A 283608-nucleotide genomic window follows, 5' to 3' on the forward strand; every position below is an offset into this window, starting at 1 on the left:
TAAATATACTTTTTAAAAAAGATTTTATGTTATTTTATTTTTATTAAAAAAAATTTTTATTATATTATGTTAGTCACCATACAGTACATCCCTGGTTTCTGATGTAAAGTTCCATGATTCATTAGTTGCGTATAACACCCAGTGCACCATGCAATACGTGCCCTCCTTACTACCCATCACCAGCCTATCCCATTCCCCCACCCCCCACCCCTCTGAAGCCCTCAGTTTGTTTCTCATAGTCCACAGTCTCTCATGCTTCATTCCCCCTTCTGTTTACCCCCCTTTCTTTATCCCTTTCTTCTCCTACCGATCTTCCTAGTTCTTATGTTCCATAGATGAGAGAAATCATATGATAGTTGTCTTTCTCCACTTGACTTATTTCACTTAGCATTATCTCCTCCAGTGCCGTCCCTGTTGCAGCAAATGTTGAGAACTCGTTCTTTCTGATAGCTGAGTAATATTCCATTGCATATATGGACCACATCTTCTTAATCCAGTCATCTGTTGAAGGGCATCTCAGTTCCTTCCACGATTTGGCTATTGTGGACAATGCTGCTATGAACATTGGGGTGCATATGGCCCTTCTCTTCACTACGTCTGTATCTTTGGGGTAAATACTCAGTAGTGCAATGGCTGGGTCATAGGGTAGCTCAATTTTTAACTTTTTAAGGGACCTCCACACTGTTTTCCAGAGTGGCTGTACCAACTTGCATTCCCACCAACAATGTAGGAGGGATCCCCTTTCTCCACATCCTCTCCAGCAATTGTTGTTTCTTGCCTTGTCAATTTTCTCCATTCTAACTGGCGTAAGGTGGTATCTTAGCGTGGTTTTGATTTTAATTTCCCTGATGGCTAATGATCTTGAACATTTTTTCTTGTGTCTGTTAGCCATTTGTATGTCATCATTGGAAAAGTGTCTGTTCATATCTTCTGCCCATTTTATGATATGTTTATTTGTTTCTCGCATATTGAGTTTGAGAAGTTCTTTGTAGATCCTGGATACCAGTCTTTTATCTGTAGCATCATTTGCAAATATCTTCTTCCATTCCGTGGGCTGCCTCTTAGTATTTTTGACTGTTTCCTTGGCTGTGCAGAAGCTTTTTATCCTGATGAAGTCCCACAAGTTCATTTTATCTTTTGTTTCTCTTGCCTTTGGAGATGTGTCATGAGAAAGGTTGCTTTGGCCGATGTCGTAGAGGTTGCTGCCTATGTTCTCCTCTAGGATTTTGATGGATTCCTATCTCACATCGAGGTCTTTCGTCCATTTGGAGTTTATCTTTGTGTATGGTGTGAGAGAGTGGTCAAGTTTCATTCTTTTGCATGTAGCTGTCCAATTTTCCCAGCACCATTTAAGGAAGAGACTGTCTTTTTTCCACCAGATGTTTTTTCCTGCTCTGTCAAAGATTAGTTGCCCAAAGAGCGGAGGGTCCATTTCTTGGTTCTCTATTCTGTTCCATTGGTCTGTGTGTGTGTTTTTGTGCCAGTACCATGCTGTCTTTGTGATCACAGCTTTGTAGTACAGCTCGAAATCCGGCATTGTGATGCCCCCAGCTTTGTTTTTCCTTTTCAACAGTTCCTTGGTGATTCGGGGCCTTTTCTGGTTCCATACACATTTAAGGACTATTTGTTCCAGTTCTTTGAAAAATGTCATCGGTATTTTGATCGGGATAGCATTGAAAGTGTAGATTGCTCTGGGTAGCATGGACATTTAATTCTTCCGATCCATGAGCATGGAATATTTTTCCATCTTTTTGTGTCTTCCTCAATGTCTTTCAAGAGTGATTTATAGTTTCTAGAATATAGGTCCTTTACATCTCTGGTTAAGTTAATTCCAAGGTAATGTATGGTTTTGGGTGCTATTGTAAATGGGATGGATTCCCTAATTTCTCTTTCTTCAGTCTCATTATTCGTGTATAGAGATGCAACGGATTTCTGAGCATTGATTTTGTATCCCGCCACATTACTGAATTGCTCTATAACTTCTAATAGTTTGGGAGTGGATTCTTTTGGGTTTTCCATATAGAGTATCATGTCATCTGCGAAGAGAGACATTTGACTTCTTCGCCGATTTGGATACCTTTTACCCCTGTTTTGTTGTCTGATTGCTGTTGCAAGGACTTCTAGTACTATGTTGAATAATAGTGGTGAGAGTGGGCATCCTTGTCGTGTTCCTGACCTTAAAGGAAAGGCTTCCAGCTTTTCCCCATTGAGAATGATATTTGCTGTAGGCTTTTCATAGATGGTTTTTATGAGATTGAGGAATGTACCCTCTATCCCTACACTCTGAAGGGTTTTGATCAGGAAAGGATGCTGTATTTTGTCAAATGCTTTTTCTCCATCTATTGAGAGAATCATATGATTTTTGAATTTTTCTTTCTGGATAAAATCTAAGACACCGATTGATTTGCGAATGTTGAACCACGCTTGCATGCCAGGGATGAATACCACTTGGTCATGATGGATAATCCTTTTAATGTACTGTTGGATTCTATTAGCCAGGATCTTGTTGAGGATTTTGGCGTCCATATTCATTAGGGAAATCGGTCTGTAATTCTCCTTTTTGAGGGGGTCTTTGCCTGGTTTGGGGATCAAGGTAATATTGGCCTCATAGAATGAGTTTGGTAGCTTTCCTTCTGTTTCTATTTTTTGAAATAGCTTTAGGAGAATAGGTATTATTTCTTCTTTGAATGTTTGGTAGAATTCCCCAGGAAAACTGTCTGGGCCTGGAGTTTTGTTTTTTGGAAGGTTGTTTATCACTGACTCAATCTCTTCATAATTAATTGGCCTGTTTAAAAAATCAATTTCTTCCTGTTTCAGTCTTGGTAGTTTATAGGTTTCCAGGAAGGCCTTCATCTCTTCCAGATTGCTTAATTTATTGGCATATAGCTGTTGATAAAAGTTTCTAATAATCCTTCCAATTTCATTGGTGTTGGTCGTGACCTCTCCTTTTTCATTCATAATTTTATTAATTTGGGTCCTTTCTCTATTCTTTTGGATAAGTCTTGCCAGTGGTTTGTCAATTTTATTGATTCTCTCAAAGAACCAGCTTCTAGTCCTGTCGATCTGCTCTACTGTACTTCTGGTTTCTAATTCATTGATTTCTGCTCTAATCTTGGTCAACTGCTTCCTCGTGCGTGGATTAGGCCTGTCCCTCTGTTGCTGTTCCAGCTTCTTGACGTGAGAATATAAAAACTGCATTTTAGATTTTTCTATTCTTTTGAGTGAGGCTTGGATGGCTATGTATTTCCCCCTTAGGACTGCCTTTGCAGTATCCCATAGGTTTTGGACCGTTGTGTTTTCATTCTCATTGGTCTCCATAAATTGTTTAAATTGATTTTTGATTTCCTGGTTTATCGAGTCATTCCTGAGCAGGATGGTTCTTAGTCTCTAAGTGTTTGAGTTTCTTCCAAATTTTTCCTTGTGGTTGAGTTCCAATTTCAGAGCGTTGTGGTCTGAGAATATGCAGGGGATAATTTCAGTCTTTTGGTATCAGTTGAGACCTGTTTTGTGTCCCAGAACATGGTCTATTCTTGAGAATGTTCCATGGGCATTAGAATAGAATGAGTATTCTTTGGTTCTGGGGTGTAGTGTTCTATATATATATCTATGAGGTCCAACTCGTCAAGTATGGCATTCAAAGCTCTTGTTTCTATGCTGGTTTTCTGCTCCGGTGCTCTGTCTATTGCTGATAGAGGAGTGTTGAGGTCCCCTACGATTAACATATTTTTATCTATATGTCTCTTTATTCTGGTTAAGAGTTGGCTTGTGTATCTTGCTGCTCCCCTGTTGGGGGCATATATATTTATAATTGTCATATCCACTTGTTGGATACATCCTTTAAGAATAATATAGTGCCCTTCTGTGTCTCTAACTATAGTCTTTAGTTTAAAATCCAATCTGTCTGATATGAGAATTGCTACCCCAGCTTTCTTTTGAGGTCCATTGGCATGAAAGATGGTATTCCATCCCTTTACTTTCAGTCTGAATGTATCTTTAGGTTCAAAATGAGTCTCTTGTAGACAGCAAATGGATGGGTCATGTCTTTTTATCCAATCTGCAACCCTGTGGCATGTTATGGGAGCATTTAGGCCATTTACATTGAGACTGAATATTGAGAGATAATGATTTTAATGATGCCATGTTGCCAGTACAGTCTTTGTTTCTATCAATTGTGACTTTCTGTTCTGTATCACTCTTGGGGCCTTTATACCTTTATAGAACCCCCCTTAATATCTCCTGTAGGGCTGGTTTCGTGGTTACGAAATTAGTCAATGACTGGCGATTCTGGAAGGTCTTTATTTCTCCATCAATTCTGAATGACAGCCTTGCTGGATAAAGGATCCTTGGCTGCATGTTTTTCTCTGAAAGAGCTTTAAAAATGCCCCCCCACCCCTTTCTCTCATTCCAGGTCTGTGTAGACAGGTCTGACGTAATTCTGATACCTTTGCCTTGGTACGTGAGAAATTTCTTTGCCCTGGCTGCTTTTAATACTGTATCCTTGGATCTAATATTTGCGAATTGCACTATGACGTGACGTGGCGTAGGTTTGTCGTTGTTGAGCTTGGGAGGGGTCCTCTCTGCCTCCTGGACACGAATGTTTGTTTCCCTTCCTAGATTAGGGAAGTTTTCAGCTACAATTTGTTCAAATACCTCTTTTAGACCTCTGTTTTTCTCCACCCCCTCAGGGATGCCGATGATTCTGACATCGGAATGTTTCATTGAGTCAGTAATCTCCCGTAACCTACATTCTTGAGCGTGGATTTTTTTAAGTCCAGATTTTATTTTAGCTTTTTCTTCTACTACCCCATCCTCTAATTCGCTGATACGTTCTTCTGCCTCATTCACCATGGCCGCCAGAGCCTCTAGTTTTGACTGCATTTGGCTCATAGAATTTTTAATTTCTGCCAGATTCGCTCTCATTTCCGCCCTTAGAGATTCTATATTCTCACTAACATTTTTGTTAATACTTTTTTCAAGTCTACACATCATCTTGACCATTGTTACTCTGAATTCCATTTCTGATAATTTGGTTACATCCATATCCATTAGTTCTGTGGCAGAGGCCACAGACTCATTGTCTTTTCTTTGCTGGGGGGATTTCTCCTTCTCGTCGTTCTGATGAGGAGAGGTTGCGGGGTTGTCCAGAGCCCAAATTATTGACTGGGACCCAGGCCATGCGCCCCTGTTTTATAGGGATCTTAGGGATGTGGGCTTCTTGATTTTTCAGTCTGCCTTCTGGGGGAGGGGCCTGCCGCGCCATTACTCAGGCAACCCTGTTTGGGTAGAGTCTCCGTGTCCCCTGTGAGGGGAGATGGGGATGGGCACCCTGTGAGCCAGTCTTTCCAGGCTTTTGTTCTCTGGCGGTTTGCTGTGTCTCTTCTGAGAGTCAGAGCAGCAGTGGCCGAATCTCAGCCTCTGTCTCAGAACAGAGCGATCGCGGACCGTTCTCCACTGATGTTCTGGCCACTTTAACCCTGTTTCTGTTGGTGCTCAACCCTGTAGCATCCCGGGATGTGTGCCCCACACCCGGCATCCCAGCCCTCACTTCCAGGGCCGGCGCATCTCTGTCCTTTGTGTTTCTAACACTGCCAGAAGCCAGCCGCCAGACGCCCCTGCGCTCCCGGAGCTCCCAGTCTCAGTCTGGTTCCAGTGAGCGCACCGGAGCTCCGTTTCAGTCTGGTGGCGCGCGTTCCCCGGCTCATGGTCTCAGTCTGCTCTCTCACGGGTGCCATCCGCGAGTCCACCCACTCCCCTGTGCAGGTGGCTACCGCTTCCCGGTGCCTGAACGCAGCAGCTCCCTCCCCCTTCCATTTATCTTCCAATATCTGTGCGTGGTTTCACAGCTCCCCACTTAGTACCTCAATACTTGTCGCTGGAGATGTTCATTTGTAGAGATCCAGATGTATCTTCCTGCGTCTCAGGCTGATTCCATCGATGTTCAGGCTCTATTTTATTTTTTTTAAAAGATTTTATTTATTTATTTGCCAGAGAGCACAAGTAAGGGGAGCAGCAGGCAGAGGGAGAAGCAGACTCCCCGCCGATCAAGGAACCCGATGCCGGACTCGATCCCAGGACCCTAAGATCATGACCTGAGCTGAAGGCAGATGCTTAACCAACTGAGCCACCCAGGTATCCTAAGACTCTTATTTTCGAGCAATTTTAGATTGACTGCAAAACTAAGTGGAAGGTACAGAGATTCCCCGTATACCTCCTACCCACAGCCCCACACACAGCCTTCTCCATTAGCAGCATCTATTGCCATCGAGGAACCTGCACTGACACATCATAGTCACACGGAGTCCCGAGTCTTCATTAGGGTTCACTTGTGCTGCTGTACGCTCTGAGGGTTTGGGCAGATGGAGAATGACATGCGCCCATCATTATACTGTCCTACAGAATCGTTTCACTGCCCTTAAAATCCCCCGTGCTCTGTCTACCCATCCCTCCCGCACCCCCACCTCCTAGCAACCACTGATCTTTATAATGTCTCCATAGTTTTGCCTTTTCCAGGACATCACATGGAATCAGACGGTATAAATATACTTTTAAAATTGTACTCATCCTACACTTAGGAACCAATTGCTAGTTAGCTGATGATGTTCATGTGTGGAGAGAGAGATGGACGTGTAGCCATAACAACAATGATCTTACACACACACACACACACACACACATTTTTATTTATGTGCATGATCTCACTTAATTCTCACAATTCCGTGAGAGAGATCATTATGATCTCTATTTCACTGATGTGACAATGGAGGTGAAGAGAGGTTTTCCAGTCGCAGGTGGTCGAACTTGGACTTGTCTGTCTGGAACCGTGCGGGTATGCGAAGCAAGATGACAAGGGTGCGTGAAGGAGGACGAGGTGGGACTAGATGGGTAAGTAGACATAGCTGAACATATGTGGGGACCGATGTGCAAACCTTTCCCCCATAATCAAGACCTCTTGTCTGTAACTCAGGTCTCAGGATGTGGTTGTGTTTAAACCTGAGCTCAGAACAGAGTTCTGTCTCAGTAAATGTACTTCGCTGCTCAGCAGTAGGTCAGAACCCACTGCCTCCTCCTGTCACTCACCTCGTCACCTGGATACCAGGAAAACCAGTTCCTACTCCGTAAATCAGTCCTAGCACTTGACATGCATAGCGGATAATGAGAGGTATATAACTTTGTATTTTGCATAACTCTTCCCATGTCTCCTTTTCAAAATAAAACTGCTCTTCCTAGATCAATAAAGACCTCCTACTTGTCCAATCCAATGGCCACATCTCACCACTGTCTTGACCACTCTCTCCCTGAATCTTCTCCAAGGCTCCCTTGATATATGCTGTTCTGCTGTCTGGACACCCTCCTTCTCAATTCCTTCCAGGCTGTTCTTTGGCCACTCCATAGCAGACACTACCAGTTGGCCACCTGACAGCATTCTCCCCTTATGTTCTAGTCTTCTCCTAGACACGGATGGGATCCTGACTTTGTTCAGGCATCCTCCCTTCTCTGAGTGGCAGTGTCTTTGCCAGGAGTTGAGTCCAGTCCTCTGAGATGAGTTCTGATTAGTCTGAGCCACTGATTCTCCCAGGACGAGTGCAGTATCAGCCTCACCTGGGAACTCATCCAAAATTCATCCAAAATTCAAATCCTCAGACTTCACTCCAGACCTACTGAATTGGAAGCTGGGGATGGGGCCCAGCAATGTGCATTTGAACAAGCCCTTTCCTTACAAGGACACCAGTCATACTGGATTAGGGCCCACCTTACCCCGATATGACTTTATCTTAATTTGATTACATCTGCAGAGACTCTATTTGGAAATTGGTTTACATTCTGGGGTCCTAGGAGTTAGGATTTCTTTTTTTTTTTTTAAGATGTTATTTATTTGACAGAGAGAGAAAGAGAGAGAGCCCAAGCAGGGGAAGTAGCAGGCAGAAGGAAAGGGAGAAGCAGGCTCTCCGCTGAGCAGGGAGCCCAATGTGGGACTCCATCCCAAGACCCTGGGATCGTGACCTGAGCCTAAGGCAGTCGTTTAACCAACTGAGCCACCCAGGTGCCCCAGAAGTTAGGATTTCAATGTATCTTTGGGGGGCCACGATTCAATTTATAATAATCTTTTTAAAAATTATTTTATTTTAGGGACACCTGGGTAGCACAGTCAGTTAAGCATCTGCCTTCAGCTCAGGTCATGATCCCAGAGTCCTGGGACTGAACCTCAAGTCAGGCTCCCTGCTCAGTGGGGAGTCTGCTTCTCCCTCTAACCCCCCCCCCCCCGCCGGCTCGTGCGTTCTCTCTCTCTCACTCTCTCTCTCAAATAAATAAAATCTTCAAAAACTATTTTACTTTAATGCATCTATATAAAAATGCTAAAAGCTGAGAAAATCTTATAAGAATAACAGAATTGGAAGATTTACATTGGAAGATTTATATTTACCGGTTATCAAGACTTTATACATCATTACAGTAATCAAGACAGACTGAAATAGGGGCAGGCATGAATATATCAACCAAACAGAAGGTCCAGAAATAAACTCAAGCGTATGAAGATACTTGGTTTATGGAAGAGATGACAGCCTCCACAGCGATGGAAAAAGGATAGGCTTTCGACATGTTGGGTGTCTATATTTCACATCTATCACACATATCCATTCTAGGTGATTGTAGGTCTAAAATTGAAAGGTAAAACAATAAGGCTTTTAAAGGAAAACAGAGCATCTTTACGAACCTGTAGTAGTAATGACTTTTTAAACTGGACACGGGAAGCATGAACTGTTGTGATAGTCTGTGACACTGGTGGCCCTCAGTGAACCACACCTGACTGTAGTCACACCTCTGTGCAGTCCCCTCCCCCAGCATAAGGGGCTGGGTTTGTGACTTTATGTGATCAACAGAATGTGGCAGGAATGATGGGGTGCCAGTTCCCAGCTGCAGGAAGAGCTGTCATCCAGAACTCAGCTAAGGATTCAGGAGTCCAGAGGGGACACTTCCACTTTCCTCTGGGATCCCTCATGGTAATGGCAACATTCCCCCCTACCTCACACCCCTACTGACTTAGGAACCTCTAGGAGCCCAGGCCTCCTGGGTCATCCATCATCAGCACACCACCCCCAAACCTCTGGTCATTATCCTCTATGCCGACCCATTTCCCAGAACCCCCAAACCCTTTCATCTCTGTCCTGGGGCTTCCAATACATAGCCAGCTCACTCCCTTGTATCTCCACGTCTGTCTTCTGAGGACACAACCTCCCGTACAGTCCTCTCATGCTGCTCTGGGGTAAGGCCCCCAAACTGCAGGTGTAGTAAGTTCTCAGTGACGCTGATGCTGCTGGCCGGGGAATCACACCTTGAAAACCACTGCCATTGTCCTTATTGAATCACCTCCCCATGCATATCCTCAGCCCTCTGCTCAGCTCCCTCGCTGCTACGCACCTGGCGAAGCCGCCCCTGGCTGAGCCCAACCACCCACATTCTCTGCTTCCCCAGCTGAGGAGCTGAACAATCTTGGAGAAAATCAAACTGAGCTGACGGGGTTTACTATAAATCTGAGGTCTCAAAATACAATGGGCACTCGAGACGCCCCTCTGGCAAACCTACATTTCTCTTTTTGATTTCTCACTCTCCAAAGAATTATTTTATTATTTCCTCTTGTTTTGCAAACCTCCCACGCATCTTCCACTCCACTCCTTGTTGAGACCTCATTCTTTCATTCATTGGGAAAATAGAAGCCATCAGAAAGAGACCCTTTCATCTCAAGAACACCAAGGCCGCAGATGAACTACACCTGTTCCCAAGTTCTCACAGGTTAGAGCGGAGGGAGGGGGGATGCTTTCAAAGGCCACCCCCTCTCTTGTGTTCTGAGTCCTGCCCTCATCACCTTCTCAAGGACTTTGCTTCTGAAATTACCTTTCCTTTGCTCAGCATCACCAAGCAACCATGTCTCCTGGAACGTTCTCAGGAATGAACAGATCCCTGAACAGTGTCTCCTACCATTAAGAAAACACAAAAAGAAACTTTCCTTGAAACCGCTCCAAAGAGAAACCTTTTAGTTTTCATATTTCCTTTTCCTCCTTCCTTACCTTCAATTTTTCTTTCTTTCTTTCTTTCTTTCTTTCTTTCTTTCTTTCTTTCTTTCTTTCTTTCTTCCTTTCTTTTCTTTCTTTTCTTTCTTTCTTTTCTTTCTTTCTTTCTTCTTTTTAAAGATGTGTTTAGTTATGAGAGAGAGAGCATGAAGGGGGTGTGTGGGGAGGGGCCGAGAGGGAGGGAGAGAGAGAGAATCTCAAGCAGAGTCTATGCTAAGTGCAGAGGCAGACCTGGGGCTCAATCCCATGACCCTGAGATCATGACCTGAGCTGAAATTAAGAGTCAGATGCTTAACCGACTCAGCCACTCAGGTGCCCCTCTTCAATTCTTTCTTTAACTTAGTCTGGCTTCAACAGCCATCACTCCCATGAGCCTGCCCTTGTCAAATTTACCAGAAGTCGAATACAAATGGCCAATAAGCACGTGAAATAGTCATCTGGGAAACGCAAATTGAAACCACAATGAGATACCATTTCATACTCCTTAGCATGGCTGAAATTAAAAAGATAGGAATTAGCAGTGACATTGAGGGTGTGGTGAAACTGGGACCCTCAGATATGGCTGCTGAGAACATAAAAGAGTGTGACGACTTTGGAAAACAGTTTGGCAGCTTCTCGAAACGTGAAACAGAGTTGTCATATGACCCAGCCGTTTCACTCTAGGCGTGGGCCTGAGAGAAATGAAAATGTATGTCCAAAGAACAACTTGCATACAGATGTTCATAGCAACATTGTTTGTAAGAGCTAAAAAGTGGAAACAACTCAAGTCTCCATCAACTGATGCATGATAATGAAAAGGCAGCATATCCAGACGATGGAATATTACTCAGTCACAAAAAGGAATGACGTAGTTGCAACATAGATGGAACTGAGAGACATGATACTCAGCCATAGCAGCCAGATGGAAAAGGCCGCAGACTGCATGATTCTATTTATAGGAAATGTCCAGAATAGGCACATTTATAGGGAAAGAAGGTACATGAGCAGCTGCTGGAGCCGGGATTGGATAGGGGCGGGAAGGAGAAAGAGGAGTGACTGCTGGGAGGTATGAGGTTTCTTTTCAGAGCAATGAAAACATTTTAAAATTAAATCCTGCTGATGGCTGCCCGATTCTGTGACTATACTAAAAATTGCTGTACCGTACACTTTACGTAAGCAAATTTTGTGGCCTGTGAATTGTATCATAATAAAGCTGGGGATTTTTAAGTCATTAAAAACAAAGTATTAGCAGCCCATACACTGCCATTTCCCCATCCCACACTTCGTGGCTCTTCAGCCTCACTGGATGGTTTACAATCCTCCCTCCCTCCCCACCTTGCCGTCTATGACTTCCTACCCCTCCTTCTCCCACCTCCCCGGCCACACCTTCTCAGCAGCTTGGCTGGGTCCTCCCCTTCTACCCAGGGCTCGCTGCAGGAACTTCTTATCTGATACTTTATTATTCTGGGGGTTCAGCCAATCCTAGCCCGAGACTTTAAATACTATCTTCTATGCCAATGCCTCCACATAAATCAGGACCTCTCTCCATCACTCCCGGATTTCCCTGTCTAACTGCTTCTTCGGAATCTCCCATTAGTGATCCCAAGTTATGTCAGACTTACTCTGTTGAAGTCTGAGCTTTCTATTCTCAATCACTGCAGCCCACCCCCAACCCTATTTCTTCCCTAGGTTTCCTGTCCCAGTAAATGGCTCACACAATTGTCCAAGCCAACCTTGATTTATATATTTTCCTCCTACCCTATACCTGACCATTCACCATGTCCTACCTTCTACTTGCAGAATGCATCCGTAACCCACTCACTCTTTTTCATGTTTTCACCACTAAGCCAAGCCAAAACCACCTTCCGTCCGTAACAGCCTCCTAACAGTTCTCTCTGTTTTTACTTATCATATTACTTTCCCAGTAACGATGCCTCCTTGATGTCCCATGACACGCTAAGCCCTCATCTGTCTCACGGCCTTTGAACGTGCTGTCCCTCTGCCTGAAAGTCTCTTCCCTCAACTTCCCATATACATGGCCCATTTTCTACCTGTCTCTCTCAGCTCATATCACCTCAGAGAAGCCTTCCCTTCAGACCCATCTACCTTCTTCCTTCATCTCAATTACTCTCTAACACATCATGCTGCCTTTTGCTTCATTGCACTTACCATAATCTGTGATTATCCTCTGTATTTTACTTTCACTGGCTAATAAATGTGATAAATATTTATTGTGTCTCCTCTGTACCAGGCACTGTGCTAGATGCTAGTGATAAAATCATAACCCAAAGGACAAGGTCCCTGGTCCAAGGGAGTGTATAATGTAGTGGGAAGATACAGATATTAATCAAATAAGCATACAAATAAAAATATAATGCCAAACTCTAATAAGTTCTTGAATGAACAGCTGTTAGAGAACAAATACCTAATAGGTACTGTCTGCTTCTCATGTTCTAGGTCCAGAACTAAGTGGTGGCTGAGCTGAGGTTCAACTCTGGTGAGTCTGACTTGAGAGCCAGCGTCCTGCAGCGCCACACGACCCTGGTTCCTCCTGCTCTGGCCCTTCTTCGTTTTCCTCTTGCCTTTATAACTCTCGGTTTCCAGTCTCCACGATCATATCACTCCCTACATCCTGGAGCTTCCCCAGTTTCTGTTCTCAGCCTTCTCTCCCCCAGGTGTCCCAGCTGGGCTGGAGCTGAATTTTATACATTACTTGCAAAGAGGCAAATTTTGGAGAGCAATCTGGCACTGCTTCCTTAAGTGACAACCTGGCAATTCTGCTCCTAAAATCCCAAAGCAATTCTCAGAGCGGTCCTTGAGGCTCCCTGCACAAGGAGAATCACTGTGGGGGTTCCCGTGACGGGGTGAGGCTGGGGGGCCTGGGCACCCGCCACAGGGTGACGTGGTGGTAACACACCATGGAGTACTATGCATCCATTAGAAGCAACGGAATCGATGTCAACACGAACAATGTTTAGTGGGCAAAGGTAAGAAACAGAAAGAAAGCTGTAATGAATATCATCTACAGAAACTAAAGATGTGTGCACATAAGACAAAAATACACATTTTTAGGCATATAGAAAAACAAAAGGGGCGCCTGGCTGGCTCAACCAGTGGGGCACGTGACTCTTGATCTCGGGTTTGTGAGCTCAAGCCCCATGTCAGGTGTAGAGGTTACTCTAAAAAATAAAATCTTAAAAAGAACCATACACACAGATTAGACAATATAGAGTGGTTGCTTGGAGGGACACAGGAAGGGACATAGAGTACAGGCAGGGTGACCGTATGTCCCGGTTTGCCCTCAGCAGTCCTGGTTTACACCTGAGGTCCCAGCATCGTAATTATTCACATGCGTCTTTCTCTTCTTGAAAGTGTTTTTGCGTGTATGATAAAGCATACGCTCGCTCTACATGTGGAAATAAGAGGAGTACGTAATAAGAGGGAGACTTCGCACAGATCTTGCAGAGGTGACACAAAAGGAGGACTGTGGTTCCCTCACTCAGCACTGCGCCTGAGATCCAAACAAGATGAAACAGAGTAAACAACCACCACAAAACTCAGCAAACAAAAACACAAAATCCAGCCCCCCCAATTTTACACTACTCCACAGTACTCACATCTTCATGAAGCTGTTCACACGTCCTGATACACGTGGCCTGAGGGTCATTCGTGTTTGGGACTCCAGGTATCTACATTTGGGTTCCAGGCACATAAAGCCACGTCAGGTACACCGGGAGGGGCAGAGTGGGAGACTGGGGGCAGCTGGCAGAGGTCCGATTATAAGGACTTCCGGACCTGGGGAGAGACTCCACTGCACCTGCTATGAGAAGCTCCATCTGTCAAAGGCGCCCGGTCGTCAGGGAGGTCAGGGAGCCAGGTGCTGGCCTGGGTAGGGCAGGGCAGCTGGCCTGGAGGAGCCCTGGGCATTCAGTTGATGGCAGCTGCGCACCCCGGAAACAAGGGCTCTGAGGGTGAGCTGGGGGATCTCCTGTAAGCCGCTGTGTGGTCTATGACAGCCTCATAGTCCGAGGGGAGGGAAGGCGCTCCTCTGACCTCCCAGCAGGGGACTTGGGCACGTGCACTACCCGTCGCTTCTGCACACCTGGGCAGAGCTTCCCCCCGGCTGTTGATGGCAATGAGAGGCAGCACGGTGGATCTCTGGCTTGGCAGAATCTCCTTTCTGCAAAGATGGCGTCCGTGAATAATGACTCAGATTGATTCACAAATGTTCGTAAGATTTTTAAAATGCTAGCTCATTTTATGCATCAGCTTGACTGGGCCATAGCGATGCCCAGATATGTGATCACACATTGTTCTGAGTGTGTCTGTAAGGATGTTTCTGGATGAGATTAACATTTGAATTGTAGACTGAGTAAAGCAGATTGCTTCCCTAGTGTGGGTGGGCCTCACCCAATCAGTCGAAGGTTTGCCAAGCACAAAATGCTGACTCTTTTGCTAGTAAGAGGGAACACTTCCTGCCTGATGATTTAAGCTGGGACATCATTTTTGTTTTTGTTTTTTTCTGGCTTTTGGACTCAAACCGGAACATCAGCTCTTCCTGGGTCTTGAGCCTGTTGGCTTTCCACCTAGACCTATACCTTGGTTCTCCTGGGTTTCCAGGTTGGCAACTGCAGATCTTGGGAATTCTCTGTCTCCAGAATCCCACACGCCAATTCCTTGTAATAAATCTCTATAGAGAGAGGGTTCTCTGGAGAACCCTGATTAATGCCCTTGGATTACTGCGGCAGTGGCCTCTGGAGTGGTCCCCTTGCCTTACCAAGCCACCTTGACCTTGCACACTGCTTCCAGGGAGACTTTTCCAAAACATAATCTGCATATTCCTTTTACATGTGCAGCTTTCTTCAATGATTTCCCGTGGCTTTCAGGATCAAATTAAAACTCTCTGACATCTACACAAAACTCTTCATGAGTAGCCCCTTCCCCTCCTCTCCATATCCTCCTCTTACCTCCTTGCCCACACGCAGAGCCTCCAGCTGTCCCGCAAGATGGCCTTGCCACCTCTTTCCCGGGTCTTTGCACGAGCTGTCCCTCCTGTCCACTGAGCCTACGCAGGACAGGCCCCACCATGTTCCAAGGACTTGACAACCTGACTCAGAACCCGCTGGGGGTCTGACCCTTATTCCCGTTCCACACACGGAGTTCAGGAACGCACGTGACCAGGCCGTGCTGTGGGCTCTGAATCAGGTCTTGATTGTGCCTTAATGTACTGTGTACACACAGTAGCGAACATACTCCGAGACAGCGGCCACACACCTGGCCCAGGTGAGGGAGTCTCTGGCAGGAAGGCTGTGAGGTCCTGTGCACGTTGCTCTCGGCTTGTGTCTAGATGTGGGTATGTGTCTATGTGTGTAAATGGAAGCTGACTTACCAGAAACTAAGCTTCAGGATCCTTCATCTGTACAGGGTCCTAAAAAAATAAACGTTTGCTATATGTATTAGCTTTTTGAAATGTACGATTCGGGGCGCCTGGGTGGTGCAGTCGTTAAGCGTCTGCCTTCGGCTCAGGGCGTGATCCCGGTGCTCTGGGATCGAGCCCCACATCAGGCTCCTCTGCTATGAGCCTGCTTCTTCCACTCCCACTCCCCCTGCTTGTGTTCCCTCTCTCGCTGTCTCTCTCTGTCAAATAAATAAATAAAATCTTAAAAAAAAAGAAAGAAAAAAAGAAATGTACGATTCACCACAATTTCTTTTTTCATTCTAAATATTTGCTTTGTACCTGTGTATTCATAATTTTATTATTTTTCTTAGGGCCTTTTCACATTGTTTATGCTTCATGCCCACAAAACCCAGGGATATGTTCTTACCTAAAAGGAGATAGGCTCCCAGAAAAAAATTTTTTTTAAGATTTTATTTATTTGAGATACAGCAAGAGTGTGAGAGAGAGCACAAGCAGGAGAAGGAACAGGCAGAGGAAGAAGCAGGCTCTCCACTGAGCAGGGAGCCTGACATGGGGCTTGATCCCAGGACTCCGGGATCATGAACCGAGCCAAAGGCAGACGGTCAACCGAGACGCCCAGGCCCCCCAGGCTTCCAGAAAATCTAACATGACCCTTATTTATTCAGAAATCCTCACCTGCAACTCGGGGCACTTTGCTGGGAGAGGTTGGTGGTGCCTGTGTCCTGACTTCCTTCCTAGTCAGCAAAGAAGGAAACCCTGGTCTTTCTCTGAGTCCAAACCCAACATGGACGTACCATTGTCATCTCCTTCTTTTGCCTGGCTTACTCCTTCTCATCCTTTAGAATTCAGCTCAGGGGTTGCCGTCTCTGGGAAGCCTTCCTTGCTGCCCCAGTCCACGATGGGTGCCCACCCGTAATAGACTTCCCGTAACTGTCGGCTGAATGAATGAAGCCGACCCCTCAAATGAGTCTCCCTGCTCCCGGAAAAATTGCATTCTTTTTGGTTGGTTTCAGTGGGTTCCTAAGTTCCATCCGAAGCAACACTTCTTCTCCCCTCGTTCCTGGGCTGTCACTTTCACAGGATCCCAGATCTCCCACTTCTGATCCCTTCAGACAAAAGTGGTTCCTTTTAAAATTTTCTTTCTTGGCCTACCATCCTTTCTATTTCCTGATCTTTATGTGCCGTTCACTGTAATAAGAGCTTTCGTGTACTATCATCAGCATTTCTGTAACGGGGGCTGCGTTAGCGTTCTAGCGTCGCCATGACAAAGTATCCCAGGCTTGGGGCCCAGACAACCGAGATTTCTTTCCTCACGGTCCTGGAGGCTAGGGTCCAAGATCCAGGTGGGGAGACAGACCATGTCTCTCCTGTCTGTTCATTTATAGGAACACCAATCCCATTCACAGAGGCTCCATCCCCATGACCTAATCATCTCCTAGAGGCCCCACCTCTGATACCACCACATTGGGAAGTAGGTTTCCACATAAGAATCGGGGTGGGGGAGGGGACACAAGCGTTCAGTCTAAAGCACTTGCCCATGTCACTCAGGTAGCAGGCTGGGGAGCCAGGTCTTCTGACTCCAAATCCTGGGGCTTTCTGCTACATCCCACAGTCCCCTGGGCACAGCCCTGTTCCCTACTCCTAAGAGCTCTCTCTCCCCACTGTCATCTTCCCGCCATTTCATCGCCTGCAAAATAACTTATCTCTACATTCCATGTGAACTCTGGTGATCACAATCACCAGATAATTGGAGGGTATGGGGTTGGGAGTTTTTAAAACAGCATAGGCAGCTTCGGTGGTAGGTGGGGGCTGGCGGTGGGCTGCCTTATAAAAGAGACATGTTTTGAAACCAAACCACCTAGGTATAAACCCTGGCTCACTCATTCTCTAGCTCTATGGTCTTAGCTAAGTTGTTCAGCCCCTGAGTACCTCAGTTTTCCCATCTGTGAAATGAGAATGATAACAGCACCTGTCATTGTTCATTGAGCTGATTAAATGAATCAGTATGTGAACAGTGGCCAGCACTCAGTATGCCCTGAATGACTGACAGCAATAATTAGCATTACTCTCAATTTCTAGGGATGGGATTTGTTCAGCTCCATTTTCTCACTGCTCATTTGGGTTAAAATTCTTTGATGCAGGAGTAGTCTGTGATTCCTGTTGGGGGCTTCATAGGTGGGACAGAACAGGCAAAGATGGATGGGTGTCTAAATAATCTCAAGGGCAATGAAGCCTGTCCTCACCTTTGGACCATGAAGTTCAAGGAGACACAGGATCCTTGGGGTTTCGGGCTGACAGTGCCCTGGAGAGATCTCTGCGGCTGTTCCTCTCTGGCCCTTTTGTATATCCTCTGCTACTACGAGGCCCTGAAGAGCTGGGTGACAGCGTGTGGCTGCCAAGAAGCTTTATGGTGCTTCATGCTAGCTCTGACTTCTATTTCAGGACCCACAAAGGTCAAAGTCAGTCCCTGCCTGCAGGAATGGCAAGGTGCATGCCAGGAGCAGCTGGGTTCCCCAGCCTCCTGGGTCCCACTAACCGGAAGGCATGAACCTTGAACCCATCAAGCACAGAGGTTGACAGAAACTCCAGTGCTGAGCCCCGAGGGGCCGCTCTGTACAGAATCCCCAGCGAGTCCAAAACACAGAGAAATACACCTTCTCACCGCTCCTCCTGGAGCCTGCCTGCCTTTCCGTTCTCCCATTCCCTCCACCAATGAAGTAGCCTGGTGAACAATTAAATACAGTAGCAATTTAAAACTGCCCTGCGGTCTGGGTCCCCACCAGCTGGACCTCTCCCCGCCTGCCCAGACTGCTGTTTCTTTTGGCAGGGCTGAGCTCCTCGCCCCGCCCCGATGCTGGCACTGAACACTTGCCCATAAAACACCCTGTAAAAGGCGCTCTAGGGGCCAGTGAGCGAGATTTGTGCCTGGGGCCTCCCTCCTCAGACCTTTTCTTCTTGCACTGAGCCCAGAGTACACGGTGCTTGCTTTTGCTCTACCCCTTTCCCCGAGGCCTTGTACGTGGACAGGGGAGCCCAGCCCATCTTCACGACTTCCAGGTGGAGAGACCTCCGGCCGCAGAGAAGGCTCCCACTCAGGCACTCTGCGCGGGGACGCCCGCTGAGGTGCACGGGGGGAGAACCCTAGAGTTGGGAGGCGGCCGTGGGGCTCCATCGTAGCCCTGGCCGTGGAAGCCGGGGCCCCGGCAGTCTAGTCCCCGGCGTGGCCGCTGCGTCGTGGGAGCGTGCTGAGACGGCCCACCCCCAGGCTACTGCGTCAGGACGTCAGGACGTCAGGACGTCAGGACGCAGGCGGGAGCCGGAAACCTGCGTTCTCGCAAGCCCTCGGGGGATTCCGCTGCAGGCGCCGCCAGTGACCTAACGCTTCTACGGGCTACAAAGAAGGAGAGCAGCAGAGGAAACGCAGGGATTGGGAGAGCCAGCGAAGACATGGCGGCGGTAAGTGTGAACCGCCCCATCCTTCGGTGGCGTTGGTGCTAATGGTCACCTGCTCGTGAGAACACTCGAGGTCGTGGAGTCATAGCCGGGGAGAAAGGCCTGTCATCCACGGCCCGTGTCACTGCCTGCAAACACACTGTGCCGAACCCATCCTGCAGCCTCCCCTCTTGTCTGCCCTGGGGGGAAGCACCCTTGCTCCTCGCTCCCTCATCAAGGGTTTATCAGGCACTTAGTACGTGCAATATATATATATATATATATATATATATATATATATATATATATATATATATATATATATTACGGTTGGGTAACTTGGGAAGAAAAGTGTGTTCTGGCGCCAGAGACAACCCATTTCTCCGACAGGAAGCTTCTCTGGCTGCATAATGTCTGTGGGGTATGAGTGTGGTCTTGTGGGGTTGTCTTCACATGTGTGTCGGAGAGAGGAAGAGAGAAGCAGGTGCACACCGGCGGGGCTGCAGACCCTGCATCTAGAAGACTAGGACAAGTCTGCTTATTTTAGACTTCAGTCCCAGGCATTAGGAAACAACCACATCTCCCAAACAATGGGAATCCAGAGTCCTAGAATCCCCTGGCAGGCTTGGGCCTGAAGTCCCATCCTATCCATCCTTCTGTCTCTGGGCAGGACTGTCCCCAAATAATCCTAAGTAAGAGTTACCTGCCCATTGTCTTTGCTATTGTTCTCCATACCTTCTGAGTTTGAGTGGTTCACATTACTAGAAACTGTCCTAGAAGTAGCCACTGTTCACGGTCTGTTTCCTCCCAGGCACGGCGCTGTCCACACTGGCACACATTACTGGTTTTTCACCATAGCACTAGAGATGTTCATCTTCGGTTTTACTAGTGAGAAAAGCAGAGGCTGAATGAGGTCACACGACTTGGCCACGGGCACAGGGAAGGAGCAGATGGAGAGTTTGAACCCAGTTCTCTCTAACTCCAGTGATCTTGCCGCAATATCACCCAGCTATTAAAGTGTCCCCTGTATCTACCACTCATTCAGCTAACATGTATTTTTGAGCACCTACTATGTGTCAAGCACTGTGCTGGGCACAATAGCCAAAGGGAGTTCCTTCTGTTTCCATATAAACCAGCTCTTTCTTGTCTCTGTTATTGGGGAAAAGAAGCAAGTTGGTCAGTGTGTGATTATTTGGGGCACTGAGTCAACTATGTGCACATGAAAAATCTGAAAAAAAGTTGCTTCAGTTCCTTAATTCCCTCTGATTTGTTACTCTCTTTCATCTCTCCGCCAGGTTGGGAGAAAGGTCAGAGATATTCATGAGCAGATGGGGGAACCAGGGAAGGCCTTCAGGGTCCTTTGGTGCTGGGGGCAGGTGACAGCTTTGCCCTGCTAGCTGCTGCTAATCCAAGTTTTATATTCCCTTTCCTCCGGCAATGCCCCCTAAGGGCTGCCATTGGCCTTCAAAACACTCTAAGGTTTTCCCAACCACTTGGGGTAAAAATAAGGAAGTCACTAGGACACAAAATGGCAGATTTGTCCTCCTCAGTACAATAAAGAACTATAATAAATGGGCCTGTGAAGGAAGACTTCGAATGTGTCATTGTTGTGGAAGCAGGCTGGCTTGCCGTGGGGCTGCTTTATGGATATTTGGAGTTGGCCTGAGAAGGGGGCACTGTGAGCCCCAGTTGGGTTGCTGTTTTACACACCTGCTTTCTGCTGGGGCTGGCTTCCCTCTATGCTAGATGAGCCCAGGAGGGGAGAAGTTATTGAAACTTCTGGTGCAGTCTACCAACCCTAGGCTGCCTGGCTCCCAAATTAAAGGACAAGGTTGCTCAGGACTCCAGTTATGACTGATACTCTGTATCAGAAATAAACATCCCCTAACCTTCTAGATTATAAATTCAAAGGGAGCTGGCTTGAGATACTGGCCGGCATGACTATGCCGAAGGGGGAAGCGTTTAAGGACAAAGGCATTATCAGAGGCATTATTAGAGTTCCCTCTCTCTGGAGGACAAAGCTCAGAATCCAACATTGGAAGCAGCCCTTAGTATTAGGCCCCTTGAAAACGTCTTGTTGGTATAAGTCGTAGATTCTGGACACCCTGGGAAGCTTGGAAAAAACCAAGGACTGTGGTCAGTTGTATGTGGACACTGGTTGTAATGACTTTGGTCTGTGCCTGGGGCACTTGAATCCATTCATTTATTCAGTAGCCTCTTAGGAGGCCCCTAATTCATGTTCCTAAGGTAGTCCAGGCCTCGGGCCCTGATGGGACACGCCTAAACTTTTTCCAGGAAGAGGACTTGGGCACCTCTGTCTAATCCCGTTCTCCCTCTGGCTCTGTGTGCTTGCGCTTGTCCCTATCCATTTCTCTAGGAAACTGGTGAGATTTGACTCAAGTCTGTAGTTTAGTTAATAGCCCTGTGCCAATGTGGATGTCTGGGTTTTGATAACTGTGCCCTGGTTGTGGAAAATGGTAACCATAGGGGAAGCTGGGTGAGCTGTTTGTGGAGATTCTCTGTACTATTTTTTCAGCTTTTCTGTGAGTCTAAAATTAGTTCAAAATAAGAAGTTAGAAGAAAGGAAGGCTCCCTAGGAGTTTCATTGACTCTCTGGCTGCTTTTCACCTCTTAGTCTCTATCATTCTGTGTCTTTCTATAATCCTTTAACACCTCCTGGCCCCCTCCATCCCCTGTCTGTCCCCCTCTCTCAGACTCTGTCCTTCATTTCCCCTTGCACAGGACCCTGCTCTCCTCAAGGGTTTTCCTCCCCCCACCAGCCACTACATTCTGTTGATTAAACTTCCTGAATACCCATTCGCAATTCCCTCCTCTCCAGTGCACTCCCAAAGCTCCTGGGTCATCACCCATGCCATACGATCAGCCTATGACTCCAAGGGCCCCCTGGCTGGGCTCCAGGGCTGCAGCTCCCACCAGGTCTGGCCCCTGTTTAACACCATCGCCATACCTGCATTGCCGGGGAAAAGCCCTGCTGAGCTCCCTCTAACTCTGGTCCCGATTTTCCCAGTGGGCACCCCTCACCAGTGGCACAACTATTTCAACAGAGTCCCAAAGCCAAGTCTGACAGGCCTGCTGCACAGAACAGGGAGGACAGTCCTTTCTCCCCAAGGCAGCAAAGGTGGGTTTTTATATGTGAAGTTGAGGTTCCTGGGCTGGGTGTGGCGGTGGGAGGAGGGGCAGGCAGAGGGAGAAGAGAGAGGTTTTCATTCTAGTATTGGCAGAGGAGCCTAGAAAAAAGGGGGGTGGGGAGGAGTCTCAAGACTTCTAACGGTGTCCGTGGGCTTGGTTGCTGCTGTGCCAAGACTTCAAGAGCCGCTAGGGCAGCTGGGTGGATGGGAGAATGGACGGGTCCAAGCAGAGACTGCGGCCCTATCCCGCCGCACCTGTCCCTTGTCCAGTCCGGCCTCCAGCTTTTAGCAATGCCGCCCTAGCCGGTCATTAGAACGAGCTCAATCAGACCCCGAGCAAAGTATCAGTTGCATATCCCCCAGTTTTCTAACCACCTACCCCCTCCTCAGTATTTTATGTTTCAGTAATACCGAAATATCACAGTGTTGTAGTTACTGGGGCAAGGGAGCCAGAGCATTTATAGTCTGTATGCATCAATCACTGGTTAAGGGCTACCCCCATGGGGAATGGGAGTCGGGTGATACATTCTCAGGCACTTCCAGCAAAGGAGGTTCCAGCAGCTTGAAGGCCGTTCTCCTAAAAAGAGACACAGGTGCTAGCTGCTGGGAGTGAACACACACTGGGGATCCCTGCCCACAAAAATGGCAAAAGGGATCTGAGAGGATATTGGCAGAGCAGGACAGCATCTGCTATAAAAAGCGGGTTGGGGGATTTTAGGTGGGGGGCCACGGGGAAGGCCTCATCGAGAAGATGGCATTTGAATAAAAACCTGCAGGAAGTGCAAACAAGCCAGGCAGGTCTCCCTCCTGTCCACGCGAGCGCCTGGCACATGGCAGATGCTCTGCGTCGTCTGTTGAGTAGATGGCGGATGGATGACACCCTGTGTCCGTCCTCACCTGCGTGGGAAGGACCTGGCCCCCGGACCGCACCCCCAGTGCCAGGTGTCCCCGTGGACACCTGCGGGGGGGGGAACTCCGGCATCCAGCAGGCCCCCCTGGGGGCATCTTCCAGCCTCGCCTGCTGGCCACCCCGAGCCAGAGGGTATCGGCACCCCAAGTCCCACAGCATCCTTGTGAAGAAGACCCTCCGAGAGCCGGAGACATGCAAACTTGCAGGGTGCGTGTGGGCTGCCTCGGGAGCCACAAATGAGCCTGTGCAGATGGCGCGGAGATAAACGGCGCCATCTTTCTCCCGTCGCGGGGCGGCCGTAAGTTTCCCGAGACATTTATTAGGCGGCAGCTCCCTTCTGCGGGATGGCGCGTGGCTGGCGCCGGGTGGCTGGAGCAAGGTGGGGCGCCGAGCCCCGGGTCGGCCGCCCAGACCCCAAGTCGGCCGCGCTCCTCGCCTCCGGTTCACGCACCTGACAGTTGATAGGTGAGTCTGAGGCTCGAATGGCTGCGTCTCTCCAGCAGCCTGTGTTCTTTCTAAGGATTCCCTGCTGTGGCTATCCAAGAGAACTACATCAAATAATTATCTTCCCTTTTATTTATTCTCCTTTTTTCACTTGCTCTGCATCACTATAAAATATGCGATGGTCTTCGCAGAGTAGAAAGGCTTCTCCCTGATGGTAAAGTATGTTTATGTACAGTCTGAAATCCACACCCGCTAGCTCTTCGTCTCAGCACTTGCTGGATCTGACAGGGCCCTTGGCTGGCTGTGGGGTCCCACCACTTTCTGGTGGGAAAGGAGAGATGGCATCCTTGTGGCCACGGGCTCAGCCCACGGGCCCCCATGGCACAGAGAAGCCAGCTCAAGAGCCCATGCCCAGCTGTACCTCGACACCCCCCTGACCTTGACCTCTCTGCTCAGGATTCCCAGTGAGCCCCCTTTGCCACAAGGAGTCTTGATCCAACTTGGTTAAACTTTCCCCACTTCTCAGAATCTAGAAAATGTGAGGGATCACTAGGAGTCCACAGCCCTGCATGTGTGGGTCCCACAGCTAGGATCAGGGCCCGCATGCTTGTCCCCAGGCCTTCCATGGGCACATGGCTCCTCCTGCTAGACCAGAAGCTTCATGCGGGCAGGCACAGTGTCTCTCTCCTTCCTTGATTTTCCCAAAGCCTTCAGCACAGAGCTCAGTGATCAACTCACCAGGAATAGTAAGTACTTCTCACTTTGCGCCCCCTTCCAGGAAGCATGCTCCGATTAGGTCCTTCATTCCATGCCCTTGTGCTCATGTTAACTTGCATGTCTAATACGGGGCTTTACAGTCCTTCTAAGAATCTAAGTAGATGACCGCCTCTTGCAGCATCCTATGTTCTCAAACCTCCTCAGGGGTCCCTCCATCCCTCTCATATCTGATAGACAAACAGGAATCCTGGGTTTTCTATTGCTCTTCTTTTATCTTCCCAGTGCCTAGGTTGCATAACTGGAAGGAAGAAAAGCAGACTGTTCTAGAAAGAGCACACGCTTAGGGGCGCCTGGATGGCTCAGTCCATTAAGTGTCCAACTCTTGATTTTGGCTCAGGTTACAATCTCAGGGTCCTGAGATAAGCCCCACATCTGGATCTGCACTCAGCGTGGGTGGGGGTGCGGTCTGCTTGAAATTCTCTCTCCTTCCGCCCCTGCCCCCTCCCTCTCCCCCCTCATGGATGCACACACTCCCCCCCCTTCTCTCTCTCAAATAAATAAATAAATAAATAAATAAATCTTAACGAAAAAGGAAAAAAGAGAGAGAGAGAGAGAGAGCTCATACTTAGAATCAAGATACCCGGGTTCTGATCATTCCTAACACACTGCCCATCTGAGACTCACAGACCCTTCTGGCTTCCAGTTTCCTCATCTATAAAATACTTTCAAGGCTACAAAAGCCAAAGATCTAAAGGCCATTTGGCTCATCCTTCTGCCTCCAGATGTGTATCTGTCTAATCTGGAAAGGCTGCCAGAGGTGGAAATTCAATGACCTTGTCTGTGCCCCTGACCCAGAAGTTAATCACCTGCAGTTAAAAATGCCTTCCTTTTGCCTCTTCATCTTGCTTGTCGTGTAAGCAAGAATCTCAATGTTCTCTCAACTGTTTCCTGGGGAGAGGGTAGGTGTGTCTCCTTCCACAGTCAGGAGCTGAGCAGGGAGGGTAGAATCAGGGCCAGGCCAGGGGGTGCAACTGCCCAGGGAACTCGTTCTCCATCTGGTTCCCCATCAGGACCTCCTGTGCAACTTTAAACAAACTCCAGGGACCGGGGCACGCCTTAGATCTGCTGGATCAGAGTCTCAGGGGTTTGGGCCTCTGCGTCTGTGGTTTTTAAAAGCTCCCCAGTTGATCCTGAAGCTCCATCAGTGTTAGAGAGGGCCTGTGGGGGTCCTGCAGCCATCCTCTCCCAGGGGCTGGGAAAACCCCTGGGGTCTCAGCCTCTTCTGTCACTGGGCTATGGAGACAAGACTTACAGATGAGGCATCCAACTCAGGACCACGGCCGTGTGTGAGCATCGCAGCCTGGAGACAGGCTCAGGGCAGCGGGGACAACCCCTTGCAGGGTCTCACATCTTGGTCAGAGCCTTCCTCATACCTTCCTCCGCCTCCTGATTGGTCTCCATCCTTCAGCACACTTTTGACTGCTGGATTCTCAGGCGTGAGCTTCTCCCCGTGTCTTCTTGACTTATGGGAAGATTTCTTATTTCCAACACTAACCCCCCCTCAATCTGCCCTACTCACCCTGTCTGAATGCAGGGGGGCTGAGCCCAGGGAGCAATGCTTGAGGTTTCCCATCTCCTTCAGCGTGCTCTTCTGGAAAGGACATTTCTGAGCTCTCCAAGTACGGCCTGGACGTCACCATGGGATGAGAGGTGCTCTGGGGTCTGTGTCTGCTCAGAGAGCACTACCGCACCCCCCCCCCCCCAGCATTCCCTCCTCCCGGGAGACTCTTTCCACGGTCACCCGCTCTCCTCCGTGGTGGCCAGGACCAGAGGATGAGCGAAGACACTGCAAGCTCCAAAATGAGGTGGGAAGAAGCGCCTCCCCCGGCTCCTCTCCCCCGTTGCGGTGTGCTTCTCTCGCCCAGGGAACCTTCCAGACACCACTGACGGTTCAGCAGCAGCTGTTTAGCATTTACATTTACACAGTGCAAGGTTATTTGACTGCCACGATCTGATCTTCTCTAGTTAATAACCTTGACTTATGGAATAATAGCAGCAATGGCTCCATTTCTTTGCCTGGCAGAGACGCCTGCTTGCTGGAGCTAGTGGGTGAGCACAGGCCCCTCTCTCCAAGCCCCTCTGCCTTCTTCTCCCACAGGGAAGAGGACCCTGCAGGACCAGGGAAGTCCAGTGGGCTATCCCTATGCTCAGGTTCTTCTTCCCCAACTTCCTCTCTTTGCAGAGCAAGACCCCTGGCCCTGGGTCCTTTCTGGGGCCCACCTCTTTCCTGCCTCCTGTCCCCCTTCGCAGTCCCAAGCCACAGGTAGGACGGATCTTGCTCCCTCTCCTCTCTGGGAGTCCTTCCTGGCAAGGGTTAACTGTGTGTATAAAATTGATTGCGATTTTAGTAATTCGGTATAATCACAGTCTACCAGCAGGTTGCTTTTCCAGCAGGAGGGTTTGGAATTATTTTCTGGAGTTTGCAATATAGAACTTAAATTAAGCCTCAGAAGTCAGGGGAGCTCCGCAGCATCCCTAATGTGGTGCTAAATTCTCAGCAGCACAGTCTCTGTATTAAAGCCTTTGCTGGCAATTAGGTTCATTAACTATCACAATACCTTATTTATTACTCGTAGTGCCATATGGTTTCGCAGCTAAAGAATGGCGCCCGTTCTCCTACAGACCATTTGGCATCATAAAAATGTTAACAAATAATATTATGGCTCTCGGGGGCACAAGGCCTTGCTGGGTTCTGGGCCTGAGCGGCGGGAGAGAATATGAAAACATTTTTCTTCTATGGCGAAATAAAAAATTCCTCAAGACAGAAGTATTCAAAGAATATAGCACTTGCATAACATAAATGGGAGTTTTATTTACTCTCGTAATGGTTATGTCAATATTTGCATCAGCTAGGACTTTTACTCATCTTCCTCTCCGCTCTCTTTTGGGTTGTTTTCACGTTCATCTTTGCCCTTCTTGTCTACTTCTGTGATGTGAGGCCCCGCCAGCCAGCAGCATGCAAGGCCCCGGGTGAGCTGCCTGCGGGGCGCGGTCATACGTTCACCTGAGCCCCAGGTCCATCACAGGTCTGCCCCCTGAGTGCAACCTCCTCCTCTGCTCGAATCCTGCCTCGGGCTTCGTGTACCACTTCTGTCCTCTGCTAGAGTTCTTTGTGGAAGTTGGGAAGCCAGGCCTGTGCTGGTGACACCCTGTGGTGAGCAGACACTCTGCTGCCAGGCTTTGCCCACCCTCCCGCTGTGGGGGGGGGGGAGGCTTTGAGGGGCAGGAAGGGGACCCTCAGGAGGGTGGGAGACATACATTTCAAAGGGCCAGTTGGACAAAGCACCTCCTGGCTCCTTATCCCCTGGATGTGGAAGTGCAAGCCAAATGCCTGGGGGCCACAAGCAAACATGACCTAGAGGACAAGTTCTCTGCCATTCCTGAACAATGGCTCCTAAGGGGCCAGAGGCAGATCCTTGAGCTGTGCTGCGAGCTGCAGGGGCTCCCCTCACTGCCCCGCCACGGCCTTCCTCTGAACGGGAGGGTCTGCCTGGGCAGTGTTGCTAAGCAGGTTTCAGAGAAGAATTTGTGTTCTTCCTTCTCCCAAATGACTCTAGACCCCAATGGGGACACTCCCTGGGAAGCACTATGATGTAATGATTAAAACAGTGAACACTGCAGCTAGATCCCCTAGTTTCAAATTCTAGTGTTGCCAACTACCAGCTCTGTGACCTTGTCATGGCTCAGTGTCTTCATCTGTAAAATGGGGATAATAGTATCCACCCCTGCAGGGTTGTTCCAAGGCCTAAATGAGTGCGTGTCTCTAAGATCCTCGGACAGTAGCTGGCACCAAGCATGTGGGGGGGACAGCTGTGCCTGGAGGGGTTCTCCTGGGGTCTTCTTTTTCTTTGCTCTGATGTTTCCTTGTGTCCCTTCGAGGCATTTGGGAGGGTGGACTGTTCCCAACTTCACAGCCATACCGCACTAGCCCCAAACCCTGATTCTGACCCTGAACTCAAGCCATGTGCATGGCAGCAATGCCAGGATGACCAGTGCCCTCGCTCACACGCTTCCTCTGCTGGGAGAACACATGGTCACCTGGGGCTCACCAGTGCAATGACACCCCCCACACACACACACATACCATGGCGGGCCGCAGCTGACGGAGACCACACGGAGACTGTCAGGCTGGATGAGACCTCAGAGACGACTAGACAAGGTGGTAACATGGCCACGGCCACACAGCCAGGGAAGGCAGGTGCAGGACCCCGTCATGGTTGGTAGATGAGGCTTTGGGATGAGCTGACTGCAGCATGACAGTGCCCTGAGAGCACCCCCTCATGCTCCGGGTGCTGGGTCCCAGGGGCCCCAGAAAGAAATGGGCTAATCCCAGAGAGGGCAGTGTCAAAGGAAGCCTATTCTCTTTCCTGTAAGCCTCGTCACGATTCGAGGTGTGGGCGACTCACTGCCCTGCTGGCCCAGCTGGTTCCTTGGGAATCACTCCCTTTGTTCAAAGGCAACTAGCTTGACTTCCTGCTAGTTTTCTCTTACTAAATTCCAGCAACTAGCTTGTTCCTCTTTCACTTCTCTAAGGGGTGACCCCTTAGAGGAAACTTCCAGGAGAAAGCACGCAGGGCCTGGGATCATGTAGTGACAGTGCGCAAAGACGTGTGTGTGCGTGAGCCCGCATCACAGGTACAAGCAAACACTATGTCTAAGGACACGCACAGCCCGGTGATACCTTCTCCGTGGACATGGCATCCGATCTTTCCAGGTGTCTTTGGACACGTTTCCTGATATTTGTCCACCTCACGTTCCCATTTGTAAATGGGGATGATGAAAAGACTCACCGCAGAGCATTGGCGTGATGGTGAAATAGTACGTGTAAGAAGCTTGAAGCCTCGTCCTGTAACATGCGCTGAGACAATGCTAGCTCTCACCATAACCACTAATATTGTAGATGATCGTCTACCACGGGGCAGGTTCCAGCCATCATATCTCTGTTGTGTGTGTATTTTTTCTGTCATCTCATTTAGTCTTTACAACAACCTGTGTGCTAGATAATCTCTTCCCCGTTTTACAGAGGGCCAGAAGAGCTGAGCCAGCTGCAGGAAGCATCCTTGAGCCTGTACCTTTGGCCCTAAGTGTGGCACTTGCTCTAACCTCCAGAAGTGCCTTTCCTCTGCCCCGTGAAAGGACCTGCATGGGGAGTGCAAGGCTCCAGGTCGCTGGGAACACTGCGAGGGCTGAGGCACCCCAGCAGCTCCACTGCTCCCTGAGATTGGCCCTGCCCAGCTCCCTCAGCAGGACTGGAAAGGGCAGGGTCAGGCTGTTATGATGTGGGGTCGATCTCACCAGGGCTAGACCCTCCAGCCAAGCTGATGGTGAGGAAAGGCAGAGCGATCAGGAGTAAAAGCTGTGACCATGAGGACAAGAGACAAGTAGAAGGAGAGGATCAGGAGATTGTTTTCAGGAACATTAGACAGAGACCAGGGAGAAGTGGGTAATTTTAATCCCACGCAGCTGCTGGAAATTAATTTCACTGTGCTGGTGCTGGCTCTTCTCCGTTCCAGCCCACTTCATGGATGCCTGATGGAGTGCTGGGCCTGAGGAAAAAGGGCCTGCCCAGAGTTCATGGGCAAGCTGGTGTTTCTTCAGCCTAGACAATTCTTGGGGCACCTGGCTGGCTCAGTTGGAAGAGCACGTGACTCCTGATCTTGAAGTCCTGAGTTCGAGCCCCACGTTGGGTGTAGAGATTACTTAAATGAGTAAATAAAAACTTTTTAAAAAATCTAGACTCTTCTGAAGAGAGGCTGAGGTGAGATAGCAGGAAGAACTTCCCAGGAGCAAAGAATATGACCAGTGGGGGCGGAGGAAAGAGGCTGTAAACTAGCTGCTTGGGCTTAGAAGGACAGGAGATAGTGACAGGGCCCTCTGCTTCTGGAGTCTGTGCCAAGGGTGTGAGCGCCACCCCAGCTCAGTCACCCACTTGGGCACAGCACCCCCACACCGCCACACCAGAGGGCACCCGCGCCCAGACACTGGTGCTCAGACACTCCACTCGGGCACAGAGGACAGACATCTCAGACACGGACAGCATAGCCACCTCCTCCCCCACGCCCACGTTATGGGTGGGCAGATGTCTGCTTTTGAGACCATTGGCGCTCACTCCTGGCTGCACAGGAGAATTACCCGGGGAGCTTTAAAACAACAACAACAACAAACACCGACGCCAAGGTCCCACTTTGACGTTTTGACTTAACTGGCCTGCAGTAGGGCCTGGACAGGGCTGTTTCCAAAGCTCCGGGTGATTCTGGTAGCAAAACGGGGTGAGAAGCGCGCAGGTGTGAGACAGACCTCGCTTTCTCCACGCTGGCCGGCGTCCCTTTCAGTTCCACCTTGTGACCACTAGAGGTCAGCAGGGCTTGGAGGAAGTGGCAGCGGGTGGCCGGGCCAGAGCCGCGCCTGGACGGGGGTGCGTGGCGGCCTCGGGCGCGCGGCTAGAGGTCAGGCGCGGACTTGATCCTGGGCGGAGAACCGACACCGCGAGGGGGCGGAGGCGGCCCGCTAGCAGGATCGAGGCCTGTGAGCCACACAAAGTCAACTTCACTTAAGCAGACTTAAAAAAAACTATCCGTGGTTAAAACTTCCCAATGCAAGGCCTCCCGCAGCAAGCGCCTCTCTGCACCAGGACTGTCCCTCCTGGTCACCGCCTGGCCCTGGGCGCAGGTGGCGCGCGGAAGGTGAGCTCATGGCCGTGTCCGCACACCGCGGGCCTCCATCAGGCAGAGAAGTATTTTGCCTTTCCGTAGGAGGAGTCAGCGCCTGGATTCCAAGGGTTGTTTATTTAGACTCACTGCTGTTTTTGCTGGAGAAGAGTAAAGCAGAAAGTTCCTTTACTTTGGCTAAGATGGGACACGCAGAGCAGCACGGAGCCCAAATTTGAGATGAGCAAATAGAAGTGAACCAGTGCTCAGCCTCCTTTCATCCTCTCCAGGAATGATAATGCCAAAGAGAGAGAGGCCGCTTCTCCACATTTTGGTTTCGGAGAAATGAAAGCAAGGGTAGTGTATCTTCTATTGACAATATGGGACCTGAAAAATGAAAAATGCATAGGCCGCCCTGCTCGACTCCTGGCAGCTCTTTCCCGGTCCCAGGTTCCAGCTCCTGGACCCCTTCTTGGCACATTGCACATGCGTGCTCCTAGCGTTGCGGGCAACCCAGTGTTCTGATTGCTCTTTACAAAGCCCCTTTCCCTCTAAACTGCCAGGCGGCTTGGTGGCTGAATAAGCTTCTAGCATGTAGTGGATGTGCAATACACCTTTGTCAAACCAAAATGTTTGTTGCCAATCTTGGCCTGAATCTAACTTGCATGATATTTAAAATCAACCCACAGAGGGTTTTTTTTCTAGACCTTTTCTGTTCAGCCCCCAAAGCCCTCCCATTCTTAACCTTCAAACATCTGGGGAAATTCTTTTTAAAATACAGGTTCCCAAGCCTCACACTCCTAGAGTGGTAATTGGGTAGCTTTTAGGGTAGAGATCAGGAACATGCATTTTCTACCAATGGCTCAGGTGATTCTGAAATCACTGGGGAGTAGGGGGTGGTTGAGGGGATGAGGGATGAGCCATCCTCTTGCCACTACCCCACAGCTCCTGGCTGGGCCCTTCACCCAGCCTGGGCTTCAGCATGGTCCAGGGAGATAGGCCAGGTGGTGTCTGATACTCCCCTGGGCCTGCAGGCCTCCCTTGGGCGGGTGGCAGTGCTGTGAACGCTCTCTTTGTCCCCAGCACGGAGAGGTCAGGGTTCCCTTCTCTTGCTGCACCTGGTCTGGTTCACCCACCACTGCACAGTTTCTTTCTTTGCTCCCCCTGTTCTGCTGCCCTTTCCTTGGTCTCCCTTAGCAATGCCAGCATCCACAGCAGGACAAACATGGCAGGCCCCATCCCAGTAGGGGACAATTGTGAGGGGCCCTGAAATTAGACTTGGGGGCTGAACGTGGGGCCTTTGTGGATGTGGTTTTGGGTTTCAGCCTGGCCCTTAGTGGAATGAAGGGACTTAGGGTAGCTGGAGGAGAGAGGGGTCTGAGAGCCTGGTGTGTAACCAGCAGCCTGGTCCCCTCCTGCCCACTGCTTGGAATTCCATCAAAACCCTCTTCGTAACCAGTCAAGGCACATGATTAACAGCCCATTCTCCCTTCTCACAAAGACACTGTCCAAAAGGCCACCCTGCAGGGAGTCACCTCCATGAGTCCAACTAGGTTACAGGGGGAAAAAAACTATAATAAAAATAGCTACGGGTGCCTGGGTGGCTCAGTCGGTTAAGCGTCCACCTCCAGCTCAGGTCAAGATCCTGGGGTGGTGGATTGAGTCCTGCATCAGGCTCCCTGCACAGTGGGAAGTCTGCTTCTCCCTCTCCTTCTGCCTGCCACTCCCCTTGCTTGTGCTTTCTCTCTCTCTGCCAAATAAATAAATAAAACCTTTTAAAAAAAAAATAGCTACAATTATTGCAGACATGGACTAGACACCTTATACATTATATTAAAACTCCTACCAATGTTTAAATGTAGCATGCATACGCATTTCTCTCTCCATCGGACAGATGACACAAGGCTTAAACAGTTTGCCCCAGACACAGCTAGTAAGGGGCAGAGACAGGATTTGATCCCAGATCTGGCTGGCCAGAGCTCCAAAGCCCAACCTCAAAGACTGAAGAAAAAGTAAAGCCTTGTATACCCTACTGGGTTATCCCCTGCCCGGGGCTGTGCTGTGTGGAGGCTTTGGAGGCAAAGCGCCTAGGGCAAGTGAGGGTCTGTGAAACTGTGGCCCTGGACTCTAAAACAGAAGGAAGTGACAAAATATAAATGTTTAAAGATATTTAAATGACAGCAGAACAACATTAGGATGAGTAGTTAACCCACTGCTCACAACTTAAGTTTAATGAGGGCTTATGCACCTTCTGATAAACTGGGGGTGTCTTCTAAAGACGGCCTGTGGGCCACCATCCCTGCCCCCCCACAGCCACCAGAACCTTCTCCCTACTACCCATCTATCACCTCCATCGCCAGCCCAGCCTCCTACAAGAGAACCCTGAAGGGATACAGAGGACCGGAGGTCAGACCTGCCGAGTGATCCCCTGAGAGCCAGCTGCCTCTTATTTCAGTGTTCTTGCCTGCAGAATGGGAATAATATATTTGTCCTCCCTAACTCCTGAATAGTCAGAAGGCTCAAATAAAACCATCTTTTGAAAAGCGTCAAGTCCCACGGTCTATCTAAAGAGCCTGGACCATAAAGGACAAGGATCTCTCAGAATAAAAGATATAGGCTCAAATCAAAACTTGGAACATATTGGGGCGCCTGGGTGGCTCAGTTGTTAAGCCGTCTGCCTTTGGCTCAGGGTGTGATCCCAGAGTCCTGGGATCGAGCCCTGCATCGGGCTCCCAGCCCTGCTGGGAGCCTGCTTCTTCCTCTCCCACTCCCCCTGCTTGTGTTCCCTCTCTCACTGGCTGTCTCTCTCTCTGTCAAATAAGCAACAAAATCTTAAAAAAAAAAAAAAAAACTTGGAACATATAAGTAGTTCCCAGTGTCTTGTGTTAATTCTCTTCTACCCCCGAAGGATAATTTCTAACTTACATGGCGCGTCACCTTCTGTGTCCCGTTCAGCCATGCTAACTATCTTGTAAAGGAGGCGGGAGTACCTCTCTCTATTTCTCTGTCACAGGTACAATTGAACTGAGACTCAGAGAGCTAAAGTAACTTATCCAGGGTCCCCAAATAGTAAGAGCTTAAGTCTCTAAGACCAACCTGAACACCAGCCCTCCTCACAGGCTTTTTGACCTTAGCCCATTTTTGTAACTCTCTGAGCCTAAATTTTCTCATTTGGAAACGGGGGTAATAAGAACCATCTTGGAGCGCCTGGGTGGCTCAGTCTGTTGAGCATCGGGCTTCGGTTTCAGCTCGGGTCACTATCTCATAGGTGGTGAGATCCAGCCTCCCATCGGGCTCTGTGCTCAGTGGGGAGTCGGCTTGAGATTCTCTCCCTCTGCCCCTTCCCCCGCTCTCTCTCTTAAATAAATCTTTTTTTTTTTTTTAAGAACCATATTTAAAATAGATATGTAGCAGTCAGGCCTAGAGGATTAGATGATAGAGAGGTTGAAAAATCACTCCTCACAGTTACTATATGGTGCTCAGCAAATACAGATATTTAGTATTGTATTTATTTATTATGACGATAGTCGTTATCACAGCATACGTACCTATTCTTTCTTCTCTAAGCCTCTCCCAAAGCAACACATACACACATACATTAGCTTTCTTTCCAGGAATAAAGACTTCACATCGAGCTCCTTGGGGAGACTGGGCCAAAATGTCATCCTGACTTTGGCTTGATTCTCAAGATCATGCAAAGACAGAAAAGTTAGACACAGAGGAGGAAGATGAGAGCTTAGACAAAAAGCGGGAGAGAGGAGACCCAGGCGGAAGGCTGCGCTCCGCAGAGCCTGCATTGTCAAGTTACAAACCAGTTGCACATCCGTGACCCTGGTGGTTTGGGAAGCCTGACGCCCAAGGGCAAAGTCTACAAATAGGCCCTGGGTGGGTAGGGAGGTCCCAGGATACTTGGGAACCTGATTCTGCATTTCATTATCAACAACTTGGATCCAGACTGTGACAGGACAGTACAAACACATTCGTTCAGAGGCTGGAGTCACACTCAGCCCGGCTGTGAAGTTAGGGTTTAGTACTAAAGGTAGTCCGCCCCACATATGCCCCGTCCATGAGAAAAGGTAGGGAGGGAGCCCTGGGAGGCCCTGGCTGGCTGGCTTCTTAAGTCCCAACCCTCTGCTAGCACTGACTTCCTAGATCTGGCTACCCCTCTGGCCACCAGCGATGAGCTGGTTTATGGCAGCTTTGCTCCAGCTCTGGAGCGGTCCTGAGCACGGGTGACCTCCTTGGAGTTAGATTTTGAAGGGTACAGGATTCTGGCCTGGACAGACAGGCAAAGATACATCGGGCAGAAGGCACAGTCTGTCCCAAGCCGTGGAAGCAGGACAAGTTTCATGAGGGAGAATGGTGCCAACTTGTAAAGGTCTTAAAGGCCATGCCAGGGAGTTCAGGCTGTTTTTTTTGTTTTGTTTTGTTTTTTTGTTTTGTTTTTTTAAATGTAGACCATGAGCGGAGCCACTGAAGGGTTTTTGGTTGGAAGAGTGACGGATCTGTCCTTTTGAAAAATAATTTCAGTTGCCTTTTGGAGGAGAGGTTGCCAAGAAGCGGAAGGAAGGAAAGAAGGCAGGAAGGAAACAAGCAAGCCAAGTGAGCTAAATTCTCCCCAAGGTAAGTCTACCCCGTAATTGTTTTGATGATATTTCTAGACAAAGAAGTATCCTATGACATGATAGAAAAGAACAGAAAACTTGCAGAAAGCTCTAATGAGACGGGCCAGGACTAGGCTGGGCAAGCATGGTGCCTAGGGTGCAGAATTTTCCAGGCATCACTCTTAGAGGCATGCAAATGCCCCGAGGGTGAGGCCTCCTTCAGCTTGCCCCCCACCCCCCAGTCTCACCCTAGTCTCGGCCCTGCTGACCGGCTCGTGGGGGCAGTCAGCTGTGATCTAACACAGAGGAGGCAGCAAACCTGGGCTCATTCGTACAGGGTTTAAATGCAAAGGCAAGTGGCCCAGCTGCGGGGCCTACCTGGACCCAAGTCCTGATTCTACCCTTGATGATCTCAGTCAAGTTGGTTTCCTCGTTCATAAAATGGAGGTACTGGGTACAGTGCTGTATAATTTCCAGGCATTGTCACCCATGGCTGGCACACTCTTAGAGACCTCATGCCAGAGGGGGACATTCCTTTCCGAAGCAAGAACCTGTGGAAGGACGGACTCCTCTTACCTCCTTGGTTGTTAATGATTTGGGCCTAAGTCCCTCATTCTCAGAAACATGCTCCCCTGTTTGTTTAAAAACTCTTCCTGGAGAGAGAGAGAGAGAGAGAGAGAGAGAGAGAGAGGGAAAGAGAGAGAGAGAGGGAGGGAGAAAGCAGCTTATTTCTTGCTTTGTTCTTTCAACTCTTTGAACAAATATTTATTAGGAGCCTATAGGAGGGGAGCAAGCCTCGTCCTGGTGCTGTCATACCACAATCTGCAGGAAAGAGCCCAGCCCTCTCTACCCTCAGGAAGCTTACATTAACTAAAGGGAGCTCTGGGGAGGCTCCAGGGAGGGGAGCCAGGAAATAAACGAGCAGTCTCACAAACAAAGGAAACACTTTCCGCTGGTAACAAGTGCTATGAAAACAATAAAGCAGGGCAGAGGGCCTGGGGGTAGGAGGCAGTAGTAGGGAGGATTTCTCCAGGGAAGTGCTCTTCGAGTTAAGATCTTAACATGCAAACAAGTGTATTGTATGATAGCAGGAGAGACTGGCATGTGGAGGTGGGGAGGGGGAAGAAATCAAGTGCAAAGGTCCTGAGGTGGGAAGCAGCAAACTTAATTATAGTATCTGCTTTGAGTGGGGTGTACAGAGTTTGGGTATGATTTCTAAACAAGGGAGGAACAAATATGTCTCTGGCCCTGATTCAAAGTAGCATATCTGTATTCATATCTGCATCTAATTCTCCGTCCCCCCTCTCTGTACCAAGGACACCTTATTTGGGTCACAGCTAAACACTCCTGTAACTACAGCTGCCCTGCCCCCACCCCCCACCCCTTCCTCTATGACCTAGCCATGGCTTCACCACTGATGTTTCCTTTCCTTTCTAGAACCACTGAGAGCCATCACTGACAGAAGCATCTTACCATTTCCTGCCCAGGCCAAAGCCCAGCTTGCCCTCCCCCCGCTTCACCTGCTCCTGGTGGAGGTAGGAGGCTCCCCAACACCTGGCTTCCCTCCTGGGAATCCAAGCGATGATAAAGAGGGATCTCTTCCCACGTTACGCCTTCCCGCAATCAGAAGGTGCTGGCACCTAATTTCGCTGTATCTGGTAGAGTTCACAGACTATCACAGAATTTCATAACTAGAGTTGCCTTGGCGAGAAAACAAGTATAATATTTTCATGGTATCCACAAGGACCCTGAGGCCCCAAGGAGGGGAAATAACTTGCTCAAGTTCAGAGAGTAAATTAGGGAGAGGTCTTAGGGCTCTTCTCAAAGAACAGGGCAAACACTTTAAGACAGTCAGAGACATTCCTATATAGTATTTCCATTTTTACAGAGGAGAACATTGAAGCACAGAGAGGTTAAGTGACTTTGCCCAGGGTTGCACAGGAAGGGGTTTGCAGAGGTGGCCTTGGATCCAAGTCTTCTAACTAGAATTCCAGTGTTCTTACAATTTCACCATGCGCTGTCCAGTCTGCCTAACAACAACAACAACAACAACAGTAACAACAAAAAGGAAACATTTCAGAATATTCCAAAGAGATGTGGAGGAAGAAATAAAATTACCATCCTCCATGATCACTCCTTTTTTCTTGTTACTGAAAGCACTCAACAGACAGTAAACACAATAGAAGGAAAATTCTCTTTCTGGGAAAATGGAAAATTAAGTCTTTGAAGAGAGCTTCCACACAGTGAAACATTGGTGCAGTTTATCCGAGTGCTTTCCCTTGAAAGAAAATCCCCTCGGATGACTGGGAGCTCCTGTAGAACGGAGCTTTCATAAACGGGAGAAATCCGTGTCTTGCAGTAGACTCCGCAGTCAATGTAATGTTTTTCCTGCTCTTCACCAAATTTCTCTTCCTGGTAATATTTTTGGCGTTTTAATTTTAGACATGGGTGAGGGAAGGGGAAAGAACTTTGTTTTAAAACTTAAGTCTGATGTTCATAGCACTAGAATCACATTTGATCTTTTTTTTTTTTTTAAAGATTTTATTTATTTATTCGACAGAGATAGAGACAGCCAGCGAGAGAGGGAACACAAGCAGGGGGAGTGGGAGAGGAAGAAGCAGGCTCATAGCGGAGGAGCCCGATGTGGGGCTCGATCCCATAATGCCGGGATCACGCCCTGAGCCGAAGGCAGACGCCCAACCACTGTGCCACCCAGGCGCCCCAGAATCACATTTGATCTTAACCTATTTGTTCCTTTGACACGGAGTAGAAGAGACAGCTTTACAAAGAAAAGGTTGGGCAAGGTATGGACCTCCCTTCCAATCCTGCTGACCACCTTCCTTAGAGGGAATAGGTCTCTGCCTCTGTAAGCATGGGGTACAAGCAAGGGGGTGCCCAGATGAGGGGCAGCTTGGGGAATCTGATAGACCTAAGTTTGTGTCCCAGCACTGCTCCTAATGAACTGTGGGATCATGGCCAAGTTCATTAACTTCTTTGAGATTACAGAGACCTCAAAGCTCAAGGTAAGAAATATGCCAAATTTTATATCACTATTAAATGACAGAACTGGGTTTGACAACCACGTTAGTCTGACTCCAAAGCCCAGAAGGCAGGGCACACGGCTTCTCCATCGGATTCTCAGCATTACTAACCCCCAGAGGAACGTGCTCAGGGATTGTGCCTGTGGGAATCATGACTATGAAGTACCAGGATCAGTTTCAAACCAATATGTCAGAATGGAGATACATATGTGTGCACGTGCATGTGTGTAAGTATATATATGGATACCTGTGCACATATATGTAAAGAGAGATAACACATCTCCAAATGTATATGACATGCTTCGAACTGGCCACACGGGGAAAGCTGATAGTCTTGTTACAACTCTACTGCTATTATTGTTAGCTTATGAGCCACAGGAGAATCTCAGCCTTGTGTTCTCCAGTCCCACCAGTTTTGACCTCAAATTTTATTATCCAGCTTCATCACCCCCTTGAGCTTGTTTTGAAAATCAAATCTTTCCCCTATGGGCAAGATAGGCCATGACTGAAGACTTTGCAAACATTCACACTATGTGCTTTGCAGGTAGTTTTACAAGATTTCCAAGAATGACTGAAATACATCAACAACACCCTCAGGAGGGCCCCCAGAGGGCTCTGGTCCCAAGTCCTGGCTGAATATGGCCTCTGGCTTTGGGAACATTGTACTGCCTCTCTGTTCTGCTTCCTGCCTTGTAAAATGGTGAGATCGGACTAGATGATGTTTAAAGTCCCTTTCGGTTTTGAGTTTATCAGGCACTTTGAAGCAGGCAACCCTTTTTGGTTGTCTCAGCTCTAGTATGCTTACCCAAAAGTTAACCGCCTTGCTTTGTTGTTCGTCATGCCTGACATACATGAGTGGCCTGAGTGCCTGGGGTCCTCGTTTGCAATGAATGCAGCGGGTCCTCGTTTGCAATGAATGCAGCAGCTCTTCTAGCCCATCCACTCGTCATATTAACCCACTACCTCCATTCTTCCCTTCAACCTGGAGGCCACCGGGCGTGAAAGAAAGACATTGGAATGTACCATCTCCTTACAACCAACGTGTTCAGGAACCTTTACTTCTTTCCAGGACCTGGCTTACTTCTCATGATTCCTGCCGTGTGACATGAGCACCGTGAATATCTTTCTCTAAAGTCTGTCACTACGAAGGGTGTCCCTTGGTAAAGCTTTTCCCCACCTTTTCTTCTACTGCTTCCCCAGTGGGTTAGGCTGAAAAATTACTTTTTCCTCTTTGTTTGTGGGGATTGTGAAGAAACTCAGGCCATAGGGGAGGCCTGTTCCAGACTTACAGTCTTACCCCCAAGCAAGTTGGGGAGGGGGTCTCAGTGTTCAGTCCCCAAGAAACAGACCCCCCCTCTGACTTCTAACAGCCTGGTGGTTAGATTTGAGAGTGTGGGCATTGGTGGGCCCCCCTTCTTCGGTGTGTGGTCAGAGGAAGTTTGCTTTATCTCTCTCAGTTTCTCCAGCTGTAAAATGGGAATAACAGCAGTACCCACTTCATGGAGTTATTTGTAAGAGCAAATGGCCAGTGCCCTCGAGTAAGTCCTCAATACGTGTCCACAGTGGGATTGCCCCGTAAGCAGGATCAGTGCAGGGCATGGCAAAAAGAAATTGGAGGGCATGATTGAAAATTGTAAGCCTATCAAATCAATATTCATTCTACACATACTACAGAGTTTCTCATCCTGTTGGCAGGGGCCTCTCCAAGAGACTACGAGAAGGACCAAGGAGCGTAACAAGATCAGAGGAAATGGAGAGGTCAGATTTGGGCTTCTTTGATTACTTTGTTATCTTTGATGCCAAGCAGGTTCTCTGGGGGGGGAGGGGGCGGGGGGTGCCAGTCAGCTCAAGCGCCTTCCCCCTTCTCTCCCCACTTTTATTTTGGAAAACAAGGAAACAATAACACAACGCCGCCCCCCCAACACGCACACCACCTGCACTTCCTGATTCCAACCCTGCTCATTAGATTCACCTTCTGAAGGCAGAATTCGTTCCGCTTTGTCTGCCTGCTTCAGTTGGTGCATGACTACTGGTACCCTTGGATTCTGGATTGTTATCAAAGAAGCAACATAAACACCCCAAGGCGGGTGGGGGCTCTTTTCTTACCAGAGATTTTGCAGAGACCGTAGTGCAAGCTGCCTACATTTGGGGAATGCCATCTCTGCCACTTTGTGATGAATCCACAAGGGGGAGGCTCCTTTAAGGAAAAGGAAGGAAATATGGGATGGAAGAAAGGAAGCAGGGAGAGCTATGGATCTGGGATAGAGCGAGCTGAGCACTTTCTCGGAGCCCTCTGTGACGTGTGGCCCCCAGTATAATTATGATCCACGTGAACCAGCGAGCAACTAGGAGGTGGCCACTGTCCCTACAACTTGCAGCTGGATAACTTAGCATCTGCCTAATAAATATTTGGCAAAGAGAAAAAAAATAGCAGGCAAGTGACTTCTGAGTATCAAGGCACCCAGCTTTCTGCAACTTTTCCAGTTTTCCCGTAACCTCCCATCCTATCCCCAGCCAGATGGAGCAGAAGACACCCACACTTCCCACGTGTTCCCTAGCACGAGGGGTCCCTCACCCCAGGTGGGTGCGCCGGAGCCTCCTTGCATAGCCAGAGTGAACACATGCGTGTGGACTGGGAGGAGGAGGGTGGGTGGGAGTCTGGAGTCGCCTGCCCGCCTCACCCTGGGCTTCTCTGCAGACCCCCTGGTCTTGTGAGCAGCGTCATCCTAAAGGTTCATAATAATCACAACAGGCAGCCCATCAGTGGCTCCCTGTCTGGCTGAGAGGTTTACAACTTAAACTCATGGCAGAGGGAGAAATTGGCTCAATCACTTGGAGTAATGGTACATGGAGAGCCAGTTGGGCATGACTGCTGTTTAACTCAGGGAAAACAGGCTGCCGCGCCTAACGTACGTACACACTAATAAACACGTCATGCTGCAGGGGGAAATTAACACCACCACCGCCTGCACTCCCCGCCTTGCCCTCCATTTGCCTGTTTGCCTCACCCCAACCCAAGAAACACAGGGCAAGACTGGGAGAGAAGGGCCACGGACAGATGCGCACAGCTATGGTTACGTCAATACTCACAGGTCACTGCTCCCTCTTTAAAGTGATTTAAAGTTTATCTATCACAGACTTTACCCCAGATATTTCTAAGGAGGCATTTTGGAGGTGGAGGGTGGAAAGAAAGATGACCTGACATCATCGCTAGGAATAGCTAACATTTTCAAATCTTCCTTTCGTTGTGGGCCAGACACCCCTTGGGCATCTTCCTAGCTGCTCTGGTGAGGTGGGTACCATTATTGTCCCAGTTTACAGGTGAGGACACTGCAGCTCAAGGAGTCTAAGTAATTGACCCAAGATCACCCAGGACCCAAGAGGTGGGAGGTGGTATTTGAACACAGACCCGGGAGAGTAAATCAGAGCCCACGCTCTCAGCCTTTATGCTGCACTGGGGATTTACGGGAGGGAGGAGAGCGTTGAGGATGAGCTCATTGGCCTGCCCATTGTCTCTACAGTCCCACTTTTATTCCTTAAGGTTCCAGGTAGGTCCACATTATGATGCCTTCCTATCTGCCCTTGCCCAGCAGTCGTGCTGTTTTCCACCACAAACAAGAACTTTTACCGTGTGCCAAGTGTTGCAGACGCAGAAGTAAAACCCACAACCACCCTTGTTCCCACAGAGCGCACACAATACGTTAGCAGGAGAGGCAGGTAAAGAAGAATAGGTTCATGGGGAAAAGGATGAACTGTAAACTGTCAGTATCTTTCCTGGTTTTTCCCTTGGTCCTTTCCACACAAGATGCTCCTCTCTCCAGCTGCACCTACCTTCGGGGTCAGCCTTGGGGATCCCCTTCTCCCAGGCTGGAATCCCAGCTCAGGCTCTGTGGCCTTGCTGCTACTGGCAAACAAAACAGGGTGTACTAATTAAGGTGAAGCTAGCTACTACAATAAATTCTGAAATAGCTGAAGACTAGGCCTGCCAGATTAGGGGGAAAAAAAGATATTAAGTTTGAAGTTCAGATAATTTTCTTGGTATAACTATGTTCTGTACGATATTTGGGATATATGTATACTAAGAATAATTCCTCATTTATCTGAAATTCACATGTAACTGGGGGCCCTGTTTTTTATTTGGCAACTTTATGCAAGACATGCAAGGTGTATTTCTTGTTTTTGTAAGTTCACAGTGGGTGTTCTTAGGAGGCTGGCAGTTTCCCCCTACAAGTTGTGATTCAGGGATCCAGGCTCCTTCCAGCTTGGCTCTGTCGTTTTCCTTACTCAGCTTCCCAGGTGTCTATGTCCTCATGGGGTCAGGTGGCAGGAAAGGACAGGGCATGGAGGATTTTGTGCAGGAGATTTTATGGGCCTCCTGGAAGTGGTACTTCTGCTCCCAATCCATTCGTTGGCCAGATCTCAATCACATGGCCTGGACCTACCAGCAAGGTGAGATGAGAAAGGTAAGCCAGTGTGTGCTTGGAAAGCTATGTGGAGAGCAGCTAGCTAGTCTCTGCTGACCTGTCAGTACTCGTGCCTCAGGTGTGTCTCATAGCGCGTTCTGGGTTCAGTAAGCAGCCCTCCACCTGCCGGTGGCCAGAGCTGGAGATCGGATGCTCTCCTCTTAGCCCTGGACTGGTTAGCTAACAGCTCCCCGGGACTGGGAGTAGGAGGCCATTGTGACAGTAACAAGAAATGTGATTCAAATCAATTCATTTTAAATCAGTGCAATTTAATAAATATTTACTAATGCTCCTAGACTATTGAGACAAGCTTGGTTCTAGGCCCCTGAAGGAGGCAGAAATTGAAACGGAGCCCAGTGATGCCCTCAAGGAGCCGCATACATTTAAATGCAACAGCTATCCTCAACTCTTATCTATACCCCATTGATTTTTTTCAAAGGTTGGTGAAAAACCCATAGCTACAAAGAATTCTGCCCTAGGTGCTGGGAGACAGAATGGTCCCTCCTCTCCCAAATTCCTAAAACACTTGGCGTCTATATCCACTCATTCATTCATGCGTGCATGCACGTATGCATTCATTCAATTAGTTCATTCATGGAAATTCAGCAAGCAGAGATCTGTTCTGTTTGACAGTGTACTAGGCTCTGTGGGTTGGGAGTGGGAGCACCAAGTTGAACAAGATTAGACCTCGCCTTCCGGAAACTCACAGTGGAGGGAGTGGTCAGAATGCACGTAACTCAGCTACCAGGCAGATGGTGGTAAATACTGTGATGAATAGTCCAGCAGCGCTTTGGGGCTGGGGGAGGAGGCAGAAATTAATTCTGACTGGGGGGTGGGGTGGAAAAGATTACATCAAGATCCAACAGCGACGTCCCAAAGAGACACAGGAACCTGCCCTGGTAAGGGAGGCTGAGTCAAAGCATCTGGCTCCCAACTCACAACAGCCTTGGCCCCCCGGGTGTCCCCCCCCCATCTCCCACCCACTTAGACCTCAGAGAACAAGGCCATGAGCTTCCTCAAGGAAGAACTCCAAGGTGGTCTTCCCGTTTATCTAAACAATTCATATGAATTTTGAATTCCACTCCACGGGATACCAACGTTTGTTTTGCTATAATAATTTCAGTATAATTGGCTTAAATGACCTGTCAGCGAGTAAAATCATTCCACCCTGCGGCGCATGCGCCCCTGACAAGCCACTTGTAAGCGCGGGGTACCTTCTCCAGAAACTCAGCTTCTGAGATGGGAAGTCCAAGGCGGCACGTATGCCGCTTCTTTTCTCCTTGTCAGGATGAATGAAACACGCCGCTTGCAGGACTCGGAGATGGGGCATAGTGCACAGATAACACAGGACTCACGGGTGAGGCCTGCGCTAGCTGACCGTGGGACGTTTCACACACTTCTCTCACGCCAGGGGAGAAAGAGAAAGAACAATGCAGCTCGGACAGGAGCTGTTTCTGGACCACGGTGTTTGCGGTGGCACCTCCGAGGCGCGTGACCCTCTCTCCCTGCACGCCCTGCTCGGCGTTGTGCAGAACGAGGGCACGCCTGTTGGAGAACAGCTGCCTCGGCTTGCAATCTATACCAGGAAACACCTCAAAGATTAAACAGTTGGCTATTTAATGTTAAACAGCATCAGAAAATGTGGCATACTTGCCCTCTCCTGGCCTCCCCACAATGAAATACCAAAGTGTTAAAAAAAAAAAAAAGGCCCCGTGTGATGAGGACTTGGGGGTTAATTTTCAGCATGGTGCCTGGGGATTTAGCTGTGGGACTCCCATTACTTGTAATGGGAACCCTGCTGCTTCATTTCACGCATACTGTATGGAAACCGCACCCTTCCACGGCTACACAATTTTGGTTTTGAAATTGAGGCCTCTTTCTCAGAGCAAAGCAGTTTTTCAGAAACACCTAACTACTCAGCGTGGGCCTGGGGCCTGTGTGTTTGTGTTCATGTGTATGAGAAAGAGAGAGAGGGAAAATGCCTTTCTCCTAAGTGCAGGTGCCCCTTTCAAAGCCAGCAGCATTAAAACGTGATGCCCAGTAGCTGACAACAGTGGTTGCTCCGTCTTATCCCAAAGCTTTGTCAGGAACCCCATAAAACTAGCACATGGTTGGTGACACCCAGTGAAACCCTGTGCTTCTGCCGTAATAACCTGAACCCTGCTGCCTGTCATTAAGGGACCTCTCTTATTAGACATCTTTTTTTTAAATAGCTGCCATCATCTGGTCCCAGTGTACATTAAATCCCATTATAATTATAAACACACTTCCCCATAATATCCGCTGCAGATTTCATCCACACTGCCTACCCCCTCAGGGCATCTTTGCGCTAATAACAACTCAGATTTGCTATTTGAGTTGACAACATTAAGGTCCCCACACCATTTGCAATATGCTGGGGAAGAGAGAGGAGAAAAAGGTTTCTCTTCCTCAATCATGAAGATCGTGGGGTCACAGTGACCCAAGGCCTCAGGAGCTAAAAGAGACAATAACCCTTCTTCCCTTTGAGAAGTCACTCTCTGCCCAACAGACGGGAGGATGGGTGTTCTTAGCACCTGGAGGCGAAGCCCAGGTTTGTAAATACCACTAGCCAGGACTCCACCAGGAAAACAGATGGCGATTACTAATCAGAGAAGCCGTCTTCTTCTTTGGTTTTCTGTGCTTCAACTAACAGGAGTCCACATGTCACCTGATTATTTCCCCCTTCTGTTTTTTGGAGGGGGCATCTAAAAAAGTGACATGAAAGAATTAAAATAATTAAGAAAAAAAAAAGACAAACCAGAGAGAGCCATCAGCCTACGCAGGGAGGATCAATTTGATTCTGGTGTTTTTGATGTCATTTGCATCTACCTAGAAATACCTGCAATAATGACCTTGAAGTCTAGTAAGGTCCCTCGCCTCCGGGAAAGGCCAGAGTAGGCCTGCAGTATCTTCCCTCAAGAGTCCCCAGGGGGGCAGCGATCCGAGGGTGCCTGCGACAGCCTGGTCTGTCCCCCAGTGGCAACCTGGAGTTCTCAACTGCTGAGGAGACTTCTTACGTTCTGGGGCCTCGCTGCCTGCCTCCCTCTGCAAAAAGGCTTTATTCCAGCTCATCTCAAGGGTTTAGTATGCAAAGTAGCTGCTTCTCCCCCAGAGGTAGGAGTCCTTGATTTATTGATCACGATAGGAAAGTCTACCTTTAAATTTTACGGCTGTTTTCTAGCCAAGGAGTTGGAACAAAATGAGTTGCAACATATCGTTACTACTCACTCAGGACACAGAGTACTCCAGACACCGCTGCGGCTTTCTTCCCGGGCATCTGCCGGGCCGAAGGTTTATTGTAATTCAAAACTCCCTGCTCAACTTTTGCCTGTGATTTTGAGGAAGGTGGGAAGGTGACCTAAGCCTGTTTACCTGGTGGCCCCATTCAGTGGGCACCAGGTCTGTCCTCAGCTTGCCTGGCTGCTGGTAGCTCTCCACTTCAGTGGAGTAAGAAGAGAAGGAAAATCAAAAGCCCTTGTGTTCCTTTTTCTAACTTGCTAGAGGCTGTACCGTCTAGAAGTGAAAATCATGAGCTCTGCTGTCGTCATGGTCTGATTTAAAGCCTTAGCTCTGCCGTCTTGGGAAGGCGTTTAACCTCTCAGTTTTCTCATCTGAGAAATGGGGGAAAGGATAGCACCTGCCTGAATAGGGTTGTAATAAGGATTAAATAACACAGGATAGGTAATGTTACGATTCATAGTCTGTACTCAGAATGAGTTCTTATTTCCACCATCTCCTCCCTGTAAGATCCCTTAGACCTAACATAGCCCCCTCTGCCACAAACTGCGCTCTGAAAGGCTGCTACCCGTGGAGGGAATGTGAATAAAGGAGGAGATGAGGGAGTAAGAAGATTCAACGTGGAATTCTATTCCAAGGTCAATTCATCTATTCCCCTGTCTCCAGCATGATCTGGTAAGACTGAGGTCTCTCCTATTTTTAGACCTCTCTGAACTGATGTCCCAGCTTCCCTTACCATAGCCTTCAAGTAAAAAAAAAAAAAATCACTACAAATACATGAACATCAGAGAGAGAGTTTTCTCCTGTAATTTTCCATCCTGCTTGTCTTCAGGTGCCGCCATATGAAATCTCTGAACTGGGGATTCTCATCAGCCTTCGGGGGACCCAAGGACATAGCTCTGGCTATAAATGGTGCCAGTTTTGGTGGGGGAGCTGCTGCTGCTTTATCTGGGCCCAATAAACCTTATCAAACTGCTGTGCAGCCAGCCTTCAGCGCTAAGTGGAAATGCTTGGAGCCCAATGCTGGCTCTCAGCCCACAGCCTTGCCTTGCCTTCCTCCTTTTTGTTACCTTCTCCACCTCTTAAATTCAGGCATTAATCTGTCTTTAACACTTACTAACAAGGGCTGGGCTTTTTAATGGGCAGAGTTTATGAAGCAAGGGAGATTTTCACATTGAGTGAATATGGCATGGAGTGGGTGGGGGGAGTCCAGGGCCATGGAGGGATTGTTCTTGCTCTCCCATTGTTTTCAAGGCTTCTCTCTTTCTCTGATTTGAGGATTAATAGGAGATTAGGATCAAGGGTTAACTTTGTGCTTCTCCTGCTACTGCACTTAGGAGGGGCTGGTAGGTGACTGTGGATGGCAAGGCGGCAACCTTCTGCAGGCACCATCTCCGGGCAAAGGCTCAACAAGTCCAATGATCGTTCCTTCTCTTTCCCTGGTGAGGCACTAGGAGGGTCCTTCTCCTCTTCTTACATCCCTCTCCTCTTGCTCTCCTTGCAGACCAGTGCTTTCCTAACTTCCTTTAAATGTCTTTCCTCTTGCAGATAGTGTAGACCTTAGCTAGAAAAACAGTCCATAACCGGGATTGCCTTTACTGTTATCAAAATGAATACCCAGGGACTGGGCTTCTCCAGGGATCCGTTAGGTGTTGCTGCACTCAGAGCTATCCAAGGGTAGTTGGCTCCCTCCCTTCACTTCCAAGTGTGCTTCTCTGCCCTCTTCTCTTCTCCTCTGACTCCTGCAGGGCTGAGCCCTTTCCCTGCTAGGAGACAGGAGCGTGCCTGCAGGGATGGAACTGCCTGTCCTTGGGACTATTACCCCTTAGCTGGTCGTGGGAGCCTGAGTACTTTGCACGCCGGCCTTCAGCGGCCCAGAAGCGGATTTTTTTCTCTAGCTGATGTCTGCCCCCTTCCATGACCTTATAGTTCTTGGGGCCTGACTCTAGGTCTGGGGCAGTACCGGAGACAAGCATCAGAATGTGATTGTAGGTGAGACCTGCTCAAACCTTTGACTCGCCAGCATGTCAGAGACAGAATGTGGGGACTCAGGTCTCCCTGACTGAAGCCCTGAGATGCTAAGACTGTATGACCTCCAGGGCTGACTGTCCAGAGACCCAGGGAGGGCGCTCTCCACCACCATCCACACCCCAGTGATTTAGGACATTAGTCCAGCCCCCAGGGCCGGTGCTCACAAGGGACCTTCCCACCTCTTGCCCCCTACCTTTGCTAAGCTCCAGGGAAAAGGGGGAGAAGGGGACTCTCTGCTGCCCGAGGAAGGGTAGGTTTCTTCTGGTTGCTTTCCTCCGAGGTTAGTGATCTCAACTCCACTCTCTAAAGCGGAGCAAACAGCTGAGAGGAGGAGGCTCTTTTGGGGGGCTCTGGAGCTTTTTCAAGCTTTCACTCGCCCCCTGAAGGCTTTGCGCTGAGTAGGACGCGGTTCTCAGGAACTGTCTCCAACCAGGTTCTCTGGCGGGGGGGCGGGGGGGGGGGAGCAAAGCCCAGGGATGCTTAAGACTGGGAGGGATAACGTCCTCTCTGGCCTAGATCTCGGCCTCCAGGGATCCCGACAGCTAAAATGGGGGAGGGATCTCCCTTCGACGACTGATCAGCGCGGACCCTCTGGCACCAGGCTCCCCAGGGCCTGCGAACTGCGCGCCTGGAGACTTCTCGCAATCCGGATGCCCAACGCCTGGAGGCATAGAAGGCCTGGGCTTGGGCTGAGAAAGGGACCTTCTGCAACCGATGTCGGGGTACAGGCGATGCGGCTCCGAGCCCGGAGAAAAGTGAAAGGCGAGATGACACACACAGAATCGGGGCAAACACTGGAGCCAGGACGAAACTCCGCGCCCGGGGCAGTAGGGAAGAAAAAAAACCTCGTGTCTAGAAGAAATAAAAAATCTGGGGTTGAAGGTGGGGGCTGCTCCTCGCCCTTCACCTCCATTGCCCCCACGAAGGGTTCCGAGTCCCTGGCACTGCTCTCCGCGAGCGCCTTCTTCTTCCCTCTTCGCTGGGCCGGTGAGCGGCGGCCGCCGGCGCCCCAGCAGCAGCTAGATGTCAGGCGAAGCCCGGAGCGCGACGCGCGGGGAAGGGAGGGGAGGGGAGGCGGCGGAGGGGAGGGGTGGGGCGGGGAGCGCGCGGGCTTGGCCAGTGCGGGGGGGGGGGGTGGTGGGTGGGCGGGCTGAGCCCGCGGACGGCGCGGGAGGGGGGAGGGAAGGGGGGCAGCTGTGGGCAGCGAGCCGGGCTCGGCCGCCAGCACTAAAGATGGAGAGGCGCCGGGGCCTCGCAGGGGAGGGGGCTCGGCGTTGACGTGGGACGCGGCGGAGGCGCCGCAGCCGGTGGTGATTTGCTAACCTCGCAGCAGAGAGGAGTTGAGGGCGATGAGAGCGGGTACTGCGAACTGCCGGGCGATGCCGCCGCTGCCGCCGTGATACCGAGAGCAACAGTTCCCAGCAACACCCCTCCCCGACACAGGCACACACCCCCAAGAGGCACGCACACCCACCCCCAGCGCCCGGCTTGGCAGCGGTGAGTGAGGGGCCGGGGAGGGGCGCACCGCTCAGCCGTAGGCGCGCGCCAGGGCGCCCCGGGGCTGGAGAGGTCCGAGGGGCGCGCTCCCTTCGGCCACTCGGCTGCCGGGCTTGTGCCTTATTTTATAAGGCTTGTTCCCTTCCTGCTGCGGCAGCCGTCGCCACCGCCGGTTGGGGGTCGGCTAGAAGGGGAGCCCCGGCTGTCAGCTTGGGCGCAGCTGCCTCCCCAACCCTTCCGCTCTAGGGCACGGTCGGGTGAGAGGTGGGGGGCAGAGCGGTCTGCGGAGGCTGAAGGCGCGAGCGGAGGGTCGGGGAACCAGAGGCTTTGTACCACCAGGGGCCAGCGGAGGAGCCAGGAGGCGGTGGGTGCTCATATGTATGCGGACCGGTGCGCGGGCGCGATAGGGTTGTGGTTTATTTGTGTTTATTCGCCGGCCGGCTGGGAAGCTGGAATCGGAGGATCCGAGGAGTGGATCTGCGGGCGGAGGGGAGCAGGACTCGGATTCACTTGGGTTTGCTTTCTGTTTGAAAAACGTGGTGGGCTCTTTTTTTCCTGATTGGACTTGACCCCCCACCCGTTTTTTTGGGGGGAGGGGCGGCCGTGGCGGAGCTCCGGAGGGTCTCCCGGGCTCCGGGCCCTCCTCGGCTCTCGGCGGGACCGGCCGTGGCGCCGGAGCTCGCTGTGCGCTCCGGGCCGCGCTCGGTGGGTGCCCCGGCTCTGCACCTGATGCATTCGGGATGCGTTTCCCAACCTGGCGCGCCGGCAGCTCGCTCGCACAGCCCCTCGAACGCTCCCGCACGCGCTCGAAATGCGCACCATCTCGCCGGCCCCGCGGACCCAACGGAACGCACAGACGCTCGGTGCAGCGATTTACTGCCCCGCTCGCTGGGACGCTCACAACGTGCCCGGGCCGGGCACCCTGCCCGTCGCCGCCGGGGGTCACGGCCCTGGGTCGGAGAGGGAGGGCCGGCAGCTCCCTTCTCGCCTTTCCTTCCACAACTCGCTGTCGGGCTTTTGTGCTTCCCCTTCGCCGCGGGGCGGGTCCGCCTTCTCGCGCTCTCGCCTAGGCGTCCAGCCTGCCCGGACTCTGCCTTTCGTCCGGGTCCCTTTCGCTTTCCCTCTTCTCTAACCCGGCTCCTTTTCTCTCTGCCGTCTGCCTCCCCGGGAAAAGTTGCTTCCCCAAGTTTGCTGAAGTCGCTTCCAAGTCTCCGTGGGGGTGGCTGGGACCGGGGGCGTGTGAGAGCAAGATCGATCCCCGGAGCTCCAGCGGGTTAGCGCCGGCGTTCCTCCGCGCCGCCGGGCTGGGCGCTGCAGCCGGCGCCCACCGGATCCCGGGGCGCCGAGCCGTGGGTGGGGTTCGGGTGACCTAGAGCACCCTGATTTCCCATAGGACCCAGGGCGCTTGCTTTTGGGAAGGAATTCGGGTGGCCCAGCTTCCATTCTCTCGATGGCCCCTCCTAGTTCTCCAAAGCCCCTGGGTCTAAGGAAAGCGCACGCACGGTGGCAAGGCGCGGCTGAGTGGCAGGCGGTTCCACTCTTGACGGCCTTAGTTCCACCCCGGAGTGGGCAGCAAAAGTGTCTTGCCTAGCTGTTCTGTTAACCCTTTCTGCGTGGGATCTGTGGTTCTGGAGCCAATAGGGCTCCTTTTGGGGGCGGAGGCAAGCAGTGTTTGGAGAGCCAGGGAGAGCCTGTGTTCTGCTGTGCTTCCAGTTGGTTTCACTGCAGCGTTGGCCACAGCAAGGCAGAGGCTGGGGGCCACCTGGATCTGGGTGATATCTTCCTAACACATCAAACGGATTCGGGAGCCCCAGAGCCCAGTTATTGATCCCAAACAGCGTTTGGGGAGAGGCCTTTGTCTCCCAGCCTGTTCTCTTTTCATACTAGTTTTAACACAGGGTAGATGCTGGTGCCACTCTCGCTTCTGGTGTCTCCAGGCATGTCCAGCACCAGCTGCTGCTCCTGGGCACAGGACTTCAGAGCCTGCTGCACGTGCTTGGAGTTCATGTACTTAGCGTGTGCACTGCTGGCTATAGGGGTGCATGTTTCCTATGATCACTTCCTGGGTCTTTCATAACCTACTCTCCTACATCTTATAGTTCTTCTTGCCCACTGGGCACTTGTGGGCCGGAGGTAGGTGTGGCATCTCATAGAAGTATGTGCACACGTGTTCAGTCTCCCTCTGTGGCTGCTGCGTGCACGCACACACATGCCCATGCACACACAGTCTAGATTTCGGATTGCATGTGCAGTAGCTCTGAGGCACCTAGGGGTGGAAGTAAGCCGAACTAGTGTGAGGATTATGTGTGTGTGTTCCTGTTGGTGCCTAAGTGGGGGGGGGGTGTCAGGGTGTGGGCGGGGATCAGTCCCTCGCAGCCCTGAGAAGAGGGGAAAGGCAGAAGCCTGGAAGGTACTGGCTGGTGGTAGGATGGGCCAGAGGAGGAGAGCCTTGCTCGTAGATTTCTGTGGGCCAGGACTGTAGGCTGCGAGGCCCAGGTAGGCTTGTCTGTGCTCCTCCCACAGCTGCAGTGATGGAGGATGCAGAAAAACTTTGTTTAGAAGATGAGGTTTACTGCACAGGGCGTTGAGAGTGAGATCCAGGGCTTTAGTTGACTAAAGGAAGGGGTTAAACTCTTATTTGAAGTGCGGGCCGACACTTCCTCATAACGTGTGTTGGTCTTGTTGCGTGTATGGGAGCCCCCACCCTGAGACTTCAAGGAAGCCCAGCACTCACAAGGCTTCACTGTGATTCCCGTTTCGCTCATCTAACAGACATCACAGAGCAGTGAATGAAGCACGTCCTGTGGCAGAATCTTCTCTTTACTCTCTTTCTATCTGGGCTCATAGAGGTAGAAATGCAGAGTTCTAGGGAGCCTCCCCCCCTTAAAATCACCAACACTGTCTCACTGGGAGGTTATGGGCGTGCTGTGTTTTTTGACTCCTTACTTTTAGGAACATTGATCTATCTTTTGTCCTCTCTTTTCCTGCCCCTCCCTGATCTCCTGTAGCCCTCTCAGTTGGCCCAGGACACCCACCCAGCCCCGCCACGCAGAGCCAGGAAGGAAAGAGAGCCTCATGCCTAAGCCGAGGGGAGCACCATGGATCTGACAAAGATGGGCATGATCCAGCTGCAGAACCCTAGCCACCCCACGGGGCTCCTGTGCAAGGCCAACCAGATGCGGCTGGCCGGGACGCTGTGCGATGTGGTCATCATGGTGGACAGCCAGGAGTTCCATGCCCACCGGACCGTGCTGGCGTGCACCAGCAAGATGTTTGAGATCCTCTTCCACCGCAACAGCCAGCACTATACTCTGGACTTCCTCTCGCCAAAGACCTTCCAGCAGATTCTGGAGTATGCATACACGGCCACGCTGCAAGCCAAGGCGGAGGACCTGGATGACCTGCTGTATGCAGCCGAGATCTTAGAGATAGAGTACCTGGAGGAGCAGTGCCTGAAGATCCTGGAGACCATCCAGGCCTCAGATGACAATGACACGGAGGCCACCATGGCAGATGGCGCGGCCGAGGAGGAAGAGGACCGCAAAGCTCGGTACCTCAAGAACATCTTCATCTCGAAGCATTCCAGCGAGGAGAGTGGGTATACCAGTGTGGCTGCACAGAGCCTCCCTGGACCCATGGTGGACCAGAGCCCTTCCGTCTCCACCTCATTCGGTCACTCGGCCATGAGTCCCACCAAGGCTGCGGTGGACAGTTTGATGACCATAGGACAGTCTCTCCTCCAGGGAACTCTTCAGCCTCCTGCGGGGCCTGAGGAGCCAACTCTGGCTGGAGGCGGGAGGCACGCTGGGGTGGCGGAGGTGAAGACGGAGATGATGCAGGTGGACGAGGTGCCCAGCCAAGACAGCCCCGGGGCCACTGAGTCCACCATGGCAGGCGCCGTGGGGGACAAAGTTGAGGAGAGGGGCAAAGAGGGGCCCGGGACCCCGACTCGGAGCAGCGTCATCACCAGTGCTCGGGAGCTGCATTATGGGCGTGAGGAGAGCGCGGAGCAGCTGCCGCCTGCAGCCGAGCCTGGCCAGGGCCCCCCGGGCCGACCCGAGCACCCTGCGCCCCCAGCTGAGAAACACCTGGGCATCTACTCTGTGTTGCCCAACCACAAGGCTGACGCCGTGTTGAGCATGCCATCTTCTGTGACTTCGGGCCTCCACGTTCAGCCTGCCCTGGCCGTGTCCATGGACTTCAGCACCTACGGGGGGCTGCTACCCCAGGGCTTCATCCAGAGGGAGCTGTTCAATAAGCTGGGGGAGCTGGCTGTGGGCATGAAGTCCGAGAGCCGGACCATCGGGGAGCAGTGCAGCGTGTGTGGGGTGGAGCTTCCTGACAACGAGGCCGTGGAGCAGCACAGGTAGGGCCCACTCGGGTCCCGCACCCCGCACCCTGCACCCCAGCCCTGGCCCTCTGGCTCGGACACACTGCCTTCATACCCAGCTACCCCCATGCCGTGGGGCCTGCTCTTTGTAAAGAAACCCCCACTTTTTCTTTTTTCTTTTTTTTTAAATTTTTTATTATATTATGTTAGTCACCATACAGTACATCCCCAGTTTCCAATGTAAAGTTCGATGATTCATTAGTTGTGTATAACACCCAGTGCACCATGCAATACGTGCCCTCCTTACTACCCATCACCGGTCTATCCCATTCCCCCACCCACCTCCCCTCTGAGGCCCTCAGTTTGAAACCCCCACTTTTTCTAAGTCCTGGGTGGGTCGGGGGACATACCCTTCATATGTGGCAAGAGGGCCTGGGGTCTTTCCTAAGCATTGGGGAACTCACGGGCCCAGCTTCTGACCAGGCTCTTCTCTCTTTTTTATGCTTTTGGGCTCCCATTTGGTTTTTCTGCTGTTGGGTCTGGTCGCCTTTGCCTGGAGTGACTGGGAGGGAGAAGAGGAAGTGGGATTGGGCAGAGGGTCTCCCATGGCCGGGCCGTGGCCATGTGGCCGGGTTTCAGGGACATAGGTGCCCAGGTCCCTGGGGAGTGCTGCCCGCCAAGGCAGGTGGTGTGCAGCTCCGGAGCAAGGCAGGGGCTGGTGCTGCTTCGGCCGTGGCCGTGTGCGCAGCTGCGGTTCCACCCATCATTCCTGGTGAACGTTGATCACCAGGAATGTTGCTTCCTCCCCCTCCTCGTTCTCTGCCCCTGCGAACACATTTAGAGGGAGTTGATTTACATTCAAGGGGGAAGGACGGGTATGAGAGTCTGGATTTTGCAGTCTGCAGTCTTATTCTTATCCCATCCTACTCACGTTGAATTAAATGCGACTAGGGGCCAGCACGGCTCCCCTCTGGCTTCTGTTTCTTTCTCTGTGACACGACCATTCACCGAGCTCCTACGGCAGGCGTGGTTCAATTCTTTTTTTTTTTTTTTTTAAAGATTTTATTTATTTATTCGACAGAGATAGAGACAGCCAGCGAGAGAGGGAACATAAGCAGGGGGAGTGGGAGAGGAAGAAGCAGGCCCATAGCGGAAGAGCCTGATGTGGGGCTCGATCCCAGAACGCCGGGATCACGCCCCGAGCTGAAGGCAGATGCTCAACCGCTGTGCCACCCAGGCGCCCCAGGCCTGGTTCAATTCTAAGTGCTTTACACGGAGTCATATTTTTGTTACAACAGTCCTCTGAGCGGGGGTGGGGGTGGTGGTGCTTCTTTCATGTAGGAAGATGCTAAGACCCTTTCCTGGGGTCACATAGATGGTAAGAGACCGGGTTGGATTCAAATTCAGGTCTTAGCCTCCTTGCACTTTGCCACCTCTTGGAGTCCCTTAGTGCCGAAGAGGTTCATGTCTACACAACAGAGGGTTTTGAGAATCGTTCCCCTAAGGGGCATGAATACGGACAGAATCAGTGGTGGGTTTAGCTTTTACTTGGATCTGTTGTAATGATGTGTCATTTTACCCTCTGGTCCCTGGGTCAGGTGAACGGTGTCAGCAAGGCTGCTTTCGCTGTCATCCACGATGATATTTGCTGCACACCCTCTCGCCTGCCGTTTTGCCAATCTTGGGTGTACTGTGCCCTTAGCAGCCCTCTTCCTCCACCTGCTCCTCTGTTGCTGGTTCAGGTACCGGAGAGGGGGTGTGAGTGAGAGGGTGTGGGGGCCGGAGAGGCACCTGGAGGTCGGCTGATCACCTCAAACCCGGCTGGAATCTGCTCCGGCACTGTCTGATCAGTGGCTCTGAGGCTGACTTTGTGGAAAGTGCCGCTGAGCTAAATGCAGCCGAATTTTTCCAGCGGGTGCGAAAAATAACCGCCAGCGAGGTGTGTCTTCTTGATGCTCGTGCCACTCGGAAATAGACCGAGGATGTGTTTGTTTTTGCTCAGACTTTCCTAAAGAGGAAACCCCCCTCCCCAAACTGGACCGGATAGATCTACCGTCTGCTCCGGATGTGAATTCTTTCAGATATGTGCCGTGAGAAATGGGCTATGGTGGAAAGTAATTTTATTTCTGGCTCTCCTCCGGTCCTGGTTGCTTCTGTACCTGGGTGGGCTCCAGAAGATACCACCCTCCCAGCAGGTCCAGGCTCCCATTCTGTGGGACCCTCTGTCCTCTGGGGAGAGGCGGAGGCCTGGCTGTGTTACATTCACTGGAGATGGGCCATGCAACTAGCCACATCTCTCCGTGGGAGCTTGGGATCCTCACATAATCTTTCTGAGCTTGTTTTACTCTTTTTAAAATGGAGATGGGGTGCCTGGGTGGTTCGGTGGGTTAAGCGTCCGATTCTTGATCTCGGGGTCACGAGTTCAAGCCCTGTGTGGGGCTCCACGCTGGGTATGGAGCCTACTTAAAAAATTTTTTTAAATGGAGGTGGTCTGTTGAGTGTTGTGTTGAATTGATGAAGTCACATCTAGAAATCCCTAGGGCAGTGAGCGAGTGACACATTGTAAGCATGCAGGTGATGACGGACCCTTTGGTCTCCCATTCTGTTTGGGTCTCTGCATGGCCTCCCTACACTCTGAATTCTAGAGTGTGGCGTCCACAGTGCTGCCTTACCCCCGGGGCCGTGCTGGCCGTGAGGCGGTGCGGAGAATGTCCCTGTCCCTGGGCGCTTATGACGGGGAGGTACTGGTCCAGGGATCCTCGGCTGTGGGCTGCTAACATGGCAAATGTGCTTTGGACTGAGGGTGGAAAGTAAGCTGTTGCAGCCCAAGAAACCAGAGCCTAGGGCAGCGCCGTGGGCAGAAAGCTGTGGGGACTCGAGAAATCAAGGAAGGGAGATGATGTTCGTGTGGCTGCCCCCTGGCTCCTGGTCAGATGCACTTTGTGGGAGGCTTTTGCCCTGTCCCTCAAAACTCCTAATTCCGGTTCTTCTCTGTACCTCCCCGCACATGCCAACCAGTAGCACAAACAAGAGGGCAAGACCAAACAATCAGGGGGGATGTTGGTGTCAGGATGCTGTGCAGCTGGCTGTAACGCAGCAGCGATGAATGTGAGAAAACAACAAGCTACAGGTTTCGTTTTATTTTACTTTGAAGCCACAGACTAAAGCGTTGCTGAAGGTTAAGTACCCAGTCGTTCTTGTTGCCCGGATCCTTGGGGAACAGAAGGGCATGGAGAGGGGAGAGGGGGAGAGGCTTGGGAGGCGGCATAGGTGGGAGAGTTCGGTCTGAATCCCGTCACTAGGTTGCCTCGTCCCAGGCAAGAGAGAGAGCCTGAGCTGCAGACAGAATAGAATAGCCAGGCGGTGCTCCCCGCGGTGCTCGGCAGGAAAGTACAGGCAGCATCCCCTGTAGCTGGACCCATGGAAAGACAAGACAGAGGCTCCTGGGGTAAATTAAATGGGGCTCCCTTACCTGAAGGATCCAGAAGGTCCGCAGACCCGAAAGACTAGCAGCGTTCCACAGGCAGATGCGGGAGCCCGCTCTGGGCGCCAGAGCCTTCTTCAGGTGCTCCCAGCGTGGGGGACAGTATCTGAGGGAGGGAGGGTCACAGCAGGCATCCGGAGAGTTGGACTCTCCTTCTCTAGGTTCACCCCTCCCTGTCTCTCTCTGTCTCTGCGAGACTGGAGCTTTTCTGCACGTAGGCTTATCTGGATCTGACAAGCTAGGGATGAGCTGGGGACCCGCTTCCCTGAGCCTGGTGCGCCTTCCCCTTCTCAGAGTCATACACACAGGTTGTCGAGGTGACAGCGGACGGTGTGATTGGTTCAGCTGTGAGCACAGTCCTCGTTTCTAGCCCTCAGTCTCCCCAGGCTCGCACAGCCCCGTCTGAAGACGGTTTGGAATGGAGTGCTGTGGAACCTGCGCCGAGTCTGTTCCCCCCGGGGGCCTCTGGATCTTCTCCAGCAGACCCATAGCCCGGCGACGGCGTGTATCCCGCGCACACACAGTAGGAACTCTTGCCTGGTTCTTGAAGGGATGCTCGGGAAACACAAGGAATGATCTCAGCCAGCTCTCCGGACCCACGTGTGCAGCCCTTCCCAGAGGCTCCTTGGGGCCAGCTCTAGGGTGCACGAGCCACATAGTTGAGATGGCAGATTTCTGCCTGGCTCTTGGCCTCGGTCTCTCTCAGGTGGCCGCTGCTCCCTCTCTTCAGTGGCTGACCACGTAGAAGGCCGGCAGCTGTTGACCTTGGTTTTGGCCACTTTGGGGAGCTTAGCAGTTGCCCTTACTCTTGGTCGCCTTTCATCGTTGTGCCGGCTTTAGGCTCCTCTGAGGTCAAACCCAGCTCTGCGGGGAGAGTGTGCTGTGTAGTCATGACAGCAACAGCAGTAATATTAACAGTGCCTTTGATCAGTGGTCGCGCTTTCTTCTTTGCCAAGCACTTTTCATGACTTTCTCTGTCTCTCCACCCCGCAGGCTCCCCGAAGCAGGTCCAGGTCCATCATGCCCTACCCGTAAATATGAAGTCTGAGAAGCTCTGAAAGCTAAAAGGTTTTGTGCAACTCATTTAGTGGCAAAACCTGATCTGAACTGATGGAAGGCTATATTTATCCTGCCTATTTTGAATATTCATATGTTTTGCTACAAAAATATTAATGTGTTTGATTACAGAGTGCTTCCCTAGACTCCTCCGGGACTGGCAGACACTTGTGGGCCCCCTTGTACCTTTCTAGAATCCGAACAGTTTGGATTTCTGAAGTACCCAAGGGTTTTGGATCCGGGATCGTGGACCATTTTCAGCCCCACCTTGCAGACAAGGAAAAGGAGCTTTGGAGCCAGTGAGTGACTTGCCCAAGGTCACATAGCTATAAATGGAGAGGGTCAGGAGCCCAGCTCCCCTTCTGCTGCCCAGTCTTGCGTGCGCTGTGTCAGGCCATATAAGCACATGGACATGGCCATTCTGGGGCTGATCCATCTGACCTAGTCTTTGGGTGCCAACACCATCCCTCCGTTACCACCATCAGAGGCCACAGCCATCTTCCTTGACGTCAATCCTAAAGGTCAGGTGGAGCCCGACTTCTCTGAGGAGCTATTTGTGGCTATTCTGTCATTCACAGATTTGCCCAAATCCTTTCTGAATCCATTTCTATTTCCAGGAAGTGTCCTTTTGGGGGTGATGAATGACTTACGTTTATCACCTCCTGGACTCCTGGAAATCTGGCCTTTGGAGAGCTTGTTAGTTGTGAAGTTGGGAAGATGGCAGGAGGCTCTGTGGTGTTTGCTGTGCCCAGCTGGGGTGGAGGCCAGGCCTCTAGACTCTGCTGTGTGGTTTTTAGCTCCTTGACCATTGTTGGGCTCTTTTTCCTTCAGAGCTTAATTCCTTCCTTCCTAAAACAAGGATGAGCTGTTTCTCCATTGTTGAGCTCTTTAAGAAGTTCCCTTAACCCCTTGTGCACTCACTTCCATCTTCGTGAGGTCCTTTTGGCTAATGGCATTTTGCTGTCTTGGATTGGCAGTCAGCCAGCTAAAATAGGGGTCCCTCTGGTTTGTTCCTGTCTGCTCTGACTTCATTTTTTTAATACTTACAGAGTCAGCTGGGCTCTAGACTGAACTCTGGGACATTTCGAAGATGATTTCTTTTATTTTCTTTCCAGTGGAGGGAAGTGGCCCATTCTTTCATCTCAGTGAGAAAAGTCCCATTTTAATTTGCTGTCACTATTGGATGGAGCTGCTAATTGCTGGAGGGAGAGAGGAAGGAAGAACGCTTCAGCTCAGCGACACGTTCGCCTCCTGCTTGTTCTAGGAACTCTATTTATGAATCTTTAAAATAGTGATTATCCTAAACTGTTAAAATCAAACTCCATTCACAACTCTTTCATTTCTTGCTAATTCAGGGGAAAAACATTTCCAATCACTTTAATTTTTTTTAAATTAATGACTTTAAAACAAGTCCGGCTGAGAGACATAAGAATCTTGCTAAATGAACACAGGCGTGCCTCAGTGTGCCCCTTGAAGGGTTCCTGCATTTTCCCCGTAACGGAAGGCTTTCTTAAAGGTTCTGTTTCGGTGGCTTTATGTGGAAGCCCTGACTCGATGGCAGTTATTTTGGTAGAAAGAAAAATTCACCTGGCATCCTCACTGCCCCACCTCTGATGTTTTCCATGTAGTAAATGTGCATTTCGAGCAAGTTAGACGATCTGGGCAAGAATCCTGATTTTACCACTCACCAGCTGTGTGACTGTGGTTGTGTTTCTTAACCTCTCTGTGCCCGTTTTCTCCTTGGTAAAATGGACATAATAACAGTACCTACTCACCGGGTTGTTCCAAGGATTAATTAGCAAATGTTTGTCAGGTGCAAGGAATGGTGAAACAGCAAATGCTCCGTGTGTGTTCGCTGTTGTATTTTTATGGCTCTTGTTGTGAAATGGCACACTGGTGGTGCAGGGTGAGAAACGCGTTCCTTTTGGTCCAGGGCCTGCTTTCCCCCAGAGGCCTTAGTTCATACGACAGCGTATGGGACCGATACACCCTGAGCACCTGCAATCCCCACCCCCCAACCCCCCCAGAAGCTGATCTCTTGTACCCTGGTGGCCAAGGTACTCTTTGTCCCATTGACCCGCGGCCTGATGAGTCATTCCAGTTCTCATTTAAATTTAGCTGGGCAGCGCTCCACCGTCATCAGTTCCAAATGCCGAGCAGGCTCACCCAGTGTCCAATAGCCCGTGCCTGTGGCCAGGCAAGCAAATCACTGTGGTGGACACAGAGGTGAGGAGCACAGCCCCAGCTTATGGAGGGAAGTCTGGGCTTTAGGCGGGTGGGCGTTCCAGAGCTCCTTCCCTGTCCTGTTGTCCCCCCCACCACCCAATGCGAGATGCTGCAAACGGTGGTGGATTTGCAAAAGCGTTTTCAGTGCTTGGTACATGATGGGTTCTGTGCTAAGTGCATTCAGAGTCAGACTGTCCTCACACGCTCTGGCCACCCTGTAAGGGGAATAGTAGTTGCAAATTCCCTGATGTGCAGAGTGAAGCATGAGAGGTTAACACACTTGTCCACGCTAAGACTGTGAAGGGGGGGTGCCAGGGTTCGTGCTCAGGTCTTTGGGCCCCATGTTCATTGTGTTTCCCATAATGCCCTGTTTGGACCTTCGGGCCTGGATGGAATCAGAAGGGAAGGGAGCATATAGGAAGGGCCAGTTCCGTGTTTCCTGCAGCCGGCGGCCAGGAGGCTCATCGCTTGGTTCCCTCTGGCCTCCTGGTCTCCTCCGATGGCTCGAGAGGAGGAAAGTAGGGAGGGGGCTGCTTATTTCAGAGGGTTCAAGTCTTTGGGGGTCAGGGCATCAGAAGTCCCGGGAGCACTGCATCATACCACATCATCTCTTATCAACACAGAGAGACCAGCTTCTAGCGATAGGGGCCTTTTATGCTGACTCAAAAAAGAAAAAAAAAAAAAAAAAGAGAAAAGGAGAGAGAAAAAGAAGCCCACTTACAAAAATAAAAATCCCTTGCTGTTAATTTCATGCCAGCATAATCAGAAATCCCCCTTTCTACTGTCTCCCCTTAAAAGCCCCGGTGTCCTCATTATGCTGGCTCAGTCTGGAAAAACCATGGTTGGGTTTTGCCGACGTGAGGCTTATCCCTGCAGCTGCAAGGGAGGGATCCAGTACTTTATTGTCAGGATGGAAACTTCGGCTGAAAACTCGCCCAAACCTGCTCCGTTCTAAGTTCCCAGCTCACTTTCGACTCTGTCCTCAAGCCCCGATTTCCTTCAGCAGGAACGGACTGTGTTCAGCTTTGCAGTAGGAAGAAGCCGAGTTAGCACGGAGAACTTCCTGCAACAGTGGGGGCATCACTGGCAAAGTTATTAGGAGACTCAGCCACAGAATTTATGATGAAGAGGAGAAATTGTGGGCCAGTTGGACGTGGTTTTTGGCATTCTCCCCTCTTTGGGGCCATTTTTATTTATGCCTTTTACAAATTTATTTATCTATTTAATTCATCTCTGCACCCAACATGGGGCTTGAAGTCATGACCCTGAGATCAAGAGTCACATGCTCTTCTGACTGACTGAGCCAGCCAGGAGCCCCTTTGGGCCATTTGGATTCCCCAGAAATGTTAAGTAAGGACTTGGGCACGGACACAAACCACCACCAGCAGGTGTGTCAGGAGCAAGACAGACAGACCGCCAGACCGTTGTCTTTGTAGGGGGCGAGGTGTGCAGTGCGGGGGCACAAAGACTGATGTCAGACAGACGTGGGTGCGAATGCTGGTGCTACATTGTGAATCTGTGCAAATGCCTCCACCTGTCCTGCCTCTCCTGTGAAGGGAGCTTCACCCCTTACCTCTCCACGTGGTTTAAAGAAGTTAGATGAGGTAGCAGGTAACTTAAGCCCACAGCAGGGACTCCCATGTGAGGCCGCCTCCTGGCTTCCTGCTTCTTTTGTGACCCCAGCCTGACGAGGGGGCCGCTCGCTCGCCGAGCCCCCTGCCACCCTCGCCCGGTGTCGCTCTCTAAGTGGATTAGCCGTGCGTTGTGATCTTAATGCCATTAGGCCTGTTGGCACAACCCTCCTTGCCATAGTGAGAAGCAGATGTGGCCGGCGGTAATGGCCCTCGGTGATCCGTCAGGCCTGGAGTGCTGGGGGAAACATTAGTAGTGTTAATTTGGGGGAGTCTTTTATGGTAGTTGGGAGAAATGCGGAGGGTTTGTTTGAAATGTATTTATTTAAGCCGGTGAGTGGGTTCGATGCTGTCGAGTCGGGTCTACCGTAGCTACCCCCCCTTTAAATAAGGCCCCTCCCCAGCGCCAAAGCCCCGGCCTGATTACTTCCAGAGTCGGAGAGACAACTTAGCAGGCTCTTGTTCCTTGCCGATGGACCTTATTAGTAGCACCTGGCATCATAACCCACTAATGGGAACCAGTGCTCTCCTCCTGCGTGGCCGGTGACAAGTAGCCCTGTCGGCCGGAGCTCGCCGTGCGAGGAAGTTCCTATTAGCTTTATGGTCAGGAGAACTTGTCCTGTTCAGGAAATGAATGTTGCCTCTAAAGGTCCGCGGCCCTGACCCTGGCGGCGTAACCTGTGCGGGCCGCTCAGGATGCTTGGGATTTCAGCCCCTCTCTGGTTCTTGTCATATGTAAAGAGGGAATCATTGTGGTATGTTGCAGCCTTGAACTTTTGATTTATTCAGTGAGGATGACTTAACCATTTCTGTGCCTGGATGGCGGGGTGGTGCCAGAGCTGAGCGTGTGCCTAGATGTGTGTGTATGTGTCTGTGGGTGGGGGGAGGAGAGACCCCCACGTGCCAACAGGGTCTGTCTGTCCGGGGGAAGGGTGGGTTTCAGGGATGATGATTTGCTGGGTTGCATTCCTGCAGTATCAGAAGTTTCTGGACTCCTTGGCCGCAGAATGGTAGGCAGCTGGGAACCTAGGTTTGAATTCAGCCTCGGCTCATAGAAGCTCCATGGCTCCGGCGAGATACGCAACTGCCCTCTTCCTCCTCTCTGGGAGGAAGTTCTTTTTTTTTTTTTTTTAAATTAATTAATTTATTTTTAATGTTTTTTTATTACATTATGTTAGTCACCATACAGTACATCCCTGGTTTCTATACACGAATAATGAGACTGAAGAAAGAGAAATTAGGGAATCCATCCCATTTACAATAGCACCAAAAACCATACATTACCTTGGAATTAACTTAACCAAAGACGTAAAGGATCTATATTCTAGAAACTATAAATCACTCTTGAAAGACATTGAGGAAGACACAAAAAGATGGAAAAATATTCCATGCTCATGGATCGGAAGAATTAACATAGTTAAAATGTCCATGCTACCCAGAGCAATCTACACTTTCAATGCTATCCCGATCAAAATACTGATGACATTTTTCAAGGAACTGGGAGGAAGTTCTAATGTGGATTTCACGCTGCTGCTGTGATATTATCCATAGGAGGAGGCATTTGGAATACAGAGCCCAGGGGCAGGCACGTGGCTTGGTCTGCAGCCCTCACTGAAAGGATATGTCTCTTTCTTTTCTTTGTTTTCTTTTTCTTTCTTTCTTTCTTTCTTTCTTTCTTTCTTTCTTTCTTTCTTTCTTTCTTTCTTTCTTTCTTTCTTCTTTCTCATCGTAACATTATTCTAAGAAATTCTGAAAAGAATGGCCTAGCCCTTTTTTCCGTTTAACGGATCGAGACTTTCTTCCTCATCAGAGCCTTAGAATCAAAGAAAAGCTACTACTTAGTTGTTCCTCCTCCTTCTTCTGCCTGCGAGTAATGTTTGTAAATGTGATTTTTGTGGAGAAAAGCAGCGTTTGGCCTTGTTCTGGGGGGAAGCTTTGGCCTGACTCTTTGAGAAGGATGTTTGTGAGCTGTCCGGCAAATGGATGCTTACTTCTTGCCTTTGCCACTGTTGCTGCGTGAAAGGCCCCTGGTGACAAAGGAGCAAACTACACTCAAAGGCACAACCCAAGGAGTCTGGCCTCTGAAGATGATGGGCCTGGGGTGGGGCGGGGCGGGGGGGCTTGGAGATGATGCCTCCTTTTGGAACTTTAAAACAAATCTGTCCATCTGTCTCTGGCATCACTGACAGCAGTTCAAGGAAAAATTAAAAAAAAAGTTCTTATCCAGTTGGCAGGCTGGGTGCAGAGAGAAAGGACAGGAGTGGTCAGTGCGTCGAGGCAGCTGACCTGGAGTTTTGGAGGTGAGACAGTGGCCGGATTCCTCGTGCCCACAGGAGGCAAGTTCTCCCCTCCACCCTCTCCGTGAGAAACTGTGCCCGTCTCAAATGAATCGCGGCTCCTAACCCCTCTCAGAGCAGGTGAAAGCCGCTACGAAGGCGTTCGTGGAGTAGGGATGGGAAGTGTTCAGTGCAGAAGTTGAATCGTGACAGTTGTCCCCTAAATGCTCTGCTAAATTAAGGATCTGCTAACATTTGCAAGTCTACCTCCCTACATACCCCCACCCCCGTCCCCTTGGCAGAAGGGATGAAGATGGGACCTAAAAACAATGTGAAGTGCTGCTAAATCTAGTGACTCTAAAAACATTTTTCTTCCCTTGACGTTGAGTGTGGAAACCAGGGCTGGGCTTGTAAAGCGCCACAGACCGGTTTGGGGCCCGCGTGCCTGGCCCCTTTCCTCAATTTCTAGCACAATGGTTTTTACTGCCACCTCTCCCCCTCCTTCCCCCCTTCATAATTATCCACTATTTTACGTTTTGTGTCCTGACAGCCACAAGAGTGGTTTTTGTTTTTTGAGCTGGGTAAGCTGCTAAATATTCCCCAGCAGCCAGATTCAATGGCTTGGGGGCTAGCGGGGATAGGCCAAACCTTGGCATCCCCTGTTGCAAAAGTGAAAAATATTTCTGTTTGCAGTTAATTTTAGTGCGAGCAGATCATGTTAACTGGATGTAATTGCTTGCAGATCTGGCCGAGGGTTTTGTGTGTTGAGATGAAGGGTTTGGTAAGTGCTCACTTCCTGTGTAAACTAGGCTCTTCCATTCAGTCTTTCATGCTGGCCAGCCCTGGATTCTGTCATCCTCCCGCCCCCCCCCCCCCCAGCCTGCAGCCTGGTGTGAGAAGCAGCTCGTTCTGTCCCTCTGAATGCAAGTCTTTTGTCACTTGGAGCCACTCACCTCTTGGTTCTTGATGTGAGTTTGCCCTTAAAATAATGAGAAAGGTTTGAAAGGATGCCACCTGGCCCTGCTTCTTGCCACGCAGAGCCTCATCTGCAGAGCCCAGGCGGAGGGATTGTCTCCTGGTCATGTGGATTGTTTCTTGGGACCCAGAACTCCTGGTTTTCTGTGGATTTTTTTTTCCCTCCACCCTCTGACCCCACTCCCACCTTGGTGAATACCATTCTCTCCCTTTCTGAACTGAGCTTATTCTGATGGGTCTGAAATCCTAGAAAAATGAAGTGTCTGTTGCAAGGAGGCGAAGGCCGTGGTCACAGAAAGGAGTTCTATTAGAAAGACAGGAAGCCACCAAGCAGGTCGGACCCCCCCCCCACACACCTGCCCCTCCCTGCAAGAAAGCGGGAGGAGAATCCATCCAGAGAAACTTCTCCAAGTTCCTGCGGTTTCCAGGGTTGGAACCTAGGAAAAGCCTTAAGATTCATGTTCTCCTAAATTCCGATTTTGTCCTGTGGCCAGTCCCACATTCTTAGTGCTATTTGCATAAGAGGTTGCTGTTTATCTTCCTGTATCAACTCCACTGATAACCCCTGTGGTCTGTTTAACAATATATGAGGAGTAGATTACTTGATAAATGCCAGTTTTCCCAATAGGCAAAGATAAAGTGTCGGGGTCAGGGTGAGGGGTGGTGTGTGAGGAAGGAGGGACCAGGTGGGGAGCCAAGACCCTCTTTCAGATCGGGATGGAGATGTGTGAAAGCACCTGATGGAAGACAGCTGCACGTATCACACGGTCTGTCGGCTTCCTGCCCTCACCTGCTTTCCTCCTTCATGTGGACGCGCAGAGTCTCTGAGAACATTCCATTGAGTGCGCTGCTGTTGTCTGTGTTAATGCAAGAGAGGAAAGGGTGTAGGTAGTTTTTGCTTCTGTGGTTCACAGCCTTTCCTCCCCTAACCCTTTCTCAGTTCCACACGTTGTCGGCTGGTAAGTACTTTTTGCTCGCTGACAGTGTAAGCCTGAAATCTTTAACGGGTGGATTTTTCCCACCTGCCCTGCATTTGCTTCTTCAAACCAGGTGCTTGGTTCTGGAAGAGGCTAGGTGAAAAGCAAACTTCTGACCCCATCACCTAGTCAATAAGCTGCCTGAGAATCAAACAAAAGAGTTTGGGCTGGCTGCTAAAGCTAGGAACCCAACTGATAGCTTTGTTTTGATGTCCTTGCAATGTTTGCAGATCGGGGAGGGGGTTGTTCAGAGCAGGGGGTGTCTGCTGGGACAGACATACCGGGAAGTTGAAAGGCCTAGCACAAAGTCCGAGAGGTGCTGAAGATAGTGAACCAGAGCCCAGGAATTGGGGGGCACGGGGTGGGGTTTCCTTACTCGAGGAAGAGGCTTTGCGGGAGGTGGTCGGAGGTGGTGTTTTCTCAGGACAGCGTGGAAGGATGGGAAGAGCAGAGGCTTTAGAGTGAGGTATCCTGGATGAGAATCGAGGCTCCAGAATTTACTGTGTTCCTTGACCAAGTTAATTAGGCCTTCTGAGCCCACATTTCTGTGTTCTGTAAAAAGCGAGACCAACACCTTTTAGTGGTTATGTGGATGAAATGTGTCGAGTGCGCACAGTGGAGGTGCTTCGTAAATGGGCCCTGCTGTGCTGTGAACTGAGCCCTCGAAGCCCGCTGTTTTGGCCCAGGCGAGAAACTCTGGAAGGAACCAGTGAAATGTTTTGGGCACCGTTGGATTGATGACGCTACTAACCCCGTGCTGGCAGCCTGCAGACCAAGTCATGGGTGAACCATGCCGGTGCATGATGGATTGGAAGGTCTCCATTCGGGAAGTGTGGTTGCTTTCCTGAAGAAGCCTGCATACCTAAAAAGTGATCACTTAATCCCGTGATGAGGCCCCAGACGCAAACACTTCAGAAATCTTCCTTGGGAACCCTTGCCAGGATCTGTGCCACATTCTCTTGCCTTGCCCTTTGGGAGGGTAGATTTGACTTTTGGAAATGGTCAAAATAATTGACCGATCTGGTGAATATAGTCGAGTGATGACATTGGATGACTGTGTCTGATTCCGAAGGTAGATTCTGGAAAGAACGCGCCCAGTGTGCGTGTCAGCTCAGCCTCAGGGTGAATGTTGGCCTCACTTCTTAGGTGGGAGGTGAACGTGGCCAAGGGGCTGGTGATTTAGTGATTTCCAGCCGCCGCCACTGATCGCCTCGGCCTGGAGCAGATCCTCTTATTGCTGTAGTGTTTCTGCCTTTGTGGTTAGACCTCCTGTGAGTTTGGGGTCCCAAGAGGCACTTCTCTGGTTAAGAAAATCTGCTACCATCAGGAGGTGTAGCTTGGGGTCAGAATGAATGCGTTGAGTTTTGACACTCTAAGGGAGGAGGCATGGAGGCCTGGAGGCCCGAGTTTACACCTGACCTGTTTTCTTGGGAAGGTTCCAGAAGGTTAAAGTAACTTGTGCAGTAAACCCCAGCCCAGCACCTGGCCCATCGTCAGCATGTAAAAGTCCTGTGTGCCCTGAATAACCGTGAGTGGAGGCACGTGTTTGCCCTTCCTGTCGTGAGGGCCACCGCTGGGCCCTCAGGAGAGCTCATGCTCACCTTGGGATTGTCTGTGGGACCCAGGTCTTTCGTGACCTGGCCGTGCAGAGGCCTGGGGTTTAGTCCCTCAGCCGCTCCCTCTCTCTCTGCATTATTTATAGTAAACCATATTAGAACAGAGTGTTAAAGAGGAAGGATGAGTCATCCCCATTGAAACCATTGACGACATAAATGAAAGCAAAACGCTTACTATGTGTTTTGCACAGTATTTAAGGCCAGGTTGTGCTAATTTGAACACTCCCAAACGGGATCTGTGAAAATATACATATGTGGGAAAAAATTCGGGTTTAACTGGAAGTTATTTATTGACCGACCATTTCAGTATCTGCTTTCTCCCTTTATTTACTTCAGAACCATATTCAAATCATGGCTGTCATCCTTCCTAAGGAGGGCGAATGACTGGCTGAGTCACTCGCTATGGTTTCTTCTCTCTCTTTCTGAGGGTTGAGGAACAGTGCAAAGGGGTGTCTGAGGGTCCCTGTCTTCGTCCTTCTTCTTGCCAGCTGTTGAGGAAGGTACTCTTAGCACTCCACCTGCCGTGCAGGTGTGCGTCCTTAAGGACACCAAGGATCATAGAATTATGTTAGAGCTGGAAGGGCTCATAGGATCATTTATGACAACATGCTCATTTAGGGCAGGATAAGTGGAGGTCCAGAGAGGCTCTGTGATTTGTCCAAGGCCACACAGCAAGCTAGTGGCAAAACCAGGACTGGAAGCCATGTCTTTCATGCCCTGTCTCCTCTAATCCTTCCTTTACCACAAATTTGCCTACAACTACACGGGTCTGCTCCCTGTTTCCACCAAGGAGGAGGTGAGAGTAGGATCTGACTTGAGAGCAGTTTCAAATCTTTGGATATGAGCGGTGCTGGGTGGATTTTGGCCTGGTGACTTGTCTCTTACTCATTAACCTGTTTGATGCCTAGATGAGTAAATTAATATACAATGAGTTCTTTAGATTTATAGGTGATGTACTGTGTTAGGGTTTTTTTTGTTTTTTGTTTTTTTTTTTAAGATCTTATTTGTGAGAGAGAAAGAGACCAAGCACAAGCAGGGGGAATGGCAGAGAGAGAGGGAGAAGCAGACTCTCCACTGAGCAGGAAGCCCAACTTGGGGCTCGACCCCAGGACCCTGGGATCATGACCTGAGCTGAAGGCAGATGCTTGACCGACTGAGCCACCCAGGCGCCCCTGTGTTTGGGGTTTTAAGATACAAAGATTAATAAGATACGGGACTTCCCCTTGAGGAACTTATAATTTGAGCAGAGGAATTAAAATATTTTAAATGTGTATGTGTGTGTATGATAGAAAGTGGGAAGTGGAAAGATTATATAGATAACTAGAAAAAGCACAAGGAAATTTAGAGACGAAATGCCTTCCACCAGGAAGGATTCACTTACTGTGCGCCGGGCACTAGACTCAGCCCTGGGAATTCCATGCTGAGCAACCCCTGCCCTGTGGGCTTTCCTAACGGAGGAGAGCTCTTTAGCTGGCAGTCTTGTGAAAAGCTATGAAATTGCGATTGTGATAAGTGCTTGGATTCCTGATAAAGTAACTTCCTTCGGCTGAAAGGGGGGCGATTGGACTGGAATGGTAGGTTGGGGTCTGATGGAGGTGCTGTGAATGCCAGGCCAGGGAGGAGAGAAGGCAGCAGAGCACGGAGGAGTGGAGAGAGCACGGGCAGACCAGGGTGCAGATTGTCACGATACCATGCGCACACCATGCGATCTTGGCTGCATGCCTAAAGCGCTGCGACCTGGGGTCTCCTTGTCCCTCCAGTGGGGCTGTTGTGTGGGACAGCACGTGGGGTAGCCTGAGGATTTCAGATAATGCACTGAACACATCCCGCACAGTGCCTGGAATGGGGTAGTTGCTCAATGAAGGTAGCGGTTAGTTTCGTGACTTTATTCTGGGGCAGTTGGGAGCCTGGGAAGGCCTTTGAGGAAGAGCGTGACATGGTATCGGCCACTGAGCCTGGATCCCGCTGCCCCGTCTCCTTGCCTGCCTTTCACAGCGTGCCCGGAAGGGAGCTCGGAGAGTGATCCGCATGTCCTGCGTCTCGCACCTGGCACTCCACCAAGATTTGATGAAATGACATGAAATGGACCCTTGCCACCTCTCCTCCGCCTTGGTTGGAGGGCCTGGGAGGGGGAGGTGGACTGAGGGGGGCCTTCAGCTGTCACAGTCAAAGGAAGTGACACCGTGAAGCTGGCCAGCCGGACTGTTATCCGTCTTTCTCTGACTCTCTTTTAATAGCAACCTGAATGTGTGAACTCCGACTAACCGTCCCGGACCCCTCTTGCGTCTCTGATAGCAAGCGGGGAGACGGCTATCTCCCTCGGGCCAGTCTCGGCTGTGGTTGTCGCACTACGCAATGTCTGCAAACTGACAGTGGCATGGGGGAGATAAGGACTGGCGTTGTGTAATGAGGGGCATGGTCTGTTTGCCCGAGTGGCTCCTGGCCCCTGGTTAACTGCTAACCTCAACGGAGCGGCGGGCCCTTGCTTGGAAGGGCCGTTCCAGGGCCCCTCGCTGGTTCCACGGATGCCTTTTTGTGGTTGGATAAAGGAAGCTCATGTAGGCCGCCCACAGCGCAGACATGGGCTTGGGCTACGGGTGCTTGGTGGTTTTGTTTTTCTCTTTGTCTTTCTTAAAAAAGAGAAGCTGAAAGGGGGACAGTCTTGCTTGGCACCTACCCCGTAACCCAAAACAGCATGAAACAAAACAGTTCCTAAACGTTAAGTTAAAATTCACCAGGTGGTAGAGATGCCCTCGTTCCTTGCTTGACACCCACTTGTCCCCAGAGGCCAGAGCTTAAAGAGATTGGTCTTGGGGACACTGGGTCTGGCCTGGAAGCTCCTGTCTTGGAACCTCGACCCCACACCAGCTTTTTTAATATCCCAGTCTGTGGCTGGGTGCAGGAAGCAGTGGTGGAAATACATCCTTTGTTGACCTTCTTCCTTCCATCTTCCGCAGACGCTCACTGTCCTTTCAGGATGAATAGGTAAGCCACAGCGCATGCTCCCTGCACGTTAGGGGCGACAGAACCCAGTGCCCTGGCTTCCGGTGTTGCCTTGTCCTGGTGGGGGATGGGCTGGAGGGGACTTGGAGCCCAGCCCCCATTCCGAGGCTCTCATGGGCTCTGTGCCACCTTGCCTCTCCTCGGACCTGGCAGGAGAGGGACGTCACTGTTGGCTGAGCAACTAATTCCGTTTCCAGAGATGCTTAGTGTCCGCCACTAATCCTGCTCTCTGTAGTCACAGACACTCTGCCCCATAGTCCTCCAGACACTTGTAAGGTTGTTACAGGTCTTCCCTAACTCGTCAGCGGTTTTCCCTCTACCACGATTTCAGTCCCTCCCACCATTCTCGCACTCCTCTTTCAGATACTTCCAGATTTGTAAGTTTTATATCCCTGTTTGATCACATCAGGGCAATTATACACAGTGACATAACTAAGTGGGTTTGACCAGTCTGGAGAAGAACCAGACTTTCACCTCCATTGCTCAAGGTGTTACACCTTTATTGATAGGTCTTCCGAGTGTCTCCCTTCTGCCTTTCCCTTGTGTGCTCTTGAGGTTATTTCCCTTGTTCTTGGCTGTCTACTCCCAGAGATTGCAGTGACTTTTTTTTTGTGGGGGGGCCCTGGGGACATGACAGGAATCAGGAATTGGGTGGGAGATGATGTCCCTTTGAATATTCGCTTGAACGGATGGTCATTTGCAGGCCTGCAGGTTGCTCCATGCCCCCTGCAGGGGTCCGGCTCAGGGATGGTCTGGGAAGGGACAGTGGTGATTTAAAAGATTCAGGGTGGTGGCTTATATTGATTTCAGCTTAGCTGACCCTTTAGCTAGAGGTTGCCCTTCCCTCAAAGTAACTAACTCAAAGCAACAGAGAAATGTATAGCATCTCCTTCTTTGCAATAATTATGGCTGGCAAATCCATTATTTAGAAGGATAAGAGCTCCTGGGGGGGAGGCTTTGGAGCCAATGTAGATGTCTGTGGCCAGACTTCATGATTTCCAGGTGGCAGGTGTTAAGGGTTGGGGGTGTTAAAAGGTGAGTGGTAGAAAGGAGTGATGCCGGGGTCAGGAAGGTGGCAGGGGAGCGTCACCCCAGAGCCCTGCCATGTGCAGCCATGCCAGATCAGATGTCCTTCTCCCAGGGGGCCCAAGCTAGCAATCCTGGGAGCAGGCTTCATTGCCCTGGATCTCCTACGAATGTTGCTTTCTGGGTTTAAAATGCAGTGTTTATATCAACGGCTGCTCAGACACATGTCTGATCAACGAAGGGTTAAATCCTTCATTCTCCCTGTAGTCATAAAGCTAGTTGCCCACCTGCCCTCCAGGAGCTGAGTGCCTTCCTCCTCGGTAAGCAGAGTCTGGGGGACCTACTGAAGGATCTGTGAGTGAGGACGCTTGTCCAGATCCTCAACCCCTACCATGATGTTCCTGTTCTGACGCTTTGCAGGTGTTGGCAAGTGAACAGAGTGTTTAGTGACCCCCCTCCACCTCAGGCATTCTTCAGAAGTGATATTTTGGACAAAACCTCTGATAACTTGCTTTATTTGCTGGTTGATCTTAGAATGGGGCCTGTGGCCCACAGTGAACACTACATTTTTATCCTGACCCAGGGCACGTACCTCAAACCAAAGGTTCGGGGAACCTTGATTTATCTTTATGTGATAGAGTCTCTTACTTTTTCTTCTGTTCTATATCTGTTTCATTTAAAAACGTTAACCAGGACCCACTACTAGCTTGCTATCCGTAGTTTGAAGAATGCCCCGATACGGCGTGGGAGGACTTAAGCCTTGGGTATTGAAGAAACATTGAGTAAGCACCTACTGTGTGCTAGGTGGTTTCTAAGTGCTGTGGGGTAGTACAGACCTAGTAGTCAGTCCCCTTGAGCTGACAGTGACACAGTGGTGATACATATGGCTGTGTGTGTATTGGTCTGTGTGCTCAGTTATTACGTAGGGAAGGTACTGGCTGAGCACGGGAGAGGAATGGAACGATTCTGATTGAAGCTTCAGAAGGGCTTCATGGAAGAGGTAGCATTTGGCCAGTCCTTGGAGGATCGCTAGGCTTTGGACTAGCGGAGGCGGGAGCTGTCATTTCCGGCTAGGAGGTGAGCAGAGGTGTGGCTGTGTGTGAGTGGGGTCAGGGGGCCCGCACACAGGGGAGTGTGCTGGAGTGCGGGGATGACCATGACGAGGGCTGGGTCTCGGCAGGAAAAGTAGATGGGGGCCAGGTCACGGAGTGCTTTGAATGTCACACTGGCACTTCTGGGTATTTGTAAAATTGTAGTTGGTTGAAAGTTGGAAAACTGAGATTTTAGTAGGAGACAGATGGTGGGAGGAGGCATTAGAATGCCAGGCTCTCTCTTGTCCTCCAAACTCTTGAGCATTTGGTGGTGGGGCAGTGGGGGGGGGGGGTAAAGAGATTTGCGGGCAGCCTGGATTGGGTGCTTGCTCTTTTTCTGAACTTCTTTCCCACTTTGGGGGACGACAGCTGCCCCGCACAGCCCACTGGTCAGCGACGTTGAATGGGGACATGTCAGACTTGGCATACACCTGTCCTTTTTCACATTCACGCTCTACCCTTTGCAGACATGACGGGGCGGTGCAAACTCAGCCCCGGGGCTTCCGAGGAGCCAGGCCACTGCTTGGCATGAAGCTGGAGAACACGACTTGGAATGAAAGTGCTTTTGTTGTTGGCATTTGCTACCCCCCCCCCTCCCAGCCCAGAGCACCCTGGGATGTCCTTCTCTTTCCCCTTGTCTCCCTGTCCCAGCCAGCCTTCGAGACATCTCAAGTCCAGCTCCTCTGGAAAGCGTGGTCTCCTGCAGCACTGACCGTGCACACTGTTTCCTCATGAACTCTGCCGCCTCATTACTGACCTGTTTGTGTCTCGTCTCCCCAGCTAAAGCAGCAGGGCTGTCTGGGAGGATGGCGGTGGTGGTGCATCCATCCCCTCTCCCTGTCCCGCTCCTGGGTGCTGCCCTGAGCAAGTCCTAGGTACTCCGTGACTCACGGCTAACTGGGCATTGGCTGTGTGCCGAGCACTTCGCTTGCATTGACCCGTTTCCTCACCACCACCCCCCGGGAGATGGGTACTAGGAAAAGGAGTACTTGGGTGCTTACAGATTGGTTCTCCTCAACTTTGGATTTCAGGTTCGTGTGTCCCAAGAAGCTCCTCAGCCCAGTGCAGTCCCTTCCGTCGTAATTGCAGTGACACTGTTCTTTCAAAGGTCGCTTGTGACCTCCTAGTTCTTGAAAGCATTGTACCCTTTTGGACTCCATATTGATCCCCCCTCCCCAGGATTTCCTGAAACTCTCTGGCTAGAGGCAGCGTGACCTGGCCCATGGAGGCCCGTGGGCTCCATGTTTGAATGCCAACGGTGCCTCTTCCTGAGCTGTCCTCACCTGCAAGATGCTGGTTGTTTCTTTTCCTCACTGAGGCCCCCTCAGCCTGTCAGTTGGTGCTGAACGTGACCCTCTGATCCATAATGTGGGTGTTTCCTAAGCAGACATCCCTACCATCCCTCCTCTCTCTCTCCGGTCTCTGCTCGGCAGTCTCGTGGTTTCCGTGATCACCTCTCTCAGGATGACTTCCACCTCTCCACCTCTGGTTTTTGTCTTCTTGGGTTGCACACATTCCTTTCTCACTGCCTGCTGTGTATACCAATCCCGCCAGAAACTAGAACTCGGCGCTCATCGAGCTCAGTCCAACACAGTCCCGCCCGAATCTTCTTCTGTGTCCTCATGTTCTGCTGGAAGCTCTCCGCTCTCTTCTCCAGACCTTGGTGTCCTTTCCTTTGCCTCTCCAGCCCTGTCTCCTCACTCTCACTTAACCGGATAGTTGTCTGTGTTCCAAGCAGCCTTCTAGCAGCACCCGTGACTGTGGCGTCCGAAGCAGGGCTCTGACCGTGTTGCTGTCCAGAACTTCTAGAGAATGAGCTGGAGAATTCCCAGCTTGGTGTTCAGAGCTGTCGCAGATCCTGGATTCCAGCCGCATCTTGGCCCCTCCGCCCTTCTCAGCTTATGCCTTGGGATGTGCACCCGTCAAGGGCAGGCACCGTCTTTATGGCCAAGTTACCATTTCGTCCATTATCCACACGTGGCAGTTCAGTGCGTGTTGCTTCGTTCTTTCCTTCTCTTGCTGTTTCCTTCTCCACGTATCACAGCATGGGCACTGTCCTCACACTTTCTTCGTACATTCTTCCACTTTGCTTCCAGTTGGAAAGAAAGGGTCCTCCCTCCTTTGAACTCCCCTGCCTGAAGAGGTGTAGATAAAACTTGATCTTTCATTAGCGCTGCTTCTGTTTATTTCTTCCCTAAGACACCCCAAGTTTTTGTGGGTGAGATCTGGGTCCTGTTCAGTTACACGGCCACCCACCTTCCACGCCTTCCTGCCCAGAGTCCGGTGCAGTGCCCCGCACGTCGTTAGTGTGTGTGTGCACGGCTTGTTGACTTCGTGAATTGGAGGTCGCGTGCTGGCCCACGGTGCTGCTGGGATGCAGGCGTGGGCTGAGCTCTGCATGTCTGCAGTGCGGCACTCGAGGGTTAATGGCCCGAGCATAGCTGGTGGGAAGGGGGAACAGAACGCAGGCCAAGGCTCACGTTTTATCAAAGCAGAACTATCCTTGTTTTGGAGCTTTTTTCTATTTTCTTTTTTCAGTCTTTTTTTTTTTTTTTGATCAGTGGAGAATTTGTCCTAATTGGCATCTTTATTACGGCAGGAGGAGGCCAGGCAGGCGTGAAGCACTGGGAGAGTGTGAGCACTGTGTGCAGGGAGGCGGCCAGAGGCCTCACACAATGCCTGATTGTGCAGGCGAGGGGATGAATGCACCGCGCCTGTGCTTACCCAATAGGTGACAACGAGCAGGCTAGCAGGGGCCAAGGACCAGGAGCCCCTGCAACCGGATCCTCTTTTCCCTTCCCTCGCCCTACAGTGCTGGGGTCCAGGACCCACCTAGCTGGGCCCCATCCCAGCGAGAAGCAGTCTTTGAGGGAGAGCGCTGCTGGGTGGGGAGGCACGGCCCAAGGGGTGAACATTTGCTGATTCTGCAAGGGGCTCTGTTGTGGCTGCAGAGAAGCTGCGAGGAGCGAATCCTGAGGGCAGGGCCCCCGACAAGGACGCCTCACTGGCACCTGCTCGCGGGTTAGTGCCGTTAGCACACGACTCTATTTACTTCCACGCCACCTCTTCAGTGAGATGGAGAGCCCTTGGAGGGCAGGGACTGTGTCTTTTTCTTTTCTTTATCCCAGTGCCCAACGTGGGAGGCAGCACAGGTGATGATCCATTATGTGTTCGGTGGGGGGCACTGTAGAGGGCTTGTCTGATCCCCAAGACCCAGGGAGGGGATCTGCCCTCTCCAAGCTCCTAGAAAGGGTCCCCTCTCCTACTTGGGCTTGGACAGGGTGGGAGGCACAGGCTGCTGAGTTAGCTGGCGGGAGGCGGTGAGGCTGATGATCTGTGATTGTCAGCATGCTGTGAGTTCTCTGCAGGATTTGTGAACCTGGTACAGGTATGAGCTGGGTCTGGAGATGGGAGGGGCAGGGCGTCTGGGCTGCTGCTCCTCTTTTCTCTCCTCCGGACTTCGCAGGTAAATCCCAAGGTGTTTGGAGTGTAAAGGTCCAGGGGTTTCATAGGCACCTGGATAGCAGGTGCAGGTCTAGAGCTCCACTTGGGGCCTCCCTGGGGCAGCCAGCCAGGCTCAGGGCAGGAAGTGGCTGATTCTGGGTCACTTGGCTGCTCTGGTTTGGTGCTGAGATTGCTCCTGTAATCAAGATCTTAGATCTGGAGGGATATCAGGAGGTGATCTAGTTTAGCTTAACGCTTTCAGGCAAGAGAAGTGGCGTTATTATTCTCACGCCCATTTTGTGGACAAGGAACTGAGGCTCTGGGTAACAGAATGGCTCTCAGGGTGGCTCCTTATGATCTTGTCCTCTGTTCCCTGGTGGGACATACTGTGGATGGCTGTGGGAGAGACACCAGCTCACTAGTGAGCTACATTTTCTGTGGGGTGAGGTCATCTTCATCACTCAGTTGTCTGAGGCCTGAGAGGGTCAGGAAGACCGTCCTTGCTTTCTTCCTAGATGCCTGATGCAGGGCGGTGGTGGGAAGACAGGATTGTCTCCTGAACTTGTGGGTTTCTCTGAGTTGAGGCCTTGGCCTAGTAGGCTCTTGGTGTCTTGGGAAGTAAAGTAGGGATGCCCAGCCTAGCCAGAGAGCTCCTGGTCTCCCCTCCACCATCCCCACTTCACAGAAATGCCTCGACTTTTTGGTGCTGAGAAGAGAGTGCATGTGTGGCCAAGGCCTTGTCTGGGGCTCGTCTGAGGTCTGGATAAGGACTTCTCAATCTGTGGCTTAGAGGCCCAGGCTTTTTGTCCCTCAATCCTGAAAAACTCATTTTAAAGCTTAAAAAAAAAAAAAAAAAAAAAAAGGACTTCATTCTCTGGGATGCTGTGTGGGCCAGCCCGGGGCTGCCTTGGAGAGAGTTTCTGCTTTCCCTGCCTGGCCCGGCCTGTGTGCCCTGTGGCCGCCTGCCCTTGCTCCTGGGATACTAAGATCCCTCCCCAGTTCTCAAATGGTTTCTGCGTTTTTCTGCAGCCTTTTATCTTGGTGGGGAATTTTAGCAAACTGGATATGGCCTTGTTGTTTATTTGATTTCTCCTCCAAGTTCCAGATTTCACCCTCCCCCATTGCTCCCCCACGCCGCCCGGGCGATGGTAGTGAAACCCACAGCGATGGGTGGTCATAACTGCATGCCTGCGGCTACCTGGCTGCCGAGGCTCAGGTAACGAGCTTGGAAGAGAGAACGTTTCACCGTATTCTCACGATAGCTGGTACACGTGAACCCGCAGCCTGGCGCGTGCCAGCTTCTGGAAATGTGGGTGCTCAGTGGCTGTGGGAAGTGGCTGAGCCGACCTGGGGGGTTGGCCCGCGTTCTCCGTAGCTGTGAGCTTGGTTGCCGCTTCTATACTTCTGTGTACCTTCTTATTCTTTCCCCCCACCTTCCCTTCTTTATTTTTCCAGAGCATGTGGCCACACCTAGTGGTGTGACCCAGCTGCCGTGAGCTTCTCTGTCCTCCAGGGCAGTGTCCGGCGGCTGCAGTCAAGGGCGGACGCCGGCCTCTCCTGCCCGCTCCCCTTCTCCTTGTCCAGTTGGCCAGACAAAGAGAAGAAAACCAAATGGCCTCCCCTCCCCCCTCCTAACCCCGTCAAGCCGTGGTGTTGGAGATGATTTTCCTGCAGCCGTTTCAGCCAGTGCTTGAGTGGTTACAAGTCACTGGGACTGACCAGGCCCGTCCAGCCAGCCAGGGCCGTCCTCCTTTTGTCTTCCTGCCCTGCAGTGCCCAGTGTTCACGGGGTGATGGGCCTGAGCAGAGCCTCTGGGGCTCTGTTGACCAGCAGCTCGGCTACAGTAGAGTAGGGGGAGGTCTGGGGGCCGGAGGGCCAGGTCAGACAGGCCTCTTTTATTTACAGTACTCTCTTTCACGGCCCCAGTGAAACAGGAGCCCCGAGAGGCTGCCGTGAAAGGGGACTGTGTTTGTGCATTCAGGCCTTCCAGGGCTTGCTACAAAAGGTGGGGGCGCCCAGAGCACTGAAGGGGCTTTTTGTCATTGCCGGTTTGGCTTGGGGTGGAAGAGGGGGCGAGGGAGTGGGGGCCGCTGCCGGGATTGTGAACGTGTGCGTGTTTAGACGGCTCTCAACCGCTCCTTAAAACTGGGTTTGTGTCTGGGGTTGGCGGGGGGCAGTTTGTCTTGACCCTCTTCTTTTGTTGGAGCAAATGATTCCTTTTTCCCTAATGTGTCTCCCGATGGTCCAGTGGTGCTCACGTGAACTATGGTTGGGGGTAGAGAGGACCTCCTCTCCTCCCTCCCTCTCGTCTCTCCAAAGAGCCGTTTCATGGACAATGACCAGCTTCCTTTGATCCTTAGAGCTGCCTTTCCCTGATTCCTCCTGTCCCCATGGTATCTCTCTGAGACTTAGTTTGGCCGTTTCTCAAATGGGGGCGTGAGAGCACCCACCTCACGGATGGGGTTGTTGTAAGGATTAAGTCAGATAACACGTGGGCTTGCACATAGTTCTTCCCTTTCAAACTGACCAGGCCATGGTACCTTTAAGAGTCGGAAGAGCCAAATTGGGGACCCCGTTTCATAGTGCTCCCAGTCTTCCTTTCACCTTCTCCTGGCTCTTGGGGTTCTTCATACCTGTCCCCCCTCTGGCTCTGTATGATGTGATAAAGGAAAGTGTTCCAGAAGAACAAGGAAAGGATTAAGTTTTGAGGTTGTGGAATATATGGAAACACACATAGACCACACCACACTCAAAAACTGCCCTTTAAAAGATCAGAAACCACCAGTGCCGGCCCCACGTTGGTAAATTCTGACCGGCCCGGCGGTGCGTTCTTTGTAGACCCGCTCTGACTTCCAGTGGCTGAATGCAGTTAGGTGTCCGAGTGTTTTTGCCTCCGCCTTTTAATTATATCTTTGAGATTTTATTTTCAGAACAAAAATCAGGGCCACAGATTAGCAGAGGCACAGGGTGGTTATGTTCAAGCCTATCCTCGAGAGCCCTGGGCCATCGAGAAGCCCTGGGTGTGGTCTGTGTTGTGGGGAAGTGAACAGCTCATGGGTGAGGTTGCTGTTCTCAGCTACAGAGGGGCGTCTTCTTTTCTGACTTTTGTTCTCTGTCTCCCCTCTCTTCCTTACACGTATCACCACTGCTCCCAAGGGACAACCCCTCTCTCCTCCTTGCCCCTGTTTCAGAGAGGTGGTTGGTAATAGCAGGACAAGTAGAAGGAAAAGGACACCTGGAAGGAAATGAGTGAAACCCCTAAATAAGAACAACAGGGTGTTAGTGGTGGAATATTGGCAATGGAGCATTGATGGCGGAGTGTTGATGGTGGACTGTTAGTGGGAGAGTGTTGATGTTGGGGCATTGATGCCGAAGAGTTGATGATGGAGTGTTGGTGGTGGAGCATTGGTGGTGGTGTTGTATTGGTGGTGGAGCGTTGGTGGTGGTGCGTTGTTGGTGGTGGAGTGGTGGTGGTGGAGCGTTGGTGGTGGAGCGTTGGTGGTGGTGTGTTGGTGGTGGTGTTGTGTTGGTGGTGGAGCGTTGGTGGTGGTGTGTTGGTGGTGGTGGTGTGTTGGTGGTGGAGCGGTGGTGGTGGTGTTGTGTTGGTGGTGGAGCGTTGGTGGTGGTGTGTTGGTGGTGGTGTTGTGTTGGTGGTGTTGTGTTAGTGGTATTGTGTTAGTGGTGGTGCGTTGGTGGTGGTGCGTTGGTGTTGCGTTGGTGGTGTTACGTTGTTGGTGGTGTTTTGTTGGTGGTGTTGTGTTGGTGGTGTTGTGTTAGTGGTGGAGCGTTGGTGGTGGTGCGTTGGTGGTGGTGCGTTGGTGGTGGAGCGTTGGTGGTGGTGTGTTGGTGGTGGTGCGTTGGTGGTGGAGCGTTGGTGGTGGTGCATTGGTGGTGGCGTTGTGTTGGTGGAGCGGTGGTGGTGGAGTGTTGGTGGTGGTGTGTTGGTGGTGGTGCGTTGGTGGTGGAGCGTTGGTGGTGGTGCGTTGGTGGTGGAGCGTTGGTGGTGGTGCGTTGGTGGTGGTGCGTTGGTGGTGGCGTTGTGTTGGTGGAGCGGTGGTGGTGGAGTGTTGGTGGTGGTGTGTTGTTGGTGGTGTTGGGTTGGTGGTGGAGTGTTGGTGGTGGTGCGTTGGTGGTGGTGGAGTGGTGGTGGTGGAGCGTTGGTGGTGGTGGTGTGTTGGTGGTGGAGCGTTGGTGGTGGTGCATTGGTGGTGGTGTTGTGTTGGTGGTGTTGTGTTAGTGGTGTTGTGTTGGTGGTGGAGCGTTGGTGGTGGAGCGTTGGTGGTGGTGCGTTGGTGGTGGTGTTGTGTTGGTGGTGTTGTGTTAGTGGTGTGTTAGTGGTGGAGCGTTGGTGGTGGTGCGTTGGTGGTGGTGCGTTGGTGGTGTATTGGTGGTGGAGCGTTGGTGGTGGAGCGTTGGTGGTGGAGCGTTGGTGGTGGAGCGTTGGTGGTGGAGCGTTGGTGGTGGTGCGTTGGTGGTGGAGTGGTGGTGGAGTGGTGGTGGAGCGTTGGTGGTGGAGCGTTGGTGGTGGAGCGTTGGTGGTGGTGTGTTGGTGGTGGTGCGTTGGTGGTGGAGCGTTGGTGGTGGTGTGTTGGTGGTGGTGCGTTGGTGGTGGAGCGTTGGTGGTGGTGCGTTGGTGGTGGCGTTGTGTTGGTGGAGCGGTGGTGGTGGAGTGTTGGTGGTGGTGCGTTGGTGGTGGTGCGTTGGTGGTGGAGCGTTGGTGGTGGTGTGTTGGTGGTGGAGCGTTGGTGGTGGTGCGTTGGTGGTGGTGCGTTGGTGGTGGCGTTGTGTTGGTGGAGCGGTGGTGGTGGAGTGTTGGTGGTGGTGTGTTGTTGGTGGTGTTGTGTTGGTGGTGGAGTGTTGGTGGTGGTGCGTTGGTGGTGGTGGAGTGGTGGTGGTGGAGCGTTGGTGGTGGTGGTGTGTTGGTGGTGGAGCGTTGGTGGTGGTGCATTGGTGGTGGTGTTGTGTTGGTGGTGTTGTGTTAGTGGTGTTGTGTTGGTGGTGGAGCGTTGGTGGTGGAGCGTTGGTGGTGGTGCGTTGGTGGTGGTGTTGTGTTGGTGGTGTTGTGTTAGTGGTGTTGTGTTAGTGGTGGAGCGTTGGTGGTGGTGCGTTGGTGGTGGTGTATTGGTGGTGGAGCGTTGGTGGTGGAGCGTTGGTGGTGGTGTATTGGTGGTGGAGCGTTGGTGGTGGAGCGTTGGTGGTGGAGCGTTGGTGGTGGAGCGTTGGTGGTGGTGCGTTGGTGGTGGAGTGGTGGTGGAGCGTTGGTGGTGGAGTGTTGGTGGTGGAGCGTTGGTGGTGGTGTGTTGATGTTGGGGCATTGATGGCGGAACACTAGTGATGGAGTATGGATGGTGGAATGTTGGTAATGAAGTGTCGATGGCAGGATATGCGCTGAAGTGTAGAATTAGAAAGAACCTCAGAAAATCTCTTTACCATGTACTCAGGCCATTTCTGTGTCCTGTCCTGGCAGCTGGAAGCAGCCAGAGCCTATAAAAAGGTTGGAAAGACACAGTCAAGGAAGTTTTCCTCTTTAGCCAGCACTGATTTCTCCACTGCCTGGTTTCTCTGAGGGACTCATCTATACGAAAAATGGGGAGCCTTATTTCTACCACTTAACTCATGTCCATTTTCTAGATGGTTTATTGAAAAGGCATCACACTAGCACTGTGGGACAATACGTCATATGCAAAGATTGGTTCTGGATGGTTCTTGTGTTGTCAAGAGGCACTTTTTCTTTATGTGCTTGTTTGAAATAGTGATGACATCATTGGTTCAGACTTTGAGCCCTTCTCTGGTTAAAGTCCTCAATATAGTACCTTGATAGTATTTTACTTTTGGACTTTTCACTAAAAGAAAACCAAACCTATTGGTCAACTAACAATCTGAGATGTTGTTTCATTCCCACATTGGGATATTGAAACAAGACACATGGAAAGGCTTACTGTCCTCATTAGTGAGGGCATGGCCAGCCCCATGGATTGTATGCTGTGGCTCCTGGGCCCCCAGCCTTGGGTCAGTGGGAAACGTGGCCATGCAGACACTAGGAAGGAGGTGGTGGCCTCCAGAGAGAGCCATTGCTCTCAGGAAGTTTCTTTTTTTTTTTTTTTTTTAAAGATTTTATTTATTTATTCGACAGAGATAGAGACAGCCAGTGAGAGAGGGAACACAAGCAGGGGGAGTGGGAGAGGAAGAAGCAGGCTCATAGCAGAGGAGCCTGATGTGGGGCTCGATCCCATAACGCCGGGATCATGTCCTGAGCCGAAGGCAGACGCTTAACCGCTGTGCCACCCAGGCGCCCCTCTCAGGAAGTTTCTGTGTGGGCTCAAGCATGGCTGCTAGCAGGCCGTGTGGTAGTTTTGTGTGGATTAGAAAAGGCGCCCTTTCTTGTGGGAGGATGCAGCTCCTACTGGGACCCACGACTGATGAATGGATGGGGCTGCATTTCAGACCTGCTTGCCCCTCAGTGAGATGCACAAGGCCTGTGTCCAAGGGGGCTTCAGTGGTTGGAGTGGTCCGAAAATGTAGGCTCTTTGGGTGAAGTGCTTTGAGCCATCACCTCACTGAGCGTCTGTGGGTAAGAGCAAGAGTTGCCACAAACCAAGGCCTCCTGGGATCTGTCTCACAGATCCCTCGACCAGCCTGTGTGCCCCATTAGCCCAGAGCAACCCTCACCCCCGGGCACTGCACTCACAGCTCAACTCCAGAGAAGCGGGTGGGGGCCCCTCTCTGCATGTCCCAGCATCCCTAAAGCTGCCAGAAGTATCGGGTAGGGTTTAGGACATCTTCTAGCGTGACTGTCTCTTGGGATCAAGGCCAGGGAAGGGGGGAGGGGCAGAGAAGTTGGGCGCACCTGCACGCACATGGCGCTCAGCATCACTGAGGTTGCGAGGTGAGCTGGGGAAAGCACGTGCTCTCACGCAGCCAGTTCTTCCACGGATATACAGAGCGGGGAGAAAGAGACCAGTAAACAAGGCAACATTCAGCCCTCTGCAAGAGGGTCCGATTCTTTCACCCCTTTTCTCAGAGCTCTGCTCCCCGAGGCTGGGTTGTTGAAAAGCAACTGCTAGGCGTAGGCCGGTGGGGGAGAGTACACTTCAGGTCACGTTAGCCTAAGCACACGTGGGCACTGTGTTGACAAGACTCTGATGTGCCCATGGTAAGTAGACCAGGGCCTGAGAATAATTTCCATTTAACTAATTATTATTCTTACTGCAATAGATTTGAAATCTATTTAACTTTTCAGGGTCCCATAGCCTTTTAAATGTTTCGAGTGTATTCTCTCTGATAGGTTACCTTTTCTTTCCCTGTAGGCTATAATTAGTGTCCTTTACACCAAATTGGCTTAGAATTGGATGTAGAGAAGATAAGAATCAGATTACCAGTATTTATCTTGTAAATTCCAAAAGATCTCCTGAAGACACTGTATTAAAGAAAAAAAAAGTTTAAAAGTTTATTCTATGAAAAAGTAAATTTCTCATGGTCTGAGCATTCCAGGGACATTTTAATATTAAAGCTGCAACCTTCCCTTGGAGGAACCTAAAATTGCCTTTTCCTTGTCTCTGTTTTTATCTCCAGTTGAGCTCCTGAAATATGTTGCCAGGCTTTGGATGGTGGAGGGCTGATGTGGTCTCGAGTTTTCATTAAAATTTCGAGGGTTTGGATTATCTATTATTTCTGATTTGTGGTAGGACATAAACCTCTAAATATGCCTATCGGAAAGATATACACGCAATTTTTATCTTGGCATTTTACGTTATTAAGCTTTTGGGGAGGTGGAGAACAGATCTCTGTGGGTCCTGCACGTTCGCATGTCCCCAAAATGTCAGCCTGTTGGCTTGCACGGACTTCCTGGTACAGAGAGCGCCCGGCAGGTTTAAATAAGGTCGGGTCAAAAAATATGCCTGTGTTTTTAACACTGCTGGCTCATAAAGGTGCCAGGCAGTAATGGCATGTTCAGATCGTTCATGAAGCTGTTCACTGGCATTCCCTGTACCTGACGGGCCCTTTCTTTTCAAAGGCACACTTCTGGTCCAGACTCTCATCTGCACCAGGTGAGGAAGTGAGGGTTTTCGGCTGCAGCCCCGGCTACAGGTGGGGTGGGGGTGAGGGTATAGCCCTTCACGGGTGGTTTTGTGTCCATAACACTCTCTGCGTGGCTTTCTGGTTCAGCAGCAGTGCTGACTTGTGCTCAGGCTTGTTGTCTCTCTTTTCTGTTTTGGTTCTGCTGAAGGTGTTAGATGCCAAAGCATAAATGATGGATTCCTTTTAAGAACAAAAATGTATTTCGGCGCCTGGGTGGCTCAGTTGGTTAAGTGTCTGACTCTTGGTTTTCAACTCTGGTCATGATCTCAGGGTCGTGGGATCAGGCCCCATGTTGAGCTCTGTGCTCAGTGGGAGTCTGCTTGGATAGTTTCGCCCTCTGCCCCTCCCCCCACTCATGCGCTTTCTCTCTCTCTCTCTCATATAAATAAACCTTTTTTAAAAAATTGTATTTTGTGAGGCCCTGGATGGCTCAGTTGGAAGAGCATGCAACTCCTGATCTCAGGGTCATGAGTTCAAGCCCCACGTTGGGTGTAGAGACTACTTAAAAAAGAATAATAAATGAACCTTAAAAAAAACGTATTTTGTGAGCAGTTCCACTTCTGACTATGTACCCAAGAGAATTAAAAGCAGGGGCTTAACCAGATAATTTGTACATCCATGTTCATAGAAGCAGCATTATTTAGAATAACAGAAAGGAGGAAAACAACCCAGATGCCCACCGATAAGTGAATGGATCAATAAAAATGCGGTGTAGACACACAACGGAATATTACTCAGCCTTAAAAAGGGGCGAGGTTCTGACGTGTGCTACAACATGGATGGACCTCGAGGACATCATGCCAAGTGAAATGAGGCAGACACAGAAGGAGAAGTATTGTATAATGCTACTTCTATGAAGCCAGTTCACAGGGACACAGTAACAGAGGGAATGGGGGAGTCCGTGTCTAACGGACACAAGTGTCATTTTGGGAGGATGGAGCACTTCTTGGATCGATGGTGGTGATGGTTGCCCTACGCTGTGAATGAGCTTAATGCCACTGAACTACTCACTTAGTGAGGGTTAAAAGAGCCATACCTGGCATTTGAGACGAAATTTCTTGGAAAATACTTAAATCATGATACTATTAAAAATCCTTTTGCTAAATAAAAACAACCACACAGGACCTGTGCAGGCTTGAGTATCGACTGTCAGCCTAGCAACAAAAACCATCATGGTTGTTTGACCATCATGACTGTTGTTGGCTAGATGAAGGTATTTTCAGCCCATGCGGCCTGTCGGATGGTATGATTACTTATTGAGGCCCTGTGTTTTTATTACTCATGTGATTCTAAGAGAGTCTCCTCCTTTTTGGCTCTGTGACTTTTCCCTAGTTGACCACTTCCCACAGGCGAATCTGAGGAAAATCTTCCACTCTGATTTTTTTTTCCTACCTAAATAAATTAAAAAAAAAAATGTCTGTGGCTTTACAACACAGGGAGGTTTCAGTGAGGAAGGAAATTCATTCCCAGTTTGCAGAGTTTCTGAAAGTCGTGGAAGAGGGGTTTGCATTTTCCGACTTGGTGCCCATGTGGTCAGACTTCTAGAGGCTTTGTGTCCACCGCGTGTGGTTGGCCTTGCCTCTCGTGCCTGGCCCCACATGCAGCCTGAGAAGTTGTGAGCTTCAGAGAGAGAAACTTTTCCGGCCCTTCTGCCCTTCCTCCTTGGTTTTCATTTAAATGAAAATGTAAAAACTCTTAAGGAAATTCAAAGTGAAACTCTGTGCCCAAATAAGTTAGAATCTCAAGATGAACACGTAAGTTCTGGAAATGGAAGTTTCCTCTACCCCGTGGTGGCATCACCGCCAGCAGCCTCGTTCTGTGCTTTTGAGGGTTTAGTGGCCAGCATCTGAAGGTACGGGGCTCGCCATATATATAGTACCAGGCGTGTGGGCGCGTTGGCGCTGATCTGAAAAAGCTTAACTTTGGCATTTCTAGATTTATTTTAAACCTACAACCTTTAACGCCAGACACAGAGCTGCCTTCCCACTTAATGTAACCATACATTGATTGCTTTTAATTAGTGTTGGATCTTTTTTGGTGTTTTGCAGCTTGGGGTATATAAAAAGTCTGATTTAAATATATATCCAGAAAAAAAAAAAAAGGCAAACTGGCGACATTGTCACGGGTCCTGCAGAAACCTGCACGGGAGCTTTTGGAATCTCAACCTCCCTGTACTCTTCATTTCCATCTTGGGTTGGGTAGGCTGAAAGCCAGCGAGGAGTCCAGTTGAACCCACGTCCTAGACGGAGGTGATTTTCTTGTAGTGTTTCGGCAGACACGAAACATCTGTATTCAGGGAACGCTGGCAGCAAGCCGGATTTCCATAAGTGAAAACGTAGCTGCCGAAAATCGGTAGTGCCAGGGGAATGGGTTCTGGGCTCTGGTGAGAGGGGTGGGGTTCAACAGTTTGGAAATGCTAATGTCCATTTGTGGTTTCCAGCCCAAGAATTCTGCCTCTTTGCTTGCACGGCGCCACTCCTCGCGGAAAGCTTGCACGCTGCTGTTGAATTCTACAGTAAATATTCCAGACATCCTGGGTCCTGCTCCCCTTTCCCTGCAGTAAATTACATATTAAAGTAGCCTGGTAACTGAGCACTGGTTGCTGAGAGATAAGGACTGGGAAATCAATATGTTTGCCATGTGCCTGCTTGTTTATGACACCTGCCTCTGGAACAGTTGAGCAATGTTCTGTTTGTTAAGGCTACATTTCAGAAGCTTGTATCCTCCTAAAACAACCAGGATCTTACTGGGGAGAGAGAAGTGCTACAACAGATATTGATTTTACTTTTCTAAGTATGGAATTGCACTTTAAATGGTGGTCTCACAGCCTCTGACTTTGCCCCCCGCCTTGGAAAGAGGGAGGAGGAAGAGGAGATCGGTGCCCCGAACGTGTATCATCAATCTATTTTATAACACCTGTGATGTGGTCAGTTACAAGGAGGAGTGTAGCTTATAATAAGGAAGTGTAGGCGGTGTTTAGATTTATTTCTTCTTTGGCTACCTGGCTCATACCAGTTTTGTTCTCTGGATCTTCCCTGATAGACGGCTTTTCCCACAACAGCAACAAAGGCAGCAAGAAACATAGCTCTGGCTGTTGGTAAATAAACATTTTAACCGCCAGTCTCCAAGGGGGTTTTATTTTAACTAACAGGTGATACTGTTGTCTTGAGACCCTGCCTGCTGGTGAGTCAGTGGTTCACAGAGCCGTGCAGTGTCCACTCAGGCCAGTGCAAGCATGACTGTGCTCTGTGTGTGTGTGTGTGTGTAAGTAAGTGTGTGTTGGAGGTTGAGGGGGTGTGGGGCAGTCAGCTTTGGAAACCACCCAGAGGCCGCCTGGATGCTCTTCGCTTGGCCTTCCATTTTGGAAAAGAGCATCAGGGATCAGACTTCTTTCCTTGCCCTCGGGATGCAGTGGTATGAATAATGTTCACACGCATTTGGATGTCAGGGCGTGACACGTGTATTGTGTTGGTGTCCTGGGGGCGCCAGGGGCACATGCCTTCCCAGTGCCTTTGCACCTTTCTAAGAATGACTCTGAGGTCTCCACCCTGGTTAGTGTTTGTGACTTCAAATGGACTCACACATAAACGGTTCTGCTTTGTTTTGCCCAAAAGTGAGTTGAAGGTTTAGAAAGCAACCTGAGCCCCCTGGTTGAGCACTGCAGAGGCAGCCACGGCGGAGCGGCTGCCCTGTTGCCCTGTACTGGGGAGATGATCTCTTCCTGACACTAATATATGCTGAGACCTGACTTGTGTTGGTGTGTTTTTAAACCCAGACTGTCAGGTTCTCCTTAATCAGTAGCGGCAAAATGTTGCTTTCCTTTCTGTTTTCCATGTGATGGTAAGTGGCTTATCCACTCCTCTCTCCCTGCTCCTGTTCAGCCCAAGGAGACTTAAAATTGGATCGAGGTGGCTGGAGGGAGGGCTTGGTGAGCTGAGCTGTACCAGTCCCAGCCCAGGGCAGCTGAAGCTCGTCTGCCCGGCTGGTGGAAAGGCCAGGCATTCAAGGCAAAAACTTGTTTCCCTGCCACCTCCCACACCTTATTCCTCAGTAATGCAGTTGACCTCTGAACAACGCAGAGGTGAGGGGCACCCCACCCCCTACTTCGTGCAGTTGAAAATCTACATAGAACTTTTGACTCTCCCCCCAAAACGTAACTATTAATAGGCTCCTGTTGACCAGAAGCCTTACCGAGAACATCGACAGTTGGTTAACACACGTTTCGTGTGTCGTGCGTATTAGGTACCGTGTCCCTATAATAAAGTCGGCTAGAGAAAGGAAACTATTCTTAAGGAAATCTTAAGGAAGAGAAAGTACCTGAACTATAAAAAAAAATCTGTGTACGAGTGGACCTGCACAATTGAAAGCCACGCATTCAGGGGTCAAGTGTGGAGTAGGCATGGCCGTTGACTCTTCTGGAGGAGACCAGTATGTCCGTATTTGATGTGCATTCAGTTTTTGTAGTTGTCGCCCAGCTGGGTGAGAAAGTACGTAAGCTGAGACCGGCTCAGGCAAGCATTTCATTCTCGGCAGGGGAGTACGGTCGTGGAGCCGGGTGCGAATTTGGGGACCTTGGCAAGCTGGCCTCCTTCCTCTTGAGTTTACTCAGTCGCAGGTGGAAAAGGGTGAAACTGACCTCACACACTTCCTGTTATTTTAGTTTTCTGGGAGATTTTTAATCATCAAGCAGGGCTGAGAACTGCAGTGACTCTGACCTTTCTGATACACTCTTGTGAGATATGGCGCATCTAGCTTTACGAAATGATTAACCTTTTATAAGACTGGGATAATTATAAACTTAGACCAGACAGCGGCTGTCAGATTCCTAGCTTAGAAATATTCGGCATTTCCTGCTTTCACAAAACTTAATGCTGGCTTGGAAATCCAGAAAGCCCCCTGGGTTGGTGGGAGACCTTAGGGTAGTTGTTAAGGAGGGAGGTTGTCTTGTGAGCTGGCTGGCATCTTGGGTCTAGAGGCACCCCTAGGACCAGAATATTGCAATCTGGTTTGTTTTTTGTTTTTGTTTATTTTGCACAGTTACCTCCTCCTGTAAAGGAATTTGGAATATTTGTTCACTTATGATCCATGCCTTTCTGTAGTCGCCAGCTCAGCACTGGCGGTCCTCAGGGCCGTGTGGGCATATTTTCCTAGATGGCTTGTTTATTATATCAGATTTATTTGAGGGATTCAGTGGGGACCTGAGAGCAACACAATATGTTGTGGTAGAAAGAGTCCGGAGTTCTTGAGGTGCCTGCGTGGCTCAGTTGGTTCAGTGTCTGACTCTTGGTTTTGGCTCAGGTTGTGATCTCAGGGTCGAGGGATCGAGCCTCCCATTGGGCTCCACGCTCAGCAGGGAGTCTGCTTGCGATTCTGTCCCTCCCTCTCTTTCCACCCCCTCCCAGCTTGCACGTGCAGGCACCCACACACTGTCTCTCTCAAAAAAAAAAAAAAAAAAAAAAATCCTGCATTCTGGCGCCAAGACAGACCTAGGTTGAGAGCCTGGGCACTTTTTAGATCGTGTGTCCTTAGACACATCACTTACACTTCCTGAGGTTCCTGTACAATGGGGGTGTAGGGTTATTGTGCGGGTCAAAGGAAAAAACATACACAGATCTCCTTGCTATTCTTATAGTGCCCAATGAATGCCAGTTCCCTTATTCTCCTTTTTCTTCTTGAGAGCAGAGGACCTGCTTTTATTTCTTTGTATTTTTCATGTCATTGCACACAATGGAGATGCATTCATACATATGTGACTCATTTTTGTGTCCATCGTGGTGGTGATAAAGGAGCTGGTGGCACCCCAGCTGGGGAGGGGGAAGGTAAGGTTTTTACAAGTGGTTTTGGTTTCTCTCCCTTATGAAATCAGGGGCTGCTGTAGGGAATACGAGTCCTTGACAGAGTTGTACTTCCCTTGGCCCTCAGCATCAGGGACATTTTTTCCCCCCTTTGGGTGGTCTGCGTCCAGCTCTGTTGTGGGTCTCGTCCGGCATGTTGGGGTTGGCACACATCGATGATGGCTGGGATGTCCTCCTTCACAGACATCCGAGGCATGGGCCTCAGCTGCTTTGCGCTGCAGACTTGCTCTCGGTTGCAGTTTCCCTTTCCAGGGGGAAAAAAAATCCTTAAAAAATGCTCTGGGAAAGCTTTCTTATTGTGGCTGTAAGGCCCTGGTGAGTCGTCGGTAGCCAGGTTCGGGTTCGAATCTCCCTGGGGTTTGAGGCTGCTGAACTGTTGTTCCTAACATGCTCTTGCCTTTTTATGCATGGACCGTCCTTGGGATCCTTGGTGAATTTTTCACTCTGGGGTTTTTAGGAGAAAGGTTTGTCATTCGTCATCACGCTCCTCATCCATCACGGCTGCATGAAAGTGGTTAGAGGGAAAAGGTGGAATCAGTTGTTCAAATTTTTCTTTCTTCTAGGTAAGTAAGTCTTTCCCCCCAGTCTTTCTGGAAATGAACCAATTGGAAAATGCATGGGCTGGTGTTTCTAGGATGATCTTGGCACATGTAGGAAGAGGGATGCTTTTTGCTGATAGCCCAGGGGTTGGTCCTGTACCCCTGAGGTGTGGTTTAGCCAGGGGTGAGCAGTCACTTAATTATTTATTGGGTGCCTGGAGAATTTTATGGGCAGGAGGGCCTAGGGCCATTCCAGAAAAAAAGCCAATCCTAGAGCTCTTCTAGCAGTTTCCTTCTTCGGCTTGAAGGCTTTGCTTCCTGACATTGATCATAGCCCCTAGTGCCCCCCGGGTATCAGGTGGGGACAGAAGTGTTAGTGATGTCCTTATTTGGCATGCGCCCGCGTTAACCGATCCACTCAAATGTGGCTGCCGTTCAGACCATTCTGTCTTGCTCCTCTCAGCTGCCGAACATTAAAGGACTTTATTTGCAGGCAAGCATTACAGTATCAATGGTGCTGAAACGGGAGGCACTGTCTTACAGATGTAAAACGGTGCTTGGCTGCATTGATAGTTATTCCTGCTCTGAGCCATAACACTGTGATTACGGAGGTTAAAATGTAGGGGCCGAGAGTGCCTTGAGGTCACAGAGAACATTGTCCTGCCTTTAGGTCAGGCCCTGTGTGGAAGGAAGGAGGGAGAAGACTGGATTGTGTAGGGAGGGAAATTCAGCCATGGCTGGAATGCAGGGGGAAGACCCTTCACCCCCAGCCTGAGCCCGGAGTGCCATTCACTGGGTGATGGGCACAGAGGGCCGGGATTGTACCAGTCCTGTGGGTTGGCTGAGCATTCTGCTTAAACACACTTTTTTCATCTCTTTCTTAGTGTGTATGGTCTGCTAGGACTGAAGAGGGTTTTTTTTTTTTTTTTTAACTTTGGGACATAGAAGTCTCTACTTGCATTTGTGTTTTGGTAACCACATGTAACAGCCGGTGGAATCTTTCTTCCCTTTGCTTTCTCTGAACTTTCCAGAGAGTGGGCCCCTATCTCTCAGGGGATTAACTCCTTGTGGCCCCCGTGTCGTTGGAGCTCCCCCACCCTGTGTCAGCATCTAAACCTCTGTACACAGGATGTTTTCTGTAGCGCTTATCAGATGGTTTTAGGAGATGCAGGGTGGAGATCAGAGGTAACGTTTAACCCGTCCTGAATTCCTTTCATGAGCTGGGGCCCAAGGTGAACTCAGCCGCAGAACAGCGGGAGGGTTTGGCTGGAGCCCGTGATACCCGGCCTTCTATCTCAAAGGGAGGTGTGGGGGCCTGTGGTGGGGTGCACAAAGAGCTTCATTTCGGTGGCTTATTTAACACCCCTCCCTGACACCAGCGTGTGGGTTTGGAGCCCGAGGAATCAAAGAGAAATTTAACAAACGAGTCTTTCTTGTGTGTGGGCTGAATAATCAAATTTGTGGGAATATCCACACCAGTTTTCCTCCCTCCCTTCCTTCCTTCCTTCCTTCCTTCCTTCCTTCCTTCCTTCCTTCCTTCCTTCCTTCCTTCCTTCCCCGGCATTTTAGTCCAGGTGGTGGGTTGGAACACTTGCCGAGGGAAGGTTCTGGAAGGGAGTTGAAGCCGGATCTCTGCACCTCTGCCACAGTGGGGGGCCCTTTCCACAGTGATGCATTTGGATCATGTCGAGGTTTAGATTTGTTTGGTCCACGGTTGAATGTGCAAAGACAACTGGGGGACCTACTGTGCTCTATCTTCAGTCCCACCAGAGTTCCAACTTTCAAGGCAGAAAGGATGAAAGCAGAACAGAGGGTCGTTTCACACAGCTTTGTAAGTGACCACTAAGCCCGTAGGGTTGCCTACCTGGAGAAGGACACCCAGCAGCCCAGATTCTCTTTCTGGGCCCTCCTATCACTACTTTGCCTTTTCTTCCCTTGTACCGCTTTTCCGCAGCAGGAGGGAAAGGAAAGTAGCCCAGAACAGCCACAGTGAGCCCCATCCCTCGGAGGCTCTGTGTTACCAGGGAGGAGACTGAGCAGGGACAGGAGAGTGGATCGGTGCTGTTTTGTTGTGGTTTGCTGAGCATTCTCCAGAATCTCTCTGGTTATGATTGTCCAATTCAGCGAAGGGATGGACTTCCCGGAACCCGGGAGGTAGGAGCTCTTGTGGCATGGCCACCAGCAGGCTTGGTTTCTGGGAGCAATACACCATGGGATTTTGCCCACCCATCTTCCAAAACAGAGAACGTCTTTCTAGCTTCTGCATCATGTGTTCCCTGGAAAATCACCCTTGTAGCATGGACATTGACTAATTCATGCTTTTCTTCTGGCTGACACAGAAGAGGAAGGTTGCGCCTCTTACCATTGGGGCATCCTTGCAGGGCCACCAGAGTAATCCCTACCACTTTGAGTAAGAGGATTGAGTCTATCTGGGCATGGGAAGGGACGTTTGTCATTACTGTCTGAGATCAGGGCTGGTTATCACACTGTTAGCCATATTTGCCTTTTCCTGACCCGTTTGGCCAGGTGAGCTAGCAGCGTCACCCGCAGCCGTCCACCCACCTGGGGAAGACATATTTGTAAAAACGTAGACCTGTTGGTGTTTGGTCCTGCTGAGTGGACACGGTCCGTTTAGGAGACTTCCTGGTAATCTGAATACACTTCCCTGATTCTTGCAACCAGACTGTGAGCTGAGGCTGGCTGGACGGCCCCAAAGTCAGAATTTCATTCTCTTGGGTGGAACCCTGGGTGTGGCTGGGTTTTGGTGGAGGTGACAAAAAAGAGGTGTGGTTATCTATTTTGGTTTCATGCAAGGCAGAGAGCTGGCCTCTGTCTCAGTTCCCTTGTTTGTTTATAAACTGGGCTTAAATGAGGTTCTTCCCTTCTCCCAGCCTGACGGTCTCCTAGGTAAACTTAGAAGGAAGACAGATACTTCTCAAACTGTCACCGTGGGTGCCATAAAAGAGACATTTGGACAGTGGTGCTAGGGAGATCCTTGTCTTTGCTCCCTGTTAACACGAAGGGATTGGGGTAGCCCTGATCACAGGGGAAGGCGGTTTTTCTTCATTTAGCTTTTAATTGCTTTCTTTCACTTTTATGTATAAAAGATTGTCCATTTAATTAACTCAAGAATGCAATTTCAAAAACACTAATGCTTTACACATGATGGCTTTTAAAATAAAAGTAGCATTCTAATATTGCATAATGTTTTCCTATTCCCCCACTCCTCTATGCCTCCGCCCACCACCCTCCAATCTGTATTAACCTTTAGCAGCCGAGCGTTGTGAGGAGGAAAATGCTGGTCTTGATGGTGCGGCTGCCTCCTCTTCCCACTCTCAACGGTGATAGGGTGGCCACTCCTTTCTGAAATGTTGCTTCTGTGAGGAGGAGGTGGCTTTATTTGCTCTCCTTTGGGGTCACAGAGACCTGGCTCTTGTCGCCTTTCAAAAAAATTATGGTGGATTCTATAGGAAAATGGAAAAGAAAGGAAAACCCTACTGCTTAACTCTGGTTTCGTCTGGACTTTTCACTAGGAGAAGCCTGCTTGCATTGGCTCCTGGATTGATGATTTCACCGTCTCTCTTTTGACTGAAAAGAAATCCAGCTCTTTCTCTTCCCTTCTCATTCACTTACCACTGCCCACAATGTTGCGAACTGCCCACGTCTTGGGTCTGTCTGCTTTTCTGTGGGGGCCCCAGAAGTTGACCCTCCACACCAGCCCTCATAGCCCAGTCCCCACTGGATGGGTTTTTGAAAGCACAGTCCTGTCGACAAGTTTTATCTTCTTCACCAGTTGGGCTTGGGGAGGCGCAGGCACCCACATGCTGCTGAGAAGGACGGCTCGGCTCCCTGCTGTGGTGGTGCCGGCCAGTGGGTAGAAGGGATCTTGACCATCACTTTCATTTTGTAGCTAATGGGGTGGAGGCCCGGAGGGTCAGTGACTTGCTTGTAGTTTCCCTGCCATGAGGTTATAGTCTGAATGAGATCGGCTGCCCTGTTCTCGTCATGCCTTCTTGAATTTTCTGTGCTGGATTATGACCTGGGTCCTGGAAGGGACCTCGGGAATCATGTCTCTCCCTTACTTGCCTTGAAGTCGGCTTGTGTGTCCTTCATATTTTAGTTCTGATGATGTCCAGAGAAGAGCTTTTATGGACCTTGTAACGTGAACTGTAAAACATTTTGTGTTTAGATCTCATTGAACTCTCTCAGATTAACCCTGTTACCTCCTGCTCTGGTCTCCTTGGCCATGAAATGCCTGGTTCTTTGGCGCCAACGAATCCAGGAGCTCTGCCTTCTCTGTGAGGGGCACGTCACTTTTCAAAGGGATCTTCTCTCCCATGGTGTTTCTTCTCCAAAGAACGTGACTTTTGAGCCTACCAAAGTTGACTGCTAAAAATTTCCACCCCTGAAGAACAATTGTGTGTTGATGAGACGCGACTAAAAGATTGTCTCTTTTCCCCACGGCTGGGTGTGGAGCCCTGACTTCTTCGGCACCTGTGATGTGGATGTATGCATATGCGTCTCGGGAGAAATACATGCACTTGAGTCCGTGATATGTTGGTAAAAATGACCTTGGAGATAGACGTTTTTCCAGGAGGAACAGTGCTAGACGGGGGGGGGGGGGGGGGGCGGGAGGCCATGTGTGGTCCAACAGGCTTTTTGGTTTTGGTTTTGGTTTTGTCCTTGTTGGGGAGAGAGATTTTCAAATTAACCTGGTGTGACGAGAGAACGTAGTGGGAGATGTGGGACAAGGTTTTGTTTTGTTTTGAAGTCCGCCTTGTAACGGGATCCCTTTCCCCTCCCTCCTTCATTATTATGACCGTGGGCTCCTGCTTAGGGACCATTCATCATAGGAGACGCGGGGAGGGTTTGCTGCCGGGGACCCTACGGCTTTATCATTCATTAGTTCCTGGGTTCATTCATCGAGCTATTTAAACTTCTGTGCGTGAGACGGCAGCCCAGATGGTCTTTTGGTGCCAGCGTTCGCGCAGGGACCCCAGGCCCTGACAACAGAGGGCATATAGAGCAGCTGAGTGTACAAAATATTTGCAGCCGTCGGAGAGCGGCTCCCGAGTCTTACAGCTCCCAAACTGGAGCACCAATCATCTCCAGCATCTCTGGCGTCTTCTTTTCTGGTCCTTTTCCTCTTTAGAAAAAGCCCCGACGTGAGTCCACGGGCTCCAGTTTCTGCGTTTACAGGAGCAGTCACAGCATCCGAGTTTTCGAGTGGAATTGGTGTCCGTGTGCTTGTTCGTGGGTCTCTCCTCAGTCACAGCTGTCTGCTTCCTTGTTCTGGAACGAGTTCTTTTTAGCACCGCGGCAAGACGTTGAGCTGGTCTCCCCCCTCCCTCCCATGCAGCTCTCTACGAGACACCTAAGCCATTGGGAAATTGCCTGTAGAGGTCGAGGAGGGTAGATGGTGGAGGTGGCTGATTCCCCACTGGGTGTCGGGGAGCTCTAGTGGGTTGGCTCACCTGTGGGGTAGCAGCCTCTGCACTCAACGTTGGGGCACATCCCCTCGTTCTGTCCCCACCATGGGCCTTTGGCATTCCGGTGCTGCAGATGAGAAACCTCATTTGAACACAGGAGAAGGTCTAGGGGTTGGGTAGTTAGCCCATGCTTTTAAGTTGGATGACTGGAAATCAAACCCAGGTCTGTTAATTGCTTAGCCTGTGCTTTTAATGCCTTCGTGGATTTTGTCTGTGGCTGTTGGGAGAGACTGGCCTTAGGGCTGATGGGTAGACAAGGGCACCTGGCCGGAACTGGCTCCACCAGACGACGGTTATGTTTCTTCAGGGGGTCAGTCCCATTTTGGGGCTGGGGTGCATTTGTTGCCCAGACCCGAGGCTTCATTGATGGGAGACCAGGCACTGTGGGAGGGGAGGCCATGGGAGGTGTCAGGAGGCCGAAGGGGAGAGTATGGGGCATGTCCCCATTCCTCGGATGTCTGTCTGTGTCTTCTTCTGGTGGAACTCACTTTGGCCTTTCAGCAGCTCTCCATTTGAATGTGGCAGTTGGCTAAGGAACTTTGTCTCAGTGCTGAACTGGCCTTCTAGAAAGTCCTGGTTGCCCAGAGGTAATAGCTGGTTTGTGCCGAGGAAGATTGGTTCTTTGGGCTTTGAGGTATGACATCTTTGGCTTTGCCTGAAAATATCTGCACCTTTCCCTGGCATCCCGACCCTCGAAGCTACGTCCTGTCCCTCGAGCCCTGGTGCTGCTCACTCTTGAAGCAACTTGGAGGTTGATGGAGTTCCCCAAGGCCAGAGTTGGGAGCACAGAGAGGCCCAGATGTTTTGCATAGTTTTTTTCCATTGCCCGGATCAGGAATGTGTTCCCTCAGGACGGGTTATGGCCTGGAAGTGAGCCTAATGTAAACATCCTAGCCGCAGCCAGTCCCCTTAATCGAATAGAAATGGTTTGGGGATAAGCAGGCTTGGGGGGGGGGGGGAGGAAGGAGAGGAGGGGGCAGGGAGAGATGGAGCCCTGGAATTTGGACAGAAGGCTGTTCTGCCAGCGGGCTCCCTAGCGGATGCGGGGTGGGAGCTGGCTGTGTGGAGTCGGCCAAGTGCACACACGGCTGGCTCTCTCAGGGGTAGGTGGAGGGAAAGTACGGGCTTCGTGGTTCCGTGGAGCCGCCGGGCAGGGCCGGGAGGGAAACTGAGGTATGCTAGAAGAACCAGGACTGGGGGAGGAAGGAGTGCGTGGGGCGCCGTGAGGACTTCGGAGGGAGCCTGGTCAGTCAAGTCCTTGAAAGACCTTCAGCTTCACGTGCAAGATCGTACTACTTGGAAACGCTGTTTGGAGGGCACCAGACTCCAGAGGAGACCTCTGAAGAGTGCGGGAGAATGTGTGCGCGTCTGCAGGGTGCTGAGACCTCTCGGTGGGGACCTTCAGCATCACAGAGAGGCTGACCCTCCTCACTGTGCCTCCTCCCCCCCCTTTTTCTCCCCTTCGAGGGGCTCAGACTTTCTGGTCGATTTGGGGTCCTTCACCCAGACGCAAAGCTGGACAGTGGGGCATAAAGCCAGCGGTCTTCTACTGCAACCCGTGGGCAGATTCCCCCCAAAGCGGGCACCTGGGGCTCCCAGGGGCAGTCACGTGGTACTGATCTGACCTCTGGGTAGTTTCGCCTTTCTGTAGGGGAGTCTGGGCACACTCCAGACAAAGCCACAGCAGCTGCTCTGGTCCGGCGAGTAAACTTTGGGCTTTTGTGTGAGCTCTTCGAAAGGAGCCGGCAGAGGCGCCCAGACTGGCGTGCTGGGTTCTAGGAATAAGGGTCCGGCGTCAGGGTTCAGCACGGGAACAGGGAGGCGGCAGAAACCTTCCTATTATTCTCACACCTTGGAATCTCGACGCTGACGCTGGAGTGTGCCAAGGAGGGGGAAGATGTCAACAATTTAGTTTGCCTTCAGGATGCAGGATCTAATCTAAACATGATTAAGCTGATTTGATTTTATAGATTGGAATTTCTAAGTGATAGAAACTGATGAGGTTAATGTGAAATATTTACTTAATAAAAAGCCTCATTACCTGATGCTGAAGGGTAGGGGAAAAAAGATTCTCGGTAACGCGTCTGATCTTTTGGAAATGAAGTTGGGTTAAAGTTTTCTTGGTAAAAACTGAGTTCTGTGATCTTGTTTTTACACATGCTGTGCTTAAATATTAACACCAATTGAGCAAATTGCCTTTTAACTGCCTTTATTTGCTTTCATTAACAGTATAATTTAAAAGCTCAAGAATTTGCATGGAACCTGTTGTGCATGTTGGGGGGGACTGTTCATAAATTAATTAATCGTGAGAACATTATCTTTAAGGAAGGTCACGAAGAAACGCGAGCGTGGTTTCTGAAAAGCAGTGACATGTTTGTGCTGTTTCTTGGGGACTTGATGTACTTTTGGCTTAGAGATCTGAGAGAGAGTGTGTGTATGTGTGTGTGTGTTTGTGTGTGTGTGTGTAAGAACTTGGCTGGATCCAGAAAAATTTTAATGACTGGACATGTTTTAAGTTAAGTTGAGTGAACCTAATTACACTGTAGTTTCCAGAGAGCTGAAGGCAATACCATTGGTACCGAAGCACTAGTTTCAAAATTAAAACCAACCTGTCTAATTGGTTGTGCTCCTGAAATGGTTTCTCTCTCCTCCCCTCCTTCTCCGAACACCCCCTCTCTCTTTCTCGCCCCTCCCTGCCCTCATGTTCCACACCAATAGGGAGGGAGTGCAGCTGGCCAGCGCTGCTAACCACAGCATTGTCTCTCCAGGGCGTAACATTAAGTGCATTGTCCTTTCATGAAATTATTCTGCATATGTGAGAAGTTTCCAGAATGATTTCATTGACATCAGTTGCTTCCTTCTGTACAGATGTTTTTGTGGTTTAGAACCTTGGCCAAGGCAAACATTATGAATGAGATACAGAGACCACCGTGTCCCGTGTCCCACGAAGGGCTGAAAGTTCCTTTGGGAGTTACTCTACGCAAGTTATTCTGACACTTTGTTGCTTCAACCTGGTGTTCTCCTTCTTCTCTCCCCCTCTCCTGGTGCTGTTGGTTTGTGATGGGTGGTTTTCCTAATTCATTTAATCTGTAGTCTAAGGTTTCTAGGGTCCACAGATGCCAGGATGCTGAATTTATTTATCTCTGGTGTTTTCTTTGGCTACCGTAGAGACACATTTTCCCTCTTCCCTTTTTACCCTAACTCTGTTCTTTTTTGAGACTTCTAGACCCACTTCAGGAAGGAAAGAACTTATTTCTTGCGAGCACTTGTCAGATGTGTTTTCTTGGGTGTGTGTGTGGGGAAATATACATTTTGAATAATGTATATATATTTTTGAAAAGTTATATACAAAACCCAAACTATATAGAGGAAAAGATGGATAAACTCGGCTACATCAAATATTTAAAACATTTCACATGTTTTTCTATTGGGTTTTTGTCTCTTCCTTACACATATATTGACTCTTTCTTTTTTCTTAAGGTTTATTTATTTGAGAGAGAGAGAGATGGTAGGGGGTCAGCAGACAGAGGGAGAGGGAGAGAGAAACTCGAGAAGACTCCGTGCTGAGCTCGGAGCCCAACACAGGGCTTGATCTCACAACCCTGAGATCATGACCTGAGCTGAAACCAATAATCGGGTGCTTAAACAACTGTGCCCCCCAGGCGCCCCCGATTCTCTTTTTGTCTGAGTCAGAAATATTAATCCTTTTTCTATTGAAGAAGCAACAAGTGTTGGTAAGGATATGAGGAAAGGGAGCACTTGTGCACCATTAGGGAGAATGCAAACTGGTGTAGCCTCTGTGGAAAAAGTGTGGAGGTGCCTCAAAAAATTAAAAATAGAAATACCTTATGACCCAGTAATTCCACTATGGGATATTTACCCAAAGCAAATGGAAACACTACTTGGAAGAGACAGATGCTTGCCTGTGTTTATTGCAGCATTATTTACAATAGTCAAGATATGGAAGCAGCCCAAGTGTCCATCCATAGACGAATGGATAAAGATGATGTGGGAGATATATATATATATGTATATGTGTATATATATGTATATATGTGTATATATATGTATGTATATATGTGTGTGTGTGTGTGTATATATATATATATATATATATATATATGTATGTATATATATGCAATGGAATATTACCCAGCTGCAAAAGAGAATGAAATCTTGCCATTTGCAACAACATGGATGGATCTAGAAGGTATAATGCTAAGTGAAATAGGTCAGATAGAGAAAGACAAATACCATATGATTTCACTCATATGTGGAATTTGAGAAATGAAACAAATGAACAAAGAAAAAGGAAAAAAAAACAAAACCCCAAAACCAGATTCTTAACTCTAGAGAATAAACTGGCGGTTGCCAGAGGGGAGGTGGGTGGGGAGATGGGTGAAATGGGTGAAGGGGCTGAAGAGTACACTGACAGTGGTTGGCCTGGGTGGCTTAGTCAGTTGAACGCCCGACTCTTGGTTTTGGCTCAGGTCATGATCTCGGGGCTGTCAGATCGAGCTTGGAGTCGGGCTTCATGTGGAATCTGTTTGAGATTCTCTGCCTCTCCCTCTCCCCCTGCTTGTGCTTACATGCTCTCTTTCTCTCTCCCAAATAATAAAGAGATAAATAAAATCTTTAAAGTACACTTACAGTGATGAGCACTGAGAAATGTATAGAATTGTTGAATCATTATATTATACAGTTGAAACTAATATAACACTGTATGTTAATTATGCTTCAATTAAAAAATAAATTAAAAAAATTTCAAAGTTTCAAGAAAAAAAATGCAGGAAAAAATCCTTGATCTATTGAACGCATAGCAGATATTTTTCCCTGTTGATCATTTGTGCTGTAGTTCTGACTCTGTTCCTTTTATAATATAACGCCTTAATAATTTATTTAATTTAAAGAGGTCATGATGATATCTATAAAATGGATAATATAAAGCCTTTAATGGTCACATTTTAGGATTTGCGTTTGGGTAGAGTATCCAGATATTGAGAGAGCCGAGCGTGGTAGAGGGAGACGGGGAAGAAGAGAGGAGAGAATGAATTATGTTAAAAGGTTGATTTTTTCCCTGTTGAGAAGTCTGTCGAGGACCCCTTCTCTCTAAGGGAACCATTGTTCTGGTGCTTTTATCACATACTTGTAGCACAAAGATTTCCCTATTCTGAAGACACTCATCTTAAGAGTTGTCTGTCCACAGAAGGCAGCCTCACCCCATCCTTCCTACTTGTTCTACCCAGTCTTTAAGGCTTACTCGAAATGAAAACTCTGTAAAACCATCTCTGTCTCCATATCCTTCACTTTTATCTCTCGGAGTGCCTACTGCTTTCTGACTTAGGGTAGAAATACTTCTGTGCCCCTCATCGTCCTTCTTAGAGTGTTGCTTGAGAGCAGAGATCTTGTCATTCTCTTTCACTCGTCTTTGAGTTCTGCACGGTCTTAGCAGTTAATGTGTAACTTATGAACAGGTAATTTACCAAACAGATCAATTCTCATCCATCCTTTCTCCTGGACACCCTTCTGAGACTGGTCTGTCCTTCACAAAAGGTGTTTGGGGCCTAGAGGTCCAACATGGTGTGTATTTTGCATAAATCCAGTTGAGGTATTGACTTGGATGTTGGTTGGGGTTTGGGGAAGAAGAAAGGGGAGAGAACCAAGGAAGAAGGAATTCCAAAGCCCTTAGCATTGATCTCCAGATATTCCTGATCGAAAATGCATCTCATCCTGTCCTTTTCCCTGACAGAGGTGAGTTCGTGGCAGCTTTTCAACAGATATTTACTGAGTACCTGACAAGTGTTTTGCTTTGAGTAGGATGATGTGGGACAAATGGTCATGATCTTTGCCCTTGTGAAGTATGCCCTAGTTTGGGATTTGTTCGGGAGAGGAGGTTAAAAAAATATATACGTTCTGTAAATGACCCTTCCGTGTTATCCCTCTTTCTGTTTTGAGTACCTGTCCTCTGTTTGTGCTTCCTAAATGCAGCTGGCTGGAATTGTCTTTTTTCCAAGCCAAATCTGTTAAGGTGATTGGGGCAGCCTAAGTTAGCCATCTAGTCATCCAGTTGGTCTTCTACCAAAACCTGGAGTTCATTCTTCTGTTCACGGATTTACTTATTCATTCAGTTAGTCATTCAACAAAAAGTTGTTAAATCAATATTGGCTAGATTAGTCAGGTTTTAAGTACAGGAGGTGACCAAGCTCCTACCTTTTTTCTAAAGCTGATCTATCAGTAGACAGAATAGATCATGGGGAGGAAATTGTTACTGAAAAAGTCATTGCATGGGCTCTTAGAACCTCCAGGTGGTGGTTCAGTAGACGTAGTGCTATTTCTATTTCCATGACATATTTTCAGGAAATAAGTAGAAGTACTACGGTTCTTCTCTTAAGCGTCTAGAATAACGTGGTAGTCTAATTGGAGATGATGTCTGGAGAACGTGTCCCTCATACTTGTCACAGTGTCTGCCACAAAGTAAGGGACCCATAAATGTTTGGCGAAAGGCAGAATAACGGATAGAGACTTGAAATAGGAAATCAGTGGGAGAAATTTCTTCGGATGAGGGATGGGAGGGAAATCTGCCCAGGGAGGGGCACACAGAAGGCTTCAGGGTAAATGGGTGGTTTTTAATGTCATGCTCTAGACCTCTGAATGTCCGAAATATTTGAACAGTTTCTCACTGTTCTCCCACCTGCTTGATCCGTGTGCTTGCTGCTGAACCCGAGCCTTAGTGCTGTAGAGGAAGCGGAGTGAAGCTGTAGTGTCTGCAAAAAAAAAAAAAAAAAAAAAAAAAAAAAAGTAAGTTTCAGTTTTTATGGGAGTTCTTTCTGGGACCAGAACCTATGTTATTTTTCAACACATAGGATGGAAGCTGGAGGGGCAGTTAAGGTGTTCCCTAGAACGTTCCAGTCCTGAGCTGATTTTCATAGAAGTCCTGCAGATCAGTACGGAGGCACAGAAGTGAAGATCTCAGGAGCAAGGATTCCTTCTTTTCTTCCTCCTTCCTCCCTGCTCCCTCCCTTCCTCCCTTCTTTTCCTTCTTTTGTTGGGGGAGGTGGAGGTAGGAGAAGGGTGGGTAAGGGCGGCATGCAGCTGCAAACCTCTGTAGATCCCTCTAATTTTTCTACCCTCTCCTGGGGAGCTGAAGCTTTGTAATCCCGTCTCTAGGAGAGACCTTCTAGAGAAAGAAACCATTGCTTTCGTATGTGGATATGACCAGAGCAGAGAGAGTGTGTGTCCCCTAGCACTGTTTAAAGTGTTTGGGGGTCTGTCTCCTCTCCAGAGGTCAAAGGTGAGACAGACCTTTGTTGGTGTTGTTTTCTTCCCCCTCTTTTTTTTTTTTTTTTTTTTACTCCCTTGTTATCTCAACTTCCAAACATCAGCTTTGATGTCTATTGTTGGGACTTCAAGAGGACTCTTAGCACATCGGCAGGTGTTGGTTTTAGTGAGAAGGCGAGAGAGTCCGCATTCTTCTAGGCAGAGAGACATGGGTCCCACACTTTCCTTCCCAAACACTTCCCAGGGCAGGAGCTCATTTGAGGTGGAAACAGGAGTCCTCACGCCCGCCTGTCCCGGGCCCAGGGCCTATGGAGGGTGGCTTGCCGTGGGGCGGTGGGTGTGTAGCAGGACTTTCTCCCTGTCTGAAGGGATCTGTCTTCCTTCAGTGGCTGAAGAGAGGCTGTCTAACAGTCGCGTATTAAGGTTTCATTAATCAAAGACACTTCCACTGCCCCTTTACAGAAACACAACTGCTTTGGCTGTCCTCTGCTGACAGCCCACTAATTTATCTTTCCCGGGGAGAGGGAGGGGAGAAGGACAGAGAGGCGGGGTTGTCCGCCTGCTGGGTGGAAGGGATCGCCACACTGGCTCCTTGCGTGCGCACGTGTGTTCGTGTGTTGACTTCCATGTTTTCGTTCAGAGCGGTGGGCAGTAGGACGCATCTGCTCCCCACCCAGTCCGCTCATCAGGGGGTCAGAACCACTGGAAATAGGCACTGGGGATGGGTTTCCACCGTCCTTTTTTTTTTTTTTTTTTGCCAAGAAAATGTTCACTTCCAACTCCCAGCCCTTAGGTTTGCTAAAATTGGTGGCAGAGAGTGCTGGAAGAAAGAAGCAATGTGCTTAAGTGTGTTTAATGGACATTCTAGGTGAAGCTGGGGTGGGTGGGTGATGGGGACGTTAACATCTGGGAGCCACTGACCTGAAAGTCCAGTCTTCTTTTTCAGCTTGATGGAACTTCTCCTCATTCTCAGGTCGGAATCTGACCTTCTGTAACCCTCTGCTCAGAAGATGGATATTTGGGCATTTGGAAACCTCTCAGGGCCTCCTAAGTAGGTGATTGAGTGGTGTGTGTGTGTGTATTAAAGCTAGGTCTCCAATGGAGGGGAGCTTTGAACTCACTTTATTCATCAGATATTTACTGAATACCTACTAGATGTGTTTGGCTCCTTTGGAGACATAATGATGAAGCATAATCCATTTCTTAGCTCTTAATTTGGGGTTCGAACTAGTACTCGGATGGCTCTAATAAAAGGTAGACTAAAACCTGTTGCCTTCAACTAGCAGAACGTGCATTCAGGAGGGGCATGAACACACCTGACTCCTCAGCCCACAAGTATTTATGGAGTCCGGCTGTATACCAGACAATGGACGTACAGACACCCAAAGATGTGGTCCTTGGCCCCCAGAATATTATAAGCTAGTGGGGGACAAATAGACAATACATTATAGTATAATAAAAGCGGTAACAAAATGAAGCACAAGGTATAGTGGGAAAGGAGGCTTTGAGAGGGGCCATAGACACGGTTGCCGAGAAGGTAACATCAGAGCAGGTTTTTTGAAAGATGAAAGAGGACGAAAGAGGAAGATCACTGGTGAGACCAGAGAAAGGCATTCCAGGTTGAAGAAAATGGCCCATACGAAGGCCCAGGGAGGAAGGAGCAGAGGACTGCCAGCCATTTGGTTTCACTGGTGCTTGAGATGTGTAAAGAAGCCGGTAGAGGTGTTGGTTGGAGGCAATGTTGAACCTATTCTGAAGGTCTTGCTTGCTCAGCAAAAGGACCTACGTTTCATTTTTGTAAGACGCTGAAAGATTTTTATCAGGGGAGTGAAATAACAGGAAGTGTGTTCTAGAGCATTCTGAGGAGTGTCTGGCTGGCTCAGTTGGAGGACTGTGTGACTCTTCATCTCGGGGTTGTGAGTTCGAGCCCCACGTTGGGTGTAGAGATAACTTATATAAATAAAACTCAGAAAGAGCACTCTGATTGTGGCACTGAGGGTGGGTAGGCAGGAGTTAGCCTGGAGTCAGGACAGCGCTTTAGGAGCCTGAAGAGTCCATGCAGGCTGAATCATGGCACAGGGGGATGCCGTGGGAAGGAGGTGGAGCGGGAAGGGCCGACTGTAAGGATGCTGTGGCTGGGTCTTGTTGATGGGGTGGGAGGGTGATGAGGAGAGAGTGGAGAGAGTCCTGAGCTTTCGCTTGGATAAATGGTCGATGGTGGGACTATAAAAGAGGTTCTGGGTGGAAAATTGTTGTTTATATTTTAGACATGCTGTTCGAGGAGATCTTGGAAAAACTACGAAGAGGTAGTCTGTGTATTTGCAATGGGTCTTGAAGGAAAGACGTTTTGATAAACAGAAGTCTGTATACTAATTCAGTTGTGTTCATTGACTTTTGGTGGTATTTCAGAGTGTGTAAGTATCAGAAGTGTCTTAATTCCATGGCAGAAAACAGTATTTTTGGAGTCCCCTGAATAATGAGAATTGTTTTCATCAAAGACCTTTATTCGTGTGTGCGCTGACATCTGGAGAGCAGAGATAGATATTTTCCTTGGGTCTGGGTTCCCGAGCCATGAGCTCTTCGCTCGCGCCTAATTAATCCTTTGTAGTTGGTGACTGATGAAATCATGGCTCTCTGAAATTTTCGTCCTTGGTTGCGTAGACACAACTGACTTTATCACAGGACCCCAGGTGTGTGTCTGAAATTAGTGTGTTGAATCTAATGCATATCGATTGCTTTATAAAATCTGCAGGATCTGGGGAAACAGACTAGAGTTTGGGGGAGAATTTTTATTTTTGTAGTCTTGACTAATTCTCGAATGTATGTCATGGTATCTTAGAATTTGAAGAACACATGGTTATTGTACCTGAGGAAGCTGAGGCCCCAAGAGCTGTGGTGAGCAGAACCTTGGCCTCCTGCTTTGTGGTCCGTTTCTGGAGAACAGGTGGAACAGAACCGTCTTGAGTGAAGGGTTAGGGAAAGAATGGTATTTCTAGTTAGAGGTGGGTGTGTGTCCGCGACGAGGCAGTGTTGTAGCTTTCATGTTTTACTTCTCTCCAAGTAACGAACCCTGGGTTGGAGCAGCAAAGGGATAGGGGCTGCACACATCGCTCAGACAGTGACTTGGAATTTGGGTGACATTCCAGGTTGACCTTTGTGATGAAGAATTCAGGGGGTGGTGTGTATGAGTGAATGAGTGAGTGAGACAGGGAGAGTGTGTGTGTATGCATGTGTGTGTGTGTATGTGTTCACTCTCTGCCCCTCCACCTTCCCCTCTGGGAACCCTGGACTCCCCTGCAGGATTTCCTATGAAGAATCCCTGCTAAGGACCTGCTAATTCTGCGTCCACTGCTCTTCTCAGTGGCACACGGACCCCTTTCCCCATGAAGCTAGAATGAGATAAGCCTAAGATGGGCTGTGTTTGAGGTGTGGGACCACAGATGTTTACGGTTGGACAGTGTGGTGGAGGACTCTGGTCTCGTCTGGATGGGTAGAAGACTTCTGTTTGGGTCTCTGCGGTGGTCGGGCTGTGGGTTTTAACAACAACCAGAACAACAGCCGTCCTCTGGTGAGTGCTTGTGTTAGGTCAGTCCTGTGTTAGGCGCTTTCAAAGCCAGAGCTTATTTCATCCTCACAACAGCTTTGCGGTAAGTATCGTAAAATCAGAGTACGGATAATAAACCAAAGCTCAGGGTGGCGTAGCCCCTTCCACAGGGTCACACAGCTAGGAGGTGGCAGAGCTGGGGTCTAGCCTCTGACATGGCAGCGTTTCCCACCATCATGGCGTGTTGCTGGTGAGGAGAGCTCTTCTTGAGGAGGGCTGTTCGCTCTGGAATGAGAGGCACCCCTCTTTAGAGGAGGGATCTCTCAGAAGGAAGGTTGCAGTCTTCTCTGATGATTACAAGAAGGGCAGAGTCCTGTGGCCGCAGCTGCGGGTCTGGTCTGGAGGCAGAGGGATGAGCTAGGTGGCTCCTGGAGTCTCCTGTGAGGGGGTGTCTGCGGGAGCAGAGGTGGCCAGCCAGAGCCTTCTCCACCTTTCCAGCCCACCAGGACCCCTCTGGCCTGTTTCCAAGGTTCTCCTGGGCCTGCGGAGGCAGAGCCACCACTTCCAGGGGATGGGGATGGGGCAGGTGACAGGTGTGGAGCGCAGGCCCTTCCTTCCCCCCAGACTTGGGTTGGGCTCCCTCTAGCTTCCTCCATCGTCCTTCCCTCTGCTGTCTTCTTTTCCCTGGCCTGTTCTGTGTCTCACCCTTTAAAACTGAATTCTCTTCATACCTGTAAGTTGGTCCAATATGGGAGAAAGTTTCTCTTCTGATTTGTCATGTTTTCCTCTGTTCCTCTCCCTTTTGCTACTAGCTCCATACTCCACCCTGGGAACCGTGGGTTTGAGTTCCTCCACTGCCTGTCCGCATCACTTTGGATGCTTTGTTTGGTGGCAGGGTTGTGTGAGGAACCAAGCCTTTGGTGATGGTGGTTGGCCTGGAGTTGGGTGAAGTAGTGGGAGGTGAACAAGAAAAATGAGAATGGGAAGGGCCAGCAAGGACCCTAGGCTCCTTGTTTCCTCCTTTACCTTCACCTCCAAACCTTACACTCTTCAAATCTCTAAATCTTCAGGACCCTTCTTTCCCTTTTCTCTCCAAGATGGCACCTCCTTTGACAGAGCCTTGTCAGAGAGCCAGTTTCCACAGTTTAATGGCTGGAAGAGAAACTAGAGGGCCAGTCAGGGATGCTCAGTTGCACTCCTGGGTCCTCTGACATCCTGTTTACCCATGTTCAGAGAAAATTTAGATCGTACTCTCAGGTACACAATGTTTTTCAGATCCCACTTTCCTGGTGAGGAAGCTCTTCCACTGATGTGCTAGGAAATGTTTAACAACCAAATCTCCAAGATAAAAAGCACCTGATCTGTAGCATTTGCTGATTGGCATGATGTAAATACCCCCAGCACGGTCAATTTCAGGCTGCCAAGGTGAAGTCACTGAAGGTAGTTTAGAGGCGGTGAAAACAGTGGTTGTGAATTGGCCCCAGAACATCTCACCCACCCGTGGTTGGGCTTCCAGTGAGACGAGGTTATTTCCTCAACGAATCAAAACATGAAATCCATGGCTCTGTTCTTTGTCTTTGCTGTCCCCGAGTCTGGTTCTTGATTCTGGCTAGCACCACGGGTCTTTAGTAAAGATACCATGTACATCGCTGCCAGGAGTCGAATATTTATGTACATTATCTCATTTAATAATTTCAATAATCCCATGAAATAGGGACTCTTATTAGTTTCATTTTACACATGAGAAAAGAGACACTGAATGGGTAAATGACTTGCTCAGGGTTACATAGCTTCTAAGTGGTAGAGCCCCAGTGTGAGACCGGGACTGTCTGATCCCAGATACCAAACCTTCACCCACTATATTCCACTGCCAATTTTATAGCATTTCACAGATGTCTCCAAACTGTGACTCCCCTCCCAAGGGAGGGTCCTCTAGCATAACCTCAGCTCCTGTTGGCAACTTTTCAGTTTGGACTGTCTAGATAAGAGTCTCTGAGATGCGAGGTATCATGACCCTGTCTTAGGTCAGTTTGGTTACAAGGTACTGGCTGTCCTCTAAGACACTTTCTGAGCCCCAGGCCCACAGATTTCACTGAGGACTGAGATGGCTGCGTTCTTCATAGACACTGGGTTTGCCTGTTCCAAAAATGGTGATTTCTATAGCAACCATTTATTCTAGCAGATGTGTGCCTGGTATGGTTGGCAGAGGGTGGGATCAGAAATGGAAACGGCCTTTTATTCTTCACTTGCTGAATGCGTACCCTGTATGTGAGGCACATAAGAGAGAAAAAACATGGTATCCTTAGAATCTGTATAAAAATCTATGGCCCGGCAAGGAGGTGATTACTACTTAAGAGTGATTTTTGTCTGGAGCTTGAGTTGGGCTGTATTCTGTTTCTGGTTCTTTAAGGAGTATTTTATGGCATGTACCTGTTGGTTCAATTCAATGGACGGTTGTCACTTGGGTTTCTGTAGAATGCAAACATTTACCATTGGAGTGGGGCAGTTAAATAAACATGGAGAAGGACACTGTCTTGGCTTTTAAGGACCTCAAAGTCCACATTCCTACATATTACTTAGGGCTCTTTTGGTTGTAGGTGAAAAAAACCCTGAAAAACCTCCCAAAAAACCCCCAAAACAAAAAAATAAAAAAGCCCCCCAGTTTGTGCTCGCTTAAGCAAACAAGAGGATTTGTTGTCATCATCAAGGAGTGTTTCACGGAGCCCAAGGGCAGGGATACAGCCCTACTTTTGAAGGCAGGTAAATGGAACTGAGAACTAGTTGTCAGAAACTCGGGCAGTATTCTGTTTCTTTTTTTCATCCTTGTTCAGGCCGTGCACCCAGTTTCATTTTTTTATCTCTCTGAAGACCAGAACAAATCTAAAAATGATGACCCTGGGACTCCCTGGTTTACGTGTGACAAGACCTCATCGAATTTTCCCTGTCCGTATCCCCAGTTTTAGAAGGGAGGGAGCCTGTCTGATGTAGTTTGGATGGGTGTCTGCCCTTGGCCAGCCCCTCACCGAGGGTTCGTGGTGAGGGCTGCCTCAGCAGAAACCACGGGCTGGGTGCCCTCAACAATATGGTTTATTTTCTCACAGCACCGGGGGCTGGAAAGGCCAAGATCAAGGTCCAGCATAGTTGGAATCTGGTGAGGACTCTCTTCCTGGCTTGCAAATGTCTGGCTTCTCACTGCATCCTCATGTGGCAGAGAGGGGCTGGGGTGGGGGGAGGAGATGGAGAACAAGATCGAGCACCCTCTCTGGTGTCTCTTCTTATGAGGACACTAATCCTTTTCAGATAGGGCCCCACCCTTATGACCTCCTTTAACCTTCATTATCTCCTTATCAGTCCTAATCTCTAAATATAATTGCATTGGCGGTCAGGGCTTCAACATAGGGATTTTGGGGGTACGTGGTACAGTCACACACAACAGCAGGTATGTAGTACGACATGGCTGCTAGGATCTACATTTGGGCCTGTGGATTGGAAGGGGGCTTATTGGGGCCTGCAGAAGAAGACCCCTGTGGATGGGAAGGCTGCACACAGTGCCAGGGCAGTGCTGACGCCAGGTTAGATTCTGAACATCGTTGTCGATGTCCTACATTTGGGATGAATGGCTTCATATGTGAATAAAGACATGTATGTATGTGTGTATGTAAAACTAGGGAGGACTCTCTAGAGAAGGGATGTGTGAGGATGGCCTTGGGTCCTGTTGGCCGTTAACACACCGTAAGGAGCTGCTCTCTGCATTGGCGCACATGTGGATTTGAAATCAAGCAGGAATTCCCATTTTTCATGCCCATGGGTGCTCTGTCCTGAGGAATCGTCAGGGACGAGCTGGATTTACAATTTGCCCGTCTCCTAGCTCTCTGTCCAGAGGAATTAAGGCTTTTATTGACAATGGCCTTAAAATAGGGTTTTTAATAAAATAAAAAGAGGTGGTGTCAGGCCAGGCACTGCCGTCACCTATGGCTACATGACCATATGGGCACCAGACCGGTGTGGGGAGGCTTCCGTGGTGTATGTTCCTGAGCCAGTGGGATATGTTCGACTACAGAGACCAGATGAATATATTTTTAAACTTGGAACCCGTGAACCACTTATTATTTCTGAATTAGGAATCAAAACATATGAATAATCTCAACAGGGTTTCAGCAGATGTGTTCTGCTTTTAAGGTCACTTTGCTTCGGGAAGAGGGTCAGGGGGTGATGGGGGGCAAAGTCCAACTTGATTCTGTGACTCCTAGGACATCATGTCACGTTTGCTCAATGTACCAGCCACCGTGGGTGTTATGCGAGGCACATCGCCGCGGGGTCAGCGTAACTCATGGAAGCAAACAGCCTTCTTTATTTTTTAATACATCAGTGTCACCAGTGCTTACAGCAGGGGCAGTGAGCGGAAGACAGGCCCTGGTGGCCGTGTCTTCCTGGCTGTGGTGACGAGAAAGGCAGCGCCAGGCAGCGGACTTCTCAGATTTGCCCCAAGTCCCTCTCCCACCCTCTCCTGCCCCTCTGCATCGCTCCCTTTGTCTCAGCCCCCAACCTCCTACCAAACAAGGTCCGGAACTGAGGTGTTCTGGAATTCCACCCTTGCTAAGCTCTGGGATTAAGGCCGGGCATTTGGAAAGGGGACTGTGGGACAGAAAAAAATACCCAAACGTTAACCCCTTGGGCCCATAGCCCTGAGAGGCCTCAGCATCGCGGGCCCTGGCAGATCGGCCTCTCTTGGCCACATCCCGGAAACCTGAGCTTCTGCACCAAAAGGAGACAGTTAAGCCAAGCCAGGCTGATGAAAATCACCGTCCTTGATGACTCTGCCCGCACACCTGTTCCAGCCTCTCACTCCTCATGGTCATTCGGACCCAGGTATTGGATGACCACTGCGTATGGAGTGTGGTTCAGGGCCATGGAGGAAGAGGGTTCAAGAGCAAGACGGAGTCAGCCGGTTGCCCCCCGGGAGCTTGCATGTGACCAGGGCATGGCCATCCGCATGCTTGCCCAGCCCTGAGGGAGCAGACGTGCAGGTGCAGGCAGGACGGCGCTCAGCAGTGCTCTCTTCTCTGCCACGCACAGGCCCCCATCTCCCCGTTTTCCTTTCAGCCTTTGTTGCGGTTAAAAAATATAACAACACAACAGCAACATTTTAAGAAATGAAACAATACAAAGATAAAGAGTTAATATCACTCATCCTCCCCATTTCAACCTCCTCTAAGGAAATTAATGTGGGTTTTATTTTAATGAAATTATTTGAAACTTACAGAAAAGTTTCAAGAATAATACAGAGAACCCTTCTATCAGGGGCTCCTGGGTGGCTCCGTCAGCAGAGCGTTGGACTCTTGGTTTCAGCTCAGATTGTGATCTCAGGGTCCTGGGATCGAGCCCTGCGTTGGGTTCCCTGCTCAGTGCACAGTCTGCTTGTCCCTCTCCCTTCCCCTGTGCTCCTTCCCTTGCTCGCTTTCTCTCTCCTCCCAAATAAACAAAATCTTTAAAACAACAACAACAGCAACAACAACAACTCTGCTATCATCTTTACCAATTTGGGGTTTACGAGTTTTTAACATTTTGCCCCCTGGCTTTCTTTCCTGCTCTCCTGTAACCACACGGCAGCCTTCTGTGGTGGGAGGTGAGTGGTAGGACCCATTTCCACTTCAGATGTGAGGATCCATGGCCCAGAGCTGTTGAGCAATGTGCCCAAGGTCGCATAACTATCAGAAGGCACGGCCAGGGTTCCCACACAGTTCCCCCATGATGTCACTCTTATTTTCATTTTTGTTTTCCTCCCAGGCTTCTTTTTCAGGCCAGACTGCAGAAGCCTCATCCAGTTCCTTCACAAGGAGGAGATGGTGACAGAGAAGTAGGAGGTGGGAATCCTCCCAGACCAGTGATCTCCCCCTCCCCCACTTTGGTTTTCCGTTGGGACGGGCAGGCTGGCAGGTGGGGGTCCAGGGCATGCGTGTTGTGGGAGTGGTACCTTCCTTTAGACCCTTTTTGCTTTGCACAGCAAGGTGAGGTCTTTTAGGGTCAAACCCCACCTGCATCAAGGAAATTCAGTCCACAAATGTACCTGTTTTTCTACAAAGAGGCCAGAGAGAGCACAAACCCCCCCAAAGGGGCCCTTCTGAAGGAGACGCAACGTTCCCAGTGCCTTTTGGCCAGATCTGAGTTGGTGCACTCCCACCCTTGGGGCGGCCGTGTCCACCTTTGTAAAAGGAGAGGTCTGTAGCTTGTGGCCAGTGTGCCCTCTATGTTACCCACGGCCTCCCACCCCTGCTGGAGTACGTGCCCCTTGCTCCTGCACGAAGGGCCGGAACGAGCCGCACTCCGAGGTTCTGCCATTTGAAGGATCTTTCTGGCTCTGAACCTTTCGCTTCTGTGCTCTGTCATTGGAATCCATGCCTTCTGCCCAGGCACGGATCATGCTTTTATCTAATGCCAGCTCTGCCCCATCTGCTCTTGAAGCGAGGTGAATGTGCTGCTTGTACGGAACTATCTAGACGGGAGCCACAGAATAGGCGCCTCGTGATCCCCTTCTCCCTGTTTCATTCTCCAGGCGGAGTTTTCCTGGCAGCTGCTCCTTCTGGCCCTGTTTCTCCCTTGGGGAGCACGACAGGTGACTGGGGTGGAGGTGGCCCTTGGTGTGATGTCGGTGTGGACCAGCCGACTCCGCTGGGTCCTGTGGGGGTGGTCCCAGGAAATCTGGTCAAGGAGGGGCTGGGTGCTGTGGTCTCCTCACATCTGATTTGAGGGAGCTGAGTACTGTAGTTTAGAGGGACCCTGGCCTTCTCTTCATCAAGGTGGGGCTAGGGACATGGGCTGCAGTCACAGGAAAGCTGGGGCAGAACTCAGACATACTGCCTCTTGAGGAAGGTTCTAGAAGCTGATTCCTCAGACCAGCATGGACTGGAGCAAGACCCTGTGTGTGTTCCCGACTGAAGCCAGAGGCCCAGGTCATAGGGCCTTGGGAAGGGCCACCCTGACCTCTCCACCTGCCAGTCCATACAGAGACTCGCTCCACAAAATCACTTACTTTGGGACTAGCCGTGGTGTTCCCTGGTTGTTCCTGTCTAATAGCCTCATTTCCCCTGCATGTTGTGAGCATCCTGGAGGCCAGGACCTGTCCTTTCTTCTTCCAGTTGAGCAGAGGCAGGGAATGCTGGCACCTGGGCCCTACTTTGGGCCCTTGCTCTCTGGCGCCTGATCAGGGAGGTGCTACCTTTTCTTACCTGCTCCCCTCCCTGTACCTCTCCTTCCCAAGGAATCTAGGCCACACCCGGGGCTTCCACAGCCTGGTGACAGCAGTGTCTCCTGAGGGACAGTTTGTATCTCAGAATGGAGGGTGGGAGGGGACGTATGTGTGTATTTTAAAAGCCCCCTCAAATGTGAAATGCCTTCCTGGTGTGTCCTCTCCTGAGACTCCCTACCCTACATAGTTCTCTTCCACAGCAGCCCAGAGATCAAGGGGTTCTCAAAGTGGCCTGCTGCCCACCTGCATTGGAGTCCCACAGGAGACGCTGTAAAATCCCAGGGCCCCCAGGGATGGCTGCGTTCAGAACCCTGGAGTAGGGACAGAAGTTTGTGTTAAATAAGCTCTCAGGTCATTCTGATGTGCACTAAAATTAGAGAAGCATTGCAATGGTCTGAACCCCCCACTGTCCCCCACCCCCACGTAAGCATGCTCACACGTGTGCGCGTGCACACACACACACACCCTTTTGTAATGGTTGCTCCTGCTGCTGAGAATGCTGTCTTCCAGGTGTGGGTCGGGGGAAGGGAGAGCCTGAGTGTGGGGTTGGATGGGCTCTGCGTTAGGACTTGTGCCGGCGGTTAGAGGAGGGAAGGCTAGCAAGGGAGAATCTCAGAATGGGGTTCTTGTGGGGCTGCTGGGGAGGCAGAAGCGCTCAGGGTGCGGCCTGCTCCATTGCTGGCAAAGCCTGAAGCTGCTGCCCACGTGGCTAGCCCGTGGCCCTGCACAGCTCTGACTCTCTCATCAGATGTCATATGTGCTCCGTTGGCTTTGGGAGGGGTTATGTGATTAATCTTGTGCCCTGGAGAATTCGGCTCAGCACGTGTCTTAAGACAGAGCTGTACGATCTCCATACGTCTCCTCTCAGGGCTGGAAGGCTGGCGCTGAGTGTAGGGAAGGCCTCCCTCCACGCCCAGCCTCCTGACCGCATCACTGTGACGTGAGGCTGGTTGATCGAGGTCTGACGGGAAGGGGGCGGGGCTCGGCGTTAGGCCTGCCTCAGTCTAGGCCTTCTTGTTTCGTTTTGATAGGACGTTAGAAAATTTCTTTCCCACTCTGGGAGCTCATTCTTCTGGCCACGTGCTTCCATGCAACGTCCGGGGCCACAGTGAAGAGTGAGAAACCATTAGAACCATGTGGCTTCCTTAGGAAGGCTCAGCGGGATCCCGAAGTGTCAGTGATTTGGGGAGACAGTGCACCCTCGTGACCCAGTGTCCACTCGCCTGCATGCCTGCCCACACCAGCACCAGCACTCAGAAGCCCGTCCGGGGGGGTCACTCCCGGCTGAGGAGGGGCCGGCAGCAGCTTAGGCTGCTCTTGCTTTATTGGGGGCACTTCTGCGGAGGCCACATGAGCGGTGGCCGAGCCGTGGTTCTGGAGAAGAGGGATGCCATCCACATGGGCACAGGGGGCAGATCGAAGATCTCAGCCTCAGGGATCCGACGATTCTGGGTTTGAATCCCGACTCCAACCCTTAGTAGCTGTAGGGTCTTGGGAAAATTACTAAAACATCTGACCCTTAGTTTTCTCACCTGCAAAATGGGGGATAAAAAGAGTAAGCAGCCCCTGGGATGTGTGATGAGGGTTTGGTGCCTTTTATTAAACCCTTACAAGCACCTGGCTCACATAAGCACTACAGGAGGGCTGGCAGCGGTGGCCATCCTAGGTGTGTTCCGAAAGACTCTCGCCATCGTGGAAAACAAAGCTCGGGCCCTCAGAGATAAGCAGCGTCCGATGTGGAGTTCTGGCCGGTGCCACCCTTGACTGGTTTCAAAGGGGCCTAGATTAGTGCAGTCTGTTCGCCTTCCCCAGAAGTGGGCATGTGCCTCTCATTGGCCCCGATGCGCCATTTGTCCTACCCAGGTTCCCATCATTGGGCCCTGGAGCAGCCATAGGAGGCTGATGGCCGGACTGGGGGTCGAGCGGTCTTCAGGCATCTCGAATCCGGAGCAGGAAGGGAAGGGGTGGGGTGGGCGAGGTGGTGAGCCAGGCCCCAGCGTGCAGCCAGGGGACACGAACCTTGGCTTGAGCTCTGGGTCTGGACGGGAGGCCGTGAGCTGCCGCTCAGGGCCCGTGTGGGCCGGGGACGTACGGTTCACTCTTGAACTCCGAAGGCTCCTTCTCTCTCCTTTTCTTCACTTTGAAAAGAGTCAGCAAAATCCTTATTTCCATAAGCATTTTTTCTGGCTGTAAAAAGCTGAATCCCAAACCTGTTATTATAGCTGTTCATGCTATTTTAATCTGCTCTGTTTAGAGGTAAGAGGGTAGCAATGACTCTGCAATTACGGAGTACATTTGATCCGTGGCACGGCTACCGGAGCCGGCGGAGGGCCCTCAGAGTGGGATGGTGCCGTGTGTGGCAAATCACTTTCGAATTTACTAAAAATATGCCCCTTTGCAGCCATGCAGATATCATAATTTTCCTCCCCGAGGCTTGTTGAAATTCCCGTTTGCTTCCCGCTGTACGCTGGCTCCCAGCACGCATCGTTTGGTCCCCCTGCCTGTTCCTTTTCATTCTTTGTCTTGGTCCTCGGAGCCAGATTCTGTCTGGTCTCTCTCCCCTCCTCGGCCCCACCCCATCCCACCCCACCCCCGACGTCTTCCGCCCTCTTCATTTCTGGCTCAAAAATATCTTATATTCTACTGACAGGCATGCTCGCGAAACGGGTTTTCGTTTGCCATGGTCAGGAGAAAAATACTTGGAATTCTAAATCTACCAACTCTTTCACATTTAAACAAGCTGGCACGCTGCACGGACCTGCGCCTCCTCTATACAGTAATTGTCACATCCCTAGGCTCCCTTCTCTCTCTCCGCTCCGATTTCATTCACTTTTCTATTTGCAGCCAGCGCAGAATATGGGCTTCTCCCCCTCCCGCCCTCCTGCAGCCTGCTTTCTATCCAATGACCTTGGCTTCCCAGAGTGCTGCCCTGTAAATGAAATGTGGGATTGCCACATGTATCTTGATAAAATATATCAGTGGATGAATTGATTTTCATATTGATTTCCTTGGACGAGCAAGGTGTGTGTACGGAAATCAAGAGTCTCGTCATGATAGTCCTAGAGAGGCAGGATGCCTAGGGAAGAGCAGGCTTTGTTTCTCTCTCACTTAGGAAAAGTTCCTGCTCCTTAGCTTGGGAGAGAGGCCTCTTTGCTTGGTCGGGTTCACCCTCTTTGTGGGGGGAAAGAGCACAGGTCACCAGGGGGTAACCCGGCCCCAGACAGAGCTGTGCCATCCCAGTGACTGCATGGGTCTTTGGGGAGAGCATACATCTGGATGCCCCCAGCTGCTTTGTCCTTGGAGAGAACAGAGAAATTCTCAAGCCGTATTCAAGGCCCAGCCGCGTGGAGGGGCCTGGAGAGGGGAGATAGATTTGCACCTGATCTGCGTACCGTCCCCCTCGCCACTTTCCACTTTTGTTTGTCAGGTTAGTCGAGATGTGGCGCTTGGGAATCCAGGACTCGTGCTGTGACCCTAGGGAGCCCCAGGGATGTGCTTGACCAGGTGTAATCCGTATGTGTCAACATCGGTGGATGGGTGTGTATCTGTACGTGTGCTTGCAAGTACACGCATAGAAAGATCTGTGTGGGCCGTGCGTAGGGGCTGAGTGTGAATGCAGGTAGACTGTCGCCTCCAGGCTTGTTGTGGCTTTTATTAGCGAGCTCTGGACAACCGAAAGGACAGTATCCAGTGAGGTGATCAAAACTTCATTTTCTCTTCTCTGCAATTGCTTTCCCAATTCCCTCTCCCAACTGCTCCTAAATAAAATAGATGCTCTCAGCCCTCTATTCAATCCAAGAAGGGAGCGGATAGTTGAATCTTCTTATGAGGCGAAATAAGCGTGGGTTAAGGTGATCCTGCACCGTGTGTATGCTCGTGTAATAAAACACAGTTAATGAGAATATCGGGGATGGAGCGATGGTAATTCATTACGCTTTCTGGCTAACTGAGGCTTAACTGGAAAATCCTTTTGGTTATAAGCTCCGCTGAAATGCTTTGCAAAACAGAATGGTACATTTTCCTGCTTTGGGGAGCACCACACGGTGAATCCTTTGACATGTCGAGGTCTTGCAGCGCACGACGGCTGGTATTTTGGTTATCATGATCGCGTGTGTCTTGCGGAAGGTGCTTGGATTAATGTGTCCCCTGAGAAGATGGTTGTTAATGGGGGATAGTTCTGTATGGCAATGTATGGGAGACCTCGGACAATTTGCTTGAGCTCCCTGAGCCTTGTAGTGACAACAGCACTCCCCCTCCCCCCCTCCCAGGCTTGGCGTATCACTGGGAGGTTGTGGGTAGGGGCCAGGGATGCTTCTAAACTTCCTGCAGCGATCGTGACAGTCCCCTGCCCCACCCTGCCGTACTACAAATTGGTAGTGCTTAGATTGAGAAACCCCAATTTAGGGCATGTTTTAAAAATTTTTCGGACAAAAAATTTTTACTAAATTCTTGCACACAAAATATTTTGTTTTCGCTGATCTGCTTTTTCCTAAGAATCAGGTGCTGGCAATGTTCTGAATAATTGAAGCTTCTAATTCATTGACATTTATTGTTTCACAGAACAAATAGGGAAGCCTGCCAGTTTGCAGATAGGCAGGCCTGTCCCCAGATGTCTCGCCAGTGAATGCCCAGATTCATTGAATCATTTAGGACCATTAAAAACCATTAGGGCCACACTAGCTTTAAATGGAACTAAGCAGAATAAATAATCCCGGAGGGGCCATAATTTACCCTTTTCTCTTTGTCTTTATAACCCAGACTAAATTCCCAGAGACTTGGAGCAGAACTTTCTGGTGATACAAGGTTTATTCTACTTACTGCAGGTCAGAGACAGTCTGGCACTGATACAATTAAAAGTGCTCCCAGAACACGTGGACATGTTCATTGGTTTTGAACGGCCCTAAGTGAACCTTTGGCGGGATCTGTCTGGTTTTGGGGCGATGGGTCTACCCAAGGGCTCATGGGGAAATTTTGTATACTCTGCATCTTGGACTCAACTTTGTTTGAAAACATTGGTGGAAGTCCATGAATTCACATAGTAAGAAAGTCTTTGCAGCCAGAATCTTATGGGTTTGGGGAAGTTAGGAAGACGGAAGGACCTCTTTTGTTAGAGGAAAGGAAAAGCTTGCGCTGCGAACTTAATCTCAGCGGAATCTTCAGTGTCAAATATTCCGGAACAAGATCACGCGTCATTTTATTAACCTACACCCTTTCTGTCTGGGATGCTGTAAACGACTCTAGCTAAATGAGGTCTCTGTGTCTATGTGTCTGGTGCGTGCATGTGAGTAGTTAGAGAACATTCAACGCTTGGTTTAATGTGCAATTTACCAATCCATGGTAACCTCTGGCAGGGGCTCATTACTTCATATAAACGGAAGAGGAGAAAGCTGCCCCTGGAATATCAGTCCCAGCGGGTGGAGCTGGGCAGCCAAAGTGTGGCTCACCTCTCCAGTTGCATTTCAGGGTGTTGCCAGGCCCTGTGTATCCTCAGGGCCGGGCGCAGGGAGAGGACCGGAGGTGGGCTCAGACAGCCGGGGTTCTCAGCTTGGTTCTGCTGCCTTCTCACTGTGCGACCTTGAACACGTTGCTTCGCCTCCCTGACCCTGGTAGTCGCAACAGCACCCACCCGACCCCCTGTGGAGGCTCATATGCAGGACCAAGGGACGGCAGAACAGTCTGTAAATTGCAAAGAGTTGAGTACCTATTAGACATCCTGGTCATTGTTCCGTTGTGAAGCAAGAGCAATGTCATTTGTAAACCAGGTTTTGAGCACATCCCAAGCATTGTTTGTGAGAGGAGCCGAGGCTGCTCTGCTTGCACTCCTTTAAAGAGTTGGTGTCACCATCACTCCGTCTGCTGTTTTGCAGCCAAAACGCTAAGTGGAGTCGTGGGTGTACCTGGGGTCTTTCTCGTTACAGACTCTGAGGGGGGCTAGATTAGTGTCTCCCCTCCTTTCGCTTAGATGGAAGCGTATTTATAGTCTGGTATAAATACAATCAGAAGGTTCCTATAAAACTCTGTTATTACTGCAGTCCAAAGTTAGAAATGCTTGAGGTTTCGGCTTCTTGGCTCTTCCATGCTGCAATGAATATTTTATGGGAAAGGAAATACTTCGTGTCTGACTCTTTTTATAGTGCAGCTACTCACAGGGCTGGTAACCTTCCAGATCTCTCCAAAATCAAAGCCATTGCCTGTCCATCTCTCTCCTCCCTTCTTCACAAATCCATCGGTGCCCTGCCTTGTTGAGGTGTCCATGTTCTCTTGGTGAACGGGTCCATTTACAAAATGTGTGGGGTACAGTTTCCAGTCCTAATTAATGCCTTCAGCCAGAGGCGCTGGCCGCTTCCCAGGTCTACCCCACCCCTTCTTGGCACCTTGTGGTGCTGGTCAGCCCCGGTCTGAGAGGCGTGCTGGCAGAATGCCCTCGGGTTTTCCCCTTGAAGGGCTCCACCTGCCTTCTTTGCTGAGTGCCCAGTATCCGTGGAATTAAAAAAGGCGATAGGTGAGTCTGAAGTCCCACGGAGCCCAAGGGCCCTTTCCCTTTGAACGCCTGACCCTGAGTAGCCATCTTGATGAGATTTCCCTGTCAGGCCCTCTTACTATGGTCCGTTCGGTGACCCTGCAAGGAAAGCAGGAAAGCGGGGCTTCCGTGGTCTTGGCCCTGGCTTGCTAGGTCCAGGATCTGAAGGAGGGGAGATGGGTCTCCTGGCTGGTCGGCGTCTGTGGAGCTGGCTCCTTTGTCAGCACAAGGCCGTCCTGCGCGGGGTTCAGCTAGTTTGGCCTGGAGGTCCTCAGAAACCTGTTACGACTACAGCAGGACCACAGACCAGGCTTCTGGCAAGATTACGGTGTCCCTGAACACCCACCTCAGGCAACGAGCCCACGTGGTTCTTTGGAGGCCCTCACAGGCTGGCAAGATACTGCAGACTCCCATGGATGGGGGCTCAGTGGCCTGGGTCTTTTAACCAGGGCTCAGAGAGCCCCCATGGGGTTGGGATGGTGGGGGAGACACAGGGCTTTTGAGACGCACAGGAGCAGAGTTGGCTGTGCCTTGGCTCTGGCTCAGGACAGCTTTTTCTTAGCAAGGGTGGGTCTGTGAAAAATGCATCGTGTGATCCGAATATGGGCTCCACACTTCATTTAGTGGGACTCTGGGAGCTCAACAGTTTCACTGTATTTGCCTTCTGCTGTTTTCTGCCCCTGCTGCTTGTCTTGGTGCCAAAGGAGGTATAGGGAAAGAGTGATTTGCAAGCCTTGGGCAGCTTCGATTTGATCCCCGCTCTGGTTGCATGACCCACCAGCTAGAGCTGAATTTCCTCACTGCAGCTTTGTACTGAGTCTTGCTCTGTCTGTCCTTTGCCCCCTTCCTTTCCTACTCTTCGGTCTTCAGACTTTGCGGAGGCACAAGGCAGAGTGGGGAGTAGAGGACTGCAGGTCTCATAGCCTCACAGGCTCACTTGTCTCTTCAGCTGTGAAAGTCAGGAAAGGGGTATTTATTATTTTTTGATAACTGGGAAGGGGATCAGCCAGTGGCTTTCTGGAGAACTCCAGCACAGCATTTTACACCTAGAATCGACTACACAGAGTTTTTAACAATTGACTTTTAGAGTTCCTGTGACCACCAAGCTGATGGGTGGGATAGAGGCAAGGCCTAAGGAGTTGAAAAGCGTCACGTGTTCTAAAAGCCTCACTCATATTTTAACTCGCCCTCCCCGTCTGTCAAGTAAACAATGAACATGGATTAAAAAAAAAAGGGAATGTTTTTTATTAAGTGCCTCTGGTGTAATAGACGCTGCCATGTGCTTAAATAAATACCCTTCAGCTGAATCCCAAAGCTGTTTGAGCAATTCACTCATTCTGGGGACCTGGATAATCCACAGGTGGGATTATTGGCCCTAGGACCAGAGAAGCCACTGGTGCCGTCTCCGTCAGTGTCTGGAGCTGTGCCAGATCCCCTAGAAGACTCAAGGACCTGTGCGCTTCAGTTCCTTCTCTTAGGGCTTGAGACCACAAACCTTAGACACGTGGGCGTGCACGTGTGCAGACACAGATACAGCTAGTGGATCAGGCCAGTGCGAGCTATACATTCTAGTGCTCCAGGAATTCACAGAGCACTGCCACAGGGGTACCAGGAAGGTGACAGGAGATGGAAAGTGTGGACAGCCTCAGGGCATCAGGCAGAAGATGAGAATAGAAAAACCTGCTCCTCGAGATGTATGGTTAGTGGTCAGTGCATGTGGTAGACAGAATAGTGGCCTCCCCAACCCCTCCCCAAGGACGTCCACATCCTAATCCCTGGAACCCATGAGTAGTGTTAGCTTATTGGCAAAGGGGAAGTGAGATCGCTGGTCAGGTGGCTTTAAAGTAGATAAATCATCCTTGATTAACGCAGGTGGGTCCAAAGTAATCCTTATACCCACAAAGGTCTTTAAATACGGAAGAGGGAGGCAGAAGAGTCATTGGTAGAGACTGAGAGGATGTGAGGACAGAAAAGCCGAGAACCAGCGATGACAGCCTGGGAGAAACTCAGCCCGAGGTCGGTGGCGTTGAAGATGGGCGAAGGGACCCCTGGCCAAGGAATGAGAGCAGCCTCTAGCAGCTTCCCTAGATGCTCCCCTAGACACACCCAGGTCTTCCAACACCTTGACTTCAGCCCAGGGAGACTGATTTTAAACTTCCTGCTTACAGAACTCCGAGATCATACATTTGTGTTGTTTTAAGCTGCTGAATTTATGGCAATTTGTTATAGCGGCCAGAGGAAACTAACACAGCAGGGTGGAAGAAAGCTGAGCGGCTGGTGCTCAGGGGAGATGGGAGCCAGTGCACTTCTCTTTACTTTCTCAAAAGCTCCTGCAACAGGAAGTGACCTTTTTTTTTTTAAAGATTTTATTTATTTATTCGACAGGATAGAGACAGCCAGCGAGAGAGGGAACACAAGCAGGGGGAGTGGGAGAGGAAGAAGCAGGCTCATAGCGGAGGAGCCCGATGTGGGCCTCGATCCCATAACGCCGGGATCACGCCCTGAGCCGAAGGCAGACGCTTAACCGCTGTGCCACCCAGGTGTCCCGGAAGTGACCTTTTTTATCCCTTCCTGGGAAGCCAAGTGGGACTGACCCTTAGCCTACCCAGCGTCTTGTGCACCTCAAAGGAATGCACCCCTGGCCTTCCTTGGGCCTCAGTTCCTTCTTGTGGGATGGCTCCTCTCTCCTCTGCAGGGCTGTGAATCTACTTTGTGGGTTTGGAATGTCATGGTGGGGCTCTGGCTAATGAGGGAAGTGAGTTGGGCAGAATTCAGTTGAAATCCTTTTGCCTTGGGGGACAGCGGTAGGCTTGGACCCCGACGAGAGTGATGTCTGGGGTTCTGATGTCATTCCCTGCCTTCCCTTGCTCAGGTCCTTCTCTTCACTTGTGTTCCTTGTGCAAACAACCTGGTGAAGTTTTAAAAATAAGTAGATTCTCCCAGGAAGGGCTAAAAATAGCATTAGCCTTCTGTCTTGGCATTACGCGAAGGTTATTTACCACTGTTAGGAGAGTAAGGGTGCTCCGTGTAGGGCCACCCAAAGGCAGCTGTAGAAATGGGGTCTTGTCCCCATAAAGCAGATGGGCTCATGAGCTCATGGATTATAGATCTGTCCATAGGCTGTCAGAGTCAGAAAGAACATCCTCATTTTACAGATGGGGAAACAGGCCTCGGGAGCTCATATGGTCTGTGGTAGATCTTAGAAGTCTGTGACCTTCTGAGAGCTTTTTTTCCCCTACTGGCTTTGGAATGTTCTAAGATTCTTGCCTTCTAGTATTGTCAGTCTGGGGGCGCCTGGGTGGCACAGCGGTTAAGTGTCTGCCTTCGGCTCAGGGCGTGATCCCGGCGTTATGGGATCGAGCCCCACGTCAGGCTCTACTGCTATGAGCCTGCTTCTTCCTCTCCCCCTCCCCCTGCTTGTGTTCCCTCTCTCGCTGGCTGTCTCTATCTCTGTCAAATAAATAAATAAAATCTTTAAAAAAAAATTATAGTATTGTCAGTCTGGGCGCTGTGGGTGAGTCGTAGTGATGGTTCTAGAGATCAGCTTTCCAGTGTTCTCCCCGCAAGAGGAATGAAACTAATCATCAGGTGGGGTATTGCCTGCCAAAAGGTTTGGTCTGGGACGTTTTACTCCCCATCGTGGCACCTGAGAAGAATGTCCCCTGAGGATGACTTTGTTTTGGGCATTTTCGTTTTATTTTTATGATTCAAAGGTAGATTTAGCAGAAGGGCGTCATCAGTCTCCTTGAAGGTTGGGCCGGTCTGTCTCTGGGCTTGATGGCCATGCTTTTGGCTGGGTCTCATGTTATTGTCCTAGCCTCCTGCTCCCCAGATCTCCACAACTGCCCCATGTCCTGTGTGGCATTTCTTTTCGGGAAGTCTTTACAAATATTCTAGACGATCTGTCTGTGATGCTTGAATACATTTATTCCTGGATGCACAGAAGGCCCAGGGACTCCTAGACCCTCTGCTTCTTAGAAGGTTAAACTATTATGGAAACAGACACTGCATCTGTGTCTTCTCTTATATCTTATGTGCAGGGGTGACCTTTGGGGTACATTGTTCAGGAGACCAACCATTATCTACCATTTGAAGTCTGCTGCTCTCCTCACTCTACCGAAAGAGAAATGAAATCTCATTGTCATGATTAAGGTCACAGCCACCAGCCGGTTAAAGAAGCCCTTGCGTCCCACTCACTGCTCCCCTTCTTCCCCGCTTTCCTGTCCTCTCCAAGATGTGAATGTCTTAGGAAGGAAAGGGAGCAAGAACGGGGAGGAGGCTGCCTGTGGAACTTTCCATCTCTCGGCCTCACTGGAGACAGAGCCTGGCCACACACTCGGGGACACTGAAGTGACATGGGTGTTCAGATGGCAATTAAGTATTTGTATGACTGGACCTGAGGATTTCCAGGCCATGACCCTTCCAAGTCCTTCCAGCCCGGTAGACATGTGAATGAGACTGTGTCTTCTGGAAGGGCGATGAAGTGCCCTGCTCACAGTGTTACGGTTCATCTCATTACGGTTGACCACGTCCTTGTCTTTGCGCAGAGAGAATAAGGATGGAGTCCATGGAGAAAACCGTGTCACGGTGGTGGGAGAACTCCTCCACTGGAAGCCAGGGGCCTTCTGAGACCGCGATGGTGTCTCCCTCCTCCCCCAGTGAATGGTGCAGAGAGCTGGGGGAAGGTCCTGCCTGGCTGCTCTGAGCACATGCCCTGTTTGGTGATGAGCGTGGCGAGCCCCCCGCTCTGCACTGGTGCGAGGTGGAGAGGGAGCAGCTCCGAGAGCCCTGCTCTCCCAGTGGCTCTCAAGAAGGCACATGAGCAGCCAGGAGTGACCTGCTGGGGGCCAGGATGAAAGGTGACCCAGAGCTTTTGACAGGCCCACCCTTTGGTCCTCTGTTCCCTAGAAAAATGGGTGGCCTGCGAGAGCAGAGGAGCAACTCCTAGGGAGGGCTGTTATGGGGTTTAACCCACGGGCTTTCCATTTGAGAGAAAAACCAGCCGTGAGATTGAAGAGTGCGTGGGATTAGCGTCTCTGGCTTGACGGACTTAGAACTTTGCCGTGGAGCAGGAGAGGGCAGAAGAGCTGCAGGAGGGGTGCGTGGGGGTTGGGAAAAGGATGTGGTATTCCCAGACAGCAGTGCGCCCGGGCTGGAGAAGGGGCTGGTTTCTGCTTTGCTGCTTTGAGCCCACGTTCAGAACTTCTAGCATCTTCATCTGGCGCTTCGCCACATCTCCCTGTTCCTGTCGTGTGTTACTGGTTTTTATCTTTGACGTGCATGTGTCTGTGGCTTCCTACTAAGTTTTCAGGTCCTTGAGTGTACAGCCTACGTATTACATTTCTTTGACCCTTTCCACAGGGGCTAACACCATGCCTTGCATTTAGTAGGCAATAAATACTTGTCTGCTTGAATGCATGGCACTGCCGCTCCCTGCTCCCTTTCTCTTAGGGGAGCAACTTACTCCTGTCCCCACCGTCTCACTCAGCCCAGTGTCCCATCTCAAAAAGAGGTGGTGGAGCCAGCCTCTTCCTCCTCCAGATGGGACCGTGTGCAGAATGATAAGATGCACAGCCTGGGGCACAAGTGGACATGTGGGAACGGAGGGGTCCCAGGAATGTGGAGCCCACGCTTCTGTAGGCTGAAGGAGACCCTTCATGCAGGCTGTCCCTTTGATTTGTGGACCTGCCACGGTTCCCTGGTCAAACCCATCCTCTGCTGTGAAGAGGAAAGGGGGGGCTGCCTGTAACTCCCTGGCACCTCGTGATTTCCTGCCCCCCCCCCCCCGGTCCTCCGTTCATCAGCTCTGCCAGCTTGTTCGGTACAATTGTTCCAGCTTTATTTGGAAATTGGAAGCCTCATTTTATATAATCGTTCCCTAAAGATTTTCTAAATGAAACTTGCATACTTCATCTGCTCCCCGACTTTCCAGATATTAAACAAATATCTCTAAGAGGTTTCCCTTTCTTCCCCCCTTGTTTTCTCCTTTTTCCTCGGAGACCAGCAGTGTGCTCAGCCAGATGGTGAGAGAAGGGGTGTGTTGTGGGGACGACGTTGCCCACTCGTCCACGTGTGTGCAGTAGGGGATTCTTCGAGAGGGGGTGCCGGTTTCTGTCCAGCCTTTTCTTGCATTGTTGGCATCTAGCTACGGAGCCAGGCAGAGCACGCTGGCAAGTGACCAAACACAGAGTGGGTGGCAGGAAGGCTCCGTCGCCCTGATATCCCCGCGTGGAATCCACTTGTCTGTGAATGGGAGGCTGTGGGGGAGGTCGGCGAGGAGCAAGTGTCTGGCCAGGCTCCAAGGCCAGATGTTCTTTAGTGCCATATGTCCTGACAGGAAGGGTAGGCCTGGAGGGCTTCTGGAGCACGTCTGACCTCTGCTCTTGAAGCACCACTGTCCTCGTGAACCCCCTTCCTCCCCTCTTGGGGGCCTGTGATGTTTCCCTCTGTGCCTGCTCTTGCTCCCCACCTTCCCCCCCACTTGTGCTCTGGTCTAAACTCCTTTCGCTGGACCCCACAACCCCCAGCTGCGCTCCCGCATACCTGTCCTGGGTTGGCCGCCCCTTGCGCGGGAACGAAGCTGTTCTGTGCCTGTTTCACCTCCATCCTAAATGCCTTCTCTTCTCCTCTGCCTGCTTGAGCCCTGGTGTCCCCCGAGCCCAGCCTCGAGCCCCCCTGCTCAGGGAAGCCTCTGGGTGTTTGATTTCCACAGATACTGCGCGTGGCGACGAGTCTGACGTTCGTGCACACGAGTTAAGAATCTGGCGTATGTAACGTTGGAGGTCGTCTTCTCTCTTTAACTCGGTTTCAAGGGGCAGGTTATTGTCTTGTGCTGTGGTTGCGCCACCCACCAAGCCAGGCAAGCACCTGACTGATTCTCAACCTGTCTCGGCTCGTGAGAGAGGAAGGAGACCTGGACGTTCTTGCCCTCTCCAGCCCTGCTGAGTTGGTGACCGGCTCAGGGCGCCACAGGGAAAGAGGTAACGCAGAGTGGCTCGTGCGCGGCACAGTTTTTTGCCATCTGCCTTCTGATAAGTAGGTGACGGCCTGTTCAGTCGGGTGAGAGCTGCTGCCAGCTAGCAAACAGAGGCAGCAGCTCTTCCGAGTTTCCTTCCGTGGTAATTCGTCCTCCGCGGAGCCAGGCCCCTGGGCTCGTCACTAGATAGAGATAGGCAGTTTGTTCCACGTTCTCTCTTGTACCCTCTTGGGGCACAGAAGGATCTTACAGATGCGTGGCAGGGAGGTTGTGTTGGCCTTTTGTTTTGGAAGGCTGACCGAACTACTGTCTCTGGACATCCCCTCATTCTTCATGTGGAATTTGTACCCTTTTCTCTGTCCTCGTTCTTCCGTGGTCCTTGCCCACCCTGAGCCTTCCATTCCCAGCCAGCTCCATTGTTCCAAGGAGGGGTTTTTGGGTGGCTGCTTGATGAGTGCAGTGGTGAAATCAAAGTCTGCCTCTGTCTCAGGACTCTGCCTGCTCCAGCCCACGGTGTGACCTCTGCAAGCTCATGCCTGCCCACTTCTCCCCCTGCCTGCTGCGGGTGACCCGAGGCTTGTCCAGCGTGACTTGTTCATCTTAGCAAGTTTGGGCTCATGCGGTGCCTCCATCACGTGGAAATCTCCCTCATCCGAGGCCTTTCCATTTTCGGTATTCCCTAACATGGGTAGATAGAGCCCTTCAGAGCCCACGAAGCCCCCAAGTGGACCAGCCCAGTTTGCTGTGTCCTCAAGCCACACCATCCACCATTCGTTTGCTGCTCTTCTGCGTGCCCACACACTGGCTGCTTGTCGACGTCTCGGCACATGACCACTCCCTCCTTTCAGGATTCTTTCTGTCTCTTTCTCATCAGCCAGGTAGCAAATTGGCCAGGCGACAAGGGTTTGCCTTTCTCCTTCTCCAGCCTTCCTCTAGCTAATGTTTGTTTAAGACGTTACATTCTAGGGACTGGGCTTACGTCTTTTACGTGCACAATCTCATTTTCCTACCTTCTGAGGGAATAAGTTTACTATCCCACTTGACAGATGAGAACACTGAGGCTTACAGAACCTCCTGGGTCTTAAAGCTACTACACAGTAGACCTGGGATTTGCACTCAGGGCCGGCGTCAGAATCTGAGCCGTTGAACTCTTTTGCTCTGTGATCTCGGTTTGTATCAGGCTCCAAGCTTTATGACCCTTGGCAGGTTGTTTACTGCTTTGTGCCTCAGTTTCTTTCTCAGCAAAACAGAATAAAACCGAAGGCCTCCTCGGAGTCGTTCTGAGGATTGGATGAGATGATGCATAAAAAGGCACAGAATGGTGCCTCCGAGATGTCTGTGATTCTTCTAATTCTGCATTCATCGATCTCATTTTAATAGTGGTTGGCATTACTGTTGTCACTTCTCACGTTTCTAGCATTGTCGTTAGCACCTAAGACAATGTTAGGCACATGGGTTTTATCCAGGAAATGCTCGGTGAATGAATGAGAAGGCACTCGCGCATCCAGAGGTGACTCGGTGACTGTCCTCTGCGTGATGTTGTCCTCGTGACAGATGCCGATGGTGAGGGCACCTTGGGGCCCAGGGTACAGCGTTGGCAGGTGCTGGCGGCAGCAGCTGGGGGACGACGCATTGTGGGGTGTGGTGGATGCAGCGTCGAGAATCTTCCTGTTGCCTAAAAACTTTTCTTCCTCCCGCCCCCTTCCCAGTAGCTCTGAGCCCTGCCAAGTCTGTGCACGAGCCTTGAAATGACAAAGTACCCTTTAGTTAATTGCACAACGGATTGCCTAGAGTTAAAAGTTCTGATTTATATGACTATAGCTCTAACTGCTCAATAACACAGGCCTGTAATCTACTTTCATTTCAAACAGAACGGTGATTGATAGGGCAGCATGCCGCTTTAGCTCAGAAATGAGGTGTTCAACATATGCTCTGTTGACATAAATTTGGAATTTATCGCTGTTGTCAAAACTGCCTGTTGGACAAAGGTGGGTATTAAGGCAATAAATGACTCAGAATAGTTTTCTGTCACATTTCCTAACCATTGTATTCAGTCTATTTGAGGGAAAAATATATACTTAAAAGTAATCAAATGTCCAAAATCCACGCGTCTTGTTTTGAATGGCGAGCAGGGTGGATGCAGCGGGGGATGGAGGGATGTGAGGACGTGGGGGGAGGGGTGGGGTGGCTAGGGGTGTTGGCAAGGAGAAAGCTTTTCCTGAAGTTATGGCCCGTTTTAAAAAGATTCCACTTTGCTTCCTCTCCCCCATCCCCATTAGGAGGAGGTGGGCTTTCCTTTCTCATTTACAAAGAGGGGGAGGAAAATGAAAGCTCATTAAATAAAAATAGTAAAGGACATTTTTATGTGTGGGCTTAAAGCCGGCGATGTCAGGGAGGAGTTAGTGAGTGGCGCTGTGAGGGAGGCAGAGCAGGATTTGGTTTATGGGGAAATAAAGCCCACCAGCCGGTGTTGCTTCTTTGCAGCCTTGGTGAGCAGGGGCGTGCTTCCACCGTCCCTCTGCAGGCTCTCATGGCCATGTGAACTCTCGGCTGGCCGAGGAGGGTGAGGAGCAGTTGGGGGCCAGGCTGTACACCAGGTGCCGTCAGTACAGGTCCTAACTTACTTACGACACGCCATACGCCCGAGACGCACGCACCCAACCACTCATCCAGAATGTGTCTGGAGCATCCACTTATGCTGAGCCTTTGCTGGGCTCAGTGCAGAGAAGTGAGGCAAAGCTCTGTCACTGGGTAGTTTCTCAGCTAGCTGAAGAGACAGGCGGGCAAGCAGGTGCAGCAGTAGACACAGATCAAAATGTTGGGGGTAACATGGACCAGCTTTGGGGGCAGAGGCCCCCGGGGGCTCCCCCAGGATGAGGCTGGCTCTCCTGCCTGGTGAAATGGTTCTTTGTGGCGATCAGGTCTCTGCAGGGAAAATACAGGAAAAACATGCACTCGTGATGGAGGCCTTTTTAAAGAGATGTGCAGTTTTGTGGTCAGGTGATGACAGACGTGTGTGTCAGACAGGATTTTCTGGGTTGGGTGCTAGAAGAGCGAGAGCCAAGTCCCTGTGCATGGATGCTGTCACCTCTGTTCCCATGGGCGTCAGCCCCACGCCGGGGCCGGTCAGGGCATCATCTGAGCTCGGGGGCAGCAGGGAGGATCTAGAGAGTGTGGTTGGAGTCAAATTTGGGAATCTCTCCTCCACCCTCTGTTTTAGGGTAACGTAGCTTGCAGCATGCTGTCGGTAAGTGTGTGTCTTGGTGAGATGGAAAGTACGCACGGATCCGGAGAGCCGGCTGTGCCTTGGCTGTCGCTGGGCCCAGAGTGGTCGGTGTTCTGCATTTCCAGCACGCCCGACTCCGCGGCAGCCTTACAAGTCAGGAGCTGGGGGAGCACGCAGGCTGCTGCCTGGTACTTCTCCCCGTGAAAACAAGGCCCAGTAGGGGACAGGATGCGTATCTGTTGCTTTTATTTTATTTTGCCTTTTATCTCCATGCCCACACGCTCAGAGCGTCTCGGCATTGATAAATGTGTGCTCTCACACATACACATGCACACCGTCCCCCTTTTTCTTGCCCGAGTGCGTGCCACACACACACACACACACACACACACAGTCCCTTGTACACTGGGTGCGGACACCAATTGTAAGCCTCCTCTGTATGGCTCACCCTCCCTTTGCCACCAACCCCTGTCCTTTTCACACAAAGCTCCCTGTTGGGAAACTCATAATTTTTACACCACACAGTCTTGACTGACCATTGCTGGAATTACTGTCTCTTTGAAGTGCTTTCTGCTGGGGCATTTACAGGCCGTTTTAATTACCTGCAGCTTGCAAGGGGCCTTGCTCTGTCCCAGCCTTTGTTTGTTCTTTGCAAAGAGTCTGTGCGGAGAGGAACACGGCTGCCGAAAGAAAAGGGGCACGGAGAAGTTTGGGGAGCCCTTCACACAACTTCTCCCCGAAGCCTGCTCCAGGCCCCCCTGCCGCCTCAAACAAGCTGGGAAAAGGAAGCTGGCCCTTGCTCCTGGCTTGCCCACGCTTCTAGTGGCTTCCAGTGGCCTCCAGTGCCATGGGCCTCTCTCCTGTTTGTGTGTGTGTGTTTTGGTTTTAAGTATTATTAAATATATTTTCAAGCTTCCCGTCACAGACAGCAGGGCTGTCAAATAAAGCTTCCCTCAGTGCCGACCAAATCAGAGTCAGCTGCCGCGGAGCTGGGATCCTGCTCATATTTTTTTCAACTAAATCTGTTTAAGGAGCGTTTGTGATTAAATTTTTGAGCCTGGACATGGGGTGGAGGGTAGGGGTTGAAATCACATGCGAAGGCAGAAGGTAGCACTCACGTTGAGCTGTCTGGGTTTTTCTTTTTCTTGCCTTAATTTTTCATTCGGTTCTCTCTCTGGAATGAACTAAATATAAATAGCCTTCTTTGGGATTCCTGTTAAACACAAGTGTGGCATGTCATGTCTGTAGACGAAGATGCTAGTTTACCGGAGGAGCCTTGGAAATGTTTCCCCTTCTCTGCTGGCTTCTACAGCAGAAGGAGTCTTCATTCATATTTATTCATTTAGTCCAAAAATGTACTCAGAAATCGGAACCCTCATATATTGCTGATGGGAATGTAAAACAGTGCGGCTGCCTTAGAAAGCAGCCTGGCAGTTAAAAGGTTAAACATAGAGGTACCAGATGACCCAGAGGTTCCACGCCTAGGCGTATACCCAGGAGAAGTGAGATTTATGTCCTTTCCCGTTATTACAAGAGCAGCACAAAGCTATGACAATGGCTTTTATTACAAGAGCTGTTACGGAGCAGTGCCCTTATTAGAAGGTAAAACCTGTAAGCAACTGTTCATAGCCACGGTATTCACAGTAGACAACAGGCAGAAACAACCACACGTCTATCGACGGATGAGCAGATAAATTAAAGGTGGTATATCCATCCAGTGGAATATTATGTTGCAATAAAAAGGAAGTAGGGACACCTGCTCCCACCTGGATGAATCCTGAAAACAGTGAAAGAAGCCAGTGAAAGAAGCCAGACCTAAAAGGCCACACATACTGTATGATTCCATTTGTATGAAATGTTCAGAAGAGGCAGACCCATGGAGGCAGGTAGACTGGGGGGTGAGGGGAACGGCGAGTGACTGCCAGTAGGTGCGGGGTTTCTTTTTGGGGTGATGAACATATTCTGGAGATAGGTTGTGGGGGTGGTTGCACAGCTCTGTGAGTATAAGAAAAACCTCCGAATGGTCTACTTTAAGAGTGAATTTTATGGTATGTGGACACGTCCATGAAGGTGTGACTTGAAAACACAAGTAGTGAACGCCTGCTCTGTCCCAGGCACTGTGCCAGACTCCGAGGATGCAGGGGGCCTGCAGTCCAGGCCCGGTGAGGGACACTGGTAGAGAGCCCAGGGCATGCCTGTAAGTTGTGTTACGTGCTGTGACGGAAACCAATCGAGTGCAGTAACGCAGAGCAGTCCTGATGTGTAAGGGACTAGATGGACGGCCGCTCAAGTGCAAGCGTACTTTTCTAGAGCCCGGCACACACAGTCGGTGCTTCACGGGGGAGTGTAAAGAGTGAGCAGCAGGGGCTGAGGGTCTTCTCTGTAGGAGCTTATAACGGTGCTTCGAAACTCAGCCTGTCTGTGGACTCCAGGTGTGCTCTTAGTGTCTCCTTCCTGCTGGTGGCCTTCCCGTGCCTTTTACTGGGAGGCTGGATGGAGAGTGTCTCTGCAGGTGCGGGTACGTGTGAACGTGGATCCCGAGGTGAGCATTCTGGAGACTTCCACCTGCTTGCATGGGAGAGTGCCTCTCTTGGCCTCAGTTTCTTCATCCACATCCCATCTGTGCAGGGGGGAGGCGGCGCTCTCTTCTCCAACCACAGGGTGGTTGACTAATTCTCAGCAAGCCCTTTCAGAGTCAGATGCCACCTGTAAATACATTAACATTGTTATTCTAAAACCTCAGTTGACTACATTTCTTTTTTACATTTTTCTGGAAGAAGAATCTGCAAAGAGGTGGGTATCTTGTGTTTTTACCTTTTCCTTCGTTACAGTGATAGTAACTTCCACGGTGGGATTTGGTGTCCATATCGGTTCATCTGCTCAATCTCTCATCTTGGGCTCATAACTGAGGTTGGGGATGACGGCTCTCACAGCTCACAATCCTCATAGAGAAGTGATTTAATTTTCAGTGTACTAAAGCAGAAAGAATGAGGCAGTATCCATTAAGGAGGTTTTCAGAGGGCTCTAATTCGAAAGGAACTTTCTTAGGTCCTTGATAAACCTCGGGTATTTCCCACAGTCTCCGAGGATCCGTGGCTGGGCAGTGGGATTTGAAGGTGGCACTTCGGCTTTGTGGCTGAAGTGGGAGCAGGTAAAAATGAGGCCAGATTACCAGAAGACAGGGCTGCCTCCTCAGGCCCAGGCAACACAGGAAGATAAAGGAGGAATCCAGAGCTTTTTGAAAACAGTTTTCCCAGAAATTGGCTATTTGTGCTGGTCGAAATGAAAGCCTCTTATGGGTGTGAGAGAGAAACGGCAAAAACCCTGCTCATCTATAACCATAGTTCAGTTCCCTTATAGGGCCTTTTAGGATCTGGAGAGAATATTTTGGATTTATTTTTGTTTTCCTTGGGCTGACGTCACGAAGCATGCATCATGGTGCCCCGTTTTGGGTTTGGAAAAAGCTCTAAGAAGCTATAAATCTTAAGGCATTTTACTATTTTTCCCCTTCCCTTTTCAAAAAGCACAACTCTCTGGTTTCTTTAAAAAAAAAAAAGAGAAAGAAAAAGAAAGAAACCTACAAAAGTGCGTATTGATCCCTTTCTCTCCGATCTTAACTGCCCAGGCTGTAATACCTCGCTTACATCTGCCAGGTTTTTTGTGCAGTTTTGCAACATCTCCTTAATCCAGTGAGCATAAATAGAACATTTCAATCATATTTGGCTACCAGGAACTCCGCAGATAAGCACGCTAAGACCTTGTTGAAAGAGACTGTATGAGATTGTGTGTGATAAAATCATCCTATAGCCCGGCGCACAAATGAAAAACTTTTGTTCTCGTGAAATTTGTTGATACAGATATTTCAAATAAATGACTTACGAGAACTCAGTATTTTAAAACAAAGGACCCGTTACGTAACGGCCCGAAGCCCGGGCCTCCTGGTGCCCAGCAGCCATGAAGACCCTTCTCAGAGCCGTTGCAGCAGGCAGATTAGTGTGCCCCTTTGTCATTTCTGACATGCTATTTTAACACTCACGCGGCGGGCTTATCGCAAAGCAACTGTACTTGGTGTGGTTATGGCCGTGGGGAGTGCCATTGTCCTGCCCCGTATTTTCAAGGCCAGGGACAGCTCTTTCCACTCCAGGTTGGCCTTGATCCCAGGCCAGTGCAGGATGCATGGTCTTCTTCTAAGAGCCCCGTGGAGGCCTTCTCTTTTGGACAATAGGGACAACTGTGCTTGGACTGATACATGTTTGCATGTGTATGTGTGTGTGTTAGAACTGATTTATGGTGGGTTTTTTTTTTTTTTTAATCTCTACGTTTTTCTTTTTGAATTCCTTCCCGTGTTTGTTCATTCATTCAACAAAAACGCATGTGCCCCTCCTGTGTTCTGGGCTGTGCTCGCTGATGGAGGCCGAGGGGTTGAATCTGGGATGGCTCCTTCAGGAGGGAGGTTATGATCTGGTGAGCATAGGCCCCTGTTAGCCCCACAGCCTTCCAGTGTCGTAAACCTGATTGGAAAGGACCTAAGAAATCATCTGCTCAACGCTCGCATTGCTACAGAGAGTGTGAAGTGCAGCTTCCAGAGGGTAAGTGGTTTGACCAAGGTCATTTGCTGGTTACGGCAGAGCTGGAGAGAACACTGGGTGTCCTGCCCCCAGAACAGGATCTCAGCCAGTGTTACACTTCTGTTCTGGATTCTTGAGGAAACATGCCTTCTCTGCTGTTCTCTCCCCCTCCCTTTAAAAGGCTCCAAAGCAACCGAATGGCCACAGTTTTCCAGAGCTCCACTGGCCTGGCATCCCAGGAGAGGGGCACGCGCTGTGCGTCCCGCCACCCCCATTGTGCAGCATGCAAAGCGTTAACTAGCACTCTGTTAGTTCTTGGTTGTGTTTTTTAATCTGTTGTTTGAAATCCTTGCCTTTTATTGGTATATTTACTTTATGGCATACATAAAGAGCTATATTAAAAAATAAATTGTGTTGTAAAAGCATTCGGTAATGTTTATTAATATTGACTAGTCAGGGAGCAACGAACTCTATTGCTACAAGGATAATTTGTGGTAATACCAGCTAAGCATTCACAGCTTGTCCAATGACTGTCTAATCTCAACTTTAAAAAAAAAAGTGGGTAAAAGGATAATTTCCCTTATGCCTTGAGAAAATGAAAGTGACCCACTCCCTAGTCCAGATTAGAACTGCTCTTTCTTTTCTGCCCCGGGGGTTCCAGGCCTCTCCTCACCACCGCTGCCGGGCAGTCCCAGGGCTGGGGTTCAGTGGTCAGGCATCCCTCTGTCTTGGGGTGGTTGGCCACTGCTTCATTAGTGATAGCTTCTCACATGCCTGCTCTGGTTGTCTGCATCTGTGCTGAGGGCTTGGAGGCAGAAATAGAGACCTGATCCCTGTCCTCAAGGAGCTTATAGCTTTGAAGAACTTACAAATGGCTTAGTCCTAAATCATGGCCTTGATATTGAGAGAGAGTACCTATGGAGAACGATACCAGATATGACTAATGACCCACTCAGACTGGAATCTGTCCCTGCTGGTGGCATTAGGGGACATTCCTCGGGATAAGATAATGTCACCCTTAGAGGGTAGGGAACATTCCCTGAGTATCCCAGATGTCCTGGTTTAGGGTAGAGGTCTTTAGTAGAATAGGCTCTGTTCAGAGTATCCCTTCTCCACAAAAAGGCATGTGTAGAAAGTACAGAAGATGAGACCAAATATGGGAACATCTTGAATTCTCCCTGGAAGTTGCTCTTGGAAGTGAATTCCTGATAGTCTGATAACTTTTCATTTCATCCCATCTTAAAATTGGAGCCCAGAATGCTTTGGCTATTTGGCCTTCCTCTTGCCATTTGAATTAAAGGTCAATGGACATTGAAGGTATGTTTTGAACTTTAAGAGTCTTGGAGAAAAGAGTAAGCCCACTGCTGAAATATGTAAGCTCTTTCCTCTCTTGGTTCCGTTTCTTCTTGGAGAGATGAGCAAGGCCAGGGTGAGGTTCCCTGACCACGGGGCGTAGGAATCATTTGTTGTTTTTAAGACCGTGCATTGGCAGAGCTCCGTGAAGGGACTGGCCTCTTACCATGCCCACATGCGAACGTGCGGCTGCATGCCAGGTCCTGCTTAAGAGAGGAAGGACCAGGAAGGAGGAGGTAAGTGGTGCCTGGGTTCCCGTAGAAGAGGGTCTTGGAGAATATTGATTCCCATGTTGGCAGCAGGCTTTTGAGAGAAGAGGGTCATTTGGACCTTGGTTTGGATCTGACTCTCAGAATGTCCTGTCTCCTCCTTGCCTGTTCTGGGTACCTCTTAGAAGCCCTGAGTAGGTCGCATTGATGGTTGTGGGATGAGAAAGCAGAAGCCCCCGGCGTTAGGGTAGCTTCTGGATGTGGGACAGCTCAGACCAAGGAGAGAAGGTGAGTTGGAGGGACGGTGAGGGCCTCACTGGCCAGAGCAGAGTGTTGATTCAGGGCATGGGATCAGTTAAGCTGAGAACAAGGAAAACTTTACCTTATAAAAACCCTTATAGGATGGATTCCCCTCTTTATTTTTCAAAGATGGGTAGTTCCCTCCCACTCAGTTGCCCCATTGACAGACCCTAGTTCTCTGTGCTGGTCTGCCCAGCAAAATTCACAAGTCAGGCACTTTCAGATCCCCAGGAGGAGAGGGAGGGAGGGAGGGAGGGAGGGAGGGAGGGAGGGAGGGAGGGAGAGAGGGAGAGAGTGTAGCCCTTGGGTTATTGGACCGAATTCCCTCTCTAAACCTTCCTTGCTCGTTGGTCTGCTTTGATTGCTCTTGTCTCTGGCGAGAAGAACTTGGGAAGCAATGGAACATTGGCAGTCTGGGGGCCTGGAACCCTCTCTTAGGCAGGCCCTGCTGCCGGCTCTCCTAGCATTCTCCCCTTGGCCCGCGGCTCTGTGGGATGGAGACGGGCTGAGTTGCTCCTGCAGAGAATAGATACAGAAGGTGCTCTTAAGGAGCCCTGGTGTGCTTGGCTACAGCTGGAGACTGAGGGTGAGGAGGATGGAGTGTGGCATGTGTCTCTCCTGGCTGCCACGACTCTCCTGCTGTGTTCTAGGCGGGCTGGGGGGATGAAGGCCCATCTTGAGAATGAGGAGTTGGGCTGAAGCTCAGGCTTTACGTAGCTATGAAAGAGGCATTGGCCTTCCTCGAGAGGACTTCAGGGGCCACGGGACAGAGCCCAGCTCCGGGTTGGAGGTGCCCATGAAGCTCTTGTGCTGGGACTACCGTTAAAGATGAGAGGAGGGGTGCCTTGACCCCACATTAGATGGAGGCATTTCCTTAGCAGCACTGAGCAAACCCTTCTAAAACTAGGCCCTATGAAGAAAAGGAGAAATCAACAGGGCTTCTGCCATGATATAGTTTATAGTCCAGAGCAGACAGAATCTATGACTTGTCAAACTTCCAGTAGCACAGAGACGGCTTGATGTATCTGGTTAGCTCGGTTCGACTAGCGAGGGTTGTGTGGTTGAGAATCAGTGAGAAGGAATGAGTCTTTCTAGTTACTTGTTAAAAGGTTCAGAATTTGCTTAGTTCTGATTTCTCATAATGATTCAGCTCCCTTGAGAACATAGCTAGAAACCTGCTAAAGGCTCATTTTTTCTTTGTCTTTTTGGACATAATGGAAAATCTGTTACATTCATGGTGGGTTTAGCCAGTGGGCCAGTGGGGGCCTGTGCTGCGACAGCAGCACTGTCGGCGGGGAGGGTGGGGGATGGTGGCTGAGAACCTGAGCCCACTCCCCAGGACTCTGGCGAGGACCTGATGGGTCCTCCAGCAAGCCTGGAATGGGGGTGCTTAGGCCATGCTGGAACTGGGTTACTTTCAAGACGCTGTTCAGCATTGTCGCTGCTTCTCAGGGAAGGGAGTGTGAAAACCAAGGGAGTACGCAGAAAGGTGCAAAGATGTCCCTAGCTGCCCTCCTTTCCTGTGCTGCCATGGAGGCTGGTGACCTCAGATGGCCATGAGCAGTTAGACCTCACGAAAAGACAAGACCAGACTGGGAAATTATGCGTGTGTGGCGAGGAAGACGGAGGTGGACAGAATTTCCATTTTAATCAAAATCTGTGGTATAATGTCACTGGAGCGGCGGTGGGGGACTGCGGTCTACAGAACAGAGAGACCGTGAGTTCGTACAAATGTACACTTTTGCTCGGAAACCAGTTGGACTTCTGTTCCCTCACTGGTCATTCTGCAGACTGTGCCGCAGAGAGTCTGCTGGTAGCCAAGTCTCTTGAACGCACTCAGATTCCTCTCCGCCATTTCCTTTTCCTGCGAGTTGGAAGCATCCACCTTTCCACATCCATCCCTTGGTGTTCTGAATGGTAATGGGGGACAGGAGCAAACCAGTGCTGGGCTCTAGTCAACTTCTAGTCTTGTGAAGTGCTCCCTTTTTCTCTTCTGAACTTCATGTGCTTTGCCCTTGTCTCTCTGCCAGTGGGGCAGGACCTTTGTCCTTGTACCGCGTATGGATCACATGGATGCGACACTCCCCTCTGCACCCTGTGTGGGGCACTGAGTTAGTGGGTCAGGTACAGGGCAATGTCCTCACCCCAAAGGCTAGACAAGATAGGGCATCTGTGACTCTGAAGGCTGGGCAATGTGTGGCAATGTGTGGCAGCAATGTGTGGTTCCAAAGAAAGGCTACTGATGGGTTCCAGAAGTCTCTTTTACTGAAAGAGAGACCACAAGTGAGTAAAGGAGGAAACTCAGGTTGTCTGGCTTAGAAGGTTTTAGAATGAGTAGACTTCTGGGATTGGGTGTCAGTTTTTGCTGAGGCTGTCGTAGCCTCACTGCCTCGGCATCGTGGGATATCACACAGTGGAATATGGCTCAGAAAGAATAATAGTGCCCCAAAGGGGATTCCTTGGAAGCTAGGTAAAAGGATAAAATTTAGGTTCCATAAAGGACCAAAACCTTAGAGATCACCCACATCACTTTATACCTGAAAAATGCAGAGAGGTTGTTATAGCATAATTTGTCCAAGGTCATAAAACAAGTTAATGGCCAAGTCAGGCTAAGGATCTGGGTCTTCTGGCTGCTCGCCTGGCATTCTCCCTGTACCCTGTTACCTCTGAAGTAAAGGGCAAGACGTATCACCTTTCACACTGTGCTGATCCAGTGGCCCAGAAAAGCCACTTTTCACCGTTTGCCGGGCAAATCCATTCACATCCAGAAAAAAACCAGAAAGTGTTCATCGGGGTGTAGATCAAGAGATTTGGTCTGGAACCTCCAGGGAGAAGAGATGGGAGTCCAAGGGTGTGGTTGGGGATACTTATCCTGGTGGTGGCTGCTGATACTGGAAGACTGGCTAAGCCAGTGTCCTTGGGGAAAACAAATCTGAGTGGGTGTCAGTCCTCCTGTCAGCCATCCCCCTGGGAAGTCGGCTCCCCTGGAAGCTAAGAAATCACTAGGGAAGAAAAGATGACCATGAATGAGGTGGAAACCCATCCACTGCCACCCACCACGCCCGACCGTGCTGTGTACAAGAGGTGCCCCTGCTGAACCATTTGTGAGGTGAGCTTCTGCTGCTCCGTCTGCCATGCCTGGGTAAGTGACAGGAAGGCTGTCTACATGTGTGGACATGTACACAGACACACTCAGTTGCCTGGGCGCACGTCTAAAAGCATGGAACGCCCAGAAGGCTCTTAGGACATGTCCCAGTGTCCAGCATTGTGAAATATATTTGAAGTTAAGAATGTTCAGTTAAAATGTTCTGTACTGTTACTATTTCTCAATTGGGTTGGATCAGCCATGGCCAGCAGTGAGATAATGTGGGGGTGGGGCACACTACAGTGTCAGGGATGAGGGTGTGTGTGTGTGTATGTGTGTGTGTGTGTGTATGATTGAGAAATTATTTGTTGCCTTTGGCAAGGAGGTAAAGGGAAAACGAGCAAACAAAACACCGTGATTGAGAAAGAGTTCCGTGAAGGGGCCTGGGCGTGTGGACACGGCATGCGATCTTCAAGCCCCTGTGGCCCATAGACTGTGACACTCGGGAGGCTCACCTGGGGGCCCGCGTGGTTCTGACTTACCACTGGGTTCTCATTCCGGGATTTGGAAGGTGGTGGCGGTCGGTATAGCTGTGGTGACCTGGGCTCCGAGGCTCAGCTCTGGGTACTGCTGGCTTGAATATAGAGTACTTGCTCTCTGCACCCAGGGTTATATCAGCGTCCGTACCAGCCATCTTCCAACCTTCTACTGTGGTCTCGGCCCATCACCGTCTGATTGCAATAGGTCGTAGATCTCAGGGAGCCTCGTAGGCTCTATTCTGCCCTACCTCCATCAGCTCCTGCCTCTGGCTGCCATTGCCTGCCCTGTTCCTCAGGGCAAGGCACAGAGACGGGCGTTGAGGTGGGTCCCGGATCCGGCAGTGGCAAGTAAGGGCCTGAGAACAGGAGTGTGCGTGGGAAGAAAGTCAGCGTTCCGGGCCAGATGGCCCACACGCCAGCCAGCAGCTCCGAGCCTCAGCGGCCCACAGCACACAGACCTTCTTCCCTGGGCCCAGCTCTCCGCTAGCCTGCCTGCCTCCCTGATCTGACCCAGCTCCACCGCTGGCCTCTGCCAGAGCAGGGGGCCTGGTGGGAAAGGCCAGGTCGGAGTTGGGATAAGGGCACTGCTGCAGGCTGGGTTTGTGGCCACGTATGAGTGGGACCTCTGTCTTCCTGGGGTGATCCTGTGTGTCACGCCTAACTCACAGAGCTGCAGTGTTGGGAAGCTGACATAGGTGTGCGAGAGTACTCGGAAAGCCCCAAATGACATTTGTAGAATGGTGTTACTCAGTTTTCGTGCACTCTTTCTTTCTGTCGGGGCTCAACCTCTGGCCAAAAAGAGAGGGAAGACCCTTAGCACTGGGACTCTGGGGAAGGGCGTGCATGCTGGGGCCTCACCGCAGTTCTCAGAACATCGGGATGTGTCCATGAAGCCAGTGAGTCCTTCCCCAGTGGCTCAGAGCCTACTATGTGCCCGTCACTGCAGTGGGAGGGGGGATACGAGAGAGGAAGGGGACAGGCGCGGGCCTCCTGAGTCTGGCCATGTCACGGGGGAGCGGGGCACGTGCACGGTTGCAGCACAGTGAGGCCTGATGTGACCGAGGTAAGCAGAGGCCTGGTGGCCTCCACGTGTGGTCAGTGCCGGCTCACCAGTGCCCATCCCGCGATGTCTCTCCGATGTCTCCTTCTCACCCTGAAATTGGATCTGGCTTTTTTTCCTTGTTCTCTGTGCCAGTGGGTAATGCGGTAGGAAGTGTCCTGTTGTTTAGCTCTTGGACAAGCCCAGGAGTATACTCCTCCTTGGCAGCGGGCCATGGGGAGAGGGGCGCTAGGCCATCTGAGCACAGAGGGATGTCTCCATCAATGCCCATGAGCAGCAGCCGTGCCTGCCTTCTCCCTCCCTTGTGCTCACCTCCCGGAGGGGTGGCTACAGAGCCCCCAGGTGTGGGTGGGCTTGCCTTCCAGCCAGCCAGAGCAGCCCCAACCTATCTTCTCCTCTCCCTACAGGAAGCTGCACAGTGGCATGAAGACGTACGGGTGTGAGCTCTGCGGAAAGCGGTTCCTGGATAGTTTGCGACTGAGAATGCACTTACTGGCTCATTCAGGTAGGCGATGCTGCCCTGACTGGCCCATTGAGCACAGGCTACAGCCTCTGGTCCGCCCTCATCCCTGCTCAGAGCACGGATGTCCCCGCTGCCAGCCGGGGCCTTTGGGCCACCACGTCCCAGGGATGCTCCCTCCAGGTTCATGGAGCAGAGGGCCCATCCTGATGGTGTGACTGCACGAACCCATCCTTCTGTTCTCTTGGGTTTCCCAGAGCACTGCTGGCACCCAGTGCCCTGTGTGGTGGACCTTCCAGAGTAGACGACAGTTTCAGCAGCATGACAGTAGTGGCATTTGGTTCTCGAGGTCTCATGAACCTGACTCTTGGGTTCACATTATGCAGGAGCCTTTCACTGAATAGAAACAGAAAGGTTGGAACACAGACCTAGTTACAGCGTGCTGTCTTTTGCAAGTTAGTTTTATCCCTTTCTAGTGGGGTCAGTTGTGTGGCCATGGGGAGTTTCGCCTGTGTTTGGGCAAAGCTGCCCTGCCCCGTGAGGCGTGGGAAGTGGAGAAGCACCTGACATCCAGCCTACCCGGGTGTTCCTGGTGGAGGGAAGGACATCTGATGGGGCTGCTTTGAGGCCAAGGGTCGCCTGGGTTCAGTTGTAGAGGCCTCCAGCCTTCCCTGCGGGGCCAGCGCTCTCTTGCTTCCGATTTTCTTGCCTTCCAACCTTGGAGTCCCTTTCTGGGGGAGAGGTGAGGGCCGTGTAGCCCTCCAGCATCTGCGGAATGCGCATGGGCCTTGGGGTTAGGCAGATGTTCAGACCTCCTCTGTAGTATGTCCTGTGTGACCTTGGGCGCATCTGTCTCCCGAACCCTGTTTCCTCATTGGGGAGGTACAGGTGCCACCTAGCCAGCTCGTAGAATCCGGTGACAGAGCATATGTCACAGGCTTCTGCAGTACGCACCCCAGCATACAGGTGGCGTTCAGGAAATGTTGACTGCTTCTGTCTCACCTTTCACCCCAGTTCCGAAGTTGTGACTCTGGGGCGTGTTCCCGTCACTTTACTCCAGAAGCTTCTATCTGGCAGCCTGTTCACGGTCTGCCCTCACATTGCCCAGACAGTCGTGCAAATGCTATTTGGTGTGTTTTATGCTTCAGCCCGCCATGGTCTTGCTGCAAAGTCGGTGTGGCTCTGCACGGCATGGAAGGCTCTCTCCCTGGCCTTCATAGCGCCTGCTAAAGTTCCCTAATCCCTTCTTTCTTTCCATCCTTCCCCCTTCCAGATCCGGGGGTTGTGCCCCGTGAGGTGGCTATCTGTCTCAGCATGTGTAATCTGTCCCCACATCTTTGTGTGTTCCGTTCCTCTTCCCCGTGGGGTCATCCACTCCTACACCTTGTTCCCCTGCACCATCCTCGTCCTGCCCACCTCTCCCACATTGTGCTGGAGTCCTGAGTCCAAACCCCCTTGTGTCTAGCCTCTGCTTGGTACGCATGGACTCCCTTTTTTCAATTTATAGAATGCACCTTGTATCTTTTTGCTTCCCTTCAGTTTTGTAGGTCGTTTGGGGTTCAGTGTGGGGTTTCAAAGCTGACTGCGAGCCAGCTTGGCCACCCCCCAAGTGCAGAGAGTGGGTCTTAGGTTTTATGTGCTCCCTGCTGTGGGCCCTGTGTGGTCTCTAACTGTGTGGTGCTGGACACCTCCATGCGGGTAATGCACTTCTCAGCCTGTGGTTAAAGCTTCCTTGCCCAATCCGGAACTTGGCTCAGTGAGCGTCCTTTTCCTTACTCCTTCCTTGAGTCCAACGCTCTAGCCAGACTCATCTATTTGTTGGTCTGTGCTCTGTGTAGACGGACACAACTTGCTTTCTGAGCTCTGTGGCTTTGTTCACCCCATTCCCTCTGCTTGGAATAATGCTTCCCTAGTCTTGCCAGATTGTCTAAGGTCCCTTATGGAATGCCATCCTCCACCTTTCCCCACCTTCAGCCAGGAGCTGTCATATCTTCTTCTGGTTGTCCGTATGTCTTTATCTGAAGCGCTCTGGGCACAGTCTTTCCTCTTTGTGCTCCGGTTATTTATGGACTTGTCTTATCTCCCCTACTTGGGAGTCAGGGATAGAAATTGGGAAACCTGCCTCCTGACCATGTGGTCTTGGGCAAGAAACATAAGCTTTTTTCATATCCTCATCTGTAAGATGGGAGCACTTAACCCTCCCTCAGAGATATTGTGAGGCTCCCATCAGACCCTTAGCACTGGGCCTGACTCATGATCGGCTCTCAGGAAATAGAATTTCCCTCTCCCTAGTTCCTCTGATAGACTGGAAGCTAGTGGGGGCAGGGTCTGTCCGCAGTATGTGCAGCACATTGCCTGGCACGTTGCTCGAGTCGGTAGGTACAGGTCAGATGAACAAGTGCAGCTGGGAGAGCGTGTCAGGGGAGCTCCAGTCTCCCGCTGGGTCCCTCCTGCAATAGGAACGGTATAGACCATCTCCCAGGGGCTCACTGGGGGGCAGCCAGGGCCAGCCTTGGCTGCATTGGTGGCGCCAGTGGAAACGGCAGATGGGGAGGCACTGCTTACACACGTGCAGGGGGGCCCAGAGCCCCCGTTCAGACAAGGTGAGTGGCTTTGCACCACCCCTCTGGAGCCAGCCGCTGCCTGAGGTCGTGCACTCCCATCCTGGCTGAGATGCCACTGCTGGGTCCTACGGTCTCCATCCGATGCTCCGGCAGCTTTGGGAGCCGGGTCTTGTGTCCCTCCCTAGGCTCTCTCCTCCATACCTCTCTTACTCAACACTGATGTCTGATTGTGCTGAGTGACTTGCCTCTCTGAAATGCACTTGCCAATGCCCTTGGAAAAGAGGATTTGGTGACGGGGGAGGTGTGAGGGTCATAATCATGCTTTAATTCACCTTTGCAGATCGCTCTGATACTTCTGTTCTCTGTGGCTGCTTTCTGTTGTCCCGCATACCTCTCACCCCTGTGCTGGGATGTCTTGAAAAGAAAATAGCAACAAGGGCTTAGAGAGGCTAGACCACTTCCTGAGCTGTTCGCACCCCCTGAGAAGCAGCGATGGCCCCCAGAGGGGTCAGGGTTACAGGGCTGGGCCGGCTGTGCCAGGCGTTCTCTCGGATGCCAAGGGCAGAAGCAGGATTCTACACATTCCGACTCCTCTCCCAGTTGCACGATCACAGAACCCTGTGATGTTTTAGAGGAGACCTTGGTTAGATGACGCAAGGGATTTTCTTGCTGCTGGGTTTTGAAGGCTCCCTCCTGGGAGCCGACAGCAAGAAGGGCCCCTGAGGGTGGGCAGTGCCGACCCACTTTACAGACTGTCAGCAAGGGTTGGAGCTGCCCTGTGGAGCCTGAAAGAACAAGTGGTGCTCCAGAACCCTGAGGACCATTTTTTTTTTTTTCCTTAAAGGGGCAGGTCCTGGAGAAGTGAGCCTGGGCTCTGGGTGTGGGTCACAGTGCCCCTGGCTTCCCCTAAATGTTGTTGCCGCCCTTGGGCAGGTACATTCCTGCTGTTTTCTTCTGCTCCGCCGAGCTGAACTGCGCTCCTCGCTCACTTCCTTGCTCGGCGAGCTGGCTGCCCCCACCCCCTCTTGGCTAGCGTGGCCTGTGTTTGTTATTGTAGTCCTGGCACCGGGCCAGGCCTGGCTGGGAGCCAGCCTTGTGGGTACAGTGTGTACAGTGAGTGCTGAGCCAAGTTTGTCATCATACACGATTAATTTTTTTTTTTTCTAATCTGGTAGGGGTGGGGTGAAGGAGGAGGCAAGACAGGAGTTTCTCGATGCTTGAGAACAGGCCATGCTGAATCTGCGGAGATGTTCTTTAGGAAAGGATGAGACGCTCTCGCTTGTTTCTCCTTCTGGGCTCAGCCCCCTTTCTCACGTTGTCTTCCTGTGCTCTGCACTTCCCTGTCCAAGGAAATCAGCCCGTAGGAGGCCGACGATGTGAGGTTTTATTTTCAGTGACAAGAATACTAAATTTACACTCCTAAATCAGTTTTCATTGTGTTGAAATTGACAATTTGTTTAATTAGAAGTTTGCCCTGTAGGAGGCCCTTCTTAGAGACAATTCTTTCTTTCTCTTCCTCTCTCTCTCTCTGTTTTTTTTCCTTTTTTTCCCCTTTTTTAAGACCCTAAATTGTAGTAGTGAATGTTCAGTTTAATTGAAGTTTTTATTTCGATTTGAATGCATTAACTAATCAAGTGTTTATGAGATATACCTGATGATAACAATAAGTTTAAATTAACAAACAATAACCTAGCTCATTAACTAATGAGATTGATCTGGCCACACCCTGCATTCTCCCGGGTGGGTTTGGGAAAAGAAGATCAGGTGGGAAGAGTGACCACCTGGGATGCTTTGCAAAGCTACTCCTTCTAGAACGAGAACATGGGGGTGCAGGATTGTGGAGTGAGCAGGGCAGGAATCCGAGCCCCTCCACGTCCTAGGATCACTCTGACGTCTCCCTCCCCACCCCTTGCAGCCCCATCCCTTGTTGGGGATTGGTCCACAAGCATCTACCACCTGCTGTCTCCTTGCCACTCCTTATTCTCATTTAAGTGGTGACTCCTTGCTCTGGGATGTGCATGCAGAACCCATAGACCCAGGCGGTGACTCGGGTTGGTTCTGGATTTGCTGGTGTAAGGTTTCCCATTAGGTAGGATTTCCCACAGCTTGGCTCCAGTCCTGGTGGATTAGAAGTGAGCATGCCCAGAATGGCTTGCCCCTGTTTTTGACTTGACTGCATGCTATTTAGAGGTTCCCATGTTTCTGTGGGCTGCCTCTATTCTGGGAGTGTCATTCATTTTTGCAGCCAGTGGACATTCACTAAGCGCTGAGTGTGCCTCAGGTTCTGTGGACTTAGCACTGGAGAGAGCTTACGACATCCCTGCCCTCAAGGAGCTTACGTCCAGTAGGAGAGAGACTTGATTATAAAGTCACGGTCAAAGACATCAGTGTGCACAGAGCACCAGGAGGAACTCACAGGGGGAGGGTGTCTCTTCTAGAGGGTGGTAGAACTTAAAATGCCTGCCAAGAATGGAATTTTGAAAGGAACTGGTAGGGGAGAGACCCGGGCCACCATGGTGACATGCATTGTAGCTGGGGTGTGCGGGCTAGGTCGGGGTGGGGGGAGAGAGGACAGGCTTTGGAAGGGAGGGACGAGGCAGGACTGTGGGCCTCGGTAGCAAGGTGCCCTGCATTTTTACCTGCAGCAGCGGAGAGCCACTGAAGGCCTGAATGAGGGAGTGACACTTGGGTTTTTTTTTTTTTTTCTTGGAAAGGATGGACTGTGGGTTTTTTGATGTACACTAGCCTGGAGTATAGGATTTCTCAGGCCCCCTTGGAGGAGCGGCGTGCCTGACGATCTTGGGGCATGGTTGGAGGGTAGATAGGCCCATGCCTCTAGCCCTGGCTAGGGGTGGCCTTTCTTTGGGAATCCAGTCCTAGCAGGGGTCGGTCCCCTGTACTCAACCCTCCTGCCTTTCTCCGGGCGCTGTGAGCCATGCCTGTTGAGAAATCTCCCCTGATACCAGTCTCTTCCCCATGTCAGAGCCCCCCGTAAGGAATATGGTCTTTGGCCGATGGATTTTCTGATTCCAGTGGCAGCATGGGGTGGGTAGGGCATATCATCGGGGGCCTGGGTCATCCGTCTGGCAAGAAAAGGACTGGAGGGGTTGGGGCTGGAAACCAGGTTGGTTCTCTCGTGCTTTCCCCTGTCCTGATCCAGTGGAAGGGAAAGAAATTACAAGATGGCAAAGATCTATGGATTGTACTTGTTCCTTTTTTTTTTTTTTTTTGGAACACTTAGCTTTGGGGTTCAGGGTCTTTCTTCCCAAAGACAGGGAACATGGGGGAAGCCTGGTAGCTGGACAGTTCCCTGAGGTGGCGAGGTGTGGTCCCCATGCTGAGGATGGGAGAGGCGTCTTAGGGTTTCAGGGTGGCCTCTCAGGACCTGCTGCTTGCGTCTGGCACCTCTGAGCACGAGACTGGGGGTGATCCAGGCAGATCTGACCCGTGGTCAGTTCGTCCCCTCTCTGCCTGCTCTCCAGTGAATGTCCCAGTCCGTTCTTCAGGTTCACTCTCTGCCACTGGGCCAAACCAGGATATGACCCAGAAGAAACTTCCTCAGGACCCTTACCTCCCTCAACACGCCTGCAGAGGCGGACACCGGGGAGGTCTGGGGGCAGAGCACAGAGAGGGTCAGCCGGGGGCGGCTTGGGGGCCCACTGCCTTCCCTTCGGTCTGTGTGGGTGATGGGGTGTGGACAGAGGGGAAGAGGGGAAAAGCAGCCACTTTCCCCAGCTCGCTCTTGAACACTCTGCTCTCCGCCCCCCCCCCCCCCCCCGCTCTGAATTTGGCCTGCTTCCCGAACTTTTTCCCAGAGTGGTGTCGTCACCGGCCTGCCGGCAGGTCTGGATGTTCTGCCAGCATTCCAGAGAGTTTATGATCGCTTGCAGATGTGCCTCCAAGAACACACTGTACCCAAAGCAGAAATTAATGCAGGCTTGACTGCTGTCCAAGCCCATCCACGGGAGAGAGGAAAAAGAAAACAAAAACTGTTTAATGCTGTTTATAAATTATACACTGGCTGATGAAAAATACATTTCTTCCCCCCCTGCCCCCTTCCTCACCAGCCCCCCGCCCCCGCCCCTTCTTGCGTTCTGCCTCAGGAGCCTAAACGGAGACCAGAAGAATATGGTTTTGCTTTTTAGCTCCTGTTTTGGCTGGGATCCGAAACCCTGCTGCTGATTCACAGCCAGAGTATTTTTCCCCTTTACCTGATGAAATATACTGATTTTTCCAGCCCAGATGGGGTGCTTTTGGTTTTGTTGTCTGGGTTCATTTTTGTTTTTTGTTGTTTTTTTTTTTTTTTTCCGGCTAGGGGTTGTGTTTACAGCAAGTGACAGGTCCTGTGATAGCACAGGGTGTGATGCCCAGGGGCAGGTAAAGCCCCACATCTGTCCACCTCGGTGCTGCTGAGTGTGCGTGCCTGGGCTCCCCAGCCCCGAAGACGGCACGTCGGGCCAGCCCCACAGAGGAAGTTCGCAAAGTTCATTGCAGGTCATTGTATTAAACAGTGTTGTACCACGTCTCTCCCACCCCTGCACCTCCAGCCCCTGTGTGAAGAGGGGTTCACATATCCCTCCCCCCAAATACACATGTCTCTCTCTCCATATGGTGCCTTAGCAGGGGTTTGGGAAGCTCGTTGCATCTACCCCTCTGGATTCCAGCCTCTCCCCCTCTGCTCAAGTCCCCCATCCCAATTTATTCTATAAATTCGCTTCCACATTATGTCTATCCATTTACATGGCTTTTGTGTTTTTTAATACTGCTAATGTTTATCATTTGCCCAACAGGCTCGACAGATTTTGCTTCCTGTAGAGCACTGAGCTTTAGAGCCCCCTCGTTGCTAAGTAGCAGTCTCCCTGTACTGTAATGGGCTGATTTTGTATTCCGTTCGGCGCTGTAGCTTATTTTTGTATGCAAGACAAAGTGTTTTGATGGAGGACGATTGCAGCAGTGTCTGGAGGCTGTTTGGAGTTTTATGGGCTGTACAGTACACTGTGTGCTCTCCGAACAGAACACAGGCTGTTGAATTTTGGATTCGATTTGTCATTTTTCCCCCCTCAGAGAGGAGCCTGTCAGATAGAACATTACTTTAAGGGTGGAGGAAAGAAAGTGGAAATTATGTAATAACCTTTTTCTCTCTCTCTCCCTCCCTCTCTCTCTCTGTGTTTCTCTCTGTCTCTGATTTTTTTTGCCCCCAGAATAGGGTGGTTTCTCCCCCACGCACGCCCTCCCACCACCCTGTGATCTTGTAGCCAGGCTGGGCGATGATATTCCCCTGGGGAAGTGAATGCCCCTAGAGAGGAGGATGTGGGGGCTCCCTGTCTGTCTCGTTTATGCTCCTCCTCTCTCCTTTTCCGTTACCTGCTCCTTCCATCCTTCCTGAATTCTAAGCTGTTTTGCTGGCCCTTGCTTTGGTCTGAGGATAACTAGATGCTGGGGTTGTAGGTAGGGGAGGAAGTTGGCATGGGGCAATGCTGCTTTCCTATTTCTAGGGCCCTCTCACCTGCCTTTTGCTTCCCAGATGTGCCCCCCCCCATCGAGCTTTGTGGGCGGTTGGCCACTGCTCTCCTCCGTGGCCCTCACCCCGGCCCTCCAGCCTCTGTGCCTGGGCCCGCTTTGTGGGCCTGCGTTCCCACTGAGCTACTTCCTGCGGTCCTTCTCAGCGCCCTCTTCTGGGCTCTCTGTGGTGGCCAGGGGCCCGTTTCAGTGTGACTCTCTTCTCCCCTTCCGTGCCCCGCAGTCTCCTCTCACTCCATCTCTTTGTTCCTGTCCTCACGGCTGTGTTGGGCTCAGCCCTGTCCTGATGCTTCTCTGTATTTTCTGTGTTCCTTCTTAGGTCTTCATCTGTCTTTGTGTCCATCTGTCTTGGTTGGTCTTTCTCTCTCTCGCTCCTCAAAACTTCTTAGCTTGGAAGTTGGGTGGGGTTGGGGTGGGGAACAACACTTGCCACCGGCCAAGAAGGCCTGGGGAGGACTCCTGAGCAAGTGCCCAGAGAGTGCTCTCAGAACCTGGAACCTTGTGTGCTCCTTCCCTGGCCTCTCAGGGAGCAGCAGGGGCCTCCTCTGGCTTCTCTTCCGCTCTTCCCGGGTCCCTGGATGTTTTCTCAGGTTGAGCTGAGCATGGGCCAGCGGGTGAGCAGGGTTTGCTTTTGCGAGGCCCACATTGGACGTTGCTGCTGAGAAGCACGTCTTGCTGGCGCCCGTTCTCAGAGATCTGTCCCAGGCACGTGGGTGCAGTGCCCGCTGGGCACCGTGTCGTTTGCGCACCCTCACGCACTGGTGACCTGGCGTGGTGCCTGGCCCACAGAGGGCTTCCGGTAAGTGTTTGTGGAGAAAGTGGACACCCTGTTGCTGACGTGTTCGTGTTTCTGGGGGCAGATCTCGGTTTGGTGGGGCCTGGCGCTTACACAATTTTGGGAGCCGTCTCTCAGGAGATGATGATTTTAAGGGCTAGAACCCTTCCCGGGGAGTGGGCTGGTGCAAGGGTGGGGCCTGTGGCTTCAGCTTGATTTTATCTTTGTATATGCACTGGTGAAGCAAGCCCTCGGCGTTGCTCGCTTCAGGGGCACAGGCGTCTTTGGTCGGCCGTGAGGAGCGGCTGGTTGAGGGCCCCACAGGTGGAGCAGTGGAGTAGGGAGAGTCAAAGCTAAGGCCAGGAGGGTGACATCTGCTCCGTTGTGGGGGCCCCCAGAACATGGCAGCCGTGGTCACAGGCCTCACGTTTGCATTCCACGAGGATCAGGACAAATCCTCCTGCCTTTGGTAAATAAATGGTCTCTGGTCACAGTGGACCTGGATTTCATGTTCTGTGGATTCCCCGTTCTCTTCTCCAGGCGGCTGGGTGGTAGGGTCGGAGAGTAAGTCCCACTCACTCAGCGCCGCCAGGGAGATCAAAGCCCACGGGAGCATCCCGGCCTCCGAACCAGCCTTCAGGGACTGTCCGTGAAATGACAGGACAAGCACCCTTTTCCTAGTGCCTCCATCTGCTTGGGTCTGTGGCTTTGGTTCTCCCGCTTCCCTGGGCAGTAGAGTTGTGTCTGCCTGGGGCAGAGCACTGGTTCTCTTATGGAGCACACACACGTGCGTGTGTCTAGGAAGGAACCACAAGGGTGAGGGGTCCTGGAGGTGATGGGAAGTATACATAAGGCTCTGGGAGTCCCTTCTTTGGAGCTTCCAGACTCACCAGTTGGTTAGGGTCAGTGGAGAAAGTAGGATGGGACAATTCTTTGGGAAGGGCTCTATTTACTCCTTGCAGGGTGCCGAAAAGCTGCAGTTAAGTTCCCAGAAACCAGGGGCATTTGTGTGTGTGTGTGTGTGCGTGCGTGTGTATGTGAGAAAAAAGAGATTGAGAAGAAGCGTTTACATGAAATACTCAAAATTGTTCCTTTGCTGTAATGGGCCCACACAGACCATTACCTTGCAGATTTAAAAACTAAATGAGCTCATCATATCTAGTGACTTCTACCGACATTCATGCTTGATTGCAAAGCCTGTGTTACCTCTGCATTTGAACTTCATCATTGGTTATGAATTCTTGAATGTTGGTGGTGTGATTCCCCCTCTCGGGTTCGGCCCCGAGCACGTCGGTTCTGTGGGATGGATGGGCATGTTTCTCAACAGGACCCCACCGAAGAACCTTTTCATTTTAAAAATAGCCCTGTGCCCTCTAGGGCCGAGTCTGGAGTTTCTGAGGAATCCAGTGGGCCGAAGCGGGGGCATGGGTTGACTTTGGAGGGGGCTGACGTTTTGCATTTTTTTAATTTAATAATTGGAGTTTCATGTGAATGATTCTCTGTGCCGTGCAGTACTCTGCATTTTCAAAACTGTCTCTTCCACTTCGGGTAAAGGAAGGGAGGGAAGAAGTACCAGCAGCAGCATTCTGTGGGCAGAGGAAGAAAACAAGAGAATGGGGCAGAGAACGGGCTAAATTTAAAATTGTAATTGGCTGACTTCCACTGGCTTGCGGGTGTTTTAATGACTCATAATAACTTCATTTAAAACCAGCTGAGCAGAAAATAGATTGGAGAGGAGCCTCGGGCCATTATGGATTTGTTTTTTTTGACAAGCTCGGTTTTGAGCAGCCAGGAAGGCTCTCAGAGAGGGCTTGGCTGTGTTCTCTCTCTCTCTCTCTCTCTGAGGGCTGGTGGTCTGCCCGGGAGAGATTGTATAGAAACCAGGGCTGCTTTTTTTTTTTCACCCCCCCTTTTTTAACTGATTAAAAATAGATGCCTTGAGGTATTATTTTAGCATCGGTAGGATTTTTTTTTTTACTTTTGATGTGGTAAATGGAACATAAATAAAATTGTTTTTGAAATTACTGAATTAATTAGGTAGTAAAGCAACTACAATGCATACATTTCTCCGCTGGTCGCCCTGGTCCATATTTGGGGGGCGTTCCCCTTTTTTCTCTGTCCGCTCCTCCTCTCCCCCTGCAGCCCCACCTTCCTCCCCGTGTGGACCCTCCCTTTGAATGGCAAGGTTCTTTTATCATCCTGGCAGTAGCTAAATGATTTTTTTTTTTAAAGATCTGTAGGATTTTGACTGGGTTCGTTCTGTCCAGCTACCCAGTCAGCTCGAGGAAGCACGAGTTTTGGGAATTGCCAGAAAAGGCTCTAACCTGCCTCTAGTCCTTTCAAGTAGATCCTGCCTGTTTCCCATGCTAGGAATGGTGCCAGCGGCGAGTGCTCCTTTTTCTCTTGTCTTTTCAAAGTCAGCCGGCTCAGCCATAGGATGTGTCTGTCTGGGCAGGACAAGAGGCCACCCCCCATCTGATTGCTCAGAGCCATTTATCTACCCCCTCTTATGGCACCTGTCACCTTCTTTGTGTCAAAGCTATTTATTTGCTTGTCCTTTTTTTGCCTGCTAGACTCTGAGCTTCTTCAGAACCCGTGATTTATTTCCACGTCCCCCTCACTACCTAGCAGAGCAACCTGCATGGTGGTTATAACTCAGTCATTGTTTGAATAAACTAACGGGCGAGTGGGTGAGTGTGCGGATAGGTGTCTGGTAGGGAATAGCTCTGAAGCTCCCTCCTTCTTCCTTCCAGGCCTGGGACTCAGCAGTCTGGACGACCAGACCAGGAATGGAGGCAAAACCTTATTGGTAGTCCGCTCTGTTGCTTCCCTAGGGTCAAATACATCACAGACTCTCAGTTAAGTTCTGTTGAATAAGTGAATGGTTCAGGATGGACGGTGGGGACAAGGGAAGGAGCGAAAGGTACTTTACTGAAGGCCTGGTGCGTTTCGGGCACAGCGCTTGGCGCTCTGTATGTCTGAGCTCAGCTATCCTGCATTGACTTTGGAGTGTGGATACTGATTCCATTTTGCAGGGGTGGACACGAAGGCTTCAAGAGCTGAAGAAGTCACTTGCGTAAGGTGGGACAGCCAGGAAGCGGTAGAGCTGGGTTTGGAGCCAGGGCTGTCTGCCCCCTCCCCCCACACTCTTGCTTTTCTAGCATACCACGCTGCTGCACCTGTTCCAATGCTCGCTTCTCTGTGGAGGTGCCCAGTGTCTCAGAGCCTGGGATGCTGAGACGGGGAGAGCCAGTAAGGCCCTGTCCCTAGGGATCCTGGAGCTCGGGCGGTGTGGCCCAGTCATTGGCTACTGCTCGGGACCTTGTACCTGGGCCACCAGGAGCAGGTGGGTGGCTTGTTAGCCCCTCCCTGCTATGCCGGACTCATGTGTTGAGCTGCACTGCCATGGTGACCATTACTCCTCCTCATTGCCTTTATGGGGCTGGGGATTGGGTGGTTCTGGGAGTGTTTGGCCCTCCTAACCAGGCAAGAGCTTGGTCTTGTCACTTTCCCAACACCATCCCATACAGAGAAGAGGGGCAGGCCTGGAGAGCTTGCCTGGGGTGCCTCTTGCACGGCAACAGCTGGGTGCTCTGCTCCTGGGGGGAGGCCCTCTGGGATGCTGAGTCAGGAGTGAAAGGGTCAGCTCACCGGTGCTGCATCCCAGAAATGTGGGTGTTCTGATGACTTAGGTTGTCACTAGCTCCTCAGAGTATCATTGTCTCTGAGTGGGACATGTCAGGGAGATAGTGGCCTCCCTGACCTTTTGGATTCTGTCTAGCGAAACTGTGGACCACTTGGCATGAAGCTTGTTATATCTGTTCCTCAACAACCTTATCTTCCCCAGGCCCACACTGTGGATGCTGGAGTCTTCTCTGGGGCAGAAACGTCAACCAAATGGGAACCAGACACCAAAGGCTGGGCAGTAGAGAAACCCCTCTAACTGTTCTGGGTCACTACATGTGGCTTTCTTTGGGGGGGGGGATCATTCATGAATAGATTCATCACTTAGCAATGATCCACTGAGGGCCAGTGACAGGCAAACCGTGGCAGAACAGAGAGGCAGCTGCCAGGGTCCCTACCAGCCAGGGGCTATGGGTCTGGCTGAGAAGATGACACGAGCCGTCAGCAAGGCTGGGTGTGCTCACGGTCCCTATAAAGGGGAAAGAGTAAGTGACAACAGTGTACAAGAGGGAGAAACTCCCAGGGACCAGGTCGATGAGCAATGGCTTCAGGAGGGAGGGTTGTGGGGTTTTGTTTTCCTGCTGGAATGTCCAGATGGCGCTTCATGGTGGGCAAGGGGTCTGCTTTTCTAGACAAGATGAAGCAAGAGCTTCTATGAGTTAGAGCCAGCCTCTCCCTTCTCCTCCTCCTCCTTTTCCTCCTCCTCCTCTGTCCACAGCGGTCTTGAGGAGGGCTAGAGCCCAGTGTCTTGTACTGGAGAATCCTCAGAGTTCTAAGGATGTTATGACTGTCCTTGGCCTGCAGGTTGAGAAACTTTGCGTTAAAAACTAGAAGCTAGCGCTTCAGGTGGTCCCACCGTATTGACCTATCCGCAGAACAAACACGAATGCACAAGTGAGCTTCAAACTCGACACAGATCCAGAGGAGTGTGTATTTCTCACACTAGAGTAGAGGAACCCAAATAGGCTGAGTGCCCAGGGCTCCCCGAAGCCCAGGTTGAGGACACATAGCTTAAAGGGCTGTGCTTTGGAAAGGATGAGGTCAGAGGCCCTGGAGGGAAGTGGAGGCACACGGGGGACCAGCACCCCAGCCTACTGTAAGCCTTTCTTGAAGGAGGCCCCAGCTGCCCCCGCAGGTGGGAAGCCAGTGGGAGACAGAAAGGTGGGTGGTCTATATGGCAGTGCTCCTTTAGGTGGACCCTCTCCAGGATTCAGCCTGACAAAGAGGTCTCTTCAAGACTCCCCCCCCCTAGTTAATATGTTCCCTCCTCCTTCCCCACAACCACCCCATTTTGGGAATTCTTTCACTTGCCAGGAAAAGGGGGGGGGGAAGTAAGTTCTAAACTTTCCATTAGGTAGTTGGGATAGGAAGTCTTCCGGGGTAGTTGGATCAGGCCCCAGCAGCTCCCTCACTGACTATTATGGGCTAATGGAGCACTGGGAGCTCATTGGCGGCTGCAATGCGCATTTTGTTGGAGCAATTAGGCAAGGCCACAGTCATTTTCAGTAACGAGGTAACTCCAGGTAAGGAGAGAACTCCCTGAAACTTTTGATTTGCTGGAGTCTTCCTCAGTTGCCTTCATTCTCATGGGCTGAGGACAGACAGAGGCCCAGCGACCAGATCTTTCAGGAGGTTGCTATCCGTCACGGGTTTCTGTCTGACAGGCCCAGATCTCTGGGCTCTCTGTTGGGGCCTGATGGGAACAACCCAGTACATCTGGGAGAGCCCTGCTGGGTCAATTTTGCGCTGGTTGAGATTTGGGGGGCCCAGAGTCAGATGCTCTGGAATAGAAGATGGTGAGGGACAGGTGCAGGCTTCGGAAGCCTGGGGACAGCTGACCAGGGAGTAAGGAGAGTCACGTCCGGTGTCTTTATCAGGGACCGATGTGCTGAGAGCAAGACCTGACCACAAGCAAGAAGGCCCCAATCATACCTTCTTTCTCTCTCTCGGGGTCTATGTGTCACGGGTGGGTGGGGTGTGGGCCTGCGTAAATGGGACCAGTGTAACTCCTGGCGGGGGGGGTCTTTCTTATCCCAGAGGATTCTTTTTTTATTTTTTTTGAGTGCACGGGTGTGTGTGGGGTTGGGGGTTAGGGAGGGGCAGAGGGAGAGAGAGAATCTTAAGCAGGCTCCATGCCCGATGTGGAGCTGGACGCGGGGTTTGATCTCATGACCCCAAGATCATGACCTGAGCTGAAATCAAGAGTCAGATGCTTAACTGACTGCACCTCCAAGGAGCCTCCCCACCCCCCCGCAGAGGATTCTTTATGGTAGAACTTTCTTATACATGTTGCCCTCCCAGCACCTCTCACCCTCAGCCAGACCCTTCATCAGGAGGTAGGAGCCTGAACCTGCCATCCACAAGGCTTCTGGGCTAAGTGGGCTGGGAGGGGGCCTCTCAGTGCCCTTTGATAGGGGTGCTGAGGCCTGGCCAAGCTGAACGTGTCCTCTGAGTGGCCCTGCTGCTCATCAGCATTGAACCATGCCCCTCAGAGGACAGCATGTAAGTGTGCTTCTAGATCTGGCCCCTGGCCCCCGGGGGTAGGGGTGGGGGGCCGCCAGAGTCACTGTCACCAGAGCACTCCATCTTTCTGACACTGTGGCCCTGTGTGGATTTCTTCCCTCACTTTTCAGCCCCAAACAGCCCAGGCAGAGTTGCCTAACACACACACACACACACACACACACACACACACACACACACACACGACCCTTCTGTTCTCCGTCTCCCACTTTAGTTTGGAGACTCTGCCGCATCTCCGGCCTGGACCACCTCCTTCCTCCATCGCACAGCTATAAACGCTGGTCGCAGGCAGAGGCTGGCTGCATCAAGGCAGGAATGTGGTGTTTGGTTAAATTGTAAAATTAGCTAGGGAAGTTAATGAGGCATCCCGCCTCTGCCTTCCGAAGAGCAAGAAGTTTATAAAGGGGCTCTGAGCACCTTGCCTACGAAGGGGAGGAAGGGAGGAACGGAGAGGGGAGGGGCTGGCTGGGAAGGCAGAGGAGCCTCTCCCAGGTAAGCTTGCAGGCCTGGGACCCAGCTGGAAGGGACCCGAGAGGTCATCCAGCCCTCAAAGCTGCTTGGGACAGACTCCATCAGTCACGTTGAGTCCGTGGAGCTCCTTACCCCGTGTCTACAGACATCCCGAGATTGCACGCGACTGGCTGGTGATAAGCCATTCTAGCATCAAATTCCTTTTTTTTTCTGTGTGTGCAAGGCTGCAGAGACAAGGACTAAACCCTTTGTCTTAGAAGGTGCCCATAGCAGAGTAGAGAAGAGCAGGGACAGGAACCGTGGCGGTTAGCATTGGACTGAGGGCCGACAGGTGCCAGGTTATTGTGCCAGACACTGCATGATCTCACTCGATCCCCACAAGCCCCCGCTGATGCTGGTGCTGTTACAATTCCACTGGATACGGAGGAAACTGACTTGACTTGCCCAGATTGCCCCGCAAGTAAGAGGCAGAGTTGGGGTGTAAACCCGGGCTTGCCTGCCCCTGATGCCGCGGGTCTTCGCCTCTGAGACCAAGGCATTTTCATCCCTTTTCCAGGCTGCTCTCGTTCCCCCCCCCCCCCCAGGCCCTAGTTCACAAGGCACAGATTGCATGCTCGTGAATGTCACCCCAAAGCTTTGGAAGTCACGGTCTCAAAGGTGCGTGCGAAAGGGCTGCCAACAGTCTATTTTCTGCACACACCAAATTCTCAGGTCCTTTAATTACACCAAACAAACCTTCCTGTTTTCAAGCAGCAATTCGATGTCATTTTAGTTGTCACATTCGCTTTAATAACGCCTAACATGGGGACAGTTATCTCCCCCAGCTCTTTGCACAAGGTCGGCCAGAAGAGGCAAGTTGCATTTTGTTGTTTTGGGTGGGGGGTGGTTCATGCTAAGAAGGGGCATTAGAGTGTGACAGGCCGTATTTCTGTTTTGAAAAGTGTGGAGTCTCAAGGCTTCTGAATTTTGAGCCTGAAAATGTCAGTGCTGGAGTTGTAATGTAACACCTCAATTATGTGCAGGGGGTAAGAAGGAAAGACTCTGAAACCTGCAAGGTTCTTTAGATCCACAGCCTGGGCCTCAATTAAGGTCTCAGAAACACCAAAGGCAAGCCAATGAGTGTCATTTTTAACCAGTTTGAACATTTTACTACTTCCTAACATCAGAAGCACCCGGGCTGGAGAGCCTGCTTCTTGTCCTCAATAAAGTGATTAAGCTGAATGGGTGTTGGGGGGTATTATTAGGCTGAGATGGGCTAAAAATAGAAATGCTCTGTTTTCTGAAAGCCACAGCAGGCCTGGAGAGACTGGCAGCCGCGACGTGCCACCAAGGGGCCCGCGGAAGGGGGAGGGAGGGTGGCAGTCCCCTGGGCTCGGTCTGAGATGGGGCGGTGGGTGTTGTGACGGGCGAGCCAGGTGACGGGCCTCTTTCCCAGCTGTCATCGGGAAGAGAGGAACAGTAGAAGCTGTGGACTGGTTGCTCCTGCCTTGGTGTTTGCCCCGGTTTGTGTGTGTGTGTGTGTGTGTGTGTGTGTGTGTGTGTGTGAATTTACAGGAACTGACAACTCTGCAGTCTAGGGATGGACCCCTTAGCCTAAGGTTTACATATTTAGCCACAAACGAATTGGATTTGCGTGCTGTTCTTGGGGGAAGGGGTCCAATTTGGGCAGTGAATAAAGGGCAGGTTATAAGGGGCACAGGCAGGGGGGTGGCAAAGGGAAGAGACCCTTGTGGCCAAGAATGAGCATCTGTTCTGTAAAGCCCCGATTAGCAAGGCTGCCCAGGAAGGGGGAGTAAAGAGACTTTTTGGTTACGTGAAGGTCAACCAAAGAAACCTTATCTATTTCAGCCTCTGAAAGAATGAGTTTGCTGTCGTCCATCAATGTGAGAGTCCATTTTTCGACTTTGAAGATGATTGGTTTTTTTAAAGATTTTATTTTGAGAGAGAGCACATGCAAGCCGGGGGTAGGGACAGAGGGAAAGGGAGAGAGAGAGAGAGAGAATCTTCAGCAGACTCCCCACTGAGTGCAGAGCCCGACACGGGGCTTGATCTCACAACCCTGAGATCAGGACCCGAACCGAAAACAAGAGTCAGAGGCTTAATTGACTGAGCCACCCAGATGCCCCAACAACAGAGTGTTTTTTATGATAGAATATCTTGCTTGCTTAGAAATCAAAAGGAGAATGCTGAGGAGGGGGGTTAGTCATGGAGGGATATTTTTTCTTTCTTTTTTTCTTTTTTAAGATTTTATTTGAGAGAGAGGGTGAGCGAGCACAAGCAGGGGGAGAGGCAGAGGGAGAAAGAAAGGGAGAAGTAGATTCTCTGCTGAGCAGGAAGCCTGATGTGGGGCTCGATCCCAGGCCCCTGGTATCATGACCTGAGCCAAAGGCAGAGGCTTCACCGACTGAGCCACCCAGGCGCACCCATGGATTGGTATTCCTAACTGGGGTTTTATTGTAAGTCAGCTCTGAGGATCGGCCTTACCTCTTCTGTAAAGCCCTGCACATTTTCATGTCCTTGACCTCGTTCCTCTCCTACCATCATCAGGTGGCACTGAGGGGCTATTTTACAGATGGAAAAAAGGCAGTCGAGTAAATCAGGATTCTAGAATATACCAATGTGTTCCACAGGGCCAGATCTAGACCCTGGTGCTCCTGGCTCCCAGTCCAGCCTCTGGTGGACAGTGCTGCCACACCTCGGCCCCAGGAAGTGGGAGCTGCTCTTAATAGAGAAAATGCTCAGAGACGAGCGTTTGCCTGGAGGGGGACGGCCTCAGAGCTTGTGGGAAAGACCTTCAGCTCCAGAGTGTGGAGGGTGACAGAAGACTTGAGCGCACTGCCTTTCGGACCTTTTTCTGTCCCCCTGACTAGGAACATTTTATTCTTTAACCTTTGATCGCATCAAAGGCCTCTGTTAGGTGGGCTTTCCATGCTGCCACCCGGATTTTGTTTCTTTGATGCGTACTAGCTATGAGACCTTGGCTAAGTGAACCAGGTTTTTCAAACTTGCGTTTTCACATCTTCATGATGGGGATAATATCAGAATTGAGGGGAGAGTTGAATGGAATATGGCACAATAAGCCATTAGTACAGGGCTTATTTCATAATATTCAATAAATGTTTGCTATTTGTATTCTTGTTATCATATCAGTGCTGCAGTAGAGCCCTACTGCTCCACCTTGGGGGCAGTCCTTGCAGGACCCCTGGGACCCTGGGCGGGAAGAGTTAGGGTGCCGTTGCCCAGAGCCAGCTCCATTGTGAGGCGCCTTCATGTGCCTTGCCTCATTTAAACCTCCCAACACCCCAAGGCCCTGCTGCTGAGTGAGTGGTGCCCCTGGAGTTGTGCACTTGTGGGGCTGGAGGAAGGTGTCAGTGGCTCCTTGGCAGGTGAGGACACCGTGGCTCCCAGAGGTCAGAGGCAGAACCACAACGTGGGGACGGCTGGGGAGGGCTGCTGTGCCCTGCCTTCCCTCTGAAAATAACTCAAGTGAGAATTTAATTGGAGGGAGTGTCAGGGAATGTTGGGGGACTGGGGTGGTGGCAGACCTCGGTTCGAAATTCTGTGGGCAGGCAGGGCTTTGATCTTGGCCATTGCCCTTGGAGTGGCCTGGTTTTGCTTTTCGCCATTGTCCAGACAGTACTCATGAATCTTACACCTTGGGGAGGTGTGTGGGGGAGGGGGCCCCTAGGCCAGATTTCCGGGGGAAGGCCTGTGATAGAAGACTCTGAAGGTGTTTCAGCAGAAAGGAGCAGGGTAACTGAGGTTGAGAGGAGGAGGCCAGAGGCTCGGGTAACAGAGCTTTGAAGCTGCTAGATGCCAGTAGAAACCCTTCTTTCCATTCTGAACCTCTCACCTGAGAATGAGAATGCCCAAGTCATGTCCAGGGGAGAAGACAGTTATTGGTATCCGAAGGTTGAGGAGCTATCCCATAAAAATCATGGCAGAAATCCCTAATGACCTTTTTACCTAGTCTTTTACAAAAGCCAAGATGGCAGCATTATCTTTCTTAAACAAAAAGCTGCGAGCACCTGAGAGCGTCAGTGTTCCCTGGAACCCCAGGGTCAGCCTTTCCCTTGGCCTCATTGGCTTGGCCCCGCTCTGTCTGGCTAATGATTCTCCCAGTGTCTGGACTGTCTGTTCCACGTTGCCTGCCTGATAGAGCAAGGTATTTCCTTGAGAAGGAATCCCCTGGCCGAACCAGAGAACCCAGCCCCATCTCAGGTTAGCCAGCGCCTTCCCATTGCCAAGGGTTGTAAGCACAGGAGCTCCCTTTTATAGCCATGGAGAGCGGTCTTTGCCATGTGCCTCCAGCTGCTTCTCACACAGCACCCGTCCATCTTTTCTTCACCCTGAGACGTGTCCCAATTTGAAACTTGTCATTTACGGATGGAGAGATGAAGCGGCTCGCCCAAGGCTACAGAGCGCAAGCGGGGCAGTCGGGACTCAGTCCATTTCTCTCTGTGGTGTTTCAGGAGAGCTCTCCTTGAGCCCCTCCACCTGCCCCCCCACGGTGCCCTCTCTCATCCCAAACAGCTGAGTACCTTGTGCGGTAGAGCCCCGGGGAATGCCAGGTCTCCTCTCTCTAGGGCATTCGTTGCAGGTGGGCCTTCCCCCGGGAGCTGTGGGGCTGGAATCTTATGGGCTGGAGTTCCAGAAGGCTCAGGCCAGGGCCTGGCCTCCTGAAACTCAACCACGTGGTGAAGTGAAGTTACTCTATAATCACAATAGCTATCCGTACACCCGCTCTGTGCCCGGTATTTCTTACAGGGTTAAGATGGGGGGGTTAACAACCCCATTTTAAGGAGGGAAGTGAGGCTACAGAGTTGGCCTCAGGACCATATTGCCAGTGAGGAGAACTTCAGTGCCGGGTCTGGCCACCAGCTGTGCGGAGCCTTCACCTCAAGATGTCTGAGTTGGCCCAGTGTGTCTGGAAGGATGTCTGGTCCATCAGAGCCGGGGCTGACATTCGCCTAACAAGAGAGGGGTTTGTGTCATTGCGTTGATTACCCCCATACCTTGATTAGCCAGTCATGGAAGTTGCCTGGGGAAGAAATGGGCTAAAGGCAGTGCTAAGGTGAACCCCCAAATCAATACTCTTACTTAGGCTTTGGGAAGATTTGCACACTGTTGTTTTTGCTGTGACAGATTTATTATCCTACTTGTATTTCACTTATAATAATTCACCTTAAATAGGTTTGCACTCATTTTAGTAGGAGGTTGATAGTGCTGTCAAAACTTGGCCATGAATGTTGAGGGTCGACTGGAGAGGTGCCTTTTCTTTGACCTTCTCCCAGGGAAGAGTGATCGGGGGCTCTGTCTTTATTTGTACATTGTTGGTTTATTTTGTTTTGGTTTTTTTAGTGGGGAGGGGCAGAGGGAGAAGAAGAAAGAGAATCTTCAGTAGGCTCCATGCCCAGCGTGGAGCCCAACATGGGGCTCGATCTCACGACCCTGAGATCATGACCTGAGCTGAAATCAAGAGTCAGACGCTTAACGGACTGAGCCCCCCAAGCGCCCTGTAGATTGTTGGCTCGTAGAGGGGTTTCTTGAAGGTGCTCAATCGTTAGTGTCCTCTGCCTCTTTTTATCTTCCTCTCCCCAGAGAACATCTGTTGAAGACTTTTCAGAATAGGCAGCTTTTCTCCCTTCTTTCGTTCTCTGTGTTTTGGCTGGGGTGGTAAGAATATTGCAAACGTTATGATATGTTTGCTGCATGCCTTTGATGTCTTCATGGGCCCCAGACGTCACCAGTGGGGGAGAGTAGTGGAAACAGTCCTGATGTTAATGACAAGCAGCATTCTTCGAGCAGGTCCTGTGTGCCAGGCTTGGTGTTGCAGACTTTACATCGACTATTTAAATGGATCCTCACTCGGCCCTGGGAGGTGGCTGCTCTGTGCCCCAATTATACAGGTGCAGAAATAGGCCCGGACAGGAGAATTAGCTTGCCCAGGGTGGGAGCTAGAAATGATAGACCCGGGACTTGAACCTGGTCTGTGTGAGCCCAGAGCAGGGGTTCTGAGCTTCCCTAGTGCACAGCTGTATACTGAGCACATGGGTTTGCACTGGTCAGGGGCTGTGTCTGAGCCTATTGGGTTCCTGCTGGTGCTGAATGTGGTGACCAAGGGAGCTCTCCAAGGCTCTCTGAGAATTGAGTTGCAGAGATAAAGGGACAAGGAGGACCTGTTTTCCGTGTGGAGCTTGAGATCAAGACCACAGGGTCCCAGTGACAGCCAAGGGCACCAGGGCACCTTGGGGCGTCCCGACAGCATGAGGTTTATTGGGTAGGGTAAGAAGTGCTCTCTCAGACCAGAGACGCCTCAGGATTTCCTTCTGACCTGTTCCACGGTCTCATCTTCTGTGGAGAGAACACCGAGCCACGTGTGAGAGGTCCAGCCACTTAGCAGGTCATCAATGGGAAATTGACGTCTAGAGGTCTGAAAACCTGCCACTCACGGTCCCCGGTTAGTCCCGTCTCTGTTGGCACGGCTTGGAGACAGTCCTGGTGGCTTCCTCAGTCCTACCTCGGATTGGGGCCTGCACCGTTACTTCATCACCCCCCCGGCCCCCCTCCCCTGTCCTGTCGTGGGAGCCGTGCCCCCACTTCCTTGTCGGCTAGAGCTCTCCTCGAACCATATCCTGAGCCAGTCTCCTGCTCAGCCCACATCTGCCCACTGCTTCCCCTCTTCCCCGAATGAGTGTCCCTTACAGAGATTCTAGTGCTGGATCAGTTGTTGTTGTGTTGCTGCAGGAGAAAGAGCGAGCTAGAGAGAGAGGGGGAGAGAGAGCAAGCGAGCTCGCCTTGCAGAGCCTCTCGGGGAGTACACATCTCCTTGAGTGAAAGAACACGCAGTCCTAGCCTTTGGAGCTGGCAGCCGGTGTCCTGCTCTCTGTCTGATAAGAGGTACTGTAAATAAAACTGTACACCATGGCCCGTTGTAAAACGCCCCGTGTCTGTACTCATTGTTCTGACGGCTTATGCTTTCTTTGGGTCTGCTGTTTTGGTACACTCTGTACTTCCTTATGTAAGCAGGCATGCATAGCTCATCAGAACATTCAAGATGTTTATTTTAAAATCTCAAGGAATTAAAAGAAAAAGCACACACTACTCCACATTAGATGCTGGCAAATGTGAATTGTTTTTTCAGCCCCCCCCCTCCCGCCTTCTTATTAGCATGGGGGTAGGAGAGGGAGGGATTTTGCTTTTTTTTCTTCTTCTTTCATTGGCTTCTGCCTTATTTACTTCAGAGAGACACCAGCCCACTTCTGATTGAGTTCAGCATCTTCTACTCCCCTTCCTGGATGCTGGGGACCCCCCACCCTGTTTCTGGTGGGGAGGGCAAGTAGGGAGGAAGGCTGCACCCTTTGCCGAGGGGAGGCGCCAAGGGGGCTGTGGGGGGGAGGACAGCTGCGGGGAGCCTGACGAGCTTCTGCTGGATGGAAGGCTGGGGGGTTAGAGAAAGCTTTATGGTTTTACAAGGGCTTTCCTGGCCCGTGTCTTCTTTGATTCCTGAGTTGAGGTGATCCTTAGCACTGAGCGAAAGGGCCCCCTGCACGTGGAGGCCTTAGACCATCTCTAGCCTCCTTGGGCTGTGGTGGCTGCCTACTTTTCTTTCCATCCCACCTTAACCTGTGTCAAGCCCTCCTCCTTCCTAGAGCCCCTGTCTGACCTTCCGGAGGCATCCAGAAGTCAGGGAGAAGTAGGAGAGAGTAGGAGTCTGGGAGATTCAGAGGGTCAGGCACTCCTGCTCCTCCAGGGTAGCTCGTGAGGCACCCTTGAGCCTCACCTGCAGGGTCCCCAGGGGATTGGCAGGGCAAGGACATCTGTCTGTCCCTTTACCGTTGAACCTCAGATAAACTCTGTGCCTGGGCGGGGAGTGGGGGTCGCTCAGCAGATTACTGCCAGCCCATCCAGGGTCCACTGTGGCTGCTGGACGCCTCTTGGACAGGAGGCTCCTGAGTGTACTGAGGGAGGGTTTGCTTTCTTCTTGTGGGGGGTGTGAGCCCTGGGCAGCTGGGAGGGTAGCAGAGGGTGATCGTGCTGCAGGGGAAGCCCACAGCCCCATTTCCAGCCTTTCCTTTCTCTGCCTGAGTGCCAGCCGAAACCACGTCCTTGAGTGTTCAAAAGGGCCAGTAGAGAACCCAGAGTCTGTAGAATAAGGACTCTGCCACCCCCTAGGGGACAGCCTGGCAGTGCCCTGAATGGCCACTGCCCTCTTCCCAGGCCAGTTGTGGGCCTGGAACCTGCCAGAGGGCTTCTTTGTTTATTGACCCAGTAGCGAGCGCAGCTGCTGGGCAGGCAGGGAGCAGGCCACTGGGAAAGGGCAGGGACAGGCCAGAGGCCAGCCCTGCCTGCTTGCACAGAGCTTACAGTCTGCTGAAGACAGAGGAGAGCCAGGCAGCGCGGGACGCTGGCCTGTGGCTCCTGCGGCTCATCCGGGGGTATTTCCGAGCCGGGCTGGTGAATAGCTGCCAATACTGACATGTTGGTCCTTTGACAGATTTTCCTGCTCCCCCAACAAGACAATCACTCACCTTTAAATGAAAGGCATGAGGGGTGTGTGTGTGTGTGTGTGTGTGTGTGTGTGTGTGTGTGTGTATGAGGAGATTATAGTGAAATATGTCTTTATAAATGTGAGACTCACTTTACACGAGATTAATGACCTCTAAATAACTGTACATTGAACTTCAGTAAAATCAATCATACTTGGCACAGAGAAGTTCTTTAAAGAAATCATGACCCCGAGCCTGACTGGTGATGGTAGCTACTCCTTACTAGGTGTGTCTGTCTGCCCCCTCCCCCCCCAGAAGGCCAAGCCCTTTACCCACCTTGTCACATCCTCTGAGGGACTTACTTTTGTTCCCATTTTGCAGAGGAAGTGACAGACCCACTGAGATCAGGCATCTTGCTGGGGTCAGGGTCACAGCTCCTGACTAGCCTGGCTGGGATTCGAGCTCTGATCCATCGGACCTGAGTCCTGGGCTTTAAAGCACACTCTCCTGCGTCCTGAGGTTTAAATAACGTCAGTGAGCTCTTGTATCTGCAGAGTGCTTGGTGACCGACGAGGAGTTTGTGTTCATTAAGGTCCATCTTCCCCTTCGATCTTCACCACGGCAGATCCCATTTCCCAGCTCTGGAAGAAGGGTCATTGTGGTGTCCGCAGCCGTGAGTGGCTGGGCAGGCCCAGGACCCGGTGCTCCCCGCTCTAGATGGTGCTGTTCGCTCAGATCTGTAATCGCAGGGGAGGATGGCAAGGGTCCAGCCCGCTCCATCTTCCAGCTGTTCTCCCTTTGGCTGTGAATTTCTGTCCCTGCCGTCCGTCCCCTACTCGACCCCATCTCTCCCGCTGTCCTCACTGGCTCCATTCCAGCCCATTGGCCTCCTTTGTCTGGAATGGGTTTCCTTGGACTGGGGGGTGTTACTGCTTCCTTCAGCTTCCCCACTCAGATGGCAGCTTATCACAGAGCTCTTCTGTGCCGACCCCCTAAAGATAGCAGCCCCTGGCCTTCTCTGTCCCTCTTCACTTAATTTATTTCTCTTTTCATCACTTGCCTCTACCTGGTTTATATTCACTGGGTTTTTAAAGATGTGCCTTCCCTTCTAGAATGTAAGCTCTCTGACGGCAGGGATTTTGTCCGTCCTGTTCATTTACTGTAATCCACCTTTGGGCATACTCTTGATGGACATCCAAAAGATATCCCTGTGTGTAGGAAAGCTATGGCAAGGCATGGCCATCCCTGAGCTGGGCCCTGGTGTTCTTCCCACTCCCAAGATGAGCCTCAGGAAATTTTGTGGGGGGTAAATGCTGATCTATCCCCATGCACCCATTGTGCTCAACTGGCATGACCTCCTCCCTCCCTCCATCACTGCCTCGCACTGATGCTTTATAAGTGTATTAGTGCCTGAATGATGTCACTGTAATGCATTTTGGGAATAGCCATGTGGTTTATACACACTTGAATTGCTTTGAATGCAAACCTGACATCATGGCGAAGGCAGCGGCGAACAACATATGCACAGTAAACAGGCAGAGACTGTCTTATTGATTAACAGATGAGGCCTCTATTATTGATCAAAGCTTGGCGAGGAAATTTATCACTTTTAATTTCAGGGCTGCCAAATATTTCTGCCTCTGAGCCAGCCATTACAGAGACAATTTAAAGGCACATGCCTCCTTGGGAAGAGGGGGTTTCTGCCTCTCTTTGCTGGCTCCTGGGCCCTGGAACTGCCTGTCTTTGCTGTTGGGCTCACCCTGGGGCATTGGGGGGGCTGGGGTCTCGGTGGGGGTGGGTCCCAGGGCTTCAGGAATGGAGCCTGAAGTGGGAGCCAACGTCTGTGGTCTCTGCACGTGATGAGAGTTCTGACCTGTCTGGGTGGGTCAGGCTGTGCACGGAGGCCAGGGCACTTTCACAGCCTCAGCTCAGTGTCGTGACTTCAAGGCAGGCGGGGAGAGGGGAGGACACTGAGGGCAGCCAGATGTGGTCAGGCTCGGGCCAAGCCGGCAACCTTGATGAGCTCACATGTGCTGAGCTGTTTTTATCTCCATCTGAACTTGTCCGATGGCACACATCCGGCCCTTCGTTTCCTACCTGCCCTCCTTCCTTTCTCTCTGCTCTCGGTCCTTAAAACAGGTGCCGCTGTCGCCGTGTGGACGGCTGTTTTCTAAGAACCCTCCGCACCACATCCCTTTGAGGCGGAGGCACAGACACTCCTCACCTGGCTGTTGGGCTCCTGCAGGAGGCAGAGCCCCCGGGGCTCTCCAGGCCCTGCTGCAGCCTCGGGCCTCCCCAGCTGCTTTCTTCTTTAGGGAGCCCTGAGAATTGTGAGAACCAAAGAAAGAAATGCAGCACAAGTCAGATCCCTTACAGATCCACAGGAAATCATTGCTGGCTAATGATTTGGGACTGGGGAGGATTTCTCAGGGCAAGAAGGCTGTGACTTCATCCACCCACCTCGTCCGCACTGCTCTTTGAGGTACTTGCTGCACTTCCAGAGTAAGTGGATGAAAAGGGGTCCTGGCTGCCACCTGAGCGGACACACATTGTGACTGTCTTGCCGTCAGGTTCCTTCAAAAGCTCTTTCTTGAAGCCGTATAAGGCACGTACGGGTCCTTGGTCCAAGGACACCCGGCAGCCTGAAGGGACACCCGGAGGTGATCGTGACCTCCCCGTCTCCAGGCAAAATTCCTGCAGCCACCTAGTACAACTGGCAATATTTATATTTAAAGTTCTTAAGGAAAAGTGACTCCATATATTCCCTAGGGCACCTTTTCATTCATTTTTTCAGCCAATCAACGAAAATTTACGGAGTACCTAGTAGAGGGTATATATGGCTCATCAGTTGGAATATAGACAAGGTCGGTGTTCTCCTAGGACCCGACATTCTGCATGTACTCTGGGATCCTTTTACCCTTCACTGGCAAGAACTGTTTATTGCTGTTTAACTTAAGCCCATACTACAAATTGTATTCTGAATTCTGTTCCTTAGAGTTTGTGCTCTTACTCTAAGGAAGAAGTTCTTAAACTTTTTGAAAAAGTATTGGAACCATTTCTCCAGCTAGAATTTCACACAGAACTTTGATGTATCAAAGGAGCATATTGGAATTTTATTTTCTTGAGTTGGGGAAAGGAAACCCATACCTCACCTTCTTATCCGTCAAGTATCTTTGTAGATGGAGCGCTAGGGAAGCCAAAATACACAGAGATTAAGAGCAAAGGCTCTGAAGTCAGGCTGCCTGGGTTTGAATGCACTTCTGTTACGCACTGTGTGACGCTGGGCAAGCTGCTGAACCTCTCTGAGGTTGGGGTTTCTTGTCTGCTAAGGGGGGGTAATAGCAGTATGTACTTTTAAAGGTTGGCAGGATTAAAGGCAACAATACGTCTTAAACACTTTGCATCGTGCCTGGTATCTGGTAGAGCCTCAGGAAATCGAGATGGTTGGAAAGCAGCACTAGGTTTCTACTATAATTATGTGTAAGAAGTTCTACCTCAGGGTGGCTGGGTGCTCAGGGTCCTGGGATCGAGCCCCGCATCAGGCCCCCTGCTCAGTGGGGAGCCTGCTTCTCCCTCTCCCTCTGCCGCTCTCCCCCTCACTTGTGCTCTCTCTTGCTCTGTCAAATAAATGAATAAAATCTTAAAAAATTGTTCTGCCTCTTATAAGACTCCAATACAGCGTAAAGCACAGCGTTGAAAGGAACGATGTGCAGGGCGTCCTGGGATGGGCAGAGTGGAGCCGGCGTGTTTGATATGCACACACTCCGGTCTTGAGGATGGAAAGGGGCAGAGAACTGGGACCTGGCTGTGCTCACGCTCATAGACTCAGGGAGGGTCCTGTGGTTCCACCCAGGGAAGGTGAAGACAGCTCCCCGGGGAGCTAGGTGGCTAAGTGGTCAGGCCTCACAGCCACCAGGAATTTAGAATCAGTGCAGCTTGTGAGCCATGCAAGTGCTTGAGCAAGAAGCAGGAAGGAAGCAAGTGGCCTTCAAGACACCTGCATGTGTTGGTGAATCAGACCAGCTGGTGGGTGTGGTGACCATGATGAGTCCAGCAGTGTTCTGGGCTCCATCCAGCAAGGGCCCGGATGGGGCAGGGAGAGTCGGCAGGCAGTGCAAAAGATGCATCCAGAAGACCTTTCGAATGAAAGCGACCAAGGCTTAAGACAGGTGCCCCCTGAATGAAATCATGTATTACAGCCTTGAAGACTGTTAGCAAATGGTGAAAAGTCTTGTTTGTCTTGACGCTGTGGCGTTGTCGCCTTGAGCCTTGTAAATAATGGTTCTGAAAAAGTTTATCAATTTGAATCGCACTGAATTGATTTTGTTGATTGCACAAATACGTACAGTAATCGGTTCCCACTGGGTGTTGGGCTGATGCAGCTGTGCATGCGACGACATGCTCCCCTCCTCGGAGAGCTTCCAGTGTGGCAGGAGGCAGGGATGGGTCGCCAGGCATTTAGAAGAGCACATGGTGAGCCTCTGATCTGGAACATACAGGGTGCTGTGGGAGCACAGGGAAGGGCTGTGTCCTCCAGACACGGGGACAGAGGTATGGACGCTGGTGCAGAGGATGCTATACTGGGGCCAGAAGTGAGGGGCTAGATGTCAGACACGGGAGGAGCAGAAGGCCTCTCAGTGGGGAAGAGCCTGGCCCCTTCAGGGACCCCGCCTGGCTGAGTGGGTCTGGAGACCAGGCAGCAAGTGTTGAGGGGTGAGAGACGAAGCAGGAAAGATAAGCATGTCCAGAAGTACCTTGTGAGTCTTGGTGAGAAGTGTGGATTCTATCCTGAAGGCACAGGGAAGTCATTCAGGGATTTTGAGCAGTCGGGTGCAAGGGGGGTAGTTGGGGCAGACAGTCTAGTTTTGGGCGTACTGAGTTAGGGGCTGTCCAAGTAGAGGTACGTCAGCAGTTCCTGCCTTCCCATAAGGTACAGTCTAAGCAACAGGGCACGTTTGCCTCATTGAACCCTTTACTCCTCTCCGTGCCTCAGCTGGAGCCAGCCCCCCAGAATCCTGCTGCTTCTTGGGGCATCTCATCGGGACCCCGTCTCTGCTCATGTTGGTTTTTCTGATTTTGTTCCCTCTTCTCTCTGGGAGACCCCTGGATGGTGGCATCTGGAGCTCAGTGGGGTGGGTGGTCATGTCCTGGAGGAGGGGCTGGGCTGGGCTGGCTGCTGGGGCCAGTGACCGTCCCTGACTCAGGATCGTCACAGGTATCCAGCCCCATCCCCCAGCATCCACCTACACGATTTCGGCCCAGGACGCCTTCCCCACAAACCGAATATCACTCTCACGGTGGCTGCCTCCCCTCTCTTTTCAGCGGGTGCCAAAGCCTTTGTTTGTGACCAGTGTGGAGCCCAGTTTTCGAAGGAGGATGCCCTGGAGACACACAGGCAGACCCATACTGGTGAGTTGACTGATCCCCACTCTCCAGGGCCTCCAGCATGCCGGTGCGTGGAGATGGGGTAGCTTGGCGGCACCCTCTTCCAGCAAACATGCCAGCTAGTCATGTCCTGGGGAGCTTGTGCCACGTTCAGCTACTCTCATGTGTGGGGCTGGCTGGCAGGAACGTCCACGTGTGACCTTGCCTCGTAGGGACAGCTGTCCTGGATGAGGTCTCACAGGTCACCAGGGTCCCATCTTAACGAGCCTTCTAGCATGCTCTTGTTGAGGTCTTAGAAGGTCCGCGATGTTATCTAGCATCCCCTTCCCTTGGTGAACGGTCAGGAAACCTCTCGCACTCTATCTGAATACTTCTGAAACCCTCAGTGGCCACAACGGGCTGGTCTTCCCGCTGTGAGTCAAGTCATGGGGTCACAGAAAGCGGTGTCTACATAAGGATGCGTGTGAACCGTTCAGCTGACGATGAGATCACCTATTTGGTGTTAGAGCCCTGGTTGCTCGGCCTCAGTGCCGTCACCAGTCATCTGTGTCACTGGGGCAGCCTTTCAGTAACTCTGTAAGGTGGGAGGCACCTTCCGTGTCGTAGATGAGGACCCTGCAGGGAGGGACAGTGACTTGCCCAAGTGAATACTGGAGCCAGGAGCATGGCAGCTGGGATGGCCTGGGTCTCACCCTGGCTCTGCCCTTCCTGCCCGCTAGACCAGGGATCTGTCCTTGAAACTCTCTCACTTGGGGTCACCTCGTCTGCTAGAAAAGCGGAGTCATAATTGTACCTGTCTCCATAGCACCGTGTGGTCACGACGATGAAATAAGTTAGTTTATTTGAAGTGCTCTGCAGAGTGTTTGGCTCATAGTAAGCATTTCATCCATAGGAGTAGATGTATTTAAAATATTGATTGACTTCTCACAATGTGCCCCGCACGCTTGTTGCATTTAAGGTATGGTAACGTATGAGTCAGATGGCGCTCCTGCCTCTCATGGAACTGACTCTGATGGGGAGACAGTATAGCAAGAAAGTGTGTAATAGAACGTCAGGTAATAATACGCGCTAGTAGGAAAATGAAGCAGGGTAAGGGGAAGAGAGTGATAGGGAGAAAAGTGGTATTTTAGATTAAATGGCCAGGCCTCTCTGAGAAGGTGATATCTGAGCAGAGTCCTGATGTGAGGGAGTGAGCCTCTCAGAGGGAACAAGCACTTGCAGAAAGCCCTGAGGCTGGGCTGAACTTGACAGGCTCAGGGAACTGCATGAGGAGCCTTGTGGCTGGGGGGTGGGGGGGGGAGGCAGGGAGTGAGGCGCAGAGAGTGGTGGCAGATGAGGTCAAAAATCAGCTGGGTCTCTCAACCCTAGTAAGGAATTTAGATTTTATTCTGCATGTGCTGAAAGTCCATTGGAGGGGGATAAAATTTTTGCAAAGCATATCCCTGATAAGAGACTACAGTTAGAAAACATAACTCTTACAACTCAATAATAAAAATACAAATAACAAAAATACAAATAACCGAAATAAAAAAATGGGCAAAAGATCTGCATAGACATTTCCCCCAAAATAGACAAATAGTCAATGAGCACATGAAAAGATGCTCAACACCACTGGGCCATCATAAGGGAAATACAGATCAAAATGACAAGTCGTTTCTAATGCCCATCGGGATGTGTCTGATGCAAAACACAGGCAGTAAGAGGTGTTGGCGAGGACGTGAAGAAATCAGGGCTGGTGGGAATGTAAAATGGCGCAACCACTTCGGACAGCAGTCTGGCAGTTTCGCAAAAGGGTAAACATAGAGTTACCATATGCGGAGCGATTCTACCCCTAGGGGTCTGCCGAGGGAAATGAAAACATATGTTCTCATGAAAACTTGCACGTGAATTTTTATAGCACCATTATTCATAATAGCCAAAAGGTAGAGATGACCCAGTGCCCGCCCACTGAGGGATGGATAAACAAAACGTCATTTATGCCCAGGATGGAATATTATTTGGCTATAAAATGGGGTGGAGGAGTGATACACTCTGCAACATAGATGAGTCTTAAAAACGTCACGCTCAGTGGAAGGAGCCAATCACAAAAGGCTGCACGTTGTATGATTCCATTTATAGGAAACTTCCAGAATGGGCAGATCTACAGACAGAGAGTAAATTAGTAGGTTCCAGAGGCTGGGGGAATTGAAGGGAAATGGGGAGTGACTCTTGGGGGTGATGAAAATGTTCTAAAATTGATGGTTGCACAACTCTGAATATATTACAAACTGTTGAACTGTATGGTTTAAATGCATGAGTTACATGTTATATGATACATAAATGATATCTCAGTAATATATGCACACCCCCACCCCCACCCACATGCGTGCGCACAAACATGTATAGAGAGAAGGAAATAATAGTCCATTGGCGGGTTTTGAATGGGAGAATGACATGACTCGATTTATGTGTTAAACAGCTCACTCTGGCTCCCGTGTTGGGAATTGACCACGGGAAGTGTGTCAGTAATTGCTGTGTAATGAACCGCTCCGCCAGCAGATTAAAGCAACAGAGTGTTATTATCTCTGACAGTCCTGTGGGTTGACTGGGCTCAGTTGGGTGGTTTTCACTTGAGGTCTCTTATGGGATTGCAGTCAGGCTGTGTGGGGCTGGACATCGAGGACAGCGTCCTCACTCTCCGTGCTTGCCACGCAGTCTCCCTCTGCAGCAGACTGGCCTGAATTTCTTCCGTGACTGCTCAGGGCCCCAAGAGTTCGGAAGCGTAAGCTGCCAGCTCTCTTCTGAGCTAGGCTGGAAACCTATAACATCACTTCTGCCATGTTTTATTGGTCAGAGCAGGCACAGGTCAGCCCCAGACTCGGGGTGGAAGGCCAAGGGGTCGTGACAGACACATACAGAGTGGCATATGACGGTCATCTTGGAGACAGGCTGCCAAGCTACCGTAAGGGGCTAGCATGGAAGAGGGAAGACACGTCAGTTGCTGCTGCTGCTGCCATCATTATGTCAGAGGCATTTCCATGTCCCGTGACCTCCCACGATCTGCCTTTCCCAAGTGGGAAATGTGGTACCGTGGGCCTCGGTCTGGGCAGCTGGAGGAGCGCTTTCGAGGTGAGCGAGGCCCTGGCTTGGTTACAGAGAAGGTGACTTGGCCAAGTGGTTTTGCCCAGGTTCTGGAGCTAGTTATCTTGAAAGCTAGGCATGACCCAGGTGTCCCCAGGTCCCAGCCAGATTCTTATTGAATCCCTCCCCGAGAATTCCGATCCGGGGCCTGTGGAGGCTGAGCGGTGAGCCGCTTGAGCTGTCCGTGCTGGTTAAACCTGCCGCGGCAGGAAGCAGGCCACCTCCCAGCCAGGATCCGAGGCGGAGGCTGAGTCCGTGACAGGTGAGCAGGAGGGGAGGCTGTTTGCGACCAGACCCTGTGCACTTAGTGAGCACCTTCTGTGTGCCTGGCACCACCCCCCGGAGATACAGCAGTGATCAATGCAGACATACTTTCTGGTTTTTTTTCAAACAACTTTATTGAGATAGAATTCACATACCATGCAGTTCACCAGTTAAAAGTATACAATTTGAGGATTTGTCATATATTACAGTATTTTTTTAAGCATGCAATTCAGTGACATTAATGAGATTTCAGCCTGTTTTTAGAATCTGGGTTGATTCAGCTTTGAAAGTTGGGAACTGTCTTCGGACCAGTGCTTGTCTAGGATTTATTTATTAAGTCAGTAAGACTTTGAAAGTGGCCAACGCTGTCCAGAAGAGGCTGTTTGACTAGTGGTTGGAAAGAGCCTGGAGTTTGAGTTAGAAGCCTGAGATGGGGCTCTGACTCCACACTCTGGTAGGATGATGGCCTTGACTTGTCACTTGTCCTTTCTACCCTGAAGGTCTCCTCACCTGCAAAAGAACTCCAGTGCCATCCTTCCTAGGGCAGAGGCGGGCCCAGCCCGTCCGACCTCACTTTGGCTTCATCTCAGGTTGAGTCAGTGGAGTTCTTGAAATGGGTGAGAAATGGAGAAAATGAATCCAAATTAGGGATGAGAGGTGAAGGTGGATGCTTTAAGGAAGGGCCCCTCCCTGCCTGGGCATGCGCTGTGGGCAAGCTCCCCCAGTGGTCACGGGCACTGGGCCACTCCTAGTGCAGGCTGGGCTGGGCTGGGGCGAAGGACAGACGCACAGCAGCCTTATCCTTCGGCAGTGGCTCTTCCTGACACATGGCAGAGCTTGTTTATAGCACTGTTGCCTGCAGAACCCAGGCAGTTCCCCAGACTCCTCTAATAATCAGAGAAAGAATACAACTGGAAATCCATTTGCCATCTCTGTTCTAGGAAGGGGGGCCATGAAGAAGGGAGCGGCCTAATTATAAGGAATGCTGACAGTAATGCTGAAGTTATTGGGCTGGGAAGAGACAGGTGGAGCACCAGGTACTGTTGGAGTCAACAGGAGACCAGGGAGTTCTCCAAAGAGGAAAAGGAGCAGAGACCCTGGGGAAAGGGAAAGTCACGGTCATGCTGCTCTGTATTTCTGACACCTTAGTGGATAAAACACATTTCTCTGTTATGCCCATTTAATAGATGAGAAAACGGAGGCCTAGAAGCCACCCACTAGGACGTGGAGAGCTGGCCCTTGAACTCCAACTTCAGCGCTCTTCCCACTGCCCCCTACCTGCCTCCAGAGTGACTTACTGTGTCCACAGGTGTGTGGTTGAACGACTGGGGAGAACTTGTTCAGAGATCATTTTGCTCAGGGCCCTGTCTGGGCAGGGCTCTTTTGGATCCCTGTGATCCATTTAACTAAGAATCCTCAACACCCTAATACCTGCATCCCCCTCCTGGGACAAGATCTAACCTGCCCGGAATGAATTGGGTTTGAGAGTTCCATGACCAAAGCCGCCATGTTGGGGACTCACAGCTAACCTGCGGCGTTGCGTTAGATGGGTGATTATGGCGTCTTCTAGGTGTTTTCGAAACCAAAAGCTGAATTTTGTAGAAAGTAGTTCTCATTTCATTTAGCCAAATGAAAGGCATCTTCATGTTTCACCCTTTTGACTCCGCTTCACCTGGATTTCTGTTGTGGGGTGTGTGTGACTTCTCCTACGGCCCCTTCCCCCGAGGTCTTAGTGGGCTCCGGCTGGCGCTCTGGGAGGCCATGCTTGTGGTTGGGCTGGGCCCGGGCTTTGTTGTCATATCTCAGCTTTCTGTTTTGGTACAGCGAGATAAACAGAGATCACTTTACACCTTTTATATTATGACAAATACATATTGCAAAACACTGCTGCTTCCAAACTGTTGGGTTGCAGAGCAGCGAGGAATTAACAGCTACGCAGCTCCCCGACATGCTTGTACTGCATTGACACATCAGATTTCTTTAACTGTTCAGTAAAATAAAGAGTGAGAAAACACGCATACACACGCACGTACACACATACACACCCAGCGTACCACGTAGATTCTATATCGGGCATGTCTTAAATTAGTAAGTAGTTCTTTAAGTCCAGATAAACTGATAAATACCATTAATGGCTTAATTTATACTCTGGGTTTGAAATTTGACACATGGACACTATCTTGGCTAGGGAAACACAAGTGGTTTTGTGCCAGAGGTTTTAATGACCGATCAGTAATATAAATTGCTGCATCACTGAACAGAAATAGCTTCTCCATGTCATTTGATCTGGAAACTTCTCCGGCCAGGCAGCAGTTAATAAATTTAAAAATAATTACCCTCTTTATTCAAAGTCAAACTAATTAGGAGTGGGTTTTACAAATCATAATGTTGTTCAAGCCACTGTACATCCCCGTTTGGGACCTGAACAGGCCTGGGGGCAACAGACAGGATCGGGTGGCGTTAATTAGAGGGCAGGGGAGCTACCTTGGCTCTGAGCTGCAGGCGAGGGTGTCGAGACGGTCTTGAGCGTGCCCTGTGTGGGAAGGAAGAGATCTCAGTGAGGGGCCTTGCGGGGAACTTTCAGCCTTTTCATTCATATATAGGGACATCAGAGCAGCTCCTGCTTGTGCCCAGAACATGGGGAAGACAGGGCCAGTGCAGGTCTGCATGGGTCAGGCCAGAGAGACTACGAGGGCCCAAGGGGTAGGAAGGGTGGCTGAGTGCATGTCTGCTTGGGGAGGACAGACCTGCCCAAAGACAGGGGGATGGGAAGGAGGCTCTCTAGAGGGCTTTACCCACTGGGCAAGTTTGGGCTCTGCGAGGGTGGCTCAGGTTTGCCTTACAGGCTTCAGGGAAGGTGCCCCTTCAGGGTCTGAAGTCAGAGTGTGAAGTTTGGGGGTGTTCTGTGCATAGTGCCCCCCAGAACATGGGGTCTGGTATCAGACTGTATAGATTCCAATCCTAGTTTTATGATCTGGGGCATGTTGCTTAACTTCTATAAGCTTCGGTTTCCTCCTTCATAATATGAGGGTAATGATGGTGTCTATTGTATAAGGGGTATTGTGAGGATTTAATTTGATAATCTGTGTAAAGCACTCAGCCTAGGCCTTGCATAGGTATTTCACCCTCCAGAAGCACCAGGAGCATGCCTGGCCACATTTTAGAGGAGTCCTCATCGGTTGGTACCCTCGAAGGCTCAAGGATCTTGAGTCTCCAGCTGGTATCTTGGCCCATGTCTGCTGCCATCGGGGGCCTGGGAATTCTGGGTCCCTGCCTTCTTCAAGTAAGACTTTGTGTCTGTTATCCCACCTGAGGGCCTCCTAGTGTCCTGGTGAGGAAAAGAGGCAGACACACGTGGCTAAAGCCATTGCCAGGTTTCAGAATTCTGGGGCTAGGAAGTGTAGGGGTCATCTTGGAGGCCCAGGACACTAGGTTGAACTAGATCCTCTAGACTTGTCCTGAAGACATTCAGCTGTCCCCTCCAGACCCCCACCTGCCCCACCGGGTTAGTGACTTGACTTAGACTATGCAGCTGCTTGGTCCCATCATTTCTTCATTCACTTATTTCCTAAGTTTTAAAGTGCCTACTATGTGCAAGGGCTTTGGGGACCCAGTATGTCATGCTGAACAAAATCTGGTCCCTGCTTTCCTGAAGATGACAGTGTTGTGAACTCAATGAACCAAGGGAGTCTACTTGCCTCGAGTATAGATAATACAATAGCTGTACTCTATTGGACACTTTGGAGTTCTAATTTTATTCAAGTCTTGGCTACAGTCCTAACACAGACCATTCTTCCTCCCTATTCTTTGCTGGAGAAAACTTCAACCCAGAAAGATTGAGGAAGGCCAGTCTGGGGGACAGCTAGCTTGGATGCCTGGCCTTCTGCACCCCAGAGCCCATGTTTTAATGCTGTCTTCCCTCCCCAGTAGGGACTGGACCTTGAAGCTTATGTGCAGAGCAGGGGTCAACTCTGCCTGTTGAACAGCCTGTGAAATCAGGGGTTAGTAGCCTGTATTTGAAAAAGGGGGTCAGTCGAGAACAAACAAGCCAAACTAGAATTAGAACCCATGAGTCCTTACTTCCATTCCAAGCTTCTCTCGACTCTGACTACAAAATAAGGGCTTTCTTTTCCTGGCCTAGAAAAAGTTGCTTCATTTCCACATTCCTGTGTCCCAGAAGAAGCCACTCAGGCAGATGCAAATGGTGACGTGCTGGTCCCCCTCCTCTTGGGGTTGGCTGCCAGGGGGTCGGTCCTGTGGTCCAGAAGCAGCTCACACACTGGTGGCCAAGGGCAGCCGTGCTGTGGGATCTGCTATCCAGAGAAAGCGGAGAGCAGGCGCTGGAGAGAGTCCTGCCCCGGAGTGTGAAGGAGGTTAGGGGGCATCTTGCTGGAGCTCTGGAAGAAGGAAGCAGTGAGGACACATGCAAATGCATGCAGAGGACACACGCACGCACGTGCATGCACACACTCTGCAGCGGGTGACTGTCCCCTCCCTCCTGAAGGAGCACAGCTTCACCCCCACCTTGGTGTTGTAAGCTGCCTGCTTCCACTGGCCCCTGTCTCATCCCTGATAGGTTAATGATGCTTGGGGAAAGCTGCAGGGACAGTCTCTGGCTCTGAACTTGAGAACAGAAAATGAAGTCCTTATTTGGAGGACATTCTGTGGGGGGTGAGCATGGGAGGGGGGGCAAGGAGGTGCAGGCGGGGGAGCAGCCACATTCCGTCCCTCAGGATGGCTGCCCGCCTTGCCCCTCTCCTACCCCAGATCTGGCACAGGGGCGGTGCTGGGCACTGAGGAGCCTCGTCAGGGGTGCTGGCCCCTGTCCTAGGGCAGTAGGAAAACCAGCAACTGCTCCGGCCCCTCCTCCTGGGGGCAGCTGCCAGGTGCCGGCCCGGAGGCCCGGATAATGACAAACAGCTTAATCTACCTAAAACCTTACGGGGACAAAAAAGGCAGAGCGAGCCTCAAACCCCTGCCCAAGCTGGAGGGCACAGGGGAGGACAGGTTGTCAGAGGAACACGTGGATTCCATGCAAGCTGGCATGACCTCCCCATTGAAAACATAATAGCATTTGACTTTTATAAATATCAGGGGTGATTTGTATAGCATTTCACACAGCGTGCCAAGGAATTGAACATGAGAAAGCCCAAGCTCGGGAACGGCCAGGGAACGTCATGGGCACTTCGGGAGGGAGAGTCATATGCTGCTGTTCATACAGTCAGTGCATCAGCATAGACTTACTCTTGACCTCATTTCATGCTGTTACTATAAAGGCATGTTTGATGCCTAATATAGAGCTTTATTTTCCAAGCACAGGGCTCTCGGCTTTGTCGGAGCTGCTCACTGTGGAGTAGGGAAGGACAACTCAGCTGTCACCTGCTGGCCCAGACAAGCCATCCTTTACCCTAGTGGCTCTTGGGCCCCTCTGGGCACCTTCTGGAGGGGCCCCCAGTGCTTTTCTTAAAAATTAAGAAACTTTATTTTTTAGAGCAATTTCAGGTTTACAGCAAAATTGAGTGGAAAGTACAGAGAGTTCCCATGACACTCCCTGCCCCTGCACACGCACGGCCTCCCCCACTATCACGTCCCCAGCCAGAGTGAGACCTTTGTTGTTACCCGTGATCCTGCGCTGACAACACCGAAAGCACCCAGAGTCTTCAGTGTGCATTATGGTTCGCTCTGGGTGCCGTGTGTCCTGTGGGTTTGGACAAATGTGTGATAAGCTGTGCCTTCCAGAGCTGCCCCCCAAATCTCCATGCTCTGCCGGGTGGTCACTGTGATGCCTTTTATGTGATTATTGCTGCGTTGAATGGCACTTTAAGGGGACTGGTGGTGCTTGGGTGTCTTTAGGGCTGGAGAAGGAAAGTTCACCCAAGGCCGATCTGGGTTGGAAAAGGTTGAAGCTCATTTGCTCAGTAGACGCCTTGAGTATCTGCTTTGTGCCAGACATTTGTGCTGGGCCCTGGGACAGGGATACAGCAGTGAGTGGGACTCACAGGGTCCCTGCATTCCCCAGCCTCCCCTCGTCACAGGGATGCTAGTGGCCATCGTTGTGTCAGGGGTAGCGTGGTGTATGGAAGCGACACTGAGTTACGAGAGGAGAACAGAGTTCTTAGCTGGGCTCTGTCACAGGCTTGCTTTGTGACATGGAACGAATTAGTTTGTTTCTCTTCCCCTCTCAAATATTGGGTGTGTGAATTGGGCAAGAAAAATGGCGGTTCTGGGGGTTCTGTGGTTCCAAGCACAGCCTAAGATTCTGGTCTCGTACTGATAGTCTACACTTTTCTCAACCTTAATTTTCATGTTTGTAAACTATGATGAAATAATATGTGGTTATTGTAAGGAGCGCCTGTAAGGGGCTCAGTGCCGTGCCTGGGATGGACAGCACGCCTTCAGGGGTGGCTTCTCGTGATTGGCTGTTTTTAGATGTCTACGGGTTCTGTCCCTCACCAGAAGACACGTATGTCTTTCACTTTATTTAGAAGCTTATTCAATAAAATTTCAGTGAATGCTGTGTCTGAAGAAGGGATTAAAGATGAAGCTCTTTCGCCTCTTAAAAATTATCCCAGGGCGCCTGGGTGGCTCAGCCGTTGGGCGTCTGCCTTCGGCCCAGGGTGTGATCCTGGGGTCCTGGGATCGAGCCCCACATCCGCTGGGAGCCTGCTTCTTCCTCTCCCACTCCCCCTGCTTGTGTTCCCTCTCTCGCTGGCTGTCTCTCTCTCTTTAAAATCTTTAAAAAAAAGATTATCCTAGAAATTTGAGGGGAACAAGAGGACTTGGTGTTTGAGGGCTGTGGCTCAGAGCTGGGGCCTCGCCAGCACGGCCACTTGTCGGTGGTGACATAACCTGGCAGGCCACCCCCCAGCGGCCCATATAGGCAGGGGTTTAAATAGTACGTCCCGTTCAGTAGGAGAGCTGAGATTCGAGTCAGGGGGCCCCGGTGGTGAGTCTGATGGGCTTCTGGGACCCCCATCGTCCTGCTGTTCAGAGCTGCTCCTTCTCTCTAATGTTGTCCTCACACAAGGCACGACGGTCAGCCTCAGCCCCCTACTCAGACCCTGGACCCCTCCCCTCTCTTCCTTTCCGTTCTTCACCCCACGTGTTTCTCCTTTATCCCTCTGACTCGCTTCCAGCTCCCACCCTTTCGCCTCTGCTCTCCCGTCTCCCTCAAGACACCACCGCTGCCTGATGACAGAAAGGAGTTAATAAAAACCAATGTGTAACTGAAACTTGAAAAGCCATAAATCGCCTAGTTTTTTCTAAGATGTTGGTAGCATTTTGATTTAATAGTTGGACAAACACAAGGGCCTATTTTATTCAGAGTTTACAGGCCTCAAGGCTGTTATTCCTCCAAATTTAATAGCATTGAAATTGCAGGGTTTGCTATAATTTGCCTATCGCTTTCTGCTCCACCATTGATGTTTATTGTCAGCGGGATGGGATCTCAATCCGACTCACTTAGATAACATGTCTGTTAAACATTTAGATAATTGTACCATCATTAACTTGTCACATTATTTTAGAGATTCAAAACAGAAGCAGGGTAAGTAGAGGTAGTGGAGGTGGGGGAGGAGGAGGAAGGGAAAAGCTCCCCTGAGTTCAGTGACCGGGAGAGGAGGGTTGACTTCACACCCCTGACATTTCAGCAGAGGTTCTAAGTTAAGGAGGCCTGTCCCGCAGGGCCCTGTGGAACGTTGCTCCCTGCTGTGGCGGGGGGCCGCTCTCCCGGGCCGGCCAGCCCCTGGGGCGGTGCGGCAGAGGCTCAGAAACCCACAGTGGTCGTTTCGGTCCCGGCTTTGGCCTTCATGCACTGAAGATCAATTTTTTAGCCTCCCTTAGGGTTGCTGATTACAACATTATATGTAATTACAAAGCAATGAGAACAACCTAAATGTCCAAAGGTAAGGAATCTGTTAATTACAGTACCTGACGTGGAAAGATGTCCATGACGTTTTGTGCGATAGAAGCTGGTTAGAGAAAACAGGTCGTAGAGTGTGGTACCATTTGCTACAAAACACAGAAGCTGTCCCGGAAGATTCTAGAAGGCTTTCTAACTACTAACGATGAGTATCTTTAGAGAACGGGATTACAGAGCAAAGAAGGTTTTACTTTCTGTTTTATCTATTTCTGAATAATAATAATTATTTATAAGCGTGTATCATTTAAAAAATTTAAAAACAAAGGCCACATTGTAAGAAAAATAGCACCTTTAAAAAGGGCTTTTTTTTTTTCTTTTTAGAGAGGGGTAGAGAGAGAGAGAGAGAGAGAAGTGGGGGAGGGGCAGAGGGAGAGGTAGAGATAGAGTCCCAGGCAGACTCCCTGTTGAGCATAGAGCCTGACTCGGAGCTCGATCCCAGGACCCTGAGATCGTGACCGGAGCTGAAACCAAGTGTCAGACGCTTAACCAACCTCCCAAGAAGGAGGACTTCCTAAAAGAAAAGGCTACACGTTTAAGTAATTGGGTTTTAAGAGAGATCCAGGACCTAAGTGTCTCAGCTACACAGACAAGAGCCTCAGTGTCCCATGTTAAGTCACAACTGCTGTCCCTGTTCACCAAAGGAAGCACGTAGCGAGAGAGATTTCCATTATACCTAAGTAAGGACTGAAGTCACACCCAGAAGGGTGACTGAGGCCAGGGATAAACGGGAGATTCTGGGAGCCGTGAGATGTCACCGGTAGGGGGGCATGAGCTTGGCATCTACAACAACCCCCCAGAAATTTGGCAGTGCATGCCCCCGTCCGTCAGGGGGGACTGTGGTTCTGTCTGTCCGGCTGGCTTTGGAGCCCATGTGATACCCTGCATCCCCGGGGCCTGCTCTGTGACTTGGGCAGGAGAACTCACTATTACCTCTCCCGGTTTGTGCATGCCCAGGACACAATGGAAAAGGGGGAAAACGTGCAAGTCAGAAAACAAGGGTTACTGTTTTCCTGATCATACTGTAAATAATGCAGGTATTTGGGGGGGGAGGGACAAACAATGTAAATATTTTATAGACTGTAGGCTAAATAATATATATATTTAGAAAAGCAGCGTAAATATTTCATATGCTGCAGCACAGATTTCTGCCGAGGGCGGGGGTGAAGTGGGCTGGGGAGGCCTGTAGGGAAGGAGGGGACCACGGCGCCCATGGTGGAGACACCGAGGACTTAGAGTCAGAGCGTGCATGTAAGGGTGGGCAGCCACGGGGATGGGCAGCTGGCAGATCCTGGGAGCCCAAGTAGCTGGAAACCTCAGGTTTTTTGAAACCATCCTTTAAATATCCTGTACTCTCTGTCTTTTCTTTTCTTTCTCTTCTTTTTTCTCTTTTAATGTGGGAGGGAGACAAATGACAACCTCATAACATGAGTTTATTTCAAAAAGCAACTTCCAACCCAAGAGAATTGAATATCCACACAAAGACTCAGACGTGGGGGTTCCCAGCAGCACGATTCACAGTAGCCAAAAACTAGAGGTGACCCAGGCCTGTCCCGCCACTGACGAGCAGACAGTGCCGTGGAGTATTACTCGGCCGTAAAAAGGAGCGGCATGCTGAGCTCATGCTGTCACATGCACGCGTGTGGACACCAGCGTGAGAGAAGCAGGCACCAAGGCTGCGTGCTGTGGGATTCCGTTGACGGGAAGTGTTCAGAGCAGATAAGTCTTAGAGGCAGAGCGGAGTGGTAGTTGCCGGCAGCTGGCGGGAGAGCAGGGAATGCCACCCAATGCATATGGAGTTTCTTTTTAGGCCGAGGAAACTGGGAATTGAGAGTGCTGGAGATGACTGTACAGCTTTGTGAGTCCATTCAAAACCATCAAGTCGTGTGTTTTAAAAGGTAGTACTCCTCTAGGGTTCGTGAATTACATGTCGGCTAAAACCAAAAGCAGCTCCAGGGGATGTGGTTGGTTTGTGTGGGCTCGGCCCGCTCCCCTCTGCCTGCCGCACCACCGGCCTTCCGAGACAGGTAGCAGGTTCAAGACCAGAGGGACAGTTCGGACACTCATGCTGTTCACAGAAGGCACCAGAGGGCTCCGGCCCTCCTGGGCTCAGAGGGGCCTCCCTCTGCTCTCCACTCTTCCATTTTCCGAATTGGGAAATGGGAAAGGTAGGAGGAAAGAATCAGGTCCAGACCCTCTGTGGGGGAAAGATGTGGCCCTGACATTCTCCATCAGGGAGTCTGGGGAGTTGCCTTCTGGGTAGATCCCAAGAAGAAAAGCTGGTCCTTCCCTTGCCAGGAAGGTGTCACTCTTGCCAAAGGCAGCGTGATCGGCATGGACCCAGGGAACCTGTGTTAAGAAAAGAACCCTTCAAGTAATACATGCTCAGTGTGGGGAAATTAGAAAATACACCACCTTTTTGTTTTAAACAAACGTGGAGCGATTGTATGCAACGCATGGTGTTTCATAATCTGTAACGGGCACTCCAGCAGACCTGTATCTTCATAATCATTTTAATGGTTTCCTGATACTCTCCCCACACCCATTCATGTCTCCTGTTAGCCCTGATGGGCCTTACTTGTGCACCGGGGTGCACTTTCGCCTTCCATGCTTTGGTCGGGGCACCGGACCCCCTAACTGAAGGACCTTCTGGGAACCGCAGGCAGAAGTGACTAACAGAGATATGGCGCATTATCACCTTTTACCTATCGCTCCTTCTGTCAACAAGATAAACGGGGCTGGCCGGGCCGTTTTGCAGCAGCTGTTTACTTGGCCATTCCAGGCAAGCTTGAGATGCTGGGAACACATCCAGTCCTCACATTTGATCTTCTTAAAAGCTGTTTCCCTTTGGTTTTCTCCAGCCTTGCGAATGGCCACTCGCCCTGGGCAGGATCTGGGCAGGTAATTTACCTCCTCTACTAACTTAATGAATGGCCCCGCCCGGGGCCTGGGCAGACCAAAGAAAATATAGGCATCGATTTATTTGCCAAGTTAAAACCCAGAGTTAAGTAGCAAGTTAAGCATCTCCATATGTTAAGTGTCCCAGGGCCAACTAGGGGGAAGATATCCTACAGGAGAAGGGCCCCAGACAGGTATTAGGAAAAAAGGCTTTTCTTTTGGAATTTCCTTCTGTGAACATTAGGGAAGGTTACTTAGCAGTGGGATTGCAGGTTTGGGTCAGACAAAATGTTCCCTGCCCCCACTAGGAAAAGATCCATTACAGATTGGAAATGACTTTGTCTCTAAGTGCCCATTGTCAGATGGGATACACATTCCCCTCAACCAAACAAATATAAAATGCTTCCAGCCTCTGCTTCGGATTTTCTATTACTGTTTCACAGGACTCCAGAGAGTTTTAAGATAGCAATTTGATTAAGCTTATGGGGAAGATCCCATCAGATAACATTCTTTTTCTGCAGGTAGAGATAATGTGTTCAAGTATTAAGTATGTTTTAAAGGTAATTATCTTTTCCATATTCATTTTAGTTACAGGAATTGAAAAGGGGGAGACTTTGCATCTGAAAGCTGCCCCCTGGGCCCTGGAGTCCCTCTGACTTCTCTCCTCTGGGAAACACTCTTGAGGTTTTTGACAAATGAATGAGTACCAAGTGTTTTTCTATTCTGAAATGCTTCGGGATCCCTGTCTCCAGAGAGGTGGTCCGGAAGGCGGGGTCTTGGCCGCTGCCCTCGTCAGGCTGCTTCACTCGGATTCCCATTCTAGAAGGCTTCTGGGCTCCCCATCTTTTGTTCCTGGATGCCAGGAGGAGGCCTGGCTTCTACTCAGAAAGAGGACTTGCCTCATTCAGTGGTGAGCCCTAGTGCCCCATCCCCCATCTTGTCGAAGCAGAGCCTGCGATTACCACTGCCATGTACTAGGCCCTGTGTTGGGATGTGTTCATATCAGGAGAGGCTAATTCGAGGGCTGGGATTCTAACCTTTGTCGACTCCCAGACTTTAGGACCTAGAGCAAGAAGCATTGTGGAGGATGGTCCTGAGCCTCAGGGAGGTTCTGTGATTTGCCTGGGATCACACAGCAAGTTAGACACACTGTGGGAATCCAGGTTGGGGACCACTCTTCCTGTCCCCCAGGGAATGCCCAACTCTGTCATCTCCAAAAAGTAATACTCTTCCCCCTTATCCGTAAATCTCCCGGTAGGAGATTCTGTCCCACGTGGCCCTCCTTGGCAGTCTGCACTCAGGGTCTACCTGGCAGGCTTCCGGGCCCTGTGTGGGCCTGATGCTCTGGAATTCCTCAGACCTTATTCTGCCCGCTGCTGTGCTGTTCTTGCACTCTGAATTCTGGCAAAATAAAAAAATCAGACCCAAATCCTGCCTTCAGAAAGCTAACGGTTGCTAGGGAGGAAAACAGACCTATCTAAAGAGATGCTAACAGTACGAGGCCGTTGAACATGATCCATGCTGTGGGGGTTCAGGCGTGGTGTTTCGAGCGTCTTGCGTTCCTTTGCCCGCCTGCAGCCCTGCGCTGCGGCCAGAAACCCATTCCTCCCACACACGGTGTTTCTCAGAGTTACGTCTCCGCCTGATTGTCAGAGAACACTCGGTCAGATAGGGTGCCGTGTGTTGGTCCGGAGGCGACAGACTCTGGGAAAGGACCCCAGTTGGTGGCGTGCAGTGCCTCATTGTCTCCTAACGAGGGGGCAGTGGAGGGGTGGACGCCGAGTTGGAGGGCCCAGGCCGGGTTCGGTGCTTGGCCTGACACACTCTATCCTAGGTAAGCGTGCTCTCACATCTAAAATGCACACCGATGTTCCCTCCCCCAGCGTATCCCGAAAGATCCTCACTGTCTTACCCCACCTACACATGAAAATCCTTTGGAGGAGCTTTAAAAAAAAATATACCAAGCAAGGGCTCAAACCCCAAATCCTCAATCTTCCAAATCTTCCCCGCACTCCCACATGCTCATGTCCTTGTCCACCTGGCATATTTCTTCTCTGCTCCCTTGTGTCTGGTACAGACTGGATATTTGTGTCCCCCACCCCCCCAAGTCGTGTGTTGAAGCCCTCAGCTCCAGGGTGGTGGTACTTGGAGCTGGGGCCTTTGGGCAGGTTTGGGGGAGCCCTCATGATGGGATTAGTGTTCTCCCGGGAAGAGGAAGAGGCTAGAGCTCCCTGTCTCGGCACCACGTGCGGACACAGCTAGAGGAGGCTGTCTGCAAGCCAGGAAGAGGGCCTCACCGAGAACCCGGCTGCGCTGTCACCCTGATCTCAGACTTTCAGCCTCCAGAACTGTGAGAATAAATGTCTGTTGTTTAAGCCCCCCGGTTATGGAATTTGGCTATGGCAGCCCCAGCAGCCTTCGATGGCACCCTTCTCTGTCCCACTGTTGCCCCAACTAAGCAGGGGAAGGGATTTTCCTCCCTTCGGTCTTCCGTACAGTGGGCACACCCCACTCGCAGTGCTTGGCCATGTGGCTACTCCACAAGTAGAGGTGATGTCCGAGCCATCGCTGGGTCCCTGGGCCTGGGTACCATGTACTCACAGGGTAAATATTTGTAAGGCGATTAACTGAAAGCAGCAAGGATGGTTTCTGGTTAGAAGCAGGAAAGGCAAATCTGTTCTTGTCTGAAGTCAGAGTTTTTTACTCTTCAGTTCCCAGCTGTATGTCCTGTGAGAAGTCGCTCAACCTTTGCAAGTCTCAGATTCCTTGTCTGAAAAATTAGAGCACTATACTTGCTCTCTGTACCTCAAAGAGGAATGTGAGGACCAGAATGATCTTTTGGAAGATATTAGTCATCTTTGTAAGGCGTAAAGCAGTTTATATTTCGGGCGTTGGTATAATGGTGACATCTCTCAATACACTTGGGGCTTTGGCTTCAGGGCACCCTGCAGGGTACCTCTCAGGTGCCCCACGCTGTGCCTTCCGTACCGCCTCCTGTTCCAGCTTTTCCACACGCTTTTCTCTCCTTGGCTTCTTCCATTGTACCTGCCGTGCCGTGCCCTGCACCTGTGGTGAGTGCTGTGTGAAAGCGACTCAACTACTATAACATATTTTGGATCATAGAGAAAATCATGAGGGACGCAGCCTGGTCCATTCAGTAATTAAGGATTCCGGGTTACATGGTGGGCAGAAATGAGGAACGGTATCCTAGGATTTTTGACGGAGTCTGATCTAAGTGGGTCAGTCAGTGAGATAGATCCCATGTACAATCCCTTCCAGATCCATGATCTCTATCGTGGAGAGAGTTTCAGAAGGAGGAGAGTCCCTGAACTCTCATCCCTTCGTCATTCATCAGGTGTGATTTGAACACCAGCCACGGTCATAGGTGCCAGCATCCGAAGATCGCGTGCCTTGCCTGCCCTCGGGGAGCTTGCAGAACCCAACAGGGCCGTGACAGAGGCGTGCCCTTGCCATATGCAAGAGCGGCAGGTGCCAGCCCAGATGGGAGCCATGGGCAGAGATGGCTTGGAGGCAGGAAGAGAGCTCAAACTGAATTTTCTTCTCACTCTCGTCTCTCCTGCTCTAGGGTAAACTTAGTTTGTGGGGACGGCGAATGATTCGCTCAACGTGTTTTGCAGAATAAACCTTTGTGTGTATGCATGTGTATGTGGGCTGCTGCTAATCCCCTTCTTTTCTTGGTCTCCTGTTTCTGAGACTGGTGGCGTCTGGGATTTGCAGAGAGAGGAAGGATAGAAAAGGGCAAGACAGGAGACCCCCGTGCCTGGATTCAGAGCCTCTGCATTCCGGAGACCCCCCAGAGGCCCCTCTCCCTGGACCCTTCAGCTCGAGAAAGCCATTGTGCTCTGTCCTGGCCTCTGACCCCGAGGCTCTGGGAAGCAGCAGGTTGTTGACTCTTGGACAATCATTTCTTGCAAGGCGACTGCCTCCCTTGGGAGCTCCCCTCTCTGCCTTGGGGTGGTGACTGTTCCCCCAGCCAGGAAGGGGGGTGGTGAAGGAGGAGGGAAATCAGCTCTCCTGTCAGAGTGAGAGGCAAGGAGAGGGCTCCTGGATTGAAGCCCCCCACCCCAGGTCCCCGGTGGTCGGCTCCACGGTTCGCTCGTCTCTCACCTGCCAGCTCAGAGGCACCCCCTCCCCAGGGCTGAGCTTCGGGAAAATGAATCCAGGAGACCTGTTTCTGGGCTTCTGCCCTTTTGTTGTGGGTCTCCTATTTGTCAGGGAGACCCCTGTGTCTTCATGGAGGATACCTACATCTGTCCATCTCCTGCAGTCACAGGAACAAAGAATATTTCTAGTGCTGGTACTGCCACTTACTAGGAGCAAGACTTTGGGCAAGTCACTTACCCTTTTAGAAGTTAATTTTCCTCATTGGTAGAATGGGGCCAAAAAACCCCACATACCTAATGGGCCTTCTGTGAAGTCACGTGGAAGAAGACATTTGTAAGCACTTTGCACTCCGTGAAGCAAGTATATGGCTTGGCAATTATGGTTCCTCTTATAGCCAAGGCTGGCGTTTTATCTGTGTGATTCTTAGAGTTTCTGAGTGTGAGGCTCCCAAGCATTTTCTCTTCCTTTCTCCTTTCTAGAGCATTTCAAGAAGCATTTTCAGAAGGGGGTGGAGTGGGACAGAGGGACTCTTAAAATTTGTAAGTGCCACTTTGCATTCCTTCCACCCGGTCTCAATAATAAATAACTAACCAGGCAGCCAGGAGCTGGGATGTTCTGTCCAAATGAACGCAAGAATGCGTCTCCAGCAGCCAGCCATCCCCATTCAGCGGGCTTGGACGGTACCATTTCTCCAGCAAGGAGAAAAAAGCTCTCTTGCTAAGCTACAGAAAAATCTCCCTTGTGCTTTAATTCTGGAAGAAGCGGATTAGTGTGGCCATATTTAACCTTTGACCCTGACACAAAAGCATTATCAAAATTAGTTACCAAGAGACTCTGTCTTCCTCCTCCCTGCCCCCATGCCCCTGTTTGCAGGGGCTGGTTGAGGATCTTGGTAAACTCCTTCGGAGTAAGAGCGGCCGATCTGAAGAGCCTTGTTGCCCTAGAGACGCTGGGCCTGGTGCTTGCTGCCAGAGCGTGTGGGGTCCAAGGTGGGCCAATGGGAGTCTGCACTGTCGGGGGGTCAGAATTTGTGGGCTGGGTTTACACTTCTTCTTCCTGAGAAACCAGCCTGGTTCTTGGCCTTCTGGGGAATTTGACTCTAGTCAGGTGGTATGTTGATATGCAGACCCACATCCCTCAGAACTTTCTTGAATGCCTCCTTCTACCGGCTGCTTTATGACCTGAAGATACTGGTTGATCTGAAGGATTAATTTCCAGTGTATTCCCCTTCCAGCCAGAAATCCATGGACTCTGGGGACAGAGTTGGGGCTAGATCAGGACCTGAATCATTTCTCTGGGTCAAGTCCTGTCCTTCCCACCATTTAGTCATTGTGGCCTTGGGCAAATTTTGAACTCAGAGCCCCTCATCTGGAAAATGGGCATCATAATAATAATAGTGCCTAGCTCCTAGAGTTATTTTTGAGGATAGGTAATAGTTGAGGTGCTTGGGGTGGTGGATGGCCCTTACCAAGCATTCCACAGCCACCAGCTACTGTTAGCACTGTCATCGGTGTCATCATCATTATTGATCCTTCATCAACTCCCAGGGGCCGCCACCACACCCCTCCCTAATCCCCAGCACATGGGGGTTTAATGGGTTCCCTGCCCCATTTCCTCCTCCTTCGCCTCTCTAGTTTTCTTTGCAGTCATGTTAGCGTCTCCTCTTGGATCAGGGTGTCGGGGGGGACGGGAGGGAGGGTTGGCTTCATTTCATACCAGAAGTCCAGCTTGCTGTGGGGGCGTGGGAGGGAGAAGGGCTTTATAAGCTCTCGATGAAAGCTGTGAAACAAGATGGTCAAGGATCTGGCTGGCCTGGCTCAGGATTATGGCCGGCCCCTGGAATGCCGAGGGGGCCTCTTTTAAGAAGCCAGTGTCTATCTACAGTGTATCTCTCATAAACCCCAACGCTGGGGCGAGGGCAGGGGGACTCGCCCTCCTGGCATGTGATTGATTATCTGGTATTTATGCCATTGAGGACTTGTCAGCGGTTCAGGGTCAAAGGGTCATCTCATGTGTCTTGCCGCCCATCCACCTCCTTTTGTACAGTGTGGACCGGGTGAGCTGTGCACAAAACGGCTTTTTCTTTACCTTGGGAAAAGGGGGAGGGGGTGGGGGGGAGTGTCAATGAAATTTTTTTTTTTCAGACTTTTCTGAATAGTGTCCTTTTAATTCTAAAGAACTTTTCATTAAAAGTAGCAGGAAAGTTCATCTTGAGAAGGTTTAACTTACCTTACAGATACTTTTGTGCCCCAAGAAGCTGGGAGTGACTTTCAAAAAAAAAAAAAAAAGAAAAGAAAAAAAGAAAAGAAGTAAGGGTTTTTGTTGAGTCTCTCCCCCTCCCCAGCATCTTCCAAGGCCCCTGGAGTGCCCCTGCACTCACTGTCCAAGTGAGGCTCGGGAAGCAGGAGGGGGGAGGTTGTTCCTCGGCGTTAACATAGCCTAGATATTTGGGAAGGGAGCACAGTCCCTCGGGTCCAGCTTTCTCCTGTGCTAGGTGAAGAAACTGAGTCCCGAGTCCCACAGCTGGTCGGTTCCAGCGTCAGGTACTGGGATCTGTTCTGCCCCCCCAGCTGACGTTCCATTAGCACACCCAGCCCTTCCCCGATGCTTAGAAGCCAAGCGAACTTCCATGTGATGCTCCTGTTGTTGTTTCCAAATCCTGGGTGTCTGAGACCAGGCAGCCACTCCTGGAGGGCCCCGGGCTCATTTCCCTGCCTCGAAGCAGGCAGTGTGTGCTCCCCTGTCCTATGGAATTGCTCTGCGTCCCCTTCCTAAACACCTGTGGAGAAAGAGGCTCCCTGTCCTCTCTTGATAGCAAACAGCAGCACTCTGCTACCACTTCCTTGTCACTCTGGCGGTCTGGATGTCCTTCTAACGAACAGGTGGGTCAGGCATGACCCAAGTGGGAAATGTCCCTCTGTCCACCCACACGCCGACAGGGGACCAGACAGAGACAGGCCGGGCCAGGGCCCCTCATTCTGTGTTCTGCCACACCGCGGGCTCACTGCTGTAGGGAATCCTTCACCCTCTAGAATCTCACGGCGGCCTGTCTCCTGGTGCCGACCCAGGATCCTCAAGGGAGACCTTGCTGGGACACCGCCCACGGCTGTCGGCTCATCGAGCCGTGGAGAAACCCTGTGCAGAGAGATGACTCGGCTACAGTTGGTTATTTGTGGGAGTCCTGGGAAACTCATATCCCCCATATTCCTGGCTTTGTCCTCCTCGTCCCCCCTCCCCAAAAATGCAATACAAAGAATCGTCTTCCAAAGAATAGCTTTAGAAATCCTAATTCCTTTCTATTCCCTCCATTCCCATTCAAGTGAAATTAGTGAATGCTAATTTGGACTGATGGGGCAGCACTGTGAGGAAGAGACAGAAGTGGGGGAAGATCTGGTTCTTGCTCCCGAAAAGAGAACCCGGCCCGTACTGAGTTCTTAAGAATTTACTGAGTGCCACGGACTGTGCTCGTGCTTTCCTTCATCCTTACATCAGCTTTTTAAGGTGAACATTCGTGTTTCCAAGATGAGGAAGAGAAGGGCAGCTTGTCCTGGGGTAGACAGCTGATAACCATGATAGCTAATATTTCTGGAACATTTACTTCATGCTCTGTAGCATTAACCTCTGTGAGGCCACATGAAACCTCTGTGAGGTAGGTATTGTTATTACTGTGATTTCACAAAGGACGACATAGGCACAGAGGAGTTAGGTAACTTGCCTGAGGTCACACAGCAGTGGTAAGTGGCCGTGCTGGATTTGTGCCACAACGAGCGAGCGCCGAGTTCACAGTTAACCTGCTTTCCCAGTCTGCCTCTATAGCTTTCAGAGCGGGGCTGGAGCTCAGAGCTTTCAGACACCAGTGCTCATGCGGTGTTTTCCCACTATCCTAACATAAATTCACTGGGAGACACTAAATCTGGACATATTTAAATTAGCCAGAGACCAGTCAAAGGTCATTGTGTGACCGGATGCCAGCCTGGGTGGTGCATGGAGAGGAATGTTGAGCAGGAATATGTTAACGAGGACAGTGTTGAGTCTCCTCTCTGGAAGCCCACGGTAAGCCACGGTGTCTAATTCTTCCCATCCCCAGTCCGGAACCCAGCGCCTGCCACACGTTAGTGTCCCATACGTGCTGGTTAAACCACCAGGAAAGATTTCATAGGGGAGGTGGGGTTAAACCGAATTTACCTTTTAGGACAATGATGTTGAGAATTTGCTTTTGTTCTGTGCCGACTGGGTGCCTAAGTACTCCAGGAGGTGTATCATTTATGCTGTACTTAACCCTTTATGACAGCCCTATGGTCATTATCATGTCCAGGGTAAACTGAGGCCCAAGAGTGGCGCTCTGTATCTTGCCCAAGGACCCAAAGCCTTTTCTTTCCTTCCTGACTTCAAAATCCATTTCCTTTCCTAACACAGGGGGAAAGGGACTAGCGAAAGGGAGAAGACAAGTGAGCGGGGCCTGCCAGGAGACACGCGGTCAGCTCAGGGACCTGCAATGCCAGGGGGAGGATCGTGTCCACTCTTTTTTTCTGCTTGTGGTTGGGAGTTGCCTCTTTGATATAAGGATTTCTGGATCTATGAACTTAACTGTGTCCAGTTAATTGAATTTATAATTCAGCACCAAAATGCTGAAAAGAATGGTCTTTTATGTCCCTTAATGAGTGCTATAAAAACAAGTGGTGAATCTAATTTTATGAATGATTCTTTATGACTTGCCTGATAACTAGTAGTTGTTCAGCACAAAGGACTCATAACTCAGGGTGGACCTAAGCTGGCTGGCTGCAGTAAAAGGACCTGCCTTAAAGCTGCCATCTTGCTCTTGTTGGGTGGCCCTGGGATTTAGTTGTTCCCTTCTCCACTGTCCCCTTCTGGTAGAGGACAAGGCATCCTGGGGGGAATGTGAAGGGTCACCTGGCCCATCAGCTCAGGATGACCAAACACTTGCACCTCTTGGAACGAGCTCTTACCAAGAAGAGGAATGGAAAAACATGGCGGCTCATGGAGGCTCATTCCAATCTCTCTCTGGTGGAGGATATCTCCACCTAGGTGCTGCCAGCTGTAGTAGGGAAGAGAACAGAAACAGAAAGACGCACAAGGGAGGTAAGAAAGAATTCCTTATATCTACAACAAGAGGCAGTGAGTTAAAAAAAAAAAAAAAGGCGGTGGAGGACGGAGGTTGAAGAGAACCTTAGGTCAGATGCTGGTGAGAATTTCCTGAGTTGAAAGGATGTTCCTAAGAAAGACTGGGAAACTTCCATCTCTAGAGCTGCTTCTATTGAGTGTGTGCACATATGTGTGCCTTTAGCTCTTTACGGGGTTTTTGGGAGGTCATTTTTATATTATTTAAAAGTTGAGTGATTTTGTGATTACAAATCTTACTAGTAATAGATGCCGGCCATACAGTTAAGCATCATCCATGAACGTGGTTTAGGAAAGGTTGGTTACTCCCATCTGGGAAGCCAGAGGCAGGGAGCTGGACTCAGTGGCCAGTCTCTACCCATGGCGCCAGCCCAGAAATCGAGCAGCCTTGGCAAAGGGAAGCCCATGAATGCAGCAGCCAGAATGGGGGTGTGAGAGCATGGGTGAAGGAAGGCCAAGATAATGCTGTGGTTTCCACTTGTTATCACTTTTCCTGCTTCATCTTGGGTAGGAACAGACCCTGCAGGCCTGAGCAAACCCTTCCAGGGGGCTGCTGAGCTGTGAAGAGAACACTGCTTTCCCTCTCCTGAGGAGCCCCGTCTCCCTCGTACACACTGCACCTGTAAAGCCTGCAGCCTTGGTGTATTGGATGGGTGGGGAGAAATGCAAAAATGTCTCTGATTTGGGTGCTAATGACTTTCTAGCAGAGCAGGGGTGGGTGGGCTGGGTTGGGACATTTCTTGCCCATGATTTGAGTCTTGCTTCAGCTGGCCTTGTGCCCAGACTGGCTGGTGGACCTTCCTCTCCCTGTCACACCCTCACCAGGCTGATGAATTGCTGTTAGGGTCAATAGGGACTCTGTCTTGGCTGTAATCTTTGGTTGGAAGGAGACTGGGTGACAAGGACAGGGAGAAGCAGGACAGATGACCTTTTGCAGGGGAATGCCCACCCAGCTGGTCTGGAAAAACCTGTTTGGGCCCCCGAGAAACCTGACAAAACGTGGTGCTCTCAGCCTACAAACATCTACAGTGACGGTGGCCTGTAGCGTGCGCGCACACACATTCCTTCGACTGATGGAGTATCACTGAGTTGGCATGTCACTAAATGACCCCCACTCCTCTTATCTTCAGGGGAACCGAAACAGCCAGCCATTCATTCATTCCACATTCATTGCATGACTCCTGTGTGCTTATGTGCCAGGGAAACCCAAACGAACAAATCCTGGGGTCTTGATTCCAGGAACACAGGGGTGGGAAGACAGACGCATAAGCAGGTAATGATAACGCACAGTGCTAGCTGCAGGGGTGGAGATGTCTGTATCCAGGGGACTGTGGGAGCTCAGAGGAGGGGTACACAGTGGACGCCCAGGGGATGGGTAAGACTTCCTGGAGAAGAAGACCTCGTAAGGTTTTAAAGCAGCAGAAATCCGCCAAAACAAAGGGAGAACTGGCGGAGAGGGCGAACCGTGTGTGTTTAGACACGGTGGTGGTGGCTTAAGCCTCCTGTCTGAGGTGGGGCACAGGGGGTTGGAGGGGCAAGCAGGTCCAGACCATAGAGGCCTTGTGAGGTCTTAAGGAGCCTGGATTTTATCCATAGGCGACAGGGAGTCCTGAGAAGCCCTCACCAGGAAGTTAGGTCACCGGGCGAGATCAGTCTCTGGTAGGTTGCCGTGGTGGTCGTGTGGGGGGTCAGAGCTGAGGCAGACGAGCCACGTCCAGGAGGCCCTGCAGGAATCCCGGGGAGGGATGCTGGTGGCTTGGGTGAGGAGGTGCCTTTCCGGAATGAGAAGAAGGGGACATGTTAGGGAATACTTAACTGATGAAAAATTAGCTGGAATGGGATGCAGGGGGAAGGAGAACTGAGGCCTCAGGATCACAGCCAGCCCCAGCCATCTAGCACAGGTGATGGCGTGGATATTCGTGCTGACAACTGAGACAGAGATCCAGAAAGTGGAGCTGGTTTGGGAGCAGAAGATGTGGGGTTCAGGTTTGGACCCGTTGAGCGTGCTGTGGAAAGCCGAGGGGGTGTGGATTGACGGAGTTAACACCCAGAAGAGAAGTCCCAGCTGGAGGCATGGGTATCAGCTTCCGGGTGGTCACCGAGGCAGGGAGAGTAGAGCTCACCTGGGATAGGTTGGAGGAGGCGTGCACAGTGGGCAAAAGGCCCCGTTCTGCAGAGAAGGGCCTCAGCCACCCCGCAGGCTCCCCAGAAAGGAGCCCCAGGGCCTTGGGTCCAGAGGGCTTCCCTCTGGAGGAACCTCAAGCTGTGGCCCGGGACAGGGCTTCCCACAGACCGGTGCGGCTCTATGGGGTGGGAGAGAAGAGGCCTCAGGATAATCTCAGAACTGTTGGGCCTTATGGGGTTCAAGGTCTACCCTCCTGCTTCTGGGCATTGGCGTGCAGTTCTGGGGAAGTTCATAGAGAAGGACCTGCCCTGCCACCAGAGCCCCCTGGAAACCTCCCAGCGCAGGTGCCTCCTTCCCGCTGGCCCCGTTGCCCCGCACCCCATCCCTTTGCTTGTTCTCTCTTTTCTGAGATCCAGTCTGCTTGGTTCTGTCTCATTTTCTGGAGGGAATCTAAGTGCCTGACTGCTTCAAAAGGAAACAGAGAACATTTGGGTTTTACTTTCCCTAACAGCCCTTCCTCCCACTTCCCCCTCTCCCCCACGGACCCCTCAATGAAGAGTTCATCTGGGATGTGAGTCCCACTCTCCCTCTACGCACTTCTCCAGTGGCTTGGCACTTTGGGACCAGCTGCCAGAGTGATTGACATAAAGCCAATCTATAAATAAAGTCTTTTTCTTTTCTCATAAAGACTTTGTGGTGGAGTTTGCCTTCAAGGTCAAGGCCAGACCTTTCTAAATAAACACATATCAAAGGATCATTAGCAAAGCAGCACTGTTAAATTGAGATATTAACTTCTGTCAACTGCTTGTTTCTTTTTTGTTCTGTAACTCATGACTGCAGTGGGTTTTTATTATTTTGTCCTTAGGCAGTAGCATCTGGCTTCTGTAGAGACTGTAAAAATTAAAAAGCAACACAAATCATTGCGAGAGAAAAGCAGTAAATTCAATGATAAGAATTTAAAATTAAAATGTTTCAGCGCTTTTATATTCTGCAAAACATGAAATGAATGAGTTTGCTGCCTGTTGCCATAAACCTAACCCAGCTAATCGTCCGCTTGACTTTTTTTCCTATCTCCTTCGCTCATCGCCATCGATTCTGTCTTGGCACCAGGCGAGGCATAAAGTGAGAGCCGCGTGTGTGCACGTGCGTGTGTGCAAGGGCACGGGTGTGTGTGCACGTGCAAGAGCATGTGAGTGTGTAGTGGGGTTCGGGTACGATGGCAGATGCGTGGCAACCCAACCTATGGGAACAGAGAAGACAAGACCAGGGTCATCCGGTGGGAGCCAGGGTGGGGAAGGGAGGGATGCAGGGTCAGCACATCCCCGTGGAGCAGAATTCTCTTTTCGTTCTTTCCAGTTAAGCACAAGAAACAAAAACAGCAAAGCAAGAACAGTAAGACCCACGGATCATAAACATAAACAGCAACTTGTAGCATCCAAGGGAAATCCTAGGAAGGAATTTCCTGGGCAGGTTTAAGAGGCTGGGTTAGGGTCCGAGCAGGTCCTGGCTCCTTCCCACCCCAGGCAGGACCAGGCCTTTGAGTAGGGTGCCAGGGAGGAAGCAGCATTTTAAACCCTCTGTTCCAGCCGGAGGAGTCAGGGCTTCTGAGCTGGGGTCATTCAAGGCTGGTTGGAGCTAGCTCTGTGCTAGGCCGTGAGGGAGAGAGAGTGGAAGATCCTTTCTCTTCCCTGCTCTTGGAGGGACTGTCACTTAAAGAGAAAACAGATAGGCTCGTCCCTGTGTCAGGCAGCTCGTGGACAGTTGATGGCAGATGTGACTAGGCCAGCAGCGCTGTTACACAAACACAGTGTGGTGATGTCGTACAGGGAGTGTGTGGCTGTCAGAGTGCAGTGGGGCTGGCTCACAGGCAGCTTGGAGGCCCTGAGATGCCTGGAGCTAATTCTTGAGTCCAGCTGGCTTGGGGCCTGGAGGCCCTGGGCAGTCTGGGGAAGCTTTGGGGCGGAGGGACTGTTTCTCTCCTGTCCAAACAGGGCAATGGGGGCCAGGGGAGTGGTGGTGGTGGGGTTGTAGTCCCTTTTCACGCAGCCTGTCCTAGTTTGACTGCTGGACCCACAGGCATGAGGGCAGAGCTCTTTGTCCCAGAACGAACTTCTCCAGCCTCGGGAGAGGTGAGAAAAGAGAGCCAGTCCTTGGCCTCCGTCAAAGGGAGTGAAGGAAAGTGTGAAGATTAGGGGACAGAGGGGTCGAGTTAAGAGGGTATGACTAATACGGCCGGTCATTCACATAGGAGAGCACATTGTTCTCTGCGCCCAGATGGTCCTTGGAATAAATCAGCTCAGGCAGAAGCAGACTTCCAGGACTGGGAAGTTTGGGCAGCGGCTTGCCTGCAATTCTGTCATGACATAACCCAGGCCCCGGCCCTGAATAACAGCCATTCACGTCTCTGCTGGGGGTGCCAGCATGGGAGCGCGTGTGCATGCACACTCATGGATGTGTGCGTGGGTCAATATGGCATTTTATAGCCCGTGACGGAAGAGTGGATGAATTTGTTGTGAGAGGTGGGTACAGAGCCTTTCAACTTGGAGCCTGGTCCCTCCTCACCTTCACATTCTAGCCGTGAGTGTTTTCTAAGTGGTCACTCAAGTTGGTCTCCATCCGTAGAGGGGAAGCTTCTCGAGGGCAGGTACTGGGTCTGATGCATCAGCGCGTCCCCAGAACCCATGTGGCCCAGCGGCCAGTTCAGGCAAGGAGCCGAGTCCTACAAGTGGGAGGAAAGCTCTAGCAACATTCTTTATTGCTCTGTTGCCTTGTGGTAAGCACCCATTAATTAATTAATCAAGCTAATATTTAGTACATAAGCAAATCACTCAATAATCCAGCTATTCCTCACGCGGCTCCCATCTGGGGACAGGTATGAGAACTGGCTGATGGGGGGAGGGGACACCCACCGTAGCAGTCACTGAGAACATTCTGGAAAGTGCAAGACCTTGCCATAAACATGGCTTGGGTGGACGTCTTTGCAGTTTCCTTGGTTGAAGATTCACAGGCATGTGGAGGACGTGGAAAAGAGGTGAGCGTGACCGCGCCTGGTGGCTGCTTTCCTAGCACAGAGGTCCCCGTGCCACAGAAGAAGCAGCCCTGTCCCCTTGTTGGCCCTGTCATTCCAGTCCACAGGCTGCACCGCTTCCTGTTCCTTCACAGGATCCATGCAGCCTCCTTCGGAGTCAGGGGAGGCAGTAACCAAGCAGCCACATCCCTGAGTAAATAAAGAAGAATCAAACAGATACTCCCTGGAGAGAGTTGCCTTTCTATGAAGATGTTAGTGGCTCTGAGCGCTCCGTCCTCGCCTTCAGAGGTGGCCTTCCTGTGCACACTGCACACAGCTGCCCACCCAGCCCCAGGGCAGTGGTGTCTTTGGGGTCTTCATCCTTTGGAGAATGAGCTGCTTTGGGGGAATCCAGCCAGATCCTGCCTGTTCAAAGATGACAGAAGTTGCTTTGTCTGACATGAGCTCCTATTAAACCAATGGCCGCCGGGTAGATACAGATACCTCACGCCTGGCTGTGCTGAGGTAGGAAACATTGCAGGGATTCGACGTGTGTCCCCTTCGACCACATCACCTTCCTCTCAGGCCTCACTACATTTTCTAGAAGAGCCAAAGCTCATAAGCTGCCGAAGTGTCATGGTTGGGAGATGTTGGGTCTGGGCGAGGTGGTGGTGGTTTGTCTCCCATCCGTTTCCTGAGTGCTTTCTTCTCTGGGCCCCGCGGATGAAGGGGTGGCCTTTAGCATTCTCCAGCTGTGTGGTGTTACTAGGAAACTAGTCTTCTCTCAATAGGCCACTGTTTCAGGAAGGCAACTGCGATGGACTGCCCCAGGCAGGAGGAAGGGGGGGTGTGTGGCCCCGGGAAGTATTTGAAGAGTGGAAGGACCGAGGAGGGATGAGGGATGAGGGATGGGTAAGTACCGAGGGCAGACCCATGTTTTGGCAAGTGCTAGGACCACAAGATGTTCACGGCATGGACTACATTCGTGAGACAGGACAGGCCTGGGTGAGGGCTGGTGGGGAAACGTTCCTGATGCAGACATCTTTCGCAGGATGGGGTCTGTCTGTCTTGCCTTTGCCACTGATTCCAGAGGCATGGAAAATTCCACAGCGCTTCCGTCTGAGCTCAAAGGGGAACATTTTGAAGATTCCTCACTCCTTTCAGTGACCTTTGCCAAAATCTTTGAAACCCACGACAACTCTAACCTAAATGAATGGAAAGTGCCATCCGTGTTTCCGAATTCTGAGTGGCCCCTTGCACTAGCCTCAAACATCCCAGCTCCCCACCCCTCCCTCAGATGGGAAAGAGGCATAAAGATGATTGAGTAAACACTGGTCATCTTTCTCATTTTGGGGGGTTCTTTGAACTGGAGAGGGGAGAATCGGGAAGTAGGAGTGAGCACGGTGTCAGGACACAAGGAGGGACCTGATGGTCAGAGCACTTTGCCCGCAAGCTAGTGAGTCCCAGGGCTGCCTGGGTTGTCACCTTTCCTTACGGGGACACCTGCAGTGCATTCACCACTGACAAGGCCTCCAGCCCTAGAGCCACAAGAACTGAGGGTTTTGGCCAGAGCCAAGGGTAACACTGAACCCAAATCAGACAAAAGCCTGTCAACTCTTAAAGAGAAACCGATTTTTATTTTCCTAGCAGTGTGGTACTAGAGGTCACAATTTATGTGCGTGTTAGTGACATGGATTTGGCATTTCCATTAGCAGCCCTATTTTAGGGGTTTTCCATCTGCTGTGGGAATGGAATCTCTAAATAGTGTATTAGATGCAGTCACCATCTAAAAAGGGACGAAACCCTCCAAGAGTGTGATTGTGAGGAGCCCACTGCCCGGGCGTAGAGGGCTCTGACACTGGGCTAGCCTGTGTGTCTGTGGGCAGCCGAGGGCCTCCCACGGTCTGAGGGAGGAAGCGGGAGGAAGCGTGGGCCAGGCGCATCTGCAGCGTGGGGTCTGTGCTCTGCCAGTGGCCGGAGGAGGTGCGAGGTTTGACTTTAGGTCTCGAACCCCGGATACTTGGCTGCCCACTCACAGCCGTGGCCACGGAGTAGTATCTGGGAGCTCCCTACTGCAGCCCTCCCACTTAAAGGTCTGGATCCTCCACTGACGGGAATGACTTGCCATCTTGAAGAGACATCTCAGTTGTTCTGTCCTGGGTACCACTCGAATGATGGCTTCCAGGCTGGGGGGAGAAGCCATGCCCAGGAGAACCCACACTCTGGTTCCAGAATACGTGGGTACGCGTGCACACCTAACAGTCATACATGTTAAAGATACAGGAACGTACAGGCCCAGAGCCTGAAAAACAAGGGATCTGGGCTGGTAGGGAAGGGGGGGGTGACTGGAGAAGGAAGGAGGTCTGTTTCCTTGAAGTTGGTAAGAGTCCAGCTTGGGCTGGAGAAATCATAATCTGCAGAGGCCAAGTGGCCCAAGCCCACAGAGGTATTAATAGGTTACATTTTTTTTTTTAAGATTTGATTGATTGGTTGATTTTAGGGAGAGAGTAAGAGTCGGGAGAGGAGCAAAGGGAAAGGGAGAGAGAATCTCAAGCAGATTCCTCGCTGAGTGTGGAGCCAGACTCGGGGCTCGATCCCACAACCCTGAGATCATGACCTGAAGCCAAAATCAAGAGTCAGTTCGCTTAACTGACTGAACCACCCAGGTGCCCCAGGTTACGTTTTTATGTATTCATTTGTTTACTTATTTATCCATTCAGTAACTACTTACCAAGCACCCACTATGTGCCTAATCGTATATTAGGTTCTGGGAACACAATGGTGAGGAAAACAGAGCCCGTGTGTTCACGAAGCTCTTGCCTTATGGGGAGACAGGTAAGTAAGTGAACATGTCCTACGCAGGACAAATACTGGTATATTGGGGGTGTAAGATGTTGTAAGAGCACATGTGAAGGCCTCCAACTGGGGAGGTCTCCTGGAGGTGGCATCATCAAAGTGAGTTACGTAAATGGAGCGCACGGGAGAGAAAGGGAAGAATGCCAGGCTGGAGTCAACGTGGGCTGAGGTGCAGAGCTGGGAGAGAATCAACAGTTCTGGGCAAGTTCACAGAACAGCACACGGGAGTGGGGAAGGGCACAGAGACCAGGGGCTGTAGAGGCAGGTGGGCATAAAACGGGAAAGCCCCTGAAAACCACTTTAAGTAGCTCTGCCTTCTTCCTGAGGTCAAGAGGGAGCCGTTAGATGGTCTTAGTCTGGGGAGTGACATCAACTGACACTACACGGTTATGAGTGGATGGGAGGCAGGGCGATCGGTTAGGATAATATTGCCACAGTCTAGGCAAGAAGGTAGGGTGGCTGAGAGGGAGAAATGAAGGATGGTGGCCGCCTTCTTGCTTAGGCGGTTGGGTGATGGTAGTGGAGCTCTTGACTGAGATGGGGAACGCAAGGGGGGAGCAGGGCTTTTTTGTTGTTGTGCTCGCTCGGATAATGAACAGTGTTGATATTACAGCAGTGAGCTGTGCAGTGGGGAGCTTTCGGGGGGCATTTGGATCTGCGGTCGTGGGGGGAATTCAGAAGAGAGAGGCCCTCCGGACATGCGTATCTGGGAGCCATCAGCATGTAAATGATCTTGGGAGCCCTGGGAGTCGGTGAGTTTATAGAACAAGAGCGTGTTGAAAGAGAAGAGAGCTTACATAGAATCCGGAGGAACCCCCACATGATGCCTCTCCAGAACAGTCGAAACCCACATGGAGACTAAAAAGGAATCGCTGGAAGAAATAGGAGGGAGCCCAGGAGAGTGTGGTATTAAGGAAGAGATTTCAAAAAGGAAAAAGTGGTCATCAATCTTAATGCTGCTGAGAAGTCCCCTAAGGGGAGGACGAGAAAATGTCTGTTGGATTTAGCGACACGTGGGGGTCGCTGGTTATCAGAAGTGAACAGTTTTGGTGTTGGTGGGACAGTGGAGAGATGATGGTGGGTGGAAGGGTTAATGAGCCTCGGGAAGGAGACGCAGTGTGTACAGGCAACCCTCAGAGCGGAGCGGCAGAGGAAGTAACCGAGCCAAGGTTGGCTTCGGCAGGGTGGGAGCCTGGAAGGGTAACGGCCGGGGAGTTCAGGAATCAGCAAGGAGGAGGCTGGGAGTTGAACCTCAGGCCTGGAAGTATGGTCGGAATGGAGCTAGATGGAAGGGAGGGAAGGGCGTGCTAGGGGTGTTTGGAGATCAAGGACCTGTTCTGGAAGGGAGAACTTGAAGGGTGGGAAAGGAGGTTTACATTTAATATTTTAGAGGAACAGCCGTGGTTGGTGACGGAAGACCTGGAGTGCTCTAAGTGCCTCCTGCAGTGGGCCCGTTCGTTCAGTTCATGGCACCTGTTACAACACTACCATCCACTTTCTTGCACACCCGTCTTCCCACGGCCTGCATTCCATCCCCTGAGTCAGCGTTCTCAGCAGCTCCCGTGTCTCGGTTCACTACCAGCTGGCACTGCGCAGACACTTTTCCTATATTATCTGCCGTCTTCCTAGCAACCTTGCACGTGGGTATTGTGACTCTAATACGGATGGAGGAACCAGGACCCGAGCTATTAGGACATGCGTACAACTCTGTGGCTGGTAGATACATGGCGCAGACAGGATTTGAACCCAGCTTTGGTCAGGCTTCAGAGTCCAGGCTTTTGGCTGCACGTTTCTTAGACTATAAACTTCTTGGTGGCAAGAAGCATCTTGGCATGGTAGCCTTGGGATTTGATGCCTGCGTAGAATGGGAACTCAAAAAATGCTAGATGCGTGAATGAGTGAAAATATGCCTGAGTGGTGCCAAAAGCAACACTTCATACCATTATCTGAGGGAAAGAAAAGGACCAGCACCCAGAGAGAGAAAGGAGGATAACTGGGAGGCAGAAGAATAGGACAGCAAGATGTGGCAATCGAGCAATGCAAGGGGTCTCTTCCGGCCACTGTGTTTATGACCAGGGAGCTGGACACATGGCCGTGGCATGAGCGTCAGCCATAAGGTCTCCCACCTATTCTGGGGCCATCCTCAGACCCCCGTCCTATCAGGGAGTGGCCCAGAACCTCCAGGGGAGGAACTGAAAGGGGAGGGACCTAGGGAGCAAAATTCACACGGGAGGAAAGAAGAACCCCAAACCGCTAAGTGACATTCAACTTCGCGTTTCCTTTTTACAGCCTGAGCTGGAGTTTCTCTCCAGACCTTCCTCCAGACGTCATGGGTGTGCGCACGTGTGCGTGCATGTGTGGCGTGGGGCAGGACCAGGATGCCCATCCGTTGTCCGGGGAACACACACCCCCATCTAACGTGGCCTCGAGGCCCAGGCTCACGTCTGCCGGGCACGCCACCTCCTCGCCCTGGGATAGATGTAGTGAGTCAGGAACGCAGCCTCCTCGCAGGGAGCGTGCGTCCCGATTTGGGGGAAGTGGGAAAGTCTGGTGGATGGTGTTTTGTTTCTCTTTCTTGACCGTAATCGAATTCCTCCCCCACCCTCCCTGAATAGCAGGAAGGAGCATCTCCTCCTTCCAAGCTTTCAGAGACAGTATGTGCTTCCTCCTCGGGCCTCCGTGGCTCCCTCTCATTCCTTGCCTGTTCAGCAAGCTTGTCAATTCACCGTCCTCCCTCTGAGCACTGTAACCAGCCCATTTCCTCCCTGGGTGGCAGGGCATGAGGCCTCCTGGGCCAGTGCGGGGAAGTCCTGGGGCCCGAGGCTGGTAGCCTGTCACCCTCAGTTTTCCACACCACACCCGCTGCGGCCCGAGCGCCTCCCCCACCTGCGCGCCCGCACCAGCCGCTCTCTGCTTCGGAGGCTGCGCCCCGGGGAAGCGTGTGGGCAGCCGGTGGAGGAGCGTGGGGAGCAGATGGGACCCCTTGGACCGTAGGAGCTTTAAAGGATCATGGAGCCTATCCTCTTTATATCACGGATGAGATTGAGGTCCAGAGAGAGGAAATTCACTTGTTTAATCCCTCATCCATCCGTTGGTCCTTCCCTGTACCCAGGAAATACTCATCACACACCTGTCAGGCCCAAGAGATCCAGCGGGGTGGGAGGGAAAGGAGGCCCTGCTCTCAGGTGGCTTTCATTCTGATGGGAAGAGGGAGACCGTAAACCTTGAACTTGAAGCCACTCACCCAAGGCGGGTTGGCATCAGAGCTCAGAAGTCTGGACCTCCTGCTGTGTCCTTTCCAAGGATCCATACGTGGTCCCTCCTTGCTTCCTGGGGGAACATTCAGTTCCGTTCTTTGGTCCAGGTGGAAAAGTGGGGAAGGAGTGAGATTGATTTTTAGTTCAGGTACATCGGGACAACAGAGGGGTTGTGGGAGGTACCAGTAACTTTGGACTGGTTGATACTAAGGCTTCTTTTTATTTTGGTAAAATATGTATAACATAGAATTTACTGTTTTAACCGTTAAGTATACAGTTCAGTGGCATTAAGCACAATCACATTGCTGGGCAACCTTCACCACCATCTATCCAGAGAAGTGTTCCATCCTCCCCCATTAAACACTGACTCCCCCCAGCCCTCAAGACAAGGAATTCTCAGTGTTTTGTGCTATGGACCCTGGGGGCCATCTGGTGAAATCCATGAACTCTTCCTTAGGATAATGTCTCTAAGTGCATAAAGTAAAATACGTAAGATTATAAATGGAAACTCTAAATATGGATATCAAAATATTGTTAAAAATCATCTGTAGTATAGCATATGTGTGATTCTTTGTTATCCTGTTGAGCTCAAGGAGTGGTTGAGTATCCGCTGTATTTTTGCAGGAGTGGTTTGCATAAATATTTCGCTATAAATGCAACACTTCTGATGCAGATACCTACACTGTCAGTGACCAAGCCACAAGTACAGCTAATACAACTGGTTAGTTTTTTCTTTTCTTTTCTTTCTTTCTTTTTTTTTTTCTTTCATTTCCCATTGAAGGAGCTGCTAAATTTTAGGTGGGGATTGGTGAAAATAAAGATGTGATTGTTTTCTTCTCCAAGTTCACCAGCCTCCTGAATTCTGTCCCTGGACAGCTTGGGGGTTTTGTGGGCTCTAGGTCAGGAAGCCCTGCCAAGACAGAGTTTACCTTGCCTTTTCTGCCTAGAAGGGCCGCGCACCGGGCCAGGAGTGTGCTGATGGGAAGGATGCGGTGACAGAAATCCTCGCCGTGCATGCGCCCTTGAGGGAGGGAAGGCAGGAGCATCACAGGAACCCAGCCAAGGGGGAAAAGGTGCCCCCATTCTCCCCGAGCCGCCAGCCTGCTGTCTGGGGTGGGCGGGGCCAGTGCCCCCTGGAAGTGTGCCTTCTGGCAGCTTCCCCGCCCCCCTTCCACCCCCTTGTCCAAAGGCTCAATGCAGAAGGGAGCCATATGGTCCTTTGTGGACACATTTTCCCTAGTACAGTATCGTCCTGGTGTGAATGCAGGGCCCGGCTCTCCAGTGTCAGCTGTCCCTCCCCTCCCCTGCGGCCCCCATCCCCCTGCAGCCAGCCCAGAGACGAGCAGGTTGTGGGGGGCAAGCTCTCTGAGTCGGGGAGCCCTGCAGACTCGGGGCGACTGAGTCGTCTTTCAATAACACCCACACACACACTCCCACAGAAGACTGTTGAAGTGAAGTCAGATGTCTCAAAGTCAGATCCCTTTTTAGTATGAATTTGCTGTGTCTCATTCTGAGCACTAATTTCAATTTAATTGCAAGTGGCCTGAAGCCTCTTCAATAGCAGTAACAAATGGTTTGATTTTGTAAACTTCATCAGACTGCATTTTAAATGCGACACAGTAGCCCAACTCGAATGCCAATGAAGCACTGGAGTAGCTCTCTGTTTACTAATTATCCGTTTTTACTCCAAGCCACGCTGGCTGGCTTGTCTGATTAAATCGGATTTGTGGGATAGAGAACAGCTAGCAGAGTTTTCTCTATAGTAAACGAGATTGAAACTATGGGCCGCCTGGCTGCACACTGTAAATTATATTTCCTTTTAAAGGGGACGTGTCGCTTTTATTTCTCTGTCACCCCTCCTGCATATTAAACTTTACAGTACAGAAACGGACCAGCTCATCCTCCCCGAGTAGCCGGCTGGCTCCTGTTACTTTCTATGTTGCTCTCCCAAGCACCGGAAGGCAAACCGGTAGCCAGATCCCACGCTGCTCCGCCCAGCTGTTTGGTTTCTGTCCTCTCTCTTCTCGCCTTTATCCTGGGGTGAGTTTTCCTTACCCCATTATTCTAAAAGGCACCTGAGATGATTTGGGGTCTTCGAATCCATTCCGAGGAGACCAAAGAAGAGTTCTCGTGGTAACATGTACTGGGACCGAGCCCAAAAGGTTTGGCGTTTCAGAAAGATCCCGAGGATGGGTGGTGTCCGGCTCCGGCAGGCAGGGGTGGCAGTGTAGACCATGAAAGAAGATTGTCTGTTCCTGAAAAATTAGACTTGCTCTTTTGGTTCACTCTGGAATTGAAATCCTTTCCTCTGACCGGAATGAAATGAAGATCACCTGCTTCCTCCCTATGATGCACCCGAGAAAGCCAGGGCACAGGTCCTGAAGGGCTAGGATGTTGGTGGACCCGATCCGCGCACCCAAGGTTGAAGGTCAGGTTCAGACAGCCGGTGTGTCCTCCCCTCATGCCCTGGGGCCTGGGGTCTGGCCTAGAGCTGCTGGGTTCTCTTGTTTATTCCTCTCTGTCTAGGAAGGCCACCTCCACCCTTCATCCTTCCTATAAAACTCTCTCTCTCTCTATCTCCATACAACGAACGCAGGGCAGCCCTGAATAATGTGTCATCAGACTGAGCTTCAGCTCTGCCATTGCTAAGACCTAAACTCCCGAGAGCTTGACCTGCCCCACCCTCTCTCTTGGTATCTGCCTTTGTGCGGGAGCTTTTAATATTTTAATTTGCTTCTGAATGTCCTGCAAAATTAACGGTGTACGCACTTTCCCCCTTTTCGGCCGTTGTGTGCGGTACAGTACGGGAAGGCCGGCCGTGCCTCTGATAGCCTGGTTACCGTGGGAATGAATGGCCACCACACTCTCAGGCTCCCAGCCTCCTTTTAATTGTTGACAGTAAAAAGCGTTTAAATGCTGCTTAATTTGTAATCATCTTCTGGGGGGGAAAAGGAGAGGAACCATTAAAATGTCAGTAAAATGAATACGTCCTTCTCTCTTTTTTTCTTTGGTTGGGTTTTGTTTATTTATACGGGGTTGCTTTTTCTTTTCAATGCCTGATGTGTGTCAGATATTGAAATGGTTCTGTAACAATCAGCATTTCACTTTATTTTGAGTATCTGTCCCCCCAAGCCCTGCTCCCCCCCCCCCAGCCCATTCTGGGTCTCTGGGTCTTTGTCTGCCTCTCTCTCCTTGTCTATCCCTGCTCTTCTCTCTGGACCTCCCCCTGCCTCCACCTTGCTGTCTCTGGAATACATCAGGAGTTTATAGGATGTGTTAAATAAGACCCCAGCTGAGTTGTTGTTTTCCCAGAGACCCCTCTTGTGGGCCCCGGTTCCTCCCCTGGGGGCTCAGGATGACTCGGGGCAGGCCTGGGACTGGAGAGGTTGACTCTCTTTAGAAAATGTCTTGTCCACCTGATGAACCCAAGTGTTGAAAGAGACCTGGTAAGAACTTACTATACCAATAAGGACATCGGGTCTTACCTTCCGGTGGAACCACCGTGCCCTCCCATGAAGGCCTGGACCCACTATTGAGACTCCCAGTGCGTGTTATGTGTAGGCACAGGGCCCCAAGGAAATCAGAGGGTCTGGTTCTCTGACTCACCCTCTGTGAGGGTCACTTGGGTGTCTTCTCTGTCACGGCAGTGCTGGGGGGTGGGAGAGCAAGGCCTGCCCCCTGTCCCCATCCCATCAGCACAGAGGTCTGCAGGTACCCTCAGGCCCAGTGACTCAAGAATTGCCATTCTCAGTGGATGGCCCATTCTGGAAGGAACTAAGCAGGTAACTAGGAGTCACTTGAGAAAGGGCCTACCAGGTTTTCTCAAGTCTTGCTTTCCCCATCTTCCTAAAATTCCCTGTCCCACAGGGCTGCTTGAGAAGGGTTTGGGCGTGATGGACCTGGATTGGCCCCTAACAAATTCTCACTCAAGGTTAGGTCTTTTCTTTGCCTCACCCGTGACTATCCCTCTGTGAGCCTGAGACGATGGTTTCCAGTGACACCTCGAGATTCTCTTTAACTAAAAGAAGGCTGTCAAATCAGACCGAAGGAGAAATGCCCGAACTACATCTCAGTGGGAGAAAGGATCTTTCAGTTTTCAACAAACCTAGAATAATTGACTGTTAGAGTGGAGTAAGGGGAAAGTTTTCAAGGATCATTTATTTCCACCTTCATTTTTCCAGCGAGGAAACGGAGACCCAGAGAGGTCTAGCCACTTACCCAAGAGTGCACAGTGAGTTAGTCACTGAGCCAAAACTTGAGGACAGGCTTGCAGGCCGAAGACCCCGGTGCTTTCCACTCTTCCACCCTCTATCCACTGGGAGTCTTTAGTGAGAAGTCATAGAAAAGAGTAGGGCGAGAGGACGCAGGTAGGATAATTACCCTGGCCTGTCCTTTCCCATGTCATCCTAACTTCCTACCACATGCTTCAGGGGCTCTTTTCCCAGAAGCGTCCAGGAGCAGAGGAGTTAGAGATTGAGGCCTGCAGAGAGCTGCAGAGAGTTGAGGGTTCAGAGCCGAAGACATGCCAGAGGGACTGAGGGAGGAACCCATCACCCATCATAGCTCTGTGCTGATTCGCTACCCGCCTACCCGCAAACTTGCCAAGAAGGGAGCCCTTTGCCTTTGGAAACCCAGAGAGTGGACAAGTGCGTGCCTCTCTCCTTTGAGCTTTATTCCTGTTGAACAAGCTGTGTAGAGAAATCGAGGAAGGCGGTCGTCTGGGTCTTTGCTGGAGAAGCTGCACGCCGGGTCCCCAAGGCTATGCTTTGTCCACCTGCCCCACCCCCATCTCCTCCCAGCCTGGTCCCATCCTGAAGGCCCCGCTCCTCCACCAGAATGGCTAGTACCTGCGAGAAGCTTCTGATCCCCAGGGCTGGGCCCAGGGGCTGGGCTGGGCTAGGCGACAGTGGACTGCTGCCCCTTTCCTCTCAGGGCTGTTGAAGTTGGTCCAATTTTTCAATCGTGGGCCAATTAGTTTCACAAATGGGGGCCCCCGTGGTGCCAGGGCACATTTGTTCCGGGCCTGCGCACTGGCCGGGCCCCATTGTCCTGCCTCCCGCCCCCGTGTGGGCCCATTGTCCTCGCCCCCAGCGGGTGCTGCTTACCGCTGATTTATACGGGCAGGCGTCCTGCAGGCTCCAGGCTGCACTGCCACAGCTGGCCGAGGTGCTTAAGGCCGCGGACCCTGTGACCTTTGCCCCAGTCCTGCTGTCATTTTGAAAGTTACAGACCAGAGGGCTGCATACCTCTCTGGATTTACTTCCCACCCCAAGCCCACCCCCTACACACACACACACACACACACACACACACACACACACACTCTCTCTCTCTCTCTCTCTCACTGTCTCACACTCTCCATCTCTCTCTCTCCCCACCCCTTGTTCCCTTCTTTCTCCTCTTGCTCTCGTGGTGGAAGTTTGGATTCACGGATGTCTGGAAGGCTTCAGGAACAGGACTGGGAAGTGGCTGCAGGTGCAGGTGGGAAGTACCAGGAGAGACAACTGGTTGCTTCTGGTGCGGAGGACACTGTTACTTCCCCTTGTGTGGCTTTTAATCCTTGGCTTCCTTTCTTCTGCATCAGATGCCGAGGCGGCAGCAATGGAGGCACACATTCCCATCAGTTTGACATCTTGCTGTTGAGTTTGCCCTTGGCACCCTTTCTGCCAGGGGCCTGTGCCCCCTAGAAAGCATAGCCCACCAGGAGGTAGATCAAGCAGGGAGGCGGTCACGTCACCAGGCAGCAGAGCACAGATCTGGTCCCCTTTTAACCTGTTGACTCTCTCAAACCAAACTCAACTATCTTCCCCTGTTTTACTTCCTTCCCTCCCTTTTCCACCCCCTTTCTTGTCCCCCTCCCCCAGTTTCTCCTCCTCTCTGGCTCGTTTGTTGGAGTGATTGACAAAATTAGTAAATCCATTCATGTTACTTTTATTGTGCAGGTCTCAATAAATCCCCTGTGTCCGGGGTGCACCTTAATGAGCTAGTGAGCTGACAAATTTGTTTACTGTAGCTGGAGGTGCCGAGTAATGAAATGCACTTGTGTCTGCAGCTCACTGCTAAACAAATACAGTTTTCTGGAAGCCAGCATTGCTAGTGGCTGCCTGAGGACGCAGCCACATTCCCCCAGAGACGGAGAGGGTGTGCGCGCACATGTGCACAGGGGTGTGTGCCTTGAGACATGTAATCACTCACCCATCCATGGCTTAGTTTTAAAACAAATTTGAATCAGCTCCTTCTAGCTCCTCCCCGTTTTGGTTATTCATTGAGAACTCTCGGCTCCCTGGACTAATGATAGGAAACCCTAACATTCCTCCTTTCCCTTGTGGAAATGGAAGGTTATATAGATTGCCTTCCAAGATTCAAGAGAGAAAGGAAACTGGTGGGAGGGCTGGATGAGGAGACTGGAATTGACAAGGCTGAAACCGACAAGAAGACTGGATGCTAAGGTTTTTAGCTCCAGGCTTGGTTTGAGAAGAGGTAACTGAACAGATGATTAAAGATGCCCCAGCAGCAGGCGACTTTGCACGTGGGAGACAAGCCCCCATGCACTGGCTTGTGGCTAATCTGGTTCGAGGCAGGCCTCCCGAGATGTTTTCTCAGTCTTCTCTAGCTGTCCTGTGAGGGAGGCCGACAGCAGTAAAGGATACAGTGGGGCTTGTCTCCCGCTCTCGGAATCTGTCTTTCTCAGCAGTCAGTGGGCTGACACTTGCTTGGACTGGGGACACTGGACCCTCATTGTGCAAGCAGCTAGCCTTCTGAAGAAGGCTGGGAATTCAGGAGCTCAACCCAAATGATCCTGTCACTTGTGCCCAAGAGAAGGGAGCTCTTGGCCTTTTCTCCAGTAGATCCCTTGAAAAGGAGCCAAACCCTAAATGATGGTATGGGGGGAGTCAAAAGGGAGGCACCCCTGCCGTTGTCATGACTGGGCACTCATTTCCTTTCTGTCTGCTCTCTGTCCCTGCCCCCTCTGCACCTATAGCCCTCTCCATCCTCTTGAGATGCAGACAGAGCCTTCCCGCCTGTGCTGTGAGTCAGCCTTGGGCTGCTTGTCTCGGTCTTTTTCTCCTGCACAGTGGATAAGGCAGTTCTAACGTGTTCTTTAACAACAACCTGGGGGGGGGGGGCGGTGGGTAGTGGTGGGCAGGGGATGGAGCAAGGAGAGAAAGACAGGGAAGGGGAAAAGGCAGCAGTCTCAGTGATGGCTTTGGTGTGTGGCTACCAGGGTTGCCTCTGGCCGGAAGTGGCGTCCAGGAGGTCAGAGGGAGTAGACCTGTGTGAAGGATTTGGGGGTCAGGTTGGGGGTGGAGGGTGGGAGATGATTGCAGTTTAAATCAAGGTTTTTGCAGTCCCCTTAAAGTTGATATTTTCTTCCTCTGGGGAGAAAAAACAAAACTGTTGGGGGTGGCGGGGAAGGCAGGCTGTTCCTTTGCTGGGTGAGGTTAGGCGGAGTTGGACCTGCAAGTCCATCTGTGGGCCGCGTGCACGCACGTACACATAGGCATGCACACAGTCCAGCACACACACACGTGGCAGCCATAGCTAGCTTACCAAAAAAAGCCAGAGTATATTTAGATCCCTCTGCTCTTTTGATTAAGAAACTGCTTATGCTGGAGATAATAAGACCTTGTTCCAAGAAGGTGTAGCATCTGAACATCTTTCCCAGCTGTGTACCCCTCTGATCCTGTTCCTTCCTTTCTATTAGAGAGCTAATTGGTATGGAAATGGCACAGGTGTAAACATGAGGGTTTGTGTCTCATAATTTCAGACCCGGTCATCACCTGGGTGAAATAAATATCCTGGATCTATGTCACCCCTCCTGCCTCCTGTTCCACCCTGGCCTTGGCTTTCTCCCATTCTTTGGCTATAATTAAACTTGTTTTAAATCGAGAGTCTCTGAGTTGGGCATGCCCTGCAGCCAAAACAGCCGTGCTGCCCTTGGGGGTGGGGAGTGGATGAGCTGTGGGTCACCATCTCCAGAGACAGAAGGGAGGCAAATGGCAGCCCCAATATTTGCATGGGCCCTGCCCACATTACCTAGAACCAGGCTTTTCATTCAAGAGGTTATTTCATTCCATAACCTCTTATATTACCTCCAGTGATAAACCACATCAGGCGGACACCCTTGGAGTACAGCTCAAGACTGAGCCCCATTCATTCTTCGGAAGAGCAGAGGAGGTGCTGTTCTTTGACCTGATAAATTATTTCCTTGGACCCAGGCCAATTTATGTGCCCGGTTTACATTATGATTTCCGGACTGATAGAAAACGGTACATTTGCAAAGTTTGCATACTCAAAAACATGTGTCCCTTGCCTCTGAACAGCACTGGGAATTTGCATCTGGAAAGGGTAGGTGAGTTAGGAAAGGGAGTGCCGTTTCCTAGAGAAAGAAATGAAGCCCAGGGTTACAGCGCCAGGCAGGCCGCTCCTCGGGCCGGCCAGCTCTGAGGTTTTCTGCCGTTTCACTGCGTAATGTGGTCAAACTGGTCCTTCTGTGGTCTTGGTCTTTGCTTCTTGCCCACAGAGCTCAAACGTGGAGTGAGATCTGGGGAGATCTGTCTGGCCTACCAGACAGACACGAGAGGCCCCAACAAGAACAGATGCCTGTGGGTCACTTGGTGTTACTAATTTCCAAAGAGAGTCTTGCTGGAAGTGCTCAGTAATGGCTTCATTTGGTCTGAGCTTTTCTCTACCTCTAGCTGTCTGGCTGTCTGTACTGGGACTGCCCCCACCTCCGGCCCCTCATCTGCCCTTTGTAATTGTCCCACAGCTCCTTCTTTAATCTCTTACGCACCATGTGGTCACCGAGGGCCTACGCTACGCCAGGCCCTGTGCTCTGGGTGGGGGGATATAGAGATTCGGGGAACAGTTGCTGCTTTGGAGGGCTTACAATCTAGTAGGCAGAGCTGAATGTCAAAAATAAATGCGTCAAAGGGTTTTATGCGCTGTAATCGTGAGGGCTTAGGGGAAGAAGATGTTCTTGGAACGGAGTCCTAAATAGCGTAACTCATCCAAGATGCCTCCTCCAGAGTCGACTTCCTGGAAGCCGCAGCCCAGAGTCGATAAAGCAACTTCAGCTCGTCTCCTGCGCAGGGCTGCCGGGATCCCCATCCGGGCCGTCCACTGCTGCAGGAGGATGCCCAGCTGAGGGGGGAATGGAGGCTGGAATCCATCCCCCTTTGCTCGCCAGAGCCGTGTGCCCAGGCAACTATCTGTGTCTGCCCAGAGGAAGAGGCATGATTTTCTAATTCAGACAAAGGCGTCGTCTGGGCTGGCACGGGCTCTGCTACCACTTTATGGGTATCTCACTTGATGCCCTCAGCAACGACAGAGTGGCCAAGGATGAGCAAACTCCAGTCCAGAGAAGTTCAGTGACTTGCTCAGAATCACAAGGCAAGGAAGTGGCAGAGCCGAGACCCCTGTGCTTCTTTTGTTTTCCTTGTGTCACGCTGACCAGGTGATTTCTGAAGGTTCTCTGCAAGCCGTGGAGGCTCCTCCCGCCTCCCCAGTGGAATCAGGCATGAGGTGTCTGTGTAGCAGAGGAAGGAGCACCAAGCCTCTCTGGGGCTCGGGCGGTGCAAGGAGCAGAGTCACTGCCCGGCCTCTTGCCCGGCTGCACATCTCACGGCAGCTAATGAATTGCTAATACAATTTTCTAGATAATTTTATTTCCATAGTCCCACATTTTAATGTGTTTCCAAAAGCTAGCATTTATTTGCTTAATCTCCCAGTGTAATAGAATCTGCCCTGACTCATCGCACATGCGAACAGTCAGCTAGGCAGAAACTACGGCAAATTGTTTAATAACTCCAATCTAGTCTCTGGATTTTTAGCTTGCATGCACCAGTAGCTTTCTTGTGTCTCCTCCACTTCTGCCCCCACCTTTGCCTTTTTAAATATTTTTCCATCTTCTCAGCTGTTGGTCTCCAAACAGAAGAGAGGGGAGCGTGGATATGGGTCCTCAGGGGTGACTTCTCTTCATCTCTGCACCTCGGCTGGTGTATCAGTGGCCAAGGAGGCCCCCGAGCCTTGTGAGATGTCCCAGGAAGGGGAGAGGGGCCCTTGCATGGACATGGTAACATTTCCTTCCCAAGTAGTGATGCTGTCACTTGAAACCGGCTGCCAGGGTGCAGAACTGGCCATGTGGGGACTTCTGGTGCACCACGCTTCCCGACCGAGCCCCCTGCGCCAGGCCCTGTCATGCCATCTACCGGGACCTCATTTCTCCACTCCTCCTCCTGTCTGCAGAGTCCCTGCCCTGGTCTGGGCCCCACCCTCCTCCAGTGGTAGCACAAAAGCCATCAGCTCTCTCTGCTTCCAGTCATTTGCCACTGCTGTCAGTCCCCACGCTGTCCCCAGGGCATGGCCCTTGCATAAAGGTTGGTTCCTGCTGACACCCCCACCCCTCGCCCCACCCTGCCTTTCTAGACACCACATAGCCCACTGGCCCCACTGACCTTCCCTGCTTATCTCCATCCTCTGGGGCTGTCGTGTGTCCCTGCCTGCTCTGAAACTCCCTTGTGGTGTTTCCTTAGCCTGGCCCCTGTACCCCTCCTCCCTTGGCTTCACAATACTCTTCATTTCTCAATGCCACAGTTCTCATGGAGTCACCCTGTCTTATCCCCTGGCGGGTCACCCTGTCTGTATCCCCAACTAGCCGGGGACCCCAGTTCTGTAGTTGGTCTTAGCATCCCCTTGTCACCTTGCAGTGCCTACACTTGGCAACTGCTCATGGAGTGTGCTGCATGGACACGAAGTGGGTTCAGACCATCCTGAGAGGTATGGATAGCCTAGGAGGATGGCTTTGAGGAGCCTTGGAAAGACCCGGGGGGCTGAGTGCTGTGGTGTCCTCAGTCCATCCTGCTGGGGGTACCTGCCCGCAGAACTCCTCTGGGCCTGGCATTGTAGGGTCCCTACTGGGAATGTCACACTCCCTCTGACCCAGTTGCCTCCCACCCTGGGGATTTCAGGGGATGTCTAAGGAGAAATCTGGGCTGCGGAAGGGCGCAGCTTGCCCACGAGGCCTGCTCCAGCTTACCAATTCAAGACAACTGTTTGACATCTGGCTGAATTGGGGCTGGTGCTGGGGTGCTTGGGATGAAACTGCCAGGGCAGCCGTGTCACAGACTTGCTGCGGATGGACTGCACACCTGGGCAAGTTGAGCTGGCCGGGGCGGACCCTGAGCGCTCGCCATCAGACCACTCCCCTCAGCCTGGCGCAGCCAAGCACCCCGTTACCTCTCTGAGTTCTTGCTGGGCCCCAGACATGAGAAGGCTTCAGAGAGCTGTACCTTATGACTCTGCTTCCAGCCCACTTCCCCTGGTCTGGCTTTTCTAAGCGTCGCTGGAGCGTGCCCCGGATGCACTGGGGCTCCCGGCCCAAGCGGGGCGAGAGCTGACGTGCTGTCATCACCGTGCCCCTTCCAGAAGCCCAGACAGACAGGCGGCGTGCCCCAAAGCAGACGCGGGCCCAGCCCCGTGGTGGCTGAAATCAGACAGACCTAGGGGTTTTCAAATCTCAGCTCTACCTCTTCTGACTGTGACCTTAGGCAAGTTGTTTAATCGCTCCGTTTTCCCATTTGTAAAAGGGGGGATGAGAATCCCTGCCTTGTGGGGTTGGATGCTGTGTTAACTGAGATGGCAGCATAGACGAAGCACCTGTGTTAGTTCCTTTCCCTCGCGCTTGTTGAGGCGAGGAACAAAGCGGTGCTCTTGCTTTGTGTTCAGACTTCCCTGGACCTGGATGCTGGCAGCAGCTGCCCGGCCTTCTGAGTGTCTGCACGGGTAGCTGTAAGGGGTGGAGGACGGGGGCATGGAAGGGTCTGGCCTCCCCCCTAGTTCATCCAAAACCCAGCCACGAATGGGACTGAGGCTGTGAGAACAGACCACCCCTTTGCTCTCTCCGTGGATGGGCCAGGGTGGCAGCAAGGTCTTCACGCTGTCCTTCTCTTCACCCCCTTTCTACCCGGAGCTCCTTGATTCCACACTGAGCAACCAGTGCTCTGCCCTTCTTCCCCTCGGGCTGCATTGACAGATGTGAGGCCTGTCCATCTTTCCCACTTGTGTCCTTTACACGGTCGGGCGGTGCAGGGCTGAGCACCGGTGATACTGCCCAGATGCCAGCAAGAGGGGAGCAGATGAGCTTCCCAGGGGAGCTGACATGCTTAGGGAAATAGGATCCAAAAGGGTGGGCAATGAGCTACCAGTGAGGACTCCGATGGGGGGGTCCTAGATGCTTCCTCATGTGCTGCTGTACCCAGACAGGCTATGGTTCCAGGGCAGGATCAGAAAGGGGGTTGAGAACGAACAAGATAGCAGCTTGCCTTTGTAGGGTACCATGGGGTACCTACCTGTGCTTGCGATCACTGCAGGGAATGACCAGACAGAATGAAATGAAAATCTCATGCCACTCACTAGCTTAAAATCCTTTGACAGTTGCCCATTGGTCTTGAGATGCAGCCCAGATGTCTTCATGTGGTTTTCAAGACCCACATATGACCTGGCCCTGCCTACTTCTTCCCCTCCACTGTCCCCCCACCTCCCTAGCGATGCTGTTCTTCTGTCTGATTCTCTGATAACTGCGTTTCTCTCAAGGCCCAGAGTGTTCATGGATGCTCTCCCCGCCCTGGTCCTGTGTGCTGGGTGACATCTGTGATGAAGCAGGGACTTTGTATAGTTTCCCATGGTGAGATCCCCAGTGCCCAAAAGGGAGTCCTCCTTATAGAAGGTCCTAGAATAATATTTGTTGAATGAGGACACTTAAGATGCGTGCCTCGGTGAAGGGAGAACTGGTTAAAAGAACAGGGTCTGTAGCTAGCCTCTGGGGCAGACTCGGACCCAGGCAGCCTGGGTTCAGACTGTGTCTCTGCACCTTCTGAACTCTGTGGAACTTTGGACAAGTTGCACAATCTCGGTGCCTCATTCGCCTCATCTGAGAGGTGAGCGGGTAGAGCCTGCCTTCTGGAGACGGGACTTTAAACTCGCTCCATTTGACCCCTGGCTGGCACGCGCTGTCTTCATGAGTGCGATCCCCCCCCCCCGAAGACCACCCCGACTTCCCACCTCCTGCCCCAGCCTCCAAAAAGCCCCTCTGATAAGTGCCCTCTTAGTGCCCTGCCTTTGACACAGCACCCCACGCGGCTGCCGACGCACGTTTGTCGTGGCGACGGATTTGATTGTCTCTCTCTCCCGCTAGACTTTAGGTGTCGCAGGGGTGCGAGGTAAGTTGATCTTGTCCAGCCCCGGAGCCACAGGCTAAGTGCCGCATCCACGCTGCGGGGCCTGGTCCGCCTCCGGGTTCGCCCCTGAGCTGGGGGGCAGAGGCACAGCCTGACCCGGGCTCCTGGCTCTCGCTCGAGCCCGGCTGAGGCCACGGTGGCCTTGTGCTGCACCCTCCTGAGGCTCTCCCCGCCCTGTTGCCCGCAGGCGCCGACATGGCCGTCTTCTGTCTGCTGTGCGGGAAGCGTTTCCAGGCGCAGAGCGCGCTCCAGCAGCACATGGAGGTCCACGCCGGCGTGCGCAGCTATATCTGCAGCGAGTGCAACCGCACCTTCCCCAGCCACACCGCCCTCAAACGCCACCTGCGCTCGCACACAGGTAAGCCCGTCCAGGGGATGGCAGGGCCCGCCTCTGGCATCGTGTCTGGATTTACCTCCAAAAACAGAAAGGGGAGGTGTCAGGCCAAGTAGGCCCTCGGCCCTTCTTTGCTCAAGGTGGGCATGGAGGGGCTTCCGTTGTGCCGGTAAATGTTGCTAGTTCTTCTCCCCATCCCACCTTGGGGTCCCAATCTCTCTGCGCTCCACGGAGAGGGTATTCATTAGAAATGCAGGCTCTTGGGTCTCCCCCTCAGAAACTCTGACTTCACGGCTATGGAGAGGGCGCCAAGACTCAGCGTGATGGATACATATTCCCAAAAGATTCTGATGCAGGTGGACCCAAAACCCATTTTGAGAAAAGCCTACCCGCTTGGTCTCTACCTGTCCGTGCCACAGCCCTCCCTCTCCCTGTCCTCCACCCCATGGACACGTGCTCTTGCCGTCAGCCTCAGGAATGTTAAGAAGGGGTCCTGCTTGCTCTAAAATAACAGAAGCAGATTTTCTGTCCTTGGCCATTAACCTTGATTCGGGGAGACGATGAGGGCATATAAACAATGAGCCAGATGATGGAGCAGAAAAGTAGTTGTGAGTCAAGGGGTTGGGCCATGTGTCCAGGTCCTGGCTCGTCCCTGCCACCATACTCTAGGTTGACCTCGAGGACCAGGAGGCACGTTCCTTTCTGGTAGCAGCCTCTGATCCCCTAGCAAGGTAATGGGTGACTTAAATTCATTCCTTTCTCTATGACAAAATTGGTCTTCACTGACTACACGTGGAAAAAGGAGTGTCCCTTTCTGAGTCAATGTGTGTCTCTGCTTGTGTGTGCTTTGTCCTGGGTTTAGAGTGAGAGTGGGGGACAGGGTGGGGCGGGGAGACAGAGAGGCAGACTCCATATCGGGGTCTATAACAGGGTGTATGCTCATATCTCTTGGAGAAGTGCCTCAAGACAGGAATGGGGGGACCTTCTCTCTCCTCATCCTTGGGTCTTGTCACAGCTCTGGGATTAAGTATGCAGGCCAGACCTTTCTTGGGTGGCAGGCTCTGCTGACAGAGGGACGGGCTTTACTTACCATGGACTGAGCAGGTCTGTCCTCCCAGCAGTGCGCATCCTCATCCAGGAGCCTGCCTGGCCTCGCACTTCTGAGGTCATTCACTTGAGGGGAGCATATTGCCTTAAGCATCACCTGACTGCTGGCTTGGAACGATGGAGGTTTGCTGGCGTAAGACAAGGGGAGGTCCCAGAGAGTAGGGCCCGACAAGAAGGGCCAAGGAAGAAGGGATGTCTTCTCTGTAGTGACTGTATACACATGTCCTGCAGGTCTGTGCACTCTCCTGTCCACACCCCCCCCCCGCACTGGGTCCCCAAGTTCAGCCTTGACAACGTGGCCGGTCACCTTTCAGCCACTTCGGAGCATGCTGCTAGGTCAAATCAGTTGGCTTCATGGGGCTTGAATGACCCCAACCTGCTAATAAGTCCACTCCGGATATGCCCTGCTCTGCCCGTGCTCCCTTCCAGGAGCGCAGACATCAGAATATCACCTGCTCCTGTGTCCGTCATGGCACAGATCTGCGGGGAGGGGCTGTCTCGGGACAGAGTTTGGGAGAAGTACTTGTTCTAGGAAACGTGGAGCACGGTGCTGCCCACACGCGTGCACACAGACACCCATCGACTTTCACACCAGTGAGGCCCCGTGCACACAAGCCCTCCGCAGGCCCAGCACACCCCCCACACAATGCCTCATTAATATTCCGTTGTTCTTGGCCCAGTTGCTGCCGGGGCCGGGTGTTTAGCATCGGCAGCTGTGTTTGGTAGGTTAGGCCAGCCACGCTCTTGGCATTGATGGCTCCCTGATTCACACGGCTCATCATATAATAAACTCTCAGCTGTGCTAAAGGGCGGGGCTGCCAGGGAGGGGCCCGAGGAGCTGCCGGGATGGGGCCTGGCTGGTGCCAGGGAAACCACCAGGTGAGGCCAGGCCGCCGGGGTCACAGATGCACCGGGCAGGCCAGAGGGGCTCTAATTAGTCTCGTTTGTCCTGCACTTAATGTCAAGCTCATTAAAGAGGCTACAGAGTTAATCAACATACGACAAATTGGATTTTGAGTTCTGCAGCCAGTTCTGTGTACATTATGGCAACACTGACACCATTAACTCTCAGGGTGAGGGTTTTAGGCCAGGTGCTTGCCATGCTTCAAAGTGTGTGTGTGTGTGTGTTTTCTTCTAAGTTCTTTTTACTCCTTTCCCTGGGCCGACTCTGGAGATTTCCTATTTAAACTCATTTAACATGTGATCCACTTCATAATTAAATTCATAAAAATCTGATCAAACAAACCTCTCTGCCTTAACCCTTTGTTTTTTAAACTCTTAGGGCCCCCCTCTGGAGGGAAAGGCACAGACGGCGGCCTCCCCCTACCTCACCCCCCGGCCGGGCGGCTGCCGATGTACGTTTTAATTACCGGCTCTCGTTGGAAGTCTCACGTGGCCCTTGCTTTATTTATTTATTTATATCTTAATGAGGATACTGAATCCTTGATTAAAGTCGTTATCGTTGCCAATTCGGCAGGGAGGGGGAGTCGGATATCAGACGGGGGCTGTGTGTGCAGACGGGGGCTGTGTGTGCAGACGTCTGCACAGAGAGGGAGTGGCATGCGGACACAGGCCCGCACAGACTGACCCTCACTCAGACACAACTAATGAGGACCAGGGTCTGCACGGACCTCTACTCCCCTTGGGTTGGGTGGGGCTGGTGGCTGCGGACCAGGGTGGTCTGCACAGCGCTGGCAGAGAGAGGGCGGGTAGGTGCCGAGAACCCTAGGATTGGGTCTGTCCCCAGCCCCTCACGTGCCTCTGGGCCAGGGCTGTGCCTCCTAGATGGGCAAGAACCGGTGTCAGGGGCTGGTCTGCACTTCCAGCTTCTCCGTCGGACTGTCTGACTCCTCGCGGGAGTGCTCCCCCCACCCCTCCCTGCCTTTGGGGCTTCTTGCAGAGAGAGAGAGCCGGCAGTGAGCAGACCCCAGCATCCACTCCCCACAGAGCCTTAAAAACCCTTCAGAGCCATCAGAAGAGATGAGAATTTATGTGGGGACAGGGGCCTGCGTTTGAGAAGGGGGGAGGTTTGGTTAGCGGCCTGAGGAGGAGAGAGACAAGAGAGTAAAATATCATTTTAAAGAGGAAGTGAAGGCACAGGCATGCGAGTCTATAACGAGAAGGACAATTTATGCCCAGGCACGAGTGCAGTTTGACATGGGGATAATGAAAAAACGTAGGTCATTGTGGATGCCTTAAACCTTCAGCAGCTGAAGAAAATGTATGAAATGCAGAGGACATTACACGGTTGGCAGCCCCGCACATCTGCAGAGGGACAAGTGAAATACAGTGGGCCATTCTTTACCATAAACTGTGGTTGTTGGAGATGCAGCCCAGAGAAATTGTAATTACAGTGACAAGACGAATCAGCGATATTTAAATATTCATGAACAAAGTCTGGGGTGATCCATCTATCTTTATTGTCTCTGCCTTCACTCCTGTAATAAATAAGTCGCTGAAGGCCTCACCTTTCAGCCCCCAAAGCTTCCACTTTGGGTACAAAGCAAAAGATGGTGAATCCCCACACCCCAACCTCACACCTTCCAGGGCCTGGCAAATGCAACGCACAGAACGGAGGCTGACGGGCACCCCTTCCAGGCCGAGGGGCGGCCACTCTCCCTGAGCACCATCTCCCTGCCCTTTCCCGAGAGTGTTTTCCGGGTCGGCCCTGTGCTGCGTACCTGGGCAGCAAGGATTAACGAGACTCCCTCCTTGCCCTTGAGGCGCTTCCATCTAGAGGCCCGGTGCACATGGCAGGAGAAACAGGACAGCGCGTCACTTGGGCATCTGATAAGTTATCCCGTGTCCAGCCTCAGAAACCAGATCTGAATCCCGACTCCGCTGCTTACGAGCTATTTGACCTTAGAGACCATCTAAGCATCTCATTCTTCCCATCTGTATGATGAGAATTCTGCCTCTCTCATCAGGTTATTGCAATGATTACATGATACGATGTGTGTAAGGTTCCTAGTACGGTAGCGAGCCCTCAACAGATTGGGCCGTTTCAATTAGAAAGTACCATAAAAATTGTCCTGCTACTAAAATTCCACCATGCTAGATATTTTTTCTCTTTTGAGACAGAAGAAAGTGACTCAGCTTGCCTGGGTAGGAGGCACCAAAGGGACACTTCTGAACCATGGTGACGGTGACGTGTGAGCTGGGCCTTGAAGGGTGACTAGGAGTTTGCTGGGAGGAAAAGAGGAAATCAAGCAGAGGGGATAGCTGCTGCAACTGTGGGGTGGGGAGAGAGCAGAGTGCATTTGGGGGACAGCGTGTTCTAGTTCCCCAAATTGTAGGGTGGTTTCGAGGGTAGAGGAGGCAGTCGGGCTGGAATGGCTTTTGCCCCTGACCTACAGGAAACGGAGAGAAGGTAGCATGGGAAGCTGGGGGGCAAGGTGTCAAAGCACACTGGTCTGTTCTCCCCTTGTGGGGGCCTGCTTGCTGGGGCCTGCTGTTCATCCCTGAACCAAACGGGCTCTCTCTTCCTGAGACCGGCTCTGGACCCACGGACGAGCCCTGGGCTGCAGTGAAGTAGTATGTGTGCACACGCACACCGCCCAGTTCACACCAGAGGCCAGAGGCGTCCGTGGGTCTTGATGTTGTCTTTGGGGAACAGCGGCGAAGACAGGCAGTCTCATTTTCCTGGCGCACTGAACATGCCCTGCTGTCTCCTAGAGAGGGGATGGGGAGGCAAGGCCCTGATCCAGCCCCTTGTCCCTGCAGGTGACCACCCGTACGAGTGTGAGTTCTGTGGCAGCTGCTTCCGGGACGAGAGCACACTCAAGAGTCACAAACGCATCCACACAGGCGAGAAACCCTACGAATGCAATGGTTGTGGCAAGAAGTTCAGCCTCAAGCACCAGCTGGAGACGCACTATAGGGTGCACACAGGTACGGAGGACCGGTGAGGGCCCCCGAGCTGGCACAGGGACCTGGGTGTCAGGGGCAGGGGGCAGGTGGTTCTCCAGAGCAGCCCAGGTGAACGTGGTCCGAGGCTGAGCCAAAATGTGGAACGTGTTCTGGGAAAAGTGAGCACGATGGCCCTTGTGCCGACACCGGCAGGGTCAAGGCCGAGGCAGACATTGCTAGTCGATCACCACACACTGTCCAGGAGCCCAGACTGGCCTTCCAGGCGGCCACGCCAATAGTTTGCAGATGACATCGATCTGTGAGTCCTGAATTGGGGTCAGGTTGGCCTGATGACCACAAGCAAAGGCTGGCGTGGTTTCTTGTTCCTGGGGTCTAGGGGGCACTGAGTTAGGTAAGGATGAGGGCTGGGACGCTGGGAGTCAGATGCAGCTCCTTGCAGAGAGCAGAGGCATTCAGAAACCCTTCTACGTGCATGATGTTTACCATCTCAGAGGGCCCCCGCGTTGCTTTTTATGTAAGAGAAATGTGATCCAGTGTGGGGTCTGGGGACAGAACGCGTGGAAGTGGCCCCGGGGTCCAGCACTGCCCGACTTGGGGCACTAGCCTGCAACAGGCCATCCCGCACACATCTTCCCGACTCCACGTGCGGTGACATCACGTCAGCGGCTTCGAGTCAGCCACGTTGGGCGTAGTCACAACACGGCCACGGGCAAATGCACAAAATCCCACCTTTCCGGAGAGCCGGTTGTTAAACATATTTACCAGCAGCACGCTGCAGGTTGGGGGGGTAGGTAGATATTCAGAAGGACTTCCTATGGGGATAAGAGGTAGTGGAAGGTAGTAGAATCTAGCAAACTAGGAAGCCTCCTCTGATCAGGGGAAATAGCTGTCCTGACCAGAGGACGGGGGACAGATGACTTCAGACAGGTCCTGCTGGCCAAGGGGAGAGTTCGCGTCCATGTGCAGGGCAGGGGCGGGCGGGGAGGGGGGTTGGAGAACGGAGGAAGCAATAAGGAGAGGATACTTCGTTGTCATAGCTTTGCTTTCCCAGCTTGAGCCACAAGGAGAGCCTCGGGTGCTTGGTGCTGACAGCTAGAGTCACTCTGAGCATTTCTCAGAGCCCTGGGGCTTCCTTAGCCCCCTGCCGGGGATGTGACCTGGCGAGCGGATCATTAAATGCATTGGTGGTGACTATTGTAAATAGTGGGTCGATAGTTAGATCACTTTGGCTGTTCATTACTTCATTATTTGCTGGGGCCTCTGCACAGAGGAGTATCGATAGTGAGATGGCTGGCCAGTTAATTACTGTATCGAAACAAGGTTCCCTCACAGCCTCTGCTCAGCTCCAGGGGACTCTACCCGGGAGGAGGGTGGGTAGCAGCTAGGGTGTGGCCGGGCACTCCCAGGCTGGCTGTCCCTTCCCCTCATTCTAGCCTCACTGGGAAGGCAGGGTCCGGGGGCTGCTTCTCGGAGCCTTAGAGGAACAGGCAACCCGGATGGAGCATGTTTGAAGGACAGGGTTCCCCCACTTTCACCCCCCCACTCCCCACCAGCTGTAGCCCCGAAAGGACTCTAGCCCTTGTTCCCCTGGAAGCAACCGTGCTGAAGAGCCATCCCCAAGGGCTTTCGGGACCTCGCTGCCCCTTTCCTAGACCCTCCTATCCTTTCTTCAGAAGGGAAGATTCTGGGCCTCTGGGAGGGTTGAGAAGAGTAAGGCAGGACTAAGGGTGTCTGAGCAGCACTGCAGCCGCTAGCTGCACGTGGCTGGTGAGACGAGCAACAGGGAGGTGCCACGGAACACGCAGCTCCGGGTGCCCTGGCCGCGCGGCGGGCGCCCCACAGCCCTGCGGACCAGCAGCTCCCGTACTGGGTGGTGCCTCCATCATCACGGAGAGTTCTAGAGGAAAGCGCTGAACTAGAGGGACCGACGCCCCAGCAGGCGTGAGGGGGGTGCGAGCTTCCCGGGGAGGCCCTCACGGCCCTGTCGCTCTGTCCTGGCTCTCTCCCACCCACCCCCAGGCGAGAAGCCCTTCGAGTGCAAGCTGTGCCACCAGCGCTCCCGGGACTACTCGGCCATGATCAAGCACCTGCGGACGCACAACGGGGCGTCGCCCTACCAGTGCACCATCTGCACGGAGTACTGCCCCAGCCTGTCCTCCATGCAGAAGCACATGAAGGGCCACAAGCCCGAGGAGATCCCGCCCGACTGGAGGATAGAGAAGACGTACCTCTACCTGTGCTACGTGTGAGGCGGGCCGCGGGCAGCCGGCGGAGAGGCGCGTCTGCGGGGCGAGGTCGGCGGAGGACTGGGCGAGAAAAGAGAAACAGAAAAAAAAAAGGAAAGAAAAAAAAGAAAAAAAAAGGAAAAAAAAGAGAGACAAGAAAAAGGAAACCTGATAGCTGTCTAGCCTTGGCCTCTCTGTGGGGCTCCAGGTGACCCGGATGCCCGGCCACTGCCCGTCCCTGGGGAGGTGGGGGGAGCCTCTGTCCCTCCTTTCTGGCTGGAGGTTGGCCTCATTTTCTTGGGTGGGGGTGGAGGTGGTTGGTTCAGCTCAGATGGTGGTATATTTTTCTCTTCCCTCCACCCAGACCCCCCTTTTGCGTCCAGAAGTGGAGACTAGAAGGGGGGGGAGCCTCTGGTCAGAGCCAAACAATCTTCCTGTCACCCTCTTGCTGACTTCTCAGAAGAAGGGGGCTGGGGGCAGGGAGGGGGCCTACAGGTGGGGGACTGGGCCGGGTCATGAGTTGATGGTCACAGTGCAGCTCTGGTTTGCTGGGGCAGATTGGGGTGGGAAGGGCTCCCCTTCCCTTCCTACCACTCAGTTTGTCTGTTGCTTCCCCTGTACACACCCCCCCCACTGCCACCACCATTCTGACACATGCCTCCCCGTGATTCCTGTCCTCCAAGTGCAGGGGCGCCCAGCCCCTCATGGACGGACGGGGTGGGGGGCGGTGGGGAGGCGTCTTCCTCCTCGCCCAGCCTCCCTAACGGGGAAGCTGTGTTTGACTCCAGAGTCCCCACCCTGCCCTCAGCTTTCTGAGAACACAAAATAAACAGAGTAGCCCACCCTAGTCAAGCCCTGTCGTGAGTGAGGTCCTTGCAGAGCTGCTTTTGCTTCCAAAATGGGAAAACGTAACTAACTATATACTGTCCCACCAAACAAACCCGCACAAATCCCTGCAGCCCCATTTCAGTCCCTAGGAGAAGGGATCCATGTAAGGACCCGCTGTCCAAGACAAGGACGCGGATGCCCTTCTCAGAGAAGGGGACACCCTGCCCAGGGGTCCCGGTAGCTGGCCGGGGATGGGGGGACGGGGGCAGGTGCTGAGTTGCACTGGGGACCCCAGCCCTGGTGCGGAAAGCAGCACAGAATTCCTGGCTGGGGGGGGGGGGGGGACAAGTCCATAGGGAGGAGGAAGGAGAGGAGGAGGAGTTGAAAGCGCTTTGGCCCTTGTGTTATGTTTTGCTTCTTTTCTGTGTCCCTGTTCCCCTGTTAGCACATTGTACTTGAATTACCTCAGTTTTTTGTGACCTCATAAGCTTTTTTAACCCCTGTATCTCTTTTTTGGTTGGGGGTTGGAGGAATAGGGAGGACGTTCTTTTCTGTTTTTTGTGTAAATTAAGAGTTGGTTTAATAGACTTCAGCCGGCCTTGGGCCCTCCCCATCCCAGCTGGAAGGAGTTGTACTCAGGATCTGAACGTGAGCACCTGGGGTCAGCAGAAGGGGGGCGGGGGTGTCCGGACGTGCTGGAGTCAGCCGTGGCTCTGCCCAGGGCCTGAAGTCCTCTGCACCCAAGAAGGGGTCAGCCTAAAACCTCCTGGAGAAGATCCCCCCTTGCTCACAGTTTGCTGGGTGATGCGGGTCTAGGGGCCGTATTATTCACATCTTGGCAACTGCATAGCCCCACCTCTGCGAGTGTGATTGTTGCCAAAACCGGTCTCTCTTCAGGGCTGGCTGGGGACGAGCCAGGCTTTGTTTTGTGGCGTAAGGGTGGGGGTGTTGTTTTCCTAAAAGCTACCTCTTATGTTCCTCCAGTTCTTCTTTCGTTCTCTTCATGCCTCCCATTCTGCTGCTCTGCTCCCCCCACTTCTCCCCAACCCCCCCCCCCACCCTGAATTTTGGAAAGCACACTTGCAATATTTGTGTTCACTTTGGGATGGGCCCTCTGTTTCATCTCACGCTTTATTTGTAAGAGGTGTGTGTGTGTGTGTGTGTGTGTGTGTGTGTGTTTCCTTTCTCTCTCTGAGAAAGTTATGGCTGCATTTTTAGGTTTTTAAAAGTGGTTTCGGGAAGCGGTTTTGGGGAGAAGGGTCATGAGGGCTCTAGGGAAGTCGGAGGGACGGGTGCTGCTGTGACCACCCCCCTGTCCCTCGGTCCCAGCCCTCCTGTCTGCCCCTGCAATCTCGCCCACCAAATCTGAAGGCCTTAAAAATTGTGTGTTGGGGAGGATATGAATTTGGGGGACTGTCACTAGACTTGATGGGGGATGATAAGGTAGGGAGGGTGCTGTTTTGCAATTGTAATAATGACTTTGTGCTTTGGAAAGGAAAAAAAAGTTAAACTTGAAATATGTGACTAGAGCAGTCGTCATGTTGATAATGTGAAAAGAAGGAAATTTTCTGGGGGAGGGGCCATCTGTAAGAAATCGTTATGCACTATGCTTCCTCCCCCAGTCTGGGAAGAAAGGGGACTGCTGGCCCTCAGGGGATCTGTAAATCCCAGAAAACAATATTTTAACAGCAAGATATCATTCAACTTTGGTGGGGAAGGAAAAAAAAATCAAACTATTCCATAGACCTAGCTGACACCTCTCACTCCCCCCCTTCCCCCGCAGCCTGGGTCTCCTGCCCTATTCATAAAAGCTGAGAGGGTTGAGCTAATATTTACAAATTGTAATATTTTTGTAACGTTTGTTAGTTATCCGTCAGTTCTACAGGACCTTGCCCTTTCCTTTTGTAATGTGAATAGGAAAAAAAAAAAAGACAAAAAAAAAATCCACCACCACCACCACCAAAATATCCCTTTGTGCGCGTGCGTGTGTTTTGTGTGTGGCTGTGTGTTACACCATGCAGTGTTGTTGTGATCTGGTGTTGCAGCCTTGGACGGTACTAAATGACCACCTGTCTGCCCCCACCGTCCGCCAGGGGCCCTGGCGCGGAAGTAAGGCCCGAGGGTCAGGGCGGCGGCGGCTGAAGGATACCGGGTGGGAGACACCTGTGCTGGTCCTGCTTGCCCTTCCTCCCCCCGTGGAGCTCGATGCCCTGCGGAGCCCCGCGTGCCTCTCTCCCGGGTTCCTCCTCACAAAGACAAAACCATTCGGACCTTGCCAAGGCCGCCTTTGCCAGGCCTAATGGCCAAGGTGAAGGTCAAAAAGTATGTGGCGTCTTTAGATGGGTCTGGATAAGGGGGGCTGGGGAGATGAGGGAGGGGGGAGGGTGGTGTCTCCCCAGGTGAGAGCTGAGTGTTCTTACTTCCCTCTTCTGCCCTCTGGCCCCTTGGCCAGCCGCTGCCTTTAGCTGTGAACTGCTGATTGCCCCACCTGCTACTGCCTTATCCAGCATCGCGAAGCTTCTCCAGCCCGGAAAGTCCGAGCTGGTTAATGGTCCCTTTCTAGTGTTCAGCTCCTACAGTCGTGTCCCTTAATGCTTTTGGTGACATTTACCCGTCATGTGCTCTTTCCCTGTTCACTCCTTCATTCATTCAAAGCATTAAAATCCTATGTGTATATAGGATAGACAAATATAGAGATATATATATATAGCGAGAGAGAGATATAAAATAGTAAATATCATGGCTGCTTTGGGCTGCTTTGGAGGAGGCCACAGATAGCGGGAAGGTAGATCTGGGGTGCAGGGGTGGGGAGGGAGGCTGGGGGCCCCAGTGATTCAGTACAATCCAGGGATGAAATACGGGCTTGTTTAATCTTTGTGCCTGAACAGTTTCTCCGTGTGTAGAAAACAAAACTGCTGCAATTTTTCACAAGTGTATGGTACCCTTCCGGACGCCCTTGGTACCACCGGCTGCAGGGGTGAGGAGGCCCTGGAGACACAGGGCCATTTGGCTTACCTCCTTGCAGGGGAGTGAGCAGTGGTGGGGCCGCCTCCGGACTCTGTCCACAAGGGCTGGAGGGGGGCAGGAGGAGATGTGTAGACGGTTCCCTGCAAAAGCCCAACAAGAGTGAAAGATGGGAGCACCAGATGTTAGACGGAAAAGCAGAAGAAGATCCGACTCTGTTCATTTTTCCGAGGCCTATGTTCTCTCTTTTTCTACCCCCACCTGGTTTCCTGCTCCTGGAGCTTCATGGCGGCACTTACCTGGGTATTTCAGCAGGAGGAGAAGCCAGACTGACCCAGCTCAGGGGTGCTGACAGGTGGAGGATAGGGCAGAGCGGGCCAGGGCAGGGGTGCAAGACAGACCAGGGAGGTTGGGTCAGGGGAGAAGGGTGGGGATAGAGGGGCGCAGGCCCCGCAGGCCTGTGAGCTGGCTGCCCTGCCTCCCCCGGTCCTCGGCGTCCCACTTTGCAGACAGGGTACCAGCCTCCTGGTGTGTGTCCTAGAATTCGTTCACATTAGTGTGTGATGCATGATCTTTGTAAGGTTAAGAAGCCGTGGTGGTGCACCATGACATCCGACCCATATATATAAGAATAAATATATATATATACGTATGTAAATTATAGCACTGAGGGCCCTGCTGCCCTGCTGGACCAAGCAGAACTAAGCCTTTTGGTTTGGGTATTATGTTTTGTTTTGTTGTTTGTTTGTTTTTGTGGCTTGTCTTATGTGGTGACAGCACAAGTGCCAGTCCGATCGCTCTGTGTTACGGAATAGTGTTTTTAATTAATTGATGTTCTAGTTCATGTCTACCTCAGCACCTCCTCTTAGCCTAATTTTAGGAGGCTGCCCAATTTTGTTTCTTCAATTTTACTGGTTACTTTTTTGTACAAATCTCTCTCTCCCCGCCCCCCCCCGTCCATTCCCTGCCCCTCCACCCCCCCCCCCCCCCCCCGTCCAGCTCCCGCCCTGCCCCCTCCCTCCAGTCTCGCTTGCCAGCCCTACCTGCTCTTGTCCCCTGGTGCCCTTCCCCTGACTCCGTGCGGTCCTGGTCGCAGCTTTTCCGCATCTGCCTTCGTTCTGTGTAGATTGATGCGTTTCTTTGTAATTTCAGTGTTTCTGACGAGATTTAAAAAAGAAAAAAAAAATGAATTTACTGCTGCAGGTTTTTTTCTCTCTCCATGTGTCACTGAGTGAAGTCTGTGCCTTCTATTAGCAAAGAGAATATTTTTTACATCCTACTAACAGTAGATTTTTTTGTAGTGAACATTTTTTGTATTTTTATTTATAAGTCTCATAAGAAAAATAGCAATGTTCAGTTGTATACCTTCAATCTGCAGTTAGAAGAGAATAAAGTTAATTCAGTTGTCTCTGGCTTGAAGTGTCCCCTTTTTTAAAAAAGAAAAACTGCTATGTCTTTGCTGCCTGGTCTTGGGCGGTTGGTTAACTGGAGGACCTGAGATTTCTGCCCGGGGAGGGGGAGAGAGAGCTCGGGTGGTTACGTGGCCCTTTCCGCCATACTTACAGGGCACATACGTGCTCCACAAGATCTTTTTCTAACACTTGGTTAGTTTAAGAACAGCATCCAGTGCCCTGTGATTTGGGCCTTGGAACAAGGTATGGAGTCAGCGCCGGTCCAGTCAGTTCTTCAGCGTTCCTGCAGTAGGTCCTGCCAGCTCCTGCCGGGAGCCCCGGGAGTACAGCCGAACGGGACAGACAAACGCCCGCCTGCAGGGAGCCACAGAATCCGCTCGCCCGCCCGCTCGCTCGTGCTAGAACTCGGTCAGGATCGCGCAGCTGGTGAATGGCAGACCCGAACTTGCATCCGGGTCTTCTGATAGCAGATCGGGTTTGCTTTTCCCAGGACTCCAGAGGCAGACCCCTCTCCATTACAGAGACATTGTCAACTTCCTGAAATTTCTCAACAAGAAGCTGCCACCCAGTTTAAGGTGGCTGGGTCTGTGGCCGCCAGGCCCCATGGGGAAAGGCGATGAGAACAGGTTAGAACGGGTGGGAGGTGGGGGTGCAAACCCAGTATCACCGCTAGCAGCACAAAGCATGCTTCCCCCCCTCCTCTCCCTGTCCCTGGGTCAAGGGTGCTTCTCTGCGCCTTGCTTCCTCTCCCTGGGGATGGCAGCACGGCCCTGGGTGTCTAGAACTGTAAAACCAACTCCATCTAATTCGGCCCAGGACCTCTGCCCGAGGCCGTCCTACCTGTCCAGCCAGCTCCACCGAAATAATCCGTCCCCTCACCTAGACCCTCCAGGGACCCAGCTTCGATTGCTGCTGCAGCCTCTGCGGGGTGAGACCAGTGTCAAGCCTCAGGGGCCGCCGGACCTCTATCGTTCGCGGCTCAGCTAGCGCCCCCCTCTGCACCACACCCTGCTGGGGAGGCCTGGCTGCCGAACCTGCCTGCGCTGGGCGTGGACTGGAAGCCCAGCCTTTGGCGGGGGGCAAGGTCTACATGACCCAGGGGTTGCCAGTGGAGAACCACCTGGAGCCACACTCAACCTGGGACCACCGGGCGACCTCCCCAGGAGGAGAAAGGGACCCAGTAGCACCTGCTCGACCCCTCTGTGGGTTGGCTTCTCTAACTACCTTCTTGTCTCCTTTTCTCTCTGCTCTGCCTGTTTCTTTCATTCCCCCCCTGCTTATCTCTCTTTATTCCTCTAATCTTGTCTTCTCTCATTATTTTTTTGGGAGATTCCTCCTGGCCTTTGTGTCTCTGTCCCACATTCTTTTTCCTCTCCCCTTATTGCTCCTCTTGGAAAACTATCCTTTGCCAAAAATATATTTGGTTTGCTTTTGAGTCACTGCCCCTGTTCCTCTCCGTGCATCCCTTTCTTCTCTGGGTCCCTTCTCTGATGTCCCCCAGGCCTCCGGCCCCTCCCCCACACCCCTCCCCCTCGGGCCTCAGCTTTCTCTTGACAGATGGGAGGGCAGTGAGCACTCCCTCTTTAAAACAACATTTAATCGCCGTTTTCTGTTCTTGGACATCAAAGCTGGGGCTTAGGCGCTGCGCTGGGGTCGCTGTGGTGTGGGCTCTGGGGGAGAGGAGGTGAGTGAATAGGGGCTGGGCTGAATGGGCTTTGTGTGGCCGCTGGGGTCTGCCTGCTTTACATGCTCTTTGACCCAGATATGATCTCATGGAGAGAAAGGGGCCCTGGCCTGGCCAGCCTGAGAACGTTCTGGGGCTGGACTCAGTCCCCACCCTCCCGCCCCTGCCAGCCCCGGCCCCGCTGCCCTCTGCCCCAGCCTGCAGGATGGGGCTTGCCGGGGGGGGGGGGGGTGCTCTGCTGGGGTCAGAAGAGGGGCCAGGCCGCTGAGGGAGGGGCTCCATCCTGGCCCAATGTGTTTCTGAGGATGTGAGGTGGGGGCCCCCGACACACACATGTGTCCCTTCCCGGCCGAGGCTGCTCGGGTTCAGGTGGGCACTCGGGTCACATCGTCTCCACCTTAACAGCTGTCTTCCCAGCCTCACTGGAGGGCTGCCCTCCTGCCAATGGTGGGAGAGCAGAGGCCAGAGCCAGCTGAGACTTAGTAGAGACTCAAGCATGTTGTGACGGGTGAGAAGAGGCAGATGGCAAGCAAGGTCTGAGGCCAAGCCTCCCCACCTGGCTGCCAGGGGAGCCCCTCACTCTTCCCACCAGGATGGGGAGGCGGCTGGGGAGGCCTGACCGCAGGTGCTCCATTCTCCCCTTTGCCTTGTGGCAGCCAGAGGGATTTTCCAAAAATGCAGATAGCATCATGTCACCCCTTTGATGAAAGTGCCTGGTGGGGACTCTTAGGATGGAATTCAAGCTCCTTAACAAGGCTTACACTGCCTTCAGTGATCGAGCCCCTGTGCTCACCACCCCAGTCCTGACTCGGGATCACTCATCCTGAGACACGGGATCACCCATCACCATGGGTCTGCGGCTGCCCCCTACTCCGTGCTCCAGACGACTGAGCCATGGGTGTTTCCTGAAGACACTGAGCTCCGCCCCCTGGTGGGCCTTTGCACATGCTGTGTCCTCTTCTGGGAACTACCCACACATGCACGCTGTCTTTCAGTCTGGCTGTCTCATCGTCTCATTTTCAGGTCTCCGATCGAACCTCACTCCTGCAGGAAACCTTCCCCAGCCCCTGACACAACTGGGTGCCGCCCTGTGCACAGCCCCCATGGGATGGTTCGTGGTCATGCACTGTAATCACAGACTCTCTTAACTCACCATCAACCCAACGTTAAGTTCCTTGCAGGCAGGTATTGCATATTGTGTATCTTCGTATTCGCAGAGCCTAACGCTGGCTGTCACACGCTGACACCCAATAAATCTTAGTGGAATAAACAGATGAAAGACAGGGAGAAGGAAGGACAGGGGCAGTTAGGCTCTGGGGCTGAGGTTGCAGTTGCCTGGGCCGCGTGAAATCGGCTAAGTCCGTGCACAGCACGTGCCCTCCCGGGCCCCGCCACGTGCACACCTGCCACGGGCTGCGAGGAGGCTGCAGCCCAGGCTCGCCCACTTCCTCTCACAGGTGCCCGCATCCGTTCATGGAGACACCTGAGCCATGCTTCCCGTGTGCAAAGCACAGGACAGCGGCACCTCGCAGGCGGAGAACTCGCTGAACATCACCGGGTGTGTGTGCACGATAACACCTGCTCCCCGGCCAAGACGGGAACTATCCCCCAGCTCTTTCTGCGGCACTGGGTCCAGCCGCACTATCTGCACTCCCAGCCCCTGCCCCCCGGGGGCTGGCAGGAGGGCGGGCTCCTCTCTGGGCTGTGTTTTCTGCTCTCCAGGGGGTGCCTCAGTGAAAGTGAACTCACTCATTTAAACCTGACTCTGCAGGCCTGCCGCCCCCTGCAGCGCTAATTACCCTGTAGTTCTAAACTGATTGCTGTACGCTAAGCTTAAGCCCTCCTTTATTTATTTACTGACTACATTAATAGCAAAGCCCTGCTTTCAGCCACTCCCCACTGTACACCGGCTGGCTGCACCCCGTTCCTCCGTGTCCCCTCCGGGAGGCGGGGTGCAGAGAAGCAGCCTGGCACGGAGCCCCCACATGTGCCACCCTCATAGAGTCCCCGGCCAGACAGCAGTGAGAACAATGGCCTTTGTCCGTACAGACTCCCAGGCTCAAGGGAGGGGGCTCCGTCTCTGGTTCTGACTCTTCCATAGAGAGGGGAGCACACAACACAGCCCAGCTCACCGCCCCCCCCCACCCGACCCCGAGGGATCTTTTGTGTATGGGACACTCGGGAGCTTCCCTCCCATGGGCTAGAAGACTTCCCACTCCATCAGCCTTGCCCTTACCCCTCCAGCAAGCTGCGTGTCCCAATATCCTCCCCCCTGGTCCCAGCTGTCCAGGTCTGACAAGTTCCCTTTGCTTGTAGGTTTTCTCAGCTTCCACTCCTTGCCATGAGGAAAGAAGCCTGTGGAATCCACACCTCTAACTTCCAGCCTTTTCTGCCTCGTTCACAGGCTTGCCCAGAACTTGCTGGAAACCTGGGCCCTAGAGCCTTTCCCAGGGCAGACCTTAGCCACACCCTCAGCTCCTTACATGACTCACACTGGGCAAGTCTGGGGAATACAGGCCAGACGCGGGCTTCCATGGGGTAGCGTCTGCCTGCTCTCCCATTCCGGGGACAGCAATGCCCATGGCCGAGCGGGCTAGCATCGCCTGCTTCTCTGAGTGCCCTCCAGTCCCATGAGGCAGATCTGGGCTCTGGCCTTGGGGCATGGCAGCATTCTGAAGAACAGATGGGCACCATCAGCATGCAGCATATGGACCCGTGGAATCAAGCGCCCAGGCTCGACTTCGATTTGAAATAGCAGGGTGCTGTGCTGGTCCCCCCACCCCAGGGACGAGGGGCGGTGGGGGTCTGGCAGAAAGAGCATGGGGTTCAGAGTCAAGAGGACCTGGGTCTAGGCCAGCTCTGCCATTCACTGTTTCACCTTGGCTGCAATTCAGAGCTGCTCCAAGGTCCCTTTTGTCAACTGTAAGATGGGGTACAGTACTGTCTGCTCCTTCTACCCTCAGGACAATCAGCTGGACGAAGGCGCACGAATCAGCCTTCCAAAAACTTGGTGCTATAAAAATGAAAATTATAAATGGGGGTGCAGGTTCAGGGATGGTATGGGAGGGGAGCCGATGGCCCAGACATTCATTTCCAGGGCAGGCGCCCCCCAGCCGGACCGGGAGCCGGGGTCTGGCATGGAGGAAGCCTCTGCTGGCATTGCTGGGACTCTGTCGCCACCCAGTGGGCACTGGCTGCCGGCGCTTCTGCTGCTTGGGCGGGTCTGCAAAGGGACTGGGAAGGGGTGTCCCGTTGTAAGCAGCTTTGGCTTCTTTGGGTCCCCTGCTCTACCAGGTTGGGCTGGATAAAGGGAGGATGTGGTCCAGACTCACATCAGAGAAAGAACGGCTTTAATTACTTGGGAGGAAGTTCAAATGGACTTTTCCAAGAAGGTCTCCTGAGTCAATATTTCCATCCTGACCCTTTTTGTCCTGCCTTTGCCCCCACTGACCAGTTGGCCACACCCAGTCCAACTCCTCCCATTCCCAAGAGGCTGGATTGGAAGGTGCTGTCAGCCAGTCCAAACCCCAGGCATCCATGGAGCCTCATCTTACCCTGAGGGAAGGTCAGCTTCGGTTGGAATCCAGCTCCTCAAAAGCTTCGCTACTGGGAGAAGCAGGCAGGCCAAGGGAGAGTTGTGTGATTTGCTGAGGGCCCGGGTCTGGCTCACTGAGGGTCTGAGAGGTGACAGCAGGAGGCTGCCTCTTGGCACCTCCAGCCATCTCGAATGAATGCAACTAACTGGTTTGGAAGACCCCCCCCCGCCCCGCCCCAATACTGGACTTCGGACTCTCTGACTCTCGCCACGTCTAAAGATCTTCAGCGCAAGGGATACATCGGGCTCCATATCACCTGTTAGCACTTCTTTAAAAAGCAGCATTTGACTTTGAGTTTCTCTGCCTAGCCGGGCGGTCTTCCGCTTAAGTGCACTTCTAGTGACACTGGGTGGTGGCAACGGGGAAGTGCATGCATGATGGTTACTCTGCGGAAGGTAAGGATTTTCCCTAATAAATCCCTCTCTGGGAAGGGAGGGAGTCACAGAATGGCAGGAGTGGGTAGGGAGTGTGTGTGTGTGTGTGTGTGTGTGTGTGTGTGTGTGTGTGTGTACGTGTATGTGTGGGGCGGGGGGAGGCCTGGACCTCACCAGTTTGACTTGATTAATATTCACCTTATTCTCAGAAATCTCTTGCCAATTAGCATCCCTCCCTTACACCCTATCCCAAGCAGCTGTACTTGACCTTTCCCTTAATTCCCCACAGCATGGCTGAGATCAGGCTGGAATATTTAAATTAGATTTCTCTGAAGTCTCAAGGACAACAAAAGAAAATAAGCACCAAGAACAACATAGCATTCGCCCAGCTCTCGGCCTGCTTGGCTTCGGGAGACAGGGGCCATCTTTAATCCTGCCACTGCCCCCACCCCAGAAGCCCCACAAAGACAGACCCGAAGGGACTGCGTGGTGAGTCCTCCTATCAAAGGTCAGCGCCTCCTCTTGGGCTCTGGGTGTTCTCCTCTCCGTCCTTCCAAGCTCTGCTCCTTCTTTCCCCTTCTCTCTGCTGCGTCCATTTCTCCCTCTCAACCAGATCATTCCCGTCAGCTTACACACATCTCCCAGTTTAACCAGCCTTTCCCTGATTCCACTGTCCCCTTACGTTGCCATCCGGACCCACCTCCTTCAAACAGCAAAAGTGCAGAGAGAGCTGTGTATAGACACCCCCTTCTTCGTTTTGCTGACGGTTTTTGATCCGAGTTTTATCTGTGTTACTCCATTGAAATTCTGTTGTCAAGCTCATCCGTGGCCCCGTCTTCCAAAGTGCAGTGGCTCCTGGGCTGTCCTCTTCCTACTTGCTGTCTCAGTAGCCTTCTGGCTACTACTGAGTAGTCCCTGGCTCCTTCTGGAAACACTCTCCCGGGTTCTCCCCTACCCCGCCGTCTCCTTGGCTCGCTCCCTCCTCCTCTGCTGAGCTCTGGGCGTCCTATCGGGTCTCTGAAGGCTTCCCCGAGCCCCTTACCTGTCTGTCCCCTTCCGCAGCTTTTAGGATGTGCAGCGACTCCCCCGTTTTCGTCGCCAGTCCTGAGTTTCCCGCTGCCTCTCCGGGAGGCCCTGTCACTTTCTTCACCTACCCAGAAGGAGCGGAGAGAGAGTTCGAAGGCGGCTGGCCTGCTTGAAAGGCCTTGGCCCAGAAAGGCCTACGTGTCTGTATCTCTCCGGCTCTCGGCCCCGGACTGTCCTCTGTCACACGGTCCCGTCCAGCTGCAAGGGAGACGGCAGACGCAGTCCGGCTCTGCTCAGCGGACAGAGAGATTGATTTTTGGTGAAAAGCTAGCAGTCTGCCCTTCTAGTCACCAAACACCGTGTAGACTCTTCTCCCCGCCCAGGGAGCATGCTCACCCCCCAAGGGGAATGACCACAAACTGCCCGCCGTCATTTGCATGTGTTTGACCTTCGGGGTCTCCGGGTGATGCCCCCCACCCCCCGCAGCTCTGTGAACTGCAAGCAGGCTACCTGGGTAGGTTTACGGCCCAAAGCGACGCAGGTCGTCCATCCCATGACATGTCAGAGCGTGTCGGGAGCCGCTTTCTGCTCTCAGCAGTTTTCTCTCCTTCTCCGCCTACATGGAGACCCTGTTTTCCTTGCAGTTCCGTGTGGCCGGGTGCCTGAGGCCCACCAGTCACTGTGGACGGGAGTCCTTTGCACCGCTGTCGGATGGCGGCTTTTAGGGGCAGGACACCCCGTGTTAGATTCCCAAGGTTGTCATGAGAAATCACAACTTGGTGGCTTAAACCAACAGAAATTTATCCTCTCGCAGTTGGGGAGGCCAGAAACCCGAAACCAAGGTGTTGGGAGGGCCTCATTCTCTCTGGAGACTCTAGGGGAGAATTCTTTCTTGTCTCTTGCAGCTCTGGGTGGCTCCTGTGTCCCCTGGCTTGTGGCGGCCCGTCTGCCTCTGTCTTCACATGGCCTTCTTTCCCGTGGGGACTGTCTCTTTTAAGGACACGATCGGTGGATTTAGGGCCCACCCTTATCCAGCATGATCTCACCTCAATCCTCACCTTCATCACACCTACAAAGATGTCATTTCCAAGTAAGGTCATGTTCCGAGGTCAGCGTGGATGAAAATTTTGGGGAAACAATGTCCAATCCACTTTGGGCCCCTGTTCAACAAAAATCCCCTTGGGCAGTGGGAAGAACGGAGCACAGGCAAGTCCCTGGTCCAGAACGATGGTGGAGGCCTGGGACATGGGTATCTGTGAAGACCCCCTGCCCTGGCAGTGGAGAAAGTTCTTTAATTAGACCTTGGATCTCCTGTCTTGGAAAAATGCCCTAGTCCACTGTTCTCTGAAGCTTTTGGGGAATCCTTTCTTGACTCTTGTCTGCCCTGGCCACATCCGAAGTGGGTCCTCGAATCTGGGCCTCCCTTAGGACCACACAATTTCACCACTAGCCTGATTCCCACTTGTACAAATTTGGGGGACTGAGTGTGGTTTTAAGCTCCCACAGTCCAAGGCTTTATTAGGCTGGGTTCATGGATTTCTGGCAATTCAGTTTCTTTAAATACAGCTTTCAGACCTGTGCTTCCAACCCATTCCTCATGCTAGTGACCACGCCGAAGGTTCTTTCCTAGACATAGTTGTCAAACATGCTTTTATTTTTACAATTCTTCTTATTAATTTTTCTCTCCCTCTACTCTGAGCTTCCTTGTCAGCTTCCCGCTGGCTACCTTGGGGCCGTCTGAAAGAGTCAGCTTGGGTGGGAAAGGCAACACTCTTAATTTGATGTTTGCCACAGAACCAAATCCCTTTATAAGAGGATTTTAAATAATGAGACTTCATTGCCCGAAGCCTTGTCCAGTTTTATTTCCTGTAATTTAGGGCACAGAGCAGTCGACTTACTAATATCCGAGGAAACACACACTTCTGGATCATTTCTTCTTGGAAACTTATCATTATTTCCCTGAATTCGTCCCTCGATAGTAGTATCTTGCTACCGACCTGGAGAACAACCGTCCCACGCTAACATTCTGCTTCTTTTCCCGCAGTTTCTTGGAGCTCCAGGCTCGGGATCCACTTGGTCTAACTTCCAGGTGATTGCAGGCAAGAATTTTCCTAAATGTATCATTCCTGCCGCCTGGGGGGCCCTTGTCCTTCCTAGCCCAGCTCTCCTTGCTGTTGCTGAAGGGCCTAAATAATTTGGCCACATCTACTTCTCTGATCCGTCTGCCTCCCTGCCTCCCATCTGCCCCCAGACAGGGCAGGACTTGCAGGACTTTGCTGTTCCCTCTGCCGAGAGCCCTCAGTTCCCTCAATCTTTGCCTAGTTCTTGAGTAACTCAGGTCTCAACTCAGAGATCAGCTCTTAGTGGGGTCTTCTCATACCATTCCATCTAAAGGTGGTTTTTTTCGGGGTGCCTGGGTGGCTCAGTGGTTAAGCGTCCAACTCTTGATTTTGGCTCAGGTCATGATCTCAGGGTCATGAGATCGAACCCACGCCAGGCTCCGCACCCGGCGAGGAGTCTGAGATTCTCTCTCCCTCTTCTCCTGCCCCTGCTACTGCACACATGTGCTCTCTCTCTAAAATAAATGAATCTCTTAAGATAAAATAAAAGTTGAATAAAAGTTGCTTTTTCATTGTATTTAGCACCATCTGACATTCTCTTCTTTATCTGTTTACTTGTCATGGTCCTTGTCTGGTTTCCTTTCCGCAGAGCCTCTTTGAGAGCCAGGGTCCCGTTGGTCTCCATCATTGTGACCCTGACCTGCCACACTATTATTATGAGAACAAATGCCACTACTTCCGTAACATGTGTGCCAGACGCACAATTTTAGTTCCTTGTTGAAAATTTGTTCTACTAAAATGTTTCCAAGATACACAAAAGTAGGATAATATGATGGACCTCCCTAAAACGTGTCGCCTGGATTCAACATTCAAGGTTTTACCACACTCACTTCATCTATCCTTCCTTCTTTATCTTTCATTTTGCTTTTGTTTCTATTGAAGTCTTTTAAAGAAAACTCATGGCATAATGTCATTCCCCCCTGCTACATATTTCATCTATGCATTTTTTAAATGAATTTTTCTGGTTTCGCTTCCGTGGCATTTATACACCTTCAGAGATTAGCAATGGTCCCTCAGTATCATCACTTAGTCCATGTTCCGATTTTTCTGATTGCCTCAAAACTAACTTTGTAGAATTGATCTGTTTGGATTAGGAGCCAAACTAGGACCACGCACTGCGTCTCTCAGATCTCCTCCCACCACGCTGTTGACTTGTTGAGAAAAGGGGTGATTACAGCTGACCCTCCAGCAACATGGGTTTGAACTGCACAGGTCCACTTGTAGCGATTTTCCCCCATAACTACAGTCCAGCTGTAAATGTATTTTCTCCTCCTTATGATTTTCTGACTTTATTGTGAGAACACAGTATATTATGCACGTAGCATACGAAATATGTGTTAATCAACAGTTCACGTTATCGGTGAGGCTTCCAGTCAACAGTAGGCTATCAGTAGGTAAGTTTGGGGGAGTCGAAAGTTCTATGCAGATTTTCAACTGTGCAGGGGCAGCACCCCTTAACCCCCATGTTGTTCAAGGGTCAACTGTATTATTAACAATAGAGTTGTAAGATAGTGGGGGCTGAGTAGTGGGAGCGAAGAAGACAAAACGGTCTGAGGAGATGTTGTGGAGGAGTCTTCTGGTCGACCCTGCCTTCCGTCCATGCAGTGGTGATGCCACTACCCTCTCTGAGGCATCAGGAGTTACGAGAGCACCAGTGGCCTTGCTCCCTCTTACAGGGTCTCTGGTGTGACAGCCGACAGAAACCCTCAGATTAGCTCATTGTATCTCTTGCTTTAGTCGCGTGCTCAGCCTCTCCCAGCTGGGCAGAACATGTGTACAATCCTCCTACTTTGTCACAAAAATTCCCTCTTTATCTTGCTTCCTCTGAAGCTTGTTAGGAGAGAGCCCCATACACGATGCTTCCCATGGTTCCCAGATCACCTGTGCGCCAAAACTCATGGGGTTTTGTTCGTTCGTTCATCCTTCCTTCCTTCCTCCCTCCCTCCCTTCCTTCCTCCCTTCCTCCTTCCCTCTCTCTTTCTTTTTTCTTTCTTCTTTCTTTCTTTCTTTCTTTCTTTCTTTCTTTCTTTCTTTCTTTTTCTCCTTCCTTCCTTCCTTCCTTCCTTCCTTCCTTCCTTCCTTCCTTTCTTTTTTTCTTTGGCTCCACACCCAACGTGGGGCTTGAACTCATGACCCTGACATTGTATGTTCTACCGACTGAGCCAGCCATGCACCCCTGTCCTGTTTCTGTAAAAACTACACTCAGACAGCTGGTTCCCTACCCCAGACTTTATGAATCAGAACTTGTGGGCATGTTCCCTGGGAATCTGTCATTTAAACCACTTTAAATGGCGTAGCTGATTCACAGACCTGCATTAAAAACCTTGCAGAATATGCCGATGGTATGAGTCCTAAGGCAAAGTGTGTAAAGGATTTCTTCCAGCAGAGTTACAATTCTTTTGGAGTCAGTCATCCCCCATCTTTTTTGCTTGTGCATGCTTTTCATGACAATTTTGCACACGTACCCCAGTATTTGTTTATGCCTTATGTTCATATACTACTGTACTACCGTAGTATGTATAAAACACACTAAAATAAGACAGTTTTAGAGATTTAACAAGTAAATAAAAATAGAAGTTCTAATATTCACTTCTTGCAGCCTGGCAGCTTTTTGGCATGTCCTGTGGACGACTGCTCTGGGATATTCTCAGACAATTGTCCTTTGCCTGAGGCTGCCCCAGAAAGTCCAGTATGAAGAGTTTCCAGCTCTCATGAAAAACTCCTTAATTGTATATAATTCTTTATCATAACCTCAAATCCTGCTTGAAGAGAGGTTTGTCTGGTTCACGTGGCCTGAATTTTTTCTCTACGATGTGACCAGGGGAACTTTTCCAAATTAGTTTGCTGAGCAAGAAAGCAGACACGTCCATTAGCAGTCCAGGTTGGGTTGGGCCCCAGCCCCCCATTCTTCTTGTGGTCCTCACGGATCTCTGGAGCTCAGGACATAAACATTCCTAATGAATGTATTTAAGGCTGCAGAGGGAGAAAAGACAGTTGAGGGCCTGGAGGAAGCAGAAGGCAAATTGAGGTAGGGAAGCCTAGAACTTGCCATTTCTAGGGCTCTTGGCTTCTTCCCAAAGATTTGAGTTTCCATCAGGTATCATTTTCCTTTAGCCTGAAAAGTGTCCTTTAGTATTTCATTTTTTTTTTTAAGATTTTATTTATTTATTTGACAGACAGAGAGACAGCCAGCGAGAGAGGGAACACAAGCGGGGGGAGTGGGAGAGGAAGAAGGAGGCTCATAGCAGAGGAGCCTGATGTGGGGCTCGATCCCATAACGCCGGGATCACGCCCTGAGCCGAAGGCAGACGCTTAACCGCTGTGCCACCCAGGCGCCCCTCCTTTAGTATTTCTTAGTGTGGGTTTGTTGGTAGTAAATTCTCTCAGCTTTCATTGATCTGAAAATGTCTTTCCTTCACGCTCATTTTTGAAGAGTATCTTTGGGGGTATGGAATTCTGGGTTGACAGTTATTTTTTGTTGTTTGTTTGTTTAGAGACTTAAGGATGTCATCCCTTATCTCTGGCCTCCACTGTTTCTGATGAGAACTCAGCCATTATTTGTGGCATTGTTCTCCTTGACAGACTACGTCATTTCTCTCCAGCTGCTTTCACGATTTTCGGACGCTGAACTGCATGATGGGCCGCGCTGTGACTTTCTCTGTTTCGGAGCTACCGGAGCTTTTTGGATCTGGAGGTTGGTGTGTTTTACCAAATTTGGGCAAGTTGTAACTTTTTTCTTCATATCTTTTTCCCTCCTTTTCTTCGGGGATTCTAATTAGCTATATGCTAGACAGCTTTGTATTTTCCCACAAGTTTCTGAGGCTCTGGGCATTTAATTTCAATCTTTGTTCTCTTTCTTCTTCAGACCGGATCATTTTTATGACTCTTGTCTTCTAGTTTATAGGCTCCAACTTCTGCCATCTCCAATCTGCTGTTTAATTCCTCACTTCACCATATTTTCAGTCTAGAATTTCTTTACACAAGTTTAGTTTCTCTGTCGAGACTCCCCATTTGTTGTTCACTAAGACCACATGTTTTCTGTAACTTCTTGAACACAGTCACTATAGCTGCCTTGAGGTCCTGGTCTGCTATTTCATCATGGAGATCACCTCAGAGTCTATTTCCACGGATACCTTTTGTTTTTAAGGGTAACATTCTTGGAATATTTAGGAAGTTTCTATCGTAGGCTAGATATTGTGGGTGATCTATTGGAAAGAGTCTGGATCATGTTTGCCTTTAAAAGTGTTGTGTTTTGATTTGGCAGGCAATCAATTTATCAGAGGATTTCCTCGTGCCTGTCATGCCTTCGTTTATGGCTTTGTTAGTGTGAATCTAAAGTAGCCTTTATTCTAGGGCATGAACCTTCTTCCCAAAACATACATTTTCCGGTATGGCAGCTGAATGCTGTACCACGAGGACCTCACTGCTCTGGCTGGAACGATCCATTAGTATCTCCATTCTGTGCTCAACTCCTTAGCAGCCCGTCTCTTATGAAGTCTCAACCTGTACCTATTCAGCCCAGTTCTCGAAGAAAGTGACAAGGAACCCTTGTATGGCTTGAATTGTGTTCCCCCCCAAAAGATACATTAAAGTTCAATCCCCCAATACTCTCAAACGAGACCTTTATTTGGAAATAGGGCTTTTAAAGAGGCGATTAAGTTAAAATGAGGTCATTGTCATGGGTCATAATCCAGTATAACCAGTGTCCTTCTAAGAAGGGGAAATTGGACACAGGAGAAAGCCATGTGAAGATGAAGGGAGAGATCAAGGGGATACATCTAGAAGCCAAGGAATGTCAAAGATTGACAGCAACCACCAGACATCAGGGGAGAGGCGTGGAACGGATTCTCACCCACAGCCCGCAGAAGAAACTAACGCTCTGACACCTTGATCTCAGACTTCTGGCCACCAGCACTGGGAGAGAGTAAGTTCGTGTGGTATGAGACCCCCAGTTTGTGGTACTCTGTCACCACAGCCCTAGCCAATGAATGCACACCCACGTAGGCTTTGCGGGCCCCCCAGGTGACTCTCCCTCCCTGGCGCCGGCCCTCCGAGTTCCATTTGGTCTACAGCTCCAAACCCTGATCTTTGCCTTCTCAGCTCAGCAGGACAGGTGGACTCTTCTTGGGTTCCACCTTTTTGTGCTGGAGTGAGGAAAGCATCCCCAGGCGGAGAGCTGGCGGAGGCTGGGCTCCCTTTCTGTGACTGAGGCTGTGAGCTGCCTGTTGTCCAATGCCTGAAGACAGCAGACTCACACATTTGGTCCAGTTCAGTAGTTTTTATGGCGAAAGGCAACTCTAGTATTTGTTACTCTACTATGAGTAACATAGTGAAGTTTCTAAATTTTTTGAGTTGTTTATTTTGAATAAATTATTTGAACTCATTCACTCTCTCGATGCCTCTATGAAGTAGATAGGTCATTAGCCTCATGCGTTCCAGATTAAAAAAGAGAGAGAGACTCCCCCCCCCAAAAGATTAAATAACTTGTCCAAGGATACATCTTATAAACGGTGGAGGGAGACGTTGAATCTAGGCAGTTTGACGGTAGAGTCCGTGCTCTTCGGTATTAACCTATGATCTTACATAACGAATGTACTTCGGATGAAGGAATAGACGGCTGTCTCTTCCACTTTGTTGCCCATTTACCTGACATTCCGCCTCCCCGGGAAAATCCCAACATCACATCAATCGAGTACGTTCACTTCTCTGCCACCCAGACTTTTAAGCGCTCTGGAGAAAATCACGCTGAACTTCTACCAAGACCGAACTCCTACCAACTTATCTGGGCCTTTGAAAATACCGAATACTTCTGTCTTTCCCTCATCTTTGCCTCCCATTGGCTGTTGGTTCTGCCCTGAATCTCAAACACCTGTACCTCCCTCCTCATTTTCAGGAAAAACACAATTTCCAGCTGTGAACTCTCAGATTCCCACTCATTTCTCTAAATTTGACTTGCATTGGCACCTATCCTTGCCTTTTGCTCTACTGTCAAAATATTTAGCGTTTCTCTCTTGTCTAAGGCATATCCACGCGTGGCTGCTCCTTGATGCCTTTCTTCCCCTTCCCCGGCAAGTGTTTGGAAGTGTTGTTTCGCTTCCCTGCATTCCTCATCACCCTCTCACCTCCAGTTCTCTCCCTCAACTCCAATCTGGCGTCTGTACTCATCCTCTGTTCATTTATCAATGTTGGCTTTCCTTTTCTTAATTTTATCCTTATGCTTTCTTTAAATGCATTTTTTAATCATTTTAACTTGTTGATCTGGATCCCTAATTTATTATTTTTTACTGTTCATTAATATCAATATTTAAGATCATGAATTTCCCACTGCTGTGTGTCTTGTAGATTCTCTTCTGTGGCACTGTTTTCTATATATTTTTAAATTTTTGTTTTCCTTTTCTCATTGATCCAAGAGTGTTTAAGAGAAAATTTAAAATTTTCTGTGTGGTAGAGTGTCTTTTTTCCCCCCGTGGTTTTGTAATGAATATCTGCTTTATTGCATTTTAATCAGAGTATTTTATTTTATATTATTTCTACTTTGGAGAAGTTTTATAATTTCTCTGTTGTTTTGTGTACAGTAAATTCTTGAGTATTCCATGGACAGCTTTAGCAAAAGGTATACTTTCTGTTTTCAGACTACAGAGCTCAATATATTAACTAAATTTATTAATTTTAGTTTTTAAATTTAATTTTAATTTTTCTCTATCCTTCTTTATTAAAGAAAAGGTGAACATAGGAAACCTATGCACTTTCCCTGAGTATGAGCTAGGAAGTGCTGAGACCTCAGACTTGTCCCTGGTCTCAATATGGTGCCAGAGGAGAAGAACTCTTACTGTGATTGCTTCACGGCCCAGAGCTTCCCGAGGAGTGGGAGAGTGATTTCCCTTACTCCCGAGTGGGGAATGGCAATGGGGCAGAGGGAGAGATACAGCCATGGAGCTTGCATAAAGGGGATGTTGTAAGTCTTGTTAATCAGTGATCTGGGACCACATTATGCAATGGCATTTTAGTAGGTGCCAGCAGCGTGGATCAAAGCCAGCTCCCCGCCAGCGCCGCATAAATCCCCCACTCGCGCCCCACACCCACGGCTGGTGGAGGAAGGATCCAAGTAGTTGAGGTTTTATGTCTACTACCCATTTGAATGGGACTTGAAGAAGAAATGCAGTTCAGTTATAGAACAAGTGTTTTTTGTGTGTTCATTCCACATCGATAGCTCCAGCTCAGAGCTTTCTGTGAATTCTAAAGTTATGTCCGGGTTAGATTAGGTTTTTCAGCCTCAGACTGAGCATGCTCAAAACTAAACCCATCTCTGCTCGTTGTCTCCTCTTCACCCTTCAACTAAAACCTGTTCTTCTTGTCTTCCCTAGTTTACTAAATCTTGTCCACACCCAATAAGTCGTCTGGGGCAGAAACCAGGTATTGTGTGACGGGGTATAGCTCAGAAAGTGCTAGAGATCAGAAACAAACTAAGGGATATCCACCCTGTTAGCAACCGTATATACTGGGGTTTCACAGGGGCATTACTTTAAAAACTGGGCATGCTTTAAAATAGTTTGAAAAACCACTGTAGGAGAGGATGCAATACAGTGGAGCAGAAGAGCCTAGAAACCCTTCCATACACGCCAAAGCCACTGAAAACCCTGAGGATTGGGGTAGGAGTAGAGAGTGGGGTCCACTGCTGGAGGAGGGAGCTGGAGAGGAGGATGGGAGTTGCTAAGTGTGGCAGAGGTGAATGACCAAAGGGAAGAGCATTCAGGGAACATTTTTCATTGGCTGTTCTGGTCTTTATCCAAGTATTTGAGGGCAGGCAAAGTGACTAAGCCTGAGCTCCATCAAGAAGGGCCCAGGGCATCAGACTGTCTGCTCCTTCCTGGACAAAGCTCACGATTCTCTATGGCTCTCTAAAAATCCACGGGGCTGGATGTCTACCAGACGTATTTTGAACCCACAGCCTACCTGGGCTACCTCAAGATGGGCCAGCGCCCCGTGGATGGTGAGCTCCTCCATTTCCTGCTAAAATGCTACACCACCACTTTTAAATCGGGAGCTGATCTCCTTGAACCCTGGAAGAGGTTTGTGGGAGGAAGGGCGGGCACGCAAATTTTAAATTAGATGCTGATCTTCTTCAACCCTAGAGCAAGTTTGGGGTGGGAGTGGGGGAGGGTGGCTGGACAGTTGGCAGGAACTTTGGACCTGGAGATAATGCGGAACTGCCCTATAGGCTGACTGTAAGTGTACTTGATGTATGGTACTAGGTAGGACGCCCTAAACCTTTCTGAGGTCTCTGGGTCAAGATTTTCTCCTCCCATAAATTCTAAGGGCTGTGGTCTTTGATGGTCCTGAGTAGCCCTGTCTTCTCCCTATCCCGGGCAAAAAGAAGCTGCAAGGGGCGTCAGAAAGTGTAGGAAGTCTCTTTCCAAATTCAGTGCAGGAAGCTTTCGCTCTCTGCATGATTACCACTGTGGCCCGTGAAAACATCACGGGTGGGTGCCTCTCAGATTTGCCCCTAGGGGAAGAATGGTGCTTGGCAGGCTGGACCATTAACATCGAATAATGGGTCTCTTTTCATGATTCACATGAAAAAGAAACATAACCCCATAGCTAGAATTTCCCTGATTAACAATATCCTGCTATCAAGTTTTCTGAAACCTTTGATGCTTGCGTCCATTTATCTGCCACTGTAGCCTACATGTAACACCAACAAAGGGGAAACAAAATGTGGCAGCAGGATCCAGGAGCAGATGAGCAGGCTTCGTTCAGTAGGGCGTCAGGACCCCTCGGTCCAGCCAGCTTTCTCTCCTTGCCACCTTGTTGTTTATCTTGGAAGCCCCTTGCCAGGGTCCAAACGCTACTGATAATTTGTGTTAACCCAGTCTCTCCGGAGAGAAGGCAAGATGGGAAGGCGAGACCAAGGGCTCTGTGGGCGGGCCTATATTCTCCTTCTAGTCTTGCGAAGAACGTTTCTGGGAATACAGGTGGTGCTCAAAGAATGTTTGCTGATTGGTCTTTGGAATGTTACGGCCGGTCTCAGTGGAGCCGTAGGACAGCTTAGTGGAGAGTGCTTGCCATAGGGAAACCAGAGTCCTCAGGAATGGGACCAGATTTCTCCTCTTAACACTCATTTACAGTGATTAATTGGCAGTTGAAATGAAAAGCTGGTTCTCTCCTAATTGCCCTCCCCCCACCCAAATTAAGCTCTCCTGCTCCTCACTTTCCCCTCCTACCGAACTCTCCAGGCTCAGTGCTGCTGGGACTGTGCGCGGGGTTGCCTAAAGCTGTTAGGGCAGCCAGAATTCCTCATGCTGCCGTTTCCATTCCCAAAGGGTCGACTCCCCGCAGCCTCGCCCGGTGGGAAAGAGAAAGGAGCCTCTGGGAAGCGTGGCCCTGAGAGCCGTGCTTTGGTGTGGGCGGCTTTTTATGTGTCTTTTCTGAAGCATGTGGACTGAAAGGAAAGCTCCTGATTGACACAGGCCCTGGACCCTGCATTTGCTAGCTCCTCTCCGCCTGTGAGCCTTGCAAGGAGATAATCGCCCCTACTACTCAGACAAGAACTGCCTCAAGCTGGAAAAGTGGCTGAAGATGATGCCAGGGGCGTTTGGTCCCCAGTGGTGAAATCTGTGTGTGAGCTTGAGCGGGACAGGTAAGGGCTTTCTTGTTTGCTTTGGGATAGCCATGATGAGAGCTTCACTTAGCTCCCAGAATTGAGAATTATTCATGGGGCTTGTGTAAAAGTGGCAAGGCAGGTGGAGAGTAAGAAGGAAGGAAGGCAGGGGGGTCCCAAGAAGAAAGGAGGGAGAGTGAGAGATGAATCTGATAAAGACCAAAAGAGGGAAGAGAAATAGATGGCTGTAGAAAGACCTGGAACCAGAAGGGAACGGTCATGAACGCCTACCCAGAATGCCAAGGCATGCGCCCAGGCTGACGTAGACCCGTGGCAGCCAGCTGGTTGATGGCAGACGGCCGTTCTGATTGGCAGGTGCCCCTGTTGTTCCGATTATAGCCTCCAGGTGGCTCCAAACTCGTGGCGTCGCAGGAGGCGGGCAAAGAAGACCAATCCTGCATGCAGGTGAACTTGCCTTGGATAATTTCAGGGCACCAGAAAGATCCACTGTAGCACCTCCACTCTCAAAATACCACTGTCCCCAGTTAGGTAAGGTGGTTGAAGTTGTATATTGGATTCTTATGCCTTTTGCTTAAGACTGTGGCTTTTTTTTTTTTTTTTAAGATTTTATTTATTTGACAGAGAAAGCACAAGCAGGAGAAGCGGCAGGCAGAGGGAGCCTGATGTGGGGTTTGATCCCAGGATCATGACCTGAGCTGAAGGCAGATGCTTGATCAACTGAGCCCCCCAGGCGCCCCCAGACTGTTTAAAAATGCAGAACTAGGAAGTGTAAATCTGTAAGTGCTAGTCCTTGCATATACCGCAGTATGAATGAGCCCCACATGCTGAGAACAGGTGTAGGTAAGAAGAGAATGTGTGTGCGGGCAGTGAGGAGGTCGGGTGGCATGGTCGGGAGACACGGGGAGAGCCTGGTGGACCCCTGCAAAATCTGCCAAGCTGACTTCGCAAGTTTTGCTTGGCTGATTCCTGGCCGACTTTGCATTTCCTGTTGCACTTGGCTGGGTCGTGTTAAACATGGACCTAGCAGAGAGAGAACGGACCAAGCTCCAGGAGTACATTGCCCAGAGAGGGGCTACAGGTGGAAGGAGCAGTGACCTCGGGGTCAGGGTCGACAGCTGGCTTCCTGACTGTGCCCCTCTCTGGGACTCAGTTTCTTGATTTGTAAAACCAGTGACTTGATATCCTGGGAGTCTGTGCGAGAGGCAGGTAATGGCCAGGAGTGATGAATTCGTCTCACACGGTGAGCCCGACCCCACTGGGCACGCTTCCCTTGTCCCTCCACTCAGAGTCAAGTGGGCTGAGAAGGAGGAGCCGCTAAGGAGACCGGTCCGCCGGGGGCTTAAGGGTGACGTTCGGAAAGAACGGCCCCTGGTCGCTGCACGCTGCCACGAAGGAGAAATTCATGGGGGAAGCCCTGCCGGGTCTGGCTTACCATTGAGAAGTTGGAGAAAGCCAGGGGGCCGCTGAGACCCTCCCAGAGAAGCGTGCAGAGCGCACGGGGGCGTTCTTTCTTGCGGCCCGGAGAGAGGACTGAGCGGCATACTCGGCAGGCCTGGGAGCATGCAAGGGCAGGACTTCCAGCCCACGTTGTGCCCCCCACCGCCTTTGCTTTCCTCTCCCGTCAGCGGCTTTACTTAGAACCCTTACCAGCAAACGCTTTTAGAGTCTTATTATACATGATTGCCAGGTAAATAGGTAGGTTTATCTCACACAGAGAGGTTTATAGGATACTCCACTAATGGCCCAGGGTTGGGGAAGGAATTGGACCAGAGAAATAAAGCTGTACCTCCCCTAGTTTTGAGGGCACCTCAGTTTCATGGAGTGGCGAGGGTAGAGTCCCCCACGGTCTCCAAATTTAGGCCTTTGGTGTCTGCTCACCTTCTGAGCTCATTCCCCACCCACATCTTCACCCCTGCTGATACTGTGGCCCCATCCCATGAAACGAAAGGAACACAAGCTTTGGCATCAGGAGACATGGATTTGGGTACTTGGCTCTCGGCTTGCTTGCTCTTGCGATGTCAGGTGGGTCGTTAATATCTCAGAGCCTCAGTGTTCCCATCTCTGAAATGGAAAGAATAACCCACCTCCCCAGGGTTATTGTGAGACCCCAAAGTTAGAAGATGAATACACCTGGTGGATAAGCACGCATGCGATCTGCCATGTGTAAGTTTTCACTGACTCCCCGTACGCGTGTAACAAGCAGTTCTAAAGGGAGTGGAGAGGTGGCTTTCCTTCTTCGTCCAGTGCGATCCACCTAAGCCAGTTTGGGATGGGCATGGGGCGCTTGGGAAAGGCTTTTGAAGGAAGTAGCAGCAGATCAGTGAGAAGTGAGGGGTGACCGGGAGTCAGCCGGGTGAAAGAATCGGGGGGAGAGTCTGTGAAGAGCAGGAATTCCGCAGTAGCAGAGACCCGGAGGGAATGTAACATACCATGTTTGGCGAACTTCAGGAAAAACTGGAGACACCTGGGTAGGTTGGGCTCCTGTCCCTGGCCGTCCCCGATAACCCAGCCGGGCACCAGCATGGTGAAGCAAGCCAGCGCTCCGAGCGGGCAGAGATGTTGCCCAAGTGGTGATGGTTGGTCGGGGGTAGGAGGTGGGCAAGCAAGTAATTTATTCATCCAACAAATATTTGTTGAGTGCCTACGTAAAGTTAGGCACTGCTCAGTAAGTGCCAGAAACTTTGCCCGGGGCTGGTCCTCACCGTAAACACAGTTGCAACACGTAAGCCCTTGATCACATTCTGCCCTGTGTCTGTGTATCTGGGTATGTTCTCGTGTGTATATGTGGGTATGTGCACACACGTGTGTGTGTGTGTGCTGACGGTGGTCTGTGGAAGGTGGGTCAGATCTATCCACGGTGTCACCAGATGAGTGGTAGGAGAGGTTGACTGTCAAGGGCTGGGGGCAGATCAGGGGTTAGCTACCAGAGGGAGCTTGCAGTAGATGAACCAGAGGCTGCGTGTTAGTGTCTCCTCCAAGGACAGCTCCACGTGGGCACTGGAGTGTGCAGCCAGAAAGCTGGGCTGGGCTGGGCAAGCGGAAAGCGAAGAGCAAGGTGTGCGGGCGAACGGGCAGGGTGTCCAGGGCAGGTGCTCTCGGCAGGGCCGAGTTGCCCAATGCCCCATCTCCCTGCATAGTGTGGACACACATCCTGGAGTGTGTTCTCCTGGGGTCCTGGGGTTAGTTACATGGGCAGTCACACCAGGGAGCTAGTGGCCCTCTTACATGATATTCAAGTTACCATGTACACTTTGTGGGCTGGCTGTGAGTAGGCATTGCGTTTGGTTTCATGGGAGGCTAGTGGCTGGAAAGGGTTTGCCATCCACTGAAATAACAAGCAACACACTTTTGTTAAGCACTGTTACTGAGTAGGCGAGGGACTCCACTGCAAGGCAGAATTTGCTTGGGAGACGGACAATGACGGGAAGCATGGAAGAGGCAGGATTGCTTCCTGCTCAGGGTCAGAAGAAGGTTCCGCAAAGTAAGTGGCAGCCGAGATGAGTTATAAGAGAGGGTGATGGTTGGAAAGGGGTTCACACTGGAAGAAACGCTACATGGCCTTAGGAAAATGCCAGCGAATGGTGTGATGTTTTCTTTGCCTGGAGGGTGGGCTCTGTATGAGAGAACGGGGAGGGGGGACAAGGAAGGCTAGGAAGGTAGAGCAGGGCATTGGACTCTGTGAGCCTCTCCAGGGGGTAATCAGAGCTCATCAGCAAATATTTATTTAGCACCTGCCATCTGCCAGGCATTGAGCATGCGGGACTAAATAGGACACAATTCTTGCTGGGCTCGTAGACAGTTATGACAACAGTGTTAGGAGGGGAGGGCACAGATGATCAGACCTAATCTGGGCAAGATAAGGGAGGCATCAGAAAGACGTAATGCTGAAAGTGAGTCTCGGACAAAGAGTCCGTGCCCACTTGCCAGGCAGACGGTGGGAGGGAGGTGCGGGTGGGCTGGAGAGCTGAGGCAAGCAGGTGGAAGAAGCAACATGGCCAAGGTGGGAGCCACGGTGGACATCAGGCAGGTTTGGGAAACCCTCAGTCAGGAAACATGGACTATATGGCCGTTAGATGCCTGTCCCTGTTTTGTATTCTGGGGATACAGTGAATGAGTCCAGCAAGGCCCTGCCCTCATTCTACTTGGGAGCAGAAGGGAAGGCAGACAATAGAGGAGTAGATCAAAGATAAAATACAATAAAATAAAAGCGTGAGCCCTAAGAAAGAAATCAATAGGGAGGTACTGTGGAGAGGAACCGGGGCAGCGGGGGTGGGAGGAGGACCCATCCAGGTGCCTGGGATGGACCAACCTAGACTGAGCCCTGTACAGCCGACGGTGGTGTGACGGCTGGGGGCCCCTAGGAGAGGGCTGCTGAGCCCAGCAGGGTCCCTCTGTCTATGACGGAGCCCTCCAGAGCTGCCGTGGAGAATGCCTCCGGAAGCAGAATCTACAGGCAGACAGGAGCAGCTCTTCCACCTGTTCGCATCCTGTCTGTGGGCCTCCCCTGCAAAAACCCCCTTTAAAATGTTCCAGCCCTTCCTTTTGCCCTCCAGAAGGGGGATCCCAGGCACTCAGACAGACCTCCAGGGGAAGCGATGGGCGGTGAGTGGGACAGGTGGCAGACTCCCGGAGGACAAGGCAAGTCGTCCTCCTGACTGTGTGTCTCTGTGTGTGTGTCCTTTAGGGGAAGGAGGCAGGACAGCAGGATGGCTCCCTGGGGACCGGTCCCAAACCTGTTTGGGATTGTTTCCCTTGTCCTTCACTCTCTGGACACAAGGGGGCAGTCGAGACCCGAGCTTGGAGAGCTGCAGGGCCCATGGGGCAGAGGACTGTCTTCCCTCCACCTTGCTTGCCTGAGGCCTGCTCTCCTGTCCAAGCTGACCTCTGAATGTGGGAATCAGGAAGCAGAGGGCCACTGCCCGCACAGACACTCTGCTTTTCACTGACCTTCACTCAACCATATGTGAGACTTGCTGCCCGCCTCCCTTCCACAACAGAAGCTGAGGCTCGGGAGAGCTAACCCAGATCCTCGTGCCAAAGGGCCTGGCTGGAGATGGATAGGCCCATAAGTAGCTTGGGTGACAGAGCAAGGGAGAGGCACCCCAGCTGGCTTCTGGAGCAGAATTCTTCTGGGCCTTCTCCACTGTAGTGAAAATCCCCCCAAAGTTCATGAAGCTGGGGCAGTGGTTAGGGCGTAGTAAGCCCATCAGATCCACTTGACGGCCATTAATGCCAAGCACGTGTCAGGTCCCATGCTGGCACTAGGAATACAAAGGGAATTGGATTCAAGCTCTTCCAGAAAGTTCACAGTCAGGTGGCCAAAGGGCCACTGCCATGCAGTGTGGTAAACTCGGCACAAGAGTAGGACAGGTCCTGGGGAACATACAGGAGGTGCAATCACCTCGATGTGGGGGTGGGGTGAGGGAGGTCACAGAAGGCTTCCTGGAAGTCTTAAGGATAACAGCCAAGCAAGGTAGACCAGTGTTTTCCAGGCAAGAGAAAAGTGTGAGCAAGAGATCAAAGTCAAGAAACAACATGGGAGGGAGATTGAAAGAAGTTCTAGTGTGTCTGAAAAAGTTCGAGCATAAACCCTTTAATGTTGCAGCCATTTTAATGGCACACGCTCTGTGGTCTGATTCTTGCCTGACTCTCCAGCCAGTTGGAAGGGCTTCCTGAACGGTTTTATACATTCCTACAGGAGCCTTGGAGAACTGAGTTTTTCCAGGTCGGGGCCTGCAGGATTATGAGAAACTGGACACTAGGGGAAACACTTGGAAGCTGGGCAATTAGTTTCTGGGTGGGCTTTTTCCTCTGGGACCTTCCACTGCCCTTTGCCTTAACAGGTGACTCCCCTGCAAACCGGGGACTCGTGCAGCAATTGGTGAAGGAAGTTGTGACAGGCACCTTTCAGAGGAATTTAGAGGTTAAGGCTGTAAGCAAATAAAAACACAAAAACCAAAACCAAAAGGCTAAATATTGATAAACTGTGTTACATAAAAAAGTAGACTGCTGATTGATGAAAGACTACAGCCAAAGTGATCGGGCAGATTGGAAGAAATATTTGCAATGGATAAAATCAAGAGGGAACCAGTACTTTCCAGAATATACAAAAAATATATAGAAATCAAAATGTACAAACGTGGATAAGGAGAAAGTCCAAAGAAAAAAGGGAGCAAGATCATGATTAGGAAATGTATGAAAGAGGAAACCCCAAATATTAGCAAATGTTTTGTGGCAGATTGTGGAACTCCTCACTGAGTTCTGCGTCTTCTCTTCCTTGGCGCTCAGTGAGACCACATTTCTCAGGCTCCTTGCCTCCGGCTGTGTGATCGGGTTCTGGCCCAAGGAACATGAACGAGTCCACGCACAAGGGCTGGACGCAGCGGACCCAGGGGAGGCCTCTCCACGCAGGACTGTGAAGTGGACAGAGGCATACAAGCATTTACTTTAAGCCACTGAGATGTGAGGGTTGTTATAACCCTTAACCTTACCCCACTGATATACACCTTTAGATGTGCTCAAATTGATCAGAGAACGGTGAAATTTCGGAATTACAGGGGCACCTGGCTGGCTTAGTGGTAGAGCATGTGACTCTTGATCTCAGGGTCATGGGTTCAAGTCCCACATTGGGTATGGAGCCTACGTTTAAAAAAGTTGTCTAACTTCACTTATTTTCATTAGACTGGCAAAAATTGGCAAAGTGGATCATTCCAAGAATTTTGGTAGGGGTTGGAGGTATGTATGGGTGTGTTGGTGATTATAGGAACTCCCATGTACTGTGGGTGGGGATGTAGACTGGTATAGGCTTGCAGGGGACACTCTGGTGTGTCTTACGAAAATTAAATATTTAATCGGCTAATGACTTGGCATTTCTACTCCTGGGAATATACCCTGTGGAAATTCCCACCCAGGTCTGCACCATCCAAAGAAAGGTTGTGTTGGTGCATTAGAGGCAATCTGGGTGTCCATCCCTGGGGAGTAGAAATGCAAAAGGGAGGATGCAAGTCGCGGAGTCGCAAGAAGTAACAACCCACATATCCACACAGCAACGTGCACGGGCCTTAAGGGCACAGCGAAGATGACATAAAGGCATATACGTACAAATAACATTAGCTAATTCACAAAAATACACGTAAAGAAAAGAACACACGCTAACCCTGTAGAAAGTGGGTGTGAGGATCAAAGATGGGAGGGGATGAAGAAGACAGGATTGAGTGGATGGGTCTCTCCCCCCCCCACCCCCCGCCCCTGAAGAGAGAGAGTTTGAAGGCTGACACCCATAGCTTTTACTTCCGAGGCTGGGTTTCCTTTACAGAATCGGATTCCCATGAGGCTGTGACATCTCTCTCCTCAAACTTTTCAGAAAGCCCACGTTCAGCCTTTACTCCTCTTTTCCCTTTTCCCAATTTTATAAGCATTCCCCTTTAACCACCTGACCTCATGCTTTCTCAAAAACAAAACAAAACACAATGAATGAGAAACAGGATTACAAGATCCAATCTCAGTCCAAACAGCTTGTACTCAGAACATAAAATGAGTTGCTTTTCATATCTGCATTAAATAGAGAAAAGAGTGAAAGATGTTAGCCTTCTATTTGTAGCGCATTACTTGCAGGACAGGTGTGGCAAATAGATGTATTATATCGCTACGGTGATTAGCAGGAAAAACAATGAATGGAACAGAGAAGACAGGCTTAAATCAGACCCTAGCAAGGATTGTAAGTAAGCACGTGACAAAGGAACATCACACCAAAGAGGAAGCAAAACAAAATCATCCATGTAGCACAGAAGCAGCCCCAGGTCTCAGCTTTCCCCGGTGGGTGTCGGGGAAGCCCCGCCCTGATTTTCAGCAGCCCCCCCAGCTTTGGTATTACTGCTGGCCACCTGCCACTGCAAAGCCGCTGGTGCCTGGCTCTGCCACAGGCCCTCGAATGCCTTCTCCCTGCGGTTCACAAGGCATGCCACGGGGGTGAGTTGGGGACACCTCTTTGCTGGGTTAAGGAATTGGCCCCCGCTGAGACTCAGGAATCTCCTTCTCTTCCCTCAACCGCTCCCCCTGGGGGTCTCCCTCCTCTCCCGTTACTCCTCTCCTCCAGCGGAGCAGCTCCACCCCTGCACACTTCCTCTCCTTCCCAGTCCTGGCCTCCTTCTCAAAGCTTCCTGCAACCACAGCAATGGATTCAGCAGCCAGTTTAAAACTCGGAGACTTGTTGGACTAGATAACCAGACAACGAGAGGACTGGAGTTCCTGGCTGATCAGTATCCATGTGGCTGTGGGGTTTCCACCCAAAGCTCCGGGAAAGAATGCACGTTAAAGCCCTAGTCTTTGTGCCCACAGAGGGCCCCTCAAGGGCTGATGAAACAGCCGCTTTCCTGCCCCACAGATCACCATGACTCTAGCAAGAAAGGGGCACCCAGAGGTTGCGGACTCCAGGAAAGGGCTCCCGCCTTCCTGCAATGAAGGCTCAGATTCATCATCCCTGGACTCAGCGTATGTACTCATTAAAACCTAAAGCAGGCCCTGGGGGCCACATCGAATTTGATGAGTTATCGTTTTGCTTCTAATTTTGTTTATTGTTAATTACCAAGCGCATGAAAGTCTCCAAACGGCTGGTTTCTCTGATTCTGGGAGCTGCTTACTGGCCTCAGGTCTGATTTGAGCAGAGAACCAGGGAGAGGCTCGGTGGAGGTGGCTCTCTGTGGCTTGAGCGAGCCTCCCCCCCCCCCCGTGGCAGCAGGTGTGGGCTCCTAATTGCTGCATTGTACCTGGGTGTACAGTTCTTTCTGGCACATATGCAGAAGCCATGGAGTGTGAAAGGAGACATCACTGCCTGCTGGAGTCAAAATCATTTCCGGAGCATCCCGGGCCTCTGAGCTAAGGGAGGCCTTATGTCTGCAGCACGGAAGGACTTTTTCCAGCATTGGAAAGAGCAGCTTGGAGGGAAGCTTGAGGGCCGGTTTCTGTTCTGTTCCCCGCCGTCCTTGCCCCATTTTTCGTGAGAACAGTCACTTGTCCTTCAATGCCCTTGAATGCTTTAACCAACCCCATTGGGTAAAACTGAGTCAAAGGAGCCGCGCTGGGGCATGCCTCACAGAGGAAATGGGGGCGGGGGGGCCTCTATGATCACGTACCCTTCATCTCTACAGCTGCACTCATTTCAAAAGTGACCGCATCTAGACATGCAGGGTTGTTGTTTTTTAAAGCTTAAGATCATACATATAGAAATGTTCATAAAACACAGTATGAAGATTAATATAAAATGAACACCCATAACCACCCCACGTTGGGAAATAGAACACTGCAGTGTCTTCGAAGCACCCCGATCTCCCACCGGGGCGACACCCCCTCCTTCCCCCCAGAGCCCACCACTATCCTGACATCTATTGTTTTTCTTTACAGCTTGCCCCTCATTAGGCAGCACTAAATAATATTGTTTGCTTTCGTCTGTTTTGAACTTTATGTAGTTGGTATAAAGATGTACATCTTCTTTAGGACTTGCTTCTCTCCCGCTGCGGCATTTGGAGAACCGCCCATGTTGATGGCCGTAGCTATAATTGCTGCATTGTCATCGCCGGCTACTCTGATGTATTTATGCTACTGTTGCTGGACGTTTCGGTTGTTTCTAGTTGGGGGCTATTTCAAACAATGGTGCAAAGAACAGTCATGTGCCTGTGCCAGATTTGTTCTAGGTATGACCCTGGGTGTGCGATTGGTGGGCACAGGGTGTGCCCAACTCAACTCTCCTGGTTCATGGCAGCCTGTTCTCCAGAATGGTGCACCAATTCATGCGCCCACTAGAAATACATGAGAATATGTGCGATCAAGGTCCTTGATGCTGGCCCATGTGATTTTTGCCAATTTGATGGCTGTGTACTAGTACCTCATTGTGATTTAATCTGCATTTCACTGATGAGATTAAGCATCTTTTCATAGATTTATTGGCCACTTGGATTTTCTTTCTTAGAAAGGGTCTGTTCAAGTCTTCTGGGTTATTCTTTATTTTCATTTTGATTCACAGAAGTTCTTTATAAATTCTAGATCCTTGTCCTTTGTCAGTTTTATGAGTTGTAGGATCGTTTCCCACTCTGTGGCTTGTCCCTTCACTCTCTTAATGCGTCTTTGGTTGAACAGATGTTCTTAATTGTAATATACTGAAATTTACAAATCTTAGATTTCCAATGAATGGTTTTTGTATCCGGTTTAAGAAATCCTTCTCTACCCACAAGGTCATGAAGATACTCTTCTACATTACCTTCTAAATCCTTAGAGTTTTGCCTGACATCTATAGTTTTTAATCTACTTGGATTGATTTTTGTGTATAGTGTTCAGAGAAGGTCTGATTCCATCTTCTCCCCTATGGATACTCAATTACCCTGGCACTATTTATTGAAAACTCTGTATTTCCCCACTGATCTGGGATATCACCTCTGCTGTATATCAAATGTTGATAAAGTTATGGGTCTGTTTATGGGCTCTCTGCTATTTCATTGGTCAATTTGTCAATCCTTAGACCAATACCATACAGTCTTCGTTACTACAGCTTTATAATAAGTATTATGTCTAGTAGAGACTGTCCTCCTGCCTTATTTTTCTTCAAGAGTAGCTACTCTTGGCTCTTGGCACTGTCATATAAATTTTAGAGCTGGCTTGTCAAGTTCCAACAAAAACCTATTGGGATTTTAATTGGGATTTTACTGAGTCTATAAATCAATTTGGAGAGAAATGACATCTTTACAATGTTGAGTCCTTCAATCCATGAAGTGGTCTGTTTCTCCATTTATTTAGGTCTTCTTTAATGTCTTTTAATAAAATTTTATCATTTTCTCCATTAATGTCTTGTACGTATTTTGTTGGATTTATTCCTGGGTACTTCTCATTTTTTAATGCCATTGTGAATGAAGTCTGTTTTAAATTTCGTTTTATAACTGTTGCTGGTTAGAAATGAATTTAATTTTTTATATTCATTTTGTATCCAGAAACTTTGCTAAACTCTTATATTCCAGTAGTTTCTTTGTAGGTGATTTAAAATTTTCTCTATATCTTATCCTTATCTGTTTAAAATAACAATTGTATCTTTTTTGTTTCCAATCCTTATACCTTTTATTTTTCTTACTTGCTGTGTTCTCCAAGACCCCTGGTAGAATGTTGAATAAAATTGGTAATCGTTAGCATTCTCTTCTCTGTCCTCAAGTCGAAGGGAAGATTCTAAATGTGGCATCATTAAGTATGATGTTTGTTGAAGTTTTTATAGATAATCCTTATCACATAAGTATGTTCCATTCTTTTCTCAGTTTGCCAAGAGATTTTTGTTGTTCTTGTGAATGGATGTGGACTTTGAACTTTTCCCCCTATATATCCACTGAATGATCAGAAGGCATTTCTCCTTTGATACAAATATGATTTATATTGATTTTTAAATGTTAAATTACCTTGTATCGCTGCAGTAAACTCACCTTGGTCATAGTGTAACTCCTCAAAGAATAGGCTGTCAAGTCAGACTGTGTAGGTCTGAACCCCAGCCATACCATTACCTTGCAGTGTGACCTGGGCACGTTACTTAACCTCTCTGTGCCTCATACGCTGAAATGGGGATGATAGTACCTACCGCGCAGAACCATTGTAGGGTTCAGTAACACGTCCAAGATGCTTAAACCGGTGTCTGGCACCTAGTCAACCCTTAGAAATGTTTGCTATGTTATGGACTGCACAATAATTTGTTCGGGATTTTTGTAGTTGTGTTCATGAGTGATTTTTAGCTTGTAATTTTTCTTTCTCATAAATAACCTTGGTATTAGGGTTTTGCTGAACTTATAAAATTAGTTGAGGGATGTTTTTTCATTCTCAATGCCCTGGAAGAGTTTGTAGAAGACTAAAATTATTGACTCCTTGAATATATGCGAGAACTCACCTGTGAAGACACCTGCCTTGAGGGTCTCACGCGGGAACCACGTTCAATTTAAGTTCTTCGATGTTTACAGGACAATTCAGGTTTTGCACGTGTTGTATATTAACTCGGAAACTTATACCCCTAAATTTTCACTATATTGTCATAAAGTTATTCATGATGACTAGTTACCATCTTTGAAATGTCTCCAGTATAACAATGAGGTTTCCATGTTCACTCTTGACATTGGATGTATGTGCCTTCTTTCTCTCTCTCTCTCTCTTTTTTTTCTTGATCATTCCAACCAGAAATTTGCTAATTATATTAGTCTTTTCAGAGAGCTGACTTCCGAGCCTTGCTGATCTTCCCTATTGTAGCTTAGCTTTTTACTTTATTAGTTTCTGCTCTGTATTATTATTTTCTTTCTAGTTGTTTGTTTGCTGTTCCTCTCCTAACTTCATAACCCCATTTACATTACTAGCGTATACATTTGAGGAGTAGAGCTCCTCTTAAACACTCTGTTGGCTTCGATCCACCACTTGCGATATGTAGCACTTTTATTACTACTCAGTTCAAGTTATTTTATAATTTTTACTGTGATTGCTTTCTTTGAGCCGTGGGTTATTTATTGGTATGTTTATCTTTTTATATTTTGACTTTTAACTTGAATGTGTTGGTCAAAGAATCTATTCTGTGTCATTTCAGTCCTTTGAAGTATGCTGAGGCTTGGGTGTCCGCTAGTGGAGGGTAATTTTTAATGGCCTCTGTATTCTTGAAACCAACGCGTAGGTGTTGGTTACAATATTTTATATACATCCATTAAGTCCAGCTGATGAATCCTGCTTCTCAGGTATTATGTATATTTACTGATGTTTTTGTCTGTCTTTAACCCTCCATTGATGGCCTTCTTATTTTATGCTTTGTATTTGTCCTGACAGGTCTATATTGTGCCTTATTTCTCTCTCTCTCTCTCTCTCTTAGTTCTTGCCTCCTTCTGAATTGATATTTTTTCTTTTTTGTCATTCCATTTCCTCTGCTCTACGAATTTGATTGAGTTATTGTTGTGGTGCCTAAGATTGGAGTATAGGTATTTTACTTTGGGTCCCACAAGGCACTGGTGAGGGTGTGGGAAAGTAACAGAAAGAAAGGAAGCCAATCAGGCCCCATTCATGAACCAGTTACTGCTGTGGGCAGTTGGGGCTCACTCCTGCTGGGACTTCAGCAAGAGCGCATGTTATGGCAATCCTGTCCCAGGAGCGAGGAAGCTGGCATAATTATTCAGCATCTCTCATCTGTTTCTGGGTGAGGGCCTGAGGACTGCTGCATTAACTCCCCAGCTTTTCTGACCTGCTCTGTGTAGGGGCCAACCTACCACCAGAGAAAACCCTCAGGCTCAGGTCCTTGCGGGAGAAGAATGTTGAGCAGGCGTGGCGAGTGCCAAGAAAGTACAGGCAGTACACCATCATCTGTTTGGAATGACAATACGCATTGTTAACTTGATAGAGTCTAAAGATAATCAATACTTTCACCCTTCCTGGATAATTCAAAGATCTAGAACCCTTCAACCCCATGTATTTACCCTCCCCCGAAATTTATAGGCTGTTGCTATTATGTCTTTTAATTCCATCTTGCTTATTTTTAACCACACGACATTACTTTTTAAAAATTTTAAGAAGGTTTTATTTAATTATTTAGAGAAAGCTAGGGAAAGAGCATGAGTGGGGAGAGGGGCAGATGGAGAGAAGAATCTCCAGCAGACTCCATGCTGAGCATGGAGCCCGATGTAGGGCTTGATCTTATAACCCTGAGATCATGACCTGAACCGAAATCAGGAGTCGGACCCTTAAACAACTGAGCCACCCAGGCACCCTATGACATTATTTTTTATACGTCTATCAGAATTACCCACAAGTTAGGGTCCTTACTTGTTTTTCATCCTTTCCTGCATCTCAGACCTTGATCTTTTGAGTACTGGTATCGTAGAGCTATTTTCTCATGAGGTCGTGACCCGAGATAACAAAGCACATGCTTCATGAGCCGACCACATGAGAAGAGCGACTACCAGTGGCCCACGCTCCCAGCTGTACGGGAGCGGCGTGCTTTCTTGACTTCTTTCACTTCTCCTTCCTTCCCTCCCTCTCGCTCTCCCTGCCTCTCTTCCTCCCTTCCTACTTCCTTCTTGCTCTTTGCTCCTTCCAGAGGCTATTGATTTTGGAACTATGTGTTCACTACATTTTGTCCACATGAGAGGATTGTCTTTCCAAGTCAGTGCCCAAGACATTATCAATTTTTTTGCTCACTGAAGCCTGTTGGAATCACCATGAAATATAGTTTCAGTAGGAAGGCCACTGGAAAAGCTGATGTGCCCTTCAGTGTTCATGAGGATACCATTGCAGCTCCTCTCAAGGATTGCTCTCATGTTCACCACCAGGATATTCAGTTGTTCCTGAATTCATATTCAAAAGGAAAATAAGACACCTGGGGATTCCCAATAACAAGGATAGAGCAAGAAGCATTCGCATATACATCTTTCTTAGACTTAGGATGTGGAGTTCCAGGTTTTGGGCAGCAATTGTTAGGGACGGGATTTGAGGGGTTGCGGTTAATTGCTTCTCAGAAAAATTCCACAGTGGACCATTGAGAAAGAAAAAGGGAAAATGCAGTTTGGGATAATGAAATAAACCACAAATTCAAATTTTTGTTTTAACTGTTCAGGATCTGATTTAAAAATCGGGTCTTTGTTTTATATGATTAAACAGGGTTTTTTTTTTTTTCATAGAGTCTATGTTAACCCTAAAAAAGGAAAAAAAGAAAAAAGAAAAAGCTTTTCTTTCCAGAAAAGCTTCCAGAGACTGTTAATTTTGGAAGTACATTTTCACCACAAGTTTATTTGTATATTCAACCATTCATAATTATAACAGACATTCATGTGCAGTGGATAGAGGGCCGGTATGGGGAGCAGATTTCTATCTACAGTGAAATCCGACTCTGACTATAAATCTTGGCAGCTTCTGAAAAGGGTAGGAAAAAATTAATGATGGGATGAGGGGACAAGGGGTACTATAGTATCAAAGCCACATATAAGCTATATAACCACTGTTTTTAAAGTTCCCTGTTAAAAACCCATGAGTGGGAAGAGGGCACATTTCCCAAGGTAAGAGTCGATGTAAGGGAGGCTATGAATACCTTGAGCAGAGAACATTGAACAGAACAGATACTATTAAAGAAAACCAAAATACGTCACCTTAAAATATGTCACTTTGGCATTTGATTATTTTGAATTAAAGGTGTTTAAAAAATCAGTAGGCTCACGAAGGACACTCTGATCTTCCATTCTCTTCCTGAAAGCAGGAGATAAACATCCCATATGAAAGGTACCCTCCCTATACTAGGAGTAAGGCATTCTTATCACCAGAGACAGGGGATTTGATGCTGAGAAATCCATACACACAAACCTTACTAGACAGATCCTTAACCTCTTACTTATCATTTACTACTCTTGGGCCAAACCCCTCTGTCTTGTCAATTCTTTACAGATTGATTGTTTCCTTGTCTAAAGGTATAAAGTCTTCCTGCTCTGGTCACTTCTGAGGTCTTCATTCTCTTGTGAAGCTTCCCGTGTACATGTAAAAAATTAATAAGGGGCGCCTGGGTGGCACAGCGGTTAAGCGTCTGCCTTCGGCTCAGGGCGTGATCCCGGCGTTATGGGATCGAGCCCCACATCAGGCTCTTCTGCTATGAGCCTGCTTCTTCCTCTCCCACTCCCCCTGCTTGTGTTCCCTCTCTCGCTGGCTGTCTCTATCTCTGTCGAATAAATAAATAAAATCTTTAAAAAAAATTAATAAGAAAATTCACATGCATTTCTTCTATTAATCTGTCTCATGTCAGTTTAATTCTTAGGTCCAACCAGAGACCCAAAGATGGGAAAGGAGATTTTTTTTCCTCCTATATTATTATCCCAATTTTATGTATCAAAACTGAGCCTTCCAGATCTCAAAAGTTAGTTTTTCTAACCACCATTGTCATACGAATTATTGGTGGCAAATCAGGATGGCAATTGGTGTCTTTTGACTGAGTTCTGGATGCTTCCTGCTGGATGTACTCCACTACCAGGGCAGTCGGGAGAAGCAGGGTATATCAGCCGTGGTGCCTCCGAGCCACTCACAATGACACCTTGTATTGATTCTACAACTTGCCCATCTGTGATTTAACTTTCAAAGGTCCAAAGTTGCAGTAATCTGAGAGGATTTGTCTGTCCCATCTGCCACACAGATCTCTTTTACTACCCCAACACTAACTGGGAAGTGTCAATAACTGACCCGGACTGGACTAGGCAGACTCTCTCTCTAAGGAACTGGATTGGAACCATGCAGACCCAGTTGGCCAGCTGCGAGGAGATGGGTTAGAAGCTTCTGTAAGGTCAGGTGCAGAGACCAGCATTTGGAATGGTCCGAATGGAGCCACATGTCGTGGATGAGTACAAGAAGCCAGTTTGCAGAGATTCAAGGCCCCTAGTCCTCCAAAGAGAGACAAAAAGAAAGAGTGAAGGAGGGAGAGAAAGACAGAGGGAGATGGAGAGAGAAATTAGTTGCCTAATGATTTTCTGGTTCATGAGACCCAGTTAGATACCCTGTAATGTGTTTCCACTATATTCTATTAATAATTCCTTTTTCACTTGAACTTCTTTGAGTGAGTTTCTCTGCTTTGTAGCCAGATGGGCTCTTGGTAAGTCGTCACTTGTGGAATATAAGGTACCCAACTGTGATCGCGTTTGTTGCAATGTGACAATAGTCAGCTAATCAACAGTGTTTTGAACACCTCCTAGGTAGGCGTGGGGCAGAGCCATAGTCCTGATCTAAAGGAGCTGGGGCTTTAGTGCATCATTCACGTGCAAGCTTAGTTCGGGAAGTAAGATTGACCCAGACAAAACCAGCAGCGAATACATGACATCACAAAATCAAGGGTTTGGCTGGGTGAGCTAATTCTAAGGGCAATGTGAGTCCAGAAAAGGGAATATAAGGAATTCTTAAGGGAAGTAGAGCACTTACATTTCATCTTGAAAAGACCGTCAGGATTTTAATGGATTGAAATGAGTGGGGGGGGGGGGCTTTGGGAGGAGGCGGTTGTCCGATGGGGAGGACTGGCAGCTGCTGGGGGTCTGCGGAGGCACAGGGAGGACAGTGAGGTGCGTGCAGAGTAGGAGAGGATTACAGGAATGGGGTCCACCCAGGCATTGGAGGGAGTCTCCTCCAGGTTTCTAAAACTGCTCTTTTACCCTCTCTCATCTGTGATTCCTTCTTTAGCCCTAAAGACATTTCCTAATCCTCCTCTTTCCTCTCTTTCCTTATGACTGTTAAATTTAAAACCATTCTTCGTGGCTCTCTTTTGGGAGAATCATTACAGGAAGAATGATGGTGCTTTGGGGAAATGACCCACCTTTCTAAACTTAGTGGTTCTTCTATGAGTTAAATGATTTCCCAGACGAGCCCGGATGATTCTTACCGCATTTGAACTTCACCCCTTGGCTGAAAATTGCATGCAGCTCATGGCCCTCCCCTTCCCGCACACACATCTCCTAGGCGCCCTTGCCCAAAAGTTTCATCACCTACTAGAACAGCCAAAACATTCTTGGTGTATTTCTGTTAGTGTTTAACCAAATATCTGTCTCTAAGGGGCGGGTTTAACTAACAGAAGAAAGATTGAAGCCTGAGACTTAAAAAGACAGCTTTTGCAGGGTGAATCCCTGGGTTCTGGAGGAAAGGGAGGGAGAGGCTTGGACACAGGACCGAGCCACGATGGAACCTAGCTTCACCTCCAAGGACACTTACCTGAGACATTTCAACCCTCGGGATTACCTAGAAAAATATTATAACTTTGGGTCCAGACACTCTGCGGAAAATGAGATTCTCAGGCATCTTCTGAAGAATCTTTTCAAGATATTCTGCCTGGGTAAGTTAGTGTGTTGTCTGTGTGTCTCCCCGCCAAAATGTGAGACATACAGACAGAGTCTCAGGGCATGGCTGGGTTTGACTCTAGTCCTTGCTATGTGACAGCCCTTCTGGTGTTACTCATTTATTTAAAGAGAATGAAAACCAATGCTTTGTTGGTATGGGTATTTTACAATTTACAAAGTGCTTTTATATGCATGAGCTCATGTGGGTGTGCAAAGGGAAACCAGAAGGCAGGAATTCTGTCCTTGATTCCCCATCAGTTTGCTGGGTGACCAGAGCAAGCCATTTAGCCGTGATGGGCCACTTAAGAAATGAAGATTCTAGTATTTACTCTGCTTCTAACTCAAAGGAATGTTGTGAATATGCATGAGGTAAAAAGACCTCCCCACACAGGAAGAACTGGATGCTTTTTGGAGAGAGACATAACAACTCAATTAAAAAAAACCACACACAACAATTTTAACTTTCCCCAGCAGCGTTCCTTAATAGGTTTTACATTTTCTGTGTGGCCGTCTTTCTGGATCAGGGGTATGTACACCAGATGTAGATCTTTTCTTCCTTCTACACCTAAAAATATCCCAGCAGCATGCCTCCAGCCTGGATTGGGGACTGGAAAATGCAAAGATGTTAAAAAAAGATTTTGAGGGATGAGGAGTAAGTAGAGAGGTGGTCTGTCTTTGGGGCTCTCCTGCCCCGTTCCAGCAAAGACCATGCGCATCAGCTCTGGCTGCTGTCATATGAGGTCTGACCCCCTTTTCTTGTTGCCTCCTCTAAACCAGATGGCGTGAAGGGGGACCTCCTGATTGACATTGGCTCTGGCCCCACCATCTACCAGCTCCTCTCTGCTTGTGAGTCCTTCAAGGAGATCATTGCCACCGATTACACCGACCAGAACTTGCAGGAACTGGAGAAGTGGCTGAAGAAGGAACCGGGGGCCTTTGACTGGTCCCCAGTGGTGACCTACGTGTGTGAGCTCGAAGGGAACAGGTAGAGAAACCAGGCTCTGCTTCCCAGCTTTCTGATGGTACCTGAGTGACGGTTCATTTTTCTGAACCAAGAATCATCCTTAGAGTCCAAGTTAAAAAGCAAAGGGAACACAGAGAGACCAAAGAGAAATCCAGATGGAGAATAAGAAGGAGAGAGAGAGAACGAGCTAGAGGGGAGTGGGAGTGTGTGTGTGTGCATGTGCGCGCACCAGACCAGAGAATTGAAGAGATGGCCAGTGGGACAAGAGGAGACAAAACCTTCCCAGGCCAGTGTGAGGGCACAGCGTGCGGTTCAGGCACCATGGGACAATGACATTTAGGACAAGTTCAGGAGAGAGGTGAAAATGGCTCCTTACCAGTAGTTTTGGGGTGTCAGGGCTTGCCCCCCAGAGCCATCCTCCATCCCGGTGCACGGGACTCTGCTGCGAGGGTAGCCAATGCTGACACCACCAGACACAACAAAAAGCTGACTAGGTTTTTGAACGGGGATTAGCAGCGTGAAGGAATTATCTGAAAAGAATTTGTTACTCACCATCCACAAAAATCAGAGCTTGACATACTCATAGCTAATGACCAAGCACTTAGCCTACCCTGTCTGCAAGTCAATTCATGCAAACGAGTCTTGTTTCAATGATTAATTTCTCTCCTCATGAGAACTGGTCAGTCGCCTACTAGCCAGAGGTGGCCCGTTCTGTGTTTCACTTTGTCTTTCTCTTGTCCTGATGTCCCTCCACCCTCTGGCCATTGGCCGGCTCAGCCCAGTCCGGCTGTCGCGGCCCGCGCAGCGCACTGTCCCACCAGCCGCAGAACGTCGCTGCTGCTATGCGTGTGGTCGAGGGAGGCTCACAAACTCCTTTGCAAACTATATCAAAAGACCACTTCGATATCCCTCTTCGGATCCTGCTGGCTCTGTCTGCTACTTCTTGTAAGCTCAGTTATTTCTACTTTTTTTTTTCCTGCTCTTATTGGGTTTTTTTTTTTTTTTTTGGTACATTTTCCGTCTTTCTCCACCCTCTTGCCCATGGTTTATTTGTTACATAACTCTTCCTTCCCCTATCCACTTCCTCCTGTGTTTGCACCCCCACCTTTGCTCATAGGCTTTGCTCATCTACTAATCTGTGTGGCACAGCATTCTCTGTCTTTCCTTGTCTTGTTGCTCACAATGGGAAAGCATACCTGTTTTTTTTAAAGATTTATTTATTTTAGAGACAGACACAGAGAGTGCATGGGAAGAGGGGCAGAGGGAGAGAGAAATTTATACAGACTCACGTTGAGCACAGAGCCTGATATGGGGCTCGATCTCAGGACCCTGAGATTGTGACCTGAGCCGAAGGCAGACACTTAACCGTCTGAGCCACCCAGGAGCCCCCAAAGCATACTTATTCTTAATGAACATATCCCATGCTTCGGTCAGGAAAGGGCTCTCTGACTTCCCAGCAAGACAACCTCCTTCAAGAAACAAGTGCTGACACTTTTTGGCTCTTGGTTAAAGAAACTAACACTTGTTCATGTGTTCAACAAGCCCGGACTGAGCACGTACGGTGTGGCGCAGAGTCCTAGCTACTGGGATAGACTGGTGGACCAGACGAGGAAGTCTCGAGTCTCCTAGACCTCACATCAGGGAAGGCAGGCACATGTCATACCACTTAGGGCTTTGAGACCAGGCTAACGATCCTGTACTTCAAGTGCGATGAGAGGGCATTAGAGGTGTAACTGGGAGGGTGATGTGACCCCATTTACGTTTACGAAGATGTCTTGGCTGTTCTGTGGAGAATGGATTGGAGGGTTTAGAGGAGAATGAGAGATGCAGAAAGGACACACTTTAATCCAGGTAAGAGATGATGGTGGCTTGGACCAGTGAATTGGTTGGTGATGGAGAAAGGAAGATGATTTTAAGATGAATTGTTGAGATGGACTGGATAAGGGTTGGTAATGACTAGTCATGGGGCATGACGAGAGGGAAGTCTCGGGGATGATGCCCATGTTTCTCAACTTGAACAACAGGAGGAGTGAAGGAATATTCCAGAATCCCAGGGCTAAATATAAAATCATGTGATCTTAAATGTCCCTGAGGAGCATGTCTACCTCCACACTCTTCTTCTGGAGTGATGGTCAATTCATCTTTCTATATGTCCACTTAAATTTGATTCTCATCCCTTCACCAAATGTGCTTATTCCTGAGTCAAGTTCTCTTCTGATACTAACTCTAAAGTCTGCTTCTGTTTCTCTAACCCCTGCATTCTCTTTTCACAGTCTGCCGAACTCTAGCTCAGCTGGAGCGTTCTAAACCTCATGTTCGTTCTCTTACGTGTTGTTGCTACACTGTCTTGTTGACAGTCAACGTGGGTTGTCCGATGTAAGTTATCAAGGCGACTCGTTGTTTATACAATTCCTTATAATATGGTATGGACAAATGGGAGTTTTATATTTTGTTTCCCAGATAATGTTTTTGCTACATGCGGAGGCACTAAACTTCCACTTGGTTTATGCTGGTCTTTTACCCCTTTTACCAGGCAGGGAAAGTAAGTCTTGAAATCAGATAGTGTAAATCCTCCAACTTTGTTCTTTTTCAAGATTATTCTGGCAATTTTAATGTCATTTTATATATACATTATGTATATATAAAATACATAAGTATATATTACATATAATATATATAAATATATATAATATATAGGATATATAATATATATAAGTATATATATAGGATATATATAATATATATAAGTATATATAATATATAGGATATATATAATATATATATAAATATACATAATATATAAGCATATATTATATATACTATATATTTAATATATTTATTATATTATATTTAATATATTTAATTGAAGTATAATTAACATACAGCATTATATTAGTTTCAGGCATACAATATAATGATTCAACATTTCTGTACATTACTGTACATTACTGAGCGCTCATCATAAGTGTGCTCCCAGTTCCCTTCTCCCATGCCCCTCCCGCCTCCCCTCTGGGAACCATCAGTTTGTTCTCTCTATTTAAGAGTCTGTTTCTTTTATTTGTCTCCTTTTTTCTTTCTTTGTTTCTTACATTCCACATATGATTGAAATCATACGGTTTTTGTTTTCTCTGTCTGACTTATTTCACTTAGCATTATAATTTCTTGGTCCACCCATGTTGCTGCAAATGGAAAGATTGCATTTTTTATGGCCAAGCAATAGTCTCTAGTGTGTGTGTGTATATTATATATATATTATATACATCATTATCTGTTCATGCACGGATGGACGCTTGGGCTGCTTCTTTTATCTTGGCTATTGTAATTAATGGTGCAGTAAACAAAGGGGAGCCTAGATCTTTTCAAATTAGTGTTTTGTTTTCTTTGGGGAAATACCCGGTAGTGGAATTACTGGATCATAGGGTGACTGTAATTTTTCGAGGTACCTCCATACTGTTTTCCACAGTGGCTGCACCTAAAGTGCCGACGGTTCCTTTTTCTCCACATCTTCGCCAACACTTGTTATTTCTTGTCTATTTTAGCCTTTCTGACAGGTAGGAGGTGATATCTTACTGTGGCTTTGATCTGAATTTCTCCGATGACTAGTGATATTGAGCACGTGGTTCACATGCCATTTGTATATCATCTTTGGAAAAATATCTATTCGGGTCCTCTGCCCGTTTTAATCCGATTATTTGTTTCTTTGGTGTTGAGTTGTATAAGCTCTTTAGATGTTTTAGTTATTAACCCCTTACCAGAGCATGGAGTCCAACATGAGGCTTGACCCCACAACCCTGAGATCATGACCTGAGCTGAAATCAAGCGTGGGATGCTTAACGGACTGAGTCACCCAAGTGCCCCACTTCAACGTATTTTCTAATTTCCTTTATGATTTCTTCCTTGACCTGAATTATTTAGAATTGTGTTGTTCACTTTCCAAAAATTTCAGGATTTTCTAGATATCGTTATTGGTTTCTATTTAAATTTTATTGTAGCGAAAGATTGACTTTATGGTCACCAGATGGTCTATTTCAGCTAACAATCTGTGTGCTTTCTACACTGAAAAGAATGTAAATCATCCTGTTGTAGGTGTAGTTTCTCTAAATATCAATGAAGTCAGGTAGATCGGTAGTATTTTTCAAATTTTCTATATGACTTTTTGCTTATCATTTACTAATAGAAAGATATTAAGATCCCAAACTATGATTGTGGATTTATCTCTTGTTCCCTATCATTCTGTCAACATTTGCTTCATACATTTTGAAGTTCTGTTACTACCTGCATATATTTTTAGGATTGTTTTGTCTTCTTGATTTACTGACCATTTTATCATTAAAGAAATATCTCCATTTACTGCCAGTAATACACTTCGTCTTGAAGTCCATTTTGATATTAATATGGCCACAGCAGCCTTCTTATGGTTGGTGTTTGCATGGAACGGTAGATAGCGTCAAAGGTGGCTCCCAATAATCTTCACCTCAAATACTCATCTCTTGTTTAATTGCCTTCCCTTGGGTGTCCATTGGATTTAGTGACTAGATTCTAACACATACAATGCAGCAGAGTATTGGGACATCAATCCTGAGATTAGCTTACAAAAATACTATGGCTTCCCTATTGAGTGTTCCCTCTCACTCACTTGTCTGGAGTGAGCTTGGAAGCAAATTCGCCCCAGTTGTACCTTGAGGTGAGACTGAAGACATGGCCAACATTTATGCTTTTGTTCCTGCTTCTCCTTGGTGTAATAATGTTTGATATTCCATTAGTATAAATATAAAGATTTTTAGTATTCCTTTTTATCTTCTCTGTTGACTCTGATCTTTTCTATTGACCTCTTTTGTGTTTTGTGTGAGTGTATATATGTGTGTGCATGTGTAATATTTCCAAAACGTTCAGTATGTATTTTTAACATATCTAATACCTCATGAACAATGTAGGATATTTCCATAGTGTAATTCCTTTATCCCACTCTTGCCTTAAACACCCGTCATATATTTTATTTTATATATGCTATAACATTATAATACACTGTTATTATTTTTGCTTTAAAAAGTCAGTAGTGCTTTTATTTTTTATTGCTTTATTTTTTATTGTAGTTAAAAAACACATACCATAAAATTTAGCATCTGAACTATTTTTAAGTATACAGTTCAGTAGTTTTAAATATATTCACATTTGTCAGTAGTATTTTAAACGAACATATATGAAGTTTTTTGTATTTATCTGCATATCTGTCCTGTCTAGTATTCCTCATTCCTTTCTGCAGATCTAGACTTCTATCTGGCATCACTACCCTTCACCTGAGGAACTTCTTTTAGTATTTCTTAAAATGCAGGTCTGCTAGAGACGAATTCTCTCAGCTTACCAATGTCAGGTAAGAATCAGTAATTTTTTTCTTCCTCATAATATAAGGAAATTAGCCATTTTTGATACCCAAAGTCCTTCTGTCATCTCTCTCCCCAGTGTTTCTTGTTAAAATTGGAGATTTTAGGGGTGCCTGGTGGCTCAGTCCATTAAGCGTCTGCCTTCAGCTCAGGTCATGATCCCAGAATCCTGGGGATCAAGTCCCCCCATCAGGCTCCCTCCTCGGCAGGGAGTCTGCTTCTCCCTCTCCCTGCCACTCATGCACTCTCTCTCTCTCACACACAAAAATAAATAAAATCTTTTTAAAAATTTGGAGATTTTCAGTCCAAATATTTTAATTTAAAGCATCATTTTCATATTTTCTTTCAAGATCAGTTTGGACCTTTGCTTTCATTTTGTAATCGTATCCGCAATTATGGGAACATTTTAATTTTATGTTCATTTTATATGATTTTTCTAGTTGTTGAGTTTTTAATTCTGATTCATCTTTTGGTCCATTGAATAGGCCTCCAACTAATGTTTTTAAGAAGAACACGTAAGTGACATTTTCTAAGCCCGGGTATATTGGGAATGTGCTTTTGTTGCCTTTACACGTGAAAAACACCATAAAATTGTTTAGTATTGCCTGAATATTTCTCCACTTCTCCCCTCCTGGCATTTAGTAAGAAGTTGAGAGGCTACTTTCATACGCCATTTTAACCTATAAACCCTTTACTTAGAATTTTATGCTAGCTGTCGTCTTCAAACTGAAGATAATGTTCTTCAAAATAAATGTAATTTCAAACCTCTTTTTTTCTATCAACTAGGTGATTCCACAGAATAAAACAGGTATTAACTAGGGGGGAAAATCCTGTAGCTATGAGGATTTGGGCAATATTCAAAGTTATTGAATAAGTAAGGTATTTCCCAGGATTTATAGAATTTCAGGGAAAGTTTATAAAAGAGTCCTCAGTCAGTCAGACAATATACCTTTCTGAGGTCCAAATCATATGTCAAGAAGGCTTTTAGAACTTTCTTCTCAATTTCCCTGCTTATCACAAGCCTTTCCATCTCATTCAGAAATGAGCCCTTAAAATCTAGCAGGATGCTAAAAGCATTGCTGCTTATCTCATGCCAAAATCATCAGCTTGTAACAATTGGCCCCCGAGAAACTGTCCTTTCCCAGTCGCTGTTCGAGCAAGGAACCGCAGTTTTGGACTGTAAAATTCTGCATTCTCGCTCTTATCCCTGCGCTAGATGCTGTGGCTTCAACGATTTTGAGAACGATAGTGATCCCATTCGACTTATGTCTTTCTTGCATCTTCAAGTACCTCTATCAGCTCACAACCTATTTCCTCTGAGATTATTTCTTCTTTATCTGAAGCTGTTTCTTGTGCTGACTGCTGCCAAAGACAATTCGAGCTGTCTCCTGTTCCTCTGCCTTTGCAGTGTGACTCATTCATTTAGAAACCACTCATTTTTAAAACTATCCAAGAAGTTATAAGGCATTGGTACCAAATTCTGGCTTCACACTATTTATCAAGTCAGAGAGTCACATGCTAAGATATAAATTACAGCTCCAGCACGAGCCAAGGAAAATGAGCTTTTACCTTAAGAAATCCTAGAAACGGCACTGATGAACCGCTGGCTCCTGGAAATCGCGTGTGGCCTGCCTTGTGGTCCTCGGACTAAGCAGCTTCCATATCACCTGGAGCCTGTTAAGGAATGTAGGCTCTCAGGCCCTGCTCCCCACCTTCAGAACCAGAGAACCTGCATTTTAATGCGCTCTGTGGGGGATGGTATGCATTTTACGGCTTGGGAACTACTGGTGTCTAGAACGAGCTTCCCGACAGGTACACCAGGAGGTACTGGTGAGTGGGAATGAGTTACCGGTGCGCTCTGCAAGTTCTCCTTAGTCCTCAGGGCAGCCTGGAGGGGTCTGGGGAAGCTGGAGCCCCCCACCCCATGTCTCTACAGAGAGCAGCTCCTCCACCTTCCCCTGCGTGCCTGACAGAGGGAAGTTTGAACACCTGTAGAGACGAGGTAAACGTTCTCCGTACGAAGATTCTCGTGTCTATTTAAGAAAATGTTTGTTGCCCAAAATAGACACACTTGAGCCGCATTTGTCCCACAAAGCTATTGAACTTCCTCTATGCTGAAGCATCTCTGTATTTTCATGTCTTGTCAAAGATTGATATTCCTTCTCAACTTCAAGATCTTGATGGTCATGGTGACTGTTTCAGTGATACCCAGGAAAAGTTTCTCCCTTTTAAAAGCATGCCTGTCTCTCAGACGTTCTCCCTGCATTATCTCTCTGGGAAAATACACAGGGCAGGCTGAGAAAACATCACCTGGCCATTTCCTTCAAACTGTAAGCCTTTCTACCCGTGTGCCTGAAAGTGCCCCAAATAGAGCTCTGATCCTCCCAAATTTGCTCTGTCTCTGGTACTCTCATTTCCCTGGGTGTTGCCATCATCTAAGTACTTGAACAAGCCAGAAGCCTAGAAGCCAAACTTGCCTTCTCCCTCTCAGTCATGTTCTTTTTTTTTTTTTTTTTAAGATTTTATTTATTCATTCGAGAAAGAGAGAGAGACAGAGAGAGCATGAGCAGGGGCAGAGGCAGAGGGAGAGAGAGCAGACTCCCCACTGAGCTTGGAGCCTGACATGGGGCTTGATCCCAGGGCCTGGAGATCATGACCTGAGCTGAAGGCAGACACTTAACCAACTGAGACACCCAGGCGCCCCTCCCTCTCAGTCATGTTCTGTGAGCAGCACCAAGTTCTACCCATTTTACTTCTGAGTTTCTCTCAAACCGGTATATGCCTTCCAATATTTTCTATCCAGGCTATTTTCCTGGTCCAGGCCACCATCCTTTCCCTCCTAACTGGCCTTCCACCTCCACTCTTGTCCCAAAGTGATCACCTCAAACTGTAGATCCGATTGCACCACTCCCTTGCTTAGCTCCCCTTCGTAACTTCCCATGGCTTTTAGGAGAAAAAGCAAAATTCTTAACACGGCCCCCAAAGCCCTGTCTAGTCCAGCACCTGCTGGCCCCCATTGCTTCACTTTCTGCCATGCTCTGCTTTTTTCCTCAGATCCAGCCTCATTGGCCTTCTCTCCATCTTTCCTCCCACCACATGGCCTTTGCACGTGCTATTTTCCCTTACTGGAATATTCTCCTCCCCTCCCTACTCTCTGTGGCCTAGTGAACCCTCGCCTATTCCGTCTCTGCTTACCTGACTCCGTTTTGGAGGAGCTTTCCTTGATACTCTAGACCAAGTCAAGCTTCCAACATTCCTTGTTGGCGCCATGTCCCTCTCCTTCCTAATGGTTATCACAGTATTAAATTGTCATTTTTGTGGATGACCATTGGATTGATTCTTTCTCCCCTCTGCCCCAGACTACTGTAGACTGTAATCCCCATGATGATAGGATCTGTTTCTCATTTGTTCTATCTTGGGTCCCCATTGCCCAGCACCCTTGCTGCCACATCACAGAGATTCAAAAAAAATTGTAAGATAAGTAACTGCACGCATTTTCTTCCCAGCCTCTCCCTCCTGAAATGTCTGTCTTTCACCTGACTCAGCTGCGGCCTGTACCAAAGGCTTACTAATGATTATTCCTGGCTCGTACAGTCCTTACATTGGTATTCAAGCTTAGGTAGCTTTTTATATCTTTAACACATTTTGCTCAGGAGGGCCTGCAGGAACCTCTGGGGACAGGGCTTTGGAGGGTGAGCGTCATGTAAAGATCTCATCCAGGGGCTTCTGGTCCACCAGCTGCCTTGCAGAGATGAGGCAGGAGGAACCTTCTCTGAAGCTCAGGGTAATTTCCTGGGGCGTGGGAATACGCCCTCACCAACTGCTCCTCCAGGAGCCCTACTCTCTACCCCCCCCCCCCCCCAGCTCCCTCAGGCTTTGTGGATTGCATATTTACAGAGGAAATGGCTGCCCTTTTCTATGTTGTGATGTGTTGGAAAGAGCAGACCCTCAGACCTAGAGAAACTGTCACACTGCCGTTAGCTTCTTGCGGAAACACCTAACACCTTTCTGTTGTGTGTTGATTCCTTACCCCTTGAGCTGAAGTGAGCAGTACTTGCCTGTGTCTCCAGGCCAGTCCATTTCCCTGGGCGTGGGCTCGGTGCAGGCACTCGGAAGCTCTGAGGTGGCATCTTGGCACAGCTACCTGGGCCACCGAGTCCCCCGGTGTTTGCTCTGTGCCCAGGGACAAGCAGGCCTCCACGGCAGTGGGTGTTTCCAGACAATTTCCCTTTCAAATTGGCACATTCTCTGTGAGGTTTCTAGACTTCGCAATGTGTCTCCCTGTTTGGGAACAATTTCCATCATCAACTGACTGGCAAGGACTAGTTCTGTGGTAACACGTGTCTTTCAAACAGCTTAACACACCATAGGGCACAGATGTCCAATGTGCTTCTGACGTCATCACTTAAATACACAAGCCCACAGTGTTCCCAACATAGAGGATCATCTTGAAACACATTAAAAAAACACACCATGTTGTCACTCCTTCAGCTTCTTGTCTACACTTCAGTTATCCATATGTGCAGATAGGTTATTTGAATTTTTCTCTTCTAGATTAATTTACCTATTCAAATCTGTGTTTCACAGACTTCCGTAATGTTGAATTGTTATTTTTTATTCTTTAAATGTTCAGTCAAATCACCCACGTTCTAGGAGGTTGAATAGCAGCTTTGTAACCGATGTCCCTGCTTTTAGAATGACTAAACTTCCTGTTTGCCCAGGACTGAGAGGGGTTCCCAGGACATGGGATTTTCAGTGGGAAAACCAGGAAAGTCCAGACGAATCAGGACAAATTGGTCAGCCTAGTACCATTTTACCCTCGACAGGGGAGTAGGTAGACCCAACCAAAGGTAATTATCATTCCCTGTCTCTCCCACTTTATTGGCTGGTAGGAATTCCCGGAAGCCAATACCTTGCTAAGCTACTTCTCTTTCTCTCCTTAGTGTAACAGCTTTCCCAAGATAAAATTACCATCACATATGATTCACCCATTTAAAGTGTGCAATTGGGTAGTTCTCCATGTTACCACGTAGTTGTGCAATCTTCACCCCAGTTCTGGAACATTTTCATAACTTCCTGAACAAACCCTGTACCCACTGCCAGTCAGTCCCATTTCCCGGATCCTCTCACTGCTGGCAACTACCAGTCTGCTTCTGGTCTCTGTAGCTTTGCCTTTTCTGGACATTTCATGTAAATGGAATTATACCATACGTGGCCTTTTATTTCTGATTTCTTTCACTTAGCATCCTGTTTTCAAGGTTCTTCCATGTTGTAGCATGAATCAGCACTTCATCCTTTATAGGACTGACTATGATTCCGTTGCATGGGTATGCCACGCTTTATTTATTTCTTCATTGGTTGATGGACATTTGGGTGGTCACCATGTTTTGGTTATGATGAATAATGTTGATATAATTACTCAGGTACTAGTTTTTGTGCGGGCGTATGTGTTCATTTCTCTTGGAACTCCTGGGTCATGTGGTAACTCTATGATTAACCTGAGGAACTTCTACCAGACTGTTTTCCAAAATAGCTGGACTTACATTCTCACCAGTAGTGTGTGGAGGTTCCCATTTCTCCACATCCTTGCCAACACTTGTGATTGTCTTTTTTAGTATAGGCGTCCCAGTGGATGTGAAGTGGTATCTCACAGTTTAATTTGCATTTCTCTGATGGCCAAAAATGTTGAAAATTTTTTTCATGTGCTTATTGCCAAACCTCTTAAGTGGAAAATTATAATGTAAACGATGTTTATAAATAGCTGATTTTATGCACTGGGATTAAGATTTTTTTTAAAGATTTTATTTATTTATTTGACAGAGAGCACAAGCAGAGGGAACGGCAGGCAGAGGGAAAGGGAGAAGCAGGCTCCCCACTGAGCAAGGAGCCCAACACGGGGCTTGATCCCAGGATCCTGGGATCATACCTGAGCTGAAGGCAGACCCTTAACTGACTGAGCCGCCCAGATGCCCTGGGTTTAAGATTTTAACTAAATATTGAAATAGAATGTTCACAACTAGTTGCTGTTATCCCAAATCATTCTCTGTGGACATCCACTTCCAAGTTTTATTTGAACCATTGACTTTTCCATGTGACCAGAAGTGGTTCCAGGGTAAGTCCCTCTCTCACCTGCTCTGATGTTGGGCCGTCCTCTGTGGGGCCATTGTCTCCGTCAAGCCTTGCTGCCTGAGAGGCTGTCTTCTTCTGGAGCCAATGGACTGTGTGTTGCCGGAATGTAGGCCTGCATTTGCACCCCTCGTGCTCTCTCTGCTGATTGACTTTGTCAAAGTGCTGGATAGTCAGTCATCACTCTTATTATTTGGGCTCTGTGGCCTTCTGGGCACTTTAAACACTCGTTCTAGGTGTTCTCGCAGCTCTCTGATTTTCTGCCATTCTTTCTCCTGGGCTCTTTCTCCAGTTTCTCCTGTACACTCTATATGCTCATTTAATTTAGGTCATCCGTCAGCTTGTTCCTTCGCACCTCCCCTAACAAATTCCAAAAGGATCCAAGACACTCGATTCCTCTCCTGCCCTCGCCTCCTCTGCCTCTTTCACAAACGGGTTTTCTCTCAGGAAACCCTGCTGATTTGGCAGAAAAGGACAGTATTCTGAGCAAGACTACCGAGAAAATGACCCCCTTGAGAAAACACTCTCTGTCTGGAATATGTTGCGGGGTTCAAGAATGGCAACTAGTGGTTTTCTTCTTTCTAGAGGGGCCCTGGTCATGGTTGTGTTGTGGTTATTGACCATTTCTGTAAATGGCTGGGGATGACCCAACTCACTTCTCAGCGGCTACGCAGAAATACTGTCTCCACATCTTAGAGCCATTATTGCCTGATACGTATCAGTCAGGTGGCTGCTATGTTGCAGTTTGGCAGAGAAGACAAGTGGAATAATTCACAAACAAACAAGTAATAATAATAATAATAATAATAATAATAATAATAATAAATGAGCCAGACACTATTCTAAGCAGTGGAGGAGGATTCCAGTCCATGGGAGAAGCGGGGATGTACTCCATTATCATTTTCATGTTATCACTCGCTTGACAAGGGGATTTAGCCCAGCACAGGGTAACATGGTCACATTCCTATGGCAAAATGGCCCTTCATGTCTCCTTTCCCCATTCTTACAGCAGGGATATCCCCAGGGATATACCATGTGGGACGACCCTGTCATTTTCAGCCCCGACCAAAGAGAGCCGGGGTTCTCATGAGCACAGGGGCAAGTGGTGCTTGTCGGCTTGTGTGTTCCAGAGCCAAGGAGCTGGAGAAGGAGGAGAAGCTGAGGCGCGCGGTCACGCGGGTCCTGAAATGCGATGTGACTCAGAGCCGGCCGCTGGGCGCCGTGTCCCTGCCCCCGGCCGACTGCCTGCTCAGCACGCTGTGCCTGGACGCCGCCTGCCCAGACCTCCCGGCCTACTGCGCAGCCCTCAGGAACCTCGGCAGCCTGCTGAAGCCGGGGGGCTTCCTGGTGGTGGTGGACGCCCTGAAGAGTAGCTACTACATGATCGGCGAGCAGAGGTTCTCCAGCCTCTGCCTGGGCCAGGAGGCAATAGAGGCTGCCGTGAGAGAGGCTGGCTACTCCGTGGAGCGGTTTGAGGTCATCTGCCAAAGCTATTCTTCCACCATGTGTGACAACGAAGGGCTGTTCTCCCTGGTGGGGCGGAAGCTGAGCACATCTGTATGACCCCTTGTGGTTGCAATTAAAGCAATTCCTCTGCCTGGCCC

The 283608-nt window shown here is 50.4% G+C and overlaps 2 protein-coding genes and 3 long non-coding RNA genes across 9 annotated transcripts in view; 3 read left to right on the forward strand and 2 right to left on the reverse strand.

Annotated features, from left to right (window-relative positions):
* Positions 1-18366: 18366 nt before the first annotated feature.
* Positions 18367-40227, forward strand: LOC130544534 (uncharacterized). Of its 2 annotated transcripts, none has more exons than XR_008960888.1 (4): positions 18367-18921; positions 35282-35447; positions 36866-36963; positions 40165-40227. It is a non-coding gene; the product is annotated as an uncharacterized LOC130544534 (long non-coding RNA). The 2 variants fall into 2 exon arrangements; XR_008960887.1 differs by having other exon boundaries at positions 35355-35447.
* A 9161-nt stretch (positions 40228-49388) lies between these two features.
* ZBTB16 (zinc finger and BTB domain containing 16) lies at positions 49389-228235 on the forward strand. 3 transcript variants are annotated; one of them, XM_026505722.4, is made up of 7 exons: positions 49389-49718; positions 52727-54084; positions 143127-143224; positions 172528-172614; positions 220725-220895; positions 225702-225869; positions 227868-228235. In XM_026505722.4, exons 2-7 carry the CDS (start codon positions 52817-52819, stop codon positions 228095-228097), a joined length of 2022 nt encoding a protein of 673 aa, XP_026361507.1. In that variant the 5' UTR covers positions 49389-49718; positions 52727-52816; the 3' UTR covers positions 228098-228235. The 3 variants fall into 3 exon arrangements, with proteins under 3 accessions (XP_026361507.1, XP_026361508.1, XP_044242573.1); XM_026505723.4 differs by having other exon boundaries at positions 49712-50082; XM_044386638.3 differs by lacking the exon at positions 49389-49718 and adding an exon at positions 50119-51851.
* Positions 57174-80124, reverse strand: LOC130544535 (uncharacterized). Its single transcript, XR_008960889.1, has 2 exons — positions 57521-80124; positions 57174-57384 (listed from the first exon to the last, which is right to left on the reverse strand). It is a non-coding gene; the product is annotated as an uncharacterized LOC130544535 (long non-coding RNA).
* LOC123001399 (uncharacterized) lies at positions 176083-180589 on the reverse strand. Its single transcript, XR_007189599.2, has 3 exons — positions 180055-180589; positions 178459-178507; positions 176083-177784 (listed from the first exon to the last, which is right to left on the reverse strand). It is a non-coding gene; the product is annotated as an uncharacterized LOC123001399 (long non-coding RNA).
* A 15824-nt stretch (positions 228236-244059) lies between the features above and the next one.
* NNMT (nicotinamide N-methyltransferase) overlaps positions 244060-283608 on the forward strand; it is a 39555-nt gene continuing 6 nt past the window's right edge. Inside the window, exons 1-3 of one of the 2 annotated variants that reach the window (XM_048217219.2) lie at positions 244060-250067; positions 270311-270518; positions 283135-283608. The exon at positions 283135-283608 is cut by the window's right edge and continues 6 nt beyond it. In XM_048217219.2, coding sequence (XP_048073176.1) covers positions 250046-250067; positions 270311-270518; positions 283135-283567 — 663 coding nt within the window. In that variant the 5' untranslated portion in view covers positions 244060-250045 and the 3' untranslated portion in view covers positions 283568-283608. Of the gene's footprint in view, positions 250068-268333; positions 269530-270310; positions 270519-283134 lie in introns of those variants that run through there. The other variant, XM_026505721.4, reaches the window with a different exon arrangement.

Source organism: Ursus arctos, unplaced genomic scaffold, assembly GCF_023065955.2.
Source record: "Ursus arctos isolate Adak ecotype North America unplaced genomic scaffold, UrsArc2.0 scaffold_22, whole genome shotgun sequence".
Classification (NCBI taxonomy): domain Eukaryota; kingdom Metazoa; phylum Chordata; class Mammalia; order Carnivora; family Ursidae; genus Ursus; species Ursus arctos.

Bases quoted from the DNA above. Each gene is read 5' to 3' on its own strand.
- ZBTB16 (XM_026505722.4), top strand. From the start codon at position 52,817: ATGGATCTGACAAAGATGGGCATGATCCAGCTGCAGAACCCTAGCCAC. The intron at 172,615-220,724 runs GTGAGTTGACTG...TGTTGCCCGCAG, and splicing joins ACACAGGCAGACCCATACTG to GCGCCGACATGGCCGTCTTC. The intron at 220,896-225,701 runs GTAAGCCCGTCC...TTGTCCCTGCAG, and splicing joins CCACCTGCGCTCGCACACAG to GTGACCACCCGTACGAGTGT.